This window comes from Astyanax mexicanus, chromosome 20 (genome assembly GCF_023375975.1).
Source record: "Astyanax mexicanus isolate ESR-SI-001 chromosome 20, AstMex3_surface, whole genome shotgun sequence".
Lineage (NCBI taxonomy): Eukaryota > Metazoa > Chordata > Actinopteri > Characiformes > Acestrorhamphidae > Astyanax > Astyanax mexicanus.
In genome coordinates this window covers 23,123,017-23,411,374 of record NC_064427.1, presented here as the reverse complement: position 1 = coordinate 23,411,374, position 288,358 = coordinate 23,123,017, and the positions used below count along the sequence as shown (strand labels likewise).

The window sequence follows — 288,358 nt, the reverse complement described above, 5'->3', positions numbered from 1 at the left end:
TAAAGTAGTATAACAGTAGTACAGTAATATAGTAGTAGTATAGCTGTAATGTAGTAGTAGTATAGTAGTACAGCAGTATTAAAGTAGTATAACAGTAGTACAGTAGTATAATAGTATAATTGTAGTATAGTAATACAGTAGTAGTAGTAGTGGAGTAGTAGTACATCAGTATTAAAGTAGTATAACAGTAGTGCAGTAGTATAATAGTATAATTGTAGTATAGTAATACAGTAGTAGTAGTGGAGTAGTAGTACATCAGTATTAAAGTAGTATAACAGTAGTGCAGTAGTATAGTAGTATAATTGTAGTATAGTAGTAGTAGCATAGTAGTACAGTAATATAGTAGTAGTATAGCTGTAATGTAGTAGTAGTATAGTAGTAACAGTAGTGCAGTAGTATAGTAGTATAATTGTAGTATAGTAGTAGTAGCATAGTAGTACAGTAATATAGTAGTAGTATAGCTGTAATGTAGTAGTAGTATAGTAGTACAGCAGTATTAAAGTAGTATAACAGTAGGATAGTAGTATAATTGTAGTATAGTAGTAGTAGCATAGTAGTACAGTAATATAGTAGTAGTATAGCTGTAATGTAGTAGTAGTATAGTAGTACAGCAGTATTAAAGTAGTATAACAGTAGGATAGTAGTATAATTGTAGTATAGTAATACAGTAGTAGTAGTAGCAGCATGGCGTAAATAATGGATATTTATTATATTTTGTCATGATCTTCTGATCAAACCCGTCTTTGAGGAGAGTTGGCTGTAATGAACTTTTTGCTGATATGCAGATCAGGCTATTTTTGATCTTCTGGGACGTTTCCAGCGTTCTGCATGCGGGTGAAAGGGGATTTTTCTTTGAATAATTTATGGTTTGAGATGTAAGTTATTGAGAGTGTTTTGATGTGAAAAAGTTAATTTTAGAGAAATGACGCCACTTTGAATTCTTTAAAATGGTGTTGATCAAAAGATTTATAGATTTTAGTTTTATATGTAATGCTAATCTTGCCGAAATTCTGGTAAATATTTAAAAAAATTAAAAGATTTATATCTGTTATGATCTGTTCGGTTCATTGTCCTGCTGCAGAACCCAAGTACACCTGAGCTAAAGGTCATGAACTGATGGCCGGACATTCTCCTTCAGGATTTTCTGGTAGAGAGCAGAATTCATGGCTCCATCTATTACAGCAAGTTGTCCAGGTCTTAACCCTTGTGTGGTGTTCATATTTTTTGTTACTCGTTGTATTTAATTCAGCAAAATTAAGCAATTTTACATTAAAATGCTTTACACATGCTTGCTTCACCTAAATTGCGAGCAATATAAACAGCTTACATGGTTAATATTTGCCCTTTACCTTTCTTATGTTACATTCCTTTTAAAAAGTGCTACTCTTTTTTTATTAGTTTTTTAATAAAATGTAAAAGAAAATTAAACTCAAGATATGAGTAGAACATTTGTTTAGTTTCAAATTTACAAATGAAGCAATGTTTATTAGCCCTTGGCCAAACATACTGTATGTAATATAAATGTGTGTGTTTGGGGGGGGTGTTCAGTGTGTGTTTATTGAAAATGTGTTTTGATATATGTTTTTAACAAAAAATTGAGCCAATGAGTTTGAGTTAGAATTTTTTTTTTTTTTGTATCATTTGATGAAAAATGAAAACGGGTCCCACAGACCTGAACAACACACAAGGGTTAAAGCAGCAAAGCAAAGTTCTTTTCAGTCAGCAGGGCCTTTCGACTTGAAACTCTCCCATGGATACCATTTTTGCCCAGTCTCTTTCTTATTATTGAATTATTGAATCATTAAAACTGAGCTTAACTAAGGCAAGTGTAACTTTCATGACCTCATGGACCTTCTGTCCATGCCCTTTTGGAGTAAGTTCGTTAGGAAATTAGAAAAATGTAGTGTGGAAGAAAGTAAAGGACAGCTTAATTGGTAGCTAGCTAGATTAGCCAACAAGCTAACTGGCCACTCTGATGTATGCCCACACTCAACAGTGTATGCAACACTCCCACAACACACCCACAACACATAGACTTTGGGTGGCACAGCAGAGTTGTCGCCAGCCTGAGTAAGAGCGTAGTGTGCTGTTTTCTCAGAAAACTGATTAGATTTATCAGTAACACCATATACTTCCTAATTTACCATCATGTTTTACCACATTGCAGCTTTATGTACATTTTAATGGGGTGTAAACATAACAAGAGAGTGCGGTTCCTGCAGAAATGTGTTGCAATTAGTGCAAATAATGGCAGCTGATTTTTTTCTACTGTTTAAAACCAAAACTATTTTTGTAGATTGAGAACGAAATAAGGTTTTGCTATGCGATTGCTATGTTGTTTTTAAGGCCTCTGCATACTTCCAGTGAAACGAAGTTCGTGAGCATTGCACGAAGTGGAGCAGGCTTTTGCATTGCCCGCATTGTGCTCTGGCTAGACAAGCTCTGGTATGGCAGCGTGTGAAATATTGAAATTGTATAAACATATTCTAGAAGAAGAGGAGGAGGAGGAAAATCTGTTTTCGCTGCTTGGTCTTTACGTTTGTTTGTTTTTTGGCTTGCCTCTTTTTTAACGACTAACCACAAATGTTGACTCATAACGTCTTCGGGCCTTTGATTTTACCAAATTGAAAACCTCTGGAGTATAATCAAAAGGAAGATGGATGATCACAAGTCATCAAACCAAGCTGAACTGCTTGAATTTTTGCACCAGGAGTGCAGGCATAAAGTTATCCAAAAGCAGTGTGCAAGACTGGTGGAGGAGAACATGCCAAGATGCATGAAAACTGTGATTAAAAACCAGGGTTATTCCACCAAATATTGATTTCTGAACTATTAAAACTTTATAAATATGAACTTGTTTTCTTTGCATTATTTGAGGTCTGAAAACTGCATCTTTTTTGTTATTTCAGCCATTTCTCATTTTCTGCAAACAAACGCTCTAAATGGCAATATTCTTTTTTTGGAATTTGGGAAAAATGTTGTCTGTAGTTTATATAATAAAACAACAATGTTAATTTTACTCAAACATAAACCTATAAATATCAAAATCAGAGAAACTGATTCAATGGGCATATATGCAGCTAAAACACTAGGGAGCCTATAGTGCATCCCAAATGATATTATCAACATTAACATTTTAATAATATAACATTATAGTCATTATGTTAGCTTTTAGAAAAATGTGTTTCGGGGAGGGGGTTGTTCACTATAGGACCCTGTGGCTTGGCCTAAGCTTTTGTCCTTAATGGCTTCATTTTTTCACCTTACATTACTTACTTTTACTTTTATACTTTTAAGTAGTTTTGAAACCAGTACTTTTTTCACTTTTACTTCAAGAGTAAAAAGCTTAATTTGACACTTCAGCTTCTACAGAAGTATTATGAACTCTAGTATCTATATATCTATCTTTTATAGAAAATGTGAATGTGAATACTTTTGACACCTTTGGTGAAAGGAGGATAATACAGGACTACAGTCTGTTATTATAGGCCTACTGTAGAAAAACAAAGTGGTGTAAAAGGTGCAGGTTTCGGTTAAACACAAATGAAACTTGAGCTAAAATTGGGACTCGATTGCTTTGTTTCCTGTGCATCACCTTTGCCGTGGTGTTGGGGTTTTCAGTAACTAGTGCAGTCACTAGTATAGAGGATGACCTTTGACCATTTTTTTTGTTGTTTTAACGAGAGCAGAGGCAGCAGTGTAGATGGGAGGATCTTATAAACAGCACATTCAAGTGAAGTAGAGAGGAAGTGGACTGACACTGTAAAACACTGCTGCGTTTATGAGTGCGTGCTCTGCCTCCATCAGATGGTCTCAATGGGTAAGCCTCTGTTATTTTTGGCTTTTTTTTTTTTTTTCTCTTAAATTTTGCAGCCACGCTTGCGGCCTAGTTTTCCTGAGGCTTGTTTTGGTGTGGGAGGAATGAACAGGCTACTGTTGTTTCTTTGTACTTGTGCCAACTGTAAAGACTGAAAGAGAAAGTGTTTGCAGGGCTGGTATTTTTCGTTGTACTGGATGTGGAACAGAATTTACTGTACCTCCTGCGTAACTGAAATGTGGACGTGGTTGGTGAGAATCATGACCTTAGAAATGCTGCTTCACCATTAAGTTGCGTTCTCAGAACTCAACTCTACAAAAGGCCCGTTATTGTGCAATTTATGTGTCATTTACACACTGATTTACCTTTAGTGCGTCGGGTTATTATCGGATATTCGGATGAAAAAGACAAAAAAAAAGAGAATATTTGGTGTTTGGCCTAACTAGCCAAAAGACAGATTTATTAAAACAAAGCTACAGTATTTTTGTTTGTCTACCTGCTCCGGACTCTAAACTTGATACACAGCGATGTTCCCGCTCTCTGAGTTTCTAATTGTTCCCACCTGACCTCCTGTGTATATAAACCCGTCTGTTTGCTCTTCTGTTTGCTGAGAATTGAATCTAAATTTGTCTGAACTTGCTACACACGTGCGTTCCCGCTCTCCAAGTTTCTAATTGTTCCCACCTGACCTCCTTTGTATTGCTGCCTTTTTGTTACTGACCCTATTTGTTTTTTGTATTTCTGACTTCTGTCTCATTGCCTTGCCCAGTTTATTGCTTGTTTTGTTGCCGACCCATTTCTGAGAATTTCTGAGTCCCATATTTTTGACTCCTCTTTTGTCTTTCCCTTTTGCTGTATTGGATTTCTTGTGTATGAACCCTGGCTTGCCTTGTAAAAGAAAAGGGTATTAAGTATATATATATTTTTTAAAGTGTACTTAACATGGAAAAGTACATACTTTTTCTAATTAAAATATGTACTTAAATACATACTAAATGTACTATTTTGGAACAACTTATGGCAACTTAACTATATTTCAGTTGTAATTGAGCTATATTTAAACATGACATAAAATTCCTTACCTAATTTGACCATACTTTTAATGATCGTAAGTATACTTCCTTTTCACTATTCTCCCTGGTATGTTGTTTATCCTCACTGCCCTATTGATATTGACCTTGCCTGTCCCTGGTAACTCTTGTAAGCTTAACCAAAGTATCTGCGAGTGTCTACCTTGTGTCTGGCATGACAATTTACAAAATTAATTTTACTAAATTTATTGCGGTGTGTCCTCTTCGGTCTTTTCTTTCAGCAGCAACAGCACTGTACGCGATTCAGAGACAGAAAAACACATTACAGTTAGCTTTTAACAGCTATTAGTAAGTTATTAACAGACAGGAAGGCTCTCTACAGCCACAGTGCCGGGTGAAGACTGAGTTTACACAGTGACTCAGCAAAGCCGGCTGCTGTGTCTGTCAAGGCCTTTGCTTAGTTTTTTTGTGGAGATTATATTTGCTTGGCTTTGATGAGCAATATGACGTAAGTGTGGAGAAAACTAAACTAAGAATCGCGGATGTCGTGCACTTGGAATCTGGGCAAACTCCACGGCCGAAGACACTACACAACAAGGCCTCTGATTGGCCGAGAGTGGAGGCGACAAGCAGACAAAGCCGCAGAAAGTATGCCAGCTCCTAAATTCAGGTTTGGCTTCGTGCAGCATATGCAGAGGCCTTTAGAGTCACAGTTTTAACCCATCTGTTAGTAAATGCATCTGAGTGCTTCATCCAAGTTAAGGCCAGCTAATGTTTTAACCCAGTTTTAACCCTAGAACGCTATCGCCTGGTAATTTTCACGCACACCATTTTTTTTAATGTGATTTTCTTTGTGTAGCTTCAGGGCTCATTGATATCATTAATGTTATGGTTGATTCCCTTCTCCCTTCTACAGACAGACCCAAGTTGCAAAAGTTGATTTCAGGGAGGTTAAAAAAAAAAACTTGCACACACATCAAAGGATAACGAAATTATACTTTTGTATTAATTAATTTGACCTTTTTTTTAATTAAATTTAGAGTATTCAGAGGTGAAATTAGTTTTATCTTTTTTCTTTTTTTTCCTCTGCTTTCCTTTTTTGGAAAAAAAGCCTTTATTTGACAAAAATTGACAGTTACAATATCACAAAAAATTGCACAACATCAAAAACATTTCATATAATATTACAATAATTATTAATATTGCCTCCGCCATGATCTGCTTTCTCTCACTCACTGAACAAATCCCGTCCGGGAGGGGGGAAAACACTGCCCGCCCACACTAAAAACTGATTGGCTGTCTCACAGACTCTTTGCAGAGAACAGGCCAATCGGAACCCTCTCTGTTTTCTCTCTCTCCTTCCCACACTCGTTCTGAATTCCGGGAGATTATATGTGACTCGCGGGCATCAGGGGGCCACTACCGAAATGCGGGAGACTCCCGCAGCTTCAGGGAGACTTGGTTTGTCTGCTTCTATGTTTTTTTTAAGAGGCATGCGTTCGGTGATTTTCATCCAACGTTAGTGATATAGAGTACGATATTTTATGGGTGTATTTTACCTGATGTTTCTGTTTGTGTGTTTAAATCAGGCGCTCACATGTTTCAGGAATGGGTGGACCAAAGTCCACGTTTCCAGCAGCATTATTTTTTTTGTTAGGACATTACCTGTTAAGGATTACCTGATATTCCAATATTTCTTTTACAGGATCATCCAGGGTACATTTTTTATATAATGCTGTATGTTATAAAAATAAAGAAGGGTTCCAAAACTTGTCATACATTGTACACCCAACGTTACTGAAGGTGTTACTTATTTTAACGTTAGTGTTCTAGGGTTAAACTGCTTCAGTCCAATCTGTGGCTGGCTGCTGTGTCTTCATCCCTTGTTTCAAATTAAAGGCACAAATTAAAAGTTTGTAACTGTGATTTTAATGCCATTTCATGACAGTTTGAGGGAGCAGTGGTCATATTTTTGTAGAAGTGGGTTAATAATGCAAAACGAAATATAGATAGATAGATAGATAGATAGATAGATAGATAGATAGATAGATAGATAGATAGATAGATAGATAGATAGATAGATAGATAGATAGATAGAATACTGTTGTGTTTTGTTGGTAAGTCTGCTGGTATGTTAAATATGTTGTGTGTTTAATAAATATTTATAAAAAGTATTTTTTTATTGCTTTTTCTTCGAAAAGCAAGACCAACACACATTTAGTCTATTCAATTTATTGTATGGTGAAAAAAAGTGTTGGATTTTTGGTATTCGTCCTTCTGCCAAATGTTTAATCCCAGCATACATTTTTTGTTTAGTGGAACATTTTCCATATGATACAGTTAACGTTCTTGGAACGTTCAATATGTAAAGCTTTCCTGATATTCTTAAAAAATTCTTACGTAAAGTTTTTAAACGTTGCTGCAATGTAACTAGCTTGTTAATGTTTTAAATTTTACTTGTGGGACTGTTACTTTTGACTCTTCCATAATGTCAGTATTTGTTAACCAGGTAGCATTATTTCGCTGTGATGCAAACCATTATAATGTCACGTTTGGAACATTATTGCTGCAACGTTACAGGCTAACCTTCCTCCTGGAACCTTTTCAAAACGTTGCTAAACATTCTTATAATATTCTCTATTAGCTGGGAGTGTTTCGGTTTTGGTTAAGGCCATAAACGTTCAGTTTGGTGCATCGCTAATTATTAGTGTGTAAAGTTCACACTGACTTTATTGTCCATCTTTATCACACTACAGTTCATTCACATTCAGCTGTTCTGCCTGATCAGCTGTGCTTAACTGGCTTTGATGGAAATGGGAAGTGAGCAGTTCCGTCTGCTGTGGTATACCTGTATGGGAATACCCTCCTGGACCGGAAGGAAATTAACCATATTTGGGCACTTGGTTGATTGGCCAAGACAGGTTAGCTTTCTTCAGTTTGGCACTGGAGGTAATAATACACAAATTATACAGTACGTTTTAGTACAGTAGAATGATGCTAGATTCTGTACACTGGCTTCACAATGAAACATATCACGCAAAAGGAAATAGTCCCATGACTGTCACACTGTCAGTGTTCAGTCTTACTCATAAAATAACACCTCACAACGTGTACAGGTCTTTGTTTTTTCAGGCCGTCATCTTAGGTAACACTTCATGGCCAAATTACAGTGCATATTGCTTTCCCATGACTTCTGGTTTGTCAAAGTATAACCGTAAAACAGTGTCTCAGGCATCACATTAGTTTTAGATCAGTTTTAAAGGCATTCATTCCATTAGGGGGCCTCAATCCTCTTTTTAAATGGACTAGTCTTGCACTTGAAGAAAAACAACTAAAACAGCTAAAAGTCAGCTACTGAATGTAAATGTTTGTATAAATTTGACATATAATATACATATATATTATTATTGGGGGGTTGATGGTTGGTGATCTATTAAACACTTATGGAATGGATGGAGTTTTTGGGAGTTAGGATCGAGGTGGGATTGGGAGATGATCATCATGGAACATTCTGACCCCACTTTTACTCTTGTTGCTGAATGAAACAAACCCTCACAGCAATGATCATTACAAAATCTTGTAGAATGTTTTTTTCACTTCAACTCTTTTTTAAAACTTGATTTTTGAAAAAGAAACTAAGAAAGAACAGATATCACAATGCTTTTGTCCATAAAGTTAGTTGCAGTCTTAGGGCTCTATTGTACAACCTGCACAATCGGGTCCCTGTCATCAGTCTATATTTATGCACTGTTCAATTAGCATCAGAGGTTAGGAATATATTTACACTGATGGGCGTGGCGTTCTGGAAATAAAATGTGTTCAGGTGGAAAACAGGTGGAAGCGCCACTGTTTGATTAAAACCCTGACAACAGTCCTATCTTAGCCATGCAGGAGCACCGTTCGCACTGCACGCACATCACCCCCTTCTTTGGCGCGTGCACACCCCCACTTGTTACACACACAGACTGTCTGCAGCGCACAAGTCCAGTGTTTCCATCAACAAATAAACTGAATAAAGAATAAAATAACATTCACAGCGTTAACGCACAGGTCAGTATCCTCTGCTAAGACCTGGAAAAGTGCCACACTGTTAAAACGCCCTAAATCCAGCTGCACCATATACAATTAACCGGTGCACCATAGATCCCTAAAATAGGGCGCTAAGACTGTTTGAACTGCAGGGATTTAAAAATAATAAGAATTCTACTAGAAAAGCAGAAGGGCACCAACTGGTGGCCACTCACTAAGACAGATTATCAAAATGTCCTGATCTAGATGGAACATCCTCATAATTTATTGCAAAAAGGAGCACTCTAGCAGTAGGGCTGCGATAATTAGTTGATATACTCAACAATGTCAATTATAAAAAATTTTTAGTGTGGACTAATCGTTAATTTGTAAAAGCATTAAACAAATACAAAAAGTGCAAAGGATGGAAGTGCAATGGGAGAGGGGTAATGGGCAAACTCACACAGTTTACACTTAGCTTGGTCTGTGTCTTCAAAAGTTCCCAAACACAAAAAAGTACATATTATTCTCTAAATATCAGTATGTTTCACATTAAAACATATTTTGGGTATTAAAAGGGCATTTAAATGTATTTTGATGTGAAGAAATAATGGCCAACTAATAGACTAATAAAAAAAAAATAGATTAGTCAAATATATCAAAATTATCATTGATTGGAGCCCTACCTAGTGGCCAATCGTCAGTAGGGCACCCTGCCCCCCAACTGAATCCACTAGTGCATATGATACATGGACATAATCTTCTTGACCTACTTCAACCTGAAGTAAAGATGGACCTGCTTTGATGGCGCTGTCCTGTCAGGAAAGTCCCTCTCCTCACACAGCTTACCATAAGCTTAAGTCCTATGAGTGTACAGGCCAGCCAATCAGCTCGGCCAAGCCAGCAGCCAACGGGAAGTTGCATTCTGACACAGACGGTCCGTGTTCACGTTGTGGCTGTATAGAGGAAGTGGCTTGTCACTGAATGCAAACCCCAGATCGTAGGCTGCCTCACTGTAGATCCTAAATCGCGTCAGTCGGCGAAGCCTGCCCTCAGCTTTCTCGCTCGTGATTATGCGTTCGGCTTCGGACAGATAACATGGTGACCGGTTCGAACCCATGGCTGTGTCAGTGAGGAAGAAGAGGCCTACTGTACATCCTCATCAATCTATGAAAATGTGCCTGACAGACTGGAATTTCATGTAAGTTATTCGACTCGCTTCTTTATTTGCTTCGTTCGCCTTAATCCTAGCCCGCATTCTCCACCAATGTTCAATCCACATTTATGACAAGACATCGCTCGTTTAACATCATATGTTTTAATACTGTATGTGAGTAAAAAAAAAAAAGCTGGTTAATTGGTAAAATGGTATCTGATCAGTACAGGTATTTTTGGATGACAGCTGTTGGTAGTTCTGTTGCCTGTGTTTAGCGAACAGAAGTGAAACCGAATACTCGTAAGCCTAACAGTGCAGTGCAATCTGCCCCCCTAACTGTCGCCCATTTCACAGATTTCTGTGGTTTGTAGAAACGTAAATGTGATTATCGCTTCCCTTATGCATTGTTATGTATGGTGTAGACTAGTGGCTTGACCTCCGACACAATTTAAAGAATTAGTTGCCGAAATAATTTATAGGGGTCCATTTATTTAAAACTTTTTAAAAAGGTTTTTACGTGAAAATGTACCTTGTCGCATCTTAAGCTTTCTTAAAGGTTCCTTAAATCAATTGCATGCTAAAAGTGTTTGAGTCTACGTCTCAAGAAGGCAAAAGGTCACTACAGCCATATTGTGATAAGGAATGATGTTTTTTTTAATCACTGTTAAAATATAAGCTGAGAAACTTAGTTTAATTGGTCTTAGTCTTTAGTTTGAAACTGTGGAGGAACTCTATAAGATGCTTTGCAGAACTTTTAACAGGATTTTAGTTTATATGACAGTGTAGACTCTATATACCACCCTATGCTTTGTATACTATTCTGTACATCTCTATACATTTCCTATACAACCCCATACTACCCTGTATTCCTACACTCCCTATATTACCCCCTATTAAACTATATTCCCTGATGTCCCTATACTACAATGCACTCCTTATACCACCCTATATCCTCTACGCTTCCTAGTATCCACCATCTATTGTACCCTATACTATATCATACTATACTATACTATTCTATACTAAACTGTATCTTGTACTTTCTGTGAGGTGTAGACCAAGATGTCAATGTGAGAATTGCTTCCGTTACTCATCGTTACATACTGTCTAGACTAGATGTTAGATGTTAGATGCAATGCCAAAACCTTCATGTCTTGCCTCCTAACTCCACGTTACATACTGTCTAGACTAGATGTTAGATGTTAGATTCAATGCCAAAACCTTCATGTCTTGCCTCCTAACTCCACATGTCACATGGTAAAAGGTCAGTTGACTCAGTCTGTTGGGTTATGTGGTCATGCCAAAAGTTTACTCAGAACAAATAAAGAATTGCACTGCCTCTCACCTCTATGCAGATATGAAAGTGTGTTTGTGTGGGTGCAAAGCAGTGGGTGAGCCTCCCACAACCCCCGAAAACATCATCCCACAAATTTCTACAGTCTGGGTGCGAAAAATAGAACCCACTTAAAGCAAGTTTTAAATAGCTCTTTTCTCATTTTCTCACGTTTCAGCCTTGTACGCTGTCACAATCTATCTTTTCGAGCATTTTTTATACGTCTTTCTCATGCACTTGTCTGTAATTATAACAGAAGTTTCCTGTAATGAGTGATGTAGCCATATTTGGCGACAGGAAATGATGCGGGGGAAATCCATGAAGACCGCCAAAGCAGAATGACTTCATATGCACAGCCTCTTGTCTGCTTGCTGTAAAACATAACTCTTGTCTCCATTCAGAATTAGGGCATGGAAATAAATGTTTGTTCCAAAGGAAAACAAACTTCTCGGGCTCAACGAACATTTTATTAGAAAGCTTTTCCTTGCAGGTCAGATTTGCTGATGAATCTCTAAAGTTTTCCATCTACCAAGTTTTTGCATTTACCTCAAGTGTTTGCAAATGGAAAAGGCTCAATTAAAATTCTAAATAAAGAAATAAATAAACACCCAAATACTGCAGAAAGATTTTTATGCTTGAACAAATTAGAAAAAGCCAAACTGCAAAAAAGAGTGATGGAAAAGGGATTTTCAAACAAACGATGACACATCAAGCTGGATGATGCCTCCACTGTGTCCAATTATACAATGTAATGTTTCATCAGTTTTTTTTTCTTATTGCTGGGAAACAGCACATACATAACAAATAAAAAATGTTATATTTATACTAAAAACTTCCCCATTCCACTGTTTACCACTATACTCCATAAACTCCTCTGTATTCTCTATATGAGTCTTTACTCTGTATATTACCCTATTCTACCCTATACTTCCCTACACTCCCTACACTACCATAATCTGCCCTAAATACCTTTTACTACCCTATATGCCTTTTAATATCTTACATTCCCTATGCTACCATATACTCCCTATATCATACCCGATTCTATCCTATACTGGCTATAATATACTTCCCTATACTACACCATACTGTCTGTAATATACTCCCTATACTACCTTATACTCCCTATACTACTCCATGCACACTATACTCCCTATACTACCCAATACTATCCTACACTGTCTATAATATACTCTCTATACTACCCTATGCACACTATACTCCCTATACTACCCCTTATTATCCTATACTGTCTGTAATATACTCTCTATACTACCCTTTGCACACTATACTCCCTATACTACCCCATACTACCCTATACTGTCTTTAATATACTCTCTATACTACCCTATGCACACTATACTCCCTATACTACCCCTTATTATCCTATACTGTCTGTAATATACTCTCTATACTACCCTTTGCACACTATACTCCCTATACTACCCCTTACTATCCTATACTGTCTATAATATACTCTCTATACTACCCTATTCACCCTATACTTCCTATACTACCACACACTACCCTATACTGTCTTTAATATACTCTCTATACTACCCTATGCACACTATACTCAATAGCCTAACCCATATTACCCTATACTATCTATAAAATATTCTCTATACTACTCTATGAACCCTATACTCCCTATACTACCCCATACTATCCTATACTCTCTATAATTTACTCCCCCTACTACCTTATACTCCCTGTTCTACTCTATGCACCCTATTTCCTATACTCCATGTTCTATCCTATACTACCTAAACCACCCTACATTATTCCTTATACTCCCTATACTACCGTATACTCTGCACAATACTCTTAATCAGTTGGCATGGATGGCCGGTGACTGGAAATTACTTTACAATCTCCCATTCAAAAAATGCTTAATCAGAAGTTTGTCTGGAAAAATGGCTCTGCTCTGCCCTCTCAGAACTGTCTGGTGGGTTTGCACTCCCAGACGTATGGTGGATATTGTTGGGGTAGCACAGAGATTTTAGCACTAATTAGGTGGCCACCTGCTCAATATCTCTGAACTGCACACAACACAACTATAAAAAAAACTGTCTGTAAAGATCTGAATTTTTTTTTGTTTCTGTTTCGCTCTTAAGCACGATGTCTTATATCATATAAAATAATTTCAGATAACTGAAGTGTATGGAAAACCCATATTCAGTTTGCTATCCAATAGTTCTTTGTTAATGGACAGTTTCTTACAACACAGCCACTCCTGGCTGGACAGTTTTGGATGGTGAAGAATTGAAGAATTGTTCTCCACTACATCACCTACACTCCCCTCCATGCAAATGCTGTGCCAAGAATGGTTCACCACCCAAACAGTATCTTGGCAACCTTAGTCCTGTGGTCAGACACAGACTAATTATGAATAGATTAGATAAATAGATGCAAGGGTGACGTGAGCCTCAGTCAGTCTGTCTGACTGTTGACAGAATGAGTGAGTAATGTGGTTCCCACTGTTTCGGTCAGAACGTCTGTCTGTGTAGATCAGGGTTAACTGAGAAATCGTTGTGACATTCTGCTGGTCACCCGTGTGCACTGTTGTCTCTGTAAAAAAAAAAAAAAAAGGAATATACTTCTAATGAAACTGCAGAAGAGCTTGATAACATCATCTCGCTGGGGTATCTCCCACTAAGCTTTGTTTTGTGATGTTGTGCAAGAAGATGTAGTAAAGCCTCTGTAGCTCGTGACAATCTAATCTAAAAAAAGTTAATAATAATAATAATAATTGTACCCTGCTGTTGTGGTAGTAACTGTCTCTACTGTCCAGGGGAGGGCTTTCTAATAGATATTGGAGGATTGGCGTGAGTGAGGTTAGGCTGTTGGATGATCTCCATTGCAACTGATCCCCATCTTATTCCAAAAGCATTGAATAAAGCTTCCAAATCTACCATTACACCTGTCACAATAATTGCAATATCGATTTATCTTACAATAAATGAACATGACCTCAATCATTTTTGATAGTGGTGATATCGTCTATTGTGTTTATTTGTATGTTTGTTCACACATATAATGGTGAACAGTATTATTATTATTATTAGCCAGTAATGCTTTAATAACTGTGACTCCATACACACAGTGTGGACTAAAGTAGTTGAAGAAATAAGTATATAATTGTCAAACTAATTATAATAAATGATTAAGTGTATAATTACTTTTTTATGCTATTCTGTTATCATTATGTCAGAGGCATTTAATAGTCCTTAGATTACAAAAATATTGTGTATCGCAATAATTTCTGGCACAATATATCGTCCACAAAAAAATCTTATCATGACAGGCCTACCTACCATCATTCCAGAGAACAGAGTTTCACTGATCCACATCTCATTGCTGGAATATTAGTTTATTTCAAATAAAAGATGAGACAAGACAGCCATATTTACCATACTTGAGTTTTCTGGACTTTTCAGAACACTAGAACATTAAAACCTTTGATGTCTGGGATATTGTGAGACATTGGTCCTGCACAGCTCAGTGTGGGTAGAGATTGTTATCAGTGAGAGCGTCCTCAGTGTTAGATAATGGTGGTGTCTGGGCCTGTCGCATCCTGTTGAGGAACTCAGAGAGCTGGCCTACTTTGGCCAAACCCCTGGGTTATCTTGTGGTTAAAGGCACATCAGGAAGTGAGCTGAATGAAACTGGCACGTTCATCAGCTCCTTCATTTTAACCAATTTCTGAAAGTTGCTTTCCTTCTATTACATCTCAGCTTCTGAAGTGAGATCTGAGTGTTTTGTTCATGTTCTGGAGCATTAAATGAAGAAAAAATTAGCTTGATGTAGTGTAATAGAGGAAAACATTATTATATAGCACAAAAAGATTATTTCTTTGTTGTAATAATGCTTCTTAGCAATAAATCGTAAACCATTGGAAAGTCTGTTAATTTCCCTTTTAAATGAGGCCACATTTGCCCATGCTCACTGGGGCTGCCAATCAGGTACCAGAAAGTCAAAGTGTCAATAGCAACAGCAAAAAAAGATGTTTGGCTTTGGTAGAGAAGATTTGGTCAATTTTTCGAGGGCACAATCCACATACTAGCTCTGCTACTTGTCCCACAAAAAAAAGTTTCTTAATGTCTAAATCTAAATGTGGCACGAATATCAGAAATTAAAATGCTTTTCAACAGTATTTATTGATTAAAAACATTGTTACAATAAATAATCTAGCAAACACAAATTTTCCTACTTTGTGTGCTATGTAAAGTATAGTATAATTTTTGCACCAGGAGTGGCATAAAGTTATCCAAAAGCAGTGTGTAAGACTGGTGGAGGAGAACATACCCAGATAACAGAAACTGTAATTAAAAAAACTGGGTTATTCCACTAAATGTTTATTTCTGAACTCTTTGCATTATTTGCAATTTTTTTTTTGGGGGGGGGGGGGGGGGGGGGGGTTTGAAAGAAAGGCCACCATAGCTCTAAAATATTGCCTTTCACCCCAGACAGCCCACGGTCCTTTCGTAGGTGGAAACCTGTTTTTGTCACCTACACAGCACTCAGGGGGAAAGGCAGGCAGCATCTGATGCAAATGATGAGGCAGAGTGTGTGTTTTCCACCCTGGTTACTGCTCCCTAGTGGAAACTAACTTGCTGGCTTCAAAGGAACCTGAGAAGATAAAGGTCTGTTGTTTGTCTTTTCTTGAGCCTTGAAGTCAAGGCCATCTGAGGGTCAGCAGAAGATTTGCTGCAATGTCGCAAACATGCCGGCCCAAAATTATTTGAGTGGCTAAAGATAGCATCGGAGCGTGCTGTGCAGACGTAGACACGGTGATGTTTGCATTCTTGGTTTTAGGTCACATTTTTAAACTTTCAAACTTCAGTCAGCAATTCCTGCATTATGGAATACATTCCAGAATACATTTTTGTTGCCTCATTTTGTGTAATAGGTGCCTCATTGCCTCCTTACCTTTGGGTAATGTTGTGTATCTATCATGCTACATTTGTGCGCTTTTCATTCTCTGGGTTGAACCCACCGTTTCTGCTGTCCCAAGGCACTAGATAATCTCCCAGCTCCACCCAGCAACAAACTTCCAGAGCAATTTGGGAGAAATCAGATTCAGACATCAGACATCTCTTTTTTTCCTCTCTTTTTCTCTTTCTCTTTCTCTCTCTATCTCTGCTATCTTTTGCCCTTCTGTCTCTGTATGCCCTGCCGTGCATCTGCACCCTGGCATTTGGGCACCGGCTGTCAAACGTAGGGCTTTAAAACAGCAAACTCTGCTGGAGATCTGCGACCTACAGCACGATCAAGAGCTCAGGAGGGGATCGCACATTCCACGGGAAGCGTGCCGTTTCCTGCCCTTCCTGTCTTGGCTTTTGTCCGGTCCAGGGTCAAGGTTTAGCTGGAGGTTTTTGCTGGCCTGGCTGGCTTTATTAGGGCTGGAAGCTGGAGCTGCTGTAGGGGAAAGCTCCTCAGTCTCGTATGGATCTTCTCCCGGATCAAAGCTCAGCTGCCAGCATGTTCAGTGAGAGCTCAGCAGTGAAAGGCATAAGAAGGCGGATGAGAAAGAGGTAAGAGCGGCTGGCGAGCAAGAGGGCGAGAGAAAGAGAGAGAGAGGGACTAGTTTTTGGTGTGCAGGTGTGAAGTGCGTATTGTAGAACTGTAGTTTAAATCTGAATTTTCCAAAGAAGTGTTTTAAACTGTTTGAAAATACTTGGTTCATTTTACATTGCATACACTTAACTTTTCATAATAGATGGATATGTAAATAAAAGTGGTCCAAAAACAGAAGATTAAAGCTTTAAAACTTAAAAATGATGAGTTTCTTTGATTTTACCAAATTGAAAACCTCTGGAACATAATCAAGATCACAAGCCATCAAACCAAGCTGAACTGCTTGAATTTTTATGCACCAGGAGTGACATAAAGTTTCCAAAAGCAGTGTGTAAGACTGGTGGGGGAGAACATGGCAAGATGCATGAAAACTGTGATCAAAAACCAGGGTTCTTCCACCAAATACTTATTTCTGAACTCTTAAAACTTGAACTTGTTTTCTTTGCATTATTTGAGGTCTTTTTTTTTCTCATTTCTCATTTTCTGCAAATAAATGCTCTAAATGCTGCAGCCGCATGCTCAATGTTACATTTCTATGTTAAAATAATTCTGTGCAGACTGTTAATATTTATATTGCGACAGTATATAGTATTTTTAGCGTAGTAGAAGTAACCTACGTATGCTAGTTGTCAGTTACCTCAGTGTGGTAACGAGAAGTTAGCCTTTTTTACCTCATATCTTTTAAGTGGTTTACATTCAGTCTGCGTCTGTGAAGGTGTACGCTAATAACTAATACCAACTGATACTAAGTGGTTTTGACAGCTTTATTTCCTATAGTTTATAAGAATAGAATTGGCTTCCTGTCACCATTTGTTGGTACTTTTCTGCTAGCAACAAAGCTAGCTAACGCTAGATACACTGCACTGAGAGAGAGGACATTACAGCTTCCATAGCCAGTAAGCATAGCATTATATTTATAGATTTTTATAGATTTTTAAAGAACCATTTATCTGGTAACATAATCAGTTTGCTGCAGGTGTAACATTACTGGATATCACACATCTTAGCTAATTGCTATTATTTAACTTACTATACATGTTTTTTTTTTTTTACAGTGTATAAATTATGATTTCAATTTTAAATTGTAATATTACCTCAACTGCTTTTGTTACTTTTGTTGCTTCAGCATACATGAGTTAAAACTGCAACATTAATGAAATCCAATGTTCCTTCAGCAGCCGTGATGACTTTTACTGAACTTTAATGTGAATGGTCCAACTAGAACGCTTGTGACGGATAAACTAGACCTTTCATTGTGTTGTTCTTATATCAGTCTCCCAGCTGTTTCCTGTTCTGTGATCTTTAAAGACTCTACACTCAGCACATCTTCATGCATTTTTTTTTTCTTTTTGTTCTTAACTGTATTTTGCACTGTAAGGTGCACTGGATTTTAAGGCACACTGTCAATAATCGTCTACTTTCTGGTCTATTTTCATACATAAGGCGCACTAGATTTTCTTTTAAAGTCAAACAAGCGCTGGATGTTTATCTACAAAAATGTATCTCCCAAAACCTGTTTTTTTTTTTGGGTGAGTAAAGTGCTTCCATTTATTTACAGTTAGTTTAGATTCACAGATTTACAAAAAAGCTGGGTGCAGCAGCATTAGCAGCTAACCACTGCTAATATTAGGGCAATATTAGCTAGCGGTTCTTTCCATGAACTTGTTTTAAGATGGTGCACACGCAGAATACAGTCCAACAATACTCACCTATTAACGATGAAAGAGCTAGTGCTTAGCACAGTTAACAGCTAATGCTAATGCTGCTCTAGCAGTGCTAACCGGGGTTAGCAGCAGGCTACAGTCCTATATTACTCACCTCTGAATAGCGAAAGAGCTAGCGCTTAGCTCGGTTAGCGGCTAATGCTAATACTGCTGGTGAACTAAACTAAAACTCCTGCATAATGCTGTTCTTCAGCAGAGTGGATTTACTGCTCCTTAATACCTAACTGGTAAAATTCATACACAAGGCTCACCGGATTATAACACACACTGACGATTTTTGAGAAAATAAACATTTCAGAATGTTTTTTTATTAAACAGAAATCTTTTTTCTTTATAATGTAGGAATATGGCCGCTGCACCGATCTCCTGGCCCAACCCCATGAGGGCTATCGGAGCTCAGAATCTGCTCACCATGCCTGGAGGGGTCAGCCTGTCCGGGTATCTACACAAGAAAGGGGGGAGCCAGTTTAGCCTGATGAAATGTAAGTTGTAACTGTTGTTCTTTAGAGCTTTAAAAATTTAGACCCAAATTAAAGAAAATTAATTCTTTTATTTATTCATTTACTAATGCATGTATTATATTATTGTATTATATTATTATATTTATTATATTCGAATTAAATTGCATTGACCAAAACAATAAAGAAATATACTAATGCATCTCTAAAAATTAGAATATTACTGAAAAGTTACTTTATTTCAGTAATTCAGTTCATGGTGGAAAACACATATATTATATAGATGTATTAAACACAGATTGATCTATTTTGAAGTGTTTATTTATTTTATTGTTGATGATTATGGCTGATTAACCAAAAAATCAGTGTCTCAGAAATGTTTAATATTATATAAGACCAATTGTACTTTTGGCAGTGTGGGCAGTGTCCTGCTGGAAAATGAAATCCACATCTCCATAAAAGTTGTCAGCAGAGAGAAGCATGAAGTGCTGTAAGATTTTGTGGGAAAACTCTGCACTAATTTTAGACTTGAAGTAAAACACAGTGGATCAACACCAGCAGATGACATGTCTCTCCAAACCATCACTGAAACTTCACACTAGACCTCAAGCAGTTTGGACTGTGTGTCTCTCCACTCTTCCTCCAGAATCTGACCTCTTGATTTTCTAATGAAATGTAACATTTACAGATGGTCAGCGATGGTTTGGACAGCCATGTTCATCTGCTGGTGGTTTTTATTGACTGTAAGCTATTATCATCAACAATAAGGAAAATAAAGGCTTAAATAGATCAATCTGTGTGTAATACATCTATTTAATATATGAGTTTCACATTTTGAACTGAATTACTGAAATAAAGTAACTTTTCAAAAATATCCTTTTTTTAGATGCACTAATCTATCTAATAATATACATTTTGGCCATATTGTCCAAGCCTTTGGTATATTGAGAAAATAAAATTTGTTAAATATAAACCATCTCCATACACTAAACCAGCATCTCCTCATGATGTTTTGGCAGCATTAGAAAGAAAACTAGCTCTAGTGTTTTTTAGAGTCTGCTTTAGGCTATGGAATGAGTGAGATGAAAGAATGTGGTTTTGAGAATGCTGGAATATTTACGTATGATTTTGTGCCAAACCCACAGGGCCTCTACGCTACATTATAATCCACAGAGGCTGCGTCTACTATTTCAAGACGAGTACCTCAGCTACACCACAAGGGGCGTTCTCCCTCAACGGCTACAACAGGCAAGTTCACTTCTCTGCTTATGTGGGTCATTATTAAAACACTGTGCCTTTTAAACATATGACAAATATATATTTTAACTTGCAAGCATGCGTCCGTCCTGTTTATGGCAAGCTGCACAACAGGGTGGACAATTAAATAAATTAATTTTAATTACCCTGATATTTTACCATGACAGGGTGGACAGCTCAAGCTTTATCTCAACTAAATACAGTGAAATTATTAATATTAATTGTTGAACATGCAGCAGAAATAAAATAAAACAATGGATGAAAGTTGAGATGTCAAAGGTTACTTTTATTATAAAGTGTCGGGGTTTGTTTCATTTATTTATTTACTTTTATATTCTAATCCTTATTAACTGTTAACACAATAGCAGCTATTCTTCCTAACATAAATAAATAAAGATAAACCAAAAAAATAAACCAAACAAATTAAAAATACTAGAAAGAAAAGTTTTTCTTTTCTTCATACATACTAAAATATATAGATAAGTAGAATAAAGAACATAAAAAATAAAATTTATTATGTTATTCCAAGATGACAGGATGGACATTTTAAGATTTTAATCAAAATAGCTAAATTAATCATTGAAATGTCTAAACTATGAAAAAAACCTTGAAGAAACTACCATAAGAAATAAATTAGTCAACAAATGGGATGTGGCTAAAATACAACCCTTGTATTTTATGCATAAAATGTAAAAAAAAAAATGCAGAAACTGTGAAAAAGAAAGTGAAAGTTCTCTAATTTTATAAAAATATGTTTATTCACCCTATATAGAAATATATAGCTACAAAGTTTTTGTGTGCAATTTAATCAACTATGCTGCAAAACAAAAAGCACATGATACTGACCCGCATGAAAAAGCAAGTCAACATGTAGAGTCTATAAGACTAAAGTCTAAAGACGCTTTAGTTTATCTTCACAGTGCTGATTAATGCGTCTAAAGTTAGGGTTTGTTCTACATAGGAAGCTCAAAGCGGACCCTTGCTTTAGTTGCTCTGGTTATTTACGCCTTTTCACACCAGTCGGCCACATCCTGTCCCCAATCGAGACCCTTGAATGCGAGCCCGAAAAGGTACAAGGGTTTCGGTTCTGCCCACAAGAGCACACAGAGGAGCAGAGCATTCTCTGAGATCCATTTTCTACTTTCAAAAGAAGCTTATAAATGAAAGAAAGAGCTTGCAGACACTGAGGAAACCGTCAGTAATCCTCTCAGTTCCTGCCTGTGTGGGCCCGACGTGGCGTAGGCAGCCCGTGTGTAATTACTGAGTGCAGTCACCAGTCCCAGCTGTGGCCTGGTAAAAATACTCCCTTAATACAGCTGCAGGCAGGCACTGATCTCCTGTCAGTGAGGAGCATCAGCACGGAGAGAGCCCCACCAGACACAGCGTAGCCACGAGTGGCCGTAGAGTGAGCTTAGTGTAGATACTGAGCTGTGAAATTTTAACAGCTGATGTTCAGAGTGATGTAAAATTCAGTCATCCAAGACTAGCTCCAATTTTGGAGCATTTCTATTGGTCCATTCATCATCATTTTAGCACAGAATAAAATTTAAATCAAGCAAAAATCACTTTTTTGCTTACATTTGGAAACAAGAATCAGAATTACTTAACTGGTGACTTCCGTGCTTGTTTTGAGTTCAAGTGACTTAAAATAAGTTGAAAACTAAATTAAGACTGATTAAATTATTATTACTAAAATAAGAAAAGTAATTGCACAATTACAGTGCTTAGTAAGATAAAAAAAATCTTACAGAAACAAAATACAATGCATAGATTTTGTATTTTGCAAATCTTAGCAAGTGAAATTACCTAATTTAAAGGCAATAAATATGTTTTTCTCTCTGATAAGAAGTTCTGTCTTACTGAGCATCATAAATGTAAGATTATTTGACTTATTTTAGTAATAATTGATTTTAATCTATTTGACCTATAATTTTCACCTTGTTTTAAATAATTTGAATTTAAAAACGGCACAAAAAGTCACCAACCAAGTTATTCTGTTTCTTGTGTTTAAATATAAGCCAAACTATCAGGGAAAATAAATGATTTAGGGAAAATAAACTTCACATCACACTTACTAAGAAAAACTTTGCTTACCCTATTGGCAGATTTTGTTTCTTAGTATAAGCATATACCTTTCAATTTAAATACACAGCTCTGAAAAAAAATTAAGACACCACTTCAGTGTCTGAATCAGTTTCTTTTATTTTGCTATTTATAGGTTTATGTTTGAGTAAAATGAACATTATTGTTTTGTTCTTTAAACTATGGACAACATTTCTCCCAAATTCCACATGAAAATATTGTCATTTACAGCATTTATTTGCAGGAGAGATGAGAATGAGAAATGGCTGAAAAAAACAAACAAAAAAGATGCAGAGCTTTCAGACCTCAAATAATGCAAAGAAAACAAGTTCATATTCATAAAGTTTTAAGACTTTAAAAATCAATATTTTGTGTAATAACCCTGGTGCTTTTGGATAACTTTATGCTTCTCACTTCTGGTGCAAAAATTCAAGCAGTTCAGTTTGGTTTGATGGCTTGTGATAATCCATCTTCCTCTTGTATATTTTCCAGAGGTTTTCAATTTGGTAAAATCAAAGAAACACATCATTTTTAAGTGGTCTCTTTTTTTTTCTAGAGTTGTATTCTCTTGTGTTGTATTTATGTTTTGGCAAAAATATTTATTGCAGTGTGCAGTCACATTGCTGATTTATAGTATAGTTTTAATAATTATGAAAAATGTGATTTTCTTCAATTTCTTTATCATGTGATAAATGGCAGATAAGCTTTATAATGCTATAAAAGTCCAGAAGCTGTTTTATTCATTTGAATAACTAGCTCGTGTTTTCGTTTGCAGGGTCATGCGAGCAGCAGAAGAGACGACGTCCAGCAACGTTTTCCCATTCAAGATCGTACACTTCAGTAAGAAGCATCGTACGTGGTACTTCTCAGCAGCGAGTGAAGACGAGAGAAGGGTGAGATGTCGATTTATCTCATGCTTCATCAGGGCTGTCTAGACTGGGGGAGGGCTTGCTGTTAAGTTTACTGTTTAGCATGTGTGTTAAAAGTTACGTTGCATACCAGGGTCAGTATATAAAAACTGTATGATTCTTAACCAGGGATGTAAAGTATATAGTTTAGTCTTGGACTGCACAGGATTTTAGTAGAGATTTTCCATTCAAATTAAAGTACTGTCTTTAAGTAGGCTTAATCACTGTCTGGGTAATGTACCTTATATCTTAAGAATGTATTGAAATGTATTGATCATCCTTATACAGTACTTATACATATTTTACTATATGCGATTCATTATGGAACAGATAAGAATCTTCTTATTCCTAAAGTCTTTGATGTTCCTCATCTTCAACAGAAATGGATGCGTCATCTGAGGAAGGAGATAAACTACTATACCGACAAGAAAGATTTTCATGACCCGGGGTAAATCTTTTTCATGTTTTAATGCTATCTTAACTGTAAAGCTTTATTATTTATACAAACACACACATCAGATCAGATCATATTGGTATCAACTAATATTCAGCATTAAAAGACTGGATCAGGGTGGAGCAAAATAATCCTTTAATCTTTTTATATCTGGAATTTAAACATACTTTTGCTACTTTTTATTCTATTAGAAAATAAAATTGGATCAGATTAAAAAAAGATTTTAATATAAAATTGGTCATATGACTTTAAGTTGGACTGAATAGACTGAATAATCTATGTCACACTACAGTGTTTAGCCCAAAATATGCCTTGATTCAAGCTGGAAAGTCCCACAGAAAAGTTGTGAGGGTATAATGGGATGTTGTGGTTCCTATGAATGAACTTTTTTTTTTGTTTGATTTCAGTGGAAGTCAATGAAAAAAAAAACATTTTATTCATTGACTATAGTTATTTTGGAGCATTTCTATAGGTCCATTCATCGTGAATACCCTTTTGTACACAATGTGAAAAAACAATGAAAAACACTTTGGGGCATTTCTATTGGTCCATTCACTTATTAAATTAATTAATGCTTCATAAAGTTGGCATCACTTATTTCAATTAAGGCAAGGCAAGTTTACTTATATAGCACCTTTCATACACAACTGTCATTCAAAGTGTTTTACAAATTAGAAAATACAAAGAGAAGTCACATAAAATACAAGGAAAAGAATAACAATAAAATGAAAATAATAATAATAAGAATAAGAATAGAAACATAGGAATTTCTATGTCAAACAAATTTAGAAATTAATACATACATTTTTCAGTTCAGTCGAGTCAGTAAACTAAGTGACTGGAGTAAACTAAGTTGTTTTAGAGTTTTTAATATATGGTGACTTATCTGGCGTGGTTTATGTTTAGGCAGTGCAACATTGATGAGTAAAACATTTCCCACCATTCCCAACGGCTCCTGGACCTTCACTCACCATCAGTGTGTAGTCTTTCCCCTTGGCTACCTTTCGCTGTGTGCTGATTTATAACTGTACTGTGATATACAGTAGTTAAATGGTCTTATTTAAAGTTGAATCTGACGTTGCTGGACTTGACAGTGCTGTTCCGAACCCTGCCTGTGTTTTTAAATCTGGACCTTGAATCCAGATTCCAGTCCTGGATTTTGTTCTAACAAGGTTTTAAGAGATTGGCTACATACTATAGATTACAATGTCCAGGAACTGGATTCAGGATCCAGATCTAACCCCTTTACGGGCCAGCATTTTTGTCCATTTTATGCCTGATATTACACGTCTACATCTTGAGGATTTCTATTTAAATATTAGATAAGCAGGTTTCATAATCCTAATTATTATTGTAACAGGAAATATTTAAATATATATATATATATATATACACATTGAAATGAAAAAAATATATAATGAATAAAAATCATGAATTCATGTGTGCTTTCCTAATTTTTTACAGATTTTAAAATCAATTTTTTTTTTTTTAAAGTTCATGTCCTCATGTCCTTCATGTCCTTAACAGGCCAAGGTCTGTTAAGGGGTTTTAAAGACCTTGTAATTTACTTACTTTACTTTGATACATATTAAACTTCATGAACCAACAGAAATGTTCCAAAATCACTTGAAATACTTTTTCCACTAAAAAATAAACTAGTTTGTTTCCTTCTTCTTTAAATTTGCCACTCTAGGGTTTTTTTTGTGTGAAAGAGCAAAGATATATTAAAATAAAGTGTTGAGTGTGCTTTACAATATTGTTGACAGAAGTAGAACTCTATTAATGTTTTTCCTGGGAGTTTTTCACACCATCAGCTGTGACCACTTCCCTTTTCTGATAAATGGGCCTTATAAGCAAGTTACAGGGCCGTTTTCAGTCTGTATGAGTTGCATGGCTGCCCATAGGGGAACAGCAGTTCAGTGGTAGAGTGGAAATGTTTTTAGTTACATGATTAATGCTAAACTAATTTATTCTTTTATATGCTTTTCTAGTGAATCGGACTCCGATGCTGAGAGTTTCTATGGGCCGATAGAGAGCCCTCTGGAAATCACCGAAGTCTCAGATCACCCTGACTCAGGTAGGGTGTGGCCTACAGGCAGCCTTTACAATTACATACATACACACTGTACATACATACACAATGCTTACACAAGCCTAATGCTTAAAGGCCTGATCAAGGAAAAATAAATATTCAATATTTATTTGCTTATTTAGGGCAAAAAATAATGTTTAGATCTTTAAAATACTGAGTTCAGGTTATCTTAAAACAAGATACAGAAATAATATACAGTGATTTAAATGTGCGTTATCAGGCAGTTGAGCGAATGTTAAAGGGTTAAAATTGCAAAAACCTCGGTGACCTGAGATTAATAATGCTTATTTGCTGTTTTTTTGTTTGTGTTTGTAATTTTTAGAATTTATAATAAGCGATGAGGAGGACTATCTTCAACCTGATGGACCAACAGGTAGCTGCCCTTATTATCTATGCCAGGAGTTCTTAACCTACAAGGAACCTTAGGAAAAATACCTGACAAAATGAATAATGAATGCATTTATTTAGCTTTTTAAAAATTTGACCTTGTAATGACAAACCAATGGTAAAATATATGTGTGCAAATCTTTGTAATTTACTGTTTGTTTGACATCACAAAGTCACATTTTGAAAAAAAAAATTACAAAATGTTTTCATTACTCCAGTTTCGTCCGGTATTTTTTCTATGGTCCCTAATGTACATTACATTGCTAAAGATGTGAAAGCGTTGTGTAGTGTGCCTTAATCTTGGTCAAATATAATAATATACAGCTCTGGAAAAAAATAAGAGATCACTTAAAAATGATGAGTTTCTTTGATTTTACCAAATTAAAAACCTCTGGAAAAAAAATCAGCATGCCAAGATGCATAAAAACTGTGAAACCAGGGTTATTCCACCAAATATTGATTTCTTAGCTCTTAAAACATTATGAATATGAACTTGTTTTCTTTGCATTACTTGAGGTCCGAAAGCTCTGCATCTAAATGACAATATTTTTATTTGGAATTTTGGAGAACTGTTCGTAGTTTATAGAATAAAACAACAATGTTTATTTTACTCAAACATAAACCTATAAATAGCAAAATCATAGAAACTGATTCAGAAACTGAAGTGGTCTCTTAATTTTTTCAGAGCTGTTAAGAGAAGTTAAGTTTAATAAAAAATATAAAGGACAGGTTGAGGTTTTAGTTTGTTTTTCCTGTATTAAAACAGGTTAGAAGTCTCTTATCTATGCTTTTGATTTTTTGTGGAATTTTACATTTTAATATGCAGTTTTTGTATTTGAATTATTTGTGGCATCAAATGAACTTGCCAAATAATTACTTATTATTCTCTTTTTTCCATGACCTTTTCAGTTCGGCCAACAGCGCCACCTCCATCTTACCCTCCACCCCCTGTTCCGAATGTGGAAGACAGAATCACCCCCCCATCCACCCATCCCAAAGGACATTTACCTCCATTGCCCCCTCCACCCAATAAGACCCCCCCGTGTCCTGAACGCAACAAAACCTCACTTAGCTTCCCAAGCCCTCCTCCCCTGTTACCCCCTCTCCCATCTAAACCAGTTCTAGACAGGTTCCCAAAGCCCTCCCTGCCCATTCCTTCACCCACCTACCCGAAAAAGCCCGTAGCTGGAAGAGTGTCTGGATCAACCCTCCCAGTGTGTGAGAAAAGGCACGGTTCTTCAGTGGTCATAACGAGCCCGTCCACCCTGCCCATCTGCCGAGAACTGGAGGAGAAGGTGGTTTTAAACACTGGGGAAAAACCAAAGCCGTTCAGCATACACAACAACCACAAACTGGCGCCCAAACCAGAGGAGAGGAAGCCCAACTGTTCCAGTCCAATAGGCAACAAGTCTCCTAACATGCTGCCCAAGCCTCCACCACCAGGGATCAAGCCTAAACTTGGACGGCCATCTCTCCAGTAGGTGTCCTCTTTCATTGGTTTCATTCATTTCATTGATTTTACTCTTTTACTTATTTTTTAAAGGGCCCAAAATAGCATCTGCCCACAGATATGGCATAATCTGGCCATACTACAGTGCCCCCTAGGTGTAAGCATATGTATGAGTCCATTAATGGGTGTGTGGCACCCTTTGATGGATGGTGTCGGGCACTCTTTCCAGGGTGTATTCCATCCAGGAACAAGCATGTGAAAAGATTAAGTAATGTTTCAGTGCTTAAAACAATAAATATTTAAATATGTAAAGTTTTACACCAATAAAAAGTGGAAATTAAAATGTAGCCCCTTTACTTCCTGGTCCAGCTGACTAAGGTGCTGTCACCATGATCCAAGGATCTCTTTGTCTCTTTGAATCCCATATCATGCTGCTTTGGCATGAGCAGGCAGAGTCTGAGATAGCACAATTGGCCATCCCAATGCTCTCTCTGGTGTGGGTCCTCCGTAAATCACTCCTTAAATCACCAGATCCCTCCTAGTGTTGGGAGCATTACTAGTAATAAAGTAACATTATATAAACATGGGTTATTGGGATTATTGGGATAATTGGCGTTCGAAAATGGGTAGAAAAGAGATTGCAAGTTTGAATCTCGGATCAAGCTTCTTTGGCATCAGCAGCCGGAGTCTGAGAGAGAGCACAGTTGGCATTGTTTTCTTTTGGGGTGGGCAGATGTCATTTCCTCCAGTCATCACTCCCATTGTGATATCGTCTGTTGGCTGATGTATCAGAGCTAGTGAAAAGAGGCAATGGCTGTCTTAACTTGTATTTGAGGAGTGCTGGCTTTCACCCTCCTAATGTTGGGGGCATAACTTGGGGTAATTGGGATAACTGGGGTAATTGGCCTGCCAAATTGGGTAAAAAAAAAAATAATTTAGGATACATTTTTAATTTAATTGCGGTTCACAGATCATATGGCATCAGCATCAGCAGCTGGATTCAGAGAGAGCACAATAAAACTTGTTAATAAAGAATCCAAAAGCAGCTTTCAGGGTTTTTTACTGTCATAAAAAATCTGGAAAAGCCATGGAATTTGAAAATAGCAATTTCCAGGCATGGATAAGTTTTGGAAAAAAAAAACCCTGAAAGTTTTGGAAAACTATTTTCAGTTAATTAATACATCAGCTCAGAGTTTTCTCAGATTCATTTTAGGCCTACTATAATCAATTCTCATTATAGTTTTAGTTGATTTTTGGTTTTATTGTCCATGTCTGCACTGATGTTTTAACAATCATATAGTCCTGGAAATTTGTCTTGAAGGCATAGAAAAGTCATGAAAGAAAGTAATAAAAATACACTAAAGCTTTAGACTTTAGCTTTAGCTTTAGAATTGGAATGTGCACATTTTCACACCATTTTCCCCTCAGAAGATCGTCTCCTGACGGCCAGAGCTTTCGCTCCTCAGTGGAGGAGAACCCCCTGACCAAGAGGGTCCGAGCGAAGCACAGCGACGAGGAGTCTGACGATGATTACGAGAATGTGAGTGAACCTCATATCCACACCTCCCACTGCTCACCGGATCATAAGTTACACTGCAGTTAGAGTCACTTCCTCAATAACACTTACACTTAAAATAGACTGACTCTGCGTGGGATTTACATCATGCGCTCTTATTAGCTCTGTTGTGTTTTTCTGGTGTTAAACAAACTGTTCGGAAGGTTTATTTTTAGAATAGAAGCTTCAGTTTACCCTGAAAAAAAGATTTTCATTTTAATGTATTTTTTTAGGTGCAGTTGCCTGACTCTGTGTTTGTGGACACCACAGAGACCAGTGCTGTCGAAAAGTAAGACACATTTTTGGATTGTTTTTATTTTAAGGCTGTGTAGGACTCTCACAATAACCATATTTGGATAGAGAAATAATAGAAGAGATATGACTACAATTACACATTTTAAGAGCAATGGACTTTTACAATATTTATGCTATTCAGAAAATATAATTGGAATATAAAAATTCAAGGTATATAAGTAAAGATAAATAAAAAAAAAATGGCTCACAGTCTCATACATGTTTATAGGCTGTCTTGGGAAAAATTAAGGTTAGCAAAAAATGATGAAGGTATGTAAAAACACACACAGTTATTGTGACAGGCCCAGGGCTGCACATTATAAAAATATAATATATATTTTTTATAATGTATATATATATATATATATATATATATATATATATATATTATATAACATAATATATATTTTTTCTGTAATATATATTGCAGTATTAAAAATAAATACAGTACTTCCCCAGAAATCCCCTGATTTTTTTTAGAAATCAGTGATCCAACATGTGATAATAATAATAATTTTGTGTATCCAAGACTAGCACAAAAATATGTGCAAAAACAGTGCAGATTTTTCTTTGGTAAAAAAAAAAAAATATATATATATATATATATATATATATATATATATATATAGTTTGAATTGATTTAATGTGACATTGCATATAAAGTGATGGGACTAATAATAATAATATATGTAATTGTGCAGCCCCAGTTTTTTTAAATAAAATTTGATAAATACATTTAATTCTGAGAGTTTGAGAGCCACATTCAACAAGCACTGTATAGATCTATTAATATAACTCTGTTTCCTGTAGTTTTTATAGGGCATTTTAAAACCACAGAGGTATAATAACGTTCTTGTCAAAAAGAAAATCTATTCTCTGTTTCCCTCTAGTGGACTGTAGTTGCAGTTAGGTACTAAAATGAGTCTGTTTACACATTATTTCACTGTTTAGTACAAAATCTTCTCTATGGTATAAGGAAATGGGATTCAAAATCATCCAGGCATAGATTTGTCACAATTTTCCATTCATCTTCTCTCCATGCCAGTCTTTCTATTAACCTTTAGAGAATCATACAGTATGCTGACTTCATAATAATAATTATATACAGCTCTGGAAAAAAAGAGACCACATTAGTTTCTGAATCAGTTTCTCTGATTTATAGGTATAAGTTTGAGTAAAATAAACATTGTTGCTTTATTCTATAAACTACATTTATCCCAAATTCCACATAAAATTTTTATTTAGAGTTTTCAGACCTCAAAAAAAGTTCATATTCATAAAGTTTTAAGAGTTCAGAAATCACTATTTGGTGGAATAACCCTGTTTTTTAATCACAGTTTTCTTGCATCTTGGCATGTTCTCCTCCACCAGTCTTTCACACTGCTTTTGGATAACTTTCTGCCACTCCTGGTGCAAAAAATCAAGAAACTCATTATTAAAACTCATTATTATTCCAGAGCTGTACATTCAAAAATATTAAACCTTAAGACTAAACTAAACTAACTAAAACTAATTAATTAGAGTTAATTATTGCTTGTATAGATTTGTAAAGGTTGTGAATAAGAGCATCATAGAGTTCATGCTCAAAGCTGAAGTTTTTAAGACTGAAGAATTTATGCAAATATATTTCTCTCTCTATTTCTGTTTTACTTATGCTTCCTCTTTTTTTCCGCTGTAGATTATTTAAAGAGGAGTTCAGCTCTCCAAAGGATGGCCTCTACTGCATCCGAAACTCAGGAACAAAGACATCAAAGGTACGACACAGTGTGATATATATAGAGATAAGCAGCAGGATGTTATGCAGTACTGAACTGTGGGTGGTGTTGTGTGTATTTGTTGAAATGTACTAACTCTGTTCTTCTGGCAGGTGCTGGTTGTGTGGGATGTGAGTCTGAATAAGGCCAGAAACTACCGTGTGTTTGAGGAGGTAACTATCATAAGCAACTACACTATACTGCATATAGTAATTCACTCAGTCAATCAATACAGAGTCTACAAACTTCCTGTAGCTTCAGGTTACACTTTAGATTTTGAAGGAGTTTTTTTAGATTTTGCTGTATATGGATATATGTTTGAGTAAAATGAACTTGTTTTATTATATAAACTACATACAACTTTTCTTCCAAATTCTATCATTTAGAGCATTTATTTGCAGAAAATGAGAAATGGCTGAAATAAAAAAAAAGATGCAGACCTCAAATAATGCAAAGAAAACATTTTTTATTCTTGTTCGTATTCATAAAGTTTTAAGAGTTCAGAAATCAATATTTGGTGCAATAACCCTGGTTTTAATCACAGTTTTCATGTATCTCGGCATGCTCTCCTCCACCAGTCTTACACACTGCTTTTGGTGCAAAAAAATCAAGCAGTTCAGCTCGGTTTGATGGCTTGTGATCATCCATCTTCCTCTTTATTCTTTATTATTATATTCCAGAGGTTTTCAATTTGGTAAAATCAAAAACTCATCATTTTTAAGTGGTCTCTTGTTTTTTCCAGAGATGTAACTTTAACACATATTTTTTGGCTACATGTTCTTGAGACGTTTGAATGTTTAAACAGACAAATCCCTGAAATAAAAGTAACTAAAGGGAAATAAAGGAGGACGAGTAATGACAGAGTTCACTCTGAAACCCAAACACATCTTCAGACTCAGCCAAAACATCATTATCCACACTTATGGTTTTGTGGGTTTCCTCTAACTATAACTCTCTCTCTCTCTCTCTCTCTCTCTCTCTCTCTCTCTCTCTCTCTCTCTGTCACTCTCTCTCTCCCTCTATCTCTCTCTCTCTCTTCACCTGCAATCTGTAGGACTCGACAGTATTCCTGGAGACAGATGTGGGCTTCCCGTCTCTGGCAGCGCTGGTGGAGCACTACCACAGCCATCCCCTGCCAAACCACGGCTCCCTGTGCTTGCAGCAGCCTTACGGGTACAAGCCGCCCAGGTGACAAGCCGCCTGCTGCTGCTGCCGCTCAGCATCATAAACACCACATAGACTCTCCTCAGCTCAGATACAACTGCGCCCCCTGCTGGCTATCGTATCTCACTACAACTGCCCTGGTTTACAAGCGCTATGGACAAACTGTGTTTGCCAGAAAAGGTTGAATAGAGGGATGAACAGACTCATGTGAACATGGACGCATGTGAGCAGCTCTGGAACTTTGAAGAAATCTTCATAGATGAACAAAGAGAGCAGTTACAGAGATCAAACTGAAGCCGTACGAAGTTAAACTCACATTGATGGAGACCGAACTGGACTGGATTCAGCAGCTCGAGTCGTGTTGCTGATGGTTTTGTAGCTAGATGGTTCTATTTGCACAGAGACAGAGCGTGTGCACATGCACACTGCCCATATGTGGGCCTGCTGTAAGCTGAAACACGGCCTTTCCCATGCTCACAGAAGGATGGTCACAGAGCAGCTGTACACGTAAAGACTGTTTTTATAGGACAGAGATGTCCGGTTAAATATGGCAATATGATGATATATTGCAATCACAGTTTTCAGGACGAATATTGTACACCATATGTTTTTTTGTTTTTTTTTTACCTACCAAGCTGCCTACAGTAACCATATACATTTCTTACATATATACAGCTCTGGAAAAAATGCAAAGATCACCTCAGTTTCTGAATCAGTTTATCTAATTTCGCTATTTATAGGTATATGTTTGAGTAAAATGAACATTGTTGTTTTATTGTTCTCGTTTCTCTAAAAATATTGTCATTTACAGCATTTATTTGCAGAAAATGAGAAATGGCTGAAATAGGTTCCGAAATTAATATTTGTCGGAATAACCGTTTTTTAATCACAGTTTTCATGCATCTTGGCATGTTCTCCTCCACCAGTCTTACACACTGCTTTCGGGTAACTTTATGCCTGCACTCCTGGTGCAAAAATTCAAGCAGTTCAGTTTGGTTTGATGGTTCGTGATCATCCATCTTCCTCTTGATTATATTCCAGAGGTTTTCAATTTGGTAAAATCAAAGAAACTCATCATTTTTAAGTAGTCTCTTATTTTTTCAGAGCTGTATAGCATGGATAAAAGGTATTAGACACACCCAGCTGGCCAACAACATTGATGGATATTGTTAATTGGTTCAATGCGGCGTTGTAGCGTTGTGTTTACCAAGCAACAACTTTTTAGCAACACTTTATAACGTTCCAAGGAGGTTATCCTATAACGTTACAGAGGAACGTTCTGAAAATGCGTGACGTAATAATGGTTTGCATCAAAACATTATTAGAATATTTCTCACATAACTTTCCCAACTAGACAAATCCTAACATTATGGAAACCAGAGTGTTTACAACATTAAAATAAAATGTATTATTAACATCAAGAAAACTTACATACTTACAAACTAAACATACGAATAACTTTTAACTGTTCAAAAAACGTTCTACCATCCAAAAACTGTTGGTAGCTGGGTAGTCAGGTGATCAAACTCTATGTCAGGATGATGTCTAATTTCTAATGCCTAATGTTAATGAAGTTATTACAGTCACTAAAATCAAACCACTTCCTAACTGTAGTATATTTATATCTATAAATGATTTTGCTAAATTGCTCCATATGAACCTGTTCTCAGGACAGATTCTGAAGTGGGTTTTCTTTGTTAATAACCCATTTACTTTTAAAGGCAGAGTACAGTGCCCCACATGTTGCATTACAAGGCTTTTTCCTACTGGTTTTCAAAATAAAAGCCCCCTGTCTAAAGAAAATAAAATTATGCTACTTATGCTTCGCACTTATTTCCTTTAGTCTCTTTTAGTTGGACTTAAAAAAAATGAAATATGGTATGTATTTTTGCTTAATATAATACATCATATATTTTAAATTACACACGGGCATGGCAAAAGTCATGGGATATGAACTAATATCATGTCTTGTGACTTTTGCCAGGTCACATGGAAGCTATGGAAGATATGTATACATGGACAGTTCATCTCATAATTTGCAGCTCGCTCCCCCAATAGAAACAAGCTTAGAAGAATAACCAAAGGTTTTATATTAGGTCTGTTGTTTAGAGATTGTTGGTTTGAACGCTGGTGATGCTGGGAGTCCAAAATAGCCTAATTATCTCTGTATAATTGGATAGAGAACTGTGCAGTATGTGGGAAAAAATAATTATCTTCTAATAGCTTTGGATAGCATTGTGTACTGCTGGTGCATTGGGTCTGTTCCAGATTATTAAACCATGAAATATTGTGAGGCGTGTCAGGAAACATCAAGTAGCATGATTTCATTAGGTCTTACTTCAGGGTAAACACTTTATGCTTTAATATGTTCTAAGGGGTATTCCAGGACGGCTTCTGAGGAAATGAATGTTATTGAAGTCCTGTACATCTTACATTTGTATAAATTTACACTCATACAGGGTTAAAATACAATATATAAAGGTCTGACTTCATGGAAAAAAAACAATTTCCTCATTTATTTTAAGATAAATGGTTTGTCATAGTGTGTAAACCTAGTTTTAAAGGTTTAAAACCTCTCTGTACATTCCCTACGAAGAAAATAGTTTGCTTTTTTAAGTTATTATTTTTGTAATATTACAAATACCAACACATTTTCATACCTCCCTCTATATTTAGCCTACTGATGTTTAGGTTAAGTTATAAGGAGTGTTTCAGCCTGCAGCCAGCCTGTTTATTTATTTATTTTCTTTTATGATCCTCAGAACAGGGCAGCCAATCAGAACAGAGATCATGTAGATACAGCTCTGTAAAAAAATAAACCACTTCAGTTTCTAAATCAGTGTTTTCATGCACCTTGGCATGTTCTCCTCCACCAGTCTTACACACTGCTTTTGGATAACTTTATGCCTTTACTCCTGGTGCAAAAATCCAAGCAGTTCAGCTTGGTTTGATGGCTTGTGATCATCCATCTTCCTCTTGATTATATTCCAGAGTTTTTCAATTTGGGGAAAATCAAAGAAACTAATTATATTTTTTAAATGGTCTCTTTTTTCTCTTATTTTTTTTCCAGAGCTGTATAACAACCTGTGTAGCTCTAAAATGTATGAAGTGGTTGGAAGTAGTCATATAAACATGGACTTAAAATGACTGAATATTTTGGCACATAAAGCCATACATATTACAAGTGGACCTCAGGGAAAACAAATACAAGAGAAAATACAGGAATTAGTATTTTAAGACAATTGTATAAACTCTAAACCAAATAGAGCACAAAAATGAAAGTTATTTTTAAGCATTGTAAAGTAAGATATAGCCTATTGTTTGTTATAAATGTATTGTAAAGTACTGTAAATATACTGATATTTTATTACAGTTTTAACTGCAGTGTTTAAACTGTTCTTCAGTTTGTACCTCTTTGAAAACCTGAATTGTGAAAATGCACATGCACATATGTAAATAAAGCTGTTTGTACTTTTGTTAAATGATGAATTGTGCTTTTTTAATATAACTAGGAAAGAGTCATACATAAAAAGTCAGTCATACTGTGGATGATGCAAGACTTAGGACACTTTAGACTAATGGACTTTGAACTTTAGTCATTCCTGATGCACATTTAGAAGAAATTCAGTGATTTTTTTAATGCAGCATCAGCAGAATACGGAGTTTTCAGAAATGCTAGTGTCATCAGCACCGAGCCCATTACAAGTAGAGTGATGCACTGAATTGAAAAATGTCCTCTTCTTGACCCTTCAGCGACCTCACTGATATTTCTGCTGAACCAAAAGTCCAGGGAGGGTTTTTAAAGGAACATCACATGCTGGAAAAGTAAAAAAGTACATTACAGATTTATGAGCAGTCTTGTTATTCCAATCTTATTATACCCAAAGCTGATATGCTATTGCTATAAACAGGTATTGGATCAGCTAAGAGTTATAAGAATCAGTTTGTTTGTGTTGTGTCATCATAGTGATGGGAGACCTATACTGATTAGCAGCCGAATGGGTTGGGCAATTGGCCAGATAAATTAGGAGAAAATGGGGGAAAATATATATATATTAAAAAAAAAAAAGGAAATGGGCTATTACCAGAGAATCTCTAATAGAAAAGAATACCCACTTATGAATCTCTTCTGTGTTTGTTTTGCCACCAGAGGGCGCTCCCGAGAGAGTTAAAAATGAATGGGTTCACATGGAGCACCTAAGCAAAATTACAGTTTATTAATGATTATAATTTTTCACACAAAAAATTCAACTGTATTTCCTCATTTATTCATTTCCTCAACAAAGAACAATATTACATGTTTCAACACCAAGTACATCATTTTTAAAGCTTTAAAACCCCACGGTAAAAGCATTTTATACATGTTCTTAGAGAGAAGCTAAAATATATAGGTACATTTTCTTTATTTTATAGCAAAATACATCATTCTACTATCCAAAAGTAAAGGAAAATCCTGGAAACCCGGATATTTTCTATTTTAATTTGAGATTTTATCCCTTTAGCTCCATTCAGTCCCATTCATTTTGGACTCACGAGTATTTGAGTACTCCCTCTAGCGGTTAAGAGAAATTTTCAGATTTTATGATATAGTAAGGAGAGATAGGAAGTGTAGTCTCTCCATTTCTGTCAGTGATTCTTAAACTGGCAGCCCAAGCAGTTAGCCTACTTTTAAGGACATTTTCCTCATTTTACTACGACTTTATTCTCGTAATATTGCAACTTTATTCTTGAATGCCATACTGTACGTCTTTTTTCTTGTAATACTATACTTTATTCTTGAAATATTACAATTGTGTTTTCAAAATGTACATTTATTCTCTATTACAACTTTTTCCTTAGAAGATTACAACTTTATTCTCGTAATATTGCGACTGTGTTCTCAAAATATTACTCTAACCTTGCAATATTATGACTTTATTCTAGAAATAGTTATTCTCTAAGTTTTTATTTTTTGAAGAGTGGCCCTAAATTGCTGTGATAAGATACGGACAGAACAGCTTTATAAAGAACAGTGTTGTTGTTTATCATTGGCAGATTGAGTTTAAATCCCCCCCAATGGCTATTGGCACAAAAGTATCCACAATTTTTTTTTTTTCATTCAAAGCCTCTCTGCTCCAATATGCAGCAGGATGAGTTTAGTAAAGCATGTCTACTAAATAAGTCATTATAATGGAGGGTCATAAATATTCAGAGATCGGACATCTTGTTGAGTGAGGGAAAATCAGCTATAGACTGTGTAACATCCTATCAGAGCTCTGAATGGGAAGGGGAAAATATACGGCTTATTATTTGGACATTTGCATTCTGGTTAACGCCTACGTTATCGAGCTCCTATCATAATATTAGGCGAGGAGGATATTAGCACAGAGCCCTTCAAAGCCTTAATCAAATCTGAGGTGTCAAATATGAAGAATTGCAGATGAGAATATACCAGAAGAGAGACATCAGACCTGTGAATCAGAATTAGCTGAGCATGCTGGGTATCTGCAGGCACTGCTGCCAAGCGAAGCACATTCAGCTTTTTAGAGGCCATCCAAGAAAACGATATGGCAGCTGAGAACGTCTGCAATAAAGATGAAGGACAAAAAATCGATAAACAAAGTCGACTAATTAATATAGAGACTGAATGGCAACTTAAGTGCTGGTTCAGGTTATTTTAATCTATGCTCTTGTTGATGTATTGTCACTTTAATTGCTAAACTAGCCCCAATACTTAGTCCAAATGACTTCAGTTTGTTTATTGATGGCCTGCTCATTAACTTACTAATGAAAGGATTTAGGAGTAGATGAGCTTCCATCCATTCATTTCTTCAGTTATTCAATCAGCCATTCATCGAGTCGTTGGTTAAGAGCAAATTTGTGATGATTACCAAATAACATTATGACCACCTCCTTAATTCTACATGCTTTATCATTTCTTTAACTCCGCTGATCATATGGGTGCTTATATGTGCTTCATATAGAACTACAGCTATTATTATTCGGTAGTGGGTTATTCTTATTCTTAGCACTGCAGTGACACTGGCATGGGGGATGATGTGTTAGTGTATGTTGTGTTGTGTTTAAGAGAGAATTAAACACAGCAGTGCTGCTGGAGTTTGTAAACACTGATGGAAATCAGCTTTCACTGTCTGGATGTAATTTACACGTTAAACTTTCCCTTTAGGTTGAATCATTGCTTGCTTCAAAGGATTTCTTGAAACATTTGAACATTCAGACTGACACAACATCACCAAAACCCAGAGTTTTTTTCTGTAAGAATAAATTTGGCATCTGGCACCATCTCTCCTTAGTTAACTTTAGAATGGTGGGTACCAAAAACAAATTCAACAACAATTCAAACACAGTAACCCATCTATTAGAACACAAACTATAAAAAAACAGCTTTACCCTAGAACACTAATGTTGCGTATACAATGTATGACAGGTTTTGGAACACTTCTCTAATTTTACAACATACAACATCACATACCATGGATTATTGGAAAATCAGGTAATCCTTAACAGGTAATGTCCTAACAAAGAAATGCTGCTGGGAACTTAGTCTTTGGTCCACCCATTCCTGGAACATGTGAGTGTCTGATTTAAACACACAAACACCAACATCAGGTAAACATCAGGTAAAATACACCCATAAAATATCTTACTCTCTATTGCCAACGTCGGATGAAAATCACCTGAACGCATGCCAAAACATAGATGGGAGGAGAGAATCAACCATAACATTAATGACATCAATGAGTCCTGAAGCTACCCGAAGTCCCATGCAACTCAGACAACAGCAACACAATGAAATCACATTAAAAATAGCGTTCTAGGGTTAAGAAAATTAGAGCTAAATTTTATTCCTTATTACCTAAACGTAATTCACAAGTACTGCAAAGCATTAAAGAAGCACTTCTACACGTCTTTTTTTGAGAAAGATACCCCTCTAAAACTGACTGAAGTTAAAACAAAAGTCTTGGAAAATGTTTTGCAAAGTGATCAGTGCAGAGAAATCTGTTATTTAATGTCCCAGAACGTAAAACTTTCTGTTTCATAGTATACTTTCCTCATAAATGTAAAAGATTCAGATAGATACACCTATCATCATAAAGAGCCAAAGTTTGGTATTTCTTCACTGACAACCCAGTGTATAATTGGAGTTTTTTAATGTATATATATATATATATATTTTTTTTTTTATCCAAACAGAGTAACACAACTATTAGGGCACAAACTAACAAAGAAAATGCTGTAGTTTTTTATAAATTATTATAAATTAACTTCATAACAGTTACGATAGCTAACCTAACTATAAAAGGTTAATGTTGCTTTTAAGTAAAGCAAAATGTTCAAATGAACAAATGCTACTAGAGAGCTTAGTTATATCAAGTTATTTCCTTATATTAGGCTTAAACACTGGTACTATGAAACAGTTACAATCCACCAGTACCAATTAAACATTTTAATTTAAGAAATACTATTTTAAACTAGGTTTAATTGTCTCTGTTGCTTACTGTAAAAAAACAATAGCTGAGGATTAGGTAAGCAATAGCTACAAAAATCAAATGTTACTGGTGTTAATGCTTCTTGGCCATGACCACAGCCAGGGAGCTATTTGCACTAAAACACTCCCTACTCATTTAGACATAATTGAGTGTTAAAGCACAGGAGCCACTTCAGCTGCTATAACTGCTATTCTCTATCTGTAAACACAGTGCATGGCTTCACATTGGCACTGGCTGGTAGTAGATAGAGGGTAGTGCAGGGCTTCTCAATCACCGTTCTGCACAGTTGTGTTTTCCTCACTCTGAGAGTCCTGGCCCAGCTCACGAGGAGGCTGTTAATTAGTTAATGAGTTGAATCAGCTGTGCTAAATGAGGGACAGAGTGGGAGTTCTCTGAGTTTGGATGGAGAAGCACTGGCGTAATGAGTAAAGACTCACAGAACTCTCAGGGTTACATTCACTGCCCAGGCTAGTTCACCAGCCTCCATTAATAAAGGCTGGATTTCATCAGGATTTAAACCTTAACACGCCCTCTTTGTCACAATAAAAAAAAAAACAATATAAATGAGCTGCTCAATTAATTAAACTGATTAAATTGTGTTTTTTTTTCTATCAATATTCAGAACTGGGTCTGGGCTCTCATGTGTTAAGTTTTAACAAGTTTAATACTAAAAATGCAATAAATAATGTGTGTTAATAATATATGATCTATTATCAATAAAATATGTTTAATTATAATTTTTGCAACAAAACATGAAGCTGAGCTGCTCAATTACTTTAACTGATTAAATTGTGTTTTTTATCAATACTCAAACCTGGGTCTGGGCTCTTACAGGTTAAGTTTTAACTAGTCTAATAATACAAATGCAGAAATTGTGTGTATGTATACTAATATATAATCTATTATTAATATAATATTTTTGTATTAAAATGTCAATGTTTAACACCTTTATACCTGCATTAGTAAATAAATATATATATATATATAGTCAGTAGTCTAGCTGCATGTGCTCATGTATGAGCTCTGTGGCGGAGAACGGGTTAATACCGCCTAAATGACATGTTGAAGGAGAAGAGAAGGGGGTGAAAAGCGCGCACACGCGAGCACGCACGCACTCATGAACGCTCGCGCACGCTCGCGCACATAGGCACACTTACATACACACACGGGCGCGCGCGCACGCACGGCAGGCAGGCAGGCGCGCGCGTTGATTAGCTGCACGTTCATTCGTTCGCGCCATCATTCAGTATCAAAAAAGGAGAGAAAGGGAGCGGGCGGGGAAAAACGAGGACATGGACGGCGGAATCTCCGCGAGGCGCTCGCCACCGACCGGCCGTGAATGAGAATATATATATAAAGGGGGCGGAATAAAGACGCGGCTGCCGCTGCGGTTTCTGTTTGTCCGCCGAGAGGACCGTTCCGCCGGTGGAGCCGCGGGAGGAGGACGAGGAGCGAGGCCAGAGAGCGCGGCGCGGGTCCGGGCTGAACAGCGAGACATGCTCCCCTCCGTCCTGGGGCTTCTGCTCCTGCCCCTGTGCCTCCAGCCAGGCAGCTTCGCGGGAGGTGGGTGTAGGCGAGGTGGTGCTGGGAGCGGGGCTCAGGCTGTAGGGGCGCTCGGCGTTTGGCCGGGAGCAGCTGGCGGCGGTTAGTTAGCGTTGAATGGCGGTGATTTACGCCTTATTGCGGAGCGCAGGGTGATGCAAGCTGGTTTGCTGGTGTGTTTTTTATGATTATTAATAATAATTGAGCTAATTACTATTTTTTTATATAAGCTAATTAGCTTCGTGTTTAAATGGTAGACGAGAGCTATGCTACAGTGGGCAGTGTGTGTGTGTGTGTGTGTGTGTGTCATGTATTATTTATTTATTTTATTCTGTACCTTTAAATCCTAGCTGTGTGGGCAGTATGTCTGCGTTATTTATATATGCTTTTAATATAGCTGTGAGCAATGCTATATAGGGCAGTGTTTATAGAAATACTAGATGCGTCTATTTTTTTGTCAGTAATTTTTGTATCGTATATCTGCTATACTACAGTGGGTCTTTAACCCAATTATTTTACAATTATTTAGTTTTGTACCTTTTTAAATCGTAGATGTGTGTGTTAATGTGGGCAGTATGCGCTATTTATATAAGTTATGCTTTTTAATATAGCTGTGAGCTATGCTAGCTAACTATATTGGGCAGTGTTTTTAAAAAAGGAAATATTTTTTAAAATCTTATGTTAGTACTACAGTGGGCCCCTTTTACGTAATTATTTGTTATTTAGTTTAGTTAACTAGTTATTTAGTTTTTTACCTTTTAAATCGTAGTTGTATGATTTGGTATGTCTGCGTTATTTAAATCTGTTTATGGAGCTGTGAACTATGCTAACTATATTGGGCAGTGTTTTAAAAAAAATAATTTAATACGTTCATTTTGTCAGTATTTTTTAAATCGTGTATGCGAGTCTTTTTTTTTTTTTAACCCAATTATTTTAAAGTTATTTTTGTTCTCTACCTATACATAACATATTTGTGCGCAACAGTATAGTGGGCGGTGTTTTATGAAAAATATATTTATGTATATATTTTTGTAGGTATTTTTAAGTCGTATCCTAAAGTTATACTGCAGTGCAGTTTTTTTTTTTTTTTAACGAAATGTATTTTTTTTTTGTTCTTACCTTTTGTAGATGTGAGTTTTTAGCTACAGCAGGCAGTTTTTTTTTATCATAGCTGTGAGCTGCTACAGTGTTGATAGCTTTGTTTGTTTGTTTTTATTTATTTTAATTATTTATTTATTTTTTTAACTCTGTACCTTTTAAATGTAGCTGTGACCTATGCTACAGTAGGCAGTGTGTGTGAATGTGTGTGTGAGATTGGCTGGCTCTTTTATTGCTACCCATTGTAGCTATAAGACATTAACCAGTAGGCCTCAGCCTGAGGGCTGGCAGCAACATGCAGCATTGCAATGCAACTGAGCATTATTTGTGTAGTCTCACAAGCTGCTCTAATTTAATGCATTCAGACGTGTGCGTGTCTGTAAGAGAAAGACAGAAGAGTGTGTGAATGTGTGTGTTGGTAGGAAAGGCTGCTGCTGATGCATGGCGCAGTGGTCTGATCAAATGCAACAGAGCAGGCCTGAGGATGAGGCTGATGGAGTGATGGAGATGGGTGTGGATCTTAGCTTTTCAGGTGCATGTTTTTTTTTTGTGTGTGTTAAGCTAAAGGTGATCCCACCCAGCCCCTGGTGGACCACATACATCTGTGGGGTTACTGTTTACCATACTAGCACACACAGTTCAGCTGGGCTCAGCTCAGGGGCTCTGGGAATGAGCTGCTAAGCTGAATCAGATGCACTAAATGAGGGAGGGTGCTTAACTGGTCCTCCAGGGCTACTCAAGCCTCCTTCTCTTGATCCATGTGTCTGAGCTGCGACTGCTGTTAAGGCCTAGTGTATGGATCAGCTGTGAAGATTGTTTGATTGATTGATTGATTGATTGCAGTTTGTGCTTGATCATGTTACGCATTAAACTGCATTAAAAAATATAGAATTATTATTCTATATAAATATAGTTATTTTGTAGTTAGTTCCATCACAGCTCAACAAGCTAATTTCTACACCATTGTTTTGGTTCCTACCCTTCTGATTCTGCTGCTTTCTTGCTCAAGTAGGTGCTTGAAACGTCTGAAGTGTTCTGTGTTAACGTAATCAGAGACCTACAGCTAGGGTGTGCTTTAAAGGGACACTCCAGCCAACTGGGATAAGCCCTTTTGATGCATATTATGGTGGGAGGGGTTGTTCGAGTGCATTTTTGGGGCCAGACATAAAGTGCTGGAGGGTTATTTAGTTTAAAAAGGAATATGTTAATATATGAATTGGTGGAGTTTCTGGGCTACTGGTAATAATATTCTGTGTTTACAAATGACAGTTTGGTTAATTTATTAGGTAAAAAAAAAATAATAAAAATAAAAATAAATCCTACGAAAACCATATATTTCAACATTTAAACGTATATTGGATCTACATTTGAACAATATTGTGAGAGGGTACTCAAACACAAAACTTAAAACAGTTTTAAAATGATTTCAATGTAAAATGTTATCAGCAGAAAATTTAGAACACCCCACATTTTGAGCCCTTCCAACAAAAATCATGAACCTTTCGTCCCTTTTGAAATAAATCCATTCTTTTATTAAACAAAAATAAGTAAATAAAATTGGTCTTTAAACCAAATACCTACTGTAGTGAAGAAAATAACTTCGTTTCTCCCACTTATTTGGTCCTCTAACTGCAAACTGAAGTCGATACTGCAGCACTAGGATCATGTATTCTAGGTCATGTCAGACTGATTGTTTGGCCAATTGGCATAAATGTTAGTTCACTAATCCATTGGCATAAAGTTGAGGTAAATCTCAACTTGATTTGTTGCTCTGTTGCCATGTTGCTTTCAGTTTGTTTCTTATTTGGCAAAAACGCTCCCTCCCATAGAAGATTACTGATTGCTTGCAGGGCCGTTTCAAGACATTGGCGGGCCCCAAGCAAAATTATCTGCACAATATTTAGCACAGGTTGAGGTTTTGGTGTGTTTCTGTAATTTGAAAGTGAAACTAATGCCAGTTAGTAACTTTTAACACTAGATCAAATAAAGTTGGTATGCATGGATACTGGATTTTCACTGTTTCTCCTGAAAGTCCTGAAAGCTTTGGATTGCCTTCAATTTAGGTTTGAACCAGTATCTCATGAGCTATCATAGCTTAAAAACCTCAAAACCTTTCCCAATGAAGCCCCAAATATGGCCCATAACCTGCCTACACTTAAATGCCCTTGAATACAGATTAAATCTAGCCCTCCTGTACAGTAGACTGTCATAACCTTCTGTCTGCCTTTTAAAGGGGGTGCAGTAAAGGGTTGGCATTGATTGGCAGTGACAGCAGCCCGCTTCCTGCTATCTGAGGCAGCCCCCTGCACAGCCTGATTGGACTGAACAGCCCGTCACATGTCATAAGGAGTGCTGGTGAAGTGGGCGCCCGTGCAGGCACCACATTGGTCCGAGAGAGTGGACACGGAGTCATGAGATCAGGGTGAACGCAGGCAGAGTTGTCTGGCCAGCTGTGGACTTCTGTCATGTGGTGATTCAGTGTTTGATGGGTTCAGCGTGGGGCTGCATGCTGCCTCCTGAAACCGTGTTGGCGTCACACATTATTATTTACTCATTCATGTGTTGAACCGTATCTTGAACAAGCCCTGGAAAGCCTGACCTTGCAGGTGTACTGTATGGCTCCTAGCAGCTACAGTATTTTATCTTATCAGTGGATTTGCCCTTGATCTTAAAGACCAGAGCATGCAAATGTGCTGTCCATAATAGAGATGTAATGATGTGTGGATGTGACTGAGTACGGAATGATCTTTATAATATGTAATATATAAATCAGTCACCCAAGATTTGCCCCCTTTTTCATCCATTCTACTCACTTTAACTCTAAAAGTGGTTGCCAAGTGGTCCTGCTGTGATTTGAATCCTGGTTATGCAGCTTGCCGTCAGCTTCCGGAACAAGGAGAGAGCACAATTGGTCTCTCCTTGCTCTCTCGGGTTGGGTAGATGGTGCTCTTTCCCCTCATCCCTTCTAGGGTGATGTCTATCAATACAAGGCATCTGTGAGCTGATGTATCAGAACAGAGTCGCTGCGTTTTCCTTCGAGCGCGCTGTGATGCTACCCGGTAATGCTGCATCAGCAGCAGTTGAAAAGAGTCGTGGCTGACTTCACATGTGTCTGAGGAGGCATGTGCTAGTCTTCACCCTCCTTGTGTTGTGGCGTCATTAGAGATTGTGTTCCTGGAAACTCATTTAGTATTTTCCTACTAAACAAATCAGGAATCAGTGATTTTCTTTCCTATTTTATATATATATTACAATTTTATTAACAAAGAAATAGTGGTGTAATAGAGCACATTTTAGTTTTTAATATAAACCAGGAAAAATAAAGAAGTAATGGTTATTCATAGAGGGGGCTCCTTTAAAAATCAGACATTCCACTGTCTGGAAAATGGAATGCACTTCTGCACGTTTTAATGCGCAATTACTGTTTATTTGCCCAATTTAACAAATTAGGTGGGGAAATTAAGCATAAAATGTTGGGTCTGCAAAAGTTATGGTCTATTTTTATGGTTTATTTTCTTTTAATGTTTAAATTTAGCAAGTAAAGGTCTAATATCTGCTGAGGGGAAACTTGAACACATTTCCAAAGGGATTGCACCAAGAAATCGGGAACTGGAAACATAAGTCTACCAGCTGGTTGCCTTGCTTAATTATGATAGTTCTAAACATTAACTAACTAATATTTCATAAAAGACTGTACACTTGATTTATATTCTAGTGTACATTCTAGTTTTTTTTTTTTTTTTTTTTTTTTTTTATTGCGTTAAGTAAAACTTGGCCGAATGTCCATCCATTTAATTGCAGCCTGATATATGGTATATTAGGCTTATCATGATCACTGTTTGACGTAAAAAGTACTTTACAGAATTGAGATTGCCACTGATATAATGATGCATAATATAATGGCAATAATAATGCAAATTAATTATTTTATAGTACAACTATTTTAAAGAATTTTAAGACATTAGAATTTGCACAAATGTTCTTTAGTGAGACTATGATGGTTATGATAAATTAATAGCTTTTATTTTTTCTTACCCTTCATATATCTTGTATCAAACATAAATGCAGGGTTCCTGCAGGTCCTTAAAAAGTCTTAAAATGCCTTAAAATAAAATCTGAGGAATTAAGGTCTTAAATTGTCTTAAATTTACTTTAAATTTACTATAGGTATTACATTTTCAGAAGGTGTGTTTAATGCCAGTGGAAAGGGCACATGCTAACTTTAGCGGTGTGGTTAGCCAACGTTTTTGGAAAGAGAACTAAGGTTAACAGAGAGCTAGCTAACGTTAGTGGTAAGCCAGCTAACATACTAACATTAGCAGCGAGTTGTCCTAGGTTTGTGGAGAGCTAGCTAACATAGTATAATAACATTAGTGGTGAGCTAGCTAACATGCAAAATTAACATTAGCAATGAGTTAGCTGCGTTACCAGGGAGAGAATTAAGGTTAGCGGAGAGCTAGCTAGCATACTAACATTAGCAGCAATTTTATCTAGCTACATTACAAGGGATCAGGCAACTCACCTGAGTTTATTTTTTGTTACAGCAGATTATTTGCATGCTATTACACTGAATGTTAGAGTTAAACGTACAGCGTCTGGATGAGCATCTTCTGTTCACATGCATTAGATGATTCACTGGGATGCGTGCTGTGTGCTGTTGAAATCAGCTTAACAACAACCCATGAATGTTGTTGTTTTTCCTGAAGGTCCAATCATCATAGAGACTTAATTAAGTTGTTTGGCCTGGATCCCAGACTCTGGATTTAGTGGAATTAGGCCTACAACGATTGATCAATCTTTTAATTGATGCATGTTTTGGTTATTAGTTTATTAATTGACTAATGAATTTATAATGCCTTTAGCAGTTCAATCTGTCTTCTCCTCATGCTTTCTTTTCTGATACCTGTATTGAAATATTGATTACTGGCTGACTCCAATGCAGTCATGTTTTGTCATTTAAATGCTTTTACAATTAGCTTTGTAACGAGGTGAATCCCAGCTCATGCAGCTTTGCCATCAAGCTGCCGGCGTCAGAGGGAGCAAAATTGGCCCTGCTCCCTCTGGGTGGGTAGATGGCGCTCTCTCCCCACATCACTCCCAGGGTAATGTCTGCAGCACAGGGCGTCTGTGAGCTGATGTATCAGAGCTGAGTCGCTGCACTTTCCTCCAAGCGCGCTGGCTGCTCAGCAATGCTGCGTCAGCAGCAGCTCGAAAAGAAGCGGTGGCTGACTTCACATGTATCGGAGGAAGCATGTGTTAGTCTTCACCCTTCTGGTGTGTTGGGGCATTACTAGTGATAGGGGGAGTCCTAATGAGTGGGTTGGGTAATTGGCCGTTTAAATTGGGGAGAAAATGGGAAAAAATAAATAAAAAATAAAAAAAAGCTTTGTAACGAGGTATAAATAGGTATTATTGTAAGCAAAATGGTTGGTGCCACCCAGTGTTGGAGAGTGACCTTAAAAATGCTCCACTCTACGTTGGTAAGAGTCCTTCAGCAAGACTCCTAACTTTAAAACTTTAGGTTTGGTTTACACTAAGCAGTTTTGTCCCGGTTTTTCAGCCACTGAATATCACTGAAATTGAATATCATTGAAAAGTTAATTTCAGTAATTAAGTTCAAAACTAAATCCTGCATCTGTGCAACTGCATTGACTTTGCACTTGATATAACACAGTGGATCAACACCAGCAGATTGCATGTCTCTCCAAACCATCACTGATCATCAGTAAATTTTACATTTTATTTGGAAATCAGAGAACTAGAGTCTGTAGGAAGAGTGGAGAGACACACAGTCCAAACTGCTTGAGGTCTAGTGTGAAGTTTCTACAATCAGTGATGGTTTGGAGAGACATGTGATCTGCTGGTGTTGATCCACTGTGTTTTATTATCAAATCTAAAGTCAGTACAGTGTTTTCTCACAAAATCTTACAGCACTTCATGCTTCCCTCTGCTGACAACTTCTATGAAGATAGATTGGGTTTTCATTGGCTGTAAGCCATAATCATCAACAATAAAATAAATGCTTAAAATAGATCACTCTGTGTTTAATACATCTATATAATATTGGCTTCACATTTTGAACTGAATTACTGAAATTAAGTAACTTTTCAATGCTATTCAAATTTTTTGAGATTCACTAGTGGTTGTAGTAAAAAAAACAAAAAACACCAACCTTTTCATCCACTAATTAACTCGTAAGTAAACCATTCCATTGACTTAACAGGAGTAAAGTGTTTAGGTAGATCTCCAGTTACGGCATGTTGGGGTGCCCCTGCTTTAAATCATGTGATGCCCTGCCCCCTGCTGCTTTACAGAGTTGAGCGTTATTGGTTTGTAAACATGGCGAGTAGCTCCAAGTCGGTGGTGTTTAATGTCTTACTGCGGGACTAATTGTGGAAGAATTATGAGACGCTAGACCTGTCGGAAAAGGTTTTAATGAGTACAGCTATTCTACCCTCTCGCAGTAAACACTGACTCGATGTCATCTCCTCTGCTCTTTTGACCTTTGCCATCTCAGGCTCGCAGGCGGAATGTGAGACCTCTCAGTTCCAGTGCGGGAATGGCCGCTGTATCCCTTCCGTGTGGCAGTGCGACGGGGACGAGGACTGCTCCGACGGGAGTGATGAGAGTACATGCGGTAAGTGACTTTTTGTATGAGTATGTTGGAAATTATCATACATATACATAAAATACTTGAATGTTTTAATGATGCGCAGAAAAAAAGCAAGTAAAGTGATTTTTAATAATTTTTTTCTGTTTGTCTTAAACATTTTTACACATACGATATTTGGGCAAACACATCATGTTGGAATGTTTTGGTTCTTGACACAAGAAATGGATACACAGTGATAGGGTGCTGCTGCCTGGGAAGCGGGTGTGCGAGAGGGGGGCAGGAGTAAACATGAGGTTAACCGCATGGCCTCTATCCACATGGCTGGGCACCTCAGTCCAGCACAGTTTTGCAGTGCAGATTTCCAGTTACAGCTGAATCCATGCTTTTAATCCCCAAAAAACGCTCTTATTTTCCTTTTTAAAAAGCCATTTAGAAGCCTGATTAAAGAGATTACTGGTGTTTTCCTGTTTTTCTCGGGTTTCGAGCTAGGCACTGGCTCAGCTCTTGATCGGTCCGGACGCAAGGCGGCTCGCGGGTGGGGGCGGGGCGGGTGACATCATGGGCCCTGCATTGTTTAACATCGCTGTTCCAAAAATTGCTAGTGCCACCTAAAGGCCAAATATCCAGTTCAGCTGTGTCTACTGCATCTACGTAGCTGTGGGTGACTCCGAACTTCTGAAAATTAGCTTGCCACATTTGATATCTGAAGCACAAAAGCCTTTAATTGGCTTCCTACGATCCTGCTCGTGTCTTAAAGGGGCTGAGGGTGTACTTTTAAGTGCTGATACCCACAGTATGCAAAGAAAAGCATATTGTTTATGATTATGACGCATAACAATAAAATGAATCTTGATAACGATAAAGTATAAGCTAAACTCACACAGTGCAGATGTTGGCCCAAATCTAATTTTCTTTCCAAATCTGCTATGCGAATAAGCTCATGCTTCTAAAATGATATGCATGTGCAACAGAGTAAAGCTTCCCATGAAGTTTGTTTCATTTTCACCAGATGTTGGCTAGAGCCATGCACATTTCTTTTAGTTTGCATCCATCCATCCATCCATTTTTTTTTTTTTTTTAACTTAAAGCTTATTAGAGCAGCCAAGCTCTCCTGTGGTTGTCTTCAGACATTGCATTCTAGTTGAGCTTAGTCACTGCAGCCCATTTTAATCTCAGATGAATCCCATTGAGGCCTTATGTACAGTCTACAACCCTGATGAGGGCCCTTTGTAACCCAAACTGGTTCCTTTATTGACAATAGATTTACCAATAGGGGCATATTATCTGACCTGTAAGGAAAAAGGGTTTTATATTGGGATTAAATAATGCTGTTTGACAGGTTCTGCACTAAGAGAAAGGCTTTACCTAATGGTCAACCAGGAAAAGAATCATTTAAACACCAAGTTGGTTCTTTAATTTCTTAAAATTAAATAATGAAGCACTGCATGAACTAAAGAAGCATTAATAATGTAAATGTCTCATCTTGTGCATCTTTCACAGGCTCTAATACAGTGTCTCTGTATTAAATCTCCCTGTGTGAGCGACTGTAAGGCTGTGCTGCGTTTTTTTTTTTTTTTTTTTAATCTCGTGCTAGTTTAAAGCCCTGATGTGGTTCTCCAGGGGCTCCTCCATGGTGTGCACACGTTGCACAAAGCATGGACTTGAGGCTGCGGTGTGACTCTCCACAGTGCCACACTTACTTAGAAATTATTGACCAAATTGACCGGTTAAACATGCGTGCAACACAGGCCTGCACACTGCAGTATATAAGAGATCAAGAGAGATCAGCAGGAATCCTTCATCGTCTTTATCAGAGACGCGTTAGATCTGCTTTTGCATGATCCAGCTTCCCTGGTATCGATGGTAACTGGGTCACAGTCATGTAGGGAAGAGAGAGGAGAGAAGAGGAAGAAGGGAGGGGTTGGCACAGATATGAAAACGGCGGCTGTAATTTGTTAGTGTAACAGTTACACTGAAGTCATCGAGATTCCAGCCCTGCTCTGCGCTGTGTTCTTGTGTGTGCGTGTGCTTCCATTACAAGAGTGCTCTCCTGCACGGCCTGAGTGAGCTGAGCGAGTGTAAACTTCAGTTCTGTGGGGAGAATGCTAATGTACTTTATTAGTTAGGAGCCCTCCTGCCACTTCTTGCAGTTCCAGCCACAGGGGGCTTTTTCCCTAGAGGACGCACTTGTACACTGAGTGGACATGAAATAACTGAGAATAGGTCTGGGTTCAGTTCTGAGAGGGGAGCTCTTTCCTGCTTAAATTGGTTCTTCAGGGCGTTGAAGCAGCTTTAAAAAAAATAAGATGTATAATTGATCACAGATGCACTGGATTAAAACGGATTTAATTTCTGAAAACAAGTGAATTTTAGGGTGGGTCTCCAACTAATAGTTGTTGACAGACTAAGGCATGCTTAAATAGACTAGGGCCTAATCCCATTTCACCCCTTGACCCTACAACCTAACATATGTAGCCCTATCCCTTACAGATGTATGTCTGTAACTTGCCTGATTTTAAACAGATGAGCGAATCTACAGCGTCAGTAAAACTGTATTCTGGATCTGTGTGTATTTATGCATAGCTAACTTAAGCTTTTCTCACACTTTAGACTACATTTACGTTACCAAGCTTAAGTGACTTTGGCTGTGTTTAAATCCAATCCTTCCACTTTCAAATATTGTCCTAGATCAGACACATCTGATTCTTGGTCTCTCTTAGACTATAAATATGCATTTGACACTGTCCTAAACCTTGAATAGTGTTTCGTAGCTGTTTCTGTTCATGAGTATTGTGAAGGAAAACTGAATAATAAAGATAAACCAAAAATTGCATCATTCTGACGCACATGCACTCAAAGGGATGTCTGATTCTGATGCAGAGTTGGAATTTGGCCCAACACAGTTTAAGGACCTCAGACTTAGGCCACATACATTTCTAAATGTGAACAGTCAAGATAAATCGGAACTGATTTAATGAGGCTTGTAATGTGAATGTAGCCATATTATTAGGTCTACTTGCAGGTAACCTGCAGATTTACTCTGTGACTCAACATTAGTTGCATCATTTTCAGAAACTTGGATGCATATATATATATATATTTAGTTTACAATATTTATATATATATTTTTTTTATTTTTATTTTTATCTAAAATATCATATTTTAGGAGCCATACTGCCCAACCCTGGATGTGCCCCTAGAAGGTGGATTGGCTGTAGATAATTGAATTCATGCAAGGACAGTTTAAGGGCAGGAGTTGAAGTTCCTGTTGATAGAAGGTCTGTAGGGCCGTGTTGAGGTCAGTGCAGAGGACGTATATTCTGATATTCTGGGACATCTGGGCTTCACTTTTGAGAGGATCTCTGCTGAGCTTGTTGAAGGTTTTTTTTTTTTTTTCCCCCCTTAGTTTTTGCTTGACTCTGTACTTTTTTTTTTTAAAACTGGCTCAACGGTAGACTCCTGAGACTTGTTACTGTCTAAACCCTCCCCCTGTCTTGCCTGTGTGTTTCCGTTGCAGTGAGGAAGATGTGTGCAGAGACTGACTTTGTTTGCCGCAATGGCCAGTGCATCCCCAAGAGATGGCACTGTGACGGTGAGCCAGACTGCGAGGACGGCTCGGATGAGGGCACAGAGCAGTGCTGTAAGTAAAAATCTTCCTCCTTAACTTACCATAAACGTCTTGTATACTACCACACTGTTTTTATAGTCACTCAGGGTCACCATGTTTTCTCACAGCACTCCCTGTCGATGAAAACACACTGCCCTTCCTGATTCCTAAAAAAGTACACACAACCCCCAAGGCCTTCTTATAACACTAAATTATTAAAATGATTAAAAATTGTCCCAAATTGAAAATCTCTGGAATATGATCAAGAGGAAGATGGATGATCACAAGCCATCAAACCAAGCTGAAATTCTTGAATTTTTTGCAAGAGGAGTGGCATAAGTAATCCAAAAGCAGGGTGTAAGACTGGTGGAGGAGAACATGCCAAGATGCATGAAAACTGTGATTTTAACCTGGGCTATTTTAAATGGCGTGGGTGAAATGTTCCTTTAAGAGCTTCCTACAGTAAGTTCTCCTTTCTACTATTTATTTTATTTCTGTAAGTTAACACCATAATTGTGCTTTAGTGCTGCATTAGTACATGTATGAATTACCGTCAGAGTGATTACCATTAATGCTTCTGCCCCAAAGCTCACTATCTGGCATAGCAACACTTTAGCATCCACCTAGCAACAATTTTGCAACCGCCTAGCATCCATTTACCAACACTATAGTAACCACTATGGACACTATAACAACACCATATAAATCACTTAGCAACACCATAGCAACCACCATGAATACAATAGCAACACCATAGCAACCACTTAGCAACCATTTGCCAACACCATAGCAACCACTTAGCAACCATTTGCCAACACCATAGCAACCACCACTGATACCATAGCAACCACTTAGCAACACCAAAGCAACCACCACGGATTCCATAGCAACACCTTAGCAACCACCTAGCAACCACTTAGCAACACCTTAGAAAAACCATAGCAACCAGCCGCAATCACACTCGCAGTTTCTGCAGGAACTTTAAACAAGTTATATTTACAAACACACACAATGAAGAATACGAGTGTGTGGTTATCAGTGTTGGGCACGTTACTTTGAAAAAGTAATTAGTTATAGTTACTCGTTACTTCTCCAAAAAAGTAACTGAGTTACTAACGGAGTTACTCCACTATAAAAGTAATTAGTTACCAGTAAAAGTAACTATCGCGTTACTTTTTATTTTTCGCCCGTCAAAAAAAGGAAATCAATTATGCATTTACTATTATTATTAGAAAAATAACAAAAAATAACAAACGAAAATAAACCCAAAATGTTGACAAAAATATAATCTAACGGATTTCAAAAAAATAAAACGAAATTCTCCACACAACCAAAGAAAATTACTAAAACTTGTAATACTGAAAAAAGCGGAAAAACGCGTCTGGGGATGAAATTTAACAAACCAAGCCACACTCAAAAGAAATATGTATATATAAAAAAAAAATAATGGACAAAAACAACAATTTAATGCCCGTTAAAATGGTATTAATATAACAGCTTCACCAAAAGAGAATAGAGCTTAGATCGTGCCCAAAAAATCCGACCCAGCCGGAGCCCGTGCACATTCTGCCCAAGCCCGAACCATAAACTGTCATTATGAGCCCGACCCGATCCGCCCCATAAACTGTCTGTTTTCGGGCTGATTGAATGAGCGAAATATAATCAGAATTATGTTAATTAACACTGTAACATAGAAGCATAGAACTATTATTTAATTTAAATGATTTTTAAGAACAGCTACATACAATGCTGCAAGTCAAACTCGGAGGCGTTCACGTGCGCCCAGAGCTACGTGATTACATTTTTCATTTTTATTATAGTTTAATTTTATTTTGTTTTTATTTTTTCTGTTCATTTTAGGGTGGGCTTGCTAGCGCGGGCGCTTTACACAAGAACTAACGGACCACGAGGTGCCGCGCGCTCGGCACAACAACTCCCGCTGTACAACTCCGCTGTACAACAGCGCTTATAAATAAATTAAACACAAAAATGAGGGTATTCTATCAGTAATTTCAGTTCGTTTTAGTTAGTTTTATAAACACAAAATACAGTTCGAGATAGTTATGTTTTTCCTTTTAATTACCGTTTTTATTAGATTCAGTTAACACAAATGTTTTTCACTTTCAGTTTTCGCTATTTCGTTCGCTTTAGTGAACAATAATAATTGGTTACTTAGCAACATTGTGATTATCACACCAGAGCTTTATATAAAATAAAAATAGGAGCCTGATTTCGGGTCTGTCCTCAGGTCAGGTGGGATTCGGGCAGAGAATCTAAGCTCTAAAAGAGAAAGCAGCAGCACCACAAAAACCGGAGCAGCTAAAAAGAGCTTAACGTCCTTAATTCGGAACTTGGGTTGTCCACGGCAATCACTGAATTGATTAGAGCACGCAAATCGTCACAATTGTGCCTCACTTCACCACGCCAAACCACAGGCACAGCGGCCAGAAGCTCAAGTTCACCGGACAGAGGAGGGGTTAACCAGGGCAAAGCGAAGTAAAAAAAAAAAGTTCATAGAGCTGCTAAAGTAACGTGCAGTAACGGGGTGTCGGAAATGGTAACGGCATTATAGTTACAGTCATAGTAGTTAGTTAGATTACTCGTTACTGAAAAAAAGTAACGGCGTTAGTAACGCCGTTAGTTTTAACGCCGTTACTCCCAACACTGGTGGTTATCCACAATCACATTCTTCAGCATGTTATTGGAATGTCACCCAAGCTTTTAATTCAGTGTTCAGCCTGTTGACACGCTCAGCCATTTTGTTGGATTGGTAATAAATCACTGCAGTAGTGATGCAGTCAAGGCCAGCGGTTCAGTGCGTGTGTGACGGGCTGGTTACTGCAGATGGGAGCACATTCCATTAGTTAATAGCTGAAATCCCCTGTGTGAACCAGGCTTTTTGTTCAGCATCAGTCACTGATGTCCGAGGGTGCGACGGAAACTGAGAATCAGGAAAAATGTGAGAGGAAAGCCATCTAGAATTCTGTGTTTTTTGCATAGCTTCATCTCCCTCGAGCCTCTCATCTGCTGTCGGCACATTTAAAGCCTGCGCTTCCACATGCGTCACGGTGCAGATGTCCCCTCAGCAGCTGTGTGGTTTATGGGGATGGCTGCAGATCTATCAGTGCATCAGGTCCTGTTACTTTCCACTTCTCCTTCAGAATCCCCAGAGCGCATCGTCCTTTAGAACTGATACAAGGCACTTAATGAATCCCTACCAAATTTTTTTTCTCATTTCAGAGATTGTAGGTGATGTGGAATGTGAAGTACCAAGCATTAAAGCAGGGGTCCTCAATAGGCAGCCTGCGGCCCAAATGTGGGCAGCATGCATGAAACATCTGGCCTGTGAGGTTGTTTGAACTATAATAAACGATAATGAAAAACATGAAAAAGTGCTTCACTAGTGAGCTTTTGTTTATGTTCCTCCCTTTTCTCTCTGTTGCGCTCGGCGTGACTTTAGTTTCCCCCATTCTCGTGTGTATTAGACCGTTACTCTGCTTTGAGATCAACTGTTCTGCAACTGGGTTCAACAACCCTCTGGGCTGGAGAGCTACTAGTCTGTAGCACTCCATCCCATTACACTTCATTTTACAAAACAATGTTTTTTTTTGTGGCCCGCCACGTAATGGCTTGGAAATATCTGGCCCACGGCCAAACCTAATTGCCGACCCCTGCATTAGAGCTTGGATCGAGACAAAATATTCAACCTGACCCAGCCCAAGCCCGTTCACGTTCTGCCCGAGCCCAATTTAAACCAGATTTTTTTTTTTTTTTTTTTTTAAAGTAAGTAGAGTGTTAAATCTGGGCTTTTTAAAAACGTTTTTGTGCTGTTTAAATGAGCTAAATCTGTTAAAATTATCCACAGGCCTAAACATTGATAAATTAGGCTACAGGAATGATGTCTGAATGACTTTCCTTTAATGCAATCTAATTTAACATGGTTTAAGAGTAGAAAACAATTTCTAAACAAAATATGATTTTTTTTTTTTTTTTTTTTTTATGTTGAGCTTATGGGCTATGTGCAGAAATGCCAAAAAATTGTAATAAGGCTATGCACTGCACTGCACAGTGCTGCATTTCAAGTGCGTAATATGGAGTAAACACGAGGTAACCGCATGGCCTCCATCCACATGGAGGTCCAGCACAGTTTTGTGCAGATATTTCCAGTTACAGCTTAGTTCAGTCTTTTAATCCAAGAAAAATGTTTTTATTTACCTTAAAAAAAAAAAAATTAAATGCCTGATTAAAGGGCAGATTACAGTTTTTTTTGCTGTTTTCCTCGGGTTTTGAGAGCTCTGGTGACTGGTGACCTCATGGGTCATGCATTGTTTAATATCGCAATACATATTGTAGGGGAAAAAAAATATCATGTGATTTTAAGCTTTAAACATGCAAGTTATTATAAACACTATCAGGTGCTCTCTCAGATGTCTTCTTTCAGGTTTGTGGTATGGTTCCTGTGCTTTGAACTGAGGTGACACATTCCTCACAGTCTGACCGTGTCAGTGGGGTATTTTTATATGCAGTGCATGCTGCCCGCATGGCCAGCCTCCTTATCAATCCTTGTTTGAGCAGCTGTTGGAAAGTTACTGAGGTAATAAATGGAAATGCGGCGTGTCTGTGTGTGCGTCTGCCTGCACGTTGGAGGCCCTCTGTAAGCGTGTTGAGCGAGTTGAGAGCTTTTTGAATGGACAGCGAGCGGCAGAGCTCAGTCCTCAGTCTGCTGAGGAGGGTGTGTATGAGGAATTGCTTTTCTGGTTGGCTGTGACTCTGTGAATCTCGGGCCTGAGAAGGTGACCTTTAGCAAACTTTGCGGCTATGTGTAAATATGTAACTTTCGTCAAGACGTGAGCCGTGTTTCAACAGTGCGGCAGCATTTCCACAACACACTCCTTTTCATCTTTATCACTGTGGGGAAGTTGGATATTATGTAGGACATGTTTGCTTCAGGCTGAGCTTGTGCTTTCTTTTTGAAGAGACATTCTGACACGGCAACCTGTAACCTGTAGTCATAAATCATTCTTTGGGTGTGTCCTAATACTACTACTACTGTACTACACACGCTGCACTTCTGCTGTACTATAAATTGACAGGCTTAAAGGAGAAATCCAGTGTGAATTGGGCTGTAGTGAAACATGATAACGAGTACAAACTTTTGTTTAATAGTTCACCTCTGTTTATTCCCAGCATTGCGAAATGCATTGCTTTTAGTCGATGCTCCCAACAGGCTTACAATGCTAGTGATGGGGCCATAAAGTTCCCCATACAAAAATCTTTGCTATTTTTACACAAGCTCGTTAACAAACTCGAAGCTCACAGTAGCTACAATATTCTTGCTTTTCCACTGAATTAATTATGCAGCTTGTTCCCCTATCCTACGTATTAGTTTGTGCTCGTCAGTCGACATATCATTGCCTAATTTTATTAAAATTTTAATACATTTTAATCAACTATCTGTGCACTTTCAGTGTTCTTAGGCCCTCGGATTCCATCAAAGAGAGCACCATCTACCCTCTCTCTTGGCTCCGGCAGCTGATTGCAAGCTGCATGACCAGGATTCAAACCATTGAATGATCTCCCAATCGTTGTGGCAGCACTTTAGATCTGTGAAAATGGCCAAGGGACATGTAACCAAATACTAATGTTGCTGTATGTATATTTTTGACCCAGCAGATTTGGTGACATTTTCAGCAGACCCATAATAAATTTATGAAAGAACCAAATTTTATGACTGTTTTTTGTGACAAACATGTATGTGTTCCGATCACTCTATCACAGAAAAATAAGAGTTGTAGAACTTATTGAAAACTCAAGACAGCCATAACATTATGTTTTTTTACAAGTGTATGTAAACTTTTGACCACAACTGTATATGACCATGAGTGCAAATGTTGCTGAATCATTTTCTAATAAGGCTAATCGGAAGTTTTCAGGCTATTTTCTGTTTTTATTAAACTGAAGATCATTCAAAAATGATCTTTCTCTAACTTTCTACTCTCTGCTTTCCTTAGACACTCGGACCTGTCGTATGAACGAGTTCAGCTGTGGTGTCGGATCCACTCCATGTATTCCTGTCTTCTGGAAGTGCGACGGCGAGAGTGACTGTGACAACGGCGAGGACGAGATGAACTGCGGTGAGTCACAGGCCTGATGCTGCTGACACTTGCGATGAATGAACTGCCTGTAAGATCTGTGGTGGAAATACTGCTTACACTGCCTAGCCCTGGGGTGTTTGCTGCATGTAAGTCAGGGCATTAGTTGCATCACATGGCAGAGGGTGAGTCAGCCTGGGCTGGGAAACTGGAAGCAAGTTGTGTCTGGGTAGGAGCTTTTGGAGGAAGACATATGTGAGGGTTTCTGTGAAAGACGGATAATGAGTTCAATAATATTTCTTGTGACTAGCATTAGTTCGTTTTTTTGGGTAGTACCCTATATGGGGAACATTTTTTTATTAGGGCATCTGTCTTTTTTTTTTTTTTTTTTTTTCTTCTTCTTGAAATGAAATGAAAGGTACTGTATTTTTTGCACTTTAATGCACACCCTATTATAAGGTGCACTATCAATGAAGGTCTATTTTATAGTCTATTTTCATACTTAAGATGCAGTGGAGTATAGGGCACATTGTAAGACACGATAAGGAACTTCTAATTTAGCAGGTTAGCTAACTATGTTAAGTTAACTAAGTCAGGGCGCCGAGTGGTCCAGTGATCGCTGCCACTATGAGCAGAAGATCGCAGGTTCGAACCCCCAGCTCATGCCGCTTTGCCATCAAGCTTCCTGCGCTCAGGGAGCAAAATTGGCCCTGCTCCCTCCGGGTGGGTAGATGGCACTCTCTCCCCACATCACTCCTAGGGTGATGTCTGCAGCACAGGGCGTCTGTGAGCTGATGTACCGGAACCGAGTCGCTGCGCTTTCCTCCGAGCGCGCTGGCTTCTCGGCAACGCTGCATCAGCAGCTTGAAAAGAAGCAGTGGCTGACTTCACATGTATCAGAGGAAGCATGTGCTAGTCTTCACCCTCCAGGTGTGTTGGGGCATTACTAGTGATAGGGGGAGTCCTAATGAGTGGGTTGGGTAATTGGCTGTGTAAATTGGGGAGAAAATGGGGAAAAATTTGAAATAAAATTATATATGTAAAAAAAAGTTAACTAAGTTAAGTAAGGCTATGCTAAGTAAACAAAACTGTAATAGAACAGATTTCTCTCCTGAAAACTGCTTATTTGGTGAGTAAAGAGCTTTCATTTATTTACAGCAAGCTTAGATCCCCAAATTTCTCCAGCACTAGGCTAATTGCTAATACTGCTCCAGCAGTGCTAGCAGGGGTTAGCAGCAGGATACAGGCCGATAATGCTCCCCTCTGAACAAGAAAATGGCAGTTAGCAGCTAATTTTAATACTGCTCCAGCCCCCAAAACTGAAACTCCTGTAGAATGTTGTACTTCAGTGGTGTGGCTTTACTGCTCCTTAAAATCCTTTAATTTCCCAAAAACAGTCAGTGAATACTACCAGTTGGGTATCAAGTTGTGTTTTTTTTTTTTTTTTTTTTGGTTTCTTTAAAGTTAAATCCTGTTTCTGTTAGAAGGATTTCTTTGTTCCATTTGTACAATAATTAGTGGACTTTCCTCATTCAGTAAGGTATCTGAGAATGCGTATGGGAATGTCACCAATGTTACACCCCTGACACACACTCACTAAACCTGCCACCCCATTATTAATTTAGTTTGTACAGCTGGGGCTACCTCTGCCCACCCTAACGCTGTGTGTGTGCAAACCTAAAGCCAGATGTGACCCTGAGTCTCACTCCTGTTTCAGGTAACGTCACCTGCGCTCTTCTGGAGTTCACCTGCAGCAGCGGCCGCTGCATCTCGCAGAACTTTGTGTGTAACGGTGAGGACGACTGTGGCGACGGCAGTGACGAGCAGGACTGCGCCCCCTCCTCCTGCGGCCCCAACGAGTTCCAGTGTGGAAATGCCACCTGTATTCCCTCAGGCTGGGTTTGCGACGACGACCCGGACTGCCAGGACCATTCGGACGAGTCGCCTCTGCGCTGTGGGCGGAACCCCACGCCACCAGCCAAGTGTTCAGTCAGTGAGATCCTGTGCGGGTCGGGAGAGTGCATCCACCGCAAGTGGCGCTGTGATGGAGATGCTGACTGCAAAGATGGCAGCGATGAGAAGAACTGTCGTAAGTAGCTTTTTAAAATGTGTTCAAATGGGTTTATATAAAATTTCTGGTCTGATAAGTTATGGTTTTAATATTCCCAAATGATCTTCTCGCAATTTATCCTTTATCCACTAACTTTAATAAAGACAATGCTTTGTGAACTGTCCAATACAGCTACATTGCCCAGTCAAAATATGCCATAAAATATGCCAGTATGCTCACATTCATGAGTAAAGTATTACAGCAGAGAGGCTTAACATAGAGGCATAAAAGTCACAGGAAGCTGAAGTTTCTCATACTACCATAGTGCACGATCGCAGGTGCTCGTTAAAGACAGTGTTCTCAGCTCTGTGTGCAGGCTCTACTTAGTCAAGTAAGCCAAACTCATATTTGTAGAATGTGTAAAATTAACACGCCTCATGGAGGCAGTAGAATAAAAGACTATTTACATGATACCTCTGGATACCTCTCTCGAGAGTCCATTACTCAGCGTAGTACAGTGTGTATCAAAACACAGACGAGCAAACCAACACCACTTATCACAAAAAACAATACTAATTGTGCAGCCCATGTTTATCTATGATTAAAAATGCAGCAGCAATGTCATAAAGCTAAAATAGTTGTGTCCACAGTGATTGAGCTCTTATTGCTTTGGTTTGTTTCCACTTTGAAATTAACATTGAAGTTCTGCACAGGAGTGCTCAGGTTCTCTGAGATGCATAACCAAATTTGCCTTCCCTTGATTGATTGGTATTAACAGATCATACTGAAAGGTTATCCCCAATATTTGCTAATCCAACACCTCCCAATCACATTTCTCTCTTTTCTCTCTTCTTTCTTTTCAGGCCAATGTTTCCAGAATTCTCCTACCTTAACTTATTCTCCCATTTTATCATATGCTGATGGCATGGTCAGAACTCTCTAATGGTCCTGGAATAATGAATTTTCACACATTGGATTTAGATTGGATCATAATTGGATTAGAACTGTTCTGCTGTTCAATGCTGAAACCATAAACCTTTTTATTTATTTTTTAACTGCTGACTCTCAGCAGCATTAGAGCTCAACTGTAGAAGCGCTAATGTCTGTAATTGCACTGTTAGAATGAAGATTTAACTTTTAAAATGATTTTATTAGCAAATAATAAGAGCCTTCAGTGAAGTTCCTTGCTACTGCTGCATTTGAGCCAATTATTTACCATGAAACTCGGTTCTTATTTCACATTAATCATTGCTCCTAATGGGTCTATCAGATAGATGTTCTGTGTGGTATGAATGAAAATTTGCTGTAGCTTTGCTTTGGCAAAACAGTGGCTTGATTGTGGCCTGCTGAGAGGATTAGGAGTTATATCTGTGTTTGGTGCGTTCTGTAAGAGGTCAGCTCTCTGGCATATTATGAGCTGTAAGGTCATTCCTAGTTCTTTGTTTTTCCGTTTTCCTCTTCAGCGGCTCGCTCCTGCCGACCTGACCAGTTCAAGTGTGAAGACGGCAGCTGTATCCATGGCAGCCGGCAGTGCAACGGTATCAGAGACTGCACCGACGGCACGGACGAAGTCAACTGCAAAAACTGTGAGTGTGCTGCAGCCCCAGTCGTTTCCGCTGTCTGAATTCTCAATATCTGCAGCTTTTACTGTGATTAGTGTGGCATGATCATATACTAGTGCATCTCAAAAATTTTAATATAACTAAGTAATTCAGTTCAAAATGGATCTACCATCACTGACCATCAGTAAATTGTACATTTCCTTTGGAAATCAAGGGATCAGAGTCTGGAGGGAGAGTGGAGAGACACAGTCCAAACTGCTTGAGGTCTAATCTAAAATTTCCACAATCAGTGATGTCATCTGCTGGCGTTGGTCCACTGTGTTTTATTATCCAGTCCAAAGTCAGTGCAGATGAGGATTTCATTTTCCAGCAGGACTTGGCACACTGCCCACACTGCCAAAAGTAGCAGTTGGTCTTATATAATAATTTTCTGAGACAATGATTTTTGGGTTTTCATTGGTTGTAAGCCATAATCAACAACTATAAAAGAAATAATCATTAAAAATAGATCACTCTGTGTAATACATCTATATAATAGACGAGTTTCACATTTTGAACTGAATTACTGAAAGAGTAACTTTTCATTGATATTCTAGTTTTTTGAGATGCACTAGTATATCACGATGGCCTCGTGTGTATACTGGATGTGGCGTAGAATTGGGTCAAATCTGTTACTCCATGCAGTTCAATCAGGTTATTTCAGAAGTTCTGTAATGGAAATTAGTCAAATACCAACAGGCTTTCAGGATTCACTCCCTGAAATAGTAGTGTAGAATCGTATAGTGAGCTTAAGGACAAAGAACAGGCTTCCATCCAAGTCGTGGGCCTGGCATGTGGCCTGCCGCTTTTGTTTTGTCTCTTGTGATTTTGTTGAAAGGTGCCAGGGAATGTGTTTAAGAATTTTAAGTTGTTTTGAGGTGTAAATAGTAGTGCTGTCAACATTTTAACACGTGATTTTAATCCAGACATGTGAACATCAATTAATGATTTTACCTGAAGTTTAATTATTTTACAGAGCTTGTGAGGTATTAATGGTTTTATTTAGCAGCTGTGGAACAAAATACTGATACACTGATGCTGTGAATTATAGAACGCAATGTATAGTGATAGCGGTACTGTGGGCACACACTAAGTTCACTACTGTTAAGTTTAGAATTAACATATAAAGCTCTGGAAAAAATTGAGAGCACAGTTTCTGAATCAGTTTCTGATTTTGCTATTTATAGGTTTGTTTTGAGTAAAATTAGGACAACATTTCTCCCAAATTCCAAATATTCTGCATTTATTTGCAGAAAATAAGAAATGGCTGAAATAACAAACAAGATGCAGAGCTTTCAGACCTCAAATAATGCAAAGAAAACAAGTTCATATTCATAAAGTTTTAAGAGTTCAGAAATCAATTTTTGGTGGAATAACCCTGTTTTTTAATCATAGTTTTCGTGCATCTTGGCATGTTCTCCTCCACCAGTCTTACACACTGCTTTTGGATAACTTTATGCCTTTATTCCTGGTGCAAATAATCAAGCAGTTCTCTTTGGTTTGCTGGTCTGTGATCATCCATCTTCCTCTTGATTATATTGATTATATTCCAGAGGTTTTCAATTTGGAAAAATCAAAGAAACTCATCATTTAAGTGCTATCTTTTTGTTTTTCCAGAGCTGTATGCATGTTTGTATAATATAACATAATTTATAGTAATGTTACCTTTTTTTTTTTTTTTTTTTTTTTTGGTTAGTGACCCAATGCAACGGCCCTGACAAGTTCAAGTGTCGGAGTGGAGAGTGTATCGACATGCACAAAGTGTGCAACAAGGCCCGGGACTGCCCAGACTGGAGCGATGAACCAATCAAAGAATGCAGTGAGTTACTGGATTACACTTTCTAGATTTTTTTTATATTAGCAGGAATGTAATAAATGAGTACAAAGAGCAACGCTGATCCAAGATCAGCTTCCTGCTTGAGCAGAGTTCTGCAACATTGAGCACCAATAGAGAATATGAATGGGCCCTTACTTAAACATTTGTATTTACTGTAAATGTATCGCAGTGGGGCTTGAGCCTGTACTGGGTGATGCATATCCTAGACACAACTGGGACACCAGCCAATACTGCTAGTGTATGAAGAAAGTGTATTATAAAGGGTCATCTTGCTTCATTGTCAAAGTCTTTTCCTTGGCCTACTTGAAGAAAGTAAATATAGTGAAGATTCTGTATTCCAGCGCATATATCTGTGCAGCGTGAAGCTACTTTAACACAGAACAGTGTTTTCAATCGGCCAAGCAGTACGGATGTAGTAAACAGACTGTTGCGGCTGCGAGCTGTGAACACTGCACAAACCACAGTGTGTAAACAGCATGGAGCAGCAGAGACAGCCTTTGTTCATAGCAGTATATTATAATCTGGATAATATCAGATTAAACTGCACCTTATCAGCAGTTTAGGTCAATTAAAAAGAAGTATATTTGATAGCTGGATCAGATTGAGACCAGATCACATCCTTACCATAAGCATACCGCTCCAGGAAAAAAAAAACCTTGGGCGGGGTTGCAGAAGATTACAATGGAAGTTGGAGTCAAACTTGGTGTTAATGCTTTAACATTGACAGACCTAATTTATACAGATTCACATCTACAACTTAATTGCCTGGTTTAATGTGTTTTAAAAAACACTTCACCAATTTTAGATGAATATAGACTTTAAAATTGCCTTAAGCCTTTGCTTTGTATAAACAGGAGGACCAGTGAGTTTTCTGGCTTTCTCGATCACATGACATCACGTTCAGTAGCTCCTCTATTTCCACTCTGTTTTGTTTACGTGGATCTCCATTGAAAAACCATGCCCAAAGTGGACAAATAGCTATTTTAGTAAACACAAGGTGATGAAACTCCGAACTAAAATTACTGGAGGACCAAGGAGTTCAGCGAAAAACAGTAGGTAATTCAGCCTGTAATTTTCTCAGTGGACGTCTGAGAAAAACACATACATTGTCGTTCTGGACGGGAATAAAATCACAGAGGACCCCCATATGAACGAGAAAATTATCCCAGGAACCCCTTAGAAACGTATCCCGTCCAGATAGGGCTTTATGCTCCAAATGACAAAAAACATGGGATTTTCTTACTACATACAAGATGCTATTCTTTGTGATTTGTTTTTTCTTCTATATGTTTGTGGCTGTTTTAAAGACAAAAATCACCAAATAGAGCTGAATGTTGACCCCAGGCACAATAATTGATTACCTCAGCTTCAGGAATTAATCTGTTCTTGTGTTTGTGGTTGTGACCTTGTGGTCGCGGGAGCAAGCAGTGAGACACACATATTGACTGGCTTGCTTTATGACTCATTATAGTGGAGCAGTTCAAGGACACGGTTCTGTTTCTCCAGTCGGTCTGTTTTCCTCCCGTCACCCACCTCCGCTACCTCTAGAATATTGATCAGCGTGTATTTCCTGTTCTGTGGGTCGGGCAGCCTCCTGCCAGGTGCTGGTATTGATATTCCGTTGGCGTGAGACACCTGCCTGCTTTTCATTTCAGATCTGAACGAGTGCCTGCTCAACAACGGCGGCTGCTCGCATATCTGCCGCGACATGGTGATCGGCTACGAGTGCGACTGCACCCCGGGGCTCCAGCTCATCGATCGCAAGACCTGCGGAGGTGTGTATGTTGAGTTTGTGTGAGCGTAAAAGTTATATGGACTAATGACTGAGAAAACAGATTTAAGTCTGGGTGTCAGTGGAGCTGAAAATGGGTTTGGAGGAGGTTTTGTTTCTGATGGTTTTGGTGCGGTACTTTCTCATTTACAGTCGCCTGCATCACTGCGTACGGCTTCTGTTGCGTGAAATAAAGTTGCTGCATGTTTTTTAACGCCAAAGTTTTCTTTTAGAAGTCATTCATGCAGTTTCTGTACTGTTTCCACCTCCCCTGCAGATATCAACGAGTGCTTAAACCCTGGCATCTGTAGTCAGATCTGCATCAACCTGAAAGGAGGATACAAGTGCGAGTGCCACAGCGGCTATCTGATGGACGCAGCTACAGGAGTGTGTAAAGCAGTAGGTAGGTATAAGTATAAGGAACTGATCTAAAAGTTGCTCTGGATCCAGTGTGTGAGTTTTCTCTGTTTGGCTTTGAGCCCATGCTAATTAATTTACTCTAATTAGTTTTTTAAGTCTTTTGTTGTAATAGTGGACAGTAAGGGTGTCCACTTCTTCTGATTCTGTAGGTCTGGATTAATTAGGCACAATTTGGTGACTTCTTGAATATTAAAATAAATTAAGTTTCAAATATAAATATCACAATATATTTCTTAATTTTAATCGATGGAATGTAATTCTGATGTCTATATGAACAAAATAAAAGCTACAGAAAATGCCTACAATGGATGTCCATCTACAAACGTCTGGTAAATGCATTTCATAATTCATGTAATGCATGCTGTAATAAACATCAGTGACTGATTCTATACAGAATGTAAATATCTGGGGAAAAAAAAAAAAACAATTCATTCCACAATGCAAAAAACACAATCACAGAATTGAAGAATAAAATTTAATTCAGATATGAACATGGTATACAACAAATTAAAAATAAAAAAGAAATTACTCAAGAAAAATATTAAGGTGGATGCTCCGCAATTGTTTAGATTCTCCGTAAAGTAGTTTGTGTGTTTTTTGAGCATCATTATAAAAGAGGAAACAAAACAACAGTAGCTTAAATATATTGGTTGTAGTTAGAAACTTCAAAACAGCAAAAAGGGTCTCTACAGTAAGTTTTTTTTTTTATCCAATCACAGCTAAAGATATGAAGACTGGAGTGCAAGACTGCTATCTAGCAGCCAGGGATTAAAAAATACAAAATGAACCACAGTTTGAAACCACAGGGTTCCTGCACGTTCTTAAAGTCTTAAAATGTCTTAAATTGAAATCCGGATAATAAAGGTCTTAAATTGTCTTATATTTGCTGTAAGTTTGCTGTAGGTGTTACATTTTAGACTGTGCGTTAAATGCCAGTGGGATAGCATATACTAATGTTAGCGGAGAGCTAGCTATTGTTACTGGGGAGAGAGCTAACCTTAGTGGCGCACTAGCTAACCAGCTGCAAATTAGCTGCAAAATAGCTAACATTAGCCAAAGCTAGCTAAGCTTAGCAGAGAGCTAGCTAAGCTTAGCAGAGAGCTAGCTAAGCTTAGCAGAGAGCTAGCTAAGCTTAGCAGAGAGCTAGCTAAGGTTAGCAGAGAGCTAGCTAAGGTTAGCAGAGAGCTTGCTGACATTAGCGGCGAGTTAGCTAGCTAACATGCTAACACATTGACTTCATCGGTGAGCTGGCTAACGTTAACGGCGAGCTAGATAACTGAAAGGTCAAAATAAGTCTTGACTAAGACTAAAATTATGCAGCCTAAAAGTATGCTATTTATTAAAGTTTTTACTTCCAGTACAATAAATCATTTTCTTCCAAAGAATTTATAAATGTAATTATTTTTTTGAGATCTTAAAAAGGTCTTAAATTTAATTTAATTTGACTTCTAAAATGTAGCCAGAACCCTGCACAAGTCTTTACTTGTAAAGATGTATTTCTCCAAACGAACTCATTTAGCAGAGACTTCACATTTGTGCTGTTCTGATTTTGCATCAGCATGTAATTAAACCATTCATAAGTAGACTTTACCTTCATAAGGTGTCTCTCTGTCTCCTGCTCTGTAGGCAAAGAGCCGTGTCTGATCTTCACTAACCGGAGGGACATCAGGAAGCTGGGGCTGGAGCGGCGGGAGTACACACAGATCGTGGAACAGCTGAGGAACACTGTGGCTCTAGATGCAGACTTCACCCAGCAGAGGATCTTCTGGGCAGATCTTGGACAGAAAGCCATCTTCAGGTACTGAGGGCTGTGACCCAGCAGTTTTGTTAACCAAATCAGGCTGGGTGCTGTTGGGTTTAGTTTTGCCATAGCGACTGTTTTTATTGGTTTTAATGAACTTAAATTAATTAATTAGCTGACTCTTGATTTTTCTTATTCATTTGCATTCTACAGCACAGTCCTGGACAAGCGGGAGGATGTAGGCTACACCAAAGTAATTGATAATGTTCAGATGCCTGTGGGGATAGCAGTGGACTGGATCTACAAGAACATCTACTGGTCAGACCTGGGCAGCAAGACCATAGTGGTGGCCAATTTCAATGGCACGAAGCAGAAAGTTCTGTTTGACCGCAACTTGAAAGAACCAGCTTCCATTGCTGTGGATCCACTGTCTGGGTATTTATAGTCTTTAAAATATATTACAATATAAGTTAGACTGGATGATATGGCCAAATTATATATTTTATTTATTTATAGTTCATTTTAGTTGATGTGATATGAATCCAGTATTAATACAAACAATGTACAAGCCACTGAAAAACTCACCTTTCAAAGGTCTGAAAAAGTAAATTTGCCAGTTTGTGTAATGTACTCTGTAGTAAATAGTCAGAAAATCAGTCAGTGACGGATGATTTGCATACTCCTAGACCTTCTCTGTCACAATATAATATGATTATTCTTAAAAGTGTGTAAAATTCACAAAAGTGCTGTTTCTTAGGTTTCTTTACTGGTCTGATTGGGGAGAGCCGGCCAAAATCGAGAAGTCCGGGATGAACGGGGTAGACCGACAAGTCCTGGTTGAGACGGACATTCAGTGGCCCAATGGAATCACTCTTGGTGAGTTAGTTACCCATAGCAGCTAATTGCCTTCATGGTTGTTTGGATTTTTTTTGGTTTGTTTTAAAACTGGTGCTGATCTAAGCTGTTTCTGTTCCAGATCTGATTAAAAGCAGACTGTACTGGGTGGACTCTAAGCTACACACACTCTGCAGCGTGGACCTGAATGGAGATAATCGGAGAAAAGTCCTGCAGTCCCAGGATTACCTGGCCCACCCCTTCGCCCTCACTGTGTTTGAGGTAAGGGAATATGCTGCTATAGATTTGACTATGTTCTCTAATATAATTTAGGCAGATTGGTACTGCTTTAGTTCTGTGCATCATCGTAACAGTTTTTTTCAAGTTTCAAGGCAAGTTTTTTTTTTTTTTTTTTTTATAAGTAGTTTTAGACCCTTACAGGTTTAAACGCTTTGTACAACTTTGGGTAAATCATGATGTGTAGATGTTCTGAGTGCTTTTATATGGAACATTTTAATTTTTTGTATGCAAGTGTATGTAAAAAATAAATAAATAAACAATGAAAAATGATCATTTTGAGGCATTTCTATTGGTCCGTTCATCATAAAAGAAAGAACTGCCAAATTCAGATATTTTTTTGGGTGGGTAACACCAAACACCATAGTAAAGACTTGTGCAAAATCATGACCTTGGTCTTCTGAATATGTGCACTGCTTTTGTTTCTATGGGTCTTTTTAACTCCCACCTTGTGTTTTATATTTGGCAGGATCGAGTGTTCTGGACAGATGGCGAGAGCGAGGCCATCTATGGGGCAAACAAGTTCACAGGATCAGATGTGACCATGCTGGCCAACAACCTGAATGAACCGCAGGACATCATTGTCTATCATGAGCTCATCCAGCTGTCTGGTGAGTGCAGTGGTAAAAGTACTTCACCCAACCAGTTGTACCTTTAATAATAAAAAGTGATACCTCTATGGCATCAGTTCAACTATGTGGAGTGGTCCAGCAGTCTAAAGCACTCCCACTATGATCAGGAGATTGCTGGTTTTAATCCCGTTCATGCAGCTTGCCATTAGCTGCCAAAGCCCTGAGAGAGCACAATTGGCCTTGCTCTTTCCCCTCATCACTACAAAGGGTGATGTCGATCAGCACAAGATGTCTGCCCGGCATCATTGTGGATAGGGGAGCCCTAATGAGTGGGCTGGGTCATTTGGATAAAAATGAGAATTTTAAATAAAAAACTCTTTCTTGGTTACTTAATCTAGTTACCATATAAATATGGTATTTTTATATATATACCATATAAATAGCCTGTATTTGTATGTCATCCACAGTTTCTTCAAAGCTTCTACTGGAACAGCTCCGGATGCTCAGTGATGTGTTGTGCAGCCCTGCAGGGGGGATTATTGATGAGGGCTGGGCTGGAGCTAGGCTGAATTTGATGGTGACTGAAAGCTCTACGTTTGTTTCTCTGTAGGAACTAACTGGTGTAACGAGAAAGTGAACAATGGAGGCTGTTCCTACATGTGTCTCCCAGCACCTCAAATCAACAAACACTCTCCAAAATACACCTGTGTGTGTCCGGTAGGCCAGGAGCTTTCCTCAGATGGCCTGCGCTGCAGACCAGGCAAGTACCTGGACGTGTTGTGGTTAATTGCCTTTTTCTTCCCCTGCTTTGTCCCTTTTGTTTAGTGTAGCCTGTTTTGAGTTTGAATTATTTATGTATCTGTGTGGATTTTTTCCCTTTGTTTTTCTGTCTCTCTCTCTCTCTCTCTCCCTCCCTCTCTCTATCTTTGTCTCTTTCTCTCCTTTCTTTTTCTCTGTCTGTTTCTCTGTCTTCTTCTGTTTCTGTCTTTCTTTCTCTGTTGCTTCTTTTCTTTCTCTCTCTTCCTCTCTGCCACTCTGTCTCTATCTTTTTCTCTCTCTCTTTTTAAATAAGATCATTATTTACACAAACTTGAATGCAAACACTGTTTAAAAACAAAATTTAAGTTTCGCACCACATAGATCCTTGTCTTCAGAAGATAATTTTTTATTTTAAAGCCTGTACCATAGTATATACATCCTGCTTAGACATACAAGGTAACATGCATACATCCAGAAGAAATGTATGTGGTCTTAGTTATGTAACATGTATACACAAAATTCATATTGTTTTACAATTGCAAAATATACTCTTAGTTTTACTATTGAATCATTGGCCTTTGATAATCCTTTTCATCATTTGAATCAGAAATGTAAATATTTTCTCAATTAATCAAAAATATAAATCAGTATTTAAAAAATAAAACAACATTTATTGCTTACAGACACAAGTGTAGGATTTTACAGTAGCAGTTTTCATTTTAAACAAAGCTTCTGCTTTTCTGAGCAAGTCACAACTAGGCAGTAATTACAGTCACAACAAGCCATTGTTACTGCTGGCAGCAACAGACGTTTAAGGGTTAATTTCCAGCAGTGTTCTTCAGCAGTTCTAGCATTTTCCTCTTTCTCTGCACCTCTTTGTGTGGGGCAGTTTGAAATGTCGCGCTTGTGCTGCCTGACAGTTCCGCTCTGGCTCTGACTGCCGCCGTTGTCTCATTCTCCGCGTGACCCCTCGGCTTGTTTTTATGGAGACAGCGATGTGGAGGCCACGCTCAATACCACGTCTATTCACAGAGCGAGCATGCCATGTTGAGTAATATACAGATGGTACTGCATTGAAACGCCGGAGAGTGAGCGCCACACTATAGGAGCTTGCAGGAACCTGAAAGGGTGGGGGGGCATTTTAGAGCTTTTTATGCTTCTTAAACCTAAACAAAAATAACGGGGTTTTCTTTACTGTGCAACACATTGCTGGTGTAAGGGAGCCAGCAGGAGAGCGCTCTAATTGCCTGGGTAAAGAATGCAGGAGCAGTAAAGTGTTTTCTCGGACATGGATGCTTTCAGCAGATGAAGATAAAGAACTGAAACTCATGAATGGTGTGAATGCTCCATGGCTTCCATGGCAGGGCTGCTTTCTTTTTTGCTACTAAAACCAGATCAACAAACTGAAATCTGGGTTTTTTCCCTTTTTAGCTCTTATCCAAGAACCACTGTATGCACAAGAGCCAGTACTAAGACTAAGGGGTAGTCTTAATGCCAGCCCCAAGTTAAGCCTAAAACTGTATACATTTGCTCATTAAATAAGTTAGAATGTACGTGAGTGACTGGCTTAAACATTGGCTGTTTGTTTAATAGTCTAAAATAGTCAATGTACAGTATTTTATGTATGTATTTATTTATTTACTAAAACACCCTGTTTTTTGTCCTTGTCATTTTCTGTGGGTTTTCATGTTGTGTTTTTTTTTTTTTTGTTCTGTACCCACCATGCACCACATGAGCCATTACTCTTACTACAGCCATTTAACAGTTTATTAAGGAAAATATAAACCCTTTACAGCTCTGGGTGGGGGGATAAGAAACCACTTAAAACATGTTGAGTTTCTTTTGATTTTACCAAATTGAAAACCTCTGGAATATGAATCAAGAGGAAGATGGATGATTCCAAGCCATCAAACCAAACTGAACTGCTTGAATTTTTGCACCAGAAGTGGCATAAAGTTATCCAAAAGCATCATGTAAGACTGGTGGAGGAGAACATGCCAAGATGGATGAAAACTGTGATTAAAAACCAGGGTTATTCCACCAAATTTTGATTTCTGAACTCCTAAAACTTTATGAACTTGTTTTCTTTGCATTATTTGAGGTCTGAAAGCTCTGTACCTTTTTTGTTATTTCAGCCATTTCTCATTTTCTGCAAATAAATGCTCTAATTGACAATATTTTTATTTGGAATTTGGGAGAAATGTTTTCCATAGTTTATAGACCTATACCTATAAATAGCAAAATCAAAGAAAAGTGGTCTTCCCCCCCCCCCCCCACAGCTGTATAAATACATATTTTGATTTATTTAGCAATTCTAATTTAAACATAATTTAAAAAATGGATTCTTGTGACAATTCAGCAGATTGGCTGACTTGTACTTATTAAATTATAATGAGACTTATGATCGATAAATAATTGTTTACAATTGTCAGTCAAAACAAATATCAAATTTTACATAGTTATGAGTAAGTTTTTTAACACCACCAAGTCCATAATATAACCCTAGTCAAGTCTGTAATACAAACAATCATGGTACATTTTTAATTAAATATAATTTTATAATAGTGCTGCTTGTGGTGTTGTGTAGCAGTGTGAGTAGTTCAGACATGGTGTTATCACTGTGCTCTCTCGTAACAGTGGCTTCTACAGACGCCCCACAAGATGAAGGGCGGACTCTCATACACTCCACACATCCCCAAGGTAATGCAGTCTCCGTCCCAGAGTCTCTAGACTGCATGTGCTTTAAAACCATAACTCACAGCTCCATAGTCTTTAGTGTGATCATGTTTAGCACATGCCTGGAAGACTTTTACTAGTGCAGAAGTCTAAGGGAACTTCTAGAAATCAGTTTCTTGGTTGCCATGTTGGGTAAATATTAATACTGTAGTGCAGTTGTATTGATTGGTTTAAAGGACCTACTGTAGTAGTATTCCTGCTAAAGCTGCTTTTAGATGGTCTTTAATGGTCAACCTAGTCATCCCAATAAAAAAAAAAAAAACATATACTTAGATGGTCACTAACTAGCTTACCTAAATTTTGTCATGCTGGTCAACAAGCTGGTTTTAGATGGTCTAAGCTGGTCTTTGATTTAAGGTGACAGAAAATCTGGTAATTCAGGCAAAAACATACATTTTCTTAGCCAATATCTGGCTAACTAGCAAGCTTTCCAGAAAAGGGTATTTTGCATTTGATTTTGGTCGTGCTTGGCTGTTCAACCAGCTTGGTATTCATTGGGGACACTGGTTGACCAGTTTGGTCATGCTCTTTAATAGAGACGTTATTAATGAGAAGACAAACAACTAACTTGAGTATGAATGTTCTCGTAACAATTATCGTGGCTCCTGTTTGCATATAAAATCCCACCCTACAGCAAAAGAAGCCAATTGACTTGCTGTGGAGATCTGTGCAAGCGCAGTAAAAAAAAATCAAAAGTCAAACGCTGCAAATGTCTTTGAAAAATTTCTTTATTTTAGTAATACAGTTCAAAATGTGAAACTCTTTATATAGATGTATTACACACAAAGTGATCTATTTTAAGTGTTTATATATATATTTTTTTTTATTGAAGGTGATTACGCCTTGTAGACAAAGAAAACCCAAAAATCTGTGTCTCAGAAAATTGACCAATTGGTACTTTTGGCAGTGTGCCAAGTCCTGCTGGAAAATGAAATCCACATCTCCTTAACAGTTCTCAGCAAACATGAAGTGCTGTAAGATTTTGTCGTAAAAAAAAAAAAAAAAAAAAGTTTTCTCATTGGCTGTAAGCCATAATCATCAACAATAAAAGAAATAAACTTTTAAAATAGATCACTCTGTGTTTAATACATCTATATAATATAAGTTTCACATTTTGAACTGAATTACAGAACTGAAATATAGTAACTTTTCAATGATATTCTACTTTTTTGAGGTGCACCTGTACGTGTTTGTGAGTCCTGATAAGGTTAGTTTAGCTTAAAATGCCCTGACTTCTGTTTTTATGTCCTGATTAATGAAGGGACAGCTGCTCCAGTGGTCACTGCAGAAAATAGACCTGTTGGGTATCTGGAGCAGCTGCACTATAACCTAGTTCACTGTGTGCAGAGTCTTCACACAGGCTGTGAAGGGTAGTCGTAGCAGCTAACTGCTAACATAGTCTGTAGGTAGGAGCTTTTAGTCTAGTGGCTTTTGTGTGACAAAATTTAGTAGATAATGTGTTTTTTAAATCATTTGAATAACTATTTTTCAGTCAGAACCACTACAAAACCTAAGGTTGCCCCCCAAGCAAAACTTGTTGGTAAGATTCGCCACTTTTAGCATAGTGTGCTGCCTGGAAACAATCCTAACATCACTTATTAGCGTGGAATCTTCTGTCTTAAAAACTCTTGGATGAATTAGAAGTAGAAGTTTGTGGAATTCTCTGCAATAAGAAAACTGATTGGCTGTCAGATGCTCATGTGCTGCTTTGATTGTTTGTCTGCATGAGCGCCATTTTTTTTTTTCTCTTTGTATCTCTGTGCATTTAATCACCATATATTGTCTACTTTTAAATTAAATTTTCCTATTAACATTCATCTACACTCTTAATTTTCCTTAACATTTCTAGAGGTTGCTGTAAATTCTGCTATTGAATGTTTTTGATTTTGGTGAACTAGCCAAGTCCCCAATGTCCTGTGTGGTCTTAATTTTCCAATTCAGTTTTTAAAACCAACCTGTTTATTATTTGTCCCTGTCTTCTATAGAAGGAAATATCAGTACCTCCATACATGAGGTGAAATCGGCCAAAGGATCGGCCGCAGCCTGGGCAGTGCTGCCAGTGTGTAAGTAGCCCTTTCTTCTATCTGTGTACTGAATTTCTCTGCTTCTTTATTATTTAAACAGATACTTTTTAATTTTTATTATTATTATGTAACCAATATATTATTTAACCAATATTATATATACACGTGTCGACACCCTTTCTGATAAATACATTCAGCTACTTTAAATTGCACCCATTGTCAAGCCGGGAGCCATTTGTTGTCAAGGTGGCCACCCTAACTATAAAGCTCTGCAGAAACCCTCTGTTTTTTAAGAAACACTTTTCTTCAATCAATGTTAATTATCCTGCTACTTCACATAATTAAAGCTGAATATGTTCAGAATATAGGCACATGCATTAGTTATGCCTTATTCACCAATATTGTCTTATATAGTTTCTTGAATTTGTTGAACTTTAAGATTCATGTTTTTAAGGTAAGGAATTGACCACTGAACAAGTGTACAGCATTCTGTCTAATTGACACATACTTAACATCCAGAGAGCATCATAACAGGACGGTGTGTGAATGTGTGTTTGTTAATCTGACCTTTTGTACAGAATGTAGGAGTACTGGGTTAGTGCTGGAGATAAAACTAAACTAGCTACTTTTAAAAGTGTATTATATTACCTTCTACAGCTCTGTTCAAAACATTTAACCATTCAAATGCTTTCAATAAACAGAATTAAAATAGAATATAGAATGCTTTACATTCTATAGATCTAGTTCTGACCTGATTTCTAGAGCAAAATGTTAAAATACAGGTAATGAAGCTGTTGTCATTTATGTTGCATCATTATTTTAGTCTTTAAATATTGAGCCATGTGCCCACAGTACGAAAACACATGAATGAGCTGCTTACTTAATTTATCTGATTACATTTTTACTGTTGTACTAAGATTTAAAAGTGGTTCTTGGCTCTTTTGGGTTAAGAAAGGTTAAACCAGGTCATTTTTTGGTATTTACTAATGTTCAGGCATGTCAGACTAGCTCAAGTGTTTAACAAGCCTCAGACTCTAGAGGGTTACATTTATGGATTTCTTTTTTTTGCAAGAATCAATATAAACAAAAAACACACTGAACAAACCTGGAAAAACTGTGCATCTTGGAGCTGAACCTGATTGGTTCTGGTGCCTCTACTGCTTCACATGATGAAAATATTGAACCGTCTTGCTGCACTGTTTGCTCGAGGTGAAAAGCTGTGCAGTTTTCTCTTATCTCCTCCTTGGTGCACAACAAGCTGACTTGGTCAGTGACTCGTCCCATAGGAGATAAGATCACATGACCGCACGAGTGAGCTGTTTTCCCACAGTGCCTCCAGTGATCACCAGAGGCAATCAGCAGAGAAGGATTAAGGAAAATCAATTGTTGTTTTTTTTTCACAAATATTGTTAGAGCAAACTGTTATTGGTAAAAGTAAACTGTTGAAATAAAACGGAAAACAATAATATGCATGTTCATTTTATTTTGTTTTTTTTGTGACTCCTATTTTATTGATTATGAAAGCGTATTGTTTCAGAGAACTTACAGACAAGACTGCTAAAGATTAAATAATAGTATAATCATTAACAGGGTGGTACTATACCAAAATATAACTTACTTACAAATAAGAAATAAAAGGAGGAAGGAAAAACAGCTTTGGAACAAAAAGAGATCACTTAAAAAGTATTAGTTTCCTTGATTTCACCAAATTGAAAACCTTTGGAATATAATCAAGAGGATGATGGATGATCACAAGCCATCAAACCAAGCTGAACTGCTTGAATTTTTGCACCAGGAGTGGCATAAAGTTATCCAAAAGCAGTGTGAAAGACTGGTGGAGGAGAACATGCCAATATGTATGAAAACTGTGATTAAAAACCAGGCTTATTCCTCCCAATATTGTTTTCTGAACTCTAAAACTACTAAAAACTTTATGAACTTTTTTTTTTTTTTTTTTTTTTTTTTGCATTATTTGAGGTCAAAGCTCTGCATCTTTTTTATTTTAGCCATTTCTAATTTTCTACAAATAAATGCTGTAAATTACTTTCTTTTATTTATTTATTTATTTATTTTAATCTTAGTAAAAAGTAATTGATTCCATCTTATATATTTCATTAACTATATCTTTCTGCAGCTTTATCATAGAGGGCTCTGTCTGCAGCAATTTTCGAGTTATTGCTTTCTTGCTGGCTGCTAAAAAAAATAATCATACATCCATCTGCCCGATCAGCCAAGCTGGTATATTTCCCATATAAAGCACTAAGAACTCCTTAGGAATATCCAGGGATAGGAATATCAATTTGTGATTTAAATGCAAAGCAGTACAACTGGCCAGTTCATTCAAAGGTTATGGTAACAGTAATGAGATTAAATATACAGAAATCAGAGCTAACTTTTTTTGTTTATCTCTTGTTGTGTGGTTCTGTAGTGCTGCTGGCCATGGCTGCAGCGGGTGGGTACCTGATGTGGAGGAACTGGCAGCTGAAGAATAAAAAGAGCATGAACTTTGACAATCCTGTTTACCTGAAAACTACAGAAGAAGACCTGAACATAGACATCAGCAGACACTCTGCCTCTGTTGGTCACACGTATCCTGCGGTGAGTACTCCTCTTTACCAACTGAATGCTGATATTAACACTGGAAGGACAAATATATACTTTTAGTTTGGTTGGCTTATTTTTAGGTGGGATTGGGGGACTTAACATGGAAACAGGGTTATTTTCATCAGAGTCTAATGTCGTTTTGTTTTATTTAATATTTAATAGAAGTCATTTTTCTTTAATTTTTTTCTTTTTCTTTTCATTCTGAAATAAAATAACACAAATTTTTCATGGCAAGAAAATCTTATAAATCAACTTTACCAAAGCAAAAATGGCTTTTCATTCTAGCCCCACTGTGATATTAAGACTGTCTGAACCCAGTTATTTGCATTTGCAAGAAACAGCTTGGGGAAGATGTTAAAAAAAAATGTGGCCCCTTGTGGGATTGTGTTTTTGCTGTGTTTTGAATCAAGTAAAAATCTGGACAGTCTAAAGGTTAATTTCTGTCCATACTTTGAAGGTGTTTTTTTTTTTTTTTTTTTGTGCATGTTCTATGAGAATGTAAGCGTTAAAACGTCACATCTTACGTCAACAGAGGGCTCTGTACAGTGGTTCCCGCTGCGAACCATCATTCCTGGTTTCAGAACCTACTTTTGTTGGTGGAAACGTACCAGATCACAAGTAAAACAGTGAGGTTACATCGTATTACACAGTGCTAATTATTTTAAGGTGCTAGTTTAACCTGCAGGCAAGGTTAAGATACATTTATTCCAATGTTGCCACATTTATTCCTAATTGCAACATAAACTGTAGTCTTGCCATTACATAAATGTCATTGACTGCATTAATCCTGTTGTTTGGTTTTGCTGGAGGATCCTGCTGCATCTGTTCTCTAATTAGTCCATTTTAATAGCCACCAACAATATTGTAAACACGTATTTATTATTCTTTTCTAATAGTTGCAGCATCTTTTTCAAGTAAAGATTTTAAGAATTTTTAATATAATTTTACCTGCCAAAAAGAGACCAATTCTAAAAATCCTCAAAAGGTATAAAAGTGTCATCTCAATTACCATCCCTGCTGCTTTTCTTTATCCTTCAGAGCTGCTCTTTAGAAGTGTAAGAAAGCAGAATGTGAAACAATTAAACTGACTGGAAGTAATGTAAAGCCAGATCTCACAGAATATATAAAGTTTTAGTCAGTGTTCAGAACACGCTGGTTATTCCAGACATTACCGTATCTTATAAGTCTGTTCGTCTCCTGCAGGTTTTCATTTCAGTAAAGCAGAAGGAGCACCTGACTGATGGTGTTATCAGCTGATCTCTGTCCTCCAGTACTTGATGTTAATTATGAGGTTTGCTTCTGCTTGTTGGGAATGAACCCCTGCAGACACATTGCTCTTTGTGGATTTAAAAAAAACATTGTTCTAAACAGGTTTTCAAATCATAATTAAAAATCTAAATGTTTCAGAATTATTCTAACTGTATGCTCTACACTTGGGTATCCAACATTGGACAAAAGTTGTGGGATAACAAAATTTGTAAATTGATCATGAAATGTTAGACAAGGGGATGATATGGGAACATTTAGTTTTGTGTAAGTTTTGAGGTGTTACCAGTGATTGAGGCTTGACACTGGTCAGCATGCTAATGGCAAGATGATGTAAATTATGTGGGTTGACCGTCACAGTGACTGTGCCGCATGTGTACCAAGAATACGTCATAGAAATACTACCACCAATTGACTTTTCATACAGTGTAAGCACTAGGGGTGGGCGATATGGACCTAAAATATCACAATATTTCATGGTACTTTTGCAATAACTATACTCTTGACATTGAATTGAAAATTATGTTTCAAGAATACACCACTGCAACAAAATGAAAATTAAATGTTTTATAATGATTTATAACGGAAGTCAATGATCCAGAATGTCAAGCTACTAACAATGCACTCCATATATCTCCATATATCCAGGATTAAAGTAGAATAAATTATACTGGACAGATGTAAGTGTAATTATTATTATTATTTTTTATTATTATTTATTTATTTTTTCTTAAAACAGCAAAAAAAGGTAGTACCCTGATGTGATGTAATAATTAGGGGAGGGTGATGGGGCACAATATTTCTGAGTATAATATCGTTCACGATATTCATAAATATGATAAAACATGGCACACCCCTAATATGCACAATCTTTATTATTATTATTGCTGACCTTGATCTTGCCCATTCTGTGCGGTGCTTTATTATGGAATATTTCATTGTGTTTATTTATTTTTCAATCTATTTTACAATTTTAGCATTTTTATATTTCAGTTTCAAGGTCTGAACATTCTTAATTCAAAATGCATTGCTCTTTTAAAAGGGTTTTTTTTTTTGTTGCTATTTATGTATTCCAATTCCAAGTATTGTCTATACGAACAGGCTAGGCAGAATTTACATTCACATTTAACACACTAGTTGCTGGAGACCCTTTGTGCATACAGCCTACAGCTCGGAGACGTGGACAGAAGTCCTGGAACACGATACAAGTTTCTGTCCCATAACATGTGGCACATCTGTGTAAATTGTTTTACTAAGCCATGGAAATCTAGATAGTAGTAAACCTTTAATCCTAAGGATCATTATTAATCTTATTTTTTCTTTTTTTTTTCTTTGCAGATTTCAGTGGTAAACACAGAAGACGACCTCTCGTCATAACCAGGCCTGTACACTGCTCCCGTTCATGAACTGTCCTCTCTGGACCTCTTTGCCAACCGCTGCTGTTCCAGCAGACCTCTGACTGTCAGATGCCTTCCGCAGTGCATTTCGCAGTTGTATTTCTCGGGGGTGGTGTGCGTCCTTTTGTGTGAAACACTACTATGACTATGGATATGGACTTCCTGCTCACGATAAATGTGCCCAAAGCATTACTGCATCCGGGATATGACCTTTCACTGGTTCTACCCCTGGTTCAATCTCGAGGAAACTCAGAGCCCAGCCGTGGTCCGTTGTTTTGGACGCTTTGTGGGTGTGTGCGAGCGTGTATTTAGACGAAATGCTTATTTTTAGGAGTCCTGCTGGTTTTCTTTCTTCTGGTTTTCTTTTTCGTAGGAGCGTTCGCCTCCAGAAGCACATTCTTCTCAAGCTTCCTGTGTGTCTGTTCTGGTGGGGAATCTCTTAAGTTCAGCTGTGTAAGAGGAGTGCTGTTGAAACCTATTTGTAAAACACTGTATATAACCCTGTCTAAAATAATGAATCAGGATTCCTCAAGCACTTTGATCACATGGTCCTGTGTAAATAAGATTGTATACATTTGACTGAATCAATTTTGCTATGGTGGGTGATAATACCAGGGTAGAAAATGTATGGAGGGAGGGGAAAAAGTTTGTTAAACTATTTTGTATGTTTGTGTGCTGTTCCTGTGACCTTTTTATAGCACTGTACTGCGGGGACTACATGCTCTGTATTGTGAAGAAGAAGATAAAGAAACATTTGCGAACACTTAAATAAAAATGAAATGGTCAGTAAAGTCAGATCTATGAATGTGGGTTCAATTGTATATAATTCACTTTGGTAACCCATTACACAAACTAATATTGTATGCTTAGATCCTGATGCATACTTTAAAAGCATCATTAAGGATTATATTGTCTGTAGTAACTCATAACATTAGGATGTATCATCAGATATTAAAGAAACATGGTAGCTTTTAAGTATTTTAAGCTCTGGCAGCTTTTGTCAGCAGAGCTTCAGCCAAAATGTTATTATTAGAACTGTGCAGTACATCACGATAATCTGTGTATGGCTTGTAGCCTCTGAATCTGCCCAACACCATTCCCCAGTCCCATTTCCACACTCGGGGTTGCCAGGTAAAGAACACAACAGCATGCAAACAGTGTTCTTCAGTCATTGAAACAGGCAAACTGGCTATTTTTCCAATGAACAGGTAATCACAAAGGTTTGCTAACCATAGCTGGGTATTTTACTACCACCACCTTTTAGTGTAGTGTCTAGAAATAAGCATTAAAATGTATTAAGCTCTGGAAACAATTAAAAGACCACTTCAGTTTCTGAATCAGTTTCTCTGATTTTGCTATTTATAGGTATATGTTTGAGTAAAATGAATATATTTGTTTTATTCTATAAACTACAGAAAACATTTCTCCCAAATTCCAAATTAAAATATTGTCATTTAGAGCATTTATTAGCAAAAAAAATGGCTGAAATAACAAAAGATGCAGAACTTGCAGATCTCAAATAATGCAAAGAAAAGATTTACGAGTTCATAAATCACTATTTGGTTGAATAACCCTGGTTTTTAATCACAATTTTCATGCATCTTGGCATGTTGTCCTCCACCATTCTTACACACTGCTTTTGGATAACTTTATGCCTTGTACTCCTGGTGCAAAAATTCAAGCAGTTCAGCTTGGTTTGATAGCTTGTGATCATCAGTCTTTTTTCCAGAGGTTTTTAATTTGGTCCAAGAAAACATGGTCTATTGTTTTAATTTTACTACCAATTTCTAACACCTATTGGGCAATTAGCTTCTACAGAATAAAAAACATGGACAAGGTTCATGATAATCAAACCCTAATGCTAATAAGCAGGTCATAATAATTATTGAAGGGAATGTAAACGGAGAGCTGCAGATGATCGTAGATCGGATCGTGTTAAAAGGTTAACTGGCTCAGTTGGTCGTACAGGTAAGAATAATGGAATTTCCAGGGCTTGTAGGCGTAATACGGTTAGGATAACCCTGCTTGTTTACTTCAACAGGGATTAAAAGGGAAAGCAGCACTCTCTAATCTAATACACTGAAACTGAAATGCTGTCCAGAAACAAAGGAATAGGAATGATTGTTGTTTGGGGAGCAAATTTGTATCATACAATCGTGCAAAGTAAGATATTGATGAGATAGATGACTATATAGTAGTGTCCAGTTTACCATAGTGTGCTACACAGTTTGGGGTAGTGGTGTAAAAATATAGTGCAAATTTTTTTGTGCAAACTAAAAATAAACTGTAATGCACTGTAATAAAAATAGTGTAAAAAGATATACACTATTGGAATTGGATTTTTGTTCAGTCCTCACAGTTAAAAACATGGTTAAGGGTGAGGCCAACTCACAAATACATTTATACAAAGGTATAAATGTTCACAACAACATTGACTCAAAGCAGACATACAGCTCTGGGGAAAAAAAGGATTGAACTGCTTGAATTTTTGCACCAGGAGTAAAGGCATAAAGTCATCCAAAAGCAGTGTGCAAGACTGGTGGAGGAGAACATGCCAATATGCATGAAAAACCAGGGTAATTCCACCAAATATTGAGAAATATTCTGAACTCTTAAAACTTTAAGAAGATGAACTTGTTTTCTTTGCATTATTTGAGGTCCGAAAGCTCTGTATCTTTTTTTAGTTCAGCCATTTCTCATTTTCTGCAAATAAATGCTTTAAATAACTGTTTTATTAATTTCTCCCAAATTCCAAATAAAAATAATGTTAATTTTACTCAAAAATATATCTATAGATAGCAAAACCAAAGAAACTGATTCAGAAACTGAAGTGGTCTCTTTTTTTCATAATTGTTTTTTCAGAGCTGTATAATAAAAAAAATCGTAAAAAAATAGTCCAGCTGTGACACTGAAGTGTTTAAGAACTCCAGCAGCACTGCTGTGTCTGATACTATGGGATCCGGTCCGTTTGAAGGACAGGGTGAAGGAGAAGGATAATAAAGTGGGCAAATAAACAGATAAATATAGCACTACAGTCCTAATTATATAACTCAATATATTCCTATATATGCTCAGTGAAGCTTAAAAAATTGGCATTGATTACAACAGTGTCGATAGACTCTGCATTGACTGCTGGGATGCTTAGAACTGCTGTCACACAGTATGGAGCTTGCACACACGTAAATGTAAATCACTCGCTACCTTAAATTGAATTCTGTTCCATATAATAGAGCTTTATGTAGAGTGATCTAGATTTGCATTTAGGGGATCCTGACTAGGGCTCGATATCAGACACAGCTCATCCATTCCTGCCATTGGTTAGACCACCTGTTAGGAGGAATAAAATGACACCACATTTGAGATAAGTACACAATACACACAAGTATGACTCTACTTGAGACCTGTTGTATGATTTAGTTTTTTTTTTCCTTTGTAATAGGTCAGCAGATACACGCATCTCCTGGTTGCATCTCTGATTACGAGATACTATTTATGTAATTTATGTCGAAAGGATCCCAGCAGGATTTTGCTCAGACTCTCGGTTGTCTTCTTCTTCTGCCGCTTCTTCTGCTGCTCTGTACAACCATGAAAATGTCATCCGTAATCCAGAAATCCATGTGATAAAAAGGATTTGCCACAATGTATAATTTGGCTGGAGGAAAGCGCTCCTCTGAGTTTTGTGGCTTGGCCTATAGGATAATACCCGAGGTCTGCTGTGGAAGAGATTTGTGAATGTAAGGCAAATGAAAGACATTAGGGAGGGAGGAGAGGGAGTCTGGATGAGAGGATAAGTGTTTAAACCGTTAAGCACGCAGATCCACCCGGTCAGCAACATTAGACGGTTAGTCCCACTCTGCCTGCTGGTGCGCTTAGATCCAGCTCGTAGAGGGGAAATTGAGCTTGTAGAAATGAACTCCTCTTAGATCTTTATTAACCTGTGATTGATTGATTCTGCTTGCTTCGAAAGCCACTGCAGACCACCGGAATGTTCAAGTTTAAGGGCCGGAGACGAAGCCTTTTCCCCAATTACAAGCTTGGGGGAACAAACCAATGTCCTGCTGATCCTGTGGAGGAAGATGAGCTTCCGTTCGCCCAGCAAAACTGGCTTAAACCATGGAATTCCATGCAGGAACTCAGTCGAGACATCTACGACATCTCTGAAGACTATGATGACGACGATGATGATCGGTTCATGCCCTCTGCTCTAAAGCTTTCGTCTCCAATGAAGAACTACATGCTGAACATCAACGTCGGAGGAAAAGTCTACCAGATCTCCTACAGGGTGGCGGCAAAATATCCCAAGACGAGAATCGGCCGCCTCGCGACATACACGGACCACAACCGAAAGCTCGACCTCTGCGATGACTACGTTGTCCAGAACAATGAGTTCTTCTTTGACAGGGATCCGGACATCTTCCACAACATCTTCAACTTCTACCGCACCGGGGTTCTCTGGATTAAAGACGAGTTGTGTCCTCGCAACTACTTGGAGGAGATCAACTACTGGGGCGTCCGGATCAAGAACACCCACCGGTGCTGCCGAATCTCGTTCGAAGAGCGGCAGGATGAGCTGAACGAGCAGCTGAAGGTCCAGCGAGAGCTTCAGGCTGAGATTGAGGTGGAAGAAAATGAAGAGCTCTTCAGGGGGATGGCTTTCGGTCATACTCGGCGCAGAATCTGGAATCTCATGGAAAAGCCATTCTCCTCAATTACAGCCAAGCTCATGGCTGTGGCTTCCAGCTTGTTTGTGCTGGTCTCGTTGGTGGCCATGACCCTCAACACAGTGGAGGAGATGCAGTACAAGACGGCGACCGGCCAACTAAGCGGGAAGACCTACGCAGAGCATGTGGAGACCCTCTGCATTGCTTTCTTTACCATGGAGTACCTGCTTCGGCTTGTGTCCACACCGGATATCAAGCGGTTCGGGAGGAGCGTGCTGAACGGTGTGGACTTGATCGCCATCCTTCCACTCTACCTGCAGATGGTTCTGGAGTGCTTTGAGAACGAGGACCATCAGAGGCACCACAGCGACATTGAGACAGTGGGGAGGGTGGGCAAAGTGGGACAAGTTCTACGTATCATGCGACTCATGAGGATCTTTCGTATTCTGAAGTTGGCTCGACACTCAACGGGACTGCGGGCGTTTGGCTTCACTCTTCGCCAGTGCTACCAGCAAGTTGGTTGCCTGTTTCTCTTTATCGCAATGGGAATTTTCACCTTCTCAGCTATGGTTTACACAGTGGAACATGATGTACAGAAGACAAACTTCACCAGTATACCTCATGCATGGTGGTGGGCAGCGGTGAGTACTTATAAAGAGTCTTGAACGCCTAGTCCTATGGAGAATTTAGAATCTCTATTTCAAAACAGTACAGTGCTGTGTAGTCCAGGATAGAGCTGTATCCCAATCTGGGAAACTTCTCTGCAGATTCAAGCCTCAAGTTAAACCCAGACACCTTCAATCAAGGCTTCAAACCATTGGACTGGATTCTGCTATTCTATTCTTACCCAAGCTAGAAATGTCTTTGCCTTGGCTTATTCTAATTTCTAATTTCCATGTGAGGTTATATGCTCTAGTTGATGCTCGGTAGACTGTAAATGCAGAGTTAAAGAAAATCGTAAAGCACTGTTGCATTCCTACAATGGTTACGAGGCATCCCTGGCACCAGCACTGCTCAGTATTTACAGTCGTGACAGTGCCAACTTGGATCTGTACCTTACGGGATGAACCATGCCCACGCAGTGTCTTTATACTGTAATGCAATTAAACATGGCCTCTGCAGGGTATTAATCCTGAGGGCAAATATAGCCTCTGCCATCTATGCGTCACATTCCTCCTCCTAGTATAATCCCTCAGAGATTGTTTTTAAGAAGTGAACCTACTTGGCTGTAGGTCAGGTTTTTTTTCTGTGGTTCTGCTGGAGGGTTTGATCCTGTAAACTTGCACAAGTCTGATAAACTGCTGCTTTTACACAGATCAGTCAGAATATTATGACCACAGAAGAGGCTTTGCAGTTCTATAATTACAGACTAGTCCTCAGAGGTGTCAAGTAAGGAAGTACAAATGCTTTGTTACCATACTTTTTTACATACATTTAAAATATTGGTTATCTACACTTTCCTGGAGTAATTTCTTTCAGCCAATTTTTACTTCCACTTCTTAAATTTTCACACAATTATCTGAACTTTCTGCTCCTTACATTTTAAAAATATCCTCTTTACTTATATTTCATTTCAGCTTGTTTTCATTCTGGCTTCTCAATAAAACCGCTCTCCAGATAAATCTCTCCATCCAGATAGAGTAAATCTGATTGTGATTGGATGTAGAAAAGTATAAACATATAAACAAACAGGATGTGGGAATGGTATAAGATCCATCATACCTGTACCCATCACGCCCCCACACTCCAGCAAGAACATAGCAGACGTATGTAGCCTAGTATGAAGATGATCAATCAATCAATCAACCAATCTTTATTTCTATTCGGAGTACACTGAGGGTACCCCTCATTTTCAATGCAGGCGAGCCTTTATAAAATTAAAGGGACTGAAAAATAAGTTTAAATTATAAAAACAAGCAAAAATATAAGATTTAATGAAGAAGAAATAAAATGATTCAGAATAAAAGGATTTGCAGACAGGCTAAAATGTAAAGCAATAAAACAAAGGGATAAATAATTAGAATAATAAAATATAAACACAAACACCAACATTTTAAAAAAGGTAATTGATAGAACTAAAATAATAAATAAATCATAATAAGTTTAGAAAGTATAAAAAAATAATAGAAATCTGAAACCAAAACATCCAACTAAGCTTCTTTAAAATATTTACATTCTTTTAAAATACATTAATTTACAATAGGAATATATGCAGCTGAAACACTAGGGAACAGCCTAGTGCATCCCAAATTTATTAACATTTCATTTATTAGTCATTATGGTTTTTAGAAAAATGTGTTTTGTGGAGGGGGGGGGGGGGGGGGGGGGAGGTAGTGCACTATATGACTTTTGTTCTTAATGACTTTTTTTCCCCTTACTTTTTACAGTACTTTAACACTTTTACTTAAAGAGTAAAAAGCTTGAGTTGATACATTAACTTCTACAGAAGTATTTTTAAACTTGAGTATCTATACTTCTACCTACAGAGTAATTAATGTCAATACTTTTCACACTTTTGCCTGAAGTGTTTAAAAACTCCAGCAGCACTGCTGCTGTTTCTGATCCACTCATAGCAGAACAACACAAACTAACACACCACATTTATGCCAGTGTCAGTGCAGTTCTGTGTGTGGGTTTTTTTCCCCTGTGGGGTCCTGATTATTAAAGATAAGGAAGAAAGGAGAAAGATAATAATGAAGTATACAGAGAAACAGATACAGGACTACAGTCTGTAATTATACTGTAGAACTACAAAATGTATCTATATGATCAGTGTTGTTAATGAAAGGAGGTGATCATACAATTCTACATGTGTTTCTTCTGCAGGTCAGCATCTCCACTGTGGGTTATGGAGACATGTTCCCAGAGACTCACCTGGGGAGGATCTTTGCATTCGCCTGCATCTCTTTTGGGATCATTCTGAACGGCATGCCCATCTCCATCCTGTACAACAAGTTCTCAGATTACTATTCTAAGCTGAAGTCTCATGAGTACACCTCAACCGTGAAAGCTCGGGGTAAAATCAGGTTTGCCAAAAGAGCTGCCAAGATGTTGTCAGAGTGCTGCGAGAAACCTTACTCGACTGCGCCAGCACCGCTCCACTGCGAATAACTGCAACTGCTAACACTACCTATATACAAGGGTTGGACAATAAAACTGAAACACCTGCCATTTTTCATGGCTTCATGGCTAAATTGGAGCAGCCTGGTGGCCAATCTTCATTAATTGCACATTGCACCAGTAAGAGCAGAGTGTGAAGGTTCAATTAGCAGGGTAAGAGCTTTAACAGTTTTGCTCCAAATATTGCAATGCACACAACATTATGGGGGACATACCAGAGTCCAAATTTGGACAAATTGTTGGTGCACGTCTTGCTGGCACATCTGTGACCAAGACAGCAAGTCTGTGATGCATCAAGAGCCATGGTATCCAGGGTAATGTCAGCATACCACCAGGAAGGACCAACCACATCCAACAGGATTAACTGTGGATGCTGTAAGAGGAATACTCTACCATGTGACATTACAGATGCTTATTGAAACAATGCCACAGCGAATCCATGCTAAAGATGCTCCAACCAAATATTAGACTATTAGAATATATAAGCTATTCTCATACACAAATCACAGCTGTATACACTCAGGCAATCTTACTAGGCTGGAATTTTAGAGTAAAATCTCTATTTTCATCTATTTTTGTTTTTTTAAGGATACTTTTTAAATTCTTTTTTTTTCTGTGCATAATTGATTAACCTATTTTTCTTAAACACTTTATTACTATCATTATCTTTTGTAAATATTTGGTAAAGAATGAAATATTGAGGGTTAAACTTTTTTTTTTGCACCACATTAACTTCACCAGTCCCACCAGTCTCTGAGACACTGAGTCTCTGATTATTAGTTTACACCTTTTCCTTCAATGTTTTAATTTTTTTCCTACACTGTAAATTAATACTGAAGTGATCCAGACTATGAAGGAACACATAATGAATCATGTAGTAACTTAAAGTGTTAAACCAAAATACTCTGTGAAGAAGCATTTAAATGCTCTTGTTAACTTGCAGTTTCCGAGGCTGGTAACTCTGATTAACTAATCCTGTACAACAGCGGAAACTCTTGCTCTTCCTTTCCCAGGGTGGTCTCGATGAGAGCCAGTTTTATCATAAATGTTTAATGGACTTTGTGGTGACTGTACCTGAGGATAGTTTCAAAGTTCTTGATTTTTTTTCAGATTAACTGACCTTCATAATATGGATTAGAACATTACTGTAATCAAGCTATTTACTGTATAACTGTAACTCTACCTCTTCACTACTTTACAACTGATGCTCTCAAACACATTAAGAGACAAGAAATTCAGGTAATTAACTCTTGACGAGTTCAGCACAGCTGTTAACTGAAAGCCTGAAATTCCAGGTGACTCTACCTCATGAAGCTGACTGAGAAAATCCAGCCAAGCTGTGTAAAACTATCTCTATCCAAGCAAGAGGTGCAACTTTGAATAATCTAAAATATAAAACATTTTCGGGTTTGTTTAACACTTTTTTGTTTTCTGACATAATTCCATATGTATTTTCTTCATAGTTTGGAACGGTAATAGTCTTGATCTACAATGCAGAATATATACAGTTCTGGAAAAAAAATTAGAGACCACTTCAGTTTCTGAATCAGTTTCTCTGATTTTGTTATTTATAGGTTTATGTTTGAGTGAAATAAACATTGTTTTTTTTTCTATAAACTACCGACAACATTTCTCCCAAATTCCAAATAAAAATATTGTCATTTAGAGCATTTTTTTTGCAGAAAATGAGAAATGGCTGAAATAACAAAAAAGATGCAGAGCTTTCAGACCTCAAATAACGCAAAGAAAACAAGTTCATATTCATAAAGTTTTAAGTTAAGTTCAGAAATCTATATTTGGTGAAATAACCCTAATTTTTTTCATCACAGTTTTAATGAATCTTGGCATGTTCTCCTCCACCAGTCATACCCACTGCTTTTGGATAATTTTTGTAGCTTTTTTTGGCGGTTTGTGATCATCCATTTTCCTCTTGATTATATTCCAGAGGTTTTAAATTTTTCCAGAACTGTATATGCTTCTAATATATTAATCACAACCATGTACACTCAGGACATCTTGTAAGAATGTAATTGGTCAGTAAAATCTCTATTTTTGTAATGTTTTTTTTATGGCAGTGTTCATTGTTTTTGGGTATTTGCAAATATGTACTATAAAATGCTACTGAAACAGAATCAGAGTCCAGCGTAACATTAGAATAAGAGGAAATAATCCAGGGAGGATTGCTTTAGATAACGAGTTGATAGTCGAAACATCTGGCCCAGAATAGTTCCAATACTTTTTCCTGCTCTTTATGGGCATCTGTGTAAGATCGAATCTGTAAAATCCGATTTATGCTTCATGTAAACAGCTTTCCTTAAGCAACAGGCTTTCAGTGCTGCACAGATTGGACCAGCTCCAGAATCTCACGACTGAAAAAAGTACAGTTGTCTCCTGTTTTATAAATACCTGCTATTTGAAAACTGATAATGTGTATTATTACTGCTGCTCTGGTCAAGGTACCAGGGTTATTGTCTAGATACTAGGGTCATGAAGGGGGTTCTGGAGAGTTCTGTTGAGTAAGCGGGTTAATTGGCACTTCTAAAATTGGTGAAAAACTGTACAAAAAAGGTGAAATGCAAGAATAGTGTCGGGAGGCTTTAAATCCACCCCTGATTCCGTTTTATTTAGTGAATTTGTGGAGCTGCACAGATTGGACCAGCTCCAGAATCTCACTACTGAAAAAAAGTACAGTTCTCTCCTGTTTTTTAAAAACCTGCAATTTAAAAACTGATAATGTGTATTATTACTGCTGCTGTGGTCATGGTACTAGGTTTCAAGGGTTATTGTCTAAAAACTAGGGTCATAAATGGAGTTCTGGTGAGTCAGCGGGTTAATTGGCACTTCTAAAATTGGTGAAAAATCTACAAAAAATGGTGAAATGCTGGAATAGTGTCAGGAGGCTTTAAATCCACCACTGATTCAATTTTATTTAGTGAATTTGTGGAACTGCACAGATTGGACCAGCTCCAGAATCTCACTACTGAAAAAAAGTACAGATTTCTCCTGTTTTTTAAATACCTGTGTATGTGTATTAGTACTGCTGCTGTGGTCAAAGTACTAGGCTTTAATTACCATCCCTATTGCCTAGATACTAGGTCATAAAGGGAGTTATGGTGTTCTGGTGAGTCAGTGGGTTAATTGGCACTTCTAAAATTGGTGAAAAACTGTACAAAAAAGGTAAAATACAAAAAAAGTGTCTGGAGGCTTTAAATCCAGCACTGATTCAGTTGTATTTAGTGAATCTGCAGAGCTGTAGCTTACTTTATGAGAACTCCACCGAAGAATTTGAGGACAAAGACTTCAAACAGGATTTTTTTGGGTCTCAATCTTGAGGCGTTCTCGCTCTCAGCTGGACTCAGATCCCTTTAGACTCGGTCATGACTCAATCTAGACAATAATCGTAGTTTTTGTCTTGATTATAGCAATACTTTCTATTAGTAGACTGCAAAATCCAAAATCTGTTGATTCCAAAACTTTACATTAAATATAATCAAGATTCAAACCATCTGAAAACCAACAAATTAAAGAAAAGCAACAGTATGCCTCTGTAAGCACAGACAATCCCTTAAGGCTTAATCTCTGCAGATTGTAAAGAAACCAGTGTTATGGTGAATAAGCCCTGTCTCGGCTCAGCGAGTGCACTGAGAGAAGACAGATGGATGTGGAACAAGACAACAGAATTAATTCTGTAGTTTCCACTTCCTCCACATTCCCTCCCTTTCTGAGTAAAGGCCTCCAGCAGCTGAAGGCTGAAGCTCCATAGCTCTGGACTCGGGAGGACACAGCTCTGGAGGACACAGGGACGAGGGGTTAGAAACACCTAAAGGAATGTGAACTTGAAGGTCTAGAACCCTTATTCCGCAGCCTAAAAAAAAGCTTAAACACTCCTTTGTACACTTTCTGACGGAGTCAAAACAATTCTACGCTCACAAAAACAATCCTTTCATGCAGACAAAACACTTTAACTGCCTCATTTCACATCCTCACTCATCGTCAAAGAAAGAGCTGCACCCAGACGGAAGTGTCAGATTGCAATGCTGTTCAGAAGGAAGACCTTCCTGTTACCAGGAACAATAAATGATTAAGATTTAAAAGATTAGATTTCGACTGATATAAGCAAATCTTGGCCATATTTATTGAGCAGCAAATAAAGAAATAGTGTCTAACGCATGTGTAATGATGTAACAAGCCAGATGTTTTGGCATTGAGTCATAGAGGTTCCTACTGGTGTTCTGTGATAATTGATTTAGACTTGATGTAACACAGTGGATCAACACCAGCAGATGACATGACTCTCCAAACCATCACTGATCATCAGTAAATTTTACATTTCATTTATAAATCAAGGGATCAGAGTCTGGAGGAAGAGTGGAGAGACAGTGTAAGCTGCTTGAGGTCTAGTGTGAAGTTTCTACAATCAGTGATGGTTTGATGGAGAGTCATGTCATCTGCTGGTGTTGATCCACCGTGTTTTATTATTAAGTCTAAAGTCAGTGCAGTTTTGTCTTACAGCACTTTTTTTTGAGGATTTCATTTTCCAGCAGGATTTGGCACACTGCCCACACTGACAAAAGTATCACTTGGTCTTTTATAATATTCAAATTTTCTGAGAAACTGATTTCTGGGTTTTCATTGGCTGTAAGCCATAAAATCATCAACAATTAAATAAACACTTAAATAACACTTAAAATAGATCACTCTGTATGTAATACATCTATATAATATGAGTTTCACATTTTGAACTGAATTACTGAAATAAAGTACATTTTCAATGTTCTATTTTTTTAATGCACTAGTATACATTGCCATACATCATATATTGTGAATGTGTGACCTCTATAGTTCTATTTTCGGATCAAATATATATATATATATATATATATATATTTAAATATAATCCTGAAATGCTGAAACTAAGATTAAGACAAAGCTGAACATGTTTAATTCATACATGGCATAGCCAGTGGATGGATTATGATTCAATGTATATATGTAACAAGTCACTACATGATTGAGTATGTAGTTATTTATTTTGTATTTACATACATATAAATCCATAAGTAACAATTCATAAAATGAGAATTACAAAATCCTTTGCACAACATGACTGAGAATGTCTTGCAGAATTACAAAATTACTCTTAAACCAAAAAGAGGAAAGCAAGTCTGGGTGTTGAGATCTTCAGATCTTGGCGAGGAGGTCCAGCACCGGTTGGAGGCAGTGTGAGAACCTGTAAGAACGTATGGTGCTCATCAGTACTGATTTTACTCTAGGCCAGTTTCTCCAGCAGAGCCTCCACTCCTTTTGAGTTCTGAATTTTTTTCAGTTTGGGAATAATGGAGCACAGAGCAGTCCTCACGTCCTCCGCCACTCCCTCGTCTGCGCTCTGGAGGAGGCTGTGGAGAAACAAACAGCAGCTGAATAAAAGAAGAAATGCTAACAAGCAGCTGCAGACAGGCTGAAGCTAATGCAGACCCCTGGGGAGATCATATTCAACAATGTTATGAATGGTGGAGACCAGGTTTCATTGGTAAAAGGAATTTCAATGCAGCACCCGTAATTTTTCAATACAATAATAAAAAAAAAGCTTTAAAGCACTTGCAATATAAATATACATGAACAAACGCAAAAAAAAAAAGGATATAAATTCACTTTAAAAACAATCAAAAGGAATTTTATTGCGCCTGAAAGCTTTGAATCAGCATTAAATGGAAATATTTGGTGTCATAAATTATGAAGTTAAGTTGCTTTGAATTTGTATAGTTGTAAAATTTGCTGTAAAAGCAAACAAAAAAAAGTGTTTAAATTCAAAGGTATGAATTATGGGATTATAATCAGCTTTTACTATAAAAAATAAATAAATATGTTTTCATTTTCAGTTTTTCTGCTTCTTGATTATAATTAGGCCTGTATAAATAAAATTTTTATTTTAATGGACGACCTATTATCCAAACAGTCCCTTTGTCAAGCGATTTTAATTGTCATTTTAAATATATGGTATATGCCTGGTTGCATTTAATTTTTCTGCTAAAATAAAAGTAATATAAATAAATTAATAAAATAAACAATAGCCAATACTAAAGGTGCCAAAAAAGACAAAGATTGACATCAAACTTTTTGTTTTGTTTTGTATGACACGTCGATAGAGGAATTATATCATGACAGGCCTAATAATAGTTAGTCAGTTGTCAGGTTTTAGAAAGGACAAGAGTTTTGTAGATACATTTATGATCAATTTGGGTATATGCACACACAACAACTCAAATAAACCCATATAAAGCTTAAAAATATAATAAATCAAATTAATTTGCAACATTTCGTCGTCTTTAACAGAATCCTGAGCTATGAAAACACACAGGCATTGTCCAGGCCTGGGTGAACAGAGGGAAACGGACAAATCTCTCACTGCTTAAAGTCTTAGAGAGATTAGAGGAGGTCAGGCACAAAGCCTGAGGAGGAGAGGGGGAGTGGAACCGACCAAAGACCCGCAGACAAGGGAGAGTTATGGGTAGGGTGTGGGCGGGGCCAAGTAATCCAGTGCCTGGGAGAAGGGAGCCACTGTACAGGCCTTTATTAGCATACCAGCATGCAGAGTGCATAATGTGACGGCGCTGCTAAACGACAGGCTTACACCCGGGCGGCTCTGCGGAGCGGCGAGGCTGACGGAGGAGCAGGAAATCTCCTGTGAAAGAGTCTTTCAGACGCTGCTTTGTGCAGAAATTACAGCGTTTGTGTCGCAGTCATTTCAACATGAATGCGCATTCCTGTGGGTTTTTAATAGCAGTATTTCACCAGCGCATATATTTTACCGCTAAATGGATGTTTTGTTGTTCTGTGCAGGCAGGTTGATGTTAACTACATAAGATTTATAAAGCATGCGAGGAATTCAGACATACCCGCTCATTAGACTGTGTTTAAAACACTTTCAGGATAAAATAGTGCAGAGATGTTCTGATTACACACTGACTACTAGGAGGTACTGATTTCCCCACCCCACGTTTTCCCCCCCAAATGCCACTAAATTATACATCAGAAACAAACATACAACATATATTTCATAAGTACTCCTCTATGACTAGCAATGCCCCCCCAACTATTGCTACTCCTCTTTCCTACTTCTCCTCCTCCTACTGGCCCTCTTTTCCTACTACTCCACTACTCTTCTCCTACTATATCTCCCCTGCTGCTCCTCTTTTCCTACTATACCTCTCCCACTGCTCCTCTCCTTCTATACCTCCCCTACTATTCCTATCCTACTCTTCCTTTTCTACTACTCTTCCTCCTCTTCTATTGCCCCTGTTTCTACTACTTATCATCTTCTACTACTTATCCTACTTTTGTACTACTCCTCCTCTTCTACTGCTCCCCTCCTACTCCTCCTCTTCTACTACTATTCCTTCTCTTCTACTACTATGACTCTTCTTCTATTGCCCCTCTTCTACTACTTATCCTCCTTTTCTACTGCTCCTCTAATATTCCTCCTCTTCTACTCCTTCCTTCATCTACTACACCTGTCCTACTACTCCTCCTCTTCTATTGCCCCTCTTCTAATACTTATCCTCCTTTTCTACTACTCCTCCTCTTCTATTGCCCCTCTTCTACTACTTATCCTCCTTTTCTACTACTCCTCTGTTACACTTCTACTGCTTTTCCTTTTCTTCTACTACTCCTTCTCTTCTACTAAACCAATACTCCTCCTCCTCCTCCTCTCCTACTTTTACTCTTCTTCTATTGCCCCTCTTCTACTACTTATCCTCCTTTTCTACTGCTCCTCTAATATTCCTCCTCTTCTACTCCTTCCTTCATCTACTACACCTGTCCTACTACTCCTCCTCCTGTTCTACTACTCTTCCTCCTCTTCTATTGCCCCTTCTACTACTTATCCTCCTTTTCTACTGCTCCTCTCCCTTCTCTTCTACTACTCATCTACTACTCCTCCTCCAATCCATACATTCCCTCACACACATCACATACAGTAACAGGCAGGTTCACTCACCAGCAGAGGACCATAGCACCACGGTTGACTGACACCCATGTTTTCAGCTTATCTAGGCCCACTTTTTCAAGTAGAACTCTGGAGAAACGTTCTGTTAGAAAACAAAATCAACAAAAAAACTATTTCTGTGACCACAATGCATCATAACTGATTTACTTGCCATAGTTTCTTTATCATCTGTCTTAAGTAAAGGAATAACTGTATAGACAGGGATATTGGTACTTGCTCATTATTTTATCCACAAACAAATGTATTAAAAAGAGATTATATCATTTTGTTAGAGTAAATGTCTCTGAAGTCCAGGGAAGACTTTCTATTAGATTTCCATGAGGTGGTTTAGGCTTACCCTCTCGACCTGCCGCCTTCATCTTGGCGTCCTGCTCAATCAACCATTTCAGCACGAGATGGCCTGCAGGGTGCTCAGCCATGTGCAGCTAGAACATGGAGGTGGAGGTAAAACAATGGGTAAGATTTCGCCCACAAAGCTTAAGATAAACAGACTTTAAATAAATAACATAGACTTAAAGTAAATGCCACTGCTTTAAATGAAGTCATCTGTTACAGCAGTTTAGACAACCTACGAGTTGCACCCACTGATTCAGGGCTAAATTAAACCAGAGCGCCCAACCCCACAAACATAATACCTGTACAGATCCAAACAATGAATTCTGCATACATTACTGTTTAATTGTCTTATATGTACACAGGTTTGAACAGAAATATAAAAAAAATATATAGGCCAAGAAGATTAATTACTACCACCAAGACCCACAAATGAAAGCCCAATAAGGATTTCCTGCTGATTTGCTAAATGCAGAAACTCAATAAGCTAAATAAGAGGACTGTTAACACTGTAAATAATGTAACACTGTCCTCACCTGGCCATCCACACCACCAGCTACAAAGTCTTCAGCCGCCAGTTCAGCTACAGCCCCCATAGCAGGCCACAGGTCTCCCACTGCAGCTCCCAGGATGTCGCTGACCACCACGCTGCAGGCCTTATCCATCACCATAGAGCGAGTATTCTCACACAGGTACGTCAACAGGGGAGGAGATATGGCCTCCAGCAGCTCCTGACGCCTCACAGACACGTCCTTTTTACTGCACAACACACACAAAGTATGTTATTTACAACCATTATACAATAATTATACATTAAACTAAAAAACACAATGCACAATGTGCACCATGCAAAAAAAAAAAAAAAGAGATAACTTAAAAATGATGAGTTCCTTTGATTTTACCAAATTAAAAACCTCTGGAATATAATCAAGAGGAAGATGGATGATCACAAGCCATCAAACCAAACTGAACTGCTTGAATTTTTGCACCAGGAGTGGAATAAAGTTATCCAAAAAGCAGTGTGTAAGACTGGTGTGAAGGAGAACATGCCAAGATGCATGAGAACTGTGATTCAGCCATTTCTCATTTTGTTGCAAATAAATGCACTAAATGACAATATTTTTAATTGGAATTTGGGAACAATATGGTCCGTAGTTTATAGAATAAAACAACAAATGTTAATTTTACTCAAACATAAAACTATTAATAGCAAAACTATAAATAAAAGTTGATCGACATCACCCTAAAAGTGATGAGAGGGGAAGAGCACCATCTACCTACACAGAGAGAGCAAGGCCAATTTTGCTCTCTCAAGGCTCTGGCAGCTGATGGATAAGACTTTAACTGTTGAAACTGGGACTAACCTGTGAGCGTTTCCGTCACCCTTCTCCAGCACTTGAATGATTTCTGGTAGCAGGTGGGCGGGGTCCCGAGGGCTGAGAAGATAGAGAAGCACCTTCTTGCCATGTTTATTGCTGATGACCTCAGCCAGAGAACTCACCAGCTCCTGAGAATGAAAATGTCTTAGTTCAGTTTATGCAAATGTAATACATTACACCAGGTCTATTACAGCTTAGCAAACTACAAGATCACCCTATGAGGATATGTGGATCTCTAAAAACAGTTTCTCGAAATGTCTCACAATTACTCTTTGACCGGAGGTCACTCATTTACAAAAGAATAAAGTCAGAGAAACATAATATTAATGTGGCCTCAGTTGCTCGGTCCTGCCGCTTTGCGCTCTATAACATCCGAAAAATTAGACCGTTCCTGACGCAACAGGCCACCCAACTCCTGGTGCAAGCGGTCGTCATCTCACGCCTCGACTACTGCAATGCCCTGCTAACTGGCCTCCCGGCCTGTGTAGTAAAACCACTCCAGATGATCCAGAACGCAGCAGCACGTCTGGTCTTCAACCAACCAAAACGGGCACATGTCACCCCGCTGCTCATTGAGCTCCATTGGCTACCAGTTGATGCTCGCATCAAATTCAAAACTCTTACAATCGCCTACAAGGTGATGTCAGAACAGGCTCCTTCCTACCTGCACTCTCTCCTGAAGGCTTACGCTACCTCCCGGCCGCTGCGCTCCTCCAGTGAACGTCGCCTCGCTTTGCCAAAAACATTCACACAAAGCAATCCAGACTGTTCTCATACAGAGTTCCCCAATGGTGGAACAAACTACCCTCCACTACCAGATCAGGAGAATCTCTCGCTATCTTTAAGACACTCCTGAAGACAGAGCTCTTCAAAGAGCACTTACTCTCTTAATACCTCTAACACACTAACTACTTCTAACCTCATTTCCTTCTTCCCCTCCTTCACTCCTCTATCCTATTATTCCCCTTTGACCTCCTTTTATCCCTATCCAAAGATGTTTTTCCTTTAAACTTATTTTACATTGTACTTGAATATTGTAAGTGGCTTTGGACAAAAGCGTCTGCCAAATGTAATGTAATGTAATGTAATGTGAAATCATAGAACTTACTGATAGAACAGCCTGTTTGACCAGTTTGGTGTCGTCAATGCAATCAAAAGCTGCAAGAAGGACTAGGTGTGCATACTCTCCCTGTGAAAAAAAGTCAATCAGAATACCGAAATAACTCACCAGAAACACATTATGATTTAACTTGGGCATATCAGCCCCAACATGTGTAAAAACAAAGATTTGGAAGGAACGGAATAGTGATCAGTCATGAAGTGCATGAATGCTTTGTTTCAAATTAAAAGCCCTGAATTGTTTGTAACTTTGATTTAATGACATTTGATAGATTTCTGACGCAAAAGCAACACTGAAGTACTAGTGCATCATATAAATTTGAATATCATTGAAAAGTTCCTTTATTTCAGTAATACAGTTCAAAATGTATCACACACAGAGTGATCCTCTTAAGCATTTATTTATTTTATTGTTGATGATTATGGCTTACAGCCAATAAAAACCTAAAAATCAGTGTCTCAGAAAATTAGAATATTATATAAAACCTATTGGTACTTTTGGCAGAGTGGCATGTCCTGCTGGAAAATTAAATTCACATCTCCTTAAAAAATTCCTTACAGCACTTCCCTCTGCTGACAACCTTTATGGAGATGCCGATTTCATTTTCCAGCAGGACTTGGCACACTGCCAGAAGTACCAATTGGTCTTATATAATATTCTAATTTTCTGAGACACTGATTTTTTTTAGGTTTTCATTGGCTGTAAACCATAATCATCAACAACAAAATAAATAAACGCTTACAATAGATCACTGTGTTTAATAGATCTATATAATATCTACGAGTTTCACATTTTGAACTGAATTACTGAAATAAAGTAACTTTTCAATGATGGTGGTAGAGTAATATTACATGATTTTACACAAATATCATTAATATCAGCTTACCATTGCAAACTTTGCAATATACGTCTTCATAGTTTTGATGATAACCTTCCTGTCCTGAAATACACACACACACACGCACATAATCAGAATGACACAGAATAATCTATACAGGTTATCTCACCTGCAGCTTTAAAGGACTTTTACAAAGTCACGGGAGCTCACCTTGGATGTGCCGTGCCACAGGCAGTGCATGGTGACCCGGGCTCCATCGTGCGTGTGTGCCATGTACACCACTGACTCCCTTATTGACTCAATCATCTCCTGCACATGCACACACAAATGCACGCACACAGGATTATTAGATTATGGGGGAATAAAAAAACAGATGTAACACAAACTTTCAAACAGTCGCTACTGTAGAAATTATATCTGAGGTATTGTAAGTAGGTCACACACAGACACACACACACACACACACATTTCAGAACACAGTTCACTTACTGATTTGAGTTTATCTGGAGCGTGGAGGAAAAAGTCTAGGAACACCTTGTGGACGAGTGAATGTTTAATAACTGCTTCTCTGTTCAGGAGAAAAACAGAAAACATTTTAGAAACATTAAAGAACTGAAATCTAATTATTGCAATAAAGCAGCTGATATTTTCTGATAAATAGGATTCTTAGTCCATTAAATTAATAAATCTATAATTTTGTTTATAGTACAGACTTCTTTGCAGTACACTTTGGTGGAAAACTTACTTCTGAGCCATTGGTGTGAGGATCTGTTTCATTTCATCTGCTATACTCTCCAGTTTTTCTGGATTACTCTCCAACACCTTCTCTAATGTAGGACACACTGTGGACTGGAAACAAATCAAAAGTAAAAAACTGTTAACATAATAAAGCATCAAGCTGTCCAATAACCAATGGAAATAGAGCTGAATAATATATCGTTTAAGCATAGTCATCATGATGTGCGCATGTGCAATAGTCACATCGCAGGACGTGCAATGTCACTGTAAGCATTTAAATAATAAACACGTCATGTTGCAATGTTCTGATTCTTGACACAAGTAGATACACAGCGCGGTCTCTGTGTCTGTGTGAGTGATCGGCTCCTGGCACGTGCTTGTAAAGGGGTGATTACTGTTATTCAAATTATAAACTTTAGACAGTTCCATTGTCACCATTGTAAACAATTCTGTAATTTTCTCTTTACTGCTATTTTGCAGAAATGTTGAAAAAGAAGCAGAATGTCCCTTTAAATCCAATTTCTAGACATTCAAAGGAACAATCTAAATGAGATGTACCTTGCAGACTTGGAAGGTGTTGCCGTAGAGCTCCTCTGTAAGCATGAGTCTCTGGGAGAGAATGGCCTTGTCGTTGTAAGCGTATTCCACCACAGACGAAGCCTCCGAATGCCTCAACATCTGTCTGACCTTACCCTTGAAGGCCAGCATCACCTCCCCCACCTGCTGTTTGCTCCTGATGAACCAGAGAGAAGAGCTTAACTCAGCATTTTTTTACTTTATCAGATAAGGTTAAAACAACTCTATATTTGCTCTACTGATTATACTGGTCATTCCCTTTTAATCCCCTCCCCCATATCTGTGATATTGTCTATATCTTTGATATTGAGGTGCAGAGCTTTCAAATAATAATGCAAAGACAACAAGTTCATATTCATAAAGTTTTAAGAGTTCAGAAATCAATATATGTTAAAATAACCATGGTCTTTAATCAGTTTTCATGCATCTTGGCATGTTCTCCTCCACCAGTCTTACACACTGCTTTTAGATAACTTTATGCCACTTTATGATGTTTGTGATCATCCATCTCCTCTTGATTATATTCCAGAGGTTTTCAATTTGATAACATAAAAAAAACCCTCAATTTTGTTTTTGTTGCACTGTGAAAGGAGCTGCTTTGATCTCATTCTACATGTTATAGTGACAATAAAAGCCACTCATTCTATCTAACAAATTCATTCTTCTATAACAAATGTGCTCATGATTGATGATGGCTTACAGAGGACCGAGGCTGATCAAGCCAATGAGGAAATTTGAAAGATGGATGTTGAGATAGACACTGCTGCAGATCACAGTGTGCTGTGAGAAAGAATAATCATGCTACAGCAGCAAATAAGAGCACTCTGATTTACAGAGATTATTCTTCTTTATTAGTTTCCCTTCATATATAAGGATTAATGCTGCATTTTATTTACTTTATATGTCATTGCTATGAATGGCGTCACAAAGGTTTGCCTGCACCTAAGATCTGGAAATACACACAGGGCTCCTCCCCTATACTCTACTCTACTCTATCCTCCAATTCCTTACTCATTATTAGAGCTTAGATTGAGCCCAAACTATCCATGCACGTTCTGCCCGACCAAACTGTTATGAGCCCAAGCCCGATTTAAATGCGGCATTTTTTTTTGTAAGTACAGCATTAAAACTGAGCTTTTACATTAACACTTTCGGGTTGTTTGAATGAGCGAAATCAGTTCAGAATGATGTTAATTAACATTACAACACTGAGGAAGACCTACTATTAAAAAATATATATTTATTAAGAACAGATTAAAACAAACAATGCGAACAAAGATCCACAGGTCTAAAATTAGGCTACTGGAATGATGTCTGAATGACTTTCCTCTAATCAAATATAATTTAACATGATTTAAGAATAAAAAATAATTTCTAAACAAACTAATTTTTTGTATTTTGTAGTCTAGGTGCAAAAACACAAAAAATAGTAATAAGGCTATGCACTGCACTGCACAGCGCTGCAAGTCAAGTGCGTAACACAGACGACACAGTTTGATTTGTTACTTTGCTATATTGTGATTTTCACGCCATAGCTTTATATAAAATAAAAATAGTATTAAAAAACAGAAACCTACGTCACAGACTATTTTCTTGAGCCTGACCTGACCCGGCCCAAGAAAAGTGGTGAGAAGTCTTGATTCGGGCAGAAAATCTAAGCTCTACTCACAATTAACCACACGACACCGGTAAACTCCTCCACCTAACAGCTAAGTTTATGATCCAATCAGCAATACTTACCCAAACACAAAACACCTAAACTTCCCATCACAAATACACTAATCATCCACTACGCCACAAGCGCTTCTTAGGCGATAAACTGTACAATACCTCCGCTTTTACTACTGTTAATGTGCAGTACACCCGACTTGCATTCTGAACTTTGGTTTCTGGGTTGGTGAGGTTCTCCCCTGTAGGAAATCCAACTTATAGGAACATTCCTGTTCATATTTCCTACCTGTAACTAGTGTAGTAACTCAAACATCGAAGCTTGAGAAATTAAATGCCTCTAAAGTCATACATTCAACCTCACATCCTCAAACACAACTGGCAAGCAAATATAAGAACCTACCGTGTATACACACAACACATACTAATCTCCACAAATAAAACTATATTCATCCAAGCTTAACATTAATCCTAGTTAGAGGTGCGAGGTGCTTACAAAATACAGAAAGACATTAAAGCAACTTACCCATACATTAAAAACTTCTTTACAATGTTTCTAGCATATTTGGATTTACTCAGCTCCACCATGTGATCTGAAGAAAAAATAAAAACTCATTTTTAGCACAAATACTATAAAACAGTACAAGTATTATGGAAATAAGCTTGTTTTTATGCAAAGAAAATCTCACAGACTATTGTTATATGATTGTTCTTTGTCGATTCAAATGTATCAAATAACCCAAATTAGTTAAGATGTAGAAAACCGCTTTGAACACCAACCTTTGAGTTCATCAAAGATTTCTTGTCTTTGCTTATCATTTCCAAACTGTATAAAGCACTGAAGCACTCGCGTCGAGTCATGAGCAAATGCAATCTAAAAGAAAGAAAAGGAAACAGTGTAAAAATGTAATAGTCCATAAATGTACAGCACCAAATTACACACAGAACAAAAAAGGACAGACTTATTTCTGTCAAATTTTATTTGTTAAATTTTAAAAGACATGAAAATTCTTTGCTAATAGAGCTTTTTGAATCACCACAAAACACATCCACACTGAAACTCAGGCTGATGCATTATTAGATGGACTCTCCTAATAACAACATGCACCTCTGTATACATGTGGAGCACTTACTGTTTTAACTTTTCCCCGAACAAGCTCCCGAAGCTCTTTCAACAACTTTTCTTTCTTGTCTTTGTCACAATCCTTCCTGTAATAAAAATTACAAATCCGTTATATCACAAATCACATTAAACAGCTCAGCAGTGAGTCTCTTTGACTTACGCTTAGGAATAAAAAATTATTATACCGAAGAAGGTCAAAAAGCAACTTGTGTTCACCTGAATAAGTCGATCAATAATAGAGGAGGAACAGAGCATTTTAGGCGATAGCAGCAGGCTCACATCCTTAAAATAATCAATGCTAAAATATTAAGAAGGTGTTCAATAAATATTTTTGCTAACAGTTTTGTAACTGATTTTCTTTAAAAAAAGCAAAGTAAAAATTTATCAAGAATATTTAATGATGAAAAGCAGAAAAAGAATATTGAACATTTGAAAAAACGTTTTTTGACTGTTTTTTGTCTCTGTGATAAATGTTAGAATACAATTAATTAAATTAATGTTTAAGATCTACTTCAGAAGTTTCTTTAAGAAAAAACATGATATCGGTAAGCCTGATTACAATAAATTACAGCAAATAACTCACCTTCTGATCATCTCCCAGACTTGTTTGGCTCTAATCACAGTCTGGAACGAGTCTTTCCTGTTGTTCTGTTGTCGGTTCTGTTTCAGCTCCTTTTTCTTCTGTTTAAACTCGTTCCACTTGGGTTTCTTTGCTTCAGATCCTGCAGGGTTCACAATAAACATAAAACATCATATACTAACACTGGTCTAAATTTTACAAGCTAATTTAGTTTCATTTAATAAAAATAAAAAAAAATGATATAAATGCAGACCTTCTTCCTTTGTGCTGTCCCCGTCGGACAGTTTTCTCTTTTTCACAAACTTTCCATCTGTAGGTTTTTGCTTCATGAATTTTTGTGCTCCCCCTTTTCCTCCTGGTTTTACAAAAGGCTTCTTTTTGTCTGCGTTGTGAGGTTTGAAAGGGTGTTTACCGGGAGGTTTACCCTCAAATTTGCCTAGAATTACACAAAAACAAAAGTTATATGCAGATATTTTAAATATTTTATTTATTCTCAGTCTGTGACTCCTCATACTGAACCACAACGCAGACATCATTAATGCTGGGCTAAGGAATTCGGGGTCTAAAACTGGGCTAGTTCATGCTGGATTACCAGGCTTTGTAATGTCATAAAAAGCTAAACAAACCTATCTGCCTATTCACCAGAGCAGACAGCAGTTTAGCCTTGTACATGCAGTTATCCAGGACCGCATTAAAGAATGAAGCCCTATTAAAAATGTAGCCAAACGTTTCAAAACTATTTCTGTAAAAGACGCCTTAAATTCAACCAGCTTAGGAGAGCCATTTAGTTTCGACACAAACTAATACAAAAACAAATGTGATAACATTAAGACATGGTAGTCACATGACCAGTCATGTGAAATGTTGTGACTTAATTTTAGGATTTCGGCACCTGAAGAACCGAAGAGCTGAAGGTACTGTGTGTATAAACAGTGTTTTAATAAACTATATGTGCCTCGTTTTAAATGTCAGGGCCCTCAGAATTCTACCAATGAAGTGTGGAGCTACTCTGAGATTTTTAAAGAAGTAAATAGTGATTATTTGCATGGGTAACACTATGCCCCTTTCACTAGCATTGTAAGTTTATTAAGAGCATCAGATAATAGCTCTGTATTTCAGAATGCTGTGGGTGAACAGAAGTAGGCTATTCGACAAAGGTTTCCACCCATTATCGTGTTTCACTACAACCCAAGTCCCTTTTACACCAGATTTTTTCTCCTTTAATGTTTTTTTGTATGACTGGTATAAACAGCATCCACTAATCCTCATTTTCTGCAGGTGTGAACTGGTGTTATTACCTTTCCCCTTGAAGGCAGGTTTCTTTCCATCTTTAGCAGCGAATGATTTCTTTCTTGGTTTGGCCTCCATGATCAACAACTGCAGCACACAAACACAGAAACCACATTAGACTAGCTGTTAGCTTAGCTTATCTCACATAGTAAAGCAGCAGTTCAGCTGGCTGTGTGTAAAATTCTGAACAGTACAGGGACATGTATAAAATATTTAATATCACTGTTAAGAGCACAGAGTAAACTGACAGGGGTTAAATAGAGCAGAGTTATGAGGAGACAGACTGCTGTAGGGCTCTATGGCTGTAGGGCTATAATGCTAACCGCTCCTTATCTTCCTAACATTAATCCGATGTTTCAGTAATAGCGGCTCTGTTCACGTCTTAGATTATACAGTAATCGCTGGTATTTAACAGTAGAGAGCAGCGCTGTGTGTGAACCACAGTATAATCTGTGTATTAATGATAATTAAGCTCAGTTTCAGCTACAGAAAATCAAACACGTTTACTCACCCATGTGTACACGAAAACACTTTACGGCAACGAGGTGTCGTAAAAGGCGAGGAGCTGATTTTGCGACACTGCGTCGATTTACGGCCACGTGCCTGCCCTTGCGTACCAATTTTTTTAAGAACAGGGCTGTGTCCCAAATCACACTCCTTTTAATCATAATAATAGGGCATTTATGGCACATTATTTATTGTGGTGGATGGATGGATGGATGGATGGATGGATAGATAGATAGATAGATAGATAGATAGATAGATAGATAGATAGATAGATAAAATTAAAGAGCAACATTGGCTGTGTCCCAAATCACACACTTTTTAATCATAATAGGCAATTTTTTACACTTTGTAGTGTAGATTGGATGGATGGATGGATGGATGGATGGATGGATGGATGGATGGATGGATGGATGGATGGATGGGTGGATGGATGGATAGATAGACTGATGTGCAATAAACCTTTATGCTGGTTAAATGACACATTTATTAGTTGGTGGTTGGTGTAGCGTAGCTGGTAACATCAACGCCTTCCAAATGGAGAGACTGGGTTCAATTCCTGGCAAACACACCACACTACACCATAAGCATTAGAGTCCTTGGGCAAGACTCCTAACTGGTTAAGAAGGTCAGTTAGTTTGTGTGTGTGGGCCCAACAAATACAAGACAATACCAACAGTATATTACGATAAATACCAGCTTTATTACTGAAATAAGGTGTCCTGTACTGTCATATTATCTTTTTATTCCACTTAAAAAACATACAGACTAAACACACTGGTAAAAATGTTTTATTTATTTTTAATTTACATTAAGCAGAGATATTTGCAACACACTGGGTGTAAAACATCATTACAAACAGCAAAAACATTGTTTTTATTAAAAGTGTGAATTATTTCAGATTATGTGATGCTTCTTCGGGCAGATGTCAGTCTGAATGTGGTCTCAAAGCAGAAGGTTTATATAGCGGACTCAGGCATACCTAAAACATATAAATCACACTGAGATTCAGGTACACTGAAAATGCTCATTTGAAATGGTTAGGATAAGTTTCCAAAATATTGTCTCATTAAGGCATTAGCTGCCTCTACAACACTAAAGCTTCTGTATAATAATTTCATTGTTTATTTCTTTTGTTAATTGTAGTTACAAAGAAAGCTGTTAAATAAAGTATTTAAAGAAATGAAGAAATAAATGTCTATCAACTCTCTATTATTATATGTCTATTATTTTATTTTAAATATTTTAATTCTTTCTATTATTTCTTTTGGTCCATTCATCATGAAATCAATGGAAAGTCACACCAGAGGGCATGGGTCATGCTTAGTCTGTCCTTTTCTGGCTACCTGTAGTCTTATGATCTAAATTATCCTATAAAGGTATTGAATTATATTAAGGTTAAGACTGGGATTATCCAAGAAACCAGGCCTAGGAATATTTCGTAAACGTCCACAACCGCTAGATGGCAGCATATCACTGTCTACAAAGAACAGAAAACATCTTTTCTTATATTGTATGACAACAGCATCTGCTGTGTTCAGTTTTGTCACATAATTAATTTATTTGTTTAATAGTTTTATTGAAAAATGGATAGAAAGGCTGTAAATGCAAAGTGACTGTTAGTTAATATTAAATATTTTAAATGCAGAAAACAAGGTTGTGAATATTCATAAACCTATAATTGATGATGAATGTTTAATCAACTGAAACATCAATTTAATATAAGATATAAAACCTACATATAATATCGACAATGCTATAATACCTACCGAAAGAAAGGATTTTTGAGATCCAACGTGTTTCCAGATTTAAAGCCGGACTCATCGACGACTGCTGTGATGTGAATATCATAACTCTGTCTGTCCAATAAAAAATACATTAAAGAACAAATCTGTCAGAATCAATTAGCATCAGAGCTAGTCATGCTTTATTTAATGTCTGCAGTTTTTATTTCCATTATTTATGTAATACCTCTTGTTGGCAATAAGTAGAACCTGTCCAGACAGGGTCTGTCCCATTTTGGCAAAGAGAGGAGTCTGGAGGAGACAACGGACCTGGTACCAGTGAGAGAGGGGCTCGTGGGGGGCGGTGGACAGCCATACAGTCATCCTTCAGAAGACATAATTACAAATTATTAATGATTAGGACCTAAAAACCCATGAAGTTCAAGTTAAATGGTCATATATGACTGTAAATGTAAAATTTGAAAACAATATTATTAGTAATAAGTTCATACTGAATTTTATTATAGTCATAATAAACATTCATTCAGAAATCATCAACATGAGATTCTATAAGTGTCCAGACGTTTGTGGACACCTCTTCAAATTAAGGCAGTCGGTTCGTTTGGCTGCTAATTTGCACCTATTGCTGACACAGGTGTGCAAATGAACACACAAAGCTGGTCTAGTCCCTAAAGTATTGCCATTAAAATAAGACATTGTAGAACAGGACTTGATCAATCGATTGGCTTGGAACCATGCTTAATGCCATACATGGGTTAGGGGGGTATAAAGCCTCCAGCTCTGGGATGTTTTGGAATGAGTTTGGGTGTTGAAGGTGAGTTGGAAGGTGATCATTATCAAAACCTCACTAATGTTCTTTATGTAATGTGATCAAATCCTTAAAGCAAATTTTACAATCTAGTAGAATGCCTTCCATGAGCAGTAGAGACAGTAAACCTGCAGACTACAGTTCGATATACTCACCTCTAAATGGCAAAAGAGCTAGCGCTGCAGTTAGTGACTAATGTTTATGATGCTCCACCCAGCCTTAGTGCTGGATAAACTTCACTGCAACTGCTGTATATCGCTGTACTTCAGTGGAGTGACTTTACTGCTCCTTAAAACCTGACTGGTGGAATTGGAATGTAAGGTGCACTATTGATTTTTGGGAAATTACATCATTCCACCTTAACTCTTACCTCGATCCTACAAACGCCACATCAAACCAGAACGCCAGGCCGTGAATCAGTCCTGACTGCAGCAGCTTGAAGACAAAGGGAATTTCCATCCTGGAGATCCACATAAAAATCCACATATCAAAAATCTGTGAAAACACCATGCTGACATGCTTTAATAAAATATTACCATTTTATAAATCAATTCCAACCTATGCAAGTCTTCTTCTTTAGCTTCAAGGAAGTTAATGGTGTATTTTACAGACCTGGCCATTAGAATCTGCATATCAAAAGTGTCCTATAGAACAAATAAATAACATATAAATAAAATTTCATAGTTAAAGTAATTTAAATCTGGCATGGAATTAAAAAATGGAATATAAGCAAATAAAACACACCACTATTGGTTGTCTGAAGAACTCCTCTACGGCCACAGGATGGAGACCACTCAGGTTTACCCCATAAAAACTCGTCTGGAGCCTGTGGAAGGACACAGATTCATCTTTTTTTAAGGTTTATCCACAGTAACATAGAGAGACGGTGGACAAAATATCAGCAAAAAATTGGCATAATTGCCATAGCTTCCCAAACCAAACCATGTGAAAATCGGGTAAAAATGGGTAGAGTTGTGTTTATTATAGGTGTATTAAACACCTTGCTTAGTGTAAATAAATCCACTGGGTGCCGACAGATACACAAGGAGGCAGGCTATGCGGAGTCTATGTGTATATGTCTATGACATTATCAGTACAATGATGGCGGCACCCAGAGATTTATCTGCACTACAGGTTGTAAACAGTGGCTTTAAATAAGCTTCTTGTGCACTTTTTAAGTTATTAATGCCTCATTTTAAATGTCAGAGCCCTTCAGATTCTAGCAAGGAAGTGTGGAGCTACTTTGAGCCTGGATAATAGTGTAAAAAGAGCTTTATCGGTGCAAATTATGCCCTGAAGCAGCCGTTGTAAAGAGTGCTGGGCAAAAAGCACAAAATTACTGTATCTCAGAAAGCTGAGGGAGAACAGAGGTGTGCTATTCAACAAAAGTAAGTACTTTTTATCATGTTTTACTTCACCAAATGTCCATTTTACACCAGAGTTCTCCTTTAAGTTTATTAGTTCAGAGACATGGTGGTATTGGAAAATGTAATGCAATGATTTGCTTGGGCAGAGTTGCCCTCAGCGGGTCTCTGGTTACACCTCAAGAGCTGCTGTCATCGCTGGAGTGGAGATGCAGGGAGATACTGGCTTAAAAGACTCGGAGGAGTTTCCACAGCATCTCAAAATCACTGCCATCACGTCATATATCATCTATTAAACAAGATAAAACAGCTGGTGTTATAGATATGAGTGGCTTCGCTTGTGGAAATGATGCTACATGACTGCATTTGAAGTTTGGTTGCTAAAACAAAAAAAACAGTTTATAAGATGGAATTAAATTGCTTCAGATTGGATGAAAAGGTGTTCCAGATGTCTGCCACCACCATCTACCCGGTACTGTGCTTGGTTAACTACAGCACTGGAGCAGAGAGAGAGATAGATAGAGATGATGTGAACAGCCTGTGTCTCTGCTGTGAGTCAGGTTTGGACAGCACTGGAGCGTTTTACAGTGTTGGAAGGTCAGCCAGGGTCACGGCACTGTGCTGGCAGGCCAGGAGCTGTGGGCGGTGGGACGCTCGCCCTCTCTCTGGGGCGGCCGACCGCAGGGCCCAGCAGGAGACGTCAAATAAACCCTCATGAATGAGACTGTAAACATTCGGAGGGAAGTATGAAGATGAAGCACCGCTAAAGCTGGAGAGAGGGATTATGGGGGTAAGGCGGGGGCACGTGTGGACTGTTAAGACCAGAAATCTAATACGCCATATTTTACAGACTATAAGGTGACTGTATTATAAGGCACATTATTAATGAAGGTCTATTTTTTGGTTTATTCTATACATAAGGCGCACTGGATTATAAGACACATTTTAAGCGATAATAGTAAGAAACAAGGGTGTCGCACAGTAATCTACACAGATTCCTTTCCTGAAAACTGCTTATTCGGGTGAGTAAAGCACTTCCATTTATTTACAGTAAGCTTAGATTTCCAATATTTTCAACAGCGTGGTTAGCATCAGTGTTACCGAAGCTTAACGCTGCTAACTCTGAACGGTGAAAGAGCTAGCGCTGCAGTTAGCGGCTAATGCTAAAACTGCTCCAACCTCAGTGGTGGAAAAACTTAACTGAAACTTAACCTTGTAACACTGTACTTCTGCAGAGTGCCTTTACTGCTCCTCACAACCTGACTGGTTAAATTCAAAGATCCGATTATAAGGCGAACCTGATTATAAGGCGCACCGATGATTTTGTGGAAATTAAAGGATTTTAATGCGTCTTATAGTGCAACAAATACTGTATACAATTTTCTATTTTACTCTAAATGTGTAAACACTGGAAATGCTTAGCTTTTTTAGTTGATCATAAAATGTGATGGAATAAAATAAATAAATAAATAAATAAAAATAAACAAATAAATTCATTATCATAGAAACAATTATTTTGCTTTGTGCTGAAGCTATATGTTAACACAGCTAGCTAGCTAACATAAAATGAAAGTTTTACCATGACATTAACACTTCACACTTTATACAATTTCTACACACAATCTAAAATTAATTTTGCCAATGTAGATTGAAATGTTTTATAATCTACAATACCAGTCAAAATTATGGACACACCTTTTTTTGCATTGTAGATTAATACTAAAATCATCCAAACTATAAAGAAAAACATATGAAATTATTTAGTAATGAAAGAAAGTGTTAGACAAACCAGAATATGTTTTATATTTTAAATTCTTCAAAGTAGCACCTTTTGCTTTTAATGAGGTAAAAGTTGAACGTTAGAGCAGGAAAAGTGCTTAACACTTGCTGGAAATCTGCAGAGCTTTGTAATGTTACCAGAAGCTGGAGCGTGCATGGTGCTCCATGTAAAGCTGCTCATCAGTAAAGGGAGCCAGATGGATGTCACTGAAGGTTGGGAACATCATACCTTACCAATAAAACAAACATACAAACAAAATAACAGTGAATTATTGAATGTCTTTACTTATAGTACAGGCATAAATCATTAGTGGGGTTTTTTTTTTCATTTTAAATGGAAAATGATGGAGATATTTATGAGGAAATTATGTTTAATATAATCCAGGAAATTAAAAAGTTATATTTATTATATATAGATTGCTGGTTTGATTGTGGCTGGAGGGATTTTATCCAGTGTGACTGTCTGTTAGTTATTGTAATAGAACTGGCAGGTAGTGTTCTCTATCATAATGACCTTATCTTAGCTGAACTAGATGTATACATTTTTCACTTTTAATATATATTTTTAGTATTTTTATATAGTTCCTGTAATATTTTGTATATATAGTTTTATTATTATTTGTTTATATGTTTCTTGACCTGTTTCTCTGTCGTTTCCCCTGTGCTGATGTAACATTGCAAATTTCCCTATTGTGGGATTAATAAAGAATGATCTTATCTTATCTTAGTGGCAGCTGCAAAACTGGTAGAATTGTTGGGGGAGGCAAACATAATGTTATACATAAATACATACTGGAAATTAAACAGTGGTTGTCTCTGACTTTGGAAAATATTGTAAATTGGCAGTGAATCAGTAAATAACGCTCTAAAAGAGAGCCAGAGAGTCCGATTCTACTGTTTTAATTGACTCTCTCGAACCTTTGGGCTTCAGCCAGTGTTTGGAGTGAAGGTAGCTCTCCAGCATCCTCTCGTTGAGGAGCATGTATCCAATAGGCTCTGAGATGATGACATCCACTTTCTCTGGACAGGAAACTTCCTCGATCTTCCCGTTTAGCACAGTGATTCTGTCCGACATGCCGTTACTCCTGACCAGAACCTGAACACACAAAAAGAGCAGCCTACTATCATCAATCATGTATTTGATAATATATGGATGTAAATATCTCATCTAAGTAGTTTTAATTAGATATGATTCAGATACAGACATTTTGGAAACTAATCAAAAATAAATCTCAAATCTGAACACAATTCTACTTTGTTTATAAAATATTTTGAGACATTTTTGAGACTACCTAAGAAAAATTGGTGCTCTATTGCTACTCAATATATTTAAAATTTCAATCCTATTTTTAAATATTTGTTTTCATTTAGTCTCATTGTGTGATTTGGCATTCTATACAGCTTTTTGTTCAGATGCGTTAATTTTGTGTCATAACTGCATAGTTACCACATGGGATGCCACAACGACCACGTAGCAGGAAGTGGAATCCACTGAAGCTGTGCAATTTCTTCTTCTTCTACTTATATTATTATTATTATTATTATTATTATTCAGTTCATTAAATCAGCATTCCCTTTGTATTAGCTGATATGAGGAAATAAAAGCATGAGGCATATCCTTATTAGGAGTGTATGGAAATATTAATACATTGCAAAAGTATTGCAATATTTTGTTTTGCAATATTGTATCGATATTTAAAAAAAAAACCCACTTTTTAATGATGTAGTTACAAGTAAAGATTGGTGTCAGACAGTGATTTATTTATTATTTTTTGTTTGTTTCTTTGTTTAAACCCCACCCACCTGCAGTGTTGTGCTTTTTCGGTAGATTCCATTTTTGGGATTGAATAAAAAATATTTTTTTTCTTTTACTCAGATTTTATTAAGACTTATTGTGACAGTTTTCCTAAAATTGAATTTAAACTATATTATATAGTCTTGCTTACAGTATCGCAAATATATTGAATTATAAGCCTGTAAATTGATATGTATAAAATCGAAAACTCCTTCAACTTTCACTTTCAGGAGAGGTGGGATGTCTGGTGATGCATTTTTACATTCTTAATACAATCCAAAGTTTTACTCTTCTTATTAATTCAAGTGTTGAATTCACCCATGCCAAAGCCTAGCATACCTCTGTATACTGCATGCAGTGATACGGGTAAAAATGTGGGCTGTGTTGATAATAATCACTCCAAAAACACAACGACGGCACAGAGTGTGCAGATTCTAAACAAAGAGGGAAAGTGAGGTTAAAGTTAGAGGCTGTATTTGGCAGATCTGTTGCGACGTGCTGGAAATGGGTAGGAACACATCTGGTTGCAGTCTGAAAGTGAACAAATGAGTGAAAATCGAGCAGTTCAAACCATGCCTGACTGTAGAGCAAGCATCCATCCAGCCATGAAAATATGCTTCCTTTACTCCCCCTGCCCCCCCAACACACACACACACACACACACACACACACTCAGAGGTTCCATAGCCAAAAGCCAGATCTGTCCATAAGCCATTAAGCAGCCAGAATGTCATGCATTCAAGACATGTGCAGAGCACCCTTTGAAACCCAATAGGTGTAACACTGTTCCTTATACAGAAAGCTGAACACAGGTAACACAGGGAGTATATCAGTATATCAGACTACATTACACGCTGAAATACGGCTGTAGAAGATTTTATGAGGTTGTAAAGACATTTAACGGGAAGCATATGTTTATTTTTCCTTTTAGTGTAAGAATAGAGCAGTGTGAGAATAGAACATCACCACTCTACACAGTGGACAGTGGTTTTATGCTCCTTACAATTAAGTGAAAAAGCCTGTGGTGAACATCATCTTTTTCATAGTTTATTAAATTTTTTTCCCATCTCACAGCAATTTACATGGTTTAGGATTACCCCTATCACTAGTGATGCCCCAACATCAGGAAGGTAAAGACTAGTCAGCCACAGCGCACTCGGAAGAAAGTGCAGCGACTCAGTTCTGATACATCAGCTCACAGATGCCTTGTGCTGATCGACATCACCCTTTACAGTGATGTGGGAAGAGAGCGCCATCTAACCACCCAGAGAGAGCAAGAAGAGACCAGTTTTGCTCTCTCAGGGCTCTGGCAGCTGATGGCAAGCTACATGAACAGCATAAGATCTTCTTTTCTGTGTATTACAAACAGAAAAAAAAAATATTTTTTTTTTTTTTCATTACTGGAGATAATTCAGGTCTGAAAGGGTTAAATACCTCAGCGACCTTCTGAAATTACATAGCAACTACCTGGAACACCAAAGACAATCTAAAATGTTATGATATCAGGACTGCTCCAGGAAAGGAAGACCAAGAGACACCTCTGTTGCACAGGATAAGTTTATCAGAGTTAACAGCCTCAGAAACCGCAAGTTAACAGAACCCTAGATAAAAGACCTAAATGCTTCTTCACAGAGTATTTTGGTTTGTTTAACACCATGTTAAAATTACTACATGATTTCTTATGTGTTCCTTCATAATCTCACTATAGACTTCACTATTAAAAACCACTGGATGAGAAGGGGTGTCCAAATGTTTGACAGGTACTGCAGCTTTCTGACTATACCAATAAATGAGCTTGAACTCTACATTTCTCATAATTTTATCACATGAGTCAGCAGTGAGTTTCTCAGCCAGTGCTGTAAATGTATATAAAAGGAACAGAATGAAATGGGGAATATAATGTTAATACTTCTGCATGTTTGGCGACTGAGCTGGCCTCCACTGCATACACTCTCTTAGCTCCAGCCTGAACAGCGAAGAAAGAGAGTATTCCAGTTCCACAGCCCACATCCAGCACTACCTGCAGATACAGAGAAGAGAATAAAACATATAGACCTGAATATTATCAATGATGCTAGTGCTGTTGTTTTCATTGTTAATTATGTACTAATAATGATCAGTAGACATTATTATTGTTATAATAGGATATAATAAAAAGAATACAGCTCTGGAACAAAAATAAGAGACCACTTCAGTTTCTGAATTAGTCAAGATAATAAAAAAGACACAGAGCTTTCAGACCTCAAATAATGCAAAGAAAACAAGTTCATATTCATAAAGTTTTTTTAAAAGTTCATAAATCAATATTTGGTGGAATAACCCTGATATTTAATCCCAGTTATCATGCATCTTGGCATGTTTTCCTCCACACTGCTTTTGGATAACTTTATGCCACTCCTGGTGGATAAAAAAAAAATCAAAATTCTAATTCAACATTTTAATTATTTTCCAGACGCTTTCAATTTGGTAAAATCAATATGCAAAGTTATTAAAAATAATGTTTAAAAACACATACCTAAATCTACTTAAGTTCGCAGAAGTTATATGAAAAAAGCACTCAAAAGCACAATCTAATGCTTTTATGTTGTATTTAAATATAGTTTAATTACAACTAAAATATACTTAAGTTGTCATAAGTTGTTACAAAATAGTGCATTTAGTACGCATTTAAGTACATATTTTAATTTAAAAAGTTTTTAAATTTTCCACGTTAAGTACACTTTTAAAAAATATGTTTCAACACCCTTTTTTTACAAGGTAATTGAGTTAATGGTATAGTTAATTGATGCCTTTGCTTTGTCAATAATTAGATAAAATATAAAATGACTGGCCTTATCTCTGAAGTCGACGTCGTTCAGTAGAATGGCTTTTTGGTACGTGGCCGTCCTCAGAAAGTCCTGAAGCATGTTCTGCTGCTGAGAGAGACAGCCATAAAACTGCAAGAAAGCATACACAATCATACCATAATAAGATGCTATTACGCTGAGATGTAGTGCCAGAAGTCATGGGACAGCAGTATGTAAATTGGCTCTGAAGTGTACACCTGTATAAGTTGTGAGGTGTTATCTTGCTAGTGAGGCTCCATTTCTGAAGATGTGCAGGTAAGTATTTAACATTCCTTGATCCACAGTGTCACATGTGTACCGGGAATATGTCACAGAAGGCATTACAACCCACAGTGGACAGTGCAGTTGGTGATAATGATCAAGAAAATTATTCTTTTAGACACTTTCAAATTTTATACAGGAGACTCCACACCCACACACATCCCACAGGTTAGTGCAGCATTCTAAGCTTCAGTGGGACATGGCAAAACTCAAGGGACATGATACAGGTTTCTGTCCAATGACTTTTGGCACATCCGTGTTTACTAATGCCATTTATTCTGTTATGTTAATAAGACAGAAACATTAGTTATTTTTTGAATGCATTACCTGAAAGTATGGTTTACCTGAAAGTACTGGAGGGCAGATGAGTTGTCTGTCCTCTGGTCAAATACTGACATCTCCCTGCTGGAGTCCAACCATGACTTTAGCAAACTGTGGAAACTCTGGAAGTCTGGGTTTGAGGGAACATTTGATTCTTTAAATAAATTGAGCCTCCACCACCTCACACCCCGACATTATAAATAAGTTATGATAAATAATGTTTTCTGTAGTTCAAACAGCAAAGCAATGGTATAAAACACATCATAACCACTATTATTAATGCAATGTTATATTGTTGTTTGACCAAGATTGAAGCAAATTGCGCTGAGACTCATCTCTTTTGCAGGGTGCAACTACAACCATAACCATATAAAACTCAGTTCAGTATCATAAACTTAATATTGTAAAGTTAATTTAATCTTTTTATATTTAAAGGATAGCTTTATCCATTCTAGTTTTAAAGACTTAATACATAAATGCTGCTGAACATGTTCCAGTCTGGTTGTATGCTACTGTCAGTAGGGTCCTTTTAAGGGGGATTATAACAACAACGCTGTTGTATTTTTTCTGCATTGACTGTCAAAGAATTTAAACTGTCCTGTTGCAACGGGACTGACGATCCTACAGCATCACAGGACTATGATATACTCTGAACATACTTCAAACACCCTTATGTTAAAGCATGAAGAAGAACAATCCAAATCTAAGCCTTTAGATGGACATTGGTTTGCTGATTCTGCTGAATGCTGTGTGGTCTTCAGTTGGGCTACTATTACTGAGATTCTGTGCAGATTTCTCCAGTGTATCCAGTCCAGCTGGAGTCAAGTCAAACACAGATGCCCAGCATATGGGCTGCAATGATGTCACCTACACTAGCTCAGCGGAAAGAGACGAATATGTGTGTTCTAATAAACTCATCTGTCGAAAAGGATGACTTTATAGAAGAATGGAAAACCTGCTTAACTTTCAATAATTTTTGTTCTTTTGAGTGATTTTAGGCCATTTGTTTTTTGTCAATTCATCAAGAAATTGGGACATAAAGTAAAGGACAGCTGGTATTTGTCATTATTTTATTCCTATTTATAAGCATTATCAGGCTAGCTAGCTAGCTATGGCCTAAAAACACACAAAAGTGAAATTATAGACACACCAGTAGCAGTTATACATAGTAAATAGACGTTACAAAAGAAGGAAAAGTTAGAATGATACAGATAAAAATACAATATAAAATGAATGACTTTATAGAAGAATATAAAACCTGCTTAACTTTCAATAAAAATTATATATATTTTTTTCTATTAAGTGTTTTTAGGCCATTTGTTTTGGCCAATTCATCAAGAAACTGGGACATAATGTAAATGTGGTATATGTAATTGTTTGGTAATTCCTCGTTTTTAGGCATTATTAGGATAGATAGATAGATAGATAGATAGATAGATAGATAGATAGATAGATAGATAGATAGATAGATAGATAGATAGATAGATAGATAGATAGATAGATAGATAGATAGATAGATAGATAGATAGATAGATAGATAGATAGATAGATAGATAGATAGATAGATAGATAGATAGATAGATAGATAGATAGATAGATAGATAGATAGATAGATAGATAGATAGATAGATAGATAGATAGATAGATAGATAGATAGATAGATAGATAACCATAAATGCCTGTATATGATTTAATACTTCAGATCATTGCACGGCAAGAAAAACAGATTTATTAAATAGCAATTACTCAGTATTTAAGAGTGGCACTGAAAAGAGAATAATGCAGTCTGTTTTCACCTGGTCGAGTACGGAATCGCAGCAGGACGCTCACACAGCTGGTGGTGATGAGGAAGGACTGACCGCCCACCCGGCAGCACTCCGTCTCCCTGGAGATGGAGAACCTGAAGACACATACTCCATCACCTGCCGGAGTGATTCAGAACAGAGGAAGAAAGAGCAAAACGAGTCAGTGATTATTCACAGCTGTTATATATACAGCTAACCCCCCACTGAGTGGCCGGGTCTGAGTATACAGGGGCTCTTCATTCATCACTCAACTCTACAGTGTTCTCTGTACTGCCCATACTACTGCTAATACGCTTGGAATCAATTCTTACATTTATAATTAATGTTGCTCAATGTTTCTCTCAATAATAACTTTAATCCATTTGACCTCTCCATCCGTTTTTTTACTTTGCAACAAATTGGCACAAACAAAAAAGAGTGAATAAGGTACATGATTTTTTTGTTTATTTCATTATAAGAAGCTTAAAGGGCAACTAAACCCCCTGATTTTTGCTGACTTTCAAATTTGAAAAAGGCACAAAAAATGATAGGGGCAGTGAGGGATGGGCACAGGGTGATGTATGGGTTTAGAGGAAGGGCAGGAGGGAGAGCTGATTGGCTGAGCTGCAGGTAGCTTTTATGCTTAGTAGGATGTCAGTGCTCTCTAATAAGTCAGAAAAGAGGGATAAGAGAGATAAAGGAAGATGGAGAGCTGGAGACTGGAGGCTGGGGCTGCCTTAATTTTGTGCCTTAAGTTTTACACAAAAAAATAAAGTTACAATCAAAATTGCAGAAAAGACTAGCAGCAATTTATATAAAAAAAATCCACAAAAACAGAAAAATTAAAAGAATAAAACTGGCAAAATCCATACACAAATATTAAAAATAATTAAATATATTTTATTTTATTTTTTTGTTTTTGTTTGATTTTGATTTTGAGTTTATTAAAAAATTCCAGATTTTTTAAAATTACATTTAAGTATTTGAACATGGTGTGACTGGTTAAATACTTTTTTGGCCCTTTATGGCCTCTTACTCAAAAAAATCCTGGATCTGCTACTGTTTTACTGCTAAATTGAAGCTTTTTCACGAACACAAAGATCCTTTTTCCAGTTAAAGAACCATTTAGTTCTGAACTTGGTTCTTCTAGTTTGTCATTCTTTTACACAGAACCACTGCCTTCACTGAACTCCTACTTTTAAGAACTCCTTTTTAAACACTCAAATTAGTTTCATATTACTGTAAAAAAGCAGTGATTCACACTCTACACAGCACTGTGTGTGTGTGTGTGTGTGTGTGAGCGAGAGCTGCTATCTGATCTAGCGGGGCAGCAGGCAGAGCATGCTGGCGGCCAGGCCCAGTGTACCGTAGCAGTGAAAACAGTGTAAAGCATGAGGATGCTGGAGCGCCCGGTACAGAGGGGCTGCACACAGGGGCCTGAGCGTCCACAACACTGCTGTAAATCCTCACGGCCTGTCAGCACGACCAGCCATCCGACCACACACACACACACACACACTGAAATGTGCAGCACACCTGAATAAAGAGAGAGAGAGGGAGAGAGGGTAAAAAAGAGTTTTTTTTTCTAGCTTATACTTCCAAAGATTTTCACACTTCCTGCAGCATGTATAGTCACCATAGAAAAAAGTGATGTGGTGTAGTGGATAACAACACTAACTTCCTAAGGCACACATATACTGTAATTCAACAACCTGGCCAAGTAACAAAACAATTACACCTATAGATATTATGTTCCAAGTGTCCTTTTAGGCATTTCCCAATGTCCTTTTGGGTATCTCTAAGTGTCACTTTGGACATCTCCAAGTGTCTTTTTGGGCATCTCCAATTGTCCTTTTGGGCATCTCTAAGTGTCACTTTGGACATCTCCAAGTGTCCTTTTGGGTATCTCCAAGTGTCCTTTTGGGCATCTCTAAGTGTTCCTTTGGACATCTTCAAGTGTCTTTTTGGGCGTCTCCAAGTGTCCTTTTGGGCATCTCTAAGTGTCACTTTGGGCATCTCCAAGTGTCCTTTTGGGCATCCACAAGTGTCCTTTTGGGCATCTCCAAGTGTCCTTTTGGGCATCTCCAAGTGTCCTTTTGGGCATCTCTAAATGTCGTTTTGTGCATCTCTAAGTGTCCTTTTGGGTATCTCCAAGTGTCCTTTTGGGCATCTCCAAGTGTCACTTTGGACATCTCCAAGTGTCCTTTTGGGCATCTCCAAGTGTCCTTTTGGGCATCTCTAAGTGTTCCTTTGGACATCTCCAAGTGTCTTTTTGGGCATCTCCAAGTGTCCTTTTGGGTATCTCCAAGTGTCCTTTTGGGCATCTCCAAGTGTCCTTTTGGGTATCTCCAAGTGTCCTTTTGGGCATCTCCAAGTGTCCTTTTGGGTATCTCCAAGTCTCCTTTTGGGCATCTCTAAGTGTTCCTTTGGACATCTCCAAGTGTCTTTTTGGGCGTCTCCAAGTGTCTTTTTGGGTATCTCCAAGTGTCCTTTTGGGCATCTCCAAGTGTCCTTTTGGGTATCTCCAAGTGTCACTTTGGACATCTCCAAGTGTCCTTTTGGGCATCTCCAAGTGTCCTTTTGGGCATCTCCAAGTGTCACTTTGGACATCTCCAAGTGTCCGTTTGGGCATCTCCAAGTGTCCTTTTGGGCATCTATAAGTGTCCATTTCTGGATCTCCAAGTGTCACTTTGGGCATCTCCAAGTGTCACTTTGGGCATCTCCAAGTGTCCTTTTGGGCATCTATAAGTGTCCATTTCTGGATCTCCAAGTGTCACTTTGGGCATCTCCAAGTGTCACTTTGGGCATCTCCAAGTGTCCTTTTGGGCATCTCCAAGAGTCACTTTGGGCATCTCCAAGTGTCCCCTTGAGCATCTCCAATTGTCCATTTGGGCATCTCCAAGTGTCTGTTTGGGCATCTTTATGTGTCCTTTTGGGTATCTCCAAGTGTCACTTTGGGCATCTTCAGGTGTTTTCTTTGGGCAATTCCAGTTATTTTTTTCAGGCATCTTCAAGTTGTGTAGCAGTCCAACATCTGGCTAAGGTCTACTAGATATGTTAAAGATCCAAGACACTTATGCTATATCTTTATATTCCAAATTTAATGTCTTAATATTTTATATATAATAATATACAACATAAAATTATATTAGTGATGCACAATTATCTTAAAATGAAAATACAATCATTTATATCAATAATATTTAGAACAATATATAGTCCAGAGAAAAACAACTATCATAGAAGGTCTCCGGGAAGACGGAGTTGGACGTCCAGCGCGTCCAGCCCCATCCATTTTTTCCGCGTCATATCTTAGCAGAGAGAAGCCTGGGCGCACATTACACCCCGTCATCTAGCCGTTTTCTAAAATTCGTCTAGGAGCGTCCGAGTCTGTTCATGCTCCACAAATGCTCTCTCTCTCGCGTGGAGGTGGAAATTATAGAGGTACAAAAGAGCAAAAAGCAGAGAGTTAGACTGAAAAAATGGAGTGGATTTATATAAGAGCTACAGCCTTCAGTCTCCTTTACAGAGGACAGAATGCAAATAATCAGTCAGTTGCTGTGAAAACAATTATTTAAACCGCGCCCCGTGCATAAAAGCGCGTCCCGTGCATAAAAACGCGCGCTGGACGTAAAAACGCATTCCGTGCGTAAAAGCGCGCCCCGTGCGTAAAAACGCATTCCGTGCGTAAAAGCGCGCCCCGTGCGTAAAAACGCATTCTGTGCGTTGAAGCGGATTTCGTGCGTAAATATGCGCGTTAAAGCGCGCACCATGAGTAAAATCGCGTTCCACGCCATGCATAATGGAAAAAAAGCCTGCAGACTCCAAGCAAAACTGTACAAAACTCCACAAAACTGTAGCAAAACATGGACATTTATAAAAGTTTATAAATCTGTTTAAAACAGACAATACATTTCTGTGTTTCTGACAGTTTTCAGAACTTCATTACATCAGTTTTTCTACCTCAGAATTCTCCAACTTTATATCAGGTGAAATTGACACTCACTTCAACCCTAATTTCTGCACTGCTGCAGTGCACTGCATCTTGCCTACTTTATCCAGAAAGAGAAATGATGTGAGGTTGCATTAAGGGGTATGAAAAGTTTGGTTAAACTGTGAAACTCTCTCTTTCTAGTGTATATAAACCTGAATATTTAAAAAATACATAATATGTTTTTAGCCTTAGTTTAGCCTATAGTTAGCACTAGCTTTAGGTTAAGACCACAGCAAACAAAATATTTTAACCTCTTACTGCAGAAGCGCCCTCTAGCGGGCCCGCCGGCGGGCCCGTTCTGACTATGTAAATTAGAACGCTTAAAAGCGTCAAATATTCTAAACATACCGACCAAATAACCGACTCATATTCTTTAGTACTACTTTAACTACCTGCATGCAAATTTACAGCCATCTACATGAAACCAGTCGCCAGAAATCGCCAACTGAAAACAGCCTGTTTTTTCACATTGTTTACACGAGAAACACGCCTCCCCAACAAAATAGCCTTATAAAATAATATTAGTGTATAAAATAACATCATATTATATTATTGAAAATTCACTTACTATCACAGCATCCACAATACAGCACTGAACCGCAGGTAAAATATCCATAAAGTCCTTTATTTGCCTGCTCACGGCTCCTCAAAAACATGCGTTTAGTTTCAGCGCAGCCGTAACGTCGTATTCTCAAGCTCCCAGCGACTACACAATGGAATATTTTCCGTAAAGTTGTACGTGAATACAAAGCTAAGGGTGTCCTCTTCTAGATTCAGTGGTTTTTATTGGTCTACAATCCACTACTTTTCTTGAGTGATCGTCTTTTGAACCAATGGCGTGAGCGCTGGATCGCGCTGGTGTTCAGGGCTGTCCAATTAAATCAGATCATAGGCTTTTTCCAGCGTCACAAAAGTGATTGACACCTATTTCAACCAATAGTCCACCCTTAGACGAAAACACTGATACGTAATTTGCCCTGATTGGTCTCCGAATGGCTGGGGGAGGGGCATGCCAAACCGTCACCAAGTCACAAAAAAAACACCCCTCTCCAAACGCTAAAACACACAGCGCACACAGCGCGCAAACATGTGATTTTATGTGTCATTTCATCAAAAAAATATTAATATTACCCTGAGATGGACTCACATTAATTTATTTTATCACAAAGAAACAAAAAAATATTAAAATGTTGTTTTATAGAGACAGATTCACCTCTGTATCAGACTGGGGCGCTCTGGAGAGGTTTTTAAGCCTTTGGTGACGCCTGGTGGACACCTTATATATAATGCAGTATAAATGCCCATGCTGTCAAAATAATGTTTTCAAATTTTGTACTTTGTTTGACAAGACCCTAATAAACCAGGAAATGTAGAGAATGATTAGCTAATCATCACCAACATCCATACACACACTATAAACTCAAAATATAATAGGCGCTTTTTGTTTTTTTTACATTTTCCTCTGCATTTAATGTTCTCAAATAGATCCTAAATAATGAAAATTACCTCTTGAAAGTGAATTACTGTTTTGTCCCAAGTGTCTACTTCAGTTTAAGCCCTGACTGGTCATTGTGCTATATGTAAAACTTAAGATATCCAGTGTGATAGCATAGTAGTGCAAATCGCATGAAAATGAGCAAAAACATGGATCAGCAGTAAGGGGTGGTTAGTGAACTTACAGTAAGAGTATCCAGGACTGATATTAATGGATTTTATAGTAATTTCTTTCATCTCTGCAGTGGTAAATTGTCGTTTAGTTAGCTCACATTAGGGAAGAAGTCCAGACCAGGTCGCTTCAGGCTAAAAGTTAACTTGATGCTAAATGAGAGCAGCTCAGAAACAACCAGCTAGTAATGACTCAAAATCTGTTTAAATTAATCTGTAAATGTGAGTAATGATGTGTAAACTATGTGATAAAAATATTCAGTATCTGCTCTAAATGATTCAGAGTCTACTGTAAATGATTCTGTATCTATTATTAATTTTTCAGTATCTGCTAAAATTATTCTGTATCAGCTTTAAATTATTCTGTATCTATTATTAATGATTCAGTGTCAGTTTAAAATAATTATCTATCTATTATTAATGATTCAATATCAGTTTTAAATAATTCTCTATCTATTATTAATGATTCAATATCAGTTTTAAATATCTGCTTTAAGTATCTGCTTTAAATGATTCAAGATATACTATAAATGACCAGTACCTGCTAGTAATGATTCAGAATATATCTACACTGCTTATAAAAAAGTTATTTACAATACACTATCTACACTATTCTGTATCTGCTCTAAATGATTCTGTAGCAATTAATAATGCCTCTGTATTCATTACTAATCATTCTCTATCTACAATCAATGATTCTGCACCTGTTAAAAATCATTCAGTAAATTCTATTATTGATTCTGTATCTACTAAAATGATTCTCCATTAATTATTAATGATAATCTATTAGAACTAATTCTGTATATATTATATGTGAATTAGTAACTGATATAAATTGTTCTGTAACTGCTATTAATAATACAGTATCTGATTTAAATGATTCTCTATCTAATATAAATGTTTTAATAAATGCTATAAACAATTTAGAATTTATGACAAATTATTCAGAATCCACTTTGATTCAGTACCTACTATAACTACTATAAAAATATTATTTATATGTGGTTTGAGGGCAAGAAACTGGTGTAAGGTTTAAAGGGATGTATAGAAGATGTTAAAGTAAATACAGGCGGAGGGGGGAAGAAGAAATAAGCTAAAGGGACGGACGTGTCTGTTTCTCTGAGACAGAGCTGCTGTATTTCCAGGCCTGACCATATTTTTCTGACTGATTTCACATCTGTTGCTACTCTAAACACTGATGAAGAACAGACATTTCAAGACCTTTTTATTAATCCTGAGGGAAGCCGGCCCCAGACCCCCCAAGTTACAGCCTAGTCCCCCTACCCATAAATCTCTAGTGACGTCCCAGGAGCCAGTCCATCACAGAGTACCTGAGAAGGTTTTTGGTTAACAGTACTTACAACATTAATTTAATAAACATTATTAAATGGTAAATACTGTCGCTACTAATCATTGATTTTTAAACATTAAACATTATTAAATGTTACTGAATATGAATATTTAAGAATGTTGTAAATATTAATTAATTGAGAATAAATACTGTTAATTAATCTAACCTTATTGTTAAGAATCACCAGCATATTTATCAGCAAATATTGATATTCTGTTGCCCCAGATGTAGATTAAACTCACAATAGCTGAAGAGTCTTTGTTTCGGAAAAAGGAAATCACTTTATGCTATCTGTAAAACATGGTGGTGGTAGTATCATAGTTTGGGCCTGTTTTGCTGCATCTAGGCCAGGACGGCTTGCCATCATTATATAAGAGAATTCTAAAGGAAAATATCAGGAAACCTGTCACTAAATCTCAAGCGAAGGCAGGTCATGCAGCAAGACAACGACCTTAAGCACACATGACGTTCTACCAAAGAATAATAGATGTGTTAAAGACGTCATTCTTGATTATTTCTATTCAACAATTCCTGTCTATGTATCAGGAATTATTCAATATCACAACATCCACACATTTACACGATAAGTCACAAGTCTTAAAAAATGATGAGAGTAAAAATGAAATGCTACATTGTGTATTACATTTAATTTGACAGAAATCAAAGTGAAGCAATTAAAATTTGCAAAAGCTCTGAAATGCTATAGTGTTCTGCATTAGAAACTTTTTACGAATTACAAAACATTTTAATTAAAGCCATAAAGCAATATTTACCGTTCTCCACAGTGAGAGTGATGCCCGCTGTGTCTCTGCTGACCTGCACACTGAGGTCCTGATGCTGGTCCTGTCCTGAGACCTGTAGCTCACCCTCAGTCCCGCTATCGTTCAGAAACACCAGACTGATGAAGAAACGGCTCTGCTCCTGACCGCTGCCCATCATTTAAACCTGTGTTAATTTACCTGCATGATCATCAGCTTCCTACTACAGGCCCTGGAGGCATTCTGCTGCTGTAAAGCTGCTGCTAAAAGTGCCGGCAGCAGAGAGAGGGGCTGCTGGAGCTCAGAGGAAGAGTTGGGACAGGGGGCGGAGACAGAGGGGAGGCTGGCACCAAGAGCGGGAGTGACTATACTGATACACACACTGACTATATACACTTAGTGCTGTTTTATTTTTAATTTTAATCTGTTTTCTCTCCAATTTGGAAGGCCAATTGCACATTCACTTATCACTTAGAACGCCCACAGCACTAGGAGAGTGACTGCTTCTTTTCCAGCTGGTGCTGATGCAGCATCACTGGGTATCCAGAGGAAAGCGCCGGATCCCCAGCTTTGTTACATCAGTTAAAGAGCCACTAAATCCTAAACCAGGGGTGGGAAATGAACTTTCTCAGGAAAGTTTCGCCACATTAGAAATTGCAACGGTTTTAGAGGGCCAGACTAATACACTTAGTTCGGTTCTGCACAATACATTTATACTGTAGGCCTATACAGCATTAATAATAACTCTTTTTATAAAAAAAAACATTAAATGAAACATTACAATGATACAATGATACACCACAACCTGATATAAAGCAACAAGTTTTTCAAAGCCCAGCATCGCTGTTATATCGTTTTTTAACTTAATAACAACAGTAAATGAAACATTACAGCGTAGCAATGAAAATGTTGAGCACATAATAATATAAATATTCAACAAACATTTATAAAAACATGTTTTGAAAAAGTGCAACATTAACAGTGCTTAAAAACTATTAGCACTATCAGCTACACAACATTATTAAAAAAAATAAAGATATTTCAAAAGAGCAGCATCACCTAACTTTATATAAAAAAATGCAATAAATGCATTTGTAAGTTTGTTCTACCTCAGTTCTTTTTTTGTGTTCAGTGAGAGAAAACTAGCCTGTTTTGGACAAGTGCAATAAAATCAGTCTGATATTGGATGTGGAAATGAGGAGGAGGACAGCACGCAAGTGATCAAATCTGTTTTATGAACAACTGAATATAGATTTTTCCTAAGTTTTATGTATCCCAATACTCTAAAATGGTGCAGTAACATCACTTTTATATATTGAATACATACGACAGAGAACGTTTAAGAAATTAGTGGTGTGATATGATAACCCTTTGATTTTCATGTTTTATAGGACTCCAAACTCTTGTCTTATTTTTGTTTTGTATTATCACTGGAAACAATCATGATAAATACAATTAACAATGTTCTTAAAGATTTTGTGGTATCATTTGATAACCATTAGATTTGTTTATTTTATAGGACAAATATTTAATATTAAAATGTTACACTGTTTTACTGTTGTATATGTGTTGATTAGACCTGGTTAAATTCTGTTCCATTTTTTTGTTTCTGCAGGAGAAGCGTGAAACTTTTCCCTGCTAATTTACCAACAATGTCATTTGGTCAAAGATACTCAGAGGGCCACACAATGCCCAGGTCTGCCCTAAACCATTTTTATTAATAGCTGAAATGTGTTCTTTTGAAGTAATGAAACAAACCAGTCCTGTTTAAAATTGTATAAACAGAAACCAAGTGTAGGTAAAATAAAACCATCACTCCAGAGACTCTGAAGGTACAGCAGAAAACAGACTGTGGGTGAAAGAATGACTCGTGTGCTTGACTTTCCTGACACTCAGTGGAGGAGTTTAGTACTGCACAGTATATTTACACTATAAACTCAAATTCCTCCATCAACAACACCAAAATTACTGAAGAAACTCTTTCTGATCGACGAAGCACACATTTCCTTTTCCCTCTGGAAATCTCTAAACATGGTTTAATTTCTACTATAAGTCTGAGCAAAAAAATTTTGATTATGCTATTGATTGAAAAATATATATATAATTATTTTGTTTGCCAACATGGCAAAATAGTAACAAACAGCACAATTTAGAGCTTTCAAGTACTACTACAAACTATTTTTTTATTCTATTTTAAAGGTTAAAACCATGCAAACACAGTAAAACTTGCACAAAGCAAATATAAAAAACGAATTAAACTAAACGTTTAATTTAGTTGTTTTAAAAGAATAGCAAGTCTTTAACCTTACAAACAGATTTTATATTAAACACTATGCAAATATGTATAATGAATAACCTTAATATTTCAGTTAAGGAAAAGTGTAAAATCTAAAAATCACTGACACATAAAAGAGTTCTTTACAGGTTTCTGACTGAACAACAACAATTGAATTTTGATCATCCAATTTAAAAAAACTGCATCAAAACATTAAAGTGAATAATTTATCATAAAAATGATTTAGGTTTAGAAACTAGAGCCCTCTGCGTATAAACGTACACTACCATACATGTTCAAATATATGTAGACTTCCCTTCTAATGAGTGCAGCTACTTTTAACTGCACTTATTGCTGACAAAGATGTGCAAGTGCTTTAATTTCAGAAAGTAGAAACATTTATTTTTTATTAAAATGGAAATAAACGTCTATATAATTCAGGTTTTCTACAGTAAATGGGTTTTAGGCAGTAAAGAACCACTTAAAGAGCCACTAAACACTAAATCATATTTTTTCAATAATAGCTGAAATGTGTTCCTTTGAAGTAATGAAACATAAAATCAGGGGTTTTAGTGCCCCTTTAAGAATCTCTTCCTGGTTTGTTTGAACACCAGAGGGCGCTCCAGAGTTAGTCCAAAATGAATGGGTTCATATGGAGCAACTGAGCAAACTCAGAACTGATTACTGATTAATAATTTTTATACTGAAAAAATAAATACTAATTTCCTCAACACAGAACAATATCACATGTTTTATAATCGAAGATATAATAAGTAAAGCTTTTAACCAACCAGTCAGCTCACGGTGGCATTAATGCTAGTGATTATAGAAAACTAAAGCATATAGATACATTTTACATTTTCTATTTTTTTCCAAAATAAAGTAGATTTTGGATAAATAGAGAGCTGCTATTTATAATTACAGTTTTAAGCCGTTTAGCGCCATTCAACCCCATTCACTTTAGACTCACTCGCGGGCTCCTGCTAGCGGTTTCCAGTGATATTCTGATATAGCGGTGGAACTAGGAAGCTCTGACTCTGGGAGCTGATTGGTTGGTGAGCTGATGCTGAAGTTACAGTCAGGGGTTAAAATGCTTTTTAAAGTTATAACTGGAGTTTTAAAGCTTTAAACAGGTTGTATTAAATATTAATAAAAATGTGGACCCTTTTATTTTGGACTCATTTAGGATTATCTAATGTCAAACCCAGATTAAGTGGGTATACTCCTTTCTATAGATTCTCTGGTGTGAGAATTACAGTATATATTAGGCAGCAAGTGAAGAGTCAATAAGCTTTTGGCCTACAGCACTTAAATATATTAATACTGAAAAAATGTACATACATACATACAGCTCTGGAAAAAAAATAGACCACTTCAGTTTCTGAATCAGTTTCTTTGATTTTGCTATTTATAGGTATATGCTTGAGTAAAATAAACATTGTTGTTTTATTCTATAAACTACAGACAACATTTATAAATAAATAAAAATACTGTCATTTAGAGCATTTATTTGCAGAAAATACGAAATGGCTGAAATAACAAAAAAGATGCAGAGCTTTCAGACCTCAAATAATGCAAAGAAAACAAGTCATATTAATAAAGTTTTAAAAGTTCAGAAATTAATATTTGGTAGAATAAACCTGGATTTTAATCACAGTTTTCATGCATCTTGGTATGCTCTCCTCCACCAGTCTTACACACTGCTTTTGGATAACTTTATTAATATTATTTGTGGGAAGCACCTTTCACTAAAAGCATAAGTATATGAGTTTAGAAGAGCTCAGCCCAAACATTTAATACAAAACCTTTAATATATGAATGTTGAATCAATGTCAGAATTTCAACAAAAATGTTAAATAAAAATAGTTAAAGGTTGTTTTTTTCCATCAGGAACTTTAAAAGATGCAACTTACGTTAACATTTATTCAATGTTCTTTGCTATCAGGGAACATATAATATTGTTTTTAATATTACACATTATTAGTGGCACAACAATGTTTAAAATACAGAATACTCATGAAATGTCACTAATTTCTTTGGTTATAAATGCTCCTTATACATTGTGACTCCCGGTCCTGTTTCCCAATAAACATTTATACAGACAGACAGACACACAGACAGAGAAACATCAAAGCAGATATGTAAAAAAGCTTTCAAGTGTTTTTTTTTTTATTATTAAACAAACATACAAGATCAGAACAGTAAAGTATATTCAGTATATAGAGAGATTATATCAGCAGTTTGATTCTGAGACTGCTGTAGGTCAGTGCAGATCCTGTATGTTGCTGAGCTGAGAGCTGTCAGTCTGGTTTTGGGGGCCGAGCTCCTGTTCCTGCTGAACTGAGCCAGTGTTTCAGTACAACTGATATCAGCTCAGAAGGCACAGGAGACCAGGTCCTGACCATCAGTCCAAACACTGAACCTCAGCACAGCGTCTGTGTTTATATCAATAACACATTTTATACACAATCACAAGTATATTTATAGCTAAATAAAATAATATCATTATTATAACGCAGTCTATGTAGGAATTACAGAATATATGCTTATTGATCAAACATAACCAGCTAGCTACAACATGCACCTTAAAAAAATGGGTTGTGCACCAGTTCTAGTTATTGACTGGAAATGAAAAGCTTAAATGGTAAAAATAAAGGGAAAAAGTGGGTGTTCTAAAACCAGTAGTGACCAACAGTGTATATTATGCTATAAATGAAATGAAGTTGAGTATACACTAAAAAACAGAGGTACGATAAAAGTACTTTCTTGTAGTGAAAGGTAAACTTTTCATAATTGTACTCTTAAAGGTATAATATTGGTCTTTACAGGGTCAGATATGTTCCCTCTGTAGTACAGTCTTTCCTAACAGGTGGATGTAAAGATTTGTACCATTTAACCAGCCAAAATGGACATCTGTTATTCTTTATCACTGTACTAATAAACAATATGTATAGTAATTCATTTTTTTTTATTTGAAAGCCAGACAATTTGGGATCATTAAGTTCTTGACACATATTTAGTTGATAATAATGTTTATAAGCTTTAGAATATTTACTGGTTAAAAAAAAAAAAACATGGCTACAAAAAAAAAGCCTTTCACTGAAAGGTCCTCTGTCCTCTTTGCCCAGCGGCAAGCTTTGTACTTTTTTTAAGCACAAATCTGTACTTATTTTTCTTAGTGTGTAGACAAAACATAAAAAAATATTGAGTTCACACTGTCTGCAATTAAATAAACATTTAAAAAAAAACGTTTTTTTCTTTTTTGCCTTTTCCTTACTGTCACAACTTTTTCCAATTTGGGGTTGTAATTGCATTTCTTAATATTTCATAACAAACACATAAAAGACACATTCAATATTCAATATCCCATCATTCAATATGTATAAAGCACATAATCTATACCCACTTTATTTCTTCATTTTTTTAGCAATAACAGCTATAAACTGCTTAAGCTCAAACTCAATTTAACCTGAAGCTTAATAGAGAATCCACTTAAACTGAAACATAGTAAAATAGGAAATATAGAACAGTGCTGTGCGTTTCAGCACATTTTCACATATGGATCTGTTTACAGCTGGCAGACGTCCCTCTGTTCAAGAGGCAAACATTTGTTGTCAGCCAGATGTCACAAGCTTTGCGTTATGAAATAGATGCATCTGTTTTCTCCTTTCCAGACTGAGGCTGTTGTTGCCTCATGAGATCAGAGCAGTAGATTTACAGTGGCAGTAAATGCTGGAATTTGGAGCCCTCTGTGGTGTAAATGTGTAATTACAAACAGCTTGGGAACATTTGGTAACATTAGATGCACTGAGTACCTCGGCTAATTATGTTCACATTGCCAAATTTAAAAAGGCACAGATTAGAATTTTGTGAAATTTAATGTGTTGCATTCATTTTTCACCAAGATCTTGCAGCATTGATGATGGTAGAGTCTGACTGTTGCACAAAGCAGCGCTTCTCCAGCACATCCCAAAGTTTCTCAAAGTTTCTCACCACTCTGTGGTGAACAATCCATGTGAGAAAGTGCTAATGCTTAATGTTTACATTGCGTTAATGTTAGCTTGTGCTAAATGGAAAAACACAAACAAGCTAGTTCATGCTTGCTAGTTCTGCTGACTATCCACGGACAGTAGGTACAGATTCCTCCCTCAGAAGAAGTCTGCTGGCTAATTCTGCTGTGTTTTGTCTGAGGTTCTCAACCAAAATTACCGGAATTATGGATAATTCAACTGAACCAGTTGGTGGGGCTCTGGTGGGGATTGATGGGTGAGGGGTGGTACCAGGGTGGTTCTTTGCAGGTGTTTCCTTATTGTGACATCCCAATGATTCCTGACACTCTCAAATCTTTTCAGCTGATTCACAGAAATGGATGGATGGATTTTTTTCAGGCTTGAATTGTTTATAGAGGCAGTGAGTTTTGCATCATATGTCCCCTTAGAAATGAATCCACTGGGGCACATGCTGAACTAAATGTTGGGAAATAAATAAAATAAAATAAATAACAATAGAAACGTTAGAAAGTACAGTGTTATGGACAGCTTGAGACATGGATCCACCAGCAGAGGAAGCTGCACCTTCTCTCATTTTCTATCCAGGTGAAGAACTTAGCCACTGTGAACAAAGGAGAGACCAACAGCTGTTCACCAATCAGCTAAGCTCTGCACCCGCTCAGAAACAGCCAGTTTCCCAGTTTGGCTCCAGCTCTGGGATGTACTGGTGTACTGGTGCAGTAGGCTGGGCCGTGGCAGTGTGGTAATCCCTGGCAATGTGATTTTACTCTACAGGTCACAAATCAGAATGCCAGGAACCCTCACAGCCACAACATGACAATAATGCTCAACGTGTGCAGACACACACACACACACACACACACACTTTCACCACCCCCACCCACAGGTCCTGTTTCTCCCATGCTTGGCTTCACTCTGGGTATTTCCCTAATTATCCACTACACCCAAACCAGGAACTCGCTGTGCGTTTCTCCTCCTCAAAATACAACACAGATAAGAGCCTGAAATAAAGAGCGAGAGAAACTAATTTCCTCCAATAAGATTACTCCTCCACAGCGGGTAGGTGTGTGCGGGCCGCGGCCGAGGCGAGAAAGCCATTAAAACTTCAAAGAGCTCCAAAATAAGCTTTAAAATCTCAAAACGTTAAAAAAACAACATTGATATTAAATATTAAAGCCTGGGGCATTGCTTTAAATGATAAGAAGTGACCCTTAGCTTTTAATGTTTTTATTTTTCATATTTTTGCAATGCAATAACTGCATGTGGAGAATGGTTCAGAAACCAATACACGCCAAGACGGCATTTCAGTATTTATTCATGGTTTAATCATTTTATTAAAGTTGAATCAGAGTTGAATTATGTTTTGATTTTAGGAGATGAAAAAAAAAGTCTCCACCTGGATTTAAGTAAGTAAATGATGTGGGGTTGATGCTGCAGTTGGTCTGCAGGTCTAGATTCAGCAACAGTATGTGCTGAAAGAATGAGATCAGCTGACTACCTGAATATACTGAATATAGACCAGGGGCCTCATGTACTAAGACTTGCGTGGACTTCCTACTAAAATGTTCCGTACGCTCAGATCTGAAAAGTTCCGTACGCACAAAAAAATCCGGATTTATCAAACCGTGCGTAGGCAGAATCCCACGTACTTTCTCTTAGTACATCACAATCAACTTGAAATCAAGCGCAAATGCACGAAAGCAGCACACTTGCCACGACTCCTCCCTCAATTACGCAGAGTATAATGTTATATTATTATTATTATTATTATTATTATTATTATTATTATTATTAATAATAATATTATTATTATTATTATTATTATTATTATTATTAATAATAATAATAATAATAATATTATATACGCATAGCGTATAATTACCCATGTTTTAAGTTTTATTATTCTAAGATAAATGCTTTCATTTAAATGCTTTAAATGAGTTGCCTACCAAAAAGACACACGTCACGCACTCAGCTTGTTTTCTTATGCTCTTGGAAATCTAAAACTGCTTATAAGCCAGTCATCATCATGGGCCAAAAAAACATAATGGTCACGGAAAATGCGCGCTCAATGTATTCGGCCATTAGCAGTATTTTCCAGTAATGCCAACGCTGCATCTCCAACAACTCCAGCGCAAACCTGATCTAGGCTAAGTGGAAACACGTTAAACGATTATTTCTGTAAGACAATGAAACTGTCTGATTAATTTACTTTATTTTACCCAATAATGCTTACTTCAATGTGTGCATAAAGGATATCTTAATAGATGTAATTTCAATGCATCGCCTCTAAGTGTCGCCAAATGACAAAAACACAATACATACGCACAAAAAAAAGGCGTACGCCCAAAACAAAACTTCCGTGGGGGAACGCACTTTCACACGTTCAAGTCAAATTTAGTACATCAGACCGTGAGCGTGAAATATGGCGTACGCAATGTTTTTGTGCGTACGCACCTTTAGTACATGAGGCCCCAGGTTATTCCAACAATAGATTTTTTTTCTTGGTTATTCCAAGATGACCATGTCAGGATTCATGGGGCTGGACTTGTGAAAGAGTGAATCAGGGAGCATGAGATCATCATTTTCACACAAGGATTGAGAGAGTTCACCACAGAGTCCAGATCTTAACCCCATTGAGAATCTTTGGGATGTGCTGGAGAAGCGCTGCTTTGTGCAGCGGTCAGACTCTCTACCATCATCAATCAAAGATATTGGTGAAGAATTAATGCAACACTGGATTGAAATAAATCTTGTGACATTGCAGAAGCTTATTGAAACAATGCCACAGCGAATATGTGCCGCAATCAAAGATAAAGGTGCTCCAACCAAATATTCGAGTGTGACTTTTTTTGGTGGCAACTATAACTATATGGTTTTAGAGTCACCATATAGTTATAGTTGGGTATAAAGTTATAAACTGATACTTTGTTGAACGTAAGCTGTGTAATGTAAGTTATGTATTTAAACAGCAATTAAAGTGTCAAATCCAAATTCTTATACATATTTTACATAATTTCCCCATTATTATGACTCCATTATATTTTTTGAAACCCGTTTTTTCCTCTAATCACAGTCATTCTAACTCTTAAGGAGATTTGAAGATCAATCGCTAAAATAAAAAGTGTCAGTTCTGCAGATGTGCAGTTTAATGTGGAGTAAAGCTGGGAGATTTACTCCGAGTAAAGAGCTTTGGTAATTTCAACATTTTGCCTAAGCCCTGCGTTCGGCATGTTGGTATTTCTAAATGACACAGTTGGCATTTATAAATGTTAGAAGAGATGGGGTGACCGGGGTAAAGATCATATACTGTCTCAGTCACAGAAACTTCACACAATCCTTAACAATCACCCACCAGAAATGCAAATCAGTTCCAACGAAGTCGTGATTTTAAATAATGAAAATGAAACAGCTCTGCAGGTCATTGTCACAATATTGCTTCACTAATCTCTCAGATGATTCTCTTCCTTTGAAAAGCCTCCAGAAATCCTTTTCAGGGTCTGAGGAGCTGGAGATGACACTGAAGCGCTGATCTGTCCAGAAAACAAACAAAATAAAACAAAGGTTTGAGATCTTTTACAAGTATAGCTTAAGAAAAAACACTTTGTGAACACAGTTTTTCTGATTTTGCTATTAATAGGTATATGTTTGAGTAAAATGAACATCTGTATTTTATTCTATAAACCACAAAAAATATATAAACATTGCAATTCAGAGCATTTATTTGCAGAAAATGAGAAATGGCTGAAATAACAAAAAAGATGCAAAAAAGAGTTTTCAGACCTCAAATAATGCAGAGAACACAAGTTCATATTCATACCGTTATAAGAGTTCAGAAATCAATATTTGGTGCAATAACACTGGTTTTCATGCATCTTGGCATTTTCCCCCCCACCAGTCTTACACGCTGCTTTTGGATAACTTTATGCCACTCCTGGTGCAAAGATTCAAGCAGTTCAGCTTGGTTTGATGGCTTGTGATCATCCATCTTCCTCTTAATTATATTTCAGAGGTTTTTAATTTGACAAAACCAAACAAACCCATCATTTTTAAGTGGTCTTAATTTTTTTTTCAGAGCTGTAAGCAGATCAATAGGTTTAAATGGGAATCCCTTTATTATACACTGATGTATAGCATATAGATGTAGCACAAATGTAGCCATATGCTAACAATTGTTACCCCTCCCAGCTAAATCAAAGCCTTACAGTAAAAGCCTCCTGGGAGAGATTAGCGTGGGACTCTGTTGACACGCGTGTCCGTGTTGTTGCGAGCCTCGTCCAGGCCACTTTAAGGGCATGACCCTCAGGGTTTGGCTGATAAAAATCTCCAAGCCTGTAATTATGTCATTATTGTGTCTGGAGTGAACCCTGATTGCAGGAGCTAATCAAATATCACTTCTGTTCCTCTGTCTGTACTCAGACTGCGGGAGGAAAGGAAGCAGACTGAATGCTCAGAGCCACTCAAACACATGCCAACATGGGGGACTTCACATTCAGCCTGCAATAATCCAAAAACCTACAAACTGTCTTTACTGTTCTGGGAAGATTTTAAATCAGATGTAGTAATATTGCTGTGAGGATATAATTGCATTTAGTCTCAAATCCCAGATAGCAAAATGACTGGGCTTCGGTTTCAGTCTAGGCCCATTTCTGGCCCAAATGCTTGGCTTACATCTGGGCCGAGTGGTACATGCTCCAATACCCTGGCTGAGTATACTATGGGAATCGGACTAAGCCATTTGTGCCAACACCCCGGTTGCTGAGTATAAAATGGCAATTGGCCTGAGATGCATGTGACAACACCCCGCTTACTGAGTATAATATGGTAATCGGCTCAAGAAACTTGTGCCAATTGGTTACCAAGTATAATATGGCAATCAGCTCGAACCACTTCTGACAACACAATAGTTGCTGGGTATAATATAATTACAAATGGCAATTGGCCTGAGCAACATGTTCCAACACCCAGAATACCAAGTAAAAAATGCCAATTGACTCGAGCCACTTGTGCCAACACTCTGGTTGCTAAGTATAATATGAAAATCAACCCGAGTTGCTTGTGCCAACACCCTTATTACTGAGTATAATATGGCAATTTGCCCAAGCCATTTGTGCCAACACACCAGTTACTGAGTATAATATGGCAATTTGCCCAAGCCATTTGTGCCAACACACCAGTTACTGAGTATATAATATGGAAATCATCCCAAATTGCTTGTGCCAACACCCAATTACTGAGTATAATATGGAAATTGGCTCAAGCCACTTGTGCCAATAGGTTACTGATGATAATATGGGAATCATCTCAAGCCACTTGTGCCAATAGGTTACTGAGTACAATATGGCATCGGCTTAAGCCATTTTTTAAGCAGTTTTGACAACACAATAGTTGCTGGGTATCATGTTACAATTGGCCTGAGCCACATGTGCCAACACCTTGGTTGCTAAGTATAAAATGGCCCTAGGCCTGAGACCCATGTGCCACCACCCTGAGTATAATATGGGAATCGGCCTAGAAAAAGTTGTGCAAATAGGTTACCGAGTGTATTATAGCAATCAGCTGAGGCCACTTTGACAACACAATAGTTGCTGAGTATAATGTAACAATTGGCCTGAGCGACATATTCCAACACCCTGGTTGCTAAGTATAATATAGCATTCAGCCTGAACCACATGTACCAACACCCCGGTCTGCCCAAGCTGCTTGTGCCAACACCACAATTGCTGACTATAATATGAGAATTGGCTTGTATCAATTGGTGCAAACACTTTGGATGATGACAAGCCAAGTCTCAGTTATGATCATTCCAACTCATTCCAAAGGTATTGTATAGAGATAGTGTCCTATAGAAATTATATAAGCTGTGTGTGCATTTAAACACCTGTATTAATAATGTGTGCATGTAATATAATTTTATTTTAAATTGTATGTAGTTGACACTGTTTTCTTGACACACCTATGTTAACAAATGTACTGTATGATATATAGACAATATGCTGCGGAAACACAAGGCCCGTTATATTGATATTGACCCGTCTACAAAACACAATGCATTATTTACAAACAGTCAGCATCTAAACAGAATAAAAGCCAGCAGCCGAGAATATTCAATAAAGTCTCTCTATATCTCTCTATATAAAACGATCTCAAATCAATAACAGAAAACAATGAAACCTGCTCTCAGCCAGCTTCTGATGCAACAGCTGAGGCACTTTGGTGGCAGTTAATGGGAAATGAATCATGCGTAATTGGACAGTAGTCTACAGCTGCTTTTAAAAATCTGACAGTCAGCACTGATTTATGGATAAACACAGATAAATCACTGCAGAGTTCAGCCGGGTTTATATCGCTCCTGGAGCTGAGCTGCGATGTGTGGAGCCAGGATTGTGGGTTGCTACAGTGACCTCTGCATTTGTGGGTCATGCAGCAGGTTAGTGTGTGTGTGTCATGTGATGGCACCATAGAGTCAGGCTGTCTCTACTGACAGGATTCATTTGCCTTCATGGTGAGAGAATGAGTCAGAAGTATTGGGCCTCCGCTCAAGTCCTCTGTTGACCCTGCATGTGAATCTTCTATTGTTTCACTACTGCTTCTCTCTCTCTCACTCTCTCACTCACTCTCACTCTCTCTTACTCTCTCTCTTTCTGTCCAATATAATTGAAAGTATAAAAGTGCATAAACCCACACAGTAAATCTGTTTCTCTCTCTATCTCTCACTCTCTCTCACTCTCTGTCTTTCTCTCTCAGGCCAATATAATTGATAGTATGATAGTAAGAGCCTTTAAGTACATTTACTAATGCAAAAACCCATACAATTAATCTGCTTCTCTCTCTCTCACTCTCTCTCTATTTCACATGTGTCAAACACAAGGCCCGCGGGCCAAATGTGGCCCGCCACGTCCTTTTATGTGGCCCGCGAGAGCTTGTAAAATCTTAGTGTCCATAATAAATAGGTCAGAAGCATTCTTTGACCAAAAACTACATTTCCCACAATGCTTGTCGATTGTATTACCCGCGAGGTTACGGCTTACTGCCACTAGGAGAGATATTTACTGCCATTTAGGAGAGATATAAGTTATGTGTAAATATTTATAAGACAATAGCTGACAAAATATGTTTTAATGACGTTAATAAACATCACTGTGACAGGGCTAGTCGCAGTTTCACCACAGCAAAGGACGAAGACGTGAATCACTTATCTAACCAGCCTTTACTGATTTCTGCCCCCAATAACCGTTTCAATAACCTCCAATAGCCTTTAATAGTCTTCAGTAGCCCAACAGTCTAACCTTGCCGCCGTGGTGTGTCCACTAAACTCCGTAGTTATAAACACCATGAGGTTAGCAGCGCGCTAACTGACCTGTTTATAATGTAATCCGAGCAGTGACTCCGTGATGGCTGCTTTAAACTGCTACTGTTAGCTGCTTGGGCTGAAAGATGAACTGTATTATCCGGTTAGTGGGGTTAAAAATCTTTATTTCATACACGGAAGAACTTAAAAATGTTAAAAACGCTCCAGACTGGCTCAGCTGAGCCCTGTAGCCCGTGGCTGGGCTGTAGCTCTGACTCAGTAAAGACTGCGGGCTTGTGCTGCTGCAGCTCCCACTAGTGGTTGTATGAGGAACTGCTAAATCTGAGGAAATGCTAAATCTGTCATGTTCTTAACAGCTCACAATTTTTTATTTTATATTTATTAAGCCTTATTTCAGTATCAAACGTTTTGATCAAAGTTAATATAACTTGTATTTTATGTCATTTCTATTCACTTGAATAGTTTGGTTCTTGATTTATGGAGTTTTTGGATTTCATAACATGACAAATTAAAAGGATTTATGTTAATAGAGCAACAAGCTAACATTTTTTCCATGCAACTGTAATATTTGATTGAATAAATAATATATTGAGAGTTACTTAACATTAAATAGTAATTACATTCATTTTATATTACATCTGGTTACATTTTCTTACATTTATAAGTTACATCTGGCCCTCAGAGGACAGCCAATATGCCAATGTGGCCCTCGGCCAAAATGAGTTTGACACCCCTGCTCTATTTCTCTCTCTCTCACACTTTTTCTCTGTCTTACTCTATTTCTCACTCCTTCTCTCTCTCTCCTTCTCTTTCTATTTCTATCTTTCTCTGTGTCAGGCCAATAGAATTAATTATTTTACAGATTGTGGCCAAACTTTCTCCAGTATATTCATCCAGTGCCATATTAGTGTTTTTTGTTGTACTTAGTGAGAAAAACACATCGCTACTTGATTTCCTACTTCTAATCTCTCCTAAAGGACATGCTTTACACATGCATTCCTGGACAAGCTAAGAAAGTTGCACTATAATTACCTGGCTTACACAGTGTTACGTAGATGTCACAAGCACTGTCCTGCCTTCTTTACCAAAGTTCTGTAGTGCAATTTCTGGCAAACTGAGCCCAGAGTAGCTATAATAGAGAAGCTATTCTCACTATTACAGTCAGTGGAGCATCAACATGAATTTAAAGCTGCTATTTTAAGATGAAAATGTGAGGTGACACTTTAAAACAAGGCACATTAGTTAACAGTACTTAAGATAGATTGTCTGAAGTATAAATTGACACTAGATGAGACACTATTAATCATTACAAAAAAAATCTAATGTGTCATCTCATTATTAATTAACAGGATTTCCAATATGTACCAATGTTTAATATTGTCTTAACTAGTGTCAATTAATAGTAGCTTTAATGCTATTCACCCTATATGCTTCTAAAACACATACACAGCTCTGAGCCCACTATAACCTCCATCCCCCATTCACAACCTGAACCACTCACACCACAGGCCTCTCACTTGACCTGGGACAGACCTTATCACATGAGATGTATGTGATTAGCACACTTGGCCTCTCTGATCCCTCACCACACTCCCTCCCATTGGAGGATACAGAAAAACAACACTGCTGTGCTGGCTCTATATCAAACCATATGTTCAAAAACACTGTAGGAACCTACAGTACCATTTAAAAGTTTAGAAACACCCTAAATTCAGGCTAATGGTTTGACAAATTATGAACAATAAATGGTAAAGCAATGCAATGCATGTGATTTTTTTTTCTGCAAAGAAAAAACTGTTACATTGCTTTGCATCTATTTTAAAGTGAGGCAGTGTTTTCATGTGTCATGTTGACAACAAACAGTTCTGAGATCAGACATGAGATTTTTCAACTCATTTAGAAACGTTTGGGGACAAAACATTCTGATTAGAGGTGGGCAGATCGATCCAAATATCGCTAATATTAATACCAACGCTCAAGTCAACAATCACAGTACAGAGAGAGACACCGCATGAATATTAAAAAAAAATATACACTGTTTATTTAAGAAAAAGAAAATTGCACTGAAAGGAAAAAAAAAATCCTTATTTTTAAATTATTTTTTCTAAGAACAATTCTATTTGAAAAAATAAACAAAGAACTAGAGAAGATGTCTAGTGATGAGAGAAGTTTTATTTCTTTTTTGTGTTTTTCCTTTTCTACCTCAAAAAATATTTATTTTTCTAATGTTAAGGCAAACTTTGTTTTGTTACTGTTTCACCTTTTCTAATAAAGTATTTTGTTGTCACGTACAATGTTTGGGAAAATCCTATCCTAGGTCTTTTGTATCATTTGGATCTATGAAGCTTTATAATATAAAAAATAGTTGTGAACCAAAATGCACAAAAAAGAACCAAACCTTTTTTTTTGACCAACTTCAATATAGCTTCATAGCTTCATAGCTTCATAGCTTCATAGCTTCATAGCTTCATAGCTTCATAGCTTCATAGCTTCATAGCTTCATAGCTTCATAGCTTCTCCAAGTCAGGTTAATAACCCTCCAACTCTGCTCTTGCTGTGCCTCCTCTTTATATACCCTTAGCCCCTCCCTTCAGGCCAATCTAACTGAAAAAGCTTTAATTAACTAAATTATCAAACATATACATAAACCTACAGGCTGAAAACACACATAGTAAAATTTCTGGACATCAGAAAGCACTGAAGCATAAACAAACACATGTTCCTAAAATTCATGCCTTAAAAAACATGGCAGAAACCTAAAACTACAGTAGTTTACCCACTATCCCAATTTCTGGAATGGTATGGCTCCTAAAGGCGGGAAACTCCCCTATAATTGGGCCGATTGGTACAGTCCCCCTCTGTTTGTGAGTTTTTCAAGGCTTCTGCAAGTAAGTGTTTCAATGTTTAGCTTCAAGTTAGAAATGAAAAAGATTCTTACTATAGAAACTAAACTGAGTAATTTCTAATTGGAAGTGTGTGGTTTTTAACCTGCAGATGTGTAAAAAAAAAAGAAAATAAAAGTTTGTGTAGAAGGCGTTAAAAGCATTTTTTTGTAAGGAAACCTGAAAAAACAAACCCAGGCCTTACAAACAGGGATAGCATTTACTATGGTATTTAGCTAACTGGAGAAAAGATAACAATGGGTCAGTTTAGGGTTAATTAGGTTAATTTATTAATGAATAGTTAGTCTTTCTTACATATTCACTTATGAAATCACTGGAAATGTTTGCTTTTACACCAGTTAATACTAGTTAACTGTTTTGTGTAATGTTCAAGATTGGTATACAGTATTATAATAACCAGATTTACTTTACTTTAGTAGACACTACTGCTGTGATTTCCTAATGTTAACCCATTTAAACCTAAAATTATCATAGTTTTTTTTTCTTTCAAATGTAGAATAAAGAAATCTTTTGTCATGTTACAAAGATGTGGCGTTTACGAAGACTGTGTGGTCTTACCACTGAGGTGGAGAAGGAGGCTACTGAATACTATTTTTTTCTTAAACTGAAATTTTACTTATTCACACAAATGTTTAACAATAATAATTGATTATTGTACTTAAGTTAATGATTTTCTTTTATTGTATACAGTGTAAAGTTGGAATAGGAGTGCCTATAAGTACAGTATAGTAATATAGTTGGAGGGAGGAGGGAACTACATTTTCTGCTAGTCTTTACATTCTTATTAAGAAATAAAATGTTCATATTACAAAGCAATCACATGTATACATACCTCCTGCTCCTCGTTTTCAAGAACTTCAGATTCAGATTTATAATATATTTCATATGTTAATATTTTTTTTATTGTACTGGAACAGTTCATGGATTACTTAATTACAAATGATAATTTTGAGCTGAGTGGGTAATTTGTCTTTTATTTTATTTTTTTATAAGAAAACAGTTTGTATGTGTGATGTGTTCACATTTACATGTTTGTTTATGTAGAAAATATATCTTTATTTGGTTGAATGTGTAATTTAGTTTCTAATAAAAATATTGTAAATAAATAAATCCTTGATCCACAGTGTCATGTGTGTTTATGGAAAACATTGTAGAAGGCATCATTTACCACCCACTGAGGACAGTGCAAAAAAAAACAGTGGCATCTGGCTACAAGTGTCCATGTGAACAAACGTACGAATCTGGCTGAAATAACTTGACATTCAATACATGAGGCCCAACATGCGTTTCCCACAGGCCAGTGCATCATTCCTTAGCTTTTACAGGACATGGCAAAAGTCATGGGACAAAATACGATTTCCTATATATTTCCAATACTTGAGATCTTTCTAAATATTCCACCTCACTACATAGCAGTCAAAGCCCTCTACAGGCTCATGACTCAAGAGTGCATATGTATAATATCCATCTGCCTTTGAGGCTCAGAGTACAGTATACTCAGTGTAACAGTAGCTCAGGAATCTCCTCAGATAAGTGTGGTGACCTCAGAGGCAGTTGCTCTTCACACGGGACAGAGATAAGAGAACTGAGATCTTTACAGTGCACTGCAGTGACTCTAAATAGTGGGCGAGTTCCCACCCAAGCAGCACCGAGACGCTGTCTCACAGGGTGCGGCCGGGCCGGGCCTGCTCACCATCTGTGCTGAAATTACCCTTAAACGGCAGGCAGCCGAGGGAAACAGGCTTCTGAGCCCACCAAAGCTGCCCCTGCTGAGTGGTAAGAATGTAGACAAACTCGCTGCTGGTAGCTAAATACAGGGAGCAGAGCTGCAGTTATGAGGTGCTGATGAACCCATGCGGCTGCTTTAACGCAAACATGCTGAGTGACCTCACATGACTCTGAAAACTCGCAAACAGATGAATAAAAAAAATAAACACAAACAAGTGAATGAACACATTGGCACATGAATGAATGTCTGGCTATGTGAATAAAGGATTAAATACTTATAATTGTCCCAGCTATGTATCGTATTCATATACAGTCAGGTGCATATCCAAGTATTTGGAGAGTGACACTATTAGTGCATCTCAAAAATTATAAAGAATATATCATCAAGTTACTTTATTTCAGTAATTTAGTTCAAAATGTGAAACTCATATATTACACAGATGTATTATTTTACATAGAGTGATCTATTTTAAGCGTTTATTTCTTTTGTTGGTGATGATTATGAAGCTTAAAGCCAATGAAAACCCAAAAAATAGTGTCTCAGAAAATTAGAATGTGATATAAGACAATTTGGTACTTTTGGCAGTGTGGGCAGGGTGCCAAATCCTGCTGGAAATTAAGTCAGTGCAGTGTTTTCTAGAACATCTTACAGCACTTCATGCTTCCCTCTGCTGACAACTTTTATGAAGGTGCGGATTTCATTTTCCAGCTGGACCTGGCACACTGCCCACACTGCCAAAATTACCATACATCTATATAATGTTTCACATTTTGTAAATGTTCAAAGATATTCACATTTTTTGAAGATGCACTAATGTTTTTGAAATAATGCAATTTAGATATCATGACGGGACTACTATTTTAAGTAGCAGGATAATGTTTTTTTTTTACTGTGCAGAGCTACAGTGTATACTTATATTTGACCAAATGATAGAATTGTGGTTTGTTGTAGAGATGAATAATAAAATTAAACTGAAAGTACACACTTTAATTACAGTGTTCTGGTAAATTTCTGGCATATTGCTATCTTGGCAAAGGAAAACACAGGTGCGCCACAGACGGAAAGCAACCTAGGTAAGCTAGACAGCATGAATAAGCAGGTCATTTTCCTCTGCTGAGAAGCATTGGACACGTTCAGGTAGCTGTGCCACTGAAATAGCAATCCGCCCAAAGCCATACTTTTCCTGTGGTTGCTATAGCAAAGACACACTGACATGCCCTAAATCAAGCTGCATAGTGCGTGCTTGATGGCTCATCTATACAGTAGATCGCTAAAATAGGGCCCTATATGTTTCTATGCTATAATATTAAATGTAAGTATAATAAACCAAATAATGCAATAATTTGTCAGTATTTATTATGACCACTCCTAAAAACACCCCACTGCAATACTGTTTTAACAAGCCCTCGCCCACTTGCTCTCACTATTCTTCTTAGGGAAATCCTCCACTTCATCGTAAGAACCTTTCCATTACTTTAATAGCTGAAGTGATGTTGATTAGATGAGCTCTCTGAGGGTGGAGGATAGAGTAAACAAAAGTGTCGACTCTGACAGAAGAACTTCCCAGGGATCACCATGACCTGTTGCTTTTCAAACCCCACAGGAAAAGGGTGGATGATGCTCAGATTTGAACCTATAAAGCTGCAAACTACTTCAAAATCACAGCATTGCATTGCTGGACCTTATACTGTAGGTTTCCAACATCCCATCTGTTATGTGACTGCATATAGTGTACAATTGCACATTGCAATACACCTTGATAAATTATGTTTTTATGAAGATATTTATTACAAACTGTGTTCAACCAGGGCCTACTGTACTTGACCAATAAATTAATCCAAAGCTGAATAGTAGAAAAACTATTCCGGTCTGCTTGGTCCGATTCACATTCTAATTCAATTTATTCCAGTTCTGTTCAGATCAATTCATTTCAGTTTAGTCCAGTTCAAATTTCCATAAAAAATAATTCAATTAAAATACAGTTCAGTTTGGGTCAATTCAATTCTCTTTTCAATTTCGTTTATTTCCAATTCAGTTTGATCAACTAAATTCAGTTTAGTTCAATTTGTTTCAGTTCATTTTGGGTCTGTTTTGTCAGATTCACATTCTAATTCAGTTCATGCCAGTTCCGTTCAGTCAAATTCAATTCAGTTTAGCTTAGTCCGATTCAAATCTCCATTCAAATACATTTAATAAAAAATACAAAACATTTACTTAAGGTTGTTTAGTTAGTTCTCAATTCGCTTAATTTCAATTCAATGCAGTTTACTTTGAGTCAATTCAATTCTCATTTCAACTTAGTTTAGAACACTCTGGTTTAATTCAGTTCTTAAATCAGATCAATTCAATTTCCATATCACTTTGGGTCAATTCAATTCTCATTTCTGTTTAGTTCAGTCTAGTCTGGTTCAGTTCAATTCAGTTCAGTTTGTTTCAGTTTATTTCCAATTCAGTTTGATCAATTGAATTCAGTTTAGTTCCAATTCAATTCAATGTTTAAGTTGCTTTAAGCAGATCTTATTACATTTTTAATTCAATTAAATTTAGTTTAGATTTAATTCACTTCCGTTCTCATTTTACTTTAATTGAATTAACTTGAGCTCAGTTTGTTTTGTTTTCATTTTTTATTCAGTTTAATTAAATTGGTTTTAATGACTATAATTAGTTATTGCATTGCTACAGTATCACTGTCTCACACCAGGGACAGTTTCTCAGACAGAGATTAAACCCACCTGCAGTTTAAAGCAGATTTCCAGTGATCCAACACTGTCACTGCAGTTCAGTCCTACACTAATCCTGTCTGGAAAAACAGCCTCTGGATTCAGCTGCTAACAAACACCAGTAAAAACTGAACAGAATAGTAGAATGAGCTCAGAATAACTTCTGAATGCAGGATTAGATGAGGAGGTCTTACCTCAGTCTCAGTGCAGAGCTTCTGTCCAGCAGAGCGGAGAGTCTGCCGGAGATCTCAGAGCGTCTGGAGGAGACTCCCTACAGCCCGGCCTCTCAGGACCAGCCCAAACACGCTCATCATCATCATCATCATCATCATCTTCCACACTGCACATTACAGCCTGCCCCAGCCCAGCGCTGAGTGTGTGTGTGAGTGTGTGTCTGAGAGAGAGACTGGGACAGTAAAACTGCTGGTAATCCAGTAACTGTGGAATTCGAAACCTTAGACATTCAGCACAAAGAGGAATCCTGCTAATGTACACACCACACACACACACACACACTCACACACACTAACACTCACACACACATGAAGGAGAGCAGGACAAGCTTTACTCATCACCGGTCTCTCTCTGCCAGTCCCACCCTTCTGTCTGCTGGATGCCAAGCATTACTGTTCCCTCCAACAGCCTGAACTGCTCCACTTCCTCCAGCTCTCTCTCTCTTTCTCTCTCTCTCTTTTCTTTCTTTTTCTCCACCTCTGTCTCACATTGATCTAATTTCTCTCTTTCTTATTTTTGCTCCAGTCTATCTTTGTTTCTCTCTCTAGTTTTTGCACTCTACCTTTCCTCCTGTCTCTCTATCTCCTTTTTCAATGTCCCTTTTTTCTCCTTCTCTCTCTCTCTTTCTCTCACTCTTTTTTCCTCCCCCTCTGTCTCTTTTTATCTCTCCTTTCTCAATGTCCTTTTATTTCATCCACTGTTTCTCTACATGACTCTGTTTTCCCACTCCTGTTTCTCTCTCTTCTTTTTCACTTCCTTTTTCCTCCTGCTCTCTCTCTCTTTCTATCTCTCATTTTTTTTCATTCTCCCTCTGTCTCTCTTTTATCTCTTCTTTATCAATGTCCCTTTCTTCCATCCACTGCCTCTCTCCATAACTTTTCTCTCCTTCTTTTTTCTCCAGTCTATCTTTGTTTCTCTCTCTAGTTTTCCCACTCTAACTTTCCTCCTGTCTCTCCCTCTTCTTTTTCAATCTACCTTTCTCAATGTCCATTTCTTTCATCCACTATCTCTCTCCATGACTGTTTTCCCACTCTACCTTTCCTCCTGCCCCCTCTCTCCCTCTCTCTCAATCTCTATCTCTCTTTTCTTTCTTTCTCTCCACCTCTGTCTCTGTCATTGATATGATTTCTCCTTTTATTATTTGTCTCCAGTCTTTCTCTAGTTTTCCCACTCTATATTTACTCCTGTCTCTCTCTCTCTTTGTCTATCTCTTTCTTTCTCTCTTTCTTCTTTTTCCTCACAGTCTCTCTTTCGTTGATTTGATTCTCTCTAGTTTTCTCACTCTACCTTTCCTCCTGTCTCTCCCTCTTCTTTCTCAATGTCCCTTTCTTTCATCCACTGCCTCTCTCCATTTCTCTTCTCTCTTTCTTTTTTCTCCAGTCTATCTTTGTTTCTCTCTCTAGTTTTCCCTCTCTACCTTTCCTCCTGTCTCTCTCTCTCTCCTTCTCTGCCTTTTTAAATTCCCACTTCAAGTATCTCTTTGTCTTTCCTTTCTCACATCTCTTTCTTTCATCATATATCTTTCTACATCTCTTTCTCTCTTGCCTTTTTTCTCCTCCCTTTTTATATCTGTTTCTTTACTTCATCACTCCTCTCCCTATCTCTCTCTATCCGTCACTCTCCCATTTTTCCCTCACCTCTTTCTACATTCTTACTTTGCTTTATTTTCCTCTTCTCTCACATTCTCTTTCTCCTTTTCACTCTCTCTCTCTACTTTCTCTTATCCAATCTATCTAAACAAAAAAATTGCCAGAGTTCAATCAACACTATTATGCTGTTAATACTAAATTAACAATAATTGGTAAATTTAATAATAACTGTGTTGATTAAAAAAAAAACACACACACACACAATACATAGAACAGAACACAAATATCGTCACACTTACCCCTGCCCTCTACTCCATGCCTGCAGTGGGGAAAACCTGAATCCCACAGACTGTAACCTGACCTTTACACACAGTGTCAAGCCAAAACCCTGCCTCTGTACGTCATGTGTCCAGACAAAGCAGAGGCGCACACACACACACACACACACACACACACACACACACACACACATACATACATACACACACACACATACATACACACACACACACGCACACAGAATCAAACAGCATAAAACATGCACTGAACAGGAGATACACAGCATCAAGTCTTTTTAACGGGTTTAGGAGGACCAAAGTTTAGAGATGTAGAGAATAGACTTTACAGTGACAGTACACATATACAGCATTATCAGATAGCTCTCGTATAAATATGAATATGAATGAATCATGAATAGAGACAGAAGTTACAAAGATACAGAACTCACCATCAGATCAGATTCACAGCCTAATAGCAGAATCACGCCAGCAGCCCTCACTCCGGCATTCTGTTACCTGATCAGGAATACCAGTGTGAAGGCATTCTCCCTCTCCTTCTGAAGTGCTGCAGGAGTTTACATTGTGTGTGTGTGTGTGTCTGTGTGTGTGTGTGCATGTGCGTGTTCGTGCAGCACTGCAAACCACTGGTGCATTAATCATGGCAAACATCAGTTCAATGAGAGGTTTGTTGTTGTGTCTAATGTGACACAATACGGCTCATTCAGCACCCACTGCCTGTGTGGGACGCCATGCTCTCTCTCTCTCTTTCTCTCTCTCTCTCTCCACCCCTTTCTCTCTCTCTCTCTCTCTCTCTCCCTCTTTCTCTCTCTCTCTCTCTCTCTCTCTCTCTCTCTCTTTCTCTCTCTCACTGACTGAGATTCCACCCTCTCAACTACAGAGAGCAAAAAGCAACCAGTGCTACTTCTGTACTCTGCTTTCACTGCAATTATCCATGTGTGTGTTCTGTGATGCTAATTGGTGGCATATTAGGTTCCACCTTGTTAGCTTCACAAGCCTTGTGGCTCCAATGCTCCAGAACTGTAGCAGCAAACTTTACACAACAAACAGGTCTCAGCTGATCGGCTACATTTAGGGCGAAGCATTGCTTTAAAGGAGAACTCTGGTGTAAAATGGACTTTTGTTGTAGTTAAACATTATATAAAGTATTAACCTTTGATGAATAGCACACCTCCACTCTCCCACAGCGTTCAGAGATCCAGAAATTTTAACAGTTTGTCCAAACACCCTTCAGACTGGGTGACACAGGGCATAATTTGCCCTGATAAATCACTTTTTTCACTGTTATCCAGACTATCAATGTATCTAGTCTATGTATGTATGTACATATATATATATATATATATATATGTCTGTCATTATCACAACAGTGATGGTGGCGCTCGGAGCTGAAGTTAGCGTTATGAAGTAATTGTGAATGTTATTAACATCAGTTCAGGGCTCCAGTGCTAACATGGTCCCAACATCCAGTAATACAGTAAAAACAGCACAAAGAATGGATTTAAAGCTGTTATTGAAACGCTTTTGAGGAGAATTTGCATGCAGTAAAACCGGTTATAAGCAGTTTATGAACATGTTGGTTGAAATATGACTGGGAGCTTTCATAATGATTAGCTCAGAGTCTGTTTACAGAAAAAGTCATGTCTATCAACACAGAGCCAATCAGCTTGCTGGTAATGCTGCAAGAGCAGAAATACATACAGACATATATTGTCTATGTGCATACACGGATATCAACCACAATCATTTACTTACTTAAATCCAGGTGGAGACTTTTCTTTGCCAAGCAGTGTATGAGTGTATATCTACAGTATCTCGTGATCTGATGTGCAAAACTAAAGAAGAACTACATTTTGTCCGAATCATCACTCTTTCAGAGTCTCAGCAGTCAGTGCTTGTCTTGTTTTGGTGATTCAGAAACGCACATGTTGAATCTGTTTACCTAACGTGCAGATCTGAGCACGAGTCTCAGCTGAAGGATCTTTTGGTGTTTCTCTCTGGTGTAACTCTGCTTCAGACAAAGGCCGAGTGTACTCAGGCTGCGGCGCAGTCCCTTTAAACCGATGACTTCAAACGTCTGGTATTCTCATCCTGCACTGGAGCAGACCAGCGGGCGTCCCGCAGAACGAGCTGCAGCCCACGCCAGGCCATGTAAGGCCGGCCGGCAGGCCCCAAAAATAAATGCGAAACACAATTGGGGCGAGGGAGAAATAGATGGAGGGAGATTCTGGGGGAGAGGGAGAGAGAAATCACGAGGGAATGAAGGAAACACATTAAGCTAAGAGTGGTGATTTAGCTGCATCAACCTTGAAATTATTGATGGAAACAAATATAATCAATTGTAATAATATTCAGAAATGTATAGTGTACTTTTCTTACCAAAACAGAAACCTCAGTCCGTTTTAAATCTTTACAGAAACACTAATATTAATCATAACAATATTACAGTACAATTAATCAATCACATGTTAAAATGCATAAGGAGAAAAAAAACAAAACAAAAAAATGTAGTGTGCTATGTACAGTATGCATACATAAATGACTAGAGTAAACATTTTAAATTAAGAGAGACAGTTAGTTATGAGATTTAATTCATATTTTAGCATCGATAATATGTAATCTACTCTCTGAACTCTCTTAACAGTAGTTTAGTAATTTGCCATGTTCACATTACTAACTAAAACTACTAATAAGTCACTATACTTTATAAATAAAAGAGTGAATCATGGGAGGAAGTTGGGGCCAAAATGGCCAAAATGATGTGTTAAAGTTTCCAGATTAATCAATAAATCCAAACCTCCACCATTAATATTAGTATTCAAGAATCTAAGCAATTCTAAGGTAATTCCAGCTTTCAGTATAAATTTCCTGTAAATGTAAACGGAATCAAATTTAGTGTATATACAGCCACTTAAAATGATACATTTCGAGGAAGATGGATGATCACAAGCCATCAAACCAAGCTGAACTGCTCGATTTTTTACACCAGGAGTGGCAAAAAGATATCCAATAGCAGTGTGTAAGACTGGTGGAGGAGAACATTCCAATATGCATGAAAACTGGAATAAAACCAGGATTATTCCACCAAATGTTAATTTCTAAACTCTGAAAGCTTTGCGCCTTTTTTTTCAGCCATTTCTTATTTTCTGCAAATAATTGCTCTAAATGACAATATTTTTATTTGGAATTTGGTAGAAATTGAAATTGTAGTTGATGCTTACAAAAGTGAGTAACATAATGAACAGCAGTGTATTTTTTGTCTACTTTATATTTATCAAACAGTTGATATGACTAAGCACTACTTCTTCTAGGAAGGTTTAGCTTGTGTTTTTTCTTTTTTTAATACAGGATAAAATGGCCCTGCATCCAATCTACTAGTCTCTTTTCCCATTATATGATACAATTAATCCAGCACAGAATTACTTCATTGCAGTTCTCATCCAGTATAAAGTCACAACTTGCTTTAAAGACAATGGCAACGTGCTCATATGGCCTACAACACTGTGGACAGTCAATCAACCTTTACATAATATGTTACTGAATGCACAAGAGATGGTTGCCCTGGTGGGAACTGGCATAAGTAGACCCAACAAATTCATTATTGGGTCCAATCCCAGTGGAACACCTGGCCTGATACAACTAACTGTTCCTGACTGTGAGGCAGTTTTAAGCAGGAGCTAATGCTCCTCGACTCAGCACACCAACAGGATCCACATGTGAGACCCTCTACCTTATCTAGGGGGTCACAGAGTGTTTCTGTCCGTGTCTGTGCTGCAGACCACAAGGGGATTTATTATGGTCCTCTTGCCACCACTCACTGTCCTGACTGTTTTGATGAAGCCCGTGTGGGCCTCCTGTTTTCCTGTGCAATGAGTGTAATTTCAGCATTTGGCACATTAAAGTAACGGAATCCAGATGGACGATTAACGTGGACCACCAACCCCACCCCACATTACTCCCACCCTTTAAAAAAAGAGAAAAATCTCCCGCTTTGAAATCAGTGGCTGGAAAACTTCAGGGGAATAATTATCTAAAGCTCCATGAGTGACAGCAGCATGAGAGTGTCCATTAAAAGCCTAAATGTACTCTGGTTTAACGTGTAATTTACAGCACTGAGTAAACGAGCGAGAGAGAAACAGAGAGAGGGAGAGAGAGTTTCCTGTTTTCCATCTTGTGCTGATTAGTATTTGGAGTATCTTACTCATTTCCTGAGATCCGAATTATGCTGCGTTCATGTGGTGACGTTCTGGAATTATGGCCAATACAAGAGTTCCAGACTGGAACGTCGCACATGAACACCCTCTCAAGTCTTATTAATACAGTGGAAAACTCAATAATAAATATGATTACCAAGTTACATGACGAGTTAAGATGACCTTAAAACTTTTACAATTGCTTTACAGAACACAGAGTTGTATCCCAATTGTGTACAAAACTCAAGTGCTCAAGTCGCAAAGACCATCAAAACATTAGGATGAAACTGGCTCTCATCAGGAGTATTGGGTAGTATATAATCCTTTATTTTTATCAGTGAAGCCACTATATATATTTTTTATCATTATTTTGTCTTTTTATTCATGTAATTTTCTGTTTTACTTTTTTAATTTTGTTTATTGTATTAATTTTGTCTTTAAGTTTTAAGTTTTTTAAGTTTTCCTTGTTTTACTTTTCCATTTATTTTTCCCTTTAATTTATTTTTTAATTTGATATATTGTATTATTCCTTTTACTTATCTCTTTATTTTATTGCTTTACATTTTAGTCTGTCCACTTATCCTTTTATTTTGAAATACAGTGTATCACAAAAGTGAGTACACCCCTCACATTTCTGCAGATATTTAAGTATATCTTTTCATGGGACAAGATATACAGTGATAAAAAGAAACTTTGATACAATAAAAAGTAGTCTGTGTGCAGTTTATATAACAGTGTAAATTTATTCTTCCCTCAAAATACCTCAATAAACAGCTCTAAATATCTAAACCTCTGGCGACAAAACTGAATACATCCCTAAGAGAATACACCCCTAAATGTCCAAATTGAGCCCTGCTTGTCATTTTCCCTCCAAAATATTATGTGACTCGTTAGTGTTACTAGGTCTCAGGTGTGCATAGGAAGCAGGTGTGTTAAATTTTGTAGTACAGCTCTCACACTCTCTCATACTGGTCACTGAAAGTTCCTACATGGCACCTTATGGCAAAGAACTCTCTGAGGATTTTAAAAGATGTTTTTTTCTGCTACAAGAAGATGGCCAACACCCTGAAACTAAGCTGCAGCACAGTGGCCAAGATCATCCAGGGTTTTAAAAGAGCAGGGTCCACTTAGAACAGACCTTGGTCGTCTAAAGAAGCTGAGTGCAGTGCTCAGGTTCATGTCCAAATGCTGTCTTTAAAAAAGGCGTAGAAGTGCTGTCAGCATTGCTGCAGAGATTGAAGAGGTAAATTAATAATTTGTAAATTAACCCGTAGGATATAATGAATCTCACATCCAACATTTTTCATGTCACTAAGAACCACAAAGCTCTTGAACCTGACTTGCTTGCAACTTTGACTTCTTCAGAAGTGTGCAGCAGGATCTTGTGATCTGCACATGAGTTCAGCATGGCTCTCTCTGGTTCTGCAGGTGCAGTGGGGGCTTCTCTTCCTATTGTTGTTGGTAAAGCTCTCAGGAAGGAACGCCTCATTTCTTTTGGTTTACTTAAGCTTCCCCTCCTTCCTCAGGCTTTTGAACGCTCTCAGTCTTGTCACACACTTCTTAAATTACCGCCTGTTTCCCACGTGCCCACTGGGCCGGGCTGGGAGTGAATGAAACAGTGTCAGGAGGGTGTCTGTGTTGGTGTGGGTGCTGTTATCTCTACCTTCAGCAAGCTTTCACTCACAGGCCTGGATACCTCCTTTCTAGGTCACACAGCCAAACTCTGCTAACTACCAGCTTCAGCTAATTCTAACACCCTCTTGTGGATATAATAGGAACTGCTTGGAACGGTTATGAAGATATACTACAGTGCATTCTAAAAAATATAATTGAAAAGTTACTTTGTTTCAGTAAGTCAGTTCAAAATGTGAAACTCATATATTAAATAGATGTATTACACACAAAGTGACCTATTTTAAGTTTTTATTTATTTTATTGTTGATGATTATGGCTTCCATATGGCTTTTGAAAATTAGAATATTATATAAGACCAATTGACCAAATTACTTTGCACTTAATATAACACAGTAGATCAACACCAGCAGATTACATGATTCTCCAAACCATTACTGATTGGTGTAAACTTCACACTATTCCTCAAGCAGTTTGAACTGTGTTTCTCCACTCTTCCTCCAGACTCACAGGAGGAAGAAGAAGTGTGATTAATTACAATTAATTACAGAGTACTGCTGTGATTAATTTGATAAAGCTTGTTAATCAATTAACACCACAAAATAAGACACAAGGGGCAATTTATCAACAGTAATATTCAGTGTTATAAGTTTTTGTAAAGGTATGTAATGGTATTTTATACAAAACAAGAAAAGTCTTAAGTTAGGTATGGATCTCTGGCAGATCTCTGAAAATATGATATTTTCCTTAAAGATAATATGATACTTTATTATAGCATATGCGTATATACAGCATGTTTTTGTGTTAGGACATCTGTAAAATAAATGAATAAACAATTTAATTTTCTGTTTTACTAAAAGAACATATAGAAGATCCATTATCCAAGAGCTTAACATAAGAGCACATTACTTCTTCCCAATTTTGCCAAAAAGCCTGAGAGAAGAGTGATATCTGGTGGCTGTAAGATATAATTACAGCCTGCAGATCAACACTGAAGCATTATGAACCATCTGTGATTTTACAGCCTTGGACCTGCTGGTCATCCGGAAAAAACTTACCCTATGCTGGTAAGCTCAATAACTAGCTCTTTATCAGCATAGGGGAAGTTTTTTTCTGAATGACCAGCTGGACCTGAACAACAGGTGAAGAACATTTGACAAAAGATATGACGACATGTATATGTGTGGATTACACACATGTAGCTTACTGTGTATAAATAATGAGTGTGGTACGTGTGTTTATGTGAAATGGCTTGTAATAGCTGAATGTTTTAGTTTGGTCATTTGAGGTACGTGGTCTAAAAAGTTTGAGAACCACTGGCTTAGTGTTCTAAGGCTGAGCAGTATTAGCATTAGCTGCTAACTCTAGCACTAGCTCTTTCACTGTTCAGAGGTGAGTATATCGGACTGAAGTCTGCATGTTTACCGTGTTAGATCAAGCTTTGTGAGACAAACCGCTAGCTCATAGCGCCCTGGGTTACAAACGTTCTAATGACGTTTTAATGCAAACCAATATTACATCACAAAAAGTTTACATTTTTATAATGTTCCTAGAACATTATGTCTGTAACAATACAGGCTAACCCTTTTTTTCGTAAGTGTATATGTAAAAGTCATACCTTCCAAGTCTGCCGTTTTGGCCGGGCAACTATCATATTTTACCCCTTTTTCCTGAGTCCTCCCATACTATTATTTTCTCTAATAGTATGTCAAATCGTGCTACCCTAGTAGTAAAAAAACACCTAAAAAGGCCATATTAAAAATATATATATTTCCAGCAGAAGCTTAGGCAGGCTGGATAGGTGGATAGGCTAAATTAGGTAAAGTAAAAAAAGTAAAAGTCATATATAAGCTACTTGATTAAAAACTGTTTTGTACAGTTTTATGGTACAGATTTCTCTTTACATTTTTTAACATTCAAGCTGGCTATTAAATGCTCCCAGTAAAAAACCTTTAGGAACTATCATGAAAAACATAAAACAATACAAACAAAAAGTAGGTCAACGCATGCGCAGTGCCTTAAAGAAGCACATATCGATGGGTAGCATAACTCGACAGAACACCGGTTCAAGGATAAAGTGTCGCCTTTCTGGAGAAACAGCCAATCAGCTTTATGGTTTTGCGGCGCAGGGAGGAGAGTCAGAGTGCTAGAGGCGAAGCCCCTCCCCCTCACTGCGAGTTTTGTCAGCAGGCTGCAGTTAGCTGATGTTAAAATAAATCTGGATATACGGCGATTTTTCTAAAAGAATGATAATTTACTTTATTAAGTGCCTTTGAAGCAGAGAAAGCTCTAGAATATGCAGAACAGTGGGAATATGCAGGAACAGGGTTGAGAAACACTGCTCTAATGTGATTTCTGTTCACTTGTAGTTTACAGTAACACCACTAGTAAGACCACAAATCAACCGGTTATATTGTCAGGTGTGTTTCAAATTTGTGCTCCATGTTTCCCCTTTTGACTTTGAGCACCTGCCTCTCTAAAGGTCTCTGCACGGCCCTGCTTCTGAAAGCTTTACAAAACGTTGTAAAACGTTGTTAAAATGTCAGTTAGCTGGGTAAGACCTGAACTTAGTGCTCTAAAGGCCAGTCAGTATAAGAAAAGTCTCTGCTACAGTGGGACTCTCAGATACACTCTCTCCAGGAAACATAACCCAGCTCAAGGTTAGTTCACTGGCTTATCTCTGCTGACATGAATTCTTTTATAGCTGTTGAGAACGTGTGAGGCTGAAGCTTATCAGAGCTGTTGTTGTTGTGTGCGTACTAATAGGAGATGGCGGACTCTCAGTACAGAAGATTTTCCAATGTTTCTATCTATACGGTTAACAGATCAGGATAAGGTCAGGCCGAGACGTCAGAAGGGCATCACTTACCTTGAACTGCAGGCGATTGTAAAGATTTAACGCGTGAAAATGTGATAGTAAAAGCCTGTGTGTTCAAAATGATAAGGTTACAGTTATATGAAACGCCAAAAGGCCCAAAAAACGCCTGGACCAGACGCCTTTTATCGAAAAGAACGGCGTAAAATATTAGACTAATAAAAGGCATGAGCACCAGCGTGAATGTCTGAAGAAGGTATATTGTAATTTGTAATTAAAAAACTGAAGAGCTCTGGTTCAGGAGCTCGGATCTGCAGTGAATTGCTTTAGACTGAGTCTCTCTGTAAGAGCATTGGCTGAACAGAGTTTAAATGTATTGGCTTTCAAAACTGGAAGGTGGAGCTCATTATCTTATTATTAAACGCCGCTTTTTACGCCGCTTTTTACGGCGTCAAGAGAGACACTAAAACGGCGCTTTTTACGCCGTCTCATTGCACTGAGACGGCGCTCTGTACGGCGCGTCAAAACGCCGTGGGAAACAGATAGATAGATAGATAGATAGATAGATAGATAGATAGATAGATACTTTATTGATCCCCGGGGGGAAATTCTTGAAAAAAACGGCGTCTTCTGTGCTTTTAGCGGCGTTTTTAACGGCGTCATGAAATCAAACGGCGTATATTACGGCATCTTGAAATCATACGGCGTATATTATGGCGTAAAACCCACACAGAACGGCGTATTTTACGCCGTTCTTTTTGATAAAAGGCGTCCGGTCCAGGCGTTTTTTGGGCCTTTTGGTGTTTCATACAGTTACAGTGTGTTTTTGCCTTGAATGCATGTAAACGTAATGAGGTTATATGGAAGATTAAATCAGGCCATTGCTATCAGTCCATTCATTATGAAATGTTCATAACTGAAGACCAATAAATAGGCCTTTATTAAGAAAGATTGTAATGTCACTGCAATGTCACTTTGTCATTTAATGTTTTACATCTCTTTAGTGTTTTAAAATGAACGTTTACATAATGTTAGTGTACATCTAGCTGGGAATGTTACATGAGAAGCGGTCCAATAACATTGTGATGCAAACCATTAATATATCACACATTTTTAGAACGTTCCTGGAACATTATTTCTGTAATGTTACAGGCTAACCTTCCAAAAATGTTGCTAAACGTTTTTCTAACATTGTTCTAACGTTCTCTGTTAGCTGGGACAGTTTAATTGCAGTTCTATGCCTCGAGCCCTTGTCTGACATTAGGCACGATGCAAACTGGTTCATGTTTATCTGTTTCAGATGAAAAATAAAACATGCATTTGCGCGTGCATTTGCACATCTGTGTCAGCAAAGGGTTTTACATAAAGTTGTTCCATTTATTACTTGTTGGAACGAGTTGGGGTTATGAAGTGGTGATCGTCCAGCATCCTGACCTTGTTAATGCTGTTTTATCTGAATCAGTATGGTAAATAGGAGATGTGTGGCTGTGGTTTCCAGCAGAGTCAGCTGTGTTTGTGTTAAGAAGGTCAGATGAAGAGCTGAGGGTCTTCTCTGTTTACCACAGGTGTCGGACCAGGGGGCCAAGGACCAAGGGGCCTAGCACACGGGCTGGATGTTCCTCAACACGCTTGTCTTCAATCGTTCATCAGTACTTTATAAATAATAAAAATCTCTATATGTAAAACTATTTTATTGGCATATTAATCATAAAGTAGGGCTGTGCCATATACTAGTAATGTATACATGATAAAAACATCTATATTATATAATATAATAGCAGTATTCTCTCTTGAAAGCAGCAGTTTATCTAATCGGTATTTACTGTTAAGCTTTCGGAGTATTTTTGTATACGTTTTTATGTTTGCATTTATATACATTATATAATATATAATATATATATATATATATATATATATATATATATATATATATATATATATATATATATATATATATATTTGTTTATGTCAGTGGTCTGAAATGCCTCTGCAGCCAGCATAAAAACGACGGGTGATTATTGAATGGAAGTTCAGTTCAGTTTACTGAACCGATACTTCATATTTGTTCGTTGATGAATCAATGAATCAAAAGTCAGATTCAACCTTTCATTGAACCACAAAGAGATGTGGGCCCTGAGTACTATATGAACCCTCTAACAATTTATTTTCTTTCTTTCCGATAAATTAAAGGCAAAATATATAATAAAATGAAAATAAAGAGATAAAAATAAAAATTAATAGATATATGAAGCAGATGACCATCAGTAAATGTTGCATTTAATTTGGAAATCAAAAGATCAAAGTCCCTTGAGGTCTAGTGTGAATTTTCCACAATCAGTGATAAGACATGTAATCTGCTGGTGTTGGTCCACTGTGTTTTATTATCAAGTCCAAAGTCATTGCAGTGTTTCCCGGAAAATCTTACAGCACTTCATGCTTCCCTCTGCTGACAACTTTTATGGAGATGAGGATTTCATTTTCCAGCAGGACTTGGCACACTGCCCACACTGCCAAAAGTACCAATTGGTCTTATATAATATTTAAATTTTCTGATACACTGATTTTTGGGGTTTTGTTGGCTGTAAGCCATAATTATCAACAATAATAGAAATAAATGCTTAAATAAATCAATCTGTGTTTAATACATCTATATAATACATGAGCTGAGGATGGTAACTGATGAGAGCCAGTTTTATGATCAACACTTGAGAATACTTTTAAAGTTATTGAAACGTTTTGAGTTGACTGTTTTTTTTTGTCTTTACCTAGTTACCCTCCTGTTATGTTATGGGTCAAACTGATCCGTTTTAAAGTTTGAAGATATAGGAAAAAATAGTTAAACGTATTAAAAGTATTCTGCTTGCCTTATTTAGTGTAATCAACATATGATATGAAAATGGTTCATCTCACATATGTATGTTATGTGTAACGTTATGTTTCAATGTTATGTAAAACTATTGAATATTGAAAAAGTTTAATCATTTTTTTAAAGAAAAAGAGTGAATTATTGTTAGGTAAGGAACACCATTGCACTAAATATTAATAGAATAATTAGTAATTCAGTTAGTAATTAAATATTTACACTGCGTGTTGGGATTTTTTTGGTTTCCGACATCTTTTGGATAATTAAACAGCAATGGTAACACTATTACTGTTCCTGACAAATGAACGTAACAGGAGGTTTAAGGAGTTCTTGACATAATAATTAATAATAATAAAAAATCCAGAATTTAACGTGTATGTATTAAACATAAACACTGACTATTGTTGCTGCTGAACAGGTGAATCGATTCGACTGGTATATTTAAAAAAAGAACCGATTCTTTTAGGAGTCGGACACTGGGCATGGCTGAATCATAATCGTTAGGCTGGTGCTTCACACGAACGCGTCGCGCGGACGTCGGCGGAGAGCGAGCGGCTCCTCGGCGAGAGAGACGTAGCTGGAGACTCCAGACTGCGGCCTGAGGAGCTCTGGTGTCTAATAATCCTCCACAGCGCTTTGGTAAGTTCATTTATATCATTTTATACGGATTTCGCTGTTTCAGAGGCGCTGCCGAGCTGCCGGAGGCTGCGAGTCACTGATCTCAGCGCAGTGTGAATTAGCCACGTGTTTATTCTGAGTTTATATGAGTTTATTAATCTCTCTCTCTGTGTATATTATTAATATAGGAGCTGGATGCTCCTATTGATATTTTAGGGCTTCAGGTGAAGCTGCTGCTGCTGCTGCTGCTGCTGCTGTTGTTGCTGCTGTTGTTGCTGGTGGCTGTGGAGGCGTGTTGGAGGCTCAGTACTGCTGTTTTAGATTATGGATAGATATAAACTCTGCTATAGGCATGTTATAAAATATAGGTCACACTAAGAAAAGCTGTATATATGTTTGTTTTAAACATAGACAGAAGATTTATCTGCTGAAAACACATTTTTCCCCAACAATCCTGCTCTTATTTATATATAAAACCTGTTGAGTCAATATGATAACTACAAGAAATGGAGATATATTGCTATTTATAGATATAGTTTCAGTAAAATGAAATTGTTGTTTTATTCTATAAACTACAGACAGCATTTCTCCCAAATTCCAAATAATAATATTGTCATTAAAATATTTTTTTTTGCAGAAGGATAATGAGAAATGGCTGAAATAACAAAAAATATGCAGAGCTTTCAGAAATCAAACAAAGAAAAAAAATAGTTTGGAGGAGTTTTTTAATCACAGTTAATGCATCTTGGCTTGTTCTCCTCCACCAGTCTTACACGCTGCTTTTGAATAACTTTATGCCACTCCTGGTGCAAAAATTCAAGCAGTTCAGCTTGGTTTTATGGCTTGTGAACATTCATCTTCCTCTTTATTATATTTCATAGGTTTAATTTGGTAAAATCAAAGAAACTCATCATTTTTAAGTGGTCTCTAGTTTTTTTCCAGAGCTGTGTATATATCTGTATATATATAAAAGTAATACAGACACATAACTTAACACATAAATTCGGGTTTCTGAGGATGGTAACTGATGAGAGCCAGTTTCATCGTATTGTTTTTGATGTTTTTTGCGGCTGCACTTAAGGATACTTTCAAAATGTATATCTTTCGAATTGTTATGATTATTATATGAATTATTATGTTGGTTATATGATTATTTTGATTATTCCTGATTTCCAGAATTCTGTGATCTTCTTCTTCTTAAAATAATGTTAATAATATACAATTAATTGAGAGTGTTTATAGATTAAATGAATGCTAGCCCCATATTCCACATTCAACAACTTGGAAAGAAAATGTGCAAGCAGCTGTGTTTGTGTTGGTGTGTTTTTGTGTGTGTGTGTGTGTGTGTGTGTGTGTATAAGAGAACATATATTTACGCATGAGAGAGCGAGAGAGAGAGTTTTAAAACTTACAAGTTTTCATGGCCTGTATGATTTTTTTTTTTAGATGACTGTATTAACTCTGCATTGTCTTTAGAGAATGCAGGGAAGGCATGACTTTTGTTATATAGGGAAATAAACATGTTAAATACTGAAGAAATGACTTCCTCATAACCATACACTGTACGCCTAGGTGGAAGAGGAGCTGTGAGCCTGGCTGTGCCTAAAATTAACAGGGTAATCTGGATAATAATAATTTCCATATGCAAACGGGCAGCATGGTTACTCCTACAGGCCTGCAGAGACTGCATCTTATTTTCCATAAGGGCTGACGGAGAGTCAAATAAGTGGACAGAACTTCGTAAACCATCCCGGAGCAGAATTAGTGCAGTGTTTGACTCATGATGACGTCCCAGTAAATCTAAGTGAAGTGAGTGTGTGTGTGTGTGTGTGTGTGTGTGTCATCCTTTCCAGCAGTGCTACAATGGAGAGTCTTTAGATCTGACACTACGCTGCTCTTCAGGTGTATAACACTGCTTACATTGGCTTCCCAGTTCAGTTCAGTGATTGATGTCCCTGTTTGCTGACTGGCTCTGAATGTGTCACATGGTCGGCTCTTTTACGTCACTTATCATTTACGCTCTCCTCCTACTCCACCAAGTGCAAACACATCAGGTCCTCAAACCATATCCCTCAGTCCCGCTTATAATGATCTGTGGAATAAAGGGCTATTGTCTGTCTCCAGGCTGGGGCTGGGTGTGTTTATATATGTTTTTGTGTAAGAAAGCAAGAGAGAGAAAGAGTTAGGGCTGGTTGTGGCAGGATTCCAGTGATGTAATTGTAATTGTAATGTAATTTTAAAGTCATTTTAACCAGAGTAGGATTGGTCCCCTTTTGAGGACTCGTGGTTCCTCCCAGTTTTGTCCTCCAGCTTTTTTATCTTTTTGTTTCTAATTTCACCTATTTTCTCCCCAAATTGTAAGGCCAATTACCCAATCCCATTCCCTGTTCATATGAACTCTCCTTATCATTTTTTGTTCAAATTTTACACACCAACATTTTCCCAGATATGAACCTTTTTGAACCAGAAACAATCTTGAGTCAAATTTAGTATGTCAAATTTAAGGGTGAGTCTTAGAGAGTTAAGAGCGTAGGCCTATGTGATAATTAAATTATCTCATTTACTTATTGTACAATAAATGGACAGCACCTCAGTAATATTTAATATGATGATAGTATAATTTATCGCAAATATTTCAGGGACAATATACTGTCCACAAAACCTTTTTTGTGTGAAAGGCCTATTACAGTGCCTATATCTCAATTAAAATATAGATATTTGACACCACGTATCAATATGCTGCGATCATTTCATATGATGCGGCTCTTTTTTTTAACTAACTGTTTTAATAAAACAACAAATCTAGTTAAACTAATAAAAAAAAACAATGGTCAATGGATTATAAAGTAGCACAGCCAGTTTTGGGCAATTGTAGTAGTGCAACTGGCCTCGGTTGGTCCTTTTCCAGCATATGATAAATACGTCAGCCCCTCTACAGCTTAGAAATTCACTTCAGCTGTGTTTGTTTCTAACTGGCTCTTTGCCAAGCTCCTCCTCTGGACACTCGTTATTGGCCTTGCAACATGCGTTTTTTTAAGTGTGCTGAGATGGCAGGAAACACTGCTTATGTGTGTGTATATATATTTTTTTTGTACACAGGCTCTGGGTTGACCACATATTTCCACATATGGAAGCCACCAGGGGTAGTCATGAAACCAGGAGGGGTGGGAGCTTGGGTCCTGTCTGGGCTGCAGTCTGTTTAGGTTAAGGTGGGCCATAATGCAACAATAGGGCACATTTGGGAAGCCAAACTTGGTTCCAGTATCAACTTGTATATGAACCCACCTGGAACCCACCAAGCTCATCTCCCACCCATGTGAATTCTACATTAGATTATTGTCTGCGTTGAGAGCCCTCTCTTTTGCTCCCAAGCACAGTAATTTAGACTATACAGGGGTTGGACAAAGAAACTGAAACACCTGGTTTTAGACCACAATAATTTATTGTCCTGACGGACATTTTTGGTGGAAACAGCAGAGTTGAGGTGCACATTGAATTCTGCCGTGATTTGAGCAGCCGTGGTCTTATGTTTTTTGGATACAATCCGGGTTAGCACCCGAACATCCCTTTCAGACAGCTTCCTCTTACAGCGTCCACAGTTAATCCTGTTGGATGTGGTTGGTCCTTCTTGGTGACCTTATGCTGACATTACCCTGGATACCGTGGCTCTTGGTACATCACAAAGACTTGCTGTCTTGGTCACAGATGCGTCAGCAAGACGTGCACCAACAATTTGTCCTCTTTTGAACTCTGGTATGTCACCCGTAATGTTGTGTGCATTGCAATATTTTGAGCAAAACTGTGCTCTTACCCTGCTAATTGAACCTGCACACTCTGCTCTTACTGGTGACAAAATGACAGGTGTTTCAGTTTCATTGTCCAACACCTGCATATAGTAGTAGTACATAAGAACAATTGAATGCCTGTTTCATTGTTATTAAAAGGAATGTCTCCAAACATTTGAAAACTTTTGGTCATATAAGGCTGATTTCACACACCCAGATTAAGGCTAATCCTGGACTAAAAAGAATTTCCAGTGTTTATTCACCATTTGTACTTCAACTTACTTCAAAGCAAGGCTTAGCCTGTGTATGGTGTATGACGCTATAACAGGCAGTTTCCATATTAGTGTCCATATAATGCACTTGATTAGCTTCAGTGCTTAATTGTCAGCTGTGTTTGAGTAGTCCTTTACTGAAGCAGCCCTGCTGTAAACTCAGCTTTACTGCTCAGCCTCTGAAATAACAACAAAGACGCACTCAGTTCAATGAGGAAGAAATGATACATGATACTCAGCTCATTCTTCTCACTGTGAAACAACTGAGCACTGATCACCTTTCATTTCCCCTGTGTTGCATTTTGCATCTATATACACATGCATGCAAATGAGCACGTTTTTAATTAATTTGCTTAATAGTATTATATTGCATTTGTCATCAATGCCATGTTGTGTACAATAAATGATCATACCTGAAATAAGAACTTCAGTGATTTATTGATTTGTCTATTGTATTGTTTAATTGTTTAATGCGTCTTAACAGCTCTTAAGAGATCACTTAAAAATGATGGGTTTCTTTGACTTTACCAAATTGAAAACCTCTGGAATATAATCAAGAGGAAGATGGATGATCACAAGTCATCAAACCAAACTGAACTTTCTTGAATTTTGCACCAGGAGTAAAGGCATAAAGTTATCCAAAAGCAGTGTGTAAGACTGGTGGAAGAGAACATGCCAAGATGAATGAAAACTGTAATTAAAAAACAGGGTTATTCTACCAAATATTGATTTCTGAACTCTTAAAACTTTATGAAATATGATATTTTTTTGTTATTTCAGCCATTTCTCATTTTCTAAAAATATATGCTCTAAATGGCAATATTTTTATTTGGAGTTTGGGAGGAATGTTGTCCGTAGTAAACACGAGGTAACCGCATGGCCTCCATCCACATGGTTGGACACGTGCTTGTAGTAAACGTACGTGTCGAAAGTTGTTCACCTTAGTCTGGCACAGTTTTGTGCAGATATTTCCAGTTACAGCTGAATTCATGCTTTTATTTACCATTAAAAAGCCATTTAAATCCCCAATTACTGTTGTTTTGCTGTTTTCCTCCGGTTTGGGAGCTCGGCGGGCAGGTGGGGGCGGGGCTGGTGACATCATGGGCACTGCATTGTTTAATATTGTGATGTATATCGTCGAAAAAAGACCAAACAATTTTTTTTTTCCAATATCGTGCAGCCCTAGTGTAAAGGTGGCTATAGAGTAAACATTCAGGTTTTTGTCTCAGAAGGGTCACTTTAACCTCAAGCAGGAATAAAAGTAGAGGATTCAGCTTTTACTAGAGTAATATTTTACCCAGCAGGCTTGTACTTTCACTCATCAAGTACAGGATCTGTGCCCTTTGTTCAGCACTCTGGTTTCTACATAGCTGACGTATTCTTACTGCTATTTCTAGTCCTTTAAAACAATATGCTCCCTGTATTCCCTGTTTATTTGATTGTTTGGTGTGGTGGGTGGGGTGGGGTATTGGGTGGGGGGGTTGTTGAGCAATGCACTAATAGGCCGTCCTCTGAATGATTAGGTAAGCTATAATTTCCTAATCTGTATTAATTAGGAGCAGAGGTTATATGGGTGGAAACTGTTCAGAAAGAGCTCGAGCTCTGGGACACTTTCATAAGCAGTTCACAGGTTCGGCAGCACAGCTCGGCCTGTGAGGTACGTATTTATACAGCGCTTATTTCCCAGAGGTGTGCAGTTCTAAGCTGCTGGATAAGGTATTTTATAGCCTTTTATTTTTTGGTCTTGGTTGTGCTGTTTTTTCTAATGTACGTATTATCCAAGTTATTGTTCAGTTATTTGCTCTCAAGTTGTTTTAGATTTTTTTTATTTATTAATCAACCTTTATTTTGACGACTAATCATGGAAACTAAAATGAATCTAAAACTAACTGTTTAAATAATCTAAATAAATAATCCATATAATAAGAAATACTACGATTGGAGGTGCATGAAAAAAACAGGTTTTAAAGGGTGTAGTTGTCATGTAGGTGGTTAGAAATTATGAAACTAAATACAGCTCTGGAAAAAAGTAAGAGACCCCCTTTTTTTTTTTAAATCAGCTTCTCTGATTGTGCTATTTATAGGTTTATGTTTGAGTAAAATGAACGTGGTTGTTTTATTCTATAAACTACAGACAACATTTCTCCCAAATAAAAATATTGTCATTTAGAGCATTTATTTGCAGAAAATGAGAAATGGCTGAAATACAAAAAAAAAGATGCAGATCTTTTTTCAGAGCTGTATATTGACATAAGATAGATAAATAGATAAAATAATTGCAGCAATATTCTATAGGAAGAAAAATATGTGAGTAAATAGTAGACTATAAATGTGTCCCATCATCACTTTGTAGAATCATTGACTTCTCATTAGTTAGTTATGTTGTTGTGAACCCTGCATGTGTGGTACTCCTGACTAAAGTGTGCAGAGAAACCAAAGGTTCTTAACTTTTATTGAAGGCTTATGTAAAAATACACTGTATAAATTGTTTCTGTTGGGTAAAAAACATGCATCTCCATAATGACAACTTTACAATGTAAGAAAAAAAACTCTCCTTAACTTTTAAGATTAGTTTTTTTCCATTTTGTAAGTAATTTTGAAACCCATCCATCCATCATTTTAAACTAATGTAAATATTCACATTATGCCAATAGATGAAAACAACAAAATTAGAGATGCAAGGGTCTTGCTATCACTCAACGGCAATATGTCAAATTTGTCCAAATGTGTTGAACAGCAAACATTTTAATATAATATTTTTAAGATTGCAATGGCCAAATAAACAAAAAATCCTGGGAAAAGACCAGACCACTCTGTTTTTTAGAATGAACATAATTGGCTTCATAGACGTATGTTGATGCTGTTTTTATAATACTTTGTCCTAGGGGTGGGCGATATGGCGAGATGTAGCTAAAATAATATCATGTTATTTCATGGTATTTTTTGTGATAACGATACTCTTTGCGATATGACAAAACACTGAAATTAAAAAAACATTTATATAATACACTACTGCATGATACTAATAATACACTCCAAAGATCTCCATACATAGATTAAAGTAAAAGTCTCTAGTAGACATATAATGGGAAATGAGAACAGTGTGATTATTTTTTTTCTTTTGCTAAGACTGCAAAAAAGTAGAAAGTAGAACCCTGATGTGATAATTAGGGGTGGGTGATAAGGCACAATATTTCAGGGTATAATATCGTTCATGATATTCAAAAAAGTTATAAAAGGCGATATCATTGTGTACGATATGATATGGCACACCCTTACTCACATCACTTTTGAATGCTATTGCTTTACATTTAAAATAAAGAATCTTAAGGAATGCTGCTTTAAATGCTTTAAAATGACTAATATTAACAGTGTTTTTCCTTTTTTTGAGAATACAAAAACATTGTTTTTCTACTCTTTTGTAATATTTTTAAGAGTTTTGTACTTTCAAACTTTTGTATGTGTGTTTGGATGGGCATACTGTACTAATACACAGCATATTAGCTTTTTTAAGAGGGGGAAAACCTTCTTACGACACAATCTCCAGAGATTTTACTCTGGTTTTGTAACTCCAGGGCTTAAAGAGGGAGCTTTCAGTTTACACGAGGGGAAAAACAACAGTCACACATGGAAGTTTTCTCAGGACAGCAGTGTTGTGTGTGTTATGTAATCGGGGTGTGACTTCAGCTCCTCTGGACTCTCTGCTATGAAGTATGGGAGTCTGTCGGGAATATCTTGGATAGCCGTGTCTGACGGATAACGTTGGCAAACCTTCTGCTTGTGGCACCTCGTCTTCTTTTCCTTCTGTAATGTATCAAGTACACACTGCATGCTGGAGCACTTGCTGAGGACCAGTGTTGTAACGGCCTTCTCATTGCTGTGGCTTTAAAGCAGCAGTCCTTAAGATTTTTTCTTTTTTAAGTGAAAACAGTTGTAAAAAAGTCCTCATTGTGCTTTTCCTACAATTCCTGGTTTTCCTGGCAGTTTTTAAGGCTCTAACAGCTGCTGTTGTTCATCTGAACCACCTCAGTCTTGCTAATGATGCTGATACAGGAGCTACTGCGAACATGCAGACATCAGAATGACAAACTTCACTTTTATCTCCTCATTCGTAAAGCGATAAACCAAAGAAAAGTAAAATAAACACTGAAAAGAGCTGGCAAGATTAAAGAGAGTGTAACAGTGTTTTTGATAAAATCACCAGACTTAAACGAGCCTGGTTTTGGTGGTTGCCAGGGAAACAGTACTTGTCTGACTGCGTTGTGCCAAGTAGGGCTGCACGATATTGGACAAATTTTACATTGAAAATGTTCTTTTTGTCAATGCTATATTTCGCAATATTAAAATGATCAAGAGCTGAGTCAGCGCTGAGCTCTCAAAACCCGAGGAAAACAGCAAAACAACAGTAATCTGCCATTTAATCAGGCATTTAAATGGCTTTTTAAAAGGTAAAAAATAGCATTTTTCTGTGATTAAATTAAGCTGTAACTGGAAATATCTGTGCTGGACTGAGGTGCACAGCTTTCCACACATGCGTTTACAAGCACGTGCCCAACCATGGATGGATGGTGGATGGCGGCCATGCTGTCACCTCGTGTTACCATGCAGCATTGCCAAGTAGCATATAGGGCTCAGTTAAGCTCAGTATTTTTTTTTTTTTTTTTTTAACACCAAATATGTTTTTTATTTTCCTGCAATTTGTTCCGATATTCTGAGAACGAGGGAATCCGTTGTAATCTGTCAGCTTTTCTCCCACTCATCCTCTTCCCTCCTACACACTCACGCTGCCTGTGTGACACATCCTCTTCAACAGTTTCTTCATCTACGCTGCAGCCTCTCATAGATAACCTGATCTTTTCTTTCACTTTCTATATCAGTCACGCTCAGACATCCCGCTAACCAGCTCATGTTCTGGCTTCTCTCTCTCACGCTCTTTCTCAGGACTCTGAGCGGCGTTCTGCTCCTGGATATGCTCTGGTCTTGAGATCTCATGAAAAGGGCAGTGTACAAGGTAAGCAGCACACTTAGTGTGTGTAACGGTGAGCAGCACACTCAGTCTAACGTGAAAATAGCATGAAAACTGGATCACACAGCTTGATCATAAAGAGCGGTTCTAAGTCAAACGGTGATATGACATGTTGTGATGTGCACGAGTATCGCTTTGATCTTTAGCAAGAACAGGAACAGGCCATTTCCTCCTCTTCTCGTAAAAAAAAAATAATCTCATAAAGCTCACTCAGCACAGGGACACTCGTTTCTAAAGTTATAGACTTCTAAAGACGTTATTTTAGTTTATTCATATTGTTGCTGTCCTATGAAAAACACATCTCAATTTTTGTTGGTTTTTAGTTTACTACATAAGTTGAACAGACAAACTGTCCCTTACACTGTGCCAAAATTTCTTCAGAAATGGACCAATAGAAACACTTGAAAATGACCTGAAATAAACTATTTTTACATTGACTTCCATTGAAGGTTTACAAGGTTTTTACTCTCTCCTGTAAAGTTGCTGTTTTGGAGATAAGTGTTTTTTTTTGGACAGCAACGATATATAATATAAGGTAAAATTAGATTACAGCAGTGTATGTAAGTGTAACCAGTTGAATTCAAATTAGAAAAATATTTTAATTCGTTTTCGGCCAATTGTTTTTTTCATTTTTCGTTTCTTTCTTTGCTTTGTTTTGTTATTTCTTTAAACAATAGATGTCTGCGACAAACGAAACCGGGGGCGGAGGACCTCAAAAGAGTGCAAGCAAAGATCACAAAAAGGTATGAATCAACCCACATGTCACATTTCATCTCAAATCTCATTTGTTTTTTTTTTCTTTTTTTACCACACACCCTGCACAATGAGTTTGCAGCAATGAGCTGATTTAGATTTGGTACTGTTTGAGGCAGCAGTTGGTGGCAGCAGGTCTCCCAGTTTAACTTTTCAAAGATACGAAAGAATGCATTTATTACAATAAAATAATGATTATGAAGATAAACTAGATTTATATAGCACCTGTTGTTCATTAAGGATGTTGCTCAGGGTTTTACAGTGTAAGAAGAAAATAACTAAAAAAACTGTAGAAATTAAAGTACACGAGAGATGAGAAAATAAAAATAAACATTAAAATTTAAAGTTGTTCAAAAACTAAAACACAGCCAAATGCGAGTTTTATACTAAAACACAGTAGAAAAGTTAGAATATCTTTTTACATAAAGAGTGACGCATTAAGATGAAATAGACAGTCACATGATTCTGACTGTAAAACTCTGTTATAATCAGATCATTACTAGGCCGAATCCAAAGCTCATTTGAAAAACTGCTCTGCACTTTTCTCTCAGAACTGTCTGGTATGTTTGCACTCCCAGATGTACAGTGGATGTTGGCCCTCAGTCACACCTCGCTCTGCCCAGCATCTCTGTACTGCAAACTGCAAAAACAAGCCATAAAATCTAGCTCACAATATGTCTAAATTGGCATAAAGATGATTTTGCTAATTGTCTTTATTAAGCTTTTTTTTAATGCTGCTCCTCCGGTAGACCACATCATCTAACGTTTCTTCACATAACGGTTCAAAACATTTAAATAGAAATACAAATAATTTGTAATGGTAGAGTAAATAACATGTGAAAGTACTAATTGTCATTTTGCATCTGATGAAAAAAAAAAAACAGGAAATATTGCACATTTCTCTTCTTTGGGTCTATGGAGATGCATGCTATAAATGTGTGTGTGTGTGTGTGTGTGTGTGTGTGTGTATATACTGTATAAATATATTTTGTTAGTTATGCTTTTTTTTATTGTTTTGCACACTGAAATAGAATATATTCCTACAGTAACTATAAGTAGTTTTAATTAAGCATCTAGGTTTTTTTTATGCTATAATTGGGCTTTTTTCTTTTGTATCCCTTTTTGGCCACCACTGTTTGTTTGTATGTATGTTTGGTTGTTACCTTTTGAAGGCGACCTCACCTCAGTCTAAATATATCCCCTGTCTCACATCTTCAGCCAACCACATTATTGAGTGGTGTTAACCTCATTCAGGCACAGAGTGCAGAACTTTTTGCAGCTGCAGGCTTTACAGGTCAAACACCCCCGGACATGTTTTTTTTTCTCACTATCGGACAATATGGTGTTTGTGTTCCCGGCTCTTTTCAGATTAAGTGGGATTTGATTATCCCACTCCGATTTCTCACTCTTAACGGCCTAGAAGGCTGGTTTGTGCCGCCGGTTATGTAAAGGCCATCATACTGTTAGTGTAGCACAACATGTGTCGAGACGGTGAAGTGCAGGTTAACATTGTTATTAGGTAGATTGGAGAGCGTGTTCACCAGCAACGGACACAAGCCCTAGTTTTTGGAGAGGGAGAGAGAGATTTCCATCGCTTTTAAGGACAGTAGGGCCAAAAACAGCAAACAATGCATTGTAGAACACATCTATAAGTGGTCAGATGTTCTCTGGCTTGAGCTTTGTGTTTTATATCTGTGATTTACAAGATTATTATTGTGAACAAAAATGAACAAAATAACGAAAACTAAAAACTAAAACAAACTAAAATTACAGATGGAGTAAGCTCTGTTTTCACTCCAGCAGTTTTACAGCGGGCGGCGTTGTGCGCTGCACCTCCGTGATGTTATTTTCTTATTTACACTTATTTACGACACAAAACACTGAGGAAGCTGCAGAACATTTTGTGTTGGATTAGAATATGAGTGCTAGGGAGATAAAAGCATGTGTCCTGTAGCGAACCAGAAGATACAGAATGTAGAATAAACACCACACAGCTATAAGTCAGTTTGAGAAGCAGCATAAGAGCGCTAACTGTGAGTAACTTTACCAGCCTGACTCACCAGCATGACTCTTCCACAGGAGGATGAACTGATAAATATCTCTCTCTCTCTCTCTCTCTCTCTCTCTCTCTCACACACACATTCTCTCTCGCACACACACTCTAAAAGAACTGTATTTTAGACAGCTGTGTTTACTTTCTAGTGAACTAGCAGCTAGGCTGCTAGCTTGTAGACTGTTAAATTTTTTTTGGACAGTTAAACTAACTAAAACTAATTGAATTGGAGGAAAAGAAGTGAAAACTAAATAAAATTAATGAAATAAAAAAATGTAAACTATTATAAACTTGGTGATTCACAGCCCTTAAAGAGCTACATTTATTTGTTAAATTATTGAGAACTTACCGTTAAAAGAGCTTGCACTATAGGCCATGCTCTCTCTCTGAGTGGGTCGATGAGCTCTCTCCACATCCATCTCAAGATGATATTGTTCAGCTCAGGGGTCTGTTAGCTGTATCAAAGTATTAAAGCTGGGGATCCTGTGCTTTCCTCAGAGTGTGCTTTTCCACCGACGTGGAGGAACTGTGTTCTCTGGAAAGATGGAGCTTTCTCCAATGCTTTTGGGACGAGTTTGGGAGCTAGAAAATTAGAGGACTCTAGGGTGAGGTGAGGTGATGATCGACCATCCATCTACCTGACCTCATTAATGATCTTGTTGCTGAAAGCAATGCTCCCAAATCGGATTGAAAGTCTTCCCTGGGCAGTGGAGACACTTACCAACTCCAACTCCAACAAAAGCAGGATAAACTCTTTTTAATATCATTGATTTAGGAAGAAACGAGTAATGTATAATAAGATAGGTGTCCCAAAACTATTGTTCATATAGTGTGGCTTCTATTACTTATTAGCTACTCTGTCTCTGAAGGAAAATTAATTAAGGCAGCAAACCTTGGACTTTGTGACTGTGTGTCTGTTAAGGAGTCCTAGGTTGTGTTAGTGTGGAGATACTGCACTCTATGGTCTGTTTCTGTCTTATAAATAAAACAGATTATACAAAAAAAGATTTTATAAAAAGAGGAGAGAGCTTTATTCTATGAGACTACATCTGTTCTGACAATTGTTATTCACTTATAATACAGTATATATGGTTTATATACAGTATATATGACTTCTAATTGTTGCTGCTCAGTATAGCCTATTGCCTATTGTGTTTACTTTATCTAGAATATTGATAACATAAATTCTTATGTACAGTAAAGAGCTTTTAAAAAAAATATTCTGCTAACGTCCGAAAGGCAATGGGACATACTACAGAAACGAACAGCAACATGTCTTTATTATTTTTCTAACATTTTAACATTTAAGCCTTTATATAAAGTAAATATCAGCTTAATTATTGCTACATTTTTTTGTGCAGCAATTTAAATATTGTGGGTGGCAAACAAGTATAACACCCGTTGCCCGTAACACCCGTGCCCGCAACAAATATCAATTTAAACCCTAAAGTTTTATCTGTTAAGGCTAAGGGCACAAAAATTAATCTTTCCAAAGAATAAAACATGCCAAAATACACAAAACCACATGCTGTCAATCATGACATATCTGCTAAAATATGTTATTTAATTTAGTTGTAGTCTATTTTTTATCAAAAAGTTTTATTGTTAAAATAAAAATAAGTAAATACAAAAAATATACATTTGAACCATTAAAGTTTTGTCTGTTTTGGCTAGGGACACAAAAATGTTTTACCTACATACATCACATTACTAAACTCACAAAACTTTATTTAATTATTAATTAAAAGTTTAAAAGCTCTTTAAAATTATTATTAAACTTTTTTATCATGTTTGCTATTGTTATATGTAATTTATAGCATAAATATTAATGTACTAAAATGACAGTAAAAAATAACAAATATCATTGACTGTAGTATTTTTGGGATTATACAGCACATTTTCCGTAATATCAATAGTTTTTGTGAGCGGCCTGTGCATGACTTTAGGTGACAAGTTTCACACTTCTAAAGACACTTGCTGTGCACCAGCACCTAAAAAAAACACACAGACTTCTTGAAAATGCAGGGCCAGGCCTTCACATTAGCCTTGTGCTTCCTTCTCTGTGTGTTTGTGTTGCTGATAACACGTATCTTTATGGCTTCACATTGGCATATCCTGTTCCTGCCTCTAAATATGACCTGTATTGCAAAAGCGTGCACTGCCAAGCATTCAGCAGCCTGCGGTTGCTCTCATTTCGTCTTTGTTTGTTTTCAGCCTACAGCGGAGGCGGTGAGGGGAGCCATTCAGCTTGGCATCGGCTACACGGTGGGCAATCTCTCTTCAAAGCCTGACAGAGACGTTCTGATGCAGGACTTTTATATGGTGGAGAGCGTCTTTCTTCCCAGGTATTCATGGTATTCTGAGTATTCCCAGTATTTACACACACATAAACACTGGTGGGTGTGTAACTCTGGGTTGCTGTAAGCACTGTCTTATCAGGTTATCACGTTTTATAGCACCTGTAACACACCCAGGTCCAGTAAACTCACACATACACAAAGCAATCTATAGAAAGAATACATGATGGGGCAGTTTTCCGGACAGGGATCAAGCCTATTCGTAGATTACATTTTCTACATTCAGTGGAAAACGCTGAACTTAATAAGTTCACCTACTCTAGCTAGCTAGCTAGCTACTGAGACAAGCTACTAACAAATTTTGTATGCTTGTTATGAAGAAAATGGCCATAAAACATTGAAACTACACTTTAAATAATTGTAATACAGTGCTTATCATAACTTTAACAAGCAAAATACTCAAACTTCTCATTGTCCCATGTTTGGAGTGTAAAGGGCCATGAGGCCCCAAAACTTCCCTCTACCCCTCCAATCTTAACAAAAATCAGGGCACCCTACCCCTAGAGATGTGCACATCTCTGTATGGGAAACTGCCCCATATCTCCAAAATATATACTTACTTGCTTACACAGAACATTGGTAATAAAATACCAATACCCTTCATAATATAATTAATAGAATATATGAAATTACTGGTAATAGAATAGGTCCTTTAGGTGCAGCTGTACATGAACCAAAGGGTGTTTTCATACCTGCCTGCAGTCTAAACCAAAGTTCAAACTAAGGTTTATATGTTTTATTACATCATATACGTTAGGTTCAGTTATTTTTAGCTTCACGCTGCATTTTAATGACTCAGCGCACTAAAGAACTTTGTCCTGTCGTTATCACCCTGAGTTTGATAGTACAAATGTACAAAACTCCAGCATCTGTTAACAACAGTATTTGCACACGCCTCTCTCTCTCTCTTTTATGAAGACTGACGGGTTTCTAACATGATGGGAGTGTCCTAATTCCTTTATAATTTACTGGGTGTCCATTGGTCAGTTTTACAGTGAACATATTCTTTAAACACCAAATAATATGTAAAAGTTTACAGATTAATCGTGTTGTAGCTGAATGCATTCTTTAGAAGGGGTGTACATTTGAATATATAGTAAATAAACAATTGTACATGTGTGTATCTGTGTGTAAAATTGTTCCGTAACCATGTATTATTATTTTTTTTATTAATTATGTTTTGCTCACAGTGAAGGCAGTAACCTGACCCCAGCACATCACTACCCCGACTTCCGCTTCAAAACCTACGCCCCGGTGGCCTTCCGCTATTTCCGAGAACTGTTTGGGATTAAACCAGACGACTATCTGGTGAGCAACCAGAAACCTACCTGAGATGCTGATGAGTAAACTGGGTCATGAGTGACTTCCTGCTCTATCTGGAGGCTGATGCACCTCAGCACAGTTTTATTATTTAAGCAGTTGTTTAAGATTTCATTAGATGTCCTGCTTTTTATCATGTTATGAATTTATCACTGTCGTTATCATTGTTTTTTATTATGTTACTGCTGTTCATTCATACTAGTCTTTGCTGCTACTGGAAAAGGGCCTTATTCACTCCTCTCATACTGAGATTTATATTGCTGCTACTTTTTCTTCTACATCTACCTTCCCTACTTTTCTTATTACAGTCATTTTCGCAATATAAGGAGCACTTACAATCCTTACAGTTTCTCAAAAATCAACATTGCACCTTATTATCCAATTTTTAAAAATTAATTCTACCAGTCAGATTTTAAGGAGCCACAACACTGAATTGCAGCAAGGCTAAGGTAGTTTTAGCATTAGCTGCTAAACAATGCTAAGCGCTAGTTCTTTCGCTGTTTAGAGGTGAGTATTATGGGACTGTAGTCTGTGTGTTTACTGTGTTAAAACAAGCTATGTGGGACAAACGGCTATCTAATATCACCCTGACTTACCACTCCAGAGTGTACCTCCTTCAGATAGCATTAGCCGCTAACTAGTGGTTAGCCGCTAATGCTAATGCTCCTGCTCCTGCACTCAGCCTTAGTGGAAATCTAAGCTTACTGTAAATAAACGGAAACGCTTTACTCACCCAAATAAACAGTTTTCAAGAGTAATCTGTGTAGATTAACATCCTGTGCTTGTTTGACTTTAAAAGAAAATGTTTTTTTTTTATATTTACAGTTTACTTTACTTAGTTTAGCTTAGCTTTACAGGTCTCTCCACCCAGCAGTGAGACCTGCTGAATTAGAAGAGAAACACAGCAACACCCCTGTATCTTACTAATGTCGCATAATGTGCCTTTTTTAATTCCTTTGAGCCTTGTGTATGAAAATAGACCAGAAAATAGACATTTATTGATATATAGTGCAAAAAATACAGTAATATTTATTTCTGTTTTATTATTTATTTTATGTTTTATACTTTATTTTATTTCTTTTAAATAAAAAATGCTCTTTTGGGTTGAACTGGACTTTAAGATGATTTTTTTTTATCCACCTCATGTACCACATGTGATGTGAATGACTGAAGTCTTCTTAAATCCTTGTTTTTAATTTTTTTTTTTTCTTAAAATTTTTATTTTGCAGTATTCTATTTGTAATGAGCCTCTAATTGAGCTGTCGAACCCCGGGGCGAGCAGCTCCTGGTTCTACCTGACGAGTGACGACGAGTTCATCATCAAGACAGTGCAGCACAAAGAGGCCGAGTTTCTGCAGAAGCTGCTTCCTGGGTATTACATGGTGCGCTATTTTAACACCACACCACCATTACCACCATCACCTCATCACAATGGAACACAACAGGAACCTTTTTTTTTGTATTTTATCATCAGGAACTATCAGCATCAGTCAGGTTATAAAGTCAGTTTCCCGAAAATGAGTCAAGGAAATGTAAATGTAAATATGTCAAATTATGCAACAAGGAAATATTCCAAGGTGTAACAATTCCAGTTTAGTATCGTACACTACAGGTCAGTGATATGGCCCTATATCTTGGGATTTTTTGCGATATTGATCTTTTTGGCAGTATGAAAAAAAAAAATACTATTAATTTCAAAAATATATACTACAATTTTATTTAGTACAATCTATTTATTTGGTGAATTGTAACAAAACCCTGAATTTGAGTAAAATAATAGTGTAACAAAAAAAAGTATTGTGACAACAAAAATCATGTTCAGCATTTTACAGTAAATAGCAAAACAAATATGACTTAAATTGATTGCTTTTAACAAAAATTTAAATTGTAAAATTATTTTATCAAATTATTTTTGATTTCTTTAATATCCCTCTAGCTCCAATGCATTGTGCATTGACCCTTGGCATGTACTGTTTTCCAAATCTATTGCTTTAAGTGTAATGGAGTTATTTAATCCTGTTGTATATTAAGCCCACACTATCCTCCCTTTTACAGAACCTTAACCAGAACCCGAGGACACTCCTGCCCAAGTTCTACGGCCTTTACTGCGTCCAGTGTGGAGGTGTCAATATCCGGCTGGTGGTGATGAACAACGTCTTGCCTCGTTCCATAAAAATGCACTACAAATATGACCTGAAGGGTTCGACCTACAAGCGGCGAGCTTCACGCAAAGAAAGAGCCAAATCCTCGCCCACCTTCAAAGACTTAGACTTTCAGGAGATGCATTTTGAAGGCCTGCACTTCGACGCAGACACGTACAACGCCCTGATGAAGACGCTGCAGCGAGACTGCAGGGTGAGCTACTGCTGCGGTCTGCAATAATGTTTTAGAACAGTCAGCAATAAAGTTTTGCCGCGGGTCAGATATTTTCCAAAAAAACTGTTTTGGAAAATGAAGTGTAATGGGATGGAGTGCTACAGACTAGTAGCTCTCCAGCCCAGAGGGTTGTTGAACCCAATTGCAGAACAGTTGAATTAAAAGCAGGTAAACCCAATAAGAAAGGAAGGAATAAATAAATAAACACACCGCTCCTCACGCAGGATTGAACCCGTGTCGTAAGGGTCGCGTTCCAATACACTACCACTGAGATAGGGAGCCCAAGAACAGGCAGAAAAACGAAAACGTCCGGAAACTAAAGTCACGCTGAGCGCGTCAGAGATTTTTTTTTTTTTATTATTATTCATTTATTCTAGTTCAAACAACCTCACGGGCCAGATGTTTCATGCTTGTGGGCCACATCTGGCTCACGGGCCCCCTATTGCTGACACCTGGTGTTACACCTTAATGACACTGGAAGAAAAAAAAAAAAAGAACATGTTAATTGTTTTTATTTTAAGTATTATTTTTAATACTTAAATATTTTTAATGTACAATGCATTTAAAGTATTATTTTCATAGAGTATATTAAATAAAAAATGTAGTTTAGCACTTGTAGTATTCTTTACCCAATTGAACTTACCTTTAATGCTCTTAAATATACTTCCTTTTCACTAGGGTATTACTTTTCATCATCAGGATAGGCCCCCAAGCTTTAATCCAAAGCCAAACTGACCAACACACACCTGTTTGATCGATTTCTCATCCTTCTTTCCAAACATTTTAGATGTGCAGTTTTCAGTCGATGCACATTCCTAGTTTGCATGTGTAGCCTGATGCCAATGCCCAGCCTATATTTTAAATTGGTGGGATTGATGGTAGTAATGCCCTGCTAATAGCACACCTCATGTTATGGCTGCAACTAATGATCATTTAGGAAGTCGACTAATCTGATTTTTTTTTTTTCGTCGATTAGTTGACGGTTATTACAGCCATGTCCTCCATCTCTTAAAGCAAAAGAAACAGCTGAACATGAGATTTAAATGCCTATATTTTGGTTAAATGTGGAAATTACTGATATTTAATGATTAAATATGTATTCTGTTGTGTTTGCGAACTTTTGGAGACATGGACTAAGTTTAGAGTAAACTGTGTGTGTGAGCCATTTACCCATCTCCCGTACTGTTATAAAATAACGATTAGTCGACAATGAAATTTGTACATTGTCGATTGTATCGACTAATCGTTGCATCCCTACATCATGCTTCCTACTGTGCCTAGTCTATTTAACCCCCAGTTGATTTGATGGAGGCCGGGGCTCATGTATACATTCTGTTATGAAATAATAATGAAAGCAGGGCATTTCTCATCATTTCCTGAGTCGATCTGAATGAGCTGATTAAAATCTGGTGTGGTAGATGGGACACACTGGCCTTTTCACCTTCAGCTTATCCACCTCTGGACAGCGCAGCGCTGGGCAACTGATTCATTAAGGAGCTTAGTAAACCAGTCTCAGGCAGAAAAAAACAGCTTATTTCTAATCTCTAGCTACGGACATGAGACAGTTTGCATTGAATGTGTGTGACAGATCTGTGAGGTAACCTGGTTTAAAAGCATATTTAACATGCCCTAATTCTTATTCTGATTGATTTAATTAGATTTAATTGATAATTTAATTGTAAAAAGTAAAAAACAAATTATAGTTGAAATCCAAAGAAGCTATTCTGTTCAATTTACTACTATAAAATCATCACTGTCATTTTTATGGATGCAGATGATATTGAAATTCTATCAGCTGATAATTTTTTTTTTTTTTTAATCATCATCGACAAATACTGATGTATTTATAGTGTGCTATACTCCTATTATACTCCATGATCCTGGAAGTTATAAATGTGTATATCTGCATTGGCATCGGCAGATATGTACATTTGTAATATTGGATAGTGAATATCACCATTGGCCCAGCATTCCAACATCAGTGCACCCCTAGACATATCACAATTCATCACAACTTGGTTGCTAGGAGATTGCTATGAGTGGTTTCTAGTGTAGCTACATAGTTGCTGTGGCATTCATGGTGTTTGATACTTAGTTGCTGCTAACTGATGATGCAGTGGTACTCAAGGTGGTTGCTTTGGTACCCCACATGGTTGCATTCCAAGTAGTTGGAAGTTCCAAGCTTCTGTTCTGTCCGTATTTTGGAACGTATTTTGCAAACATCTGGCATACCATAGCAACCAATGGTAACTAGTTCAGAAATGCACTTTTCTACTTCACATACTCGTGTACAATTCCTCTCATTAATTTTGATCTGCGAACTTTATTTAGTGAGGCTGTGATCCGTGATCTTTACTTACTCATTCAGAAAGCTGCTGTTGCTGATTTAATTAATGAACTGAGCAGCAGCTGTTTATATGCATTTATATGGAGACTAATTAATCTGGACGTAGTGTTGAAGGGTAACGAGAGGCGGTTAAAACTGCGTGAGAAACAGCAGATACGTGTGATTAGAGACTGTTATATGAGTGTCATGGCCAGTGTGTGAGAATCAGCAGTGCTGAATACTTTTCAGTGGTCATTCTTTAGCCACAGGAAACTGGGCAGGGTGGTGTTGGTTTAGTGGTAGAGGAGCTATTGTCAGCAGTGTGGTGTGTGTGTGTGTGTGTGTGTCTGTGTGTGAGTGAGTGAGCGTGAGGGTGTGTGCATGTAAGAGAGTGTGCGTGAGTGTGTGCGAGTTTGTGTATTCAAATGAAGAATCAAAACTATTTTGAAGTAGCCAGTCATTATTTCAAGAATTACATTTTTGTTTAAAATTTTGTTTAAATCATCCTAATTAATAATTCTGTAAATCCAGATTCAGACATTTATGCTTCTATTCCTTGTTTAAAAGGCATCTGTTCTGTGTGACATACCACCCTTCTCTTTCCTGATTGGCTAGGCATTTTGAACTCTGCTAAACTTTTTTGCTGTAAGATGAGGTTGTATTTGCATGGCAGCACATCATACACTTCAACATGTGGCAGATCTGTCCATTTAATTTATTGCAAAAACGTGCAAAAAAAGGTAAAATCATTAAAACCTTGTATTTTATGATCCTGCGAGTCTGCTGTGCCTGCTGCACAGCTTCTGTTCAGTCCGTATTTTGGAACGTATTTTGCAATTGTAAAAAGTAGAAAAAATAGTATAAGTAAAAAAAACGTTAAATCATGTCCAAACTATAACAATTACACAATCATCAAAACGCAAAAATAAAAACATTAGAGAAGTAAAGCCAAAGCTAATAAATACATTAAAACCAACAAAACAATACATTTTCTTGTGGGCAGTTTTTTGCTTTTTTTTGCTGAAGCCTAAAGAAACTCCTGCTTTTATAGAACCACTTACTGAAAGGTTTCTTTTGAAAACCATACATGGTTGTTTAATAAAATTGTTCTAAAAAAAAAAGTGTTTAGGCAGCGTTTTATTTTTAAAAGTATTACAGCCGTGAAGTAACCCCATGCTGTGTATCAGTTTTTATGTTTTGTTTCTTATGTCATGATCAGGTTCTGGAGAGCTTTAAGATCATGGACTACAGTCTGCTGCTGGGGGTCCATGTTCTGGATAAGAAGATAAGAGAGAGAGGAGGCCGGGGGGACAGCCGGCGGCAGGGAACCCAGAAAGTTCTGTACTCCACAGCCCTGGAGTCCATTCAGGGAGGAGGCAAACCAGCCGAGCCGATGCCGGACACTGACGATGAAACGTGAGCAGATCTGTGTGAAGCGTGTGTAATGTGTGTGTGATTGAATATCCAGACAGACAGTAAAAATCCCTGACGCTGAAGGAATGCACAGGCTGAATGCAATGAGTCATCTATTGACATCACTGACAATGAGGAGAAGTTACTGTGGACTGTTTACCAGATATGGCAAAAATCTGTATCAAGTTATATTTCTTAATTTCAGTCGATATGATAGAATTCCAATAATTTGGAAAAAAAAAAAAAAAAAAAAAAAAAAAAATATATATATATATATATATATATATATATATATATATATACTGCAATATCGATATTTTGTCCCACCTCTATTACAGGTGAGGTCTGATTTAGACATTGGGTCTTGCCACAAGAGGGCGTAAAAATGCCTCTATAGCCCTATTTGGACAGGTTTAGTTTCTTAGGGGGACGTCTGTGAAAAATATTTCACACTTTTACTCAGTGATAAAACTCTTACATCCAGACTGCATTTGAAAAAAACAGGAGGACCAGTGAGTTTTCTGGCTTTCTCGGTCACGTGACATTGCGTTCAGTAGCTCCTCCATTTTCACTCGCTGTTGTGTTTACGTTGATCTACGTGTAAAGACCTGCGCACTCAAAGTGTAATTAAATAGCAAATAGCTATTTTATTAAACACGAGGTGATGAAACTCCGAGATGTGCGTCCGGACGGGACTAAAATTACCAGAGGACCACGGAGTTCAACGTAAAACAGTAGATAATTCAGCCTGTAATTTTCTCAGAGGAAAAACACATACATGGTTGTTCCAGACGGGAATAAAATCACCCCCCTAAAAATGTAAAAATTACCCCTGCACCGCAAGTTGATAGACTTTTTGAGGCAACTGAGCGAAATAGGGTGGTCATTTTTACGAATTGTCCCCAATATTTCCCAAATAAGCTAACACTGTGTAATCACTTACCCATATCAGTGTTTGACATTCACACAACATTTCATTCGATTTCAACAGCTACTTCTTATTGTTTTTTTTTGTCAATGTGTTATTTCCATTAGTGTCAGAGTGACATTTACTTTGAATGTACAGTGAGCATGATGGCTATTGTAAGTTGTTCCTAGTAAGGAAACTGATGCATTAATGAATCACAGGTATTTTTTACTGGCAGTAACTCCTTTATTGTCATGATCATGCACATCCTTTTTCTGTAGCCCACACTCCACAATTCTCAAAGCTATTCTGACCGAGAGCATAAAAACAGGAATTCCTGATTAATAAATCCTGCAGTTTTCCAGATTGGGATTAATCCTGCCCGTGCCCGGTCGGATGTTATTTTCCACAGAAAATCCATAAATCCATTTAAGTGTAGGACCAAGCTAAAGCTCTGTCTGCTAATCCAGCCCTCACTATATTAGGAAAAACAATCCCATGTAATATATTAAAAATAGTTTACTCTAAAATATCTCTTTAAATGAAAGCTTGTTTTAATAAAACAACATTTGGATTATTTTCATTATTTTTATTATTTTTATTTTTTTTATTTTATTTTCTTGCTTTTTTGGCAGAATGGGTGGAATTCCTGCTAAACACAAAGATGAGAAGTTGCTGATCTTTTTGGGCATCATTGATATCCTACAGTCTTACAGGTATGGATCATGTGACCATGTATTACAGACAGATACATATGTATATAGTTCACATAGTGAAAGAGGATCACAGCGTTTTATTAAAGTCTTTTAATCAAAAAGTGATTTGAAGTAGGATATGCGGATATGAACGCTGTTATATAATCAGCATGCAAATATGAAATGTTACATCATGGCTTCTGTTTTTGCTGTAAAGATTCATCAAAAAGGTCGAGCACTCATGGAAAGCCCTTGTACATGATGGCGTGAGTTCTCTTATTTTATTATTTATATTTTTACTTTCTTTATTACACTGCAGAAATATTCTTTATTAATACAGAGAACTGTAATGTATATAATACAGTATATCAAATATTTTAGAATTCCAGTGTTTTGTTTAATTTAAAAAAAAAAAAAACTAATGCAAATATAAAATATATATTATTCTGGATAGATAAAATATTGTATATTGTCTGTTGTAGGACACTGTGTCGGTCCACAGGCCGAACTTCTATGCTGACAGGTTCTTGAAGTTTATGGGAGGAACTGTATTTAAAAAGATCAATCGTAAGTGCTGTCCTCTCTTCACTTAATGCCAGATTTGGCATATAATCTCATCTAAAATGTAATTTTTTCCTCCTCCATTCTCTGGCATTTGTACATTTTTCTTGTTGTGTTGTTAAAGCTCTTCGAGGTGCTTCCTCTCGGAGGAAAAGAAGCTCAATCCAGCCCATCAGGTCTGTATCACAGGAGGTGCTCTCAACTGTTAAAGAGGAGACAAACGAGGACAGGAAAGCACAAAGCATGGAAAACCTAGACGATGCAGGTACTGTCTCACATCTTTCAGATGCACATTTTAGTGAATTCTCTTTTTCTGGACCACAAATGGACAATATATTATTCCAGAAGTTATTGTGATAAATTATCTTAAAATGACAACAATATAGTTTACCATATTTTTTGCACTATAAGGCACACCAGATTATAAGGCTCATTATGCGACACTAGTAAGGAACAGGGGTGTCGACATGTTTTTGTTCTAATTTAGCAGGTCCCACCGCTGGGTGGTGAAGGGGCTAACTGAAGTGAAGCTAAGTATATATATATAAAAAAAAAACTGTAATTCTTAAAAAAAAATCTACACAGATTTTTCTTCTGAAAACTGTTTATTTGGGCGAGTAAAGCGCTTCCATTTATTTACAGTAAGCTTAGATTTCCAAATGTCCACTGGGTGGGTACAGCAGCATTAGCATTAGGGGCTAACATTCCACGTAGCTTGTTGTAATACCGTAAATTCGCAAGCTTCAGGCCTATAATACTCCCCTCTTAACAGCAAAAGAGTTAGCACTTCGCGCGGTTAGCAGCTAATGTTAATCGTGCTCCAGCCTTGGTGCTGGAGAAACTTCACTAAAACTCCTGTATAACACTGTATTTCAGCAGATTGGCTTTACTGCTCCTTAATGCTTACCTTACTGGTAAAATTCCTACACAAGGCGCAATGGATTATAAGGTGCACTGATGATTTTGGGAAAATTAAAGGATTTTAAGTGCATCTTTTAGTGGAAAAAATACGGTAAATGCCACAGACATAATGATAATAGAATAGTGTAACACAGCATTCATAACCTCTAAAAACAACACATTTTATGGTGTCCACACTGTTGTGTATGGAGTCGCATGGAGTACTGCATGCCTGGCTAAAATACTGTTCACTGTTATATGTCAACAAACATGCAAATAAACATAATAGACGATATCACCATTATCACATATTACTGAGGTCATGTCCATTTATTGCACAATAAGTCAATAAAGTATTATCATGACAGGACTAAACACATGTATTGAAACTTGCTGTTTCGATCTTTTCACATCAGGTTCAGGCTCCTGTCAGAAACCTGATCTCATTCCAAGCTCCTCCAACCTGAACGTGACCATTTCAGCTGGTACCATGTCCTCCAACTCCTCTTTAGACGACCTTAAGCTTGAGCAGGACATGGATATAGATGACAGGTGACCGCCTTTTTACACTATTAATCTAAATTTATCTAAAAACAGTGACTGACTGCTCTGTGGCTTTGGAATATTTCCCATGTATTCACTTTACAATGACCCAGATCTGATGATGCCATTAACATTAATTCCATTAATTAGATTATTTTAATGTGTGTTTTTTTTTGTGTGTGTGGTCTACCAGTGGTCATCGTCGAACCTCCAGCTCGACCCTGGCTCTAGACGACAGCGCCCAACCAGTGTCCCCTCAGAGCAGCACCCCTGATTCAGAGCTGGATGTGTACTTGGTGAGTGCATGCTGCTGAAATGTTGGAAATTTTAATTTAATTTAATATATATATATTTTTATATACATTTTTAAATATTTAATGGCCTGCAGGAATAATATAGGTTGCAAGTAATTGAGGCTTATATCCACCACTGTGTCAATTACAGGCCACAAAATCAGAAGTTCTTTATTATTTTGGACATGAATTTCTCTTCAAGACACTCATTTTAGTGTCAGTGATAGAGATGGCACTTTTCTGTTCCAATACTAAACTTAAAATTGAATTTATTGGTATTGGCCAATACCAGTCTATATAAAAAAACTTTTGGTTTGTATGTTTTTATCTGTAAAAGCCGTAGTGTCCATTTGGATTATTTTATGATAAATAATAAATAACGTATATTAAATATGTTTCTATTATTCCAGCATGCCTAGCCTTACTATAGTTAAACAGCTGCATCTAGTTTCCTTTAAAAATATCTGTCTGGTATTATTAGACATATTGAATTTAGACAGGATGCACAGCTATTTTAAGTGTTTTTATTTTGGAGGCAATGTCAAGTGACCAGACACAACACAAGCAACATAAACCCAAAGCATGTATGACAGAGAAACCAAAGCAGTGCAAGAAACTGTATGTTTCAGCTGTGAGAAGCTAGTTAAGCTTCAATACATATAATTTGCAGTTTTCACCTATCATTTGATCAAAAAAAAAATAAAACACTATTACTCTGGCTTGTTTATACAGAATATAAAGATATAAAGGTTATTTACGTGTTAGAATAGCCCTGACCTACATTCAGTTGAGCTGTAATTGCACTGAAATGTGACTGTACAAAGTATTGATATAGTGGGGGCTAAACACTTTTGCACAGCACACTTTTCAGATTTTTATTTGATTTAAAAAAAAAAAAAAAAAACGTATTATTTTTGTTCCACTTAACAATTATGTGATACTTTGTGTTGGTCTATTACTTAAAATTTCAATTTGTGGTTGTAAAGTGAGAAAATGTGAAAAATTTGAAGTGTTATGAATAGTTTTGCAAGAAACTGTATCTAACATTATAGCATCATAAGAAATTAAATTTCTTAATTTTGTCACTATTTTCACTATTCTGGTATTGGAAGGATCTTGGGATTTCTAGTGTTAAGTTGACTCACTCTCCTCTCCCACAGGATGAAACGCACAACTAACAGCCTTGCGTCACACAGTGTAAGTGTGCGTGTGGCTGTTTTAGGATAGATTTGTTAAAGCATCTTATTGCCTTCATTCTATTTTCTTTCATATTCCATATCCATACATGTCCATAGTGATGTGCCATCTTTTACACACGGTGTCTTTGTGAAGCTCAGTGCTGCATTGTGTGTTTTAATTCCTCCGTGGATCATTTTGCCCCAGTGGTCTCCATCCACTTCCACTATTTCAACAGACCGTGTCTTGATTACGTCGTTTTTGTGATGTGGCCTATTTTATAGTTCATTCAAACCAGTATTATTACTAGCAACAATATGTGGACAAAAGTATTGGGACAATTACTCCTTTATTGTTCTGAAATCAACATAAAAAAAAGTATATTCTGCTTATTTGTTTAAGTATTTATCTGTTATCTCTGTATTGTCCATGAAAGGCTTTCTGCTAGATTGTAGCATGGCTGTGAGAATTTAAATGCATGAAATTTTCCTCACCAAAATAAACAGTTTTCAGGAGAGAGAGCTGTCAAGATTACTGTGCAACACCCTTGTTCCTTACTATTGTCATTTAGAATGTGTCATAATGATCCGGTGCACGTTTATTGATAGTGCACTTTATAATCTGGTGCACCTTTTTCCGTAAAATGCTGTAATCTGCTAAAAAAATATCCAAACAAAAAAAAATCTAATGTATGAATCTTTCTTTCTAGTGATGCGTGAAGATTGCTGAACCAGACCTGCTAGCTGAAATGAAAATGTCTACAAGAAGATCAAGCACAAAATGGACATACAATCTGTTAGCCATATTCCTTCAAAGAGCACATACTCCAGCCAAAAATGCTGCTATAGATGCTAAAAGCATTGGAAGCTGGTATGCAGTTAGCACAGTTAGCGTTGACCGAATGAGTTCATGCTTGATGCTAGCTTTTGTATCTTTATGTTTTAGCCATGTTAGCTTAGCATTTTTGTGTGAAGTATGTGTTTTAGTCAGAGCTCTCTGACAGGGTCAATGCTGGCTGTTGGCCAGCTGTCTCAGAGGGTCACTGACTTTAATATTGCACATTATAAATGAAGTCCCTTGCTACTTATTGCTGCTAATGAAGAAAAGGCTGAGACATGCCTTGAGTTAAAAATGGCAGACTGATTTATCTACCACACTGTAGAGATAGATGTACAGCTTTCTACTGTTTTGTACGTCTGTGTCCGTTCTGGGGACCCCACTACACTGCCAAATTTGGAATTTATACTGTTATTATTATTATTATTATTATTATTTCTGTTCCTAAACACATCACATGTCTCTCAGGGAGAGAGACAAAAGAGCTAAATCACAGGTGATGCAGCAGACAAAACTGAAAACTGGGTCTGAAGGACATTTCTATGAAGTCTGAAGGTCTGTTTTATACATTCAGAGGTTTGCTATGAACGCAATATATTTCAGAACAGGTCACATTGGTACTATTGTTGATTATTTCTGAGAAGTGTCTTAGAAATAGGTTAAGATCTAAATGTCTTAGTGCCAAATAAAAAAAATGCTTCAATCATTTGATGATAATTGTTGAAATTTGATCTTAAAGCACAAATCAACCGTTAATAATGTGGAAAGTGGTTTTCCACACTAAAAGATTCTTGTGGGTCCTATATGAAATATTTCATATCTTCACAAAATGTATAATATTAAGTAATATATTTTAAGTGTTTTTTGTGTATTTATAGAAAAGTGTATGATAGTTATTGTGCTATTAAAAGCTCCATCTGTTCAGAAATGTGTTCAGTGTGCTGTTTATTGAAATAATTAACGCATGTAAATACTGTTGTACAACTGATCTGTACTGTCTGAGTTCTGTTTTGGGCCTAACACTATTTCTTTTGTGGGAGTGGAGTGAGCTGATACCCTTTTTTGAAAGAGGAACTTAATCCCCGTTATTAACCCAGAATCATGAATACTTTTGTGCATACACATGATTTAACATGTTAGAAGCTTATCTGGGTCTTAAAGGAAAAATCTGTGGTAAACTAAGTCATTGAGTGTTTTTAGGTTAAATGTGCCCTTACAGAGCAATCCAGTCAATATTTGATTACTGTGACAGGAGGTGAATGGTATTTTATAAGCAAAATCATTTTTTTATTATTATTATTATTAAAACAGTGTAGCTTAGTGCAACATTATGCAGCTTGACCACTTTTGTTGATAATAGACCATTGAAGTCGTGTCATTCTGTAGCTCGTGTGTCTTCAGTTTTTAAGCTTTTTTTCCCTATGAGGAAAATGAATGGGCTTTTCAAAAACTGGCCTCGATTCTGTGGTAAATAAATATGTTCAGAACCCTGTACGTTTTATTCTGTGTACATTTTACTCCTGAACATCACTGGATCACCTGTATTTCGAGATCGTTTAAGAGTCGTAATGAGAAAAATGCTAACTTTAAGCTAATGCTACAGCGCAGCTGCAGAGATCGGCAGGGGACTCTTCGCAAACTCTGGTGTCGAGTTGTGCTACCTTGTCAAACTGTGCTACCCTAGTGTATATTTAACTGTAAAAATACAAAACAAGCACCATATTAGAGCATGTTCCCAGTAGATGTAGGTGACTATCATGGCAAAGTTATGGCAATGGGAGGTCATTACAAACTGTTTTTGTATTTTTTTTAAATAATAATAATTATTATATTATTATTAATTTTCATTTATACTTTTGTGCAATTACAGTGAGTCCAGGTTGTTTAATGGACACAAAAACAGATTTAGGTGTAGGTCAGCACATGTGCAGTGCTTTTAAGAAGCAGGTATCGATGGGTAGCACAACTCCACAGCGTGTTTACAGCGTATTACGCACAGCTGATCCAACTAATGCTCTAATTGCCCTTTCTGAGGAGAACAGAGCGTGTTACAGCAGAAAATCTCTAAAACAGGACAGAGATACTCCAGAACCAGCTTTTAACACTAGCACGTTTTACCATTTACCGTCTTTATTATGCAGTGAATTAAATTAGAGATGTTTGGTGTTTCTGGCTCGATGTTTTAGTATATTAAGCCACGTTAAGATTTTACCTTATATAGGTTTCAGTGGGGAAAAAACCCACACATTACGCCTTTTCACATTAATTTTCACATTTTCACACGCCTTTTCACATATTTTAGGCTCTGGGGTTCTTTAGTAATAATTAGTTGATTAGTTAGTTGTAAGTTGATTTTTTAGGTCAGGTGTGATGTAATTAGTATAAACCAGTGACCGTAACAATAAAATAAATACGAAACCTGCGTAACACTGCTCAATATCACCACACTGAAAGTGTTTTCACCTCTCTGCATGCTTTAATTTCCCTACCATGTGGAACCATGCTGCCCTAATGTATATTTTACTGTAAAAATACAAAAGAAGCACTTTTTTACGGCATGTACCCACGTATAACACGTATAGGTTGCTGAACATATTAATTTACCACAGAATGTGATAGAGGCGAATTTTTGAGAAAAAAAAAAAAAACTCGATTATGGGCATAAACAGCATTGCGCCGTCTACAAAATGACCTTTCAAAAAATAAATAAAACCTGTACCATAAAGGGTTAAATAAACATGGTTATTGTGTGAGCGTGTGTTTTTTCCCCCTCCTGGACAGGATACGTCCCATCAAAACTCATTTCACCCCTGACTACTCTAAAGTATATCCATGTCTGCTAAAAGTAAAAAACAATGAAAAAAGTCCTGCCTGCTGTACAGTCTGTAAATAGTGATTTTAGCGTTGCCCACTGGGAACCAAATAATTGCAAAAGGCATGTTGCGATAAGTTAATGTGACATCCCTGAAACTAATTTTTGCAACTTGGGATGTGAATGTCTATTTTCTCAACACAATATTTGACTTTGTTACAACTCATTTTTATGGATATCTTGCAAAGTTGTTGTAAACTATAAAAATAAACCCCTATTGATGACTTTATTTTAGTGTTGTAGTAAAATTATGACAAAAGCATGGTTAGAACAACATGTGGGCCTTATTTAGACTTATCCACTAGAGGGCATGATGTATTAGGTTATTAAGTAAGTAAGTGGCTCTATCACCTTTTCTGCACACTACAGTAGAGCAACTGAAGGAATTCACAGATAAGATTAGAACGTGAACCATAGAAAGCTGTGTAGAAATAGCACAAGGACACACTTAGTTTTTTTAGTTTTCAATGTTTTTAAAACATCAAACCACCTCATGGAAGTTCTCAGTACACATGGAATCTCTATTTAACGGAGTTTAAGCCATTTAATAAATGCTCTAGACTTCTGAGGTAGAAATTGTGGAGTGTTTAAAGTGTAGAGTTTAGAGTTTCAGTTTAGCTGCTTTAGCTCTTCGTCGAAACTGTTCTTAACACCGCCTACCTTGAAACCGAGGTCACGTGACGCGCCGTTGACTCACCTGCAGCGCGAAGACACGCCCACACCTGGAAGAATCAGGAAATCTGGGATTGTGTACAAAACCGAGGCGTTTAATCGGTTCTGTCAAGTTACACGCTGCTCCTGGGTTGGATTTAATTGCCTGGAGTTGGAAATTTGGGTCAAATACAGGATTTTAAAGTGTTTTAAAGACTTTAAGGTAGGTTAAACTCTATTATTGCGTGTTTACGTGGCTGTTTTCATGCCATTTTTGGGCATGGTTTCGACTGAGACCTGTTTTAGGATTGATAGTTTGCTAAGAGTCTTATTTAACCGGAATAAACTAATATAAAAGTACATTTCTTAGACTTTTAGCTGTTGTTTAAGTTCTTTACTTTGCTTTTACCTGAGTGTGCGAGCTTTGTTCTGCTGTTTTCGGTCGTAAAGTAACCCGGGACACGACCTGTTGTCGTCCTCCCTGCAGCTGGCGAAGCTGAAGGTGGCCTCTGACTGGAACTTTCCGTTCCACCTTAAATGCACTATTCTCCATTGAAACTCCTACAAGCGGCAGCATTGTAGCAACGTAACCACGCACTGTTTAAAGTGGAACGGATAATTCCAATAAGAAACCAGCTTGCCTGGAGCTGTAGGTTAGCACAGGTAAATCATAGCATTCATGGTTTAGACTCCTTAAACATGAATTTAAGCAAAATAAAATCTATATATTGACAACATAAAATAAGATAAAATGTTTTAAGCTGTTTATAGGTAACTAGCTTGGAAGCTAGTTAGCTAAGGTGTTTTGCTCCAGGCTATTCACTTTGTAGTGTCTGAAAGGTGATAGCCTGCCTCCCCCACCCTGAGCTGAAGCCATATCCTAAATTATACTAAATTAGAGATTAATTATTTATGTTAGTTTGTGGGAAAAACACAGTTCAGATGCATTATTATTGTTATTTAAAAAAAAGGAGAAGAAGAACATTTATTTTGTGGTTATGCCTGGGAATGATGGGTTTAACACTGCAAAATATAAAAATATTAAATGTAAATGCTTATATTAAGCAAACCTTATATATGACAATGGGGTAAGATTTACTAAAATATGCATTTTATATCTCATAGTCTAAGAATGAGTGAAGTAAGACTTCAAGCAATCAAGCATTTATTTATTTGATTTCTTTGTCTTAAATTTAGACACAAGCATCAGAATAACGTGACCAGTGACTTTTTGTGCTTATTTCGAGTTCAAATTACTTACATTAAGGTCAAAATTCTAAGTAAGACTACTAAGGTGATTAATTCTAATATAATCAGAGTAATCTTAGATGTCTTACTATGCTTACTAAGTCAAAAATGCTTATCAGAGAATGTTTGCCTTGAATTTTAATTATTTTACTTGCTACTATTTTGCTTTTTTTTGCAGCAAAATGACTCGGCTCAATCATTTGTACTGCATGCTACTGGTTATGTAACATACTGTGAAATACTGTACTTGTGTTTATACATGCCAAGAACACGTTTCTAATTCTGAAGAATTAAACAGAATTTATTTTATTTCTCCTCAGACTAAGGCCTAGTATGATCATTGTTTCCTCCTATGTCCTTGGTCTGGCAGTCTGTTTTTAACTTCTGTTCTTTAACTAATAAGAGCTCTGACCCAGTTCATAATGTTGATTAAAAAGAACTGAATCAGGCAAATTACCGGTAATTAAGTCGCTCATTAGTTTTTTCCGTATTGTTGCATGACTTACATGATGTAACTAATTCATGGTTAAAATGGCACTGTGACAGTAATCTTTTAACATGTATTGTATTGTGACGGTGTGTTCTAGAAATCAGGTCAGTACTAATAATATATGCAATATATATATTTTTATCTTCATTAGTGCTCTGAGAAGCAAAAAGATCACTGAATTTAGTTGGATTTTTTTCTCAAGCACTAACCAGTCACATCAGCATTTTGTAAATGAGATCATATGGTTGCACATTTACACTCTGTCCTATGATTCACTCACAATGTCCAGTATTTGTCTTTTTAAGGAAATTCATTCATGAGTTAAAGTGAAGGAAAAAGTGCTGTAAGAAACTTCTTTAAAGTTTGTGTCTCTGACACACACAAGTCACTATAGAGTCTTTTCAACTTGTTGGAAATGCTGGTTTCTAATTTGTATTGTTCCTAAAATGCCGTACAGTCTTTCCCACCAGGCTTTAAGGGTTTTGTATTGTGTGTTTGGGTGTGTGTGTGTGTAGATGCACTGGCCACAGTCATGTCTGATTCACACCAGCTGAATCAGTGAGATCTTTTTGTAGTTTGTGTCATTTACAGATACACTTGGGAAAGACTTGAGTAATTAAAATTTAAGTGTGAATCCACTTAAACACACCCATACACATTCATCCACTTTATCTGTTTTTTTTTCTAAGCCCTGTTTTTCTGGCAGACTCAAAGCATCTTAGAATGAGTTATAACATATTTGATTTAGTTTGATTTGTAACATTTATCTAATGCAAGAAAATTACTCTTGACTTTTCTATTGAATTAACCTAAATTAGTTCTTGAACTATATTGTAATAATGCAATTTTGTTCAACGTGAACGTTTAGGAATGTCAGTAGTTGTGAATTATTATTCAGCACTACATAATGTGGTCATAATAAAAGTACATAGAAAAAATTGTCACACTGTTTGATTTTTGGAGGATTTTGGAAGATAGCTTAACACTTTTAAAGGAGAGCCCTATTACTATTTCTGTTACGTCAGCCCACAGAGATGCAGGCTAGCTAGCATTGTGCTAAGTGATTGCATAGAGGAAAAGGAACATCCTGCCAACCTATTAAGAGCAATGTTATTTGTAATTATTTCTATATTGCTGATAATAGTCTCTCTTCACATATATCATATTCCAAGATGACAATGTCAGGATTCATGGGGCTGGAATTGTGAAAGAGTGATTCAGGAAGCATGAGATCATCATTTTCGCACATGTATTCTTCACCACAGAGTCCAGACCTTAACCTCATTGAGAATCTTTGGGATGTGCTGGGGAAGACTTTGTGCAGTGGTCAGACTTTACCATGATTAATGCTGCAAGATCTTGGTGAAAAATTAATGCAACACTGGATTGAAATAAATCTTGTGACATTGCAGAAGCTTATCCAAACACCATAGAAATATTAGTACGTGTGTCCCTTTTTTTGGCTAAGCAGTGTATTTTACTATGTGTACATAATGTAATTGTCGTGACAAATATAACCATATTTTCATTGTTTTTATCACAACTGATGATGCTCTATTGTTGTCTAACAAACACATGCCTGCATGTGATGAGTGACATGTGTTTGTTTGTTTGTTTGTTTGTTTTTATGTGTATGCGTCTGTCAAATGGAGGTAATGCATACTGTACACTACACTACACTACACTACACTACATGATAATGCTGCATGAGGAGTGCACGTGGTGGCAGCATCCCACTCGCAATACAATAAACCCGCTTACATAAAGGCATTAAAGGCATCTGACAGAAGACACGACACACGAGCCATCAGTGATGTGTTAATACACATCACTCTAAACATATGCACTCATCCCACATGTGTGTCTGACGATTAAAGCCTGTATTCAGGACTGCTGCTGAGAGGAATTATACAGAGTAGACATGTGATGTGACCTTTTAGTCGTCCAGGCTTGTAAAAATCATGCTTTGCTGTTATTTATGATATTACAAGATTTCACTCTCTAATCCACTGGAGTTCACTTTTCCATTTTGAGGACATTGCGCGCCCTGTGACGTAAGGTTATGGATATTTTGGGTTTGTGTTTACTAAAGCTGCAAAAAAAAGCCTCTTTTCCTGAAAGATGCATTTAGAGCCTTATGAGACTTTCTTCAAAGAACTGCAGCTTTACAGTCTGTGTTAGGAGATCTGTCGCTCATACTGTGATATTACTGCTAAAGCTGTTTTTGAGGTATTTGATATATATTTTGCGAATCGGTCATCTTTGCTGATAAAGGTGGCTAATGTGTCAAAATGTAGCTTATGAAATGTCTGTTTGGGCTGTCATAAATAACTAAATTCTATTTTTTCTACTAACAAAATGTTCTTTCTTAATAGCATCAATGCATTCAGTTAGATTAGCTTTTCTACTAAGGTCGATCCATTTGTAGGAGAGACACAACTGCCTATCATGTGCATAAAAGCTATAGGCCAAGGATGGAACTTTGAGGTATCCTACATGTAAAATGTACCATAACATACTGTTTCGTATAGGCAACTAACGTTTTTCAATTAGATAATAGGGCTTCAACTAATGATTATTTTGGTATTAGACTAATCTGGCGATTATTTTTCTGATTAGTTGATTAGACAATTAGTCAACGTTTATCCAACAATCCATTCCCTCCATCTCTGCTTGCTGTGAGTACAGCTCCTGTTCCTAGCTTCAAAATAATAGAAACAGCTGAAAATGGGATTTTAATGTCGGACAAATGTCCAAAACACTGCCCTTTAAATGTGGAAAATGCGATATTTAGTAAGAAAATATGTAGTACACTGTGTTTGGGCACTTTTTTAAAAGCAGGCCAATTAACGATAAGTCGACAATGAACATTTGGAGTCGACAAATTTTTATAATCGACATTGTTGATTATATCAACTAATCGTTGAATCCTTACTAGATAAATAGGATTTAAAAAAAACTGTCTAGTGCACTCTCTGATATACCAACCCATTCCCTAAGCCTCTTCATTTGTATATTGTGTTCCACTGTATCAAACAATGCACTTAAGTCTAAGAGTACCAAAGAAGCTACAATACCTCCCCTCAAAGTGCATGTAAAACTATTTTTAAAGCTCTCACAAAGGCTGTTATTGTGTCCTGCTTCTTGTGCAACCCTGCCTGGAACTTTTTTAATAATGTTGTTAGATTCTGAGGCATGAAAAGTTAATCAGCAATCACTTTCTCCAAAAAATTAAATCTCAATAAGTATGAAAAGTATGCCAGACATATACTAATTTTCTTAATTAATCATTGTGTATTTTGGGCGTAATGTGAAATAAACCAATTAGCGTGTCGCATTCTATTACTTTTAAGAACCAGGTGAGCTCTGACATTGGCACATAGGCATGTGCTATGGGTTTGTGCACTGCTGCGTGTCCACATGTACATAACAAGCAGGGGTGTACTCTTGTTGGGGATATCAGCACCTGTCCTGTGTTGTCTATTCACTGCCAAGATAGCAATGAATGTCTGATAATTGATTGTTGTCTAGGTTGTTTTCAGTCAGTGGCACTCCTGTGTTTTCTGATAGCAATATGGCAGAAACTTACATGAACACGCCTCATTTCCAGATCAACACACCCACCAGCATAGATATATTCACAAGCACTGTTGCTATTTTTACGTCGTAGGCTGAAGGCGTTAAAATTGTCTGTTGCCGGGGTGGTAAGATAGGGCTCATAGACTGTATATCTATGGTCTAATTATGAAATCTGCTTCCTTTGCATTGACCCAGAACTAGTCTAAACTTGCCTTTTATCTTGCTGGTGTGTATCTCCCTCAGTCTGATTTGCATGGTGAGTTCAAGTCGTGACTTGAGTCGGTTTCTGGCTCTGCGCCTTTTCCAAACACTGCTACATAACCTGCTGAACATTTAGCCCTTTGTGGAATGCAGTATTTTGTTTGATATGTTTAACTCTTCATATTAAGCATTTTCTGATTGGTATAAAGTGGTTTTCTGTGAATGATTATTCAGGTAATTCCACTTAGTTTAGTCAGGAGTTCTCCTAACTCTAGGTGGGTCAACAATTAAAACATCTATACTGTTTTAGAACAGTATTGTATTGTGTATTCATTGTGTAAAACATAATATACAGCTCTGGAAAAAAGACAACTTAATGATGATGTTTTTCCTTGATTTTACCCAATTTAAAAGCTCTGAAATATAATAAAAAGGAAGATTGATGATCAAGCTATCAAACCAAGCTGAACTGCTTGGATTTTTGCACCAGTAGGGGCATAATGTTATCCAAAAGCAGTGTGTAAGACTGGTGGAGGACAACATGTCAAGATGCATGAAAACTGTGATTTTAAAAAACAGGGTTATTCCACCAAATATTGATTTCTGAACTTTATGAATATGAACTTGTTTTCTTTGCATTATTTATGGTCTGAAAGCTCAATCTTTTGTTATTTTAGCCATTTCTCATTTTCTGCAAATAAATGCTTTAAATGACAATATTTTTATTTGGAATTTGGGGGAAATATCTGTAGTTTATAGAATAAAACAACAATGTTCATTTTACTCAAATATATACCTATAAATAGCAAAATCAGAGAAACTGATTCAGAAACTAAAGTGATCTAATTTTTTCCAGAGCTGTACACATAATAGTCTCATACATCAATTTATACATATTTTTAAACCCCTACTGAAAAAAATACTCACTGTAGTACGTTATGTAAGAATGTAACTGATTTTATTTTGTTTGTTTGTTTGTATTAGAATATTACACTGATCCCACTGGTTTATCATGGGACAGATGCTGTACAGTAACAGCAGTTGAGCCCTCACATATTCACAAAGGAGGATTTACTGCCTTTATGTTACAGAGGCTAGATCAGAATCAATTATAATGTAATAGTCATATTGTAAAAGCAATATTCAAAGTGAGTGAATGGAAAGTGCTCACACACACAAACAGATTGAACAGCTTAATGGCAAACACAGTAAATTGACATCAGCTTACAGACAATAGTGAGAATTACTGTGTATCTATTTTTATTAATCTTATGAAAGCAGCCGTGTCCTTTTTTTCCCAAAACTCTAAATATTTATTTTTTATATATTTTTCATAGTTACAAAAGTAGTAATTTATAAGTAGGGGTGTAAAAAAAAGAATATAGCGATATTTCATGGTATTTTTGCGATTTTTGCGAATTTAATTTTTTTTATCAGATTTGTGACAGAAGTTAATTTTCCGGAATGTCATGATACTAATAATGGCCTCCAAATATCTCCATATATCCAGGATTAAAGTAAAATAAATGATACTGGACAGATATAATCTGTCTCTAGTAGATATATAATGGGACAGTGTGATTTTTTTTCTTTAGCTAAAAACAGAAAAAAGTGGTACCCTGATGTGATAATTAGGGGTATATTTCAGGGTATAATATTGTTCACCATATTGAAAAATGTTGGCGATATTATTGTGTAAAATATGATATGGCACACCCCTAATAAGAAGTTGCAGTATGAATTCTAATTCGTGAGCTGTGAGCAATCTAAAAGAAGAGAGCTGTAGCACAAAAGAAGTAAAGAAACTAGGTCAAAAATCACCTAAGGCTCAGATATTACAACCAACCACAAACAAGAATTCACACTTTGCGAGGTGCAGTCTAGATCAGGAGCCTTCTTAACTAAGACAAGTCAAACAAAGCCCCCCCAGACCCTCCCAGTTCTATTGTATTGTTTCCGGTCGAGCTGTAGAGCACAAGCCGTTTCCTCTAATCATCCCTGAAAAAGTAGGTGGAGAGAGAGAGAGAGACTTCCACTCTTTTAATAGAACCATTTAATCTGCTTAGCATTCCAGGACTTAATGTTAGCAAAAAAAAGCATTATGAGGGTGGCATGCAATCAACCCACAAGAACCACTGCAAATTAGCACTATAATGAGCCGACCCATAATGTGCAAAGTGTAGTTAGCTAAATAATCTGAAAGTCCTTATGCGTCATGCAGCATTTTGCCACTACTAAAATATATTAAAGACTAATTGTAAAGAAAACCCCCCAGAGAAAGCCATAGTAAATCACATGTGAAATTTACACAGTGAATAGCAGAGAGCCTTTTGCTAAACAAACTAATGCTAAAGCTAAGTTAGCTCAGCTAATATTACTATGCTAGCCCTGTACAGCTCGTAGCTTTCAGCTCGACAACAACCAGATGTTGGATGGAATAAACTGTGACCATTTTTGTCCAAATAACTTTGGACAAGGAGAGAATTCTTAATATTCTGTTAATGAAAATGGCATTAACACTACTATTAATATTTAATTAATTAATTAATTAATTCATATTACTACTGCAAATAATATTAATAATTATTCTTATTGATATGTTTTGAGGCTGCAACTTGATCTCTAAATCATACCTGCAATAACAGGTTATGGTTTCAAAAATCAGTACAGATGTTTGAATATATAGGATGCGACTAAGGGAGAAGAATGTTAACATATATCAGCAATAGTAATAGTAATAATAGTACTAGTAATAGTAATAGTAACCCATACCATGCAATATAATATATTGCTATATGCAGATATATATAAGAGACCCCTTTAGTTTCTTTGATTTTGCTATTTATAAATGCATGTTTAATTAAAATAAACATTGTTGTTTTATTCTAAACACTATAGACAACATTTCTCCCAAATTCCAAATAAACATATACTCATTTAGGGCATTTATTTGCTAAACTCTTGATTATATTCCAGAGGTTTTTAACTTGGTAAAGTCAAAGAAATGCATCATTATTAAGTGGTGTCTTGTTTCTTTTCTAGAGCTGTACATAATATATACTAAAAGCAATTGTGTCAGTAGCATCTGAGTGAAAGAAAATTGTACTTTTTTGCTATCATAATAATAACAGTGGGATCTAACAGAGTACAACACTGCTATTGTCTGACATCAGTCTTTTATTAATAATTACATTAATGTGATACAGTACAGTATATGTGCAAAATATTGTGATGCGATACTTCAGTATGTCAGTATTTTCTTACAAGCCTAATCTGCAATAGCAATATAACAATATTAGAGAATATAACTATTAATACCTGCATTTTCAAAAGTAATATAAAGATAAGATAACAGTCGTGTGTTCTTACAGTATATTATTCCTCTTGTTTTTAGCTTGAGGGTAGTTTTTTATTTTTTATTTTTTTCCCCCTCTATCTCTCCCCAGACAAATTACAATACGCCGAGTGCATTCCCAAGCAGAGATTGCATTTGTTACCTAACAGGGTATAAATAGGGAGCTGGGGGGCTGGGAAGGTGGGGGGTGGCTGTCATTTAGTATGGCTTTGCTTGTTTTGTGCCTGGTGTAGTAGCACAGGGATTTCTGTCCTGGCGATTTTTGACAGTGCAACAATCTCCCGTTCTCATGGCCTCTCCCGGCCGGAGCTGTAATCCAGACGTGCAAGCTGCTGGACTATAATTTCGTCTGGTCGCACGCGCATCATGGGTCTGCTCACCCAATGCGTCCATCTACGGGACTCTGAGAGCCTCAGGGGGGAGTATATAGTATAAATAGTTTCAAAAGTGTAAATAATGTAAATAGCCTCCTGGGTAGTGGACCACTCAGCAGACTGAGTGGTCATTTCTTTTTATTTTATTTTTTTTTGGAGGGGGTGGGATTATTGGTGTGCACATTCGTGTGTATGTTGTACATATAAATAGATTTTTCTTTTGCTTTTTTCTTTTAGAGAAAGAGAGAGAGTAGGAGCATGCTAATGGTCGCAGGGCTAAGCTTACAGCGGGGGGATTACAGGGGCATGGGGCGGGAGAGCGTACATGATCTGTCAGAGCTTAGTGCCACAATTATCCCCCCCCCTCACAGCAGCGTTTTCATTAGTGTAATGTTCAGAGATCTCCAGAATTATGTAAGAGTGACGTGCCATCAGCCTGCCCAACGTGGTGCTTCTGTATGTGCCTGTGTGTGTCTCTCTCTCTCTCTCTCTCTCGTGCTTTCTTTCTCTGTGTGTCTCTCTCTTTTCCCCCGCCTCTCTTTCCACGAGGAGAACAAAATGGGCATCTGTCAGACTCCAAAGAGCGGGAGAGAGAGAAAAAGAGAGAGAGAAAAATAGGGAGAGAGCAAGAGCAAGCCCCCCCCCCGTCAGTGACAGAGGCAAAATTTTCACACGGCGGCATTTTGCACAGGACAGGATGCTTCCAGGCACACGAGACAGTGGCAGGAGCCAGGGCACAGCAGGGTGTTCTGTATCCCACCATCAGTGATGGGGTCTATAGGTGTATGTAGTAGTAGTAGTAGTAATAGTAGTAGTAGTAGTGTGTGTGTAGTGTGTAGTATGCACTGTGTGTAGTGCACCTGTTCCGGTCAGGCGAGGGGTGAAGTACAACCACGTGCCTTCAGCAGTGGTGGCGGCGGCGGCGGCACAGAGGGGACTAAGCGAGAGGTCTGAACATGAAGTACAAGAAGTTCATCACCATCATGCAAGCAGCCATTGGGGTCGCGCCCCTCAACAAAAGAGAGCTGATGCCCCCTGGCAGGAAACTATGGAGGCCCTCTGGGTGAGTGAGGGAGTGAAGGGAGGCGAGGAGGAGGTGGGATGAAGAGGGCAACAGTGGTTCAACTGGGGAGTTCAGTTTGTAAAGGAGTATAGTAGTTGATGTGACAATTGTTTGGAGATAGACATGCTGGGTTTTTAATGCAAAAGCTTGGAAGAAGCTGGGCTCAGATGCTTCTTTGTAATGAGGAAACCTTGAATTGGTCATGTGTTTGCATTAGGGGTGTAACGGTAAATTTTTGGTACGTTTTCGGTAAATTTGGTGGAAAGAATAAAGAGGCTGGGCATTCTGTATAGCCTCACCTTTATTAACTTCATAATAATAATGAATCTTCATTATAACCATGTTTTGTTTTTTGGGATAAAATGTTGTAACAGGGCTTGAGCACTTTTTTATTAAATGCTTAAAACCAGGGTTCTGTACCACTGTCATCATGAGAGACTCCGTCTTTAAGATCTTGTTGGAACAAACAAAGAGTGAGCATGATTGTAGCGCTTTATTAAGAACAAAAACAACAGCATTACTTTTAACTGCTTAAATTCGAAATATTTTTCCTAAGTTTATTACTGCATGCATTTCAGTGTTTGAGTTCTTTTTAAGAAATTAGCATTAGATTGTTAAAAGTATGAGAGAGAGAGAGAGAGAGAGAGAGAAAGAGTGTCTCAGAGAGAGAGACAGTACGAGCGCCTAACCCTGCATTCACACTGGAAGGCATCAGGCAACCATTAGTTTTCTATGGCAGGGCACCTGCGGTGTGAGGACAGTTTGAATGATCTGAGGTTCTTCACTCGCTCTCTACTTTTGTGCTCCAGCTTCCTGTTAGAGCTAAACTTCTCAGCGCAGGCTGTAGGTAGTCAGTAGGGAGCAACAGTGCTACAGCGACACTTTTCAGGTTATGTTTGTTGGTTACACAAGTCTCCTATAGACTGCCTGTTCACCGTGTATTTTGCATGAGTTTCCTGGAACTGAACCGTGAACCCCTGTACTGTGAGGGTCTGTAAAGAATACACATACGGTTACACCCCTAGTTTGCATTGCATTACACTACATTGATGTCCTCCAAAACATCACACTTGTGCATCATGTTGTAAAGGAGAATAGTGGTGTGTCAGCTGCACGTTTATAGTGCAATGGTTTGGATGAAGCTTGGCTCAGATGCTTCTCAGTAAAACCTTGACTTGACCTGTGTTTGCATTTCATTACGCTACGTTGATGTTCATTAGATTTCACACTAGTGCATCAATTTGTTAAGGAGTATAGTGGTTGGTGTGTCAACTATTGGAGATAGATATGCTGCGTTTTCAATGCAATGGCTTGGATGAAGCTTGGCTTGAATGCTGCTTGGTAAAACCCCTCACATTTTTGTCAATATTTAATAATATCTTATATCTTTTCATGGGAAAACACTGAAGATATGACTCTTTGATTCAATGTAGAGTAGCCAGTGTACAGCTTGTGTGTACAGCTCCCGTATCTGGTATCATGTGACTTGTTGGAGTTATTGGTCTCAGGTGTGAATGAGGAGCAGGTGTGTTAAATTTTGGCACCTCATGGCGAAGAACTCTCTGCTAGGAAAGGGACTGATACTATTTCTGTTATTTAACACAAACATTGATTGGATTTCACAGCAATATCTGCTGTCATGATGTTTACGACTGTATTGCATCAACTGAACTCTCGTAAAGATCAGAGTGCTCACAGATAAAGGCAGTTGCGTGTCATCAGCAGTGCGGCCAGGCATGCGAAATATCCTCTGAATAGGATTGAGGAAGTGATGTCACTCGGTAATCATTCCATGAAGTCCAGTTTTGTGTTTACAGTGGTGACTCGTTCATTGGTCAGTGCACACGCCGTCTATTACTCCCACAGAACAGTGCATTACGTTCCCTTACTGTGAGGAAGTGTGAGCTGGACATATGGTGAAAGATCAGAGTGAGGTCAACCTGCTTTTATACTATATTATATATATATATTCTGTGATTCAGTATATCTGTACATTGCAGTGTGTAGGAGTTTACCAGGCATACACTGATAGTGCTGTTGGGTAGACCGATCCAAAGTGCTATTTCTGGCTCTGTGCTCAGGTGTATGGTCTAAAGAAAAGGAGTGGGGGGAAACTGTATTTCAGGAAATCTCAAAGCAGAATCTTATCTTTAAGCTGTTAAACAAACTTAAGTTTGTCTCACAGTCAGTCTCACACTGACCCCAGTCAACCTACTCTAGGTGCTTTTCAGAATGTACCTGTTCAATGTTTTTATTATTTTTTTCCACATTGTAAATTAATAGTGAAGTAATCCAGATTATGAAGGAACAAATAAAGAATCATGTAGTCACTTAAAAGTGTTAAAAAAACAAAATGTGAAGCATTTAGGTGCTCTGGTGTGCTTTTAAATTGCGGTTTCTGAGGCTGGTAATTTAATGAACATTCTGACAATTTAATTTTGTTCAAAAATAGAAGTTGCTTCTTGATGTAATTATATAATAATTGTAAAGTAATTATATACAAACTCTTGTCATTAAATATACAGTATACAAAAAATATATATATATATTTTTTATTTTTATGTTTTCTTTTGTTTTGAACACCTTTCTCTAACTTGTGGATGAGAACTAAGACCCTGTTTTTAATTGTGGTGTCTGGCAATTTTTAATAAAAAAATATATAATTTTTTCCTGTGCAACAGAGATAGCCCTGGCTCTTTCCACGTTTAAACTACATCTAAACATTTAAATGCCTTTTAAATCATAATCAGCTGTTTTTTTATTGTTTTTAGAGATGGAGGAACACCCCCCCCACATTTTTGTAAATATTTTATTATATCTTCATTATATATTCGTGGGACAAGACAGAAGATATGAAACTTTAATACAGTGTAAAGTAGTCAGTTTACAGCTTGTTTATACATTTCTAATAGCTGAATACACACCCATTATTGTCTAAACCACTGTCAACAAAATTGATCACACCCCTAAGTGAAAATGGCCACATTGTGCCCAATTAACCATTTTCCCTCCATGGTGTCATGTGACCTTTTTGAGTTACAAGGTCTCAAGTGTGAATGGGAAGTTAACAGGAGTGTTACATTTTGGCAGCTAGTGGCAAAGAACTCTCTGAGGATCTAAAAAAGAATTGTTGGTGTAGGATATAAGAAGACCTTCAACTCAATTTTCTCTCATTTATTTAATGCAGGGATCAGACCGGTACAGACGTCTTCAAGTTCTATCTGACCAAAGAAGCCCAGTATTTGTGTCTTCGTCGACTCTCCACTCCAAACTACATAACCATCATAAAGGTAAATATATGTGTTTTAAGATACAGCTGTGTGTTAATGCCTCCGGTAGTCTGCCAATTGAAACATCATTCCAGTTTGTTTTCTTAGGGTGTTTTTACACCTTCACTTTGTAGTCTGGTTACAACAGAATCTGGTTTGTTTGCACTCTTGGTTTGATTCATTTTTGGTTTATGTTTCTGTTTTGTCATCTTTTATGAGCACATGAAAGAACTGTGGTTCTATAATTACCAACTGCATACTTGTATATCCTCCTTTCACCCTGTTCTTCAATGGTCAGCACCCTAACAAGACCACTACAGTGGGGTGCTCTCTGGTGGTCCTGAGGGGTCCTGATCATTTGAAGTACTGGCAGAAAGGAGGATAATACTAAAGTATGCAGAGAAATAGATAAAGGACTACAGACATTACTGTAATTTTACAACTACAAAATGCCTTATATGATCAGTGGAACTAAAAAAACGACAGTGAATGTAGAAACAAGAAGGTGGACTGTCTGTTAATAATTAAAAAGGTCAAAATGAGCGAGTAGTGATTCTTTAGGTGTAGAGAAGCAGCAATCAGGTACTATTAACCTAATTAAGTAACATTCTATTGTATTATGAAATTGATTTTTTTTTATTTTTATCATTGTTGTCCAGTACTGGTGTTTACTTCAGTTAAATTTCACCTTTAAAAAAATCCTTGAAGTTTCTTTAATGGTTCTTTATTAAAGGCAGTGATTTTATTTGTAGAACCATGATGGGCTTTGCAGTGACTGCACTTGATACTTCCTAAAATGAGTTTGGTTGACTGACCTTCATTTCTTAGTCAAGTTTTCAGTTGAGTAGTTCTTGACATAATATGGATTAGAACATTACTCTAATAGAGCTATTCACTGATCACCAACTCTACCTCTTCACTACTTTACAACTGATGCTCTCAAAAACATTAATGCCAACCCTACACCTAACGATTTTCAAGTGATTTCACTGTCGCAGCCAAAGTTCCAGAGTCGGTATAAAATCACGAGAGTCTTGTTAGAGTCGAGCTGCAGTCGAGTCACGGTCGCGTCATCTCGATCGTTCAGTGTAAGGTGGTTCGGATTGAAAGTTTTAGTCAGTCGTGATCGCATCTGGGCATCTGGTTTATTATTATAGCAATATAATATTTTATTAGTTTATTATCAAGCAAATAGTGACGAGAACAATGTCACCAACCAATAGGAAAGCTAATATGTACAGCCTTTCAAACACAGGTAGCACTTTAAAGTCATTATATATGAGGAAATTTTATTTTACACTACTTGGTCTAATTGGGCAGTGTTATTTTTGATACAAACATGTTAAATAATAATTAATTACAGAAATTCTATCTAAAACAAAAAGCAAATGTATAACTGTGTAGTAAAACTGTGATTCTTTGCTATACAAAGTTGTAGCAAAAAAATGGTGGTAAAGAAACTTATAATTAGAGCTGAACACAAAATGTATTCTATTACAAAATTTTAAGAACTAACAGTGTGGCAGAAAAATAAACTGCTGATATTGAAGAAAGCTACATATTATTTGTAATATGTACTTAAAATGTAATATGTATTGTATTGTATGTATGTCTGTATGTCTGTATGTCTGTATATATGTCTGTATGTCTGTATGTATGTATGTATGTAAACTCCACCAGAAGCATGGTGGGGAAATAATCTCAGAAAGAATCTAGTTGCAGTCTAATGAGTAAAAAGTCTGTGACTAATTTTAGATTTGAGTGGGTGTTAGACATCAGTCTATTTTAAAGTCTTATCAATGTCATGTAGTATATGGACAGCATAAGAGGACAAGCCATTCAAATAATTAACTCTTAACGAGGCACAGCTGTTAACTGAAAGCCTGAATTCCAGGTGACTCTACCTCATAAAGCTGACTGAGAAAATCCAAATCCACCATCTAAGTTACTTGTCATCCAAATAAAAAACATGTTTTTTACTAAATAATTCCATGTTTTTTTTTCATAGTTTGGATGACTTTAGCATTAATCCACAACGCAGAAAAAAAATTAAATGATGAAAAAAGAGTTTAGGGTGTGCAAACTTTGGTCTGGTTCTGTAACGTTAACTGAAATTCAAGAGACTGAGTGGATGTTTTGAGCTTTATTGTGCCCCTTTTGCCCCCTTTCTTTAAAGGGGATTATGTGTGAACGGGTCACTGCTGCTGGGCTTCTCCTCCCACGTGGAGATGAAAAGTCCATTTTACTGAATCTGCAGACTTACTGCACATTATCTTTATATGAGTAGTACAGGCGTTTTTTAACTTGTATTAATCAACATGTCGCGACAATAAACGAACAATAAGCGACTATAAGCTCTAAACACAGTTTAAAATAAGTTTAGCTGTTTTTACAATGTGCGCACCCCCCTGGCCGCAGTGGTACAGGCGGGATTTAAACTACAGTAGCCAAACAATAGCGCTTATGGAGCTCCAGTATCAGCCCAACTGTAGCTGTTAGCAGTGCTGCTATGTTTAATGTTTGAGATGTTTAAATAGAAATTAATAAATTAAGAAGAAATACACAGATATAAGTGTTTATATATAAAAGTTTCCTACATATTAATTAACACTGTAAGATGCCTGTGCTGGAGGAGAGGAGGCTGTTTTTGAGCAGAAGGAGGAATGAATACTGCCGTGTGAGTATTGTTAGAAATTAATTGAATAGTTTTTAATAGTTTCTAATTGTATAAATCCCAGGGAAAAACGGTATAATCTAGCTAATATGGTTCAACCTCCGTTATATAGCTCTATAAATATGATTATACATAGCTGAATAACTATAAGATTTTTCACCTGCCAACAGCAACTGTAGCTGTTAACCTAGGTTAGTAATGGTTGACTAACTATGTGATGTTTGTGTTTAGAAATGTTTATAAACTTAGATTTTACTATTAAACTCTCATTTCATACATCTTCTATAAGTTATTTACTTGTTGTAGCATATCGTCGCTGTCCAAGAAAAAACAAGTAACACGTTATCTCCAAATCATCAACTTTTAGGAGAGAAATAAAACATTTATAATAAAAGTCAATGTAAAAAAAAAAAGTTTATTTCAGGTAATTTTGGAGAATTTGTATTTGTCCATTTACTAAGAAATTTTGACACAGTTAAGAGTTTGTTTGTTCAAATTATATAGTAAACTAAACATAGACAAAAAAAAATAAAGATACTTGTTTTTCATTGGACAGCAACAATATCTATATAATTTACTCTTAGTTTACATGGAATTTTATTCCCTATATTTAATTTTTACTACTAAAACTCCAGTTACAGATATCAAAAATACCTTTTTACTAGAAGACATTGTTATACCAGAAAATTAACCTTGCAAGTCAGACTAGTAAAAAACGTAATTTTAGGTTTTAAAGAGTGAGTTAGTAAGTACACTAGTTAGTATTTTGTTTTATATCTGTAACTGGAGTTTTACTAGTAAATATAGAGGTTGAAATTTCTTGTAAATCATGGGTCCTATAGATAGTCCTATATCTATGCCATTACCAGATAAATTCTACAGCTTTTTATCTTAAACTGTGACAAAAGTGTTTTTATGTTGTTATTATTAAGTCTTTCACCTTTTTTACTTATTTTTGCGTTATCAGAGTAAACGTTATTATATGTTAGCGGTTGTTCCCAATACTGCCAGCAGAGGGCACAAGGACTCCGTTATTTTTTCCCTATATTGCACACTGTTTTTTAATTTATTTTATTACAGTTTTGTTCCTCTATATCCATTTTTAGGGGTAAATCTTGCTGGACACAGGTGCTTTCATTGCTCAGTTAGGCAGACATTAGCTATAATCTGTGGAAAAATGCTTTGCTGAAGGAACTAACACCACTACAGCACTTGAGCACTTTTGTGTAAATTCACTATGGAACCCAAATAGTTTCAAATATTGTTGATCACTTGTCCTTTTACTAAATTCCTGCCTTGTAAAGCTGCCTAGCGGCCGTGTCGGTAAAAGTTCTGGTTTCAAAACTACTTAAAAAAATAGAAGTAATGTAAGGGGAAAAATGTCATTAAGAACAAAGGTTACTTTGTCATTCTAAAGCCCTATCGGGACGGTTTAGTTTCTCAGGGGGTCCTGGGGTAGTTTTCTCTTTTATGAGGGTCCTCTGTGATTTTATTCACGTCCGGAACGACCAGGTATGTGTTTTTCAGGCCAAATTACCTACGTTTTTTTACTGAACTCTGTCTGCATCCACATCTCTGAGTTTTGTCTCCTTGCGTTTAATAAAATAGCTATTTGTCCACTGCCACACACCGTAATTACATTTTAGGCGCGTTTCCACAGAGATCCATGTAAACACAACACAATGGAGGAGCTACTGAACGCAATGTAATGTAACCTAGAAAGACAAAAAACTCACTGGTCCTCCTGCTTTTTCAATTGCAGTCCGGATGCAGGAGTTTTATCACTGAGTAGAAGTGTGAAATATTTTTCACAGATGTCCCGGATATGGCTTTATTTTATTTATTTTATTTTTGTTCAGTCATGGCTCTTAAAGTCCACCTCACCGCAGCTCCAGCTTGAAGTTCGTGATGCTTCTAATGCTCCTCGTTTGTTTTCCATTAGACAGATTAAGCAGACTTCCCAGGAATCATCCTCCCATGAGAGCAGCTCAGAAGTGCCCAAGTCATTTTCATGTTCTCGGGTTCCTTTAAGCCCAAGTGAATCTGCATTCTTGCGTAATACTCAGGAGTGCAGGCTGGCAGCATCTGCAGGGGTGAGCTGCTGCTCCTGCCTGCCGCTCACAGGCTCTGTGGTCTCGGATCAGACAGTGAAATATTAACGTTAGACCTGCTGCTCCTCACTGCGCTCTCTCTTCAGCGCTGATAAAAACTGCACAGGTCGAGCCACTTACTGAAATCCACAAGGGCTTCAGTCTGCCTGTAATATCTGAGCATGTCTTGTCTTGTCTCGGCTCATCTACAATTCAGTTTTAGTTCAGGGTTACTCCTGCCAGGTGATCTCTGTCTCCTGAAGAAGCTCAGATGCTCTCTCGAGAGAGAGCTCTAAATGCTCTGAGAGGTTTGAGGAATACATAAGATGAGATGTGATTAAGAATATATGGCTGGTTATTATATAACTGAGTTATAATCATGCTCTAGTGAACTTGTTCCCGTGCCAAATTTTTAATTTGCGACCTTTTTTTTTTAGCTAGAGTTAGGCAATATTATGATATTTTATTATATATTGATTAGGGGTATATTGACATTATTTAATGCTATTTTCTTGGCGATATAACAATACACTGGATTAAAAAATAATTTTAAGGATTATATTACTGCATTCGATATAATATGGCACACCCCTATCTGAGATATAAAAAAATACAAACTTTGAGATTTGTAACAGAAGTCAATGTTGCAGAATGTCATGATGCTAATAATGTATTTAAATATATCCATATATCCAGGATGAAAGTAAAATAAATTATACTGGACAGATATAATCTGTCTCTAGTAGATATGTAATGGGAAATGAGAACAGTGTGAATTTTTCTTTTGCTAAAAACAGCAAAAAAAATAGTACCCTAATGTGATAATTATGGGTGGCCGATTATATCGTTCACAACATTCAAAAATGTTGGCGATATTACGATATGGCACTCTCCTAATATTGAATCATTTATTTATTGTAAAGACAAAATTCTATTTTAAGCATATCAAGTATCATCAGTGCTTGATCCAACTGTATATTTTATTGGATGATGTGCAAATATTCGATAAATAAAATTTAATAAAAAAAAAAAAAAAACACTGTTTTGAATAGCAGTTTTTTTTTTTATCTGCCACTGCTGATACGTTTTGTCCGCACAAATTTCACAACTAGATCCTATCATGGTACTGCTCTGGAGTTTACTGAGCTCCTGATAGCGACCCATTCTTTCACTAATGTAGAAATAGTCTGCATGACTCTAGATGCTGCTTTTATACACCTGCGGACATGGAAGTGATTGGAAAACCTAAATTCAATGATTTGAATGGGCGAACAAATACGTTTGGTAATATAATGTATATTGTGATATATAAATTTTGGGCAGCCCTGTTTGCAGCTAAGCACCAATAGAGGCAGAACAACACCAGGCTAATACTGCTGTAATTTGACTCCTCAGATTAGAAATTCTGGTGTCTAATCTGTTAGGAACATCTGCCAGAGTGCTGCACTTCTTACTGAACGGCTGGTAGGAACGCATTGAATCAAAGTGTGGGTAAACCTTAAACGCCAGTCTGCCGATGCCCAGTTGTATAAGAGTAGAATGATGGTTGACTTATATAAATCAACCATGATTGTGTGTAAAATGTGTTAATATTCAAATGATATCCAGTTACAGTTCATTTTTGATGGATGCTATTTTTTTTTATTTACATTTTGATAGTTTGCTTTGGTTTACAATACTATATGCATTCTCAAACGTTATGATGCCTTCAGTATAAAACCAAATGTCTTCTTTTTCCTTTTTTTTGTAACATCATTCTGATAATCCCCATGGTTACCCCGGTGATGAGGAGTGGGTCTGGCTTCAATATCCTTTAATCTTTCTGAGATAAGATGCGGAGCTTTGTTAGCGAGACACTGAGGATCAGAATAGCGATAATGGCTGCTGCTGCTGCTGTGGTGCAGATTTAAGTGATGTGTCATGGTTGGCAGATTTAGCTGGTACAGAACTGTTTTTGCCGTTTTTTTGTGTGTGTGATCACTGAAGCAGTGTGGATAAAGACTGCACTGTTTAAAATGTTATGTAGTTGTTTGAAACATGAAAATCACATATTTTTGTAAAAACCTATAATATTACTCTTCTGCCTCAGTCCAGATTCCTCTTTCACACTGAGTGATTGTTCTGGCTATAAGTAGTGGCTCAAATGCAAAGTTCCACTTTCAGACTGTAGGGGAAACGGAGGAGCAAGAAAAAAGGATATTCTATAGTATATTCACAAATTAATTGTTATATACATAAATTATATACATGTAAGTAGGGTCCCCAGTTGGTCAAGCAGTTTAAAGCACCGCCATTATGATCAGGAGATTGCTGGTTCGAATCCCACTCATGCATATTACCATTAGCTGCCAGAGCCCTGAGAGAGCACAATTTAGCCTTGCTCTCTCCGGGTGGGTAGATGGTGCTCTCCCCCCTCATCACTCTTTGGGTGATGTCGATCAGCACAAGGCGTCTGTGAGCTAATATATATTGAAACGTATATATTGAGTCGCTGTGCTTTCCTCCGAGTGCACTGTGATGCTACTTGGCTATGCTGCATCAGCAGCAGTTAGAAAAAGAGTCGGAGTCTGACTTTACATGTGTCAGAGGAAGCATGTGCTAGTCCTCACCATCCTCACCATGTGATGAGGGATATACAGCTATTGGCCAGACTAAATTTAAAATAAATAATTAAAAACAAAAAAATGAAGTATATATTTGTGCATTAGTGTTAGTGGTAATGTGCTGTTTTATGTTTTTTTTTTTTATATATAAAAATTGCTCATGAATTTTAGCCAGAAACAGTGAAAGAAGGCACATTAAAAGCAAATTTCAAAAACAGGTTTCTCAGAGGTTCTTTGGTGTAGACATTTGTGCCAAATAGAATTATAACAAATCAAATAACAAATAACAATCTTTTCAAATGGTTCTAATCGGTTGCACAGTTGTTATGAGTTAAGGAACCCATCAGTACTGATATATAAAGCTCTGAGTAGGGCGTGGATTAGAGGGCTAATGGGCTGCAGATGTGATTGGCTGTTCTGATGTCCATTTAACCTCTATACGCTCAGATGTTCACTATACCACTGATCCCTCAGCCATAATCATAATTAATGTTTTGTATTAAAAGCCCCACCCCCCTCTCTGTCATACCACTCTGTCTTTTCTCTCTGTCGCTCTCTCTCTCTTTCTACTATCTTTGTCTTTCACACTTTTTCCTACACAGTCCCTCTCAGATGTGTCTCTCTCTCTCTGTCTGAAACTTTTACTCTCTCTCTCTCTCTCTCTCTATTATCTTTATATGTCTTTTACACTTTTTCCTCCTCAGTCCCTCTCAGATGCGTCTCTCTTTCTGTCTGAAACTTTTACTTTCTCTCTCTCTCTCTCTCTCTCTCTCTCTCTCTCTCTCTCTCTCTCTCTCTCTTCATGTTCTGTCACCATCTCTCTCTTCTGTTTCTCCTTGTCTTTCAAACTTTTTTCCTCAGCACCTCTCACTCTCTCTCACTCTCTCTTTCTTCCTTCCTTTCCCTTCTTTCAGAATATTTTCTTCACTGAATGATTTAAATTTAAGCTCCACTGTAGCAGTATTGTGGCCAATATTGTGAAAACTAAAATCTTGATCTTTGTTAAATATGTGAACAATTCTTTATTAATTTTTTGTTTATACATTACAACTGAAAAATACAGTTTTATTCATGTTTATTTCCCCCCCCCCCCCAATATCAACAAACAAGGGAAATCAATACTGTGCACGCACAATAAAAAACAAAAGCTTTATTTCAGCTTTACTGAACACTGTGTAAAAATAAATACCCTTATATTTCAGTTTAAGAAAAGTACAAAATCTGAAAATGCAAGTACACTGAGATTTCATCTGGCAAGTTATACATGTAAAGATGTACAATCTTAATTCCCTCATTCTAAAAAATAGTCATTTTGATTAATTAAACTACCGGTAATAAAATGATTTTGATTAACCTTCCAGCACTCTTTAATGTTATTATATTAATATATCAGTGCAGGAGAGCCTGCAGATATCCAGAGCATCTTCACTGAATGCAGGTGTAGTTAATAAAACATCCCCTGTAATTTCCTGTGTACTCTCCGGGCGGTACTGGGAGGAGGTGGCTGTTTGTTAGTGAGTGAGAGAGTGGCAGCGTGGTCCTCTCCTGCTTGCCCTCTTTTTCACACAGCTCTGTCTGCCCTGGGTGGCTGTAGACAGTGGGATTTGAGCGGAATGTAGGCCAGCAGTATTTCTCTTACGTCAAGAGCAGATAGATGAATTGTGCGGATGAGCGGAGAGGTCGCTCGGACAGATAGAGACGCCGTGCCGGTGGGACGGAGGACAACATGAAGACGGTACTGTCTCTGCACAGGAAATGGGTCCACACCGTCAAAGCCATCCGCATCCTCCAGGGCATCGTAAGACCACTCTTACTGTCCTCTCTCTGCACAGCCTGTTGATCAGAGTTTGGGTAACTTTGGCTGAATTGTGGGTGGAGTTTAGAGAACTTTAATTGTGTGTTATTAGAGTGCTGGGAGGTTAATTGAATTAATTTTATTAATTATGTTAATCTAAATACTATTTTAATGCGATTTCTAAAATGGAAATATGTAGAACATACACATATACATATAGAAGCTGTCAAAGGGAATCTCAGTAAATTGTGTATTTTATTATTATTTTTTTCTACACAGGTTATGTATTTTTACACAGTTTAATATATATGCTGGGTGTATGTTTGTATGCTGCAACTTGGTTTTCTTAAAAAAAAAGTCTGAATTAAATATAAGTTTTATGTGCTGTTTTAGTGCTGCACTGTTTTTTTGACTTTCTTTTAAATAAAAGTTAAACAAATATCAGTTGTTGTATATATGATAAAATGGCTCTTATTGTACTGATGATTACTATTTTGGCATAAATTCCAATAAAAATACTGAACAAAACTGAATAATGCTGTCAGACACAAATAACACTCTCTGCATAAGGTTCTCTGTAGCAGAAGACCTGTCGACTTAAAACACTTATATATTTCGGTTCAGCAAACATTCATTCAGTGAAACGTAATTATAAGTTCGTCCGAATAAGTGGAAAAAAGTGTATTAATGTAAACCAATGCTTTCTTAAGCTTTGTTGGTATATCTGTTAGGATGTTAAAATTTTTAAGTGTTGACTAAATTTTAAAAATATTTATTTTTGTTTTTTTTTCTTAAAAGGAAGGCTGTTTACTTTATGTAGTGGTGAGAAACAAAAAACGTCATATTTGAGAGACGACTCGTAGCTTTATAAAGGGAAATGTTTGAGTTAGCAGCTCATATGTGGAGCATCTTTTGCTGGAGTGGAGAGTAAACAGCTGGTCTGAAGTTCATGCTCAGGTCGAGGAGGAGGAAAAAGGCCAGGCAGTTTGCTTTTGCTATTTTTGCAGATATAGCTGCACCAAGAGATGTGTGGTCTGATTTGACCATTCACATTCATGTTGCACGTCCATGAATCGGTGTACAATTTTTAACAATCAGATTTGGCACTTTCACACAGCCATGAAAAAATCTGATCTGAGCCAAACTGAGAAAAAAAATCAGATTTGAGTCACTTCAGCCTGGTAATGTAAACATGGCCTAAATGTTTCCATTTGCTTGTTTTTGACCAAAAAAAAAAAACATTTCATATAAACGTAGACCTTGAAAACTGAATACAAGGTGATTGACCATGTGGTTTTAAAACACTGGAGTATTCTGTTCATTTGAAAGTGAGAGAGATTCCGTGGTGTTGATCCATTGTGTTTTATCAAGTCCAAAGTCAGTGCAGTGTTTTCCCTGGAAAAATCTTACAGCACTTCATGTTTCTCTCTTTTATGAAGATGCAGATTTCATTTTTCAGCAGGACTTGGCACACTGCCCACACTTCCAAAAGTACCAATTGGTCTTACATAATAATCAAATTTTCTAAAAGACTGATTTTTGGGTTTTCATTGGCTGTAAGCTATTATAATAAACAATAAATAAACAAAAAGGCTTAAAATAGATCACTCTGTGTGTAATATATATATATGAAAAGAGTCTAACATTTTTAAGCTAAATTACTGAAATAAAGTGACTTTTCAATGATATTCTATTTGTTTAGTTATTTTTGGTTTTTAGATGCACTAGTAAGTAATATCCACAGAGAAGTTTGGTTGTACATCCATTGTGTTTGTTTATTAGTTTGATAAATTGGTGTTTATTGATAATAATCATAATCAGATGAGCTGCTGTTGGAATTCTCTTAAGAACTTATTCTTTTCTTTAAAAATACCTTTAAATGGAGCCGAGCAGTGCGTGCGTGTTGGATTCTAGGTTAAGGATTATTTAGAACAACAGTGCTATGCATATTTGAAGCCGTGGAGATTAAAGAGCAGTAATCATAATCACTCGTGTGTGTGTGTGTGTCTCTGTGTGTGTGTGTGTCTCTGTGTGTGTGTGTGTGTCTCTGTGTGTGTGTGTGTGTCTCTGTGTGTGTGTGTCTCTGTGTGTGTGTGTCTCTGTGTGTGTGTGTCTCTGTGTGTGTGTGTCTGTGTGTGTGTGTGTCTGTGTGTGTCTGTGTGTGTGTATGTGAGAGAATAAAGAGGTAAATACAGGAATATTACAGTGTTAGGCAGCCGATGGCGAGAAATCCCATAATATTCTGCTGCTTCTGTGTGTTTACTCAGCAAGTTGGGCCTTGAAAGCAGATTTAGTTCAGAACTCAGAGCTCAGAGAAAAAGCCAGAGCTGCAGATTTGAGGTTCTGAAGCGCAGGGCCTGCGGGAAGGCCTGCACAGCAGCTGTGCAATCTGACAGTCTCTTTCATCTCCCTCATATTACACCTTTCTTTCCCTCAGAACCCGGTTATGGAGGAGACGGTGTGGGAGCAGTACACGGTGACCTTACAGCGGGTGAGTGAGATATACGCAGCTTCAGTCAGACCACACCAATAATACAGGAGTAACTAATTTTTCACACTATATGGTGTACTTAAAATCCTTTAAATTTCCCAAAAATCATCAATGCACCTTATAATCTGGTGCACCTTATGTATAAATTCTATCAGTCAGGTATTAAGGAGCAGTAAAGGCACTTCACTGAAGCGCAGCCTTAAACAGGAGTTTCAGTTTCTCCAGCACCGAGACTGGAGCAGTATTAGCATTAGCTGCTAACCACACTAAAAACTAGCTCTTTCGCTGTTCAGAGGTGAGTATTATCGGACTGTAGTCTGTGTGTTTACTGTGTTAAAACAAGCTACGTGGGACGGACTGCTAACTAATATTGCTAGCGAAACACTTAGGGTCCCTCAGTGTTGCCTTGTGGGGGCAGCATTAGCCACTAACTACATCAGGATGGGTTTAGCCGCTATATATTTATATATATATTTCTATGTCCAAATTGCCCATCTCTGCTACACTAGTGGCGGTGGTAGCAACCTTGGTAAAATAGCCAGCTGCTCCATTTCAATGGCTGCAGCACACTGTTTTCCTTCTGCTGTTAATGCCTGGCAACTCGGAGTGAGGAAATGGTACTGGGGGAATAGCAGTGGGCAGATTCGAAGGCTACAACCCACACAGATTCCTGTGATGTTCTGCTCTCTCTCTCGCCCTCGCTCTCTCTCTCGCCCTCGCTCTCTCTCTCTCTCTCTCTCTCTCTCGCTCTCTCTCTCTCTCTCTCTCTCTCTCTCGGCCATCTGGTAGAGCAGGGTTAATGCAGTAGGTTGTATGATTGTTTAGTTTGTGGGTTGGGAAGGGTTTAGAGATTTCATCAAATCACTGCTCTAATCTCAAGAGCGCAGGGCCAGCAGGTACAGTGTCTGTCTCTGTGTCTGTCTGTCTGTGTCTGTGAGTGTGTGTGTGTGTCTGTGTGTCCCTGTGTCTTTGTATATACACTTCTGTTGTTTTCCTTGGGCCTGATGGCTCACCAATGATGACCAGTCAGAATACTATGACCACTTTCTTGTTTTTACACTCAATATTCATCTTATCAACTCAATGTATCATATAGGACATTTTGTAGTTCTATAATTACTTAACTGTAAGAATGCATGTTTTTTGTTATCATTTAATGATCATACACTACAGCAGTGCTGCTGTAGTTTTTAAACACTGTCCCTTAAACACTCACTCTAATAGATCAGTTTAGTCTATTGATGCACAGTTTGTGTTAGTCATTCTCTAGTCCTTCGTCAGTGCTTACAGCACCCTGCCCAGCGGATGCTGCCAACAGGTCACTGCCCACAGGACTAAATAATCGACAAGCAGTGGAGCAGAGATGTTTAAAAGCTCCAGCATCACAGCTGTATCTGACACACTCAAATCTTCATGATATTTTGCTATTAATAAAATCTGTTTATCTACACAGGACTCCAAAATGGGGTTCGGTATCGCTGTGTCCGGCGGGAGGGACAATCCAAATGAAGAAAGTGGAGAAATCTCAATCGTTGTTTCAGATGTTCTTCAAGGAGGGCCTGCAGAAGGCCTGCTATTGTAAGAAGCACATTATCATCAACTAGTCATACTGTGATAATGTTCATAATCAGTTAGTAAGTGTTTTAATACACTTGTCCTGAAAGTTTTCTTTTTGGTTTCTGCTGATAGTGAGAATGACCGGGTGATCCAGGTCAACACAGCTCCCATGGATAATGTCCCTCACTCCTTCGCAGTGCAGACTCTTCGCAAGTGTGGCAAAGTCGCCAAAATAGTAAGTTAGACCTTTAAACTGATGTGTATTATATGTGTGTTTTAAGTTGTAGGTGCTTTAACTAATCAATTTTCTTTTTGTTCTCTTTCGATCAGAAATTACTTTTTCAAGACCTAAAGCACAAATAAAATATTTATAATAAAATATTATAACTGTGAAAATAAAAGCACTAATATCTTGTTTTCAACATTAAGTTGAAATAAGTGTTTGGGTTCATTTGTGTGTTGAATGAAGTAAAGGCACTTTTTTGATGTTGATACAGAGAGAAGCATTTTTAGCATAGGGCTGAGCTCCTCTCTCCTAAGACAGATAAACTGTTTCAATTTTTTTTTTTTTTTTTTGTTAAAGGTTTTAGTCTGGAGTTGACCAGTGTTACTGAACAGTGCACAATACAGGGCAGCCAATCAGAATGGAGGGTATTTGTGTATTGTTCATAACATTGTACAGTAAACAATTTGTTTAAAAGTAAACATTGGTTAAAAAAGCAGCTGAAAAAAGTAATGTAAATAAATGGAGACAAATATTAGGATATGATGATATTCAAAGCTCAAAAAGCTAAAAAAAAAAAAAGATTTTCACACTTTCTTTAATTTTTTTTTTTTTACAGACAGTAAAGAGGTCGCGGAAGGTTCCTGTCAACATGCTGAAGCGTGCTCCCTCCCCAGACGATCGTGTTTTCAGTAACACCGACTACAACGACGATTACGACTACGATCAGGACAGACGCAGCGTGTACAGCCGACCAGATCACGAGATCGTATCAGAGCGCGGCTACCCCGACTCAGAGTATGATTATGATCGCGGCAGCCGCGGTCGAGCGCTGGACCGGGACTTCAGCCCCGACCGTCCGTACCGTCGGGACGGCAGCCGGGGACGACTGCTGGACCGCGAGCGAAGCCCCGACAATCGCTACCGAAGTGACCGCACCCTGGACCGCGACCGGAGTCCTGACCGTAGGTATCGCAGCGAACACACCCTGGACCGGGACTACAGCCCTGACCGCAGTTACCGTGGCGACCGAGGCCGAAGCCCCGACCGACGCTACCGCAGCGACCACACTCTGGACCGGACGCACAGCCCGGACCAGCGCTACAGAGACCGAGAGCCCCGGAGGTACGAGTCCCGGCAGGAGGAGCCCCCGAAGAGGAGCGGCAGCCGAGACCGTCTGGACCGCTCGCCCTCGCCTCCTCCACCACGAGACCCAGAACCCCTCGACAAACCCGTCAGCGTCATGCTGCTGAAGAACCGGCCAAACGATGGTACGCCCATGCACACCACACACTCATCACATACACACTACAGACTACAAATTTAACCAATTTTTTTGTTTACTTAATCATTATAACCTAACATTAAATTATACAGATATACCAGATCATTATAATTAAACCCTCAAAAGCTCTAAAAGACCTCAGACTGAAGCAAAACATCACTAGTTTGATATAATGCAAAACAATACTGTATCTTTGAAATGGCTGCTTTACGGGAAGGTTAATTCCTTCTTAACTTTCTATGGAAGTTTTAATTTAAACATTTAAATTAAATTAAATTTAAATAATGTTTAAATTTAAACATTATATCAAAGTTTCAAATGAAAAAAATCCTTTTTTTTCTACTTTTACATTACTATAACAGACATGAAAACAATTAAGGGACACATGGAATTATGTAGTAAAGAGTTAAAAAAAAAAAACTGAATTGAGATGGTAATTTGAGGTGATTTGGGATGAGCTGGAGCTTTACACAGTGAAGAAAAACCAGCAACTATTATTCAAAACCCCTACAAGACGCTGTTTAAATGTAGAGTAAATAGTCACCCCTTCTTGAGAATGCATTCAGCTATTTTAAACTGCACCCACTGCTAGAACATATGTGCCAATGAACACACACAGCTTGTCTAGTCCCTTTCGTTTTGGAAGTATGGCCAGTAGAATAGGACTCTCTGTAGCAGATAAGCATAAATCTATTGGCAAACTAGAACGGAATAAAGCCCCACCAATATCAGTATTAAGCTTTGAAATAATAGAAGTGAGTTCTCTGGAATGATTGAGCTCCTTCCACTATCACTGTTGGGATGAGTTGAGGAGTTAAGGATGAGGGATGTCTAGATGTCAAAATGTAGCATCTTGAAGCTTTCTCAGGACAGTAGAAATAGTTACATTGGTTCTTTAAGGGCTTGAGTTAAGAAGAACATTTAAATAGACAAGTGTTCCAATACATTAGTTTATATAATGTACAGTATATTCATCATCCTCTCCATTTCTGTTTTTTTTTTTGTTAATTCAGAGTATGGCCTGCGTTTGGGCAGTCAGCTCTTCATTAAGGAGATGACCAGCACAGGACTGGCCTCCAAAGACGGAAACCTGCAGGAAGGAGACATCATTCTGAAGGTCAGCATCAGAAAACCTTCAGCCTTCCTGAATAAAACTTTTAAAACAAATTTGACAGTTAAACAGTTTAATGCAATAAAAATGTGTAAACCAAGTCATGTTTTTGGTTATATCTTACTCAGATAAACGGTACAGTCACAGAGAATCTGTCTCTGAGTGATGCGGGAAAGCTGATCGAGAAGTCTCGAGGGAAGCTGCAGCTGGTGGTGCAGAGAGACCGCCGGCAGATTCTGGTCCGGATGCCTCCGATGGCCGACAGTGATTCAGAACTGGATGGTGAGTCAAGCTAAATCAAAAATCTTATGCTTTTAACATTATTTATTTCAGTCTTAGCCATTATAGTCTTTCTGACCACCCATCAAGGCATGTCAGAGCACCATTATATTATATAAGGCAGGGAGTGGGGGGGGAGAGCCAGCAGAGAGAGATGAAAAAAAAAAAATTATGCTGAACATCACTTATGACATATATTAATATATTCAGTTTCCTATCTCGTTACAAACTGTCAGTTTTTCAGCTGAAAGATATGAGCTGTACAGGAATAGGATAGTACATGAACTGAGGTGACTTTGTTAATGAACGTCTATTATATGGTCTATTTTCATACATAATGCACACCAGATTATAAGGTGCATTAAGCAACAGTTGTAAGGATGCCTACATTGAGGTGAGCAAGGGTGTCGCCATGTTTCCCTCTTAATGGGGAAGTAAACAAAACTGTAATTCTTCAAAAAAAAACAAAAAAACAATTCCTTAGTCAGACAAGCACTGGATGTTAGATTTGGATGGCAAAACACTTCCAAATATTTTAGATTGTCAATATTTTGTCTAAGGGTGAGTTTTCAGTAAAGTTTCATAAAGTCCAGCACTAAGGCTGGGTGCAGCAGCATTAGCATTAGCCGCTATGTAAATGCTACCCGATAGCACTATATGAAGGAAGTGTTTCGGTAAACCAGGGGGCTATCAGCTAGCGGTTCATTGCAAGTAGTTTGTTTTAACACGGTAAACACGCAGACTACAGTCTGATATATTCGCCTCTGAACAGCTAAAGACCTAGCGCTGCGGTTAGCGGCTAATGCTAATGCTGCTGCTCCCAGCATTAGTGCTGGAGAAAATTCACTAAAAACCCATCCTTATAACACTGTACTTTAGTGGAGTGGCTTCACTGCCCCTCAATACTTGACTGGTAGAATTCATACATAAGGTGCACCAGATTATAAGGCGATTTTAAGTGCGCCTAATAGTTGTTGGCTGTAAATTTATGACTACGGTTGTATTAGTCTCTAAATTATTGATTAGCGAAGCAGTGTTAGAGAAAATGTATTGTGTGTGTTTGTCTACCTGATTATTAAAAATGTTAATTGTAAAATGTTGAAATTGTACAGTTTGTTCAGTTTTGGACAGAAATGTTAAGCTGTCCATTGTTCAACTATTCCAAAGATAATACAGTTTGGCATTCTTGGGCCTCTTTTAAAACTCACAGCACTGTTTACTGGACCGGTTAGACTGGAAGCCTTTTCATCTAGACAGAGTGACCCACTTTACTGTCTTCAAAGGGGAGAGAGGGAGGTCCAGTCCATGGCTTTGGCAGCATTATGTATACCCCTCATAATCCAAATAGTGGACAGCTGAAAAAATCATGTTATTATTAGTGTGGCATGTCCCATATTTGGCGGAAGAGGGTTCCCTGATCCCTTCTTTATTGCAGTGCAGATTGAGATGATTCACATTCAGTAAAATTTACATTTTAACTGTAAAATCTGCAGTTATTTGGCACACAGAGATTGATTGTAAAGAACAGTGCTACTATATTTTTCCCTTATTCTTTCTGTGCTTTCCACAGATATTTCTGAGATCGAGTCTTATCGGTCATATTCGCCCCAAGACGATAGACGTGGACACCACTCAGACCTGTCCTCACACTCCTCCAACGAAAGGCTACGGGAAAAGCCAAGGTAACCAACCCAAAATCCAACCTCATAATCTGCACACATTAGAAATTATTTACTGATAGGAATGTCAGACTGTGATGAAGTGGTCATCTTCAAGTCCTGCTTTTGTGTTGGTGGACACAACCAACGAATCTGTGAGTGGAGGCACCGTGGTCGGCAGCAGCTTCTTGTCACACATCATATGCCCAGTAGACCTGGTGTTATGGTGTGGGGTGCAATTTTGTACAATAGTCTTTATTACAGATACTTTGCCAGATCAGCTTTACATTAATATGGTCCTAATAAGGTCCAGAGCCCCGGTTAACAATTTTAGTTTGTAGAATAATAGAAACGATAGAGTACTGTCAAGTTTTGTGGAACTTTTTTTTTTTTTTTTTACGTTCTGGTATGAATGAGTGAAAAAATAAATGTACACTTATATAGCACTTTTTTTTAGAAATTCAAAGACACTTTACAATTAGAGCTTAGATTCTCTGGCCGAACCCGACCCGACTCCAGATTTCTCACCACTTTCTTTGGGCCGGGTTGGGTCAAGCTCAAAGTAAAGTCTGTGACATAAGCGTCTGTTTTTTAATACTATATTTACTTAATTTAAAGCTATGGTGTCTTAATCACAATATAGCAAAGTAAATAATATAAATAAGCTATGCTTCTTCAGTGTTGCAATGTTAACTAACATCATTATGAATAGATTTTGCTCATTTAAACAGTCCGAAAGTGTTTTTTAAAAGCTCAGTTGTAACGCTCTACTTACTAAAAAATATGTCAGGTTTAATTTGGGCTCTGGCTCATAATGACAGTTTATGGGGTGGATTGGGTCTGGTCAGGCTTAGGCTCAGGCAGAATATGTACGGCCTCGAGCCAGGTCGGGTCTGAATTCTTGGGTCTGATTTAAGCTCCAATTCTTGACGATTCTTTATATTATTACCAGCTACACAAGGTACGTTTAAAGGTGTCTTTTTGCTAAAATTACGGAGAACCGCTCGGCCGACTGTCGTTAAGCAAGTTTTAAGGGTTGACTTAATAGTCAGTGCTATATCTTTATAACTAAGGCTGTATTTCTGAAAACATTTTGTCCTTTGAGTTTTAGAGCTGTGAAATTGACTGTGGGGGAAGGCAGCAGGTCATGTTCTCTGCTGCAGTGCTGTTAGCCAATTAGAGGCGATATATTTGTATGTATGAAGATTCATGTGCGAGAACCGAAATCCTTTCTTTCTTCAGAGACCTCTAATTCAGTGATTTAAAGCAGGGCTAAACAGAAACACCTGAGCACATGGCATTAATTCATACTAGAGACCACAACTATACATTTTAAAATAAATGAAAAAAATTATTGAATTATACCTTTTAAACTGTTTACTGGTATTTTATTGATTAATTGATTGATTGATTGATATCATGTGCAATTCAGGGATGAGCCTCCAAACAGACTGGCTAAGATGGGCGCTAAACCGACACCATTCCGAACAGCTCCGGCTCCAGATCTGGATCTGCCACCTCCTCCTCCAGTGGAGCTGGATGAGCCTCACATTGAGGAACCTCCAGGTACACACACTGCCCTTACACTGCCCTGCATTCTGAGAACAGTTCTATCATAATTTAAAGAGATTTGAAGCATGTGTGAGAGTAAAAATATCTTTTATCAACAGCTCCAGTGATCAGTGCTGCCCCAAAAATTAGTATTCCACCAAAACCAAAAGCTGTTCGAAAGGTCCCACTTCAACCAAGCCCAGAAGACCTGGAGATCTACGGGTTTGTTGGATTTTCTTTAGTTTTTGCCTAAGCAATGTTTAGTGATCAATGGAATTTTTATTATTACAAAAACAATTAAAGCTAAATTGTCATTGTCTCTTTTATAATACATTTATGTCCTACTATGTTCTAAATCACGTTTATTTGACGTTCGTTTTCTATCTCTGTACAACCTGGCATTTTTTAGGTGAAAGATGTACAGGAGCTGTACAGGACTAGGATAGTCAAATAAATAATTTTATATATCGCTTTTTACAACTGATGTTTCAAAGCAGCTTTACAGAAATGTGATCACAGGGCGGAGAATCAGGCAAAACATTAAACATACAATACAGAACCTCTAGTGAGCAACAGAGGCAAGAAAACTTCCTTAGAGCTGAAGAAAAAAAAAAAACCTTAGGAGGAACCAAGGATCACATGTACTATTATGGTTAATATGTAAGGATGGGCCTATCCTCCCTTGGTCAGACAACTTTTGGATGGATGTTAAAAAGTCATTATACATCTACACAGGTCTAATACCTTAATTTCCGGGCTATTGAGCATACCTCAAACCAACAAACTGCTGGAATTTTTGCAGCAGGAATGGCATAAAGTTATCCAAAAGCAGTGTGTAAGACTGGTGGAGAAGAACATGCCAAGATGCATGAAAACCAGGGTTATTCCACCAAGCTTTATGAAAATGAACTTGTTTTCTTTGCATTATTTGAGGTTTGAAAGCTCTGCATCTTTTTTGTTATTTCAGCCATTTCTCATTTTCTGCAACTAAATGCTCTAAATGACAATATTTTTATTTGGAATTTATAATGTTGTCAGTAGTTTATAAAATAAAACAACAATGTTAAATTAACTCAAACATATTTCTATAAATAGCAAAATCACAGAAACTGATTAAGAAACTGAAGTGCTCTCTTAAACTTTTTCGGAGCGGTATGTCCTACTGTTTTCTAAACTACATTTATTTGACTGCACCAAGCAAGAAAAAAAGTTCTTAAGTCCAGTTTTTGCTGCGAATATTATCAAACATGTACAGATGAGTTTATCTGTAATAAATAATTTAGAATTTTTTTTTTCTCTTCAGGCCCAACACAGTGATGATGCGCTTCCAGAAGGGTGAGAGTGTGGGGCTGAGGCTGGCAGGGGGAAACGATGTGGGTATTTTCATCGCTGGAGTTCAGGAGGACAGCCCTGCTGAAGTGGAGGGGCTCCGAATGGGGGATCAGATAATGAAGGTACACAAATCACCCTGTGATCAGGATCATGTAGTCTGTGGGCCAATCCCATTTCACTCCTTGGCCCTACCACTTACCCCTACCCCTGTCTTTTCGAGTTTAATCCTTCCCCTTGAAACAGAGTTACAGGAGGAAGGGGTGAAATCCTCCCCTAAGAATTGGGACATCCCTTTAAGCCCCCGATACGACATCTGGAGCGCTAAAGTTCAGTAACCTAGCTGCTGCTGCTGCTGGTTAAGTAATTAACTTTAGGGCGTATTTTATTGTATGTCTTCAGAAAAAATAAAATGTAAAAAATAAATTATTATTGTTCCTTCCTCCCTTCCTCTGTGATGGGGAGCTGAAGTTAGCTTTAAGTTGCTTTTATTTTATTATATTTCATTTTTCCATTCCGCCTTAAATGCTGCAGCCCATGCCATCTGTTGCTCCATTTAAGGTGGAACGGGCAAGTTAAATAGCTAGTTACTGAGACAAACTACTATCTTTTTTAAGCTTGTTATGAAAAAATTGGCTATCAAACATTGAAACTACACATTAATCTATGGTAATATAGTGCCAATTATCACTTTTAACAAAGAAAATATTTACATTTGTGGGTTTCTTTGGAGACAAGTGATTACCAGTGATTTTCATACCCCTCACTTTGAAGTGTGCATCTGAAAAATCTCAGTATGATGGGCTAACAAGCCCTATCCCTTCCCCCTACCCCTCCAGCCTATCAAGAATCAGGACACCCCTACCCCTTGGCATAGTAAGTGTTAGGGCCAAGGGGTAAAATGGGATTGAGCCTCTTTATTTGTTTTACTTAAAAAATAATAATAATAATAATAAGAGCTTGCAAATAATATTCAATACTTGTTTTTAAACCCGTGCTGTTGATTTCCCCTCTGCAGGTGAATAGCATGGACTTCAGAGGCATGGTGAGAGAGGATGCCGTTCTGTATTTGTTGGAGATCCCAAAAGGAGAGGATGTCACTATCCTGGCACAGAGCAAACCAGAAGGTACACAACACAGACATCACTGTAGCGATTTGAAACACTGTGGTACTCTAGAAAAAACATTCTAACACGATCAATAGAAGAAAATGATAAATGCCACAATAACAATTTCAAAACTGTGTTTAATCAGGATTTAACCTTAAATATTTTCAATCATGTGCTCTTTTCAAAAATAAGAAAATAGACAATAATATACTGGTCAGCATACTCATGGCAAGGCAATTTAAATTATCGTAGTAAGATTGAGTCATGGCAGTGATGTAGTTTATTTTTCTAGCTTTTCCAACATAATAATAGCATAATAACAGTTGAAATAATCTTTTCAGCTTGTTTCTACTATTAACTCATATACAGTAAATCCCCCTGACTATATTAACAATTATTTGTTTTATTTGTTTGTTTGTTGCAGTGTATAGTGACATCCTGTCTTCAGGCAGAGGGGATAACTTCTTCATCAGAACTCATTTTGACCATGAGAAAGATGCTCCGCAGGGCCTGGCCTTCACCAGGGGAGAGGTGTTTAAGGTGGTGGACACGCTGTATGACGGCAAACTGGGAAGCTGGCTGGCCATCCGCACTGACCGAGACAACCAGCTACTAGAGAAGGGAATCATCCCCAGCAAGAGCAGGTGTGTGCTTCATTTTATTTGTAAGCGTCTTTATAATACAAGCCACTGGATGCTCTGAATTTCAGATATTTTCCCATGTTGTTGATGAACAGTAGGTTTTGGTTGCTCAGTGACATAACCGTCCATAAACAGCACAGTGATTTAACAGTTGTTTGACTTTAATTTGGGCTTCCCCTTGGGTGTGTGTGGAGATTTAAGATGCTTTTACACCTCCCAAAGGTGTTTAGTCTATAACTTCAGCCTTCTTGCTGTGTTAAAACTATATCTGATATCAGACTCTTTGACCCTTTGCATGCAGGTGTCACGCAATCACGTACGGTGCATTACGGTGCTGGTGATTCCTGTATCTACTGTAGCTGTAGATTAACCCTTATTTATAAACAGGAATAAAAGGAATTCAAACAAAAACTAAATTATGCTAAGAGGAAGACAGAATTCGGCACAACCAATCAGTGCAAAGTATAGGGAGACACAGCCCAAGTAGGTGTTGATGAAAGGGTGCAACAAATTTCTGTACCAGTTATCTTTACGTTTTTTTAATAATAGCTAATGTCTCGAAAATCGATTTTTGGTGTAGTAAAACATGATTAAAGAGTACTAACCTTTGTTGAATAGCCCACCTCCACTCTCCCACAGCGTTCCAAGATCCAGACATTTTAACAGTTTGTCCAGACTCCCTTAGACTGGGTGACACGGGGCATAATTTGCCCCCCAGTAAATCGCTTTTTCCACCGTTATCCAGCTCAAATTAGCTCCACACCTGTTTGGTAGAATCTGAAGAGTCCTGACATTTAAAACAAGCCATTATTAACTTTAATACTGCACAAGAACCTTTTTAAAAAACACTGTTTACAACCCATAGCATAGCCTAATCTCTAGGTGCTGCTATCTTACTGGATCTGGAAAGCTGCGTGAGAGCCGAGGTGTTTAATACTCTTAATCATGTTTTACTACACCCAAAGTCAATTTTATACCAGAGTTTTCCTTTAAACACAGCTCAGCTCAGCCAATCACGTGTTGGTTCACGCGACTGATTGACTGTGATGTACTGACTCGCACTAACAGGGCTGAACAGATGGCCAACGTGCAGAGTGCCCAGAAAGGCGGGGGCAGTGACCGAGGGGACTTCTGGAGGCTGAGAGGTCAAAGAGCAGGCAAGAAGAAGGACCTGCGCAAAAGCAGAGAGGACCTTACTGCCAACCCGGGGACCACGCGCTTCCCAGCGTACGAGAGGGTGGTGCTGCGAGAGGGTACGTCAGATATCCACCCTCCGTTTCTTATTCTCCTGCAGTGGCTTTACTGATACATTTTAAACCCCAGTGCTGCTGTGCTGGTCTAACCCTGCTGCTGTGTGTTCTGCTCTGCAGCTGGGTTCAGGAGGCCTGTGGTTATTTTTGGGCCGATCGCAGATGCGGCCAACGAGAAGCTGGCGAATGATATGCCGGAGGAGTTTGTTCTTGCAAGTAGGTGCTAAATGATATGATGGTGTCTGCTCCTGGGGGGTCGTTCCACCGGGTAGGGGGTATTCTGCAGTGCTAATTGTTGTTTGTTCATGTTTGGACTTGTTTACAGAGACAGAACCTAAAGATGCAGGCTCTGAGAAATCTTCAGGAGTGGTGAGGCTCAACACCATCAGACAGATCATTGAACAGGTAAGAATTAAATTTCCTCATACGCCTCCATTTTTCTGTTTCCCAGAGATCTTTCCTGCTGAGTGTAGTTCTAACCTGCATCTTACTGCACTTCATATTATTACTGTCCAGTGAAAACCAAGTATCTCCTAAACAGCAACTTTACAGGAGAGAGATAAGAGCTTCTTTACTTTCGTGATCCAGCAGACTATGCCACTATGATCTGCCACTATGATCAGTGGCGTGCCACTATGATCAGAGGATTGCTGGTTCGAATCCCGTTCATGCAGCTTGCCCTCAGCTGCTGAAGCCCTGAGAGAGCACAATTGACCTTGCTCTCTCTGAGTGTGTAGATGGTGCTCTTTCTCCTCATCACTCCTAGGGTGATGTCAATCAGCACAAGGCGTCTGTGAGCTGTTGTATCAGACTTGTATCAGCTTTCCTCCGAGCACACTGTGACGTGAATCAACTGAAAGATTTTGGCGTCAGGAATAATTTTATGCTTCTATAAGCTGTTTGAATGGCTCCCTTATTGTGACGTCACAATAAGAAAACCAGCACAGATCCACCCTAGCACCTCCCTCTCACTTATCCTCACTCATCAACCCCCACCACAACCCCACCCACTAGATTAATTTAATTATTCCCAATTTCAGCGATTTTAGTTGAGAACCTCAGACACTACACAGCGTGATTAGCCAGTAGACTTCGTCTGAGGGAAGGATCTGTACATGCTGTCTGTGGCAAGTCAGCTGACGTGGTGAATGGATGTACTATGCATTTGTGTTTTTGCGCATCTGTGTCCCCAATCGGTGCAACTTAGCTAAATAAGCTAAATGCATTCATCAAAGGTGTGTCCACAAACATTTGGAATACCTAGTGCAAATCACTATATGGTTGATGACCACGGTGAGTACTTATAGTAAGTACTAAACTTTAGATAACTTGGTTGTTTCTTGTCTTTTGTTTCCTAGAACAAGCACGCTTTGCTCGACGTCACCCCCAAGGCTGTGGACACCTTGAACTACACCCAGTGGTACCCCATCGTAGTCTTCCTCAACCCAGACAGCAAGCAGGGCGTGAAGACCATGAGGAACCGCCTGGTGCCTGGCTCCAGCCGCAGCTCCCGCAAGCTCTATGAGCAGGCTGTGAAACTGAGGAAGACCTGCTCCCACCTCTTCACTGGTCAGTCTCTTCTGATGAATGCATTCAGCTAATTAAAAGCTTAAAACCCACTGCTGACACAGATTTGCAAATGCACACAAACACACAGCTTGTCTAGTCCCTGTAGAAAAGTATTGCCTAATGCCAGAGGTGGGTTAGACTGTATATAGTCCCCACGACTTGAGCTGTGAAGTGGTAGGCTATAATCTGTGGAATGATGGTGCTCCATAGACTTTTCATGATAGTTGTTATGATAAAAAATATGTATTTTGGAGATTAATGAACATTACATTCCAATTCCAAAATGTTCAGTATTTGAGTTATTTCTCTGAAAATGTATGATGTATATATGTAATAATATTATCATTATATCAGTGGCTAAAAATAGTCTTAAAATAGTAAAATGTATTTTTTGTTCAAACAAAGCTAGTAATAGTAACATAGCAGACCTAGTTCTCCATCTAATACATTTGAGATGAGTTGGGCTGGTGTACGGTTTAAAAGAAATAATGACTTGACACAATGATAGGTGTCTCAATATGTATTTTTGTCCATATACTGTAGTAACTAATAACTTGAACTTGATTTTTTGCTAAATATAGACATATGTTTCATGAGATTCAAGTATTTGTCCTGAAATATTTTTTTCTTCTTTGTAGCCACTGTAGATCTCAGCTCAGCTCATGATGCGTGGTATGGAGGTCTGAAGGAGACCATTCGCGAGCAGCAGAGCAAAGCTGTGTGGGTCTGTGAGGGAAAAGTAAGACACTAATTACCCTGACAGCTATACGCTGACAAGTTGATTTCTCAGATTAACACTAAACTAAACTTTCCATCGTTGTTTAGCTGGATGGCACGGAGGAGGATCTGGACCTTCATGATGATCGCATGTCCTACTTGTCAGCCATGAGCGCGGACTACCTCAGCATGGACAGCCGTCTGACCAGTGATTACGAGGACACTGCTGATGAGGGAGGAGCTTACACCGATAACGAGCTGGACGAGCCCATGGATGAGCCGCAGGTGTCTGGAACCAGCCGCTCCTCAGAGCCGGTAATGCCTGATGAGGTGAGATGCCGTGACTGCAGTGAATTTACACATGCACACCACTAAATAGAGACAGGGACTAAGCAGAAGGTAGTTCTGTGTTCTCTGTGTTTCTGAGGGGCAACTGGTGTTGAGAAATGGTGATTAAACGCCAAATCCCATAAGAGACACCTTATTTTATGAGTTTCTTTGCATTTACCAAATTGAAAACCTCTGGAATATAATCAAGAGAAAGATGGATGATCACAAGCCATCAATTGAAGCTGAACTGCTTACATTTTTTGCACCAGGAGTGGAAAAAAGTTATTCAAAAGCAGTGTGTAAGATTGGTGGAGAGAACATGTCAAGATGCATGAAAACTGTGATTTGAAACCAGGGTTATTCCACCAAATATTGATCTTGTTTTCTTTGCATTATTTGAGGTCTGAAAGCTCTGCATATTTTTTTTTATTTCAGCCTTTTCTCATTTTCTGCAAATAAATGCTCTAAATAACAATATTTTTATTTGGAGTTTGGGATAAATGTTTAGTCAGTGTTTAGGAATCTCAGGTAGTCATTTGCTGTTTAATGCTCCCCTCTGCAGGATGCATGAAGAACTGCAGCTAACTATCTGTGGATGCACATGTGTGTATCTGTGATTTACTGGTGGTTAAACGAGTGGTTTTGTCCAGCCCTGTTACTGACTGATTTATTTGTGAAATATCAGAATGAGCTTGATGACAAATTTCTGAAATAAAAGAGGGTTTTATTTGGCACAAAAAGTTTGTTTTATTGGCCCACTAAATAGGATATGTTACTTTTAATTTGGATTGGGTCTTTCTGGATCTTTCTCACTCCTTCCCTTTTTCCGTCACAGAGACCGGCTCCTGTACCCCGTATGAAGCGGGCCGGCAGCAGAGAGGTGCTGCGAGACCCCAGCCCCCCTCCCTCCTTCGTTCCAGAGCCTCCTAAGGTAACTCCGTTTAATTATTATACCTATTTCTTCTCTATTTGTTCATTTTCACCTCTTTTTCTTTTCTTTAAAATGATAGTTAGTTTAAATTGATGACCGATTTAGTCCATCAGCCATGTTTGATCTGTGAAGCTGAATTCTTTATATGGGAAGTGGTCAGAGGTATTGACTCCTCCCCTCTGTTTGTGTTGCAGGTGAGATCTCACACTCGCAGCAGCGACAACAGAAGTTTTGACTCTCACTCCAGCAGCACAGTGAGCAGCGACACCCCCGTCAGCTCTAAACCTCTGCCACCCCCCGTGGCTCTCAAACCCAGCTTCTCCGGTCGACCCGCTCCGGCCCAGGAACCAAACTCAAACGCAGAAGATCCAGCCAGCCGCTCGTTCCTCGGCAAGGTGAAGGCCTTTGAGCAGATGGACCACCTGGCCCGAGCGCAGAGGATGCTGGAGCTGCAGGAGGCTGAACATGCACGGGTGAGTGTCCCTGTCTCATGCTGGAGCTGTATCACCGTTCACACTTAATATACAGCAATACTTATATATATATATATATATATATATATATATATATATATATATATATATATATATATATATTTAGCAATATGGATTTGATTAGCTGCTTCTGTACAAAATGAACTCTTATATGGGGGACCCAGGACCTGGGACACACATTGTCTCATGGTCATTAAGTTGTGATTCCCTTTTATAAAATACAAACCAAATTTTTATTTTTAAAAAATAGCCTTAAAAATGCATTTAAACATACACTACATATGGATGCAAATCTAATTTAAGAGGATATTTTAAAGGAGGAACCTGACAACTACATGTATAAAATTTACCATAGTAAAATGTAAAATCAAAACTGCACAAAATATATGAGGACACAAAATTTAATATTTCACTTCTCTGCATTCAGTAAGTACATTCAGTATGTTAGTAAGAAACTCTCTCTCTCTTTCCCCCCAAGAGAAAATACAAGTACAAAATCAGATGAGCATAAATTACTTAAACTCTTTTTTTTTTTTTTTTTTATGTATTTAATGTTTCTTTTTTTTTTTTTTTTTTAATATATACATGCTGTCCATGACCCACATTTGGGTCCCGACCCACCAGATATACTTTAATTCAAATTATCCAATTTGGCCACACCATAAAAAGTGGTGCTTGAGATTCACTAAATCCTCGGCACATGACCTGTTTGGCTTGATCAGAGTATTCTAGAGTTCTAATGTTTTATAAGTTCAGAATTTTGCCAAGTACTCTGATCCATCCCAAATAATTATGATGTATTGAGTGTTGTAAAATCCTACATAACTGGAAATCCTCTCTTTCTCTTTGCAGCTGGAAATCTCCCAGAAGCATCCTGATATTTATGCGGTTCCCATCAAACCCAAGCCCAACCAGAACAGACCACAACCTATTGGGTGAGAACAGCGTTGTTGCTGCTGTGGTTCCTAAACGATTCCACTTTTTTTAAAAATAATTTTTTCTGTTTTAAAATGTAAGAATTTGTTGTTGATTCTTCTTACTGATCTAAAATTAGTAAGCAGAGTACAGAGTGGACCTGGAGCATTAGCATTGCTAGCTAACATGCAGGCTACAGGCAGATAATACTCACCTTTGAATAGCGAAAGAGCTAGCGATTAGCGCGGTTAGTGGCTAATGCTGCTCCAGCTGTGCTAGCCGGGGTAAGCAGCAGGGTACAGGCCGATAATACCTCTGAGTGTGGAAATAGCGGTTAGCAGCTAATGCTACTGAAATTCCTTTATAACGCTGTACTTCAGCAGAGTGGCTTTACTGCTCCTTAATACCTTGAGACTGGTAAAATTTATACATAAGATGCACCTAATTAAAATGCACGCTGATCATTTTTGGGAAATTGAAAAGATTTTAAATGCACCTTATATTTAGTTTCTAAAGGACCTCTCTTCTCTTGTGTTTTTTTATGTGTTAGGTCCAGTTCGAACTCTGAATCCCACGGCTCATCTTCCAAACCGCCCTACATGGAGGGTCGAGGACCGTACCGCTCCACTGCTGAAGATGACGAGGAAGATTATCGCCGTCAGCTGTCTGACCAAACTCGCAGAGGCTACTACAACCCACAGAAATACAACGACACTGAACTGTAGGACTCCCAGCAGCCTCCGTGATTACAATTTCACCAATTGTTGCTTTACCAATAAATATGTACTTTCATAGAAACCATGGCAAGATTGGGCAACCTTAACAGAACAATCTGTTGAGAATCTGTTGTAGCTCCCTCTTTTTTTGGCAAAATTTTGCAAAATTGTATTCTAATATTTAGTGTTATTTATCAATTATGAGCAACATAAATAATCAATTTGATTAAATGAGGTTTTTGCAAAACCATTAAAAAGCTTGTCCAATCTTTCATCAGTTGCTATGAAACTTTACATTTATGGGCGGAGCTTAGATAAGCACATAACAACCTGATCCAGTGTTTTACAACGAACACTGGCAACCTTTAATCAATGTTTGGTTGCTGTTCTAAACCCACGTTTGATTACAGACTTCTGAAAATCATGCCCTTTTAAGAAAATCCAGCATAAAAAAGGGACTTTTTCCCTTGAATGTCTCGAGATCATTGGATGCTTGGAGTTGCATGGTAGTTCCTAAGTTTTGAGAATATGAATGATGCAATATCTATAACAACTTTACTTTTAATTCTAGAATATGCTGATGTTTGTTGGACAATATTGGATCAGTGTGTTCTGTACGACCTTTAGGAACCAGTTTCCCAGACAGGGATTAAGCCTAGTTTTGGACTAACCAGCATTTTGAGATTTGTAGATTTTCCATTAGAATAAATTATAGTCTACGACTACATTTTCATTTACATTTTTTAGCATTTTAGCTGAATTTAGCTTATCCAGAGTGGCTTACAAGGTTGTTCTTATTTCAGAGGTGGACCGATGTAGTCTTAGGAGTGACGCCCGTGACTCTTATTGGTGTATTGAACTGCAGTCTCCCACATAATATGGTAGGTCACTGACAAGTGGTGGTGTTATCCACTGTGCTACACCAATTACTGTAAGACTAGGCTTAATCTCTGTTCAGGAACCCTAACTCATGGTGTTTTGGCTTCTGAGTTTGCTGTTAAATTACACGTTTAACACTTTATCATTCATCACCTCTCTCAGTATACTAAGGGCTTTGTGAAAGCATGCATTTATTAAATATGGATGGGGAGTGTGGAGTTGAGCATATATAGCACTACCTGCCGTCCTTTTCTGAAAAGTGAACATGCTCTATTTTTCTGTTTTTATATTTTTATGTTTTTTATATGAAACAGAAAGACGTGGTGTATATTTTCATGTAGCTTCACTATTCTATTGACTGTTCTATTGAATATTTTGTTACATATCTCTGAAAAATGATTTTATTCATCTGTAGTATCTGTATTGTTTCCTCTATTGAGAGTTTATAAATATTGGAATATAAAGAAAAAGACAATCTATGTATGAATGAGATCTAAGAGATGATCTATCCTGTTCTGTTCACCTGCCTTAAAAGCTTTTGGAAGGCTTTTGGAAGAGGTACAGCTACAGTTTGTCATGTTTATGCGTATTCTACTGAATTTCCATACTATATACTGAATTTTTATACCAGCTTTTTTGAATACATATTTGGATACACTGGAAATGTGATTGGTTAATAGTAGGTCCGTACGATTTCTGTATCTTTATTATGATCTCTGCTCTGGACTCCCTGTGAAAGTGGATAATGTAGAAAATCAAAAGTGTTTTTAAACTTGTCAAAGACAATAAAATTATAATAATAAATGAAACACAGAAAGATCTGAATCTGTTTTTTCCTTTACTTTCATGAATATACAGCATCTTTAACAGCAATCTCTCTCTTCAATAAATTACATCTGTGCTCATAACATATCATATCTAGTATCTTGTAGCCTTTTTTACTGCATTAGAATGATAAATAGTCTCTTCATATTAATAGTAGGTCCAGTGTTCTGATCATATACTGTTATATATTACCATATATCAGTCTTTGGTACTCGGATAAGTGAACGCGTCGCATTTAGCCAGTGCCAGGTGGAGGAATCTGTGGTGAGCACATACCATCATGCTGGACGTACACTAGTGATTTTGTACCTTGTCTTTTCTGTTGTAGACAAGTTCTAAAAAATAATAACAATAAAATCAATGTTTTTGATTGAAAAAGCAATGTTTGTGAGAAAAAAAAAATTCATTGTGTGTGAAATTGCTGCTTTTAAAGTGAAATACACTATTAAATGACCTCACTAGTCTTTTTGGCTGCACTGTAAACTCAATGAAGGCAGTCTGAGACACAAAACGTGAGCTAGAAGATAGGGGCGAGTCTGGTTATAATTCTTGTCTCTATTGCACTGACTCTGATTGCAAATGTCACAACATGGAAGGTATTTTGTGGTCTCTTTTCTATAGTAAGCCTTAGGATATATGTTTTGTGCTTGTAGAGGCTATAATAGACTATACTCAAACTCAAACTGAATGCCTGTACTCTTGCTAGTGCCAACACCCCGGTTACTGAGTATAATATGGGAAACAGCTCGAGTCACACGCGCCAACACCCCAGTTACTGAGTATAATATGGGAAACAGCTCGAGTCACACGCGCCAACACCCCAGTTACTGAGTATAATATGGGAAACAGCTCGAGTCACACGCGCCAACACCCCAGTTACTGAGTATAATATGGGAAACAGCTCGAGTCACACGCGCCAACACCCCAGTTACTGAGTATAATATGGGAAACAGCTCGAGTCACACGTGCCAACACCCCAGTTACTGAGTATAGTATGGGAAACGGCCCAAACCACTTTTACCAACACCTCATTTGCAGAGTATATTATGGGAAATAGCCCAAGTCGCTTGTGCCAGCACTCCAGTTGCAGAGTATAATATGTGAGTCTGCTCAAGTTGCTTGTGCCAGCACCCTGGTATAATATGGAAAATAAACCCAGCAACATGCGTCAACACCCCGGTTGCCAAGTATAATATAGTAAACGCCCCCAGCAACATGTGCCAACACCTCATTTACAGAGTATAGTATAGGAAATGGCCCAAGTTGCTTGTGCCATCACCCCAGTTACCAAGTATAATATGGACAATGGCCTAAACCACATTTACCAACACCTCATTTACAGAATATAATATAGCAATCAGTCAGAGTCACCTGTTCCAACACTTTAGTTGCGGAGTATAATGTGGGAATCTGCTCAAGTTGCTTGTTCCAACACCCCAGTTACCAAGTATAATATGGACAATGGCCTAAACCACATTTACCAACACCTCATTTGCAGAGTATAATATGGGAAATGGCCCAAGTCGCTTGTGCCAGCACTCCAGTTGCAGAGTATAATATGGGAGTCGGCTCAAGTTGCTTGTGCCAGCACACTGGTTTAATATGGAAAATGGACCCAGCAACATGTGCCAACACCCCGGTTGCCAAGTATAATATAGTAAACGGCCCCAGTAACATGTGCCAACACCTCATTTGCAGAGTATCATATGGAAAACAGCCCGAGCCACATGTGTCAAAACCTGGGTTGCAGAGTATAATATAGGAATTGGCCCGAGTGGTTTGTGTCAACACTGTTGCCATGTATTAACCGTATCTGGCCTGGCCTATGTTTCAGACGATGCTGCCATACATCAGCTGAGCTTGGGCCAATTCTTCACACTAACAGAGAGGTCATTTTTATGCACCAGTCTTACTTTAAAAGCACAAATTTCACAAAAAAAACACCAGCATCGCTTTAAACCAAGAAATCTAGACAGAAAAAACCGCAACACTCAGTGAACCTGATGACGGGTTATACGTTTAAGATGCCATGCAGTGTGGCCCCACCCCTACGGTCATGTTGAACTGTCAGTCAGGAGCCAGACAGATTAAGGCAGGTCAAAATGCTCTGAGAGAAACAAGATTTACATCCAGTGTAATAAATATGTAAACAATCACAGAAATATTCAACTTTAGAACTGAACACAGGTGAGTGAGATGTAGCCCTGGCAGCGGTGCTGATCCGTGTGCTTCAGATGTAGACGGGCTGCTCCTGGGCAGTCAGCAGGCGGTACATGGCGGCAGGCATGGTCTTCATGTGGATCTGAGGGAGAGGTTGTAAATTAATCAGAGTATCCAATACAAATCCTGTACAGAATTCACAATCATTTCTGCTCAATTTTCTGGTAGAGCTCATTTTGAAGTTTGTCACTGTGTTTGATGTTACTGTAGAAGATGCTGAACTTGAAGAAGCTCTAAACCCTCTGATTTTTGCTGACTTCACCTTCAGCTCCAATTTGGGTGATGTATGTGATTAGAGGCAGTGGGGCAGGATGAAGAGCTGATTGGCTGAGCTGCAGAAGCAGCAGTGTACCTCAATTCAACACAGGCGTGTTAGACAAAAAAAAAATCTCTAGATTCCACTTATAACTTTATCTTTCATCCGTAAGGTGCTCCACTCACATTTTTTTAATTTTCGGAGACAAGCATATTAATTTCAGCATATTATTTATAAAACATTTATTTCATAGTTTTTTTTAAGGGGGGTCTTAAAAAAGAAAAATCATTGATAGTTTTTATTATTGACCCAAACCAAAACCAAAAAAAAATTAAATGTTTATTTTTGGAGGTATTTATAGGGTTAACTGTATACTCCGTTATGCCGTACCTCTCCAACTGCATTTGAAAGAATATGAACAATCTTCTCATGGGGCGTGGCCACCACGCTCTGGCCGTTGATCTCAATGATGCGATGACCCACTCTGACTCCGCCCCTTTCAGCTATACCCCCCCTCATCAGACTGCAGATCTGGAATGGAGAGAAAATGTGCACTTTATATACAAACTAAACCTATATACAGAATTTGTGTGCCTCCTTTTTTTCGTGTTTCCATAACAAAACGGGTTATTGGAGAGCAGACAGGGTTCCTCCTGGTGAAAGATCTTGTAAATTGTGACCCTACTGCACCACACACTGACATCACACCTATTTAAGATCACATGACACTGCATACGGCACCTCCAGGAAGTTAATCACCTGAGTATTGAGATCATGTGTTCCCCCTTACTATAGTATATATGTATATACACACACTCTTGTAGAGTATTGAAGGTTCTCCTCTCTATAAAGTGTTATTCCATTGTCTGTGTTTTCCTACCTTGTTTTTGCTTTCCTCGACTCCAGGGTTGCCTTCTCATGTATGACCCATGAACTGTTAAACGTGTTTGGTATGTTTATTCTCTCTGGCTGCTGTTTACTGGTATTGACCTTGCTCGTTTTAGCTACCCCTTTTACTGTGGCTTTAAGCCTGTTTAGCCATGACATGAAATATGTATGTATGCAACATTATCTGTAACAGTAACCAGTAATGGGAATAATGGCGTTGAAATAAACGTCGTTACTAACGCCATTACTTTTTTCAGTAACTAATTACTCTGACTGTAACTATAACGCCGTTACCATTACCGACACCCCGTTACTGCACGTTACTTTAGCTGCTCAATGAACAATTTTTTTTAACTTCCCGCATACAGACAAAGGCGCAAGTGTGTGTATGTGCGTTGTGTGTGTGAGTCACAAGGGAGGGGAGGATGAGATAACCGCCTAAGCAATGATTGGCTAAGGTATAGTAAGATAATGTCTTCAGCCAATCAGAGAAAACAGGGAAAGGTGTTACGTGGGCAAGTAACACAAAAGTAACGCAATAGTTACTGTTACTGGTAACTAGTTACTTTTATAGTGGAGTAACTCAGCTAATAACTCAATTACTATTTGGAGAAGTAATTAGTAACTATAACTAATTACTTTTTTAAAGTAAAATGCCCAACACTGACAGTAACTTATGGAGGTGACGTAGGGATGAAACATCCTCAATTCCATACATAAAAAATAACACAGACATGCCAGAAAATACCCACAATGCCGTTTTGCACACTGAAGCCGAGCTGGTAGCGGAGGTCCGGTCTGCGGATGAGGACCATGGTGACCGGAGGACACCTGACAATGTTCATCTTTATCCTGGATTGAGACTTCAGCCCCTGGAGAGGAAATATATAAATTGCAATAAATGCAAATTTATTCAAAATAAAAAAAGGTCTTTAGTCATTTAGAGTCAGTATCTTCAAGATATTATATTCATAATGCTAATGCAAATTCATACAGACTTAAAGGGAATTCAGAACCTGTATGTCCACTTAAAAATGGATTTAGTGTTTTACAATGCTGAACATGATTTAGTTTAAGTCAAAGTCAAAGTCAAGTCAAAGTGGTTTTTATTGTCATTTCAGCTACATACAGAGTACACAGTGAAACGAAACAACGTTCCTCCAGGGACCATGGTGCACATAAACACAGTGCAGACAGAACAATAGTGCAACAGTGCAAAAGTGCAGACAGACAATACAACACCATACAGACACAGAATAATAAATAACAAGACAGTGTGCAAATTATGCAGTGTGCAAAAAAAAGACCAGTGAGGTAGTAATTACCTCTATTACACAGTGTGCAATAGAGTCCAGTGAGGTAGTAGGGTTTTTAGTGCTTTCCATTTTCTGGGGTAAGTGGGGTAAGAGTGTGTGTGCATGTACAGAAAAACCATCAGTTCAGTCTCTGCAGTTGAGGAGTCTGATGGCTTGGGGGTAGAAGCTGTTGCAGAATCTGGTCGTGCTGGACCGGATGCTGCGGTACCTTCTTCCCGAAGGCAGGAGGGAGAACAGTTTGTGTGAGGGATGAGTGGGGTCATTCACAATGCTGGTTGCTTTGCGGATGCTGCGAGTGGTGTAAATGTCCGTGATGGAGGGGAGAGAGACGCCGATGATCCTCTCAGCTGTCCTCACAATACACTGGAGGGTCTTGCGGTCAGAGACGGTGCAGGTCCCAAACCAGGCAGTGATGCAGCTGCTCAGGATGCTCTCAATGGTCCCTCTATAGAAGAGTGTGAGGATGGGTGGAGGGAGACGGGCCTTTCTCAGCTTCAGGGTCCAGGTGAGGTTCTCTGCTAAGTGGACACCAAGGAACTTGGTGCTCTTAACAATCTCCACAGAGGACCCGTCGATGTTGAGTGGAGAGTGGGTGTGTTGTGCTCTCCTGAAGTCAACAACCATTTCCTTTGTCTTGTCCACATTCAGGTGAAGGCTGTTGACTGTACACCAGTCTGTCAGCCGCTGCACCTCCTCTCTGTATGCTGACTCATCGCCTTTGGTGATGAGACCCAGCACGGTTGTATCATCGGCGAACTTGATAAAGCTGTTAGAACTGTGTTTTGCAGCACAGTCATGAGTCAGCAGGGTGAACAGCAGAGGACTCAGGACACTGCCCTGGGGGGCCCCCGTGTTCAGTGTGATGGTGCTGGAGGTGCTGCCCCCGAACCGGACTGACTGGGGTCTCCCCGTCAGAAAGTCCAGGATCCAGTTGCAGAGGGGGGTGTTGAGGCCGAGCGAGCTTAGCTTCCTGATGAGGTTCTGTGGGATGATGGTGTTGAATGCTGAACTGAAGTCTATAAACAGCATTCTGACGTAAGTGTCCTTCTTCTCCAGGTGGGTGAGGGAGAGATGAAGGGTGGTGGTGATGGCATCGTCCGTGGAGCGATTGGGACGATACGCAAACTGCAGGGGGTCCAGTGAAGAGGGCAGTCGTGTCTTGATGTTCCTCATGACTAGCCTCTCGAAGCACTTCATGATGATGGGTGTAAGTGCAACGGGACGGTAGTCATTGAGGCAGGACACTGTGGACTTCTTCGGCACGGGGACGATGGTGGTGGACTTGAGGCACGTTGGGACAGTGGCGCTGCACAGGGAGATGTTGAAGATGTCCGTGAGAACATCTGTCAGCTGGTCTGCGCACTCCCTGAGCACTCTGCCGGGGATGTTGTCTGGTCCTGCAGCTTTTCTTGGGTTGACTCTGCGCAGAGTGTTCCTCACATCCACTGCAGTCAGGCACAACACCTGCTCGTCCGGCTTGGGCATGGTCTTTCTCACCATCGTGTTGTTTTGTGCCTCAAACCGTGCATAAAAGTTGTTCAGGGCATCAGGGAGGGAGGCATCACGTTCACAGGACGGTGGCATTGTCCTGTAGTTGGTGATTGCCTGGATGCCCTGCCACATACGCCGCGCGTCACCCGTGTCCTTGAAGTGGCTGTGGATTCTCTGGGCGTGTGCGCGCTTTGCCTCTCTGATGGCTCTTGACAGGTCGGCTCTCGCTTTCCTCAGGGCCACCTTGTCACCCACTCTGAAGGCGGAGTCGCGGGTCCTCAGCAGCGCACGTACCTCAGCAGTCATCCAAGGCTTCTGGTTTGGGCGTGTAGTGATGGTCTTGGAGACAGTGACATCATCAATACACTTGCTGATCTAGCCAGTGACTGATGCTGCATACTCCTCCAAATCAACAGAATCGCCTTCAGTAGCAGCCTCCCTAAACATGTCCCATGCAGTGCACTCAAAACAGTCCTGAAGGGCAGAGATGGAGCCTGCCGGCCAGGTTTTCACCTGCTTCTGAACTGGTCTGGAGCGTCTGATGAGTGGTGTGTATGTTGGTGTCAGCCAAACACACATGTGGTCCGAGAAAGCGAGGTGGGGGCGGGGCTCCGCCCGGTACGCGCTGGGGATGTTTGTGTAAAGAAGATCCAGCGCGCTCGCTCCTCTCGTTGCAAAGTCCACATATTGATGCTAAGCTCAAGTAGCGTCTGCAGAACCTCATCCGGTAGCGTGTTTTCTGGCTGATTTCTCCACTGTAGCAGGGTCTGGCGGTGGTAGAACATGTGCACGGGTGTTCCGATGCACATATTTGCAGGAAATAAACGGAAAAAACGACAAATAGTAACACAAAAGCACCATTTAACGGACCCGGAGCGGCCGCTGCGTGTTAACGCGCCGCCATGCACTATTACTAGTGCATCTCAAAAAAATTGAATATCATTACTTTATTTCAGTTCAAAATTTGAAACTCGTATATATTATATAGATGTATTAAACACAGAGTGATCTATTTAAGCATTTATTTCTTTTATTGTTGATGATTATGGTTTACAGCCAATGAAAACCCAAAAATCAGTGTCTCAAATAATTAGAATATTATATAAAAGATCAATAGGTACTTTTGGCAGAGTGGGCAGTGTGCCAAGTCCTGCTGGAAAATGAAAGCCGCATCTCCTTAAAGGTTGTCAGCAGAGGGAAGCATGAAGTGCTGTAAGAGTTTCAGGAAAAACACTGTGCGGTTCTTATAAGTCTGAATGGAACTGGTTCAAAATTATTGGGGTAAATAGCCTTTCAAAACATAAAAAATATGTAATGTAACAGAACAATTTATTTAATAATCATCCCGTTCTCCACAGTTCAGTGAAAGGAGCAGAAGAAGACCCTCACTTTAATGATGCTCTGGCAGGTGGACAGCGGCAGGCCCACCAGGCTGGTGCCGTTCACCGTCATGATCTGATCTCCGATGTTGAGCCGCCCCGATTTAGCGGCCGGTCCGGCGTGCATGAGGCTGGCGATGATGACGGTGGGCAGGATGGACCCCCAGCCGGACTCGACGATGACCACCCCCAGAATCTCGCCCTTCTGCTTCTCTATGTAGACCTGATCCAGAACACAGCGCAGAAACACAGCCAGCGTCAGAGCTCCAACCTACAGAACACCTGACTCTGACTAATCAGCTCCTTAATAAAGCGTTCCTGATCTGAACCCACAGAGACAGAACCGAGCATCACACCCTGCTGCAGCTTTACTACAGTCCATCACACTCAGAGACACAGCTGACACACAGCGTTACACACTCAGCTCAACACAGCTGTACGACACAGTGCGCCAAACTCCATAAAACTGAAACAACCGGAATTAAGAACCCAGATTTACTAACAAATGTATAAAATATAAAAAAAATAAGATAAGTACTACAAAAGATCAAAACATTTGGGCTCATTCACACTGTCCTAAGAATTCTCTTTTATGTAAGAGTCAGATTTGTATTGAAGTCCATTTCTGTCACTTGGAAAATAATAAGAGTTCACTAATTCATACTTATGAGACACTAAGTCATAATTATGAGATAAAAATCATAAATATGAGATTGTAAATCATACGTTATATAATACTAAAGTCATGAGATGCTAAAGTTATTTTTATTAATTATTAAGTTTAATTAGAGATGTTAGATGTTAGAGATGCTAAGTGATAATTATGAATAACTAAGTCATAATTATGAGATGCTAAAGTCATGATTGTGAGATACTATTTCATAATCATAAGAGTCATTATTAAAGTCATTATTAAAAGATTCTAAGTCATAATAAAGTTATATAATACTAAAGTCATGAGATGCTAAAGTTATTTTTATTAATTATTAAGTTTAATTAGAGATGTTAGATGTTAGAGATGCTAAGTGATAATTCTAAATTACAAAGTCATAATTATGAGATACTACTTCAAAAAAATGAGATACTATTTCATTATTATGAGATACTAAGTCGTAATTATGAGATGATAAAGTCATTATTATAAGATGCCAAGTCATAATTATGAGATGCAAAAGTCATAATTTTGAGATACTAAGTCATTATTATAATTGAGGGAGCAAACAACATGAACAATAATTATGACTTAGTATCTCTTAATTATGACTTAGCATCTCATAATTATGACTTAGTATCTCTTAATTATGACTTAGCATCTCATAATTATGACTTAGTATGAGATGCAAAAGTCATAATTTTGAGATACTAAGTCATTATTATAATTGAGGGAGCAAACAACATGAACAATAATTATGACTTAGTATCTCTTAGTTATGACTTAGCATCTTATAATTATGAGAAAAGCTTGAATTCCAGCTGTTTGCTGAAAATATCTCTAGGATATACTGATATTGTCAACAAAAAGCTGAAATTCATGCATTTCCATTTTAAACGGTGAGCTTGTGAATGACTTTAAAAATAGTGCTATGCCCCTATTACTAGCATTGTAATTCTGTTTACAGTATTTTAAAATGCTGGGGATGAATGGAGATGAGATAATTGAACAAAGTTTGTACTTGTTATCATGTTTCACTACAACCCAAGTAGATTTCACACCAGATTTCTCCTTTAAGACTAAAAAATAGAAAATTATTTCCACTAAACTGAAAAAAATCTATAATATTTAGAGAGTAAAGCATTATGATTTGTCCAACACAGTCCAAACAGCTCCTCTATTATGCAGCTCTAGGCGATGATCTAAAAAGGAACTTCCAACATTCTCACTGGTTGTCACAGACATGTACACAGAAGAAGATGTACAGAGAAGCTTCTGATTGGCTGATTTCTCCCTTCTATCTCCCTAAAACTCCACCTCAGTATCTAATGTAACTTTCTCCAGCTCTACATACACTGACCCCCCTCAGCACCGCATGCATCCTCAGTTCACTGGCAACAGCAGATCAGAACAAAACAAAACATTCTTCTTCTCCAAATTCTGATCTTTAACTCACGTCTCTGCAGTTCTCCGACTTGGAGAAGTGGATGAGGTCATCGTTGTACATGTCCTGAGTGTTCAGCAGGTCACTGTACTCCCTCTGACTCAGATCTTCAGGGTCAATCCCGTTCGCCCTCAGGAACTCCTGATACGCCACACTGAAGGCCTGACCAATAGACTGAGCTATCAACTGAGCCTGCAGAGCGAGAGAGAGAGAGAGAGGGGGGAGAGAGAGAGAGAGGGGGGGGAGAGAGAGAGACAGAGAGAGAGAAAGAGAGACAGAGAGAGAGAGAGAGAGGGAGTGAGAGAGAGAGAGAGAGAGGGGAGAGAGAGAGACAGAGAGAGAAAGAGAGACAGAGAGAGAGAGAGAGAGAGAGGGAGGGGGAGAGAGAGAGAGAGAGAGAGAGAGAGGGGGAGAGAGAGAGACAGAGAGAGAGAAAGAGAGACAGAGACAGAGAGAGAGAGGGAGTGAGAGAGAGAGAGAGAGAGAGAGAGAGAGAGAGAGGGGGGAGTGAGAGAGAGGGAGAGGGGGAGTGAGTGAGAGAGCAGATCAGGTGAGCTCATTGCACAGTGAGACAGTGTGAATGAGACGCTAACAGCTGGGAATAAAGGTGTGTGTGTATGAGAGAGAGAGTGTCTGTGTGTGTGTGTGTGTGTGGTAGTGTGGGAGTGAGGGCAGGATTGTTGCCTTGTTTAAAATGAGGCTTTAAATAAAGGAGCTGTTATCACTACAAACTTTTAAATGTATTAAATTGGACACTTTTGCAAACTACACTATACAGCTCTGGAACAAATTAAGAGACCACTTCAGTTTCTGAATCAGTTTCTCTAATTTTGCTATTTATAGGTTTATGTTTGAGTAAAATTCACATTGTTGTTTTATTCTATAAACTACGAACATCATTTCTCACAAATTCTTCCAAATAAAAATATTATCATTTAGAGCATTTATTTGCAGAAAATGAGAGATGGCTGCAATAACAAAAAAGATGCAGAGCTTTCAGACCTCAAATAATGCAAAGAAAACAAGTTCATATTCATAAAGTTCATGCATCTTGGCATGTTCTCCACCAGTCTTACACACTGCTTTTGGATAACTTTAAGTATTGGGCAGGTGTCCCAATATTTTTTCATATAATGTTTGCTATAATAATGTGACACTGAAGTTTTATACTGTACTTACGTCCTCCGACTCGAAGACGTGGCAGACCATCCTGTATTGGCGCCGCTCGTCCTGCGCTGGGTTTGAGTGATGCACGTCCGCCGTGTCCAGCTGTTCCTGAGCGCTGCGGGACCGGACCATCTTCCTGCGGGCCATCAGAACCACCATGTTCCCGATGTCCGCAATGTACGAGATGGTCCTCAGAGGATGGTCCATCATGGTCTCCTGCCAGGCAGGTAGGGGTGTAGAAGAATACTGATATACTGATAGTATTGAAATATTGTGATATTTTGTTTTGCGATACTATACTGACACTGAATTATTTTTATTAATAATGAAAATCGATGTAAAGATTGGAGGCTTGTGCTCATAATGACAGTTTATGGCATTTCCACCTGAATAGTTGTTTTTTTATTACCATATTTTTTTTGCTTAAATAAGCCGCACCTAAAATCCTTTAATTTCCCCAAAAATCTAATCTAAGGCTAATGCTAATGCTGCTGCACCCAGCCATAGTGGAAATCTGGAAATCTAAGCTGTAAATAAGCTGTAAATAAACGGAAGCACTTTACTCACCCAAATAAACAGTTTTTAGAAGAGGAATCTGTGTAGATTAACATGCAGCATTCGTTTTTCAAAGAAAGTATTTTTTTCAAGAATTTTAAGTTTGTTTACTTAGCTTAGCTTTACTTAACATAGTAAGCTACCCCCCAGCCCCACACCCAGTGGCAAGACCTGCTGAATTAGAAGGAAAATGTGTTCCTTACTAGTGTCGCATAATGCGCCTTAAAGAATTATAAAAAAAATAAAGAATAATAGAAAAAATAGAAAATACGTTAAAGCAGTCTAAAAAATGAGAGATAAAAACATAAAAACTAATTTGCAATAAAAAGAGATAGGAGGCATTGATACAAATAAGAGAGAGAGAGAGAGAGCATTACTCATTACCTGTGTGTCAGCGTTAAGCACTTTAATCCTCTGAGTGGACATGAAGAGGTCCACCTCGATGGCAGATGGAACCTCACCCTCAGCCCCCTGCTGAAACCCCACACAACAAAACAACAGCCATACTTCAGGATATAAAATCAGATAAAACACCTAAAACACTTCAGATTAATTATAATTCTATAAAAAAACATCACGTGCATCATTGAAATTTATTTCATTAATTTCATTTTATTTAGCATTATTTTTAAAAGTACATTAAATTGGTATTAGCAGGGCTGATACTGGAACATAATGCGATAGTTTGCTGCGTTGTATATTGTGATATTTAAAAACAACTATTTTTTTTTAAAGCAGGGGTCAGCAATAGGCAGCCCATGGGCCAGTTTGAACTATGATGAAGGATTAAAAAAAATGCTTCTCTGGTGAGCTTTTGTTTATATTCCTCCCCTGTCTCTCTGTCGTGCTCAGTGTGACTTTAGTTTCTGCCCGTTTTTGTTTTTTCGCCCGTTTTTGGGCTGCTTATCTCTTTATGAGGGCCCAATTTTTTTCCATCCGTGTCCCAATAATAGCCGGGGCAGTGGTAGTGTATTGGACCAGGACCCTGACAACATGGGTTCGAGCGGTGTGTTTATTTTTTTTTTTTTTCGGGTGTACTTGCTTTGTGATCAACTGTTCTGCAATTGAGTTAAACAACCCGTTACACTTCATTTTCCAAAACAGATTTTTTTTGTGGCCTGCCACGTAATGGCTTGGAAAATATCTGAGCTGCGGCCAAACGTAATTGCCAACCCCTGCTTTAGAGTACATCAAAAATGTTCTGAAAATAATAATGTATATCTGTATATCTGTAAAAAGAGCTAAAGATGCAGAGCTTTCAGACCTCAAATAATGCAAAGAAAACAAGTTCATATTCATAAACCTTTAGGAGTTTAGAAATCAATATTTGGTAGAATAACCCTGCTTTTTATGTTCTCCTCCACCAGTCTTACACACTGATTTTGGATAACTTTATGCTTTACACTCCTGGTGCAAAATGTAAGCAGTTCAGCTTGGTTTGATGGCTTGTGATCATCCATCTTCCTCTTGATTATATTCCAGAGGTTTTAAATTTGGTTAAATCAAACAAACTCATCATTTTTAAATGGTCTCTTATTTTTTCCAGAGCTGTATATATAAAAACAATAAAATAACTATTATTAGATTTGATTTCTATAAATTGCCCTTTATTTTGAACAAAAAAAAGGAGAATGATCATGATGCACTGATGCATTTTTACAGCTCTTGTTCTATAACACTATACTACAATTCAAATACTCAGCATTAATAAACACACACACACACACACACACAGGGATGACAAAGGACCAGCTAAACACAGAACATCTGGACAGGGTGATCAGCGCTGAAGGATGGGGAGGGGGTTACTGTTTTAATATCGTCTATAGTTCTGCTCCCACTGCTCTAATCCCCTCTATTTCATCTAGCGATTCCCACAAAGTTCAGGAACATCCAACATGAGATAAACATCACTCGGATCACCGGCGACAAAAGTAATCACTTCACAGTGGACACACAGCGGACTCCGCCCACCAGACAGCTACGCACGACCCAACATTAATAACATCATCATCATACTGTACCTTCTGCCTGCTCTGGGCCTGTTTCTGGGCTGCCTGTTCACCGAGGAACAAAGAGAAGAAGAGCAGGTCAGGAGGAGCCCACAGAATTCACAGGGACACCGCGGGGGGCCGTCACAGAGCCTACGCGATTGGCCGAGAAGCTATCGGTATTCCAGATGTGATATTATGGGATAGTTTAGCCAAAAAAGGGGGGACGGGGGTGGGCGGGTTGGCATGGTGAGGAGTTTCGCACGTTGTGATAGGCTGATGCCGAGTATGAACCCCTGTCACCGTGCCCTCGCCTTATTGGAGTGGCATCAGCCGCCCCGAGGAGCAGAACTGTCTGCAGTCATCAACAGTTTGTCACTCATATTTGTTTGTTGTGCCCCCTCACCGCTTTACTGCAGGAATATAAACCCCTCCGCCAGTCTGTGTGAGGAGCCTCGCATAACCTCCATCACAGACTTCACCACGGAATCAGCACAGACATCAGTCTCAACACACGAATAAAGAGCTACAAAACTTTTTGGACACCCTTTCTTAATAAATGCATTCAGCTAATGTATATAAACACACACAGCTTATGTAGTCTCTGTAGCGAAGGTTTGCCAACTACTGGATTGTATTTATTGTACTTATAGTACTGCCAAATACTGAATTTATCTGCTCCAGAATCCTCAGAATTAGTTTCTCAGGGGGTCCTGAGGTAATTTCAGGGTTTATACACCTTTTACACACTTTCAGAACGTTTCGAAACATTATTTCTATAAACTTACAGTCTAATCTTCCTGGAACATTTTGGTGGAATAACCCTGTTTTTAATCACCGTTTTCATGCATCTTGGCATGTTCTCCTCCACCAGTCTTATACACTGCTTTTGGATAACTTTATGCTACTCACTCCTGGTGCAAAAATTCACACTGTGTGTGTAAAGTACATATAAATATATATAAGTAAAGTAAATGAACCCCCACCCCTAAGGCTAAGTCCACTGCAGTTCCGGTATCTGTCTCTTACCCGGACGCGGTTCATGGCCTCCTGGGCCTGCTGCATGCGGGCGCTCTTGGTGGGCGTTCTCTCTGACAGCAGCTGGGTGGAGCCCAAGTAACTGGCAGCGAATATGATGCCATCAATTAAATCCTCTGGATCACACGGACCTGGAACTGGACAATTCACAAGCATCAGAAAATAAATTGATAATAACTGTGCCTGGGCACAATATATACATTATTGACCTATTGTATAATATATAAATAACCACATTAAATTATGATGACCTTATATTTTGTCTTGCATGAGCCAGGGTGTTGATTTTTTTTTAAGTATTTGTATTTTATTTGATATTTTTATTTAAAATACTTTTTATAAACATATTTTTTTTTATAAACTTGTTTTAATTCCAATGACTGAATATTTTTAATAATTTTATTATTTTAAAATATTTTTCAAAGAATGCAATAGCGATATTGTGCTATTATAATCATTTTATTTAACTGATAATAAAATAATGTTTTGTATTTATTGCTTGAACAATACAGTAAAAAAACTGTTCTAAAACAGGTCTAATAATAGCACTAGACTTTATTTTCTAAATCAATTTTGCTTATCTCTTTTCTTCAAATTATTATTGCTTTCCATTACTTTATTATTAAAGTTTAATTCCATCAATTTCTCTGTATAATGAATTCCTTAAAATGGTGCAATGCAGGGAAATGTATCGACTCGATTAAGTCCACAGTGTGGTGACACAATGAGGGTGAATAGAACAAGACCCCTGAAGAGCTTCATGTTTATAAAAGCAACATCCCAGAAAGTTATTACACTAAAAATGGTTAGGAATATATTTTCTGATTCAAACTCACCATCAACGTACGTAGGGAACGCAGCCAGATTTCTTCTGAGCTGTTCATACAAAAAAACAAGGCCAACACAACGGTCACAACTGCTGTAAAATCTCTGTGAATACAATTAAAAAAAGATAAAGTAAAAGTAGCACAGGTTCAGTATAATCCAGTCTCTCACCTCTTCAGCAGGAGGTAAGCTGGGTATGACATCTGCATCCCGGCTCTGGAGCGTCCTGGAAGATTCTGCTCCCAGAGGAGCTACAGGATCTGAGACTGGAGCCTGAGAAAATGACAGGACGCAGCTGATGGTATCAGTGGGAGACATTTTAATCTGTAACTTTACCTCAGTAGTATTATTCTGCACTGAATACGGTGCACAACCTCGAGGATGATGCAAGCCTGAAGCTAGCATGAAGGGGAGTGAAGACACATGGGCAGAAGGGCTGAGCAATATATCGCAAATATTGATTTATAATCAGACTAGGATGCTCGCTTGTGCACACACACACACACACACACACATATATATATATATATATGTGTGTGTGTGTGTGTGTGTGCACAATGCTCGCTTGTGCACACACACACACACACACACACACATATATATATATATATGTGTGTGTGTGTGTGTGTGTGCACAATGCTCGCTTGTGCACACACACACACACACACACACATATATATATATATATATGTGTGTGTGTGTGTGTGTGCACAATGCTCGCTTGTGCACACACACACACACACACACACACATATATATATATATATATATATGTGTGTGTGTGTGTGTGTGTGTGTGCACAAGCGAGCATCCTAGTCTGATTCATTTCCTCTAAAACAAACTTGCATGATTAATTTGTGCGGAAACCTTTTTTTTTTTTTTTTTCGAAAAAAAGGTGGTGCACACCAGATACTAAGATGTGAGCACCAGATACTATCTCGTAAGTACCAGATACTATGTGGATACGATAGTTAACTGCAGTTACTACGTGGTGAGATACTACGGTATATGGTGAGCTCTAGGCACTTTGTATTGAGTACCAAATACTATGTAGTGAGTACCAAATACTATATAGTGAGTAAAAGATACTATGTAGTGAGTACAAGATACTATGTGGTGAACATCGGACAGTATGTTTAGCTGCAGGTACTATGTGGTGAGGCCCAATTACTAAGTGTTGAGCACCAGATACTACTGTTTATGGTGAGCACAAGATACTTTGTAGTGAGTATCAAAAACTATGTAGTGAGTACCAGATACTATGTTGTGAACATCGGATAGTATGGTTAGCTGCAGATACTATGTGGTGAGCACCAGATACTATTTGGTGAACACCAGATACTAAGTGTTGAGCACCAGATACTACTGTATATGGTGAGCACTAGATACTTTGTAGTGAGTACCTGATTATATATAGTGAGCACCAGGCACTTTGTAGTGAGTACTGGGTACTCAGTGGTGAGCATTAGATTCTATTTGATGAACACTAGATACTATGTAGTGAGCACCATATACCATCTCGTAAGTACACATTACTGTGTGGTAAACAACAGATACTATGGTTAGCTGCAGGTACTATGTGGAAAGCACATGTTCAGCATCAAATACTACTGTATATGGTGATCACCAAATACTATGTAGTGAGTACCAAATAGTACTGTATGTTGTGAGTACCCAATACTTATTGTATGAGGTAAGCACCAGGCACTTTGTATTGAGTATCAGATTCTATGTGGTGAGCACCTAATACTGTAGGAGAGCACCAGATACTGCGTGGTGAGCACCAGATACTACTGTATTTGTGTGCATCGGATACTATTTTACATGCTGAGCACCAGGCACTTTGTAGTGAGGACCAGACACTATGTAGTAAACACCAAATGCTATGAGAGAGCACCAGATACCATGTGGTGAGCACCAGATATCAAGTAGGAATCAGATCAAATTGGGACCTTGTAAAATTAAACAGAGTCTTCTCATGAATCTGTGGTGATATCCAGCTTTAGCAGTCACTGACCTTGTACTGTGGAGAAGGAAGCTGAGGGTGAACTGGAGAATAGAGCTGTGGGTGGCACTCCTCCGCCGGGCTAACATCTCTCCTCATCACCCACACTGGCTCTTTGGGTTTGTCAGGTGTATAAGGAGAGCGCACAGTCTTGGTCTTTACCTCCTCAATGGCCTCCTTGATGTCTTTTATGGCCAAAGAAATGGCATCTCCAGAAATCTTGGAGAACCCCTGCACTGGGCTTTGAGCCTCTGCAGATGGCCTGTCCTCTAATGGCTCATTTTCGTCCATAACAGGCGAAGGTTGACCAACCTCAAATGGCTCCTTTTCAAGCTCCTGGAGTTCTTCAAAGCTGCTGTTGGAGCTTTGTGTGTGCTTCCTGACTCGCCTGGACCCTCTATCTGGGCTGCTGGCCTCGTCCCCTGACTGCTCATCGTAGTGGTGCAGCCTGGACCCCACTGAAATCATCTGTCTGGGGTCCTCTTGTGGACTGATCTGGGGTTTGGGCTCAAGAATAGACAGATCCTGGACAGTCTGAAAGCCCTGCTGTTCCTCAGACCGTTCCTGATAGTCTTCAGCGAGGTACAGCTCTCTGTGTGACTCTGGTGGAGTCATCTGGTAGAGTTTTGGGTAGGATTCAGAGTTGAGTCGGGAGTAGGAATCAGAATATGGCTCTGGACTGGAGTCCGAGAGAGGTTCCTCGTAGGAACGAGCCCGAGGACAACGTTCGGGTCTTGCGTCTGTGCTGATTGGAGTGCAAGTGGTCGGGCTGAAGTGGGCAGGACCTGCTTTGGGCTCTGTGGCGTAACTCCTGAGGGATTCAGAGAAAGGCTGAGGCTGGAAATGAGGCATGGCTAATGGCTTGACAGGAATCGCGGCAAAGGGTGGCACGTCCACTCTTATGGGCCCGGTCCTCCTGCTGTGGGAGCGGAAGGAGTCTTTGGATCCACCACTGGTTGCTCTGCAGAGCTTCTCTTCTTGACACTCGTGTTCGGGATCAGCTTTTTGGCAAGAATCAATCACCTCCTCCGCTTCCACTTTTTCCTGACCACTCTCTACGTCTTGTTCATTTGCACATGCTTCACTTGCTTCCCCTGATTCTTTTTGGTCCTTCTCTTCTTGGAGGTCCTCGGTCTGCTCGGAGTGGGTGTGGAGGCTGCTCTCGGTACTGGAGGAACAATGCAGACCTTGGAGTGCTTCATCCGGTTCCTCAACAACTTGCTCCTCCTGTGGTGGTGGAGTTGGCTCCTCTTGGGAAGGAGTTAGCTCCTCTTGTGAAGATGGTGTCAGCAGCTCCTGTGAAGACGGAGTCAGCAACTCCTGTGAAGAAGGGGTCAGCAGCTCCTGTGAAGATTCCTCAGGAGATTGAGCTTCCCCTGCCTGGAGGACATCTCCTGTCTCTGAAGCACCCAGTGGCTGTTGTGGAGCTGCATCTCCACAAGCCTCTCTAGGTTGCTGCTTGCTTCTAGGCTGATGGTGACCTCTCTCTCCACTCCGCCGGTACCTGGATACTGCCGGACGAGACTGCTGTCCTTGCCGTGGCTCGGCATCTCCACCCTCACTGACCTTCCTTTGTGCCTGACCAGGGACGTGCCTCCTCCGATGCCGTGGTGGTCCCCGGCTAGTCCCAGACTGCCCAGACTGTTGCTGGTGCGACTGCTGGTGGTAGTGATGGTGGTGGTGATGATGGCCGTTTCCTTGACCGTCCTGGCTGTTTAGCTGGCATGGCCTCCACCTGGGACGACCACCTCCGTCCAAAGGTGTCCCATTAGGCTGCCGGCTGCGATGAGTTGGGGGCGCCCTAGGTCCAGCCTCCTCTGGCTCCTCCCTCTGACTCATGGTTGCTGTATCAGAGGGGGCATGACCTGGATGCTGCTGCACAGCCTGCTGGAAACAAAAAATCAGGAGAAAATTGGAGTTTTGCAGCTCTTTTTTCAGTTCTTAGGATTGCTTGGTGGCTGATAATGATCGTGTTTGGTTTGAATTGTCAGTGTGAAGAGACAAGTAACTCTTGTGTTTGGTCAAATAAGTAAATAAAAATTAAATTAAATTTCATGTTTTTCCTTGTGAGCCGGTTTTTGTTTTGGGCTTTTTCAGTACAGTGGAGAAGTGGGCGGAGAAGAACGACAGGATTTCAGTTCTTACTCATGAATATTCTTGGCATGCAAACATCTTGCCACTGATTGGCTAACAAAACTGGGATGTTCCCTTCACGTTTCTCTCACCTTTAAAAATAAAGTATAAAACAATGACTGATTGACTAACAGATTTTAGGTCATATTGCAGTGTTTTCTCTAGAATTTCTTTAAGCAGCAAAGGCACTTTACTGAATTCGAAGACATAAAACAGATTATAGCTGCTCCCAACCTTTTCTTAACTGGTTGGGAGCAGCTATAGTGAACACGTCCACCGAGTGCAGCTTAGACCGACGCCGGAGAACTTTGAAGGACACCGCGCGGTGAACGCAAGACGCGCGTTTCCGCAAGCCATCTGAGAAGGACGGGGGAAAGGCAGAAAGGACCGTCGCAGCTTGAAGATTACAGCTCGTCTTTCAACCTCAAAATTCCACTCGGAGCGTTGGGACTGCAGAGACTTGCAAAACATGGCGTCGGCTTGCTTCGAGAATAAGGATTTTGACTGTGCCGCTCCCACTAATCACCAAAAGAGGGCAACAGCGCGCCATGGTCGTGAGTGGCAATATCAAGCCTTGGCTTTTAGGTTTTCTTTAGTTGATAAGAAACTAGTATTATATCTTGTAAATATTTAAAAGTGTGATAGGACATTGTGTGCAAATTTTGTATGAATATTTCTGGCCTGTGTTGATGAGTAATTTGACATTCCTACTTTGGATTTTTTGTTTGGTTTACCATGTGCATGCTTGTTAATTGAATTAATAATGAGGGTTACCTGTAGCATACGATATGCTTAAGGTTTAAGATTTTGATTACTACTTTATAGTATTGTTTCAAAATAATTAGGAAAATGGCTCAGCGCAAAGAGAGTACTCTTGTACTTGAGGGAGTAATTCAGGCTCTTGAAGAAGAAAAAATAGAATTACAAACCAGGTTAGAAACTGAAACAGATGCAACATTGAGAGATCAAATGATAGAACGCATAGCTGAAATTGATAACAGTCTGCAAGCTCATAGCGCAGAAAGCCCTGAACAGCCAAGACGATCAGAAAGAGAGCGAAGACCAACTGAAAAGTGGCTTGTCTATGCAAAAGAAGAGAGTGCAAAAAAGGAAAGAAAGTTTATGCTAACTTATGTAACCTTCAAAGGTGAAGTTCAGTACATAAGGAGCAAACTCAAAGAAGAATGTGACAAGGAGAGTCTTGAAAGTATGATGACTACTTTGGAAGAATATGAGTCACACTTAAGGCAGGAGTATGAAAGCTTACGTGCATTGACCACACCAAGTCAAGGCATAAGATGGCGAATGGATAGCTGCACCTCAGTAACCAAAGATGTAGTTGATCTGTTGAAAATGCGCTGCTTAGAAGTAGGCAAAGAGTTTGATGCTGCTGCAGTAAAGGAGTCACTCTGCAAATTACTTCAGAGAGATGATGCAAGATCAATATATGGGTCCACTGTATCAAGGGCAGAAGTAGATAGCGTAACAGGAAGTCAGGTATCCATAAAGAAAGCAGAAGTAGCAGCACGCTTGGCATCAAAACGCGCCAAAATAAACAGAGAGAGCGAAGTAGCTGCACAAAGAAAAGAAGTGTTTGCTCAGCAAGAAAAATTGAAGATGCTGGAACACCAAAGAGATCTGGAAGCTATGCAAGCTGAATATGATGTGTATACGGAGGAGGAAACGAAAATGAACGCTGAAATAAGAGAAAAGAAAGAAGCAACTCTGCCTCTAAGTCAGCCCCAAACTTGGCATAACACAGCTCCATGTGCTCAGAGTCTCCATGGCTCATTAGTCCCTCCTCATTCTGGAAAACAGTCTGAACAAAAATTGAATGAAGCTTCACTAGTGCAAGCCTTCAAAGAATCTTTGATGATGACAAGACTTCCGGCACCTGAGCCATCGGTGTTTACTGGTGATCCTCTTACATTCATTGAATTGCAGACCAGTTTTAAGGCCTTGATAGAGACTACTTGTACAAGCCCAGCACATAGACTGTTTTATCTCAGAAAATAAAGGGAGATGCGCTGTCTGTGCTGGAAGGAACATTTTACAGAAGTGATGAAGAAGCATATACGCAAGCCTGGGATGCACTGAACAATCGCTATGGCCATCCATTCATAGTGCAAAGAGCCTTTCGGAGTAAACTTGGTAGCTGGCCCAAGATAGGACCAAAAGAGCCACTAAGATTAAGAGAGTTCAGTGATTTTCTTGTGTCATGCAAAAATGCAATGCCTCACATATCAGGTCTTGAAGTTTTGGATGATTGTGAAGAAAATCAGAAGCTACTTCAGAAACTTCCTGACTGGGTATCAGCTCGATGGAATCGATTTGTCACCAAGGAAATGGAGGATGGCAAACCTTACCCAAGTTTTGAAGAGTTCTCAAACTTCTTAGCCAAGGAGGCACGCATCGCCTGCAACCCGGTGTCCTCGCTTCATGCTTTGAAAAAGACTGAGGAGAAAACAGGCACAGAAGCGAAACGCATCAAAGCCAGAACCCTCATGACAACAACAAAGGTTGCTCAAGGGAAAGGTCACCCTTCTAAGAGTACAGGTGAATCAGTAGGCTAAGGATGTCTTTAATATGAGACACTGCCCCACAGTACGGCAGAGGACAGCGGAGGACTCTGGGGACAAGGACACTCTCCATTGTTTCCTTCAGCCCTCAAACAGCTGGCAGATGGCAGGACAGGAGACAAAGCGCAGACGTCACTCAGACCCACCGAGGGGGAGGGGTTAAGGATAAGGTGATTTATCCTGCCCTCAGCAACCTTACTCAAGAGAAAGCACAGGACAGTGAGGAGATGCTGGAGGTGATGACAGCAGCATCAGTTAAATAGAAGGTCAGGGTGAAAGAGGCAGTAAGCTTGGCTACAGATGTTTACTGTACAATTATGATATACAGCTGTGGAAAAAAAATAAGAGACCATTTTAAAATTATGAGTTTCTTTGATTTTACCAAATTGAAAACCTCTGAAATATAATCAAGAGGAAGATGGATGATCACAAGCCATCAAACCAAGCTGAAATGCTTCAAGTAAGACTGGTGGAGGAGAACATGCCAGGATGCATGACATCTGTGATTACAAACCAGGGTTATTTACATGTTTTATGTTATTTCAGCCATTTCTCATTTTCTGCAAATAAATGCTCTAAATGACAATTTTTTATTTAGAATTTGAGAGACATTTTGTCCATAGTTTAGAATAAAACAACAATATTCATTTAACTCAAATGTATACCTATAAATAGCAAAATCAGAGAAATTGATTCAGAAACTGAACTTCATTTTTTTCCGAGCTGTATGACCACACTTAAAGTCGGCCAGATAACCTGTTTAAACTTTGGGCATATTTATTGAGATACAGATTTTCCTGTAATGGTAGAATGTTATTTGCAAATCTAATAGCATCCCTCACATTTTTAAACAAGGAAAGACCTGGCGATGCAGCTGGTCATAATAGTATCTGCCATAGTGCCATAGTATCTGCCATATCTGCCAAAGTGGACGAGCATCGTCTCCTTGAAATATCGCAATGAAGCGTACAATCAATAAAGCTAGGGTCACTGATTGCAGGATCTCATTAATGTAACCTTGGACTGCCAAAGTGACTGAAATGAGGACCAGAGGTGACCCGGCATCATACAAAATTGAAACTGCATCCCACATTTTTTGTATTTTTGGTTAGAATTTTAAAAAAGTGATGTGTGTATACATGTATATTGCATGTATATTTATATTAAATGTAAATAATATAATATTCCAGGAAAACTGACACACAGTATCCACTATGCTGTATACAAAGCAGTGATAAATAATGTTGCTGGTCCACTATTGGTCTGTACACCCAGGTCAGCTCTAGACAGTCGTCAGCAGCCAGTCTGGCTTCCACCTCCTAACCACCAGGAGGGCTGGACAATGGGCCATGGCCCAGCCACAGATGGCCTGACTGTAGGCCTCAGCCACACTCCCGCATCGCCTGGCCTGGAGCTCAGCACGTCCATCTGTCGTGCCTCCAGTCAAAACCCGCAGGCAGGGGATTTGCTTCACCATTAACTCAGTGATCTTCGGCTAACCCCCCTTTGGCATCACCACAGCCCTTATCTCTATTTGTGGTGTGTTTACGACATAGACTCACAGTGTTTACACCAGCAGCCATGTCTAATTGCAGTCTTGCTCCAAAAATTACGAAAATTAGAAAAGGGCTGCGTCCCAAAACCAAACGTACAACATTCTTCACTTGTAAACTTAGCATAATGATGCTATGAAGTTTGGAGCACAGCCTTAGTAAGCTGTACTGTCATCAGAATTGTCCGCATAACAACACATTGTGGTTTTGAACACAGCTTTAAGCCTAGTAGGCTTTACCACCATTAGAACTCCATTCACTTGTGTAGTCAGCATAATAATACACTGTGGTTTTGAACACAGCCTTGGTGAGCGGTAGGCAACAGAACATATATAATGCAGACTATTATGTGCCTTGATATTTGTCTCCATCCCAAATTAAACCGATTACATCACCATAAGAAATCCATTTGTTAGTATAGTAAGCATAATAATACCATGTAGGTTGGAATACAGCAAAATTGATATAATGCACAGTATTTTGTGCCTTGATATTTGGCTGTCCCAAACCAATTCTATGGCGTATCCTTGGTTTTACTAAAACTGGTGCAAATTCGGGCTGGTTCACTGAAAAACAACAAGGTTCTTTTAAAATAAATAAACGCTTACAATAAATCACTCTGTGTGTAATATATCTGTATAACATACAAGTTTCACATTTTAAACTGAATTACTGAAATAAAGTAACTTTTTAATGCTATTCTAATTGTTTAAGATGCACTACTATGTATACATGCCAGATGCAGTCCTCAGGGTAGACGGTTGTTTCTGGTTGAGAGTACGCTGTGTGCTATTGGTTGCTGCTTCTCACTGTTTTGTGGATGAGTGCTGAGTATAAATAGTTGTGACTCCTCTTATATTATAATTATATTATGTCACTTAAATGCCACTTTTTTAAAAATGACAAAAACATCATTAATTGTACTGTTATTGTCTAAGCGTGTCCCAGAGGAGCACAGCACACAGCACAGTGGCCTGCACTGAGGCTGTGTTCCAATAAGTGTACAGAGTACCACGTAAGGGCGTGTGCCCATATGCTTGTATGCTTGTGTGTAAGCTAGAACACTAGTTACGTTAGATAGAACGGCCTTTGGGCGTTCGGACTTGTGCCAGACTTCTGCCTACACGTCGATAAACGTTGCAGAACTCACACGTCATGCAAACATTTAGCTCAAGTGCCCATGTCTCTGGTTCAGCACTAGCTCGCGGTAACAGCAGTACAGCAGCAAGTGCACAGGTAGTGCACTGGTTCTCGTATTGGGACGCGGCCTGTTAGGTAGCCCTCCATTGCTAATGAACTTCCCCGGCAGGTACCCGCCTCGAGCACCGCCGCTCTCCCCGCTTCACCGGCTTATAACTCAGCGCCAGATACAGAAAACCGCCCCAGCTCTTCATCTATCAGAGATAAAAGCTCGTATCTCACCTGTTTAGGACCCGGATGGATGCAGGACTCGGCGGCTCGCGCTCACCATCTTTGCCCGTCCCCGTGTCCCTCTTATCAGCGCGGATTAGGGCAGCGCGCGCTCCGGCCCCTCCTTCAGCACCGTGACATCAGAGGATTACACACGATGCGCTCGAGCGCTCAGAAACACACACACACTGATATACACACACACCCTGCCCCCCAGCTGTCAGTGAAAAAGCTGAGTTTGGGGCATCTGTAGGTGTGTAATGTTATCGTGTGTGTGTGTGTGTTGGCTGTGAGGGTTTTATTGTATCACTCTGAGAGTGCACTGCGCTGTACTGTACGTTTATTCACTATTTGCATTGGCTATCAATTCACCAATCACATCTCACCCATCCAGTACCTTTGTTACCGTGACAACATTTGAGTTACCATGGAGCTCTGGGCTCTAGGGGTTGGTTGCAAATGTGTGTGTGTTGTGTGTATACAGTACTGTACAGTGTGTTCAGTTAATTCCCAGCCACAGGTCTTCATTTATCAGGAGATATTTCTAAGAGACTGCTTCTAAACTACACGCTACACTGTTGTTACATGGTTGATATGGTATCCCAGGTCATCCCTTTGGCATTGCAATGTGGTTACTATAGGTGTTGCTAAGAGTTTGTCAGTATTTCACTATGTTGTTGCTGGGTGGCAGCTATGAATATCTGGCGTTGTTGCTAGATGGTTGGTATGGCATTGCGAGGTGGTTGCTGTGGTGTTGCTAGGTGGTTATTACAGCGTTGTTCATTCATTGCTAGGTGGTTTGCTATGGGGTTGCGAGGTGGTTTCTATTGGTTATTATAGTTTTTCTATTTGCATTGGCAATCAATTCACCAATCACATCGCACCCATCCAGTACCTTTGTTACTGTGACAACATATGACTTACCATGGAGCTCTGAGCTCTGGGGCTTGGTTGCAAATGTGTGTGTACAGTACTGTACAGTTTGTTTAGTTAATACCCAGCCATAGGTCTTAATTTTTTAGGAAATATTTCTGAGACTGCCTAGGTGGTGTTGCTTGGTGGTTATTACAGTGTTGCTAATTCATTGTTAGGTGCTTGGTATGGTGTTGCATAGTGATTGCAGTGGTGTTGTTATAGTGTTGTGAAATCAATACTAATTGGTTGGTATGGTATTACTATAATGTTGCTAGGATTTTGCTGTTATATACCAGGTAATTGCTAGTTGTTCATTATGGCATTTTACATCATTAGTAGGTGGTTGATATGATGTTGCCAAGAGGTTCCTATAGGTGTTGATAAGAGGTTACTATAGTGTTTTTAGTGAATTTGCTAGGTGGGTGCTGTGGTATTTCAGGTTGTTGCTTTGATGTTGCTAGGTGGATATTACAGAGTTGCTCATTCATTGCTAGATGGTTGCTATGGTGTTGCTTTAGTGGTTGCTAAGTGGTTACTATAGTGTTGCTATATGCTTGTTGGGGTGGTTGTTGTGGAGTTATTCTGGTGCTAATGTGACCATGATGTTACTATGATGTTGCAATGGTGTTGCTAAGTGGTTCCTATACTGTTGCTAGGTGATGGCAGTGCTGTAGCTATAGTGTTGCTATGTGGTAGCTGTGGTGTTACATAGCGATTTCTGTTGAGTTGCTTATTCATTGCTAGGTGGTTACTATGACATGGTTATAGTGTTAGTTAGGGTAAAGCTATGATACATATGTGAAAAAATAGCACTTAACATTGTAAAACAATGTCGGAACAGTCTTTAGTTTTTGTACAGTAGAGTATGTTTGAGTATGAGTGTGTGTGTGTGTGTGTGTGTGTGTGGCTGTGTATGAGTGTGTGGGTATGGGGACAGCTGAAGTAAGTTCAGTGTGTGTGTATTAGTGCTGTTATCCCCTCTGTGTGTGTCGCTGAGAATTTCATGCTTCTGTTCACAGGAATGTGTATGAATAATTCCCAGCACTCTTAGAACCGCTGCTAACACTCCAGTGCCCCCCCCCCCCCCTCCAACACACACACACATACACACCCTGTACCAGTGTGTACTGCTTTACTCCTGATTTATGAATGTTTGATTCACCTCTACTTACACAATCTCACACTCACACATCACCAGCCAGATGACTGTAACCCAGATCCCAGCAGAACAGCGGAACCGCCTGTACACTGCAACTCTGCATACAGCACAGCATAACACTGCACCTGTCTGTCTATCTGTCATTATAACAGTTCAGCTTTTTTCCCGTCAGTCCTCGTCCATGTAATTTCCCAAAGTCTTGTGGATCATCATGATGTTTTATGGCAAAATTAAGACAAGCCTTATTGTTCTATTTGCTCAGTAGTGGTTATCATCTTGGCACTCTGCCATGCAGGCCATTTTGTCCAGTCTCTTTCTTATGGTAAAGTCATGAATGCTGACCTTAACTGAGGCAAGTGAGGCCCCCAGTTCCTTGGATGTTGTTTGTGACCTCTTGGATGAGTCGTCGCTGCACTCTTGGGATGATTTTGGTCGGCCAGCCACTCCTGGGAAGGTTCACCTCGCCACCACCTTTGGGGATAATGTCTCTCACTGTGCATCTTGACATGTTCTCCTCCACTAGTCATACACACTGCTTTTGGATAACTTTATGCCTTTATTCTGGTGCAAAAATTCAAGCAGATCAGCTTGGTGTGATGGCTTATGATTATACATGTTCGTCTTGATTTTATTCAATTTGATAAAATCAAAGAAACTCATCATTTTTAAGTGGTCTCTTATTTTTTTTCCAGCGCTGTATATAATTACAATTGTACATATGTAGTACAGCTAAAAAAAGATAAGATGTTAAAAAAGTACAGTCCAGTATCTCAGTATATAGAATCATAACTCCTGTGTTGCGATACAGACCGTATCATCAAGCCCTAATCAGCAAGTGAGAGTAAAATCCATCCATCCATCCCTTTATCTTAGCTCAGCTCAGCTCATAAAACTTCACCCAGGTAAAATTTGGTTTTAAAGCTGGTCTCTGACTTTTTCTTCTGCTTTCCACTGGACCTGTTACAGATGTAGAACATCTACTGAATCAGAGCTGTAACGCCATCTCCTGGACAAGTACACATGGCACCAACTATTTATAGGACTTCCATCCCTATAGAAATCTTCTATTCACTGAACACTTTATGAGCTCTATATTCCCACCAGCGTATGTGAAAAAGCATGGGGGGGGGGGGGGGGGGGGGGGCAAGGAGGAGGAAAAAATACACAGATGATAACACACTCCATATGGGGTATGAGAGGTGATTTAATGGCATAATCACACCATTGCATTCCACTATTACTGTCCAGATGACATCATAGCAGGATAGGTACATCAGTACAGCGACTACAGCTCAGCGTGCACGCGCAGAAGTACTATACCTGTAAGCTATTGTTACAAGATGCCCAATCGTAATGTAGACCATCTGCATCTGTTGCTGCACAATACATCAGTAATCCTATATACTGTATACACTATTCATCATTATCCACATGGTCAACCAGAGGCCAGCGGTTGACTAGGTCTTATTTGATTGGCTAAGAACAGCCGAGAGCAGGGGTGTGCTCAGAAACTAACTAGTGATGAAGGACTGACTGGAGGACTCACAATAACTGTATTTCATATCTCCAGTCTCCAACTCTACACCAGCAGGTAGAGCTATTTCCAAATTCCCAAAAATATTGTAATTTAGAGCATTTATTTGCAGAATATGTGAAATGGTTAAAATAACAAAAAAAAGGTTGGCTTGTTCTCCTCCACCAGTCTTACATGCTGATTTTGGATCATTTTATGCCACTCCTGGTGCAAAAATTCAAGCAGTTCAGCTTGATTTGATGGCTTGTGATTATCCATCTTTCTCTTTATTATATTCCAGAGGTTTATAATTTGTTAAAATCAAAGAAACTCATCATTTTTAAGCTGTCTATGATTTTTTCCCAGGGCTGTATAAATGATTATATAGTCTGTAGAAAGTAGCTATGTGTATTCACATACAATTCATATAGGACCACAGGATTGGTGTTCTTTAAAGTGACAAGAATATACTGGAAGAATAAGTTAACAATATATTAGTAAACCTATATACTGTATACACTATTCATCATCATCCTCATTGTAAACCGGAGGTCAGCTGCTGAATGGATATTATTTGATTGGCTAAGAGCAGCCGAGAACCAGTGATGAAGGACTGACTGGAGGACCCACATTAACTGTACCTTTTATCTCCAGTCTCCAACTGTACACCAGCAGGTGGAGCTATAAGAAAGGTCCTTTAAATAAAGTGACCATTTAGTGGCCAAGGCGTGTATATGATTAACATACTGTAGATCAGTGATCAGACATAACATTAAAACCAATACCACTGATCTGGTTACAGTGACACCTGTAAATAGGTGGGATTTACATTTTAGGCAGCAAATGTTCTTGAAATTTACCTATTGGAAGCAATAAAAATCAAGATCGAGCACAAGTATCCGAACCACTCTGATCCAAAAGCAAAAAGGTGATGATTAGATGACTGGGACGCGACATCTTCAAAACTTCAGGCAGGTGTACCTGTTCCAGGTATTCAGTAATCAAACCAAAAGTCCAAGAAACTAACTGGTGATAGATAAAATATTGTCATTTAGAGCATTTATTTGCAGAAAATGAGAAATGGCTGAAATAACAAAAAAAAAGATGCAGAGCTTTCAGACCTCAGATAATGCATAGAAAACAAGTTCATATTCATAAAGATTTAAGATTTCAGAAATCAATATTTGGTGGAATAGCCCTGTTTTTTAATCAGAGTTTTCATGCTTCTTGGCATGTTTTCCTCCCCCAGTCTTACACAATGCTTTTGGATAATGTTATGCCACTCCTGGTGCAAAAAGTAAAGTAGTTCAGCTTGGTTTGATGGCTTGTGATCATCCATTTTCCTCTTGATTACATTCCAGAGCTTTTCAATTTGGTAAAATCCAAGAAGCTCATCAATGTTTTTAAAAGCGGTCTTTTATTTTTTTCCCAGAGCTGTATATATGATTACATAGTCACATACAATTCATATAGGCCACAGGTTCTTCAAAGTGACACAAATATACTGTATGAATAAGATGCCACTGGTATTAAAATACATATAAACATGTACAAACAGGCGTCAGTGCAGTGCTGTAGTGTGAGAATGCACACAGGTCCCAAACACATACAATGGGGACCTGCACACAGTCAAGCAGGTGGTTTTAATAGTAAGGCTGACTGCCGAGATTTTCGTCTTCATCACCATTTGACCCCTTTTTATTCTTCAAGTCTGCTGGTTTGAAGACCTCCTGCACATGGCCTGACTTCAGCAGACTTGGCAATGAAACGTCCAAACATTTGCAAGGCAAAGACCTCTGATGTAAAGCTGATACCGGTTTCCAAATGCTTAAATATTAGTCATAGTTTGACTCAAGCCCCCACCCTATCCTCACTCTGTCCGCCCATCTTAACATCACTCGTCCATCACATAACACAGCATGTTCTCCACACCCTGGAGACCCCAATCCCAAAACACGCTTAACTGGATCGAAGACGTGTCCAAAGATGACAGGACTCTTAAAGGCGGCTAATCTGAAGCAGATGTCTATTCCCAGAGCTCGTTGAAAATCACTGATTTCATGAGCAGTTCCGTCAAAACATGCCTGAGATTCCCCTTGGGAGGGAGGAGCTTTGACTGGTCCAGGGTTTGGTCCAGGCCTCGGGTTCACTGTGCTGCACTGAAGCCTACATCACACTCAGCCACTCAGTATCATGTTTGGGGGTCGTGTTTAATTATAGCAGTATAATTATTTCATGCTGACCTGCAATTAGTTACATACATAAACACTGCATTGTACTAAAACCAAGGGGGAAAAGAAGTTTGAACACTAGCATCAGGGAAGGCAGAGACACAGGTGATTTATTTACAAAGTGTATAAAACACGACACAATCAGGGCAGCAGAAACAAAGGGCATACCAAAATCGTAGAGAAGGCCAGGCAGTAGGTCAGCAACAGAGTAACAAATAACAACAACACAAGGACAAGGCTAAGAGAAGACAGGAGGTTGATAACAAAAAGGCAGAAGTACGAGGGCTAGGCTAGAGAGTAGTCAGAAAACAGGATAGTAAGGAAAACGCGCTGTAACAGAGCTGGAGAACCAGGTAACAGTCGGCAGCATGAGAAAGGAAAAATGGGCCTTAAATACACAGAGACACCTGGGAGAAATCAAGTAATCAACCAATCAGTAATCATGAGAGAAGACAGCGTGGCATGTTCAGCAGCGTTATTGTAGTCCAGAGGCTGAGCATGCTGGGAGTTAGAGTCTTTAGGAGTAACAAGGACTAGAGCAGGCAGACTGACAACGTCAGGCGTGACATTTCCTTATATTAGCAGGTGGGTAGAGCAGAATAAAGGCATACTAAAGTTCTGTTTTGTATTGAAATCATGTCTTATATTGTCATAAAAAAACATGCTTGAGAACTGTAGCAAAACTTTGCATACAGGTTACACATAGTATAAAGTTCCAAAAGGAATGGTAGACATGCATGTTGTGTCTTTATGAATGGTGTGTATGTGGCCAGAGCAGGTGTGTAGTTTGTTCAGTTGGAGATTCAGTGGAAAACTAAATTTGACATAAGATTTGACATAAAATTGGACACTAACCTGCAAAAAAAACAGAAACCGAAAATGTGCCAAATTTCTATACGACAAAGTGAACCTTTATCTTTATATTCTGCCAATCTGGCATCTTAGAAAACCCCAAAAAAGATGCACCACATCGACCGCCATATTGGATTTTTATTGCTTGTCTGTCTGTGCCTTGACCATCCTCGTTGACATGCCTCAACTTCAGAATTTCCAAAAGCTGCAATGCAGAATACATTCATAGACTTACTTACCCTTACCCTATTGTATTTAACACCTCTAACAAACAATACACTTCTAACCTATTTTCCTTCTTCCCCTCCTCTTGCCCTGTCTAATTTTATTTTTTACCTTAAACTTCTATTATTCTGTGTACATCATTATTGTTAGTCCCTTTAACAAAAGCATCTGCCAAATGTACTGTAATGTAAATGTAATGTAACCCTAAAGAAGGGTTTAGTTGTGAAATGCTTTAAAAGCCATAAAGAAATTTAACATGGCTAGAAATTTAGGCATGGCATTTTTCACTTTACTGGGTTCACTGACTCTGTTAATTATTAGCATTTTTGAAGAGTACAGTCATAAAAAGAGCAAGGCCTGATTCCAATCAAAAGAGAACTACACCCTCACTCACTTTATCTATTATTCTGTTCCTTTCCTCCAGGCAAATCCAGGATCAATGTGTAAAATAAACTCTCCTCTCCCAAAATTTGGATTAGGCCGAGGGGAATTGGTTAGTTTCAGCCCTGCAGGGCCACAACCCAGTACTGCATTATCTCCTCTCTTTGAACACCTGTTGCTTTCATTATAAGCTGATTATGAAAAAAACAGGCTCTCAGGCTTTCAGTCTTCAGTCCTCAGTTACAGAAGGTAAAAACTCTTCAAACCTTTTTGAGAGATGTAATCAGACCCCAGCGATTCAGCCTGTCTGAGCTTCTGCATCTGGTTCTCCCTCTCCCTCTTTCACTGTACAGCAATCTAAAAAAAAAGGGAGAAGAACGAGCAGAAAGGCGTGACAGTCAGGTTACAGATGATCAGTGATGTCAGTAACGCGTTACTTAGTAACGCGTTACTCTAATCTGACTCTTTTTTTCAGTAACGAGTAATTTAACGCGTTACTATTTCCAATGCAGTAATCAGATTAAAGTTACTTATCCAAGTCACTGTGCGTTACTCTCGCTCTCTCTCTCTCTCTCTCTCCACCTCACACACACACACACACACACATCGCGTAATCCATAAAGTAACTAAGTTTTTTTTAAGGAGTAATCAGTAATCGGATTACTTTTTCAAAGTAACTATACCATCACTGCTCTAGGCTGTGTCATATATGCTTATCAGTTTAACCCTCTATTGTTTCCTGGGCTTGTAGAGCTGATGTCATGTAGGATGTTCTGGTATGAGAGAGGCAGTCAGACAGCTTGTCTTTCTTAAAGCTTTTCTGAATTCGTTTTTTTTCCGTTATGATCAACAGGAAGCCAGGTATGCGCCGGTCGCTGTCGACGTCCAGCAGGGATGAAATTATTCGCTGGTTTAAAGAGGAGCAGACCCTCAGAGTTTGTTTACAGCAAGGCGAGAGTCGAGTTGCCCCCTGGTTTCATGGTGAGTTCAAAGTGTGGGCCATCTGTGAGCTTTAATCCAAGAAAAACCTCTCTCTCTCTGTCTAAGTGTTCTGCTTCTAATTACTGGGTTTGTTATTATTATTATTTCAAAGGATTAATGCCATTTCTTTATATTTGTTTGCAATATTACTAACATAATAAATAATTATCTTACAGTCAATAAATTGAAATACGTGATTAAACGGTTTTGATTTGAGCTCTTTCTCTTTGTACACAGGTATTATTACTCGTGAGGAGGCGGAGGATTTGCTGAAGTCAGGCAGCGCTGGAAGCTTTCTGGTCCGTGTTAGCGAGAGGATCTTTGGATATGTTCTTTCTTACAGAACATAGTCTATGACTCCTGCAAGTTTGGGCAAATTTCACTGTATTGTTTATTTTATATTAATTGTTTTTTTTATTCATAAATTTCTCATGATTTTCCCATAATGCCAAAACAGGTCCACTACCATTTGAAAGAGTCTGTCCTAGGCTATCACCTCTGCAAGTTTGGGCAAATTTCATGCTTAAAATTAAATTTCTCATGATTTTCCTATAATGCCAAAACAGGTCCATGACCATTTGAAAGAGTCTGTCCTAGACTATGACTCCTGTAAGTTTGGGCAAATTTCACTGTATTGTTTATTAGGGTTCAAGCACCGAAGGTGCGTAGAACCCTATTGTTTTTGCTAAGATTTTTCTTCTTCTTCTTCTTCTTCTTCTTCTTCTTCTTCTTCTTCTTCTTCTTCTTCTTCTTCTTATTATTATTCTTTTTCTCCTGTAAAAACAGTTGTGCAGCCTAAACCGTAAGTCATAGAGAAATGAAACTTGGTAGGTAGATGTAGGATCAGTGCATCTCGGTGGACAACAAAAATGGCACAGATTGGTCAAGTGGTGGCGCTATAAACAAGGAAATTCAGTTTTTCACAATTTTCTCAATAACTCAAAAACCATAAGACCTACATTCAAAATTCTTTTTTTGATGGATTCCTTGGGTCAATACCAACAACTTTCCAATTTGGACCATGCACTTCCGTCTATATAGATTTTTTGCTAATTTACATAATATGCAAAACCTACTTTTGCAAACTAGTCCTAGGAATGTTGACCAATCCTGGCATGTTTGGTATCAAAACACTCGTGAGAGCATGCGCTTCAATATTCATTAAGAAAAAGTTGAAATATGTAAACAATATGGCCGCCATATGCAAATTAGTCCTTCCGGATATATGCCCCATTCACTTCAAGAGGTAAATTTGGAGCACTGTTTCTCAGCAACCGTGCAACCTAGCAAGTTGAAACTTTGCATGCAGAATCTATCATACAGTCTCTAAAGGATGTTCAAAGGGCAACTTAATCAATCAACATGGCTGAACACCATCAGCCAATCAGCATTCAGCAGACATTTTGGCAGGCTGAATGTTGCCCAATCTGGATGATATTTGGCAGTTATGTTCAGGTGGAGACACTGTAGTGACCTGCAAAGTGCTGAAACAATCCGCCCACTGGGGGGCGCTGTTCCAAAAAAACGAGTATATGTCAATCATGCTGTACTATTTTGACATCTAATTGTTTTTGCCATATTCAGTACAGTGGCTCTGACAAATTTCTCAATACAACTATGTTTAAAAAGTGCTTTGTTCATTCATAATAGCTAATTGTTTGAAAATAGCTATATTGAAACTACTCTCTGGATATTTGGCCTATCACCTCCATTTCAGTCTTGCTGCACACTGTAGAGTCTCTAGGTAAATGTTCATTAAAAACATTTGTGAAAATTTCACATACAATACTCTCCAGGCATCAAGCAATCTGTGCGTCCTTGGAATTTCTAACCTAAATTGCTGTAACTCTGCAGTATTTGCTGTAATCTCACAATGTTAAAGACCTCTGTACAATATCACTCTGATGAAGCGCCATTTAATACAGAACTAGATTAAGAATAACTTGACATTACATGTCATATCAGAACATTCACTCCTTTGTGCCTCTTCTCAACATTAATAACAGGTGAAAGACTTTTGATCATTTTAAATGTGACAGAATGTCTCCAATTGTGTTAGACCTTCTTACACATCACCATCCTATGCTCTAGTAGGCACCATTGTGCTAGTTGGTGCTTGATGAAGCGCCATTTAATTCAGAACTAGATTTATAATAACTTCGTAATTACATGTCATATCAGAACATTCACTCCTTTGTGTTAATTTAAACTTGTTTGGTCAAACATTTCAGCTTGTTCTGCAAAGGTTCAAAGGTCAATCTGAATACCACTTTTTGTGAACATTCTGGTTGAAGCCACCTGATCAATACCAATAACATGTAGACACCTTTTGACTAGTTCTAACTCACTTAATGAATATCCTACAAAGTTCACTAGATTTACATGTGAATTTAAGCACTGATCAGGTTGAAAGGCCTCTGCTCAACATTAATAACAGGTGAAAAACTTGATAATTTCTAAATGTGACAGGGCATCTCCAATCATATTAGACCTTCTTACACATCACCATTCAATGCTCCAGTAGGCACCATTGTGCAAGTTGGTGCTTGAACCCGATGATTGCCGCTTGCGGCTATATTTTTATATTATTATTATTTTTTTTTTTTTACTCATGCTTAAAATTAAATTTCTCATGATTTTCCCATAATGCCAAAACAGGTCGATGACCATTTGAAAGAGTACAACACAGGCTATCACCTCTGCAAGTTTGGGCAAATTTTACTGTATTGATTATTTTATAATAATTTTTTTTTTTTTTTATTTATGCTTAAAATATTTTTTTTTCATGATTTTCCCATAATGCCAAAACAGATCCATGACTGTTTGAAAGAGTCTGTCCTAGGCTATGACAAGTTGTACTGTTTTGTTTATTTTATCTTATCTTCATTTTGTTATATTCTATTTTTATTGTATTATTTTATTTTGTTGTCTTACTTTATTTATATATCTATTTTAACAACAGCTCTTGGGTGTAAACTGAATCGTGAGATCACAATTTCGTTCCACCTCATGAACCACATGTGATACGAATGACAGTAAAATCTCCTTGAATCCTTGAAAACAGGTCCAGTACCATTTGAAAGAGTCTGTCCTAGGCTATCACCTCTGCAGGTTTGGGCAAATTTCACTGTTTTGTTTATTTTTAATACTTGCTAGTATCAGATGTAAATTCATTCTCCAATAAGCCATCACAGGGCCATTGTGAGGCAGTCCTATCAGTTCCTCAGGCTATCAGCACTGCGTATTTCTGCAGGTTTCACTATAGATAGCCCCTTGCACTTGAGGTATTGGATTTAAGGTGATGGTTTTAAACTCACACCCCCTGTTTCTAGCACAGGTGTCTTTAACAGGTGATTTCTAGACTAGACTGTTTAGAAATATGCTGAGCAGTTTAATGGTGGAACAGTTAAGTGGACCTTTTTGTTTGATTTGTTTTGGCATTATTGGAAAATCATGAGAATTGTCATTTAAAGCATGGATTAAAAAAATAATAATAATATAAAATAAACAATACAGTAAAATCTACCCAAACTTTCAGTGGTCATAGCCTAGGACAGACTCTTTCAAATGGTAGTGGACCTGTTTTGGCATGATGGGAAAATCATGAGAAATTTAATTTTAAACATGAATAAAAAAATAAAACAAATTAATATAAAATAAACTAAACAGTAAAATTTACCCAAATTTGCAGGAGTCATAGCCTAGAACATACTCTTTCAAATGGTAGTGGACCTGTTTTGGCATTATGGGAAAATCATGAGAAATTTAATTTTAAGCATGAATAAAAAATAAAAAAATTGATACAAAATAAACAATACAGTGAAATTTGCCCAAACTTGCAGGAGTCATAGGCTAGAAAATACTCTTTCAAATGGTAGTGGAACTGTTTTGGCATTATGGGAAAATCATGAGAAATTTAATTTTAAGTATGAATAAAAAATACAAAAATTTATACAAAATAAACAATACAGTGAAATTTGCCCAAACTTGCAGGAGTCATAGCCTATGTTGTACTCTTTCAAATGGTCATGGACCTGTTTTGGCATTATGGGAAAATCATGAGCAATTTAATTTTAAACATGAAAAAAAAAAAAAAAAAAAAAAAAAAAAAAATATATATATATATATATAAAATAAACAATACAGTAAAATTTGCCCAAACGTGCAGGAGTCATAGCCTTGGACAGACTCTTTCAAATGGTAGTGGAACTGTTTTGGCATTATGGGAAAATCATGAGAAATTAAATTTTAAGCCTGAATAAAAAATTATAAAATTAATATAAAATAAACAATACAGTGAAATTTGCCCAAACTTGCAGGGGTCATAGCCTATGTTTTACTCTTTCACATTGTAGTGGAACTGTTTTGGCATTATAAGAAAATCATGAGAAATTTAATTTTAAGCATGAATAAAAAATAAGAAAATGTATATAAAATAAACAATACAGTGAAATTTGCCCAAACTTGCAGGAGTCATAGCCTATGTTTTACTCTTTCAAATTGTATTGGAACTGTTTTGGCATTATGGGAAAATCAGTAGTAATTTAATTTTAAACATGAATAAAAAATAAAAATAAAATAATATAAAATAAACAATACAGTGAAATTTGCCCAAACTTGCAGGAGTCATAGCCTATGTTGTACTCTTTCAAATTGTAGTGGAACTGTTTTGGCATTATGGGAAAATCATGAGAAATTTAATTTTAAACATGAATAAAAAAATAAAACAAATGAATATAAAATAAACAATACAGTGAAATTTGCCCAAACTTGCAGGAGTCATAGCCTATGTTGTACTCTTTCAAATGGTCATGGACCTGTTTTGGCATTATGGGAAAATCATGAGTAATTTAATTTTAAACATGAATAAAAAAAATATATATATATATATAAAATAAACAATACAGTGAAATTTGCCCAAACGTGCAGGAGTCATAGCCTTGGACAGACTCTTTCAAATGGTAGTGGAACTGTTTTGGCATTATGGGAAAATCATGAGAAATTTAATTTTAAGCCTGAATAAAAAATTATAAAATTAATATAAAATAAACAATACAGTGAAATTTGCCCAAACTTGCAGGAGTCATAGCCTATGTTTTACTCTTTCAAATTGTAGTGGAACTGTTTTGGCATTATAAGAAAATCATGAGAAATTAAATTTTAAACATGAATAAAAAAAATAATAATAATATAAAATAAACAATACAGTGAAATATGCCCAAACTTGCAGAGGTGATAGCCTAGGACAGACTCTTTCAAATGGTAGTGGACCTGTTTTGGCATTATGGGAAAATCATGAGAAATTGAATTTTAAGCATGATAAAAAAAATACAAAAATGAATATAAAATAAACAATACAGTGAAATTTGCCCAAACTTGCAGGAGTCATAGGCTAGAACATACTCTTTCAAATGGTAGTGAAGCTGTTTTGGCATTATGGGAAAATCATGAGAAATTTTATTTTAAGCATGAATAAAAATAAAAATGAATATAAAATAAACAATACAGTGACATTTGCCAAAACTTGCAGGAGTCATAGCCTAGGTTGGACTCTTTCAAATGGTCATTGATCTGTTTTGGCATTATGGAAAAATCATGAGAAATTTAATTTTAAACATGCATACATTTTTTTTATTAATATAAAATAAACAATACAGTGCAATTTACCCAAATTTGCAGAGGTAATAGTCTAGGATGGACTCTTTTAAGAGGTACTGGATCTGTTTTGGCCTTTTGGGAAACTCATGAGAAATTTAATTTGAAGCATGGATTGAAAAAGTAATATTAATATAAAACTCTCTCTCTCTCTCTCTCTCTCTCTCTTAAAAACCGATGGGATTGTTATGGTATTATATCAAATAGATAATGTACTGCACTAAATCTACAGTGAGGTGAGTTATTTTAATCCGTTTTCTTCTCGTTTCTGGGCTTAATGTATGTCTGAATTAATATAACCGACTGAAACGTGTCTGTCTCTCTCTGTGTTTTTTAGCGTGCTCTCCTCCTGCGCGTCTGTTTACCGTAAAATCGCGCGTATACGCGCGGATAGCTTGACTCCGGTAAAACACCAGCATAGACATACTCCTTAATAACTGCCCACATCTTCCCCAAGGTACACAATAAGACACTTCAGCAGACACAGCCGGCCCATCGGGAATCCTCACGAATCTCCCGATTAGCCACTCCGGGCCTGGACACACTGACAAAGTTGTAATTAACTGATTTCCAATTTCCAGTCTTCATTATTCATCTTTTAATAATGCTTTTTCCGCCCAATTCCTTTGGAGGGGAGTGCAGACATATGTTCTCAGTATTCAAACTGATTGGGCATAAAAAAGGCCACTGCAAATTTCATATTTCTTTATTTGTGGATTTCATGCATCTGTTTGCCAGTATTCATGCCCTTAGTGCTGTCATTATCAGCCAGCATTGGCAGAGCAGCCAAAAAAATATTGAGAGCATGTGTGCTGTTTGACAAAAAGGTTAATTTATATAAAATAAAAAAACACTTGAGGCTTGTAGTGTAAAGACAGCCACTGACACTGGTGATTTTTTTTTAGATTTTATATAACATTTTATTATTTTATTGTTTATTCTATTATAATTCTGGTCTAAGTGATTCCTAAATGGCCAGTGAGTTTATTTAACTGCGACTGAGTGAATACAGCCCAAACCCAAGGTGTGTTAAAAACAGTTGTTTTAGTCCGGTGTTCTGTCGAATTTTGCTACCCATCGATACATGCTTCCCAAAGGTACTGCGCATGCGCCGACCTACACAATTTAATTCTTTCTCGTGTTTTATGTATAATTAATCTGGTTTAGGGGGCGTTATGTGCATTAAACAACCTGGACGCACTATCATTGCACAGAAGTGTAAATGGAAACTAAAAATTACACTTATTATCATAAATAAATACAAAAGCAGTTTGTAATGAGCTATATTTACTATAACTTTGCTATGGTACAATGAATTATGCACTCCAACTCTAATAACGTACATCTACTGGAATATCACTGGGTACATGCCCTAAAATAGTGCTTCTTTTGTATTTTTACAGTTAAATATTCATTGGGGCAGCACGGTTCGACAAGGTAGCAGAATTCGACAGAACACCGGCCCTCTTTCTCCAGTCCAGCTCCGCCCGCCCTCTCATCAACAGACTTTTGGAAGAAACCAAAGTCACTGGAAAAGAGGGGGAGATCTGAGATTTTGAGGCATGATATTTAATATAATTAAAATAATATATTTCACCGTTCCTATTAAATTATGATTATTTACGTTTATATCTCACGTTTTAATACAATATAACATATAATGAATATATTAAAACACACAAATTAAAAACCTTTCGGGCAACAAAAAAACCCCGAACCTAGTTTTGAATGGTCGTGGCTCCACTCCACTGAATCAGTAGCCACAAGAAAGACGTCCTTTTCTCCGGGAGCTGCGTGGGGACTGCAGGAGTCCAAAGCCTCGCTGTGTTTTATGGGGAACAGTTATTAATATTGGGTCAAATAATCCAGTATTTCTTCACTCTGGTGCTGAAGGTCCGCTGCGCTGCTTTTTACTGTGTTTCCCCTTTACTCTGTTTTCATTTAAAGCCCCTCAGTCTTAAAACAGCGGCACTAGCGGGCCTTCAGCACCGATAGTGATTATTACCCTGCCGGATTAGATTAGAGCAGCGCGGCGGAGCTCTGTAAGTCCCGGTGAGTAATTTAGTTAGCTGACTGTTTCAGCTCTCGGTGAAGCGCGGTCTTATTATGATACTTAAACGGCGCTGGGTGTTTGTTTTGTTTCTGAACGAGCAGGTGAAGTCCCGGTGAGTAATTTAGTTAGCTGACTGTTTCAGCTCTCGGTGAAGCGCGGTCTTATTATGATACTTAAACGGCGCTGGGTGTTTGTTTTGTTTCTGAACGAGCAGGTGCTGCTGCAGGTAATCGAGCTAACTGTAGCTAATTAGCTTAGCCAGCCATCCTCCACTCGCTAGCTCGCTAACGTTAGCTATCTTACAGCGTTATTCGCCATTAACACGCTTTAAATAGTCTTACCACTATTTACGCTGTAATATAGCTAACGTTAGCGAGCTAGCGAGTGGAGCATGGCTGGCTAAGCTAATTAGCTACAGTTAGCTCAACCGGCTAAGCTAATTAGCTACAGTTAGCTCAACCGGCTAAGCTAATTAGCTACAGTTAGCTCAACCGGCTAAGCTAATTAGCTACAGTTAGCTGGATTACCTGCAGCAGCACCTGCTTGTTCAGAAACAAAACAAACACCCAGCGCCGTTTAAGAGCTGATTCACGACCTTCTCTCCCAGCACAGGGTGTGTTTTTCTCAATCAGCAGCAGCTTTTAAACCACGCTGTAGTTCAGTAATAAGATCGCGTTTCACCGAGAGCTGAAACAGCCAGTTGGCTAACGGTAGTTAAAATACCTAACAGGGCTGAGAGCTCCTCTCGGTACTCCATTCTAATTCGGCAGGGTTTTTGTAGATATTTAATTTCTGAATCTTATTAATACTGAATTAAAGTATGGTAATCTGGCTAATGTTAAAAAGTCAACTAGCTTTTTACCAAAACACTTTTAGTTAATTTATACCTAATTTTAGCGGTGTGTTCCCACAAGACGAATAAAAAATAAATTAAAATTAGCGGCCGTCTGCGCATGTGCGAATATTTGCGGCCGTCTGCGCATGCGCGAATATTTTGCGGCCGTCTGCGCATGCGCGAATATTTGCGGCCGTCTGCGCATGCGCCAATATTGGCGGCCGTCTGCGCATGCGCGAATATTAGCGGCCGTCTGCGCATGCGCGAATATTAGCGGCCGTCTGCGCATGCGCGAATATTGGCGGCCATCTGCGCATGCGCGAATATTGGCGGCCATCTGCGCATGCGCGAATATTTGCGGCCGTCTGCGCATGCGCCAATATTGGCGGCCGTCTGCGCATGCGCGAATATTAGCGGCCGTCTGCGCATGCGCGAATATTAGCGGCCGTCTGCGCATGCGCGAATATTGGCGGCCGTCTGCGCATGCGCGAATATTAGCGGCCGTCTGCGCATGCGCGAATATTTTGCGGCCGTCTGCGCATGCGCGAATATTGGCGGCCATCTGCGCATGCGCGAATATTAGCGGCCGTCTGCGCATGCGCGAATATTAGCGGCCGTCTGCGCATGCGCGAATATTGGCGGCCGTCTGCGCATGCGCGAATATTAGCGGCCGTCTGCGCATGCGCGAATATTTTGCGGCCGTCTGCGCATGCGCGAATATTGGCGGCCATCTGCGCATGCGCGAATATTTGCGGCCGTCTGCGCATGCGCGAATATTTGCGGCCGTCTGCGCATGCGCGAATATTGGCGGCCGTCTGCGCATGTGCCAATATTGGCGGCCGTCTGCGCATGCGCAGCCGCCAATGTTCGCGCATGCGCAGACGGCCGCCAATATTCGCGCATGCGCAGACGCCCCCCCCCCCCCCCCCCCCCCCGGACATTTTTTTTTTTTTTTATTCGTCTTAGCCAACTGGCTGTTTCAGCTCTCGGTGAAACGCGATCTTATTACTGAACTACAGCGTGGTTTAAAAGCTGCTGCTGATTGAGAAAAACACACCCTGTGCTGGGAGAGAAGGTCGTGAATCAGCTCTTAAACGGCGCTGGGTGTTTGTTTTGTTTCTGAACAAGCAGGTGACGCTGCAACTGGATTTTATAAAGATATGAGAAAAGAATGCTTTCGTCGTGGATTTAACATGAAAAGGTAAACTGCTGTTATGTTCTGATCTGTGCAGGCAGTTTATGCACTTAACGTAACTCCGTTAGACAACTAACTTACAGAGCTAGCGTTTGTTGTGTCTCCGGCTTAGTTTTCTGCAGTCCATGATTTATTAGCTAAGGTGTTTAGTTTATTTTGACCCCAAACAGCAGCATTCACTGCATTTTGCATACTATTAACTAACCGCGTGAATCCACTGTACGTGCAGGTTAGTAACGGATTAGTAAACACACTCTTGTCTTTTTTTTTAATCCTCACAGTTTCTGTCAGAAAACACTGAAAGAAAACTTCTCCTCTGTCTCTGTTTATACAGCGATGGTTTGGGTTTAAAGCTGGGTTTGTTGTGCTGGATATTTGGTTAGGAGCAGGAGATTTTATAAGATGTGTGGCTGCATAATTGTGAACTGAGATCGCGGTCTGTGAAGTTACACCCGCAGCCAACCAGTGACTTTAAAAAACAAATAAACACAGCTGTTACTGGACTTTATGGGTTTTAAAAAATGAGTTAATTACTTTTAAAAGACTAGGCTACTAATGTTGGCCCTGCTGAGTCCAGCTGATCATCCAGAAATAAACATTACCTATGCTGGTCAAAAGCTATTTAACCTCCCAGGGTGTGTTTGTTTGTTTTTTTTCTGGTTTTGAGCATTTTTTTAAGGAGGGAGTGTACGTCTGTGCTGCAGTAGAAGAGTGTAATTTTAGAAAAGTTGCTGTATTTGTCTCACTGTCTTAGATAGTATAGACTTTAAACATGTTACTAAAAATTAACACTGGACAGTGTTTTTAAATACTTGCCATTCTGGATGTCCTGAACATTTTCATGCATATTTTTTATGTCGGTTAGTTTTATTTATATAAAGTAAGACCTGTAGATCTACTTTATTGGATAAATTGATACAGATTAAAATCGGTAAAATCAGGCCCAGTTCCAAAAGACACAACATCCTCAGTGTCCTGGAGCTCCAGCTGAAGCACTGGCCACTCCACCTTCTCCATCCCCACCCAAAAGAGGTTGATGAATATATGTTAATACATTAATAGCTTAATATTATTACTCTATTTGTTCTTATTACTGACTTACCGGGGGAACTAATTAAGGGACGGAAACACACACAGAGAAATGTGTTGGCAGTGCTGTTGCTAATTGTACTGAGTGTCTGCAGTGTACTGGGAGGATTGTGCTGGGTGCTTATTGTTTCTCAGGTGGTAAATCATGTTTGTTGTTGAATGTGCATTTTTTTCCTTCCCATCTTGTAAAATCCTGCCTTTGCAGTCCACTTTAAAATATTTCCAAACAGAGAGGGGTGTAATACGCTCTTTCGATCTTACAGCTGCTGCTCACACTGCTAATAAATAAAAAACAAACCCAGTTGATTTTATCGGAGCGCCAGTACCCAAACCCAACTGACTAAAACTTTCAGTCGTTACCACCTTACACTTAACGATTGAGATGACACGACCGCCACTCAACTGCGGCTCGACTCTAGCCAGACTCTCGTGATTTTATCCTGACTCTGGAAATTTGTCTGCAACTGTGAAATCATTGGAAAATCGTTAGTTACCTGAACACTCTTCTCTCTTCACCCTTAATGTAGCAGCTACCCACTGAATAACTGTTAGCCTGTTCTATAGCGACTGTAATTTCCTTCTGTCTGTTTCTTACACTCTGTAGGTACTTATATATATTTTTTTATTGAACGTGGCAGCGTGCCGACAATCACAAGTATTGCAAATGTTGGGATAAATTTCAGCCAATTTAACTTTATTAGAATGTGCTCTGTGTAGTCTGCAGGTACTTCTAAGGCAGCTAGTTGAAGGCGTGATTGAGGTCCATGCCAGAGGGGTTCTGCACTGTGACCTCAAGCCATAGAACATCCTGGTTCAGATGTACAGTTAGGAACCACGCCTTCATCTTCTGTTCTTCTGGTATGGGTTTTCAGTGAACACTACAGGCAGAGAACTGTCTTCTTTGTAGAAGCTACCATTACTTAATAGAGATTCAGGTCAAAAACATTCCTTAACGCTCAGTCACTGTCTCTAATTTACTTTTCAGGACCTTCGTCATGAGTGGTTTACCCATGAGGCTAAATCCTCCACAGTGTTGCAGATAGGAATCATCCTGCTGTGTGTGAGAGGTGACCCTTCAACACCAGCACGGAGATCACCCCAAAGAAGTCTCAGATCATCTCTCCACCATCTGCTCTATGACCCCTGGCTAAGTATACACCACGACACAGCCACCACATTAGGCACACCTCAGTCAGGTACCATATAAAACAATAATAATAATAATTTTAAAAAATCTATATTTTCAATCTCTAGTTTAGAGAGTTCTCTAGTAGAGCTGGGCGATTAATCAATTTTATCGATAAATTCGAATTTATAGTTAAGGACAATGTGTTTTTATGAAAATCGATTTTCTCTGAGTTTTCTTTTTCACCACAGACGCTCCTCTGTGGGCACAGAGTGAGCTTAGCTAGCTCCCTCCATACCTCCCTCCCTCCAGCGCGCGCACCCCCGCCCCTCCCTTACTCCCTCCCTCCCTCCCTTGCACGCACAAACACAAACACACACATACACAAAACACATGACGGCGGAGCTTAAGAGCAACTAGCTCCGTGATCTGGAGTTGGTTCGGTTTTGCGGCGTCGGACGTAGACCAAACAGGTCCTCGCTGTAAGGTGAACCAATTTATCACTATACCTTAAACAGAGCCATGTAGCGGAGTGGGAGAAGTGCTGCTACCATAGGAAGGAACGCAGCAGCACCAGTTCACCATTCAACGTTAAACAAGGAACTGTCCCTGGCACATCTTCCAACCGTGTACCAGGTTTTGTATGCACTAAGTTAAGATGTTTTGCATATTCATGAGAAAAGATCTCATTTTATAGAACACTGGCACTTATTTAAATGCTTTGTTTTGCAATTCTAGCCCAATAGGGAAAAGTATTTACTTAAGAGCATATAAATTGTACTTGTTTTCTATTGTCTACTTTGTAAGTTTTATCAAAAAAGGGCACCATTTTATTTATTTCTATTTGTTTTTAAGGGTGTGTTTATTTATTTATTTTTTAAGTTTGAGGGTGCATTGTGTCAGTACCTAAACTATGTTGGAGAAAGCTTTCTAAAAGTCTCTAGATGTTCTCACTGTTTACAATAGTTTTTTTTTGCTTGTTTCTGGTTGCACTTTAACCACAAATGGAACATTTTAAGTGAAAACAAATTAAATAAGAACTAGTTTTTAACCATTTCTTTATCATCTTTAGTTTGATTTTTAGTAGGGGGAAAAATCGATTTAAATCAAAAATTGGATTTAAAAAAAAAAATCTAAGATTTTTTTTTTTTCGGCCATATCGCCCAGCTCTATACTCTAGTTTAGAGGGTTTTTTATAAAACACACCTAAGGAAAATAGCAGGTATTAATAAAGCTATTGATTCCATACTTTTAAAAAGGTAATGATTTTCTTTAACTATATAAATGTTTTAATTGTTTTGTGTATTGTATGCTTTTAATTGCTTCCTGTTTTGTATTTGTGTTCATGTACTTAAGGCTTTAATCCTTTTATCTTGATATTGTTTATCTTTTGATGTTTATTAATTAATGTTTATTAACTGTATTTATCTTTATGTAGTATACTGTTAGTGTTTTAATCCATACACTTTTTGTATATATTTCTTTTATTGTTTAGTTACTTGCTATATTAATGGTTATTGTATTGGTGTTTTAGTCTTATTTTGGGCTTATATTCATTAAAAACATTTTAACGTTTGTCTTTTAGTGCTTTAATCAATTAATATTGTACTTACCTTTTAATATTTTACTATTAATCTTTCTGTACTTAACTATACATTATTTTTTATTTATTTTTTTATAAAAATTAAAGGCGGGTTTATTAATTGTATGTCTTTATACGGGATTTTACATTTGCATTGTATATATTTTTGTTTCATTTAATGTTTATGCTCTTTGTCTTTTTCAGATTTTTACATTTTTAATTTGTGTATTGACCCAAGGAGTATGGGTTCCTCTCAAGGTTTCTATCTCTCTTTCTGAGAGAATTTTCTTTGCCGCTGTCTCCTTTGTGCTTACTCAAAAGAGGTTTGGACACTTTTTTTTTTTTTTTTTCACTGTTCTTAATTTTGTTTGTTTCTTAACTTTGTCAATAAATGTTTTTTTATTGCTATCACTTTTGTTTGTTTATTTGATCACACTATCGCTACGTTTCTTGAAATGTGTTTATGGAAAAAAAATAATTTTAATATTTTATTAAATGTGGATTTGATGCCCACATTCAACCACTTTTTAACACTTCAACTAAACACTGAAAGAATAAATCAGAAATTATTGATTTATTATTAATGTAATGAACAGAGATGTTCTGAAGTTAAAAGCTGATTATCCCATGTGTCTCATATTCCCAAATATGATAAGGTTGATAAGGTCATGTCAGCTCCAAGGACAATTTCAGTGAAAGTTATTCCTTTAATTGAATTTATATAAATAATGTATCTGGTAATATACAAAGGCTCTCAGTGTTGTTACACCTTTTTGTTATACTTAAAACCAAAGTGTAATTTTCAACAACTCGCCTCTATGTGATGTTTGACCACTTAGGAATTACACTGACATTACTTCTACAAGTCATGGGATAGTAGGTTTGAGGCTGATCATGAAGTGTTACCTCAATGTATTGGCCAGTAATTTATTATTGAAGGTTATTCATTCAAATTTATTGTGACTGGTGGTCTGCCTACAATTGTCTGTGCAACTCTGAGAAATATCTATATACAACTTTTAAAACGATTAAAGCTTTGGGATTTACATGTGCAAAATTAAGCCCTGCATACAGAAATATACTGATAACTTTCTGATGCTTTAAAAAATAAGAATCAAAGGAATCAAATTCCAAAAGATAAGCATTAGCATTTCAGAAGTACTGTCCGAGGTCAGCATACACACTAGAAAAACAGAGAAAAAAAAATCACAGTTCTTACAGTCTGCTTGTCTTACCAGGTTCCATGAGACACTGCAGTATCCCTTTATTCATCCAATAACATAAATTATACATTAATAAAACATCTGTTTTATTAGAAATACTTGTTCAAATTACAAATTAGCACCCACAACTCCACAGAGGTTGGAGGACCATAATTTAATATAATTATATATTTAAGTTACATGATTTTGAGCATATTACATTATTTTGCCTTTCAAAAAATGCCAAGTGAGCAAATCAAATCTAAAACTTTTTTTTTGTTCCCCCTCTGCATGTGATACATAGAGATCAGTAACATCTTTCAGTAAAAATGGAAAAGGAAAAAAATACAAGCTACAAAAAATGTAACTTTCAAAATAAATTCATGGTGATCACTTGATTATGACAGAAATGGACACCTGCTAAAACCACATACCTATCCTTTTGGTTTGAGGTAAATCTGTCTACCACAGACCAAAATATACAATTACAGTAGAGGAATCCTGCTTTAAGATATTTGGCCTCAGATGCATCAGTAGCACTTTACAATTAATTTACATTGTTTAACCATACTTATGTTAGAATGCCTCAACTAATTATTATTATGACACTAGTTAAGATATTAATTCCTACAAAATGTTAAAACTGATATCGCAATTCATCTTTATTTACAACATTCTTAAGCATTACAATTTAGAAATGTTAAATAATATTTACCACTTAATTACCACTTAATGTTTATTACAGTCGTAAGTACTGTTATTTTTTACCCTGATTGTAAAGAGTTACAGATGCATCAGTAGCTGGGTAGAACAATATGAATATGACTGCTGTCTAAATAAATTAAAAAGGCATTTTTTTACGGCAGCCTCACGCTGACACAGGGTCCCAAGCAGTGATGTTAGTAACGCGTTACTCTAATCTGACTCTTTTTTCAGTAACAAGTAATCTAACGCGTTACTATTTCCAATGCAGTAATCAGATTAAAGTTACTTATCCAAGTCACTGTGCGTTACTCTCTCTCTCTCTCTCTCTCTCTCTCTCTCTCCACCTCACACACACACACACACACACACCGCGTTCCCTTCCCCATCCCCCTCCGCTCTCCCCCAATCACACGCGTCTCGCTTTCTCCCCTGTCTCTCTCTCTCGCGCGCTCGGCGTGTTTTTAGTTTCCGCCCATTCTCGTTTTTCCGCCAGTTCTCGGGCTCCCTATCTCTTTATAAAGGCGGGTTTTCCCGGCCACGTCCCAATTCACTAGCCAGGGCAGCGGTCTGCACAGATCTGATTGGCAGAGGAGAGCGTTTGAAGATTTTACACCACACGTGATTGGCCTGTGAGTTTCCCATGCCGCAGAGTGCGTATACAGTAAAGACAAGAAAAGTTCTGACGCTTTAAATGAAAACTGTCAAAATTAAATCCTTCTCAGTAGTTTATCGGTTTGGGTCCGCATTGGACAACGTCTGGGTCCGGACCCGGACCGCAGTCTGCATATATGTGATCCCTGGCCTCGACCATATACACAGTTTTGTTTTATCAAACCACTCCTTGCTGCCCTGCAGAGAACAACAGGTTCAATGTTCAGTTTTACAGTGTTAAATATGTCAGGTCAAAAAAGACTTTCTTTATTTTATATTTTTTTTATAAAAACAAGTATTTATGTTAAGTGAAATCAAGAAAGACCATATTTTATTTTTTATAAAAAAAAATATTTATGTTAAGTTAAATCAAGAGAAATTGTCTTTTAATTTGTATTGGCAAAACTGGTTATAATGTTTATGTTAAGGCGGCGGGAGGTGGTGTCTGCAGCTGCTGAAAGTAACTAATAAAGTAACTTGTAAAGTAACTTAGTTACTTTTAAAATCAAGTAATCCATAAAGTAACTAAGTTACTTTTTAAAGGAGTAATCAGTAATCGGATTACTTTTTCAAAGTAACTATACCATCACTGCAGATGATGAATGTAAAGTAGTGTGTATGTGTGAATTATTAAAGAGCTCATATCCTACATTTTTCCTGTATTGTGTTTTCCTGCGATGTCCTGAGATAATCCATCCCATGCAGCCTGAACATTCTCACACAGTTCCTGCTGATTTTGCGATAGGGGTGGATGGAAGTGTTGACGTAATTGCTGGCATCTAATAGCATCCCACACATTTTCTCAAGCTATCTTAAGATAGCTCTAGACCAGGAGATCGCCAGTTCGAATCATGTTCATGTAGCTTGCCATCAGCTGCCGGAGCCCTGAGAGAGAACAGTTGGCCTTGCTCTCTCTGGGTGGGTAGATGGCTCCAAAGG

The 288,358-nt window shown here is 38.0% G+C and overlaps 8 protein-coding genes and 2 long non-coding RNA genes across 32 annotated transcripts; 6 read left to right on the top strand and 4 right to left on the bottom strand.

The window, feature by feature from the left end:
- The first annotated feature begins 3,732 nt into the window (after positions 1 to 3,732).
- On the top strand, positions 3,733 to 34,337 carry sh3bp2 (SH3-domain binding protein 2). Of its 4 annotated transcripts, none has more exons than XM_022681226.2 (13): positions 3,733 to 3,820; positions 18,992 to 19,131; positions 20,253 to 20,355; positions 23,222 to 23,339; positions 23,735 to 23,802; positions 25,800 to 25,885; positions 26,223 to 26,273; positions 27,197 to 27,764; positions 29,166 to 29,277; positions 29,526 to 29,581; positions 31,265 to 31,340; positions 31,454 to 31,513; positions 32,395 to 34,337. In XM_022681226.2, exons 2-13 carry the CDS (start codon positions 18,996 to 18,998, stop codon positions 32,530 to 32,532), a joined length of 1,572 nt encoding a protein of 523 aa, XP_022536947.2. In that variant the 5' UTR covers positions 3,733 to 3,820; positions 18,992 to 18,995; the 3' UTR covers positions 32,533 to 34,337. The 4 variants fall into 4 exon arrangements, with proteins under 4 accessions (XP_022536947.2, XP_007255106.3, XP_022536944.2 ...); XM_007255044.4 differs by lacking the exon at positions 3,733 to 3,820 and adding an exon at positions 9,840 to 10,057; XM_022681223.2 differs by lacking the exon at positions 3,733 to 3,820 and adding an exon at positions 16,220 to 16,882 and having other exon boundaries at positions 29,169 to 29,277.
- A 6,816-nt stretch (positions 34,338 to 41,153) lies between these two features.
- Positions 41,154 to 81,650, top strand: vldlr (very low density lipoprotein receptor). Of its 3 annotated transcripts, XM_022681219.2 has the most exons (20): positions 41,154 to 41,557; positions 49,152 to 49,271; positions 52,765 to 52,887; positions 58,866 to 58,988; positions 60,664 to 61,035; positions 62,460 to 62,582; positions 64,294 to 64,416; positions 66,090 to 66,209; positions 66,483 to 66,608; positions 68,252 to 68,423; positions 68,580 to 68,801; positions 69,124 to 69,242; positions 69,343 to 69,482; positions 69,967 to 70,108; positions 70,680 to 70,829; positions 73,466 to 73,528; positions 75,057 to 75,104; positions 75,550 to 75,627; positions 78,017 to 78,186; positions 80,797 to 81,650. In XM_022681219.2, exons 1-20 carry the CDS (start codon positions 41,491 to 41,493, stop codon positions 80,833 to 80,835), a joined length of 2,640 nt encoding a protein of 879 aa, XP_022536940.2. In that variant the 5' UTR covers positions 41,154 to 41,490; the 3' UTR covers positions 80,836 to 81,650. The 3 variants fall into 3 exon arrangements, with proteins under 3 accessions (XP_022536940.2, XP_022536942.2, XP_022536941.2); XM_022681220.2 differs by lacking the exon at positions 75,057 to 75,104 and having other exon boundaries at positions 41,155 to 41,557; XM_022681221.2 differs by lacking the exons at positions 73,466 to 73,528; positions 75,057 to 75,104.
- A 2,995-nt stretch (positions 81,651 to 84,645) lies between these two features.
- On the top strand, positions 84,646 to 93,330 carry kcnv2a (potassium channel, subfamily V, member 2a). Its single transcript, XM_007255021.4, has 2 exons — positions 84,646 to 86,157; positions 88,343 to 93,330. Exons 1-2 carry the CDS (start codon positions 84,841 to 84,843, stop codon positions 88,625 to 88,627), a joined length of 1,602 nt encoding a protein of 533 aa, XP_007255083.2. The 5' UTR covers positions 84,646 to 84,840; the 3' UTR covers positions 88,628 to 93,330.
- A 317-nt stretch (positions 93,331 to 93,647) lies between these two features.
- pum3 (pumilio RNA-binding family member 3) lies at positions 93,648 to 106,889 on the bottom strand. Its single transcript, XM_007255020.4, has 18 exons — positions 106,798 to 106,889; positions 106,295 to 106,373; positions 105,250 to 105,432; positions 105,000 to 105,138; positions 104,427 to 104,502; positions 104,074 to 104,167; positions 103,820 to 103,886; positions 101,608 to 101,782; positions 101,057 to 101,160; positions 100,801 to 100,879; positions 100,522 to 100,620; positions 100,360 to 100,413; positions 99,462 to 99,542; positions 98,339 to 98,481; positions 97,511 to 97,733; positions 96,979 to 97,066; positions 96,633 to 96,723; positions 93,648 to 94,032 (listed from the first exon to the last, which is right to left on the bottom strand). Exons 2-18 carry the CDS (start codon positions 106,362 to 106,364, stop codon positions 93,906 to 93,908), a joined length of 1,893 nt encoding a protein of 630 aa, XP_007255082.3. The 5' UTR covers positions 106,365 to 106,373; positions 106,798 to 106,889; the 3' UTR covers positions 93,648 to 93,905.
- Positions 106,890 to 108,555: 1,666 nt separating this feature from the next.
- Positions 108,556 to 127,606, bottom strand: carm1l (coactivator-associated arginine methyltransferase 1, like). The gene is made up of 12 exons (XM_022681217.2): positions 127,277 to 127,606; positions 119,506 to 119,631; positions 117,733 to 117,839; positions 117,113 to 117,196; positions 116,191 to 116,301; positions 113,405 to 113,582; positions 112,625 to 112,715; positions 110,088 to 110,169; positions 109,902 to 109,987; positions 109,714 to 109,803; positions 108,762 to 108,899; positions 108,556 to 108,649 (listed from the first exon to the last, which is right to left on the bottom strand). The coding sequence occupies exons 1-12, from the start codon at positions 127,440 to 127,442 to the stop codon at positions 108,556 to 108,558; spliced, it is 1,353 nt and encodes a 450-aa protein (XP_022536938.2). The 5' UTR covers positions 127,443 to 127,606.
- Positions 127,607 to 131,674: 4,068 nt separating this feature from the next.
- On the bottom strand, positions 131,675 to 151,044 carry LOC107197765 (uncharacterized). Of its 3 annotated transcripts, none has more exons than XR_007427495.1 (4): positions 150,761 to 151,044; positions 150,333 to 150,427; positions 148,405 to 148,648; positions 131,675 to 137,079 (listed from the first exon to the last, which is right to left on the bottom strand). It is a non-coding gene; the product is annotated as an uncharacterized LOC107197765 (long non-coding RNA). The 3 variants fall into 3 exon arrangements; XR_007427496.1 differs by having other exon boundaries at positions 148,405 to 148,616; XR_007427497.1 differs by having other exon boundaries at positions 148,405 to 148,604; positions 150,761 to 151,043.
- Positions 151,045 to 162,316: 11,272 nt separating this feature from the next.
- Positions 162,317 to 190,959, top strand: pip5k1ba (phosphatidylinositol-4-phosphate 5-kinase, type I, beta a). 5 transcript variants are annotated; one of them, XM_022681210.2, is made up of 16 exons: positions 162,317 to 162,471; positions 171,449 to 171,518; positions 172,211 to 172,276; positions 176,554 to 176,684; positions 177,887 to 178,004; positions 179,246 to 179,398; positions 180,072 to 180,371; positions 183,938 to 184,134; positions 185,674 to 185,754; positions 185,951 to 185,999; positions 186,216 to 186,300; positions 186,419 to 186,559; positions 187,611 to 187,746; positions 187,931 to 188,033; positions 189,191 to 189,227; positions 189,916 to 190,959. In XM_022681210.2, the coding sequence occupies exons 2-15, from the start codon at positions 171,498 to 171,500 to the stop codon at positions 189,206 to 189,208; spliced, it is 1,599 nt and encodes a 532-aa protein (XP_022536931.1). In that variant the 5' UTR covers positions 162,317 to 162,471; positions 171,449 to 171,497; the 3' UTR covers positions 189,209 to 189,227; positions 189,916 to 190,959. The 5 variants fall into 5 exon arrangements, with proteins under 5 accessions (XP_022536931.1, XP_015462782.2, XP_022536934.1 ...); XM_022681213.2 differs by lacking the exon at positions 162,317 to 162,471 and adding an exon at positions 167,972 to 168,030; XM_022681212.2 differs by lacking the exon at positions 162,317 to 162,471 and adding an exon at positions 168,066 to 168,164.
- A 2,671-nt stretch (positions 190,960 to 193,630) lies between these two features.
- On the top strand, positions 193,631 to 238,159 carry tjp2a (tight junction protein 2a (zona occludens 2)). 4 transcript variants are annotated; one of them, XM_007255016.4, is made up of 24 exons: positions 193,631 to 193,789; positions 207,064 to 207,166; positions 218,745 to 218,798; positions 220,252 to 220,376; positions 220,488 to 220,590; positions 221,198 to 221,849; positions 222,877 to 222,980; positions 223,103 to 223,256; positions 224,824 to 224,935; positions 226,344 to 226,477; positions 226,582 to 226,684; positions 227,766 to 227,916; positions 228,810 to 228,918; positions 229,325 to 229,544; positions 230,610 to 230,794; positions 230,912 to 231,007; positions 231,117 to 231,196; positions 232,150 to 232,360; positions 232,999 to 233,099; positions 233,186 to 233,407; positions 234,243 to 234,338; positions 234,533 to 234,811; positions 235,685 to 235,767; positions 236,298 to 238,159. In XM_007255016.4, exons 3-24 carry the CDS (start codon positions 218,754 to 218,756, stop codon positions 236,470 to 236,472), a joined length of 3,540 nt encoding a protein of 1,179 aa, XP_007255078.3. In that variant the 5' UTR covers positions 193,631 to 193,789; positions 207,064 to 207,166; positions 218,745 to 218,753; the 3' UTR covers positions 236,473 to 238,159. The 4 variants fall into 4 exon arrangements, with proteins under 4 accessions (XP_007255078.3, XP_007255077.3, XP_015462771.3 ...); XM_007255015.4 differs by lacking the exon at positions 193,631 to 193,789 and adding an exon at positions 203,520 to 203,876; XM_015607285.3 differs by lacking the exons at positions 193,631 to 193,789; positions 207,064 to 207,166 and adding an exon at positions 209,622 to 209,822.
- Positions 238,160 to 238,161: 2 nt separating this feature from the next.
- Positions 238,162 to 263,342, bottom strand: apba1b (amyloid beta (A4) precursor protein-binding, family A, member 1b). 6 transcript variants are annotated; one of them, XR_007427402.1, is made up of 14 exons: positions 263,082 to 263,342; positions 255,407 to 257,281; positions 253,561 to 253,662; positions 253,401 to 253,440; positions 252,556 to 252,701; positions 251,560 to 251,592; positions 249,920 to 250,009; positions 248,993 to 249,196; positions 247,826 to 248,005; positions 245,728 to 245,940; positions 242,284 to 242,403; positions 241,034 to 241,174; positions 239,499 to 240,469; positions 238,162 to 239,194 (listed from the first exon to the last, which is right to left on the bottom strand). XR_007427402.1 is itself a non-coding variant. In XM_022681206.2 (13 exons), exons 2-13 carry the CDS (start codon positions 257,231 to 257,233, stop codon positions 240,398 to 240,400), a joined length of 3,168 nt encoding a protein of 1,055 aa, XP_022536927.2. In that variant the 5' UTR covers positions 257,234 to 257,281; positions 263,082 to 263,342; the 3' UTR covers positions 238,162 to 240,397. The 6 variants fall into 6 exon arrangements, 5 of the variants coding, with proteins under 5 accessions (XP_022536927.2, XP_022536930.2, XP_022536928.2 ...); XM_022681206.2 differs by having other exon boundaries at positions 238,162 to 240,469; XM_022681209.2 differs by having other exon boundaries at positions 238,162 to 240,469; positions 249,920 to 250,006.
- A 15,411-nt stretch (positions 263,343 to 278,753) lies between these two features.
- Positions 278,754 to 285,269, top strand: LOC125784915 (uncharacterized). Of its 4 annotated transcripts, none has more exons than XR_007427535.1 (5): positions 278,754 to 279,033; positions 281,001 to 281,070; positions 282,006 to 282,096; positions 282,878 to 283,011; positions 283,139 to 285,269. It is a non-coding gene; the product is annotated as an uncharacterized LOC125784915 (long non-coding RNA). The 4 variants fall into 4 exon arrangements; XR_007427536.1 differs by having other exon boundaries at positions 278,754 to 279,135; XR_007427537.1 differs by lacking the exon at positions 278,754 to 279,033 and adding an exon at positions 279,142 to 279,248.
- The last annotated feature ends 3,089 nt before the right edge of the window (positions 285,270 to 288,358 follow it).

Bases quoted from the DNA above. Each gene is read 5' to 3' on its own strand.
- sh3bp2 (XM_022681222.2), top strand. From the start codon at position 16,794: ATGGATCTTCTCCCGGATCAAAGCTCAGCTGCCAGCATGTTCAGTGAG. The intron at 16,883-18,991 runs GTAAGAGCGGCT...TTTATAATGTAG, and splicing joins AGAAGGCGGATGAGAAAGAG to GAATATGGCCGCTGCACCGA. The intron at 31,341-31,453 runs GTACGACACAGT...TTCTTCTGGCAG, and splicing joins CAGGAACAAAGACATCAAAG to GTGCTGGTTGTGTGGGATGT.
- vldlr (XM_022681219.2), top strand. From the start codon at position 41,491: ATGCTCCCCTCCGTCCTGGGGCTTCTGCTCCTGCCCCTGTGCCTCCAG. The intron at 41,558-49,151 runs GTGGGTGTAGGC...TTGCCATCTCAG, and splicing joins GCCAGGCAGCTTCGCGGGAG to GCTCGCAGGCGGAATGTGAG. The intron at 70,109-70,679 runs GTGAGTGCAGTG...GTTTCTCTGTAG, and splicing joins TGAGCTCATCCAGCTGTCTG to GAACTAACTGGTGTAACGAG.
- kcnv2a (XM_007255021.4), top strand. From the start codon at position 84,841: ATGTTCAAGTTTAAGGGCCGGAGACGAAGCCTTTTCCCCAATTACAAG. The intron at 86,158-88,342 runs GTGAGTACTTAT...TTTCTTCTGCAG, and splicing joins ATGCATGGTGGTGGGCAGCG to GTCAGCATCTCCACTGTGGG.
- pum3 (XM_007255020.4), bottom strand. From the start codon at position 106,364: ATGGAGGCCAAACCAAGAAAGAAATCATTCGCTGCTAAAGATGGAAAG. The intron at 99,543-100,359 runs GTAAGCTGATAT...TTTTTTTCACAG, and splicing joins ATATTGCAAAGTTTGCAATG to GGAGAGTATGCACACCTAGT. The intron at 98,482-99,461 runs GTAAGTTCTATG...TTTCATTCTCAG, and splicing joins TCAAACAGGCTGTTCTATCA to GAGCTGGTGAGTTCTCTGGC.
- carm1l (XM_022681217.2), bottom strand. From the start codon at position 127,442: ATGATGGGCAGCGGTCAGGAGCAGAGCCGTTTCTTCATCAGTCTGGTG. The intron at 112,716-113,404 runs GTTCGAGAGAGT...TTTATTGGTAAG, and splicing joins ACACTGGCTGAAGCCCAAAG to GTATGATGTTCCCAACCTTC. The intron at 108,900-109,713 runs GTAAGAGTTAAG...TGTCTTCTGAAG, and splicing joins GTGGCGTTTGTAGGATCGAG to GATGACTGTATGGCTGTCCA.
- pip5k1ba (XM_022681210.2), top strand. From the start codon at position 171,498: ATGAAAAGGGCAGTGTACAAG. The intron at 186,560-187,610 runs GTACTGTCTCAC...TTTTCACATCAG, and splicing joins GGAAAACCTAGACGATGCAG to GTTCAGGCTCCTGTCAGAAA. The intron at 187,747-187,930 runs GTGACCGCCTTT...GTGGTCTACCAG, and splicing joins GACATGGATATAGATGACAG to TGGTCATCGTCGAACCTCCA.
- tjp2a (XM_007255015.4), top strand. From the start codon at position 203,770: ATGAAGTACAAGAAGTTCATCACCATCATGCAAGCAGCCATTGGGGTC. The intron at 218,799-220,251 runs GTGAGTGAGATA...TTATCTACACAG, and splicing joins ACACGGTGACCTTACAGCGG to GACTCCAAAATGGGGTTCGG. The intron at 232,361-232,998 runs GTCAGTCTCTTC...TCTTCTTTGTAG, and splicing joins CTGCTCCCACCTCTTCACTG to CCACTGTAGATCTCAGCTCA.
- apba1b (XM_022681206.2), bottom strand. From the start codon at position 257,233: ATGAGTCAGAGGGAGGAGCCAGAGGAGGCTGGACCTAGGGCGCCCCCA. The intron at 251,593-252,555 runs GTAAGAGACAGA...CTCGGTGAACAG, and splicing joins AGGCCATGAACCGCGTCCGG to GCAGCCCAGAAACAGGCCCA. The intron at 248,006-248,992 runs GTAAGTACAGTA...CTCGCTCTGCAG, and splicing joins ACGTCTTCGAGTCGGAGGAC to GCTCAGTTGATAGCTCAGTC.